General features: G+C 54.5%; 12 protein-coding genes, 2 long non-coding RNA genes and 1 other non-coding gene across 44 annotated transcripts in view; 7 read left to right on the top strand and 8 right to left on the bottom strand.

Moving 5' to 3' along the window:
* The window catches only part of LRRC4B (leucine rich repeat containing 4B), a 39608-nt gene extending 3377 nt beyond the window's left edge, over positions 1-36231 (top strand). Inside the window, exons 1-3 of one of the 3 annotated variants that reach the window (XM_049703407.1) lie at positions 10051-10259; positions 12817-13148; positions 33708-36231. In XM_049703407.1, coding sequence (XP_049559364.1) covers positions 12852-13148; positions 33708-35549 — 2139 coding nt within the window. In that variant the 5' untranslated portion in view covers positions 10051-10259; positions 12817-12851 and the 3' untranslated portion in view covers positions 35550-36231. Of the gene's footprint in view, positions 1-10050; positions 10260-10481; positions 10680-12816; positions 13149-33707 lie in introns of those variants that run through there. The other 2 variants (XM_033417194.2, XM_049703405.1) reach the window with 2 other exon arrangements.
* A 1031-nt stretch (positions 36232-37262) lies between these two features.
* ASPDH (aspartate dehydrogenase domain containing) lies at positions 37263-41523 on the top strand. Of its 3 annotated transcripts, none has more exons than XM_033417164.2 (7): positions 37263-39085; positions 39684-39828; positions 40087-40171; positions 40264-40413; positions 40496-40716; positions 40786-40940; positions 41354-41523. In XM_033417164.2, the coding sequence occupies exons 1-7, from the start codon at positions 38992-38994 to the stop codon at positions 41395-41397; spliced, it is 894 nt and encodes a 297-aa protein (XP_033273055.1). In that variant the 5' UTR covers positions 37263-38991; the 3' UTR covers positions 41398-41523. The 3 variants fall into 3 exon arrangements, with proteins under 3 accessions (XP_033273055.1, XP_004286183.1, XP_049559475.1); XM_004286135.3 differs by lacking the exon at positions 37263-39085 and adding an exon at positions 39093-39323; XM_049703518.1 differs by lacking the exon at positions 37263-39085 and having other exon boundaries at positions 39094-39828.
* A 331-nt stretch (positions 41524-41854) lies between these two features.
* On the top strand, positions 41855-45876 carry JOSD2 (Josephin domain containing 2). 9 transcript variants are annotated; one of them, XM_012539230.3, is made up of 5 exons: positions 41855-42013; positions 42622-42827; positions 44265-44390; positions 45291-45485; positions 45588-45876. In XM_012539230.3, exons 1-5 carry the CDS (start codon positions 41972-41974, stop codon positions 45685-45687), a joined length of 669 nt encoding a protein of 222 aa, XP_012394684.1. In that variant the 5' UTR covers positions 41855-41971; the 3' UTR covers positions 45688-45876. The 9 variants fall into 9 exon arrangements, with proteins under 9 accessions (XP_012394684.1, XP_033273059.1, XP_004286185.1 ...); XM_004286137.4 differs by having other exon boundaries at positions 41856-42013; positions 42622-42781; XM_033417166.2 differs by having other exon boundaries at positions 41865-42013; positions 42619-42827.
* A 16440-nt stretch (positions 45877-62316) lies between these two features.
* Positions 62317-69025, bottom strand: EMC10 (ER membrane protein complex subunit 10). Of its 4 annotated transcripts, XM_049703519.1 has the most exons (8): positions 68841-69023; positions 67516-67588; positions 66560-66669; positions 65557-65661; positions 65037-65218; positions 64782-64875; positions 63716-63802; positions 63175-63494 (listed from the first exon to the last, which is right to left on the bottom strand). In XM_049703519.1, exons 1-7 carry the CDS (start codon positions 68952-68954, stop codon positions 63716-63718), a joined length of 765 nt encoding a protein of 254 aa, XP_049559476.1. In that variant the 5' UTR covers positions 68955-69023; the 3' UTR covers positions 63175-63494. The 4 variants fall into 4 exon arrangements, with proteins under 4 accessions (XP_012394682.1, XP_033273042.1, XP_049559476.1 ...); XM_012539228.3 differs by lacking the exon at positions 63716-63802 and having other exon boundaries at positions 62317-63348; XM_012539229.3 differs by lacking the exon at positions 63716-63802 and having other exon boundaries at positions 68841-69021.
* A 24-nt stretch (positions 69026-69049) lies between these two features.
* GARIN5A (golgi associated RAB2 interactor 5A) lies at positions 69050-76357 on the top strand. 4 transcript variants are annotated; one of them, XM_049703530.1, is made up of 5 exons: positions 69116-69361; positions 69498-69655; positions 69986-70116; positions 73301-73565; positions 74794-74909. In XM_049703530.1, exons 1-4 carry the CDS (start codon positions 69292-69294, stop codon positions 73554-73556), a joined length of 615 nt encoding a protein of 204 aa, XP_049559487.1. In that variant the 5' UTR covers positions 69116-69291; the 3' UTR covers positions 73557-73565; positions 74794-74909. The 4 variants fall into 4 exon arrangements, with proteins under 4 accessions (XP_049559485.1, XP_049559487.1, XP_049559488.1 ...); XM_049703531.1 differs by lacking the exon at positions 74794-74909 and adding an exon at positions 74149-74366 and having other exon boundaries at positions 69537-69655; XM_049703529.1 differs by lacking the exon at positions 74794-74909 and adding an exon at positions 74149-74366.
* On the bottom strand, positions 74859-99300 carry MYBPC2 (myosin binding protein C2). Of its 2 annotated transcripts, none has more exons than XM_049703361.1 (27): positions 99148-99300; positions 97359-97445; positions 97061-97209; positions 96629-96746; positions 95763-95811; positions 95516-95575; positions 93176-93369; positions 92796-92928; positions 90503-90627; positions 90307-90412; positions 88646-88818; positions 87054-87219; positions 85871-85977; positions 85602-85631; positions 85267-85406; positions 83994-84153; positions 83800-83904; positions 83121-83309; positions 82533-82667; positions 80907-81074; positions 80663-80751; positions 80367-80562; positions 79970-80109; positions 78586-78745; positions 78089-78225; positions 76351-76537; positions 74859-74988 (listed from the first exon to the last, which is right to left on the bottom strand). In XM_049703361.1, exons 1-27 carry the CDS (start codon positions 99164-99166, stop codon positions 74978-74980), a joined length of 3333 nt encoding a protein of 1110 aa, XP_049559318.1. In that variant the 5' UTR covers positions 99167-99300; the 3' UTR covers positions 74859-74977. The 2 variants fall into 2 exon arrangements, with proteins under 2 accessions (XP_049559318.1, XP_033273040.1); XM_033417149.2 differs by lacking the exon at positions 99148-99300 and adding an exon at positions 97965-98375.
* On the bottom strand, positions 92448-92520 carry TRNAG-UCC (transfer RNA glycine (anticodon UCC)). Its single transcript has one exon. It is a non-coding gene; the product is annotated as a tRNA-Gly (tRNA).
* Positions 99301-100656: 1356 nt separating the features above from the next.
* Positions 100657-108522, bottom strand: SPIB (Spi-B transcription factor). Of its 2 annotated transcripts, XM_004286141.4 has the most exons (6): positions 107779-108522; positions 106772-106799; positions 105120-105192; positions 104620-104831; positions 104063-104213; positions 100657-102830 (listed from the first exon to the last, which is right to left on the bottom strand). In XM_004286141.4, exons 1-6 carry the CDS (start codon positions 107799-107801, stop codon positions 102532-102534), a joined length of 786 nt encoding a protein of 261 aa, XP_004286189.1. In that variant the 5' UTR covers positions 107802-108522; the 3' UTR covers positions 100657-102531. The 2 variants fall into 2 exon arrangements, with proteins under 2 accessions (XP_004286189.1, XP_033273046.1); XM_033417155.2 differs by lacking the exon at positions 107779-108522 and having other exon boundaries at positions 106772-107666.
* Positions 108523-108674: 152 nt separating this feature from the next.
* POLD1 (DNA polymerase delta 1, catalytic subunit) lies at positions 108675-133213 on the bottom strand. Of its 3 annotated transcripts, none has more exons than XM_004286143.3 (27): positions 133105-133213; positions 124846-125048; positions 124370-124483; positions 122261-122407; positions 122050-122175; positions 121811-121979; positions 121639-121720; positions 121433-121562; positions 120706-120872; positions 120341-120445; positions 118879-119019; positions 118689-118799; positions 118170-118361; positions 117984-118072; positions 117799-117915; positions 117499-117612; positions 117029-117176; positions 113424-113519; positions 113170-113307; positions 111883-112058; positions 111402-111554; positions 111159-111261; positions 110192-110324; positions 109990-110103; positions 109618-109670; positions 109446-109543; positions 108675-108861 (listed from the first exon to the last, which is right to left on the bottom strand). In XM_004286143.3, the coding sequence occupies exons 2-27, from the start codon at positions 125045-125047 to the stop codon at positions 108756-108758; spliced, it is 3324 nt and encodes a 1107-aa protein (XP_004286191.1). In that variant the 5' UTR covers position 125048; positions 133105-133213; the 3' UTR covers positions 108675-108755. The 3 variants fall into 3 exon arrangements, with proteins under 3 accessions (XP_004286191.1, XP_049559319.1, XP_049559320.1); XM_049703362.1 differs by having other exon boundaries at positions 120742-120872; XM_049703363.1 differs by lacking the exon at positions 133105-133213 and having other exon boundaries at positions 124370-124591; positions 124846-124982.
* A 2487-nt stretch (positions 133214-135700) lies between these two features.
* Positions 135701-142253, bottom strand: NR1H2 (nuclear receptor subfamily 1 group H member 2). 2 transcript variants are annotated; one of them, XM_033417159.2, is made up of 10 exons: positions 141971-142253; positions 141724-141857; positions 141172-141233; positions 140969-141088; positions 140360-140641; positions 140018-140277; positions 139625-139804; positions 138863-138962; positions 136583-136791; positions 135701-136266 (listed from the first exon to the last, which is right to left on the bottom strand). In XM_033417159.2, exons 3-10 carry the CDS (start codon positions 141212-141214, stop codon positions 136120-136122), a joined length of 1341 nt encoding a protein of 446 aa, XP_033273050.1. In that variant the 5' UTR covers positions 141215-141233; positions 141724-141857; positions 141971-142253; the 3' UTR covers positions 135701-136119. The 2 variants fall into 2 exon arrangements, with proteins under 2 accessions (XP_033273050.1, XP_033273048.1); XM_033417157.2 differs by having other exon boundaries at positions 140360-140650; positions 141971-142229.
* A 7274-nt stretch (positions 142254-149527) lies between these two features.
* NAPSA (napsin A aspartic peptidase) lies at positions 149528-153036 on the top strand. The gene is given in 5 exon segments (XM_033417281.2): positions 149528-149542; positions 150836-150958; positions 151290-151495; positions 152520-152642; positions 152850-153036. Coding segments are annotated over 5 exon segments (654 nt in total).
* A 1089-nt stretch (positions 153037-154125) lies between these two features.
* Positions 154126-156998, bottom strand: LOC125962710 (uncharacterized). Its single transcript, XR_007474346.1, has 2 exons — positions 155914-156998; positions 154126-154407 (listed from the first exon to the last, which is right to left on the bottom strand). It is a non-coding gene; the product is annotated as an uncharacterized LOC125962710 (long non-coding RNA).
* A 1537-nt stretch (positions 156999-158535) lies between these two features.
* KCNC3 (potassium voltage-gated channel subfamily C member 3) lies at positions 158536-172613 on the top strand. Of its 3 annotated transcripts, XM_049703388.1 has the most exons (5): positions 158536-159447; positions 163569-164676; positions 165937-166128; positions 169084-169143; positions 170239-170354. In XM_049703388.1, exons 1-4 carry the CDS (start codon positions 158551-158553, stop codon positions 169098-169100), a joined length of 2214 nt encoding a protein of 737 aa, XP_049559345.1. In that variant the 5' UTR covers positions 158536-158550; the 3' UTR covers positions 169101-169143; positions 170239-170354. The 3 variants fall into 3 exon arrangements, with proteins under 3 accessions (XP_049559345.1, XP_033273144.1, XP_004286196.1); XM_033417253.2 differs by lacking the exon at positions 169084-169143 and having other exon boundaries at positions 170239-172613; XM_004286148.3 differs by lacking the exons at positions 169084-169143; positions 170239-170354 and adding an exon at positions 166363-167676.
* Positions 172614-174137: 1524 nt separating this feature from the next.
* On the bottom strand, positions 174138-264417 carry MYH14 (myosin heavy chain 14). Of its 5 annotated transcripts, XM_033417248.2 has the most exons (43): positions 262676-262841; positions 262086-262139; positions 258715-259125; positions 253847-254003; positions 250772-250799; positions 250542-250644; positions 249829-249852; positions 248174-248266; positions 247740-247803; positions 245053-245151; positions 243956-244096; positions 233546-233641; positions 231162-231280; positions 229772-229924; positions 229389-229562; positions 228906-229079; positions 226765-226879; positions 223236-223423; positions 220218-220339; positions 217859-217928; positions 217560-217720; positions 216394-216502; positions 213498-213629; positions 212454-212660; positions 209710-209847; positions 207777-207900; positions 207023-207194; positions 204874-205086; positions 204153-204297; positions 203290-203496; positions 198812-198916; positions 198567-198719; positions 197088-197336; positions 192502-192714; positions 190455-190667; positions 189122-189283; positions 186764-186892; positions 186092-186180; positions 185884-186007; positions 178817-179025; positions 176985-177093; positions 175136-175308; positions 174138-174976 (listed from the first exon to the last, which is right to left on the bottom strand). In XM_033417248.2, the coding sequence occupies exons 3-43, from the start codon at positions 259120-259122 to the stop codon at positions 174817-174819; spliced, it is 6024 nt and encodes a 2007-aa protein (XP_033273139.1). In that variant the 5' UTR covers positions 259123-259125; positions 262086-262139; positions 262676-262841; the 3' UTR covers positions 174138-174816. The 5 variants fall into 5 exon arrangements, with proteins under 5 accessions (XP_033273139.1, XP_004286197.2, XP_033273142.1 ...); XM_004286149.4 differs by lacking the exons at positions 262086-262139; positions 262676-262841 and adding an exon at positions 264305-264417; XM_033417251.2 differs by lacking the exon at positions 262086-262139.
* A 74-nt stretch (positions 264418-264491) lies between these two features.
* LOC125962720 (uncharacterized) lies at positions 264492-268519 on the top strand. Its single transcript, XR_007474361.1, has 2 exons — positions 264492-264585; positions 267424-268519. It is a non-coding gene; the product is annotated as an uncharacterized LOC125962720 (long non-coding RNA).
* Positions 268520-275191: the final 6672 nt, after the last annotated feature.

Below are 275191 nucleotides of genomic sequence, written 5' to 3'. Positions count from 1 at the left end.
AGAGGGCCTTTGACACGTCTCAGGAAAATGGAGCCAGGGCCCAGCACGCACGCATGCACCGGCACCGAGGCCAGGTGGAGAGAGGCAGGTCTCCAGGCGAGGTGCTGTGGGGCCTGGCCAGAGTGGGGGGGCGGGAGGGGAAGCGCTGAGTCCTCAGCCGCTTCCAGCACCCTGGCTCCTCTCCTCCTCCGCCCCCCCCCCCCCCCCCCCCCCCCCGCCCCATGGCTCACCTGTCTCCTCTGATAGGACAGTGCACCCTCTCATTATCACACCCTCCGCATTCTTCTTCCCTTCCCCGACCTCTCCGGCTGGGCATCTGTCCTAAGGTGTCACCTGGACCTCGTGTCTCTATCTCTGCACCTCCATCTCCCACCTCTCTCCCCTCGGCTAACCCTTCACCCCGCCGCCCAGCCCAGTGCCTTCCGGCCTTCCCTCCTCTGTCTACCCTTGCTTTCTTTTCCACTTCTTTCCAGCCGCACTCGCTCCCTGCACTTTCTTCTCCGTTTCTCTGTTGTCGCTCTCCCTCACCTCCAGCCATCTGTTTCTAGCCGCCCCTCTGTCTTCCTTCCTCTTCCTTTTCCCCTGCACTCGCCCTCCCCACAGCCCTGAGCACTTACACTGGTGTCCTGTGGACGGCGAGCGTTATTTCCCCCTACTGCTTTCAAAGTGTTTAATGTGTTGCCAACTTTTTGAAAAAACTTAGCGATTTCACATGAAAACTCATTCACATCACAAGAAAAAAATGTGTAACTTCGCGTGGTGATTTGTAAGTAGACTTCTTGTGGTGATCGTTTTGCACACATTGAATTATTGTGTGATACACCTAAAGCTAATATAAGGTTATATTCAATTCTATCTCAAAACTCCAGCTTCTCAGCTGCTTTTGCATAATTCTCCCCCTGGGGTAGCAGTGCCCTGTGCTCAGGTGCCCCAAGGGCCAACCCTCCCTACTCTGTTCTTACCTGCTTCATCCATCTTTCTTACCTGCCCAGCACTATAGTCAGCTGAGTTTTCCACCTCTGCTATTTTCTCTTCTGTTCCTCTCCAAGTGGTTCTTCCCACCTCTCCCACCCCATCCCCCACCACTCTCTCCACACTCCTACCATTGATTTTCTTCCAGAATCGGAGCCCCTTTGCCGGGGGCTCTCTCTGCCTGCCCTTCCTGCCCCATCATTCTTCGGGGCAGTTTTGCCCCAGCTCTGGGCCTCCCTGGAGCCAGGGCCTGCCTCCCTGCCACACCAAGGGCGGGAAGACTCTTAAGACTGCCAGGCTGCAGAGCACACACAAGTGCTGTTGCAGCCCATCCTTGGTTGGCTGACAGCCAGGGTGGGCCCCAGACCCCACCCTTGTCCCCCGTGGGTCAGATTGCAGCCCACAGGCAGGGGTGGGTTTCCCTGTGTGTTGAAGGGAGGGCAGGTACACAGTTGAAAGTTCACCTGGTCCCAGTGCAGGTCTCAGAGGACAAGAGGCTATGTTCCGGGGGACGAGGGGCTTCACCTGGTCTCATCTCCGGGTCAGGGTGCAGATGACAGGGGTCCCCTTTGTGCCATGCCAGTGCTCAACCCCACCATCAGTTCCTCCACCATCACCCTTGTCGGGGTGTAGGGAGAATGTCTGTGTTTCCTCTCTGGCAGAGTGTAGGAAGTCTCATCCCTGAGTTTAGGAACCCTCCATCTTTGCTGGGGAGAAACCCCCTTTCCCTTCCCTTCCCAGTCCCTGAGAGTGGGGTGACTCTGCCGGAGAGGGGGTGGCAGGAGAGTAAAAAGCGTGCCAAGATGCCCCCTTGTTGCTTGGAAACCTACATGCAACTGTTGTCATGGCAGGTGGAGGGGAGGGGCTGCTTCTGAGGCCTGGGAGATGGGCTGGTAGGGCCCCTGCAGGCAGAAGTCCATCCCAGGGGGCGGCTGGGTCCTCAAGAGGGCTGCAGAGAGTGAGGACTCTGGGTCCTGGTGGGGGTGTTGAGAAGCCTGTGTATGACCCAGATGGCTAGCAGAGAGGGAGCGAGGTAGGGCTGGGGCAGCAACCCAGGCCACTCCCTTCCTGTCTCAGCTGTGTCCCCCTGAACCCCTCAGCCCACACTCCTGTCAGAGTGTTGAGCTTAGGCCCCAGAGCTCTTGTTCCAGCGCTGTGACAAAGGTCAGAAAACAGCGGCAGCCCCAGCTCTCCCAGAGGGGCAGCCCCAGGCGGTAAACGTGGAGATTTGCCGTCCACTTGCCTGGAACCCTCAAACCCAGGGCCGGAGATAATGATGACAAGAGCTGACATTCATTAGCGCTTACCCTGGGCCAGGCTCTGTGCTGGTGATTCCATGTGGATTTGTTCTGTTCTTTCCTCACAGGAGTCCTGGGAGGGAGGCACGATCATCATCCTTATTTGACAAAAGGGGGAACTGATGCGGGAGAGATGAGGTCCCTTACCCGAGATCACCAAGGTAGAAGTGGCAGAGCTGGGACTGCAAACCTGGGCACTGGCCACTCTGCAGATTGCCTCCCCCAGCTGAGATCACTGCTTTCCAAAGGGGGAAACAGAGAGGGCACCATGCTGGCCCAACAGCCCTCCGAGTGGAAATTAGGATCATTAATAATAACAATAATCAGATTGTTAAGAATGACAGATTCAGAAGATTAGAGTTTAAAAGAGATATCGGAGTTCTGGTAACTCACAGGCTCCTGGCCTCTCGATCTTGTTTATGCCCAGAGGGGAGAGGACATACCCAGGCCCATTCTCACGGCGGACTTTCCTTACCAGGGTGGGGGTGTCCAGTCCAGGTCCAGCTGGGTCTGGGGGGAACAAAGATCCTTCAGGTGATTCTGTGGGTCCCCCCCCAGTGATAAATGGGTGTTTCTGATCCAGCCAGAAACACTGGATTAACATAAGGGGGGGTGGGGGGTGGAGTAAAAAGGAGGAAAAGATTTGTTCTTCTGACCCAGTGAGAATAAGTGATAACTGTTATTAATGATTTATTACTGATAACACTGTCACTGAGGTGCCCAGCACTGGACAGGTAATGACACCAAGCTAGGTGTCATTACCTTCACAGACAGAGCCTGGGGGGGGTCGGAGGGGGACACAGTGAGAAAGAGGCGGGTCAGAGTGTAAACCCAGGTCTCCCCGACACCCTTGCTCTTTCCACCTGTCCATCCTTCCTAAAGTGACAGTGTGACACTATCCAGGAGGAGGAGAATAGTCACAGTCATAGAAGAGTTGTATCGACCTTTCTATGAGCCAGACACTGTGCTCCGCAGCGCCACAGATATGGGGACCACTGACTCCCCACCACCCGAGGAGGTCGATTAGCTCTTTTCCTCATTTTACAGATGAGCAAACTGAGGCCATGAGAGGCGATGTCCCCCTTCCAAGGCCCCATGTCTGATACGAGTGACGATCGAGGTTCTAACCCCGGTCTGCAGCCCCTCCCAGCACGCCCCTAGACAGGGTGGGGGAGGGGAGGGTTCATTACTCACCTGGAAATGGAACGTGGGAGCGGATTGCACGCTTAGGGGACCCTTGACCCCTTGCTCCAGGACCAGCATCCCTGGGAAATGTGGGATCTTGGCCTGGTCCTGGATCCACCAAATCAGAACCTGCACTTTCACAAAGCCCCCAGCTCACCTGGATACGCGCCAATGTCTAAGGAACACTGATCCCGTCCACGGAGTTTTCAGCTCTTGGTTACTTTTAGTAGAACCCCCCCCCCCCCTTTTTTAAAGAGTAGTAGTTCTGCACGCCCTGAGATGGAAAACAGATGGCAGCATTGCCCTTCCAGGGGACAGGGAGGGGAGCAGGGGGGCGGGAGGCCACAGTCAGGCTGGCTCACACCAGGGCCCTCCCCACCTGCAAACTCACCCCCATGCACCCCTGCGAAGCCTTGGCAATAACCGCTGTTTGGAAAACCGCCAGTACCAGGCTAGGTCCTAGCTCTCTCCCTGGGCGGATTCAGTTCAGCGGCGGTGTGAGGCCGCCCCACCTCCCAGAGTCACACAGTACAGGGGCCCTGGGTGTTCAGCTTCCTTTCATCTCTTGGTTCCTGCCCGGGTCCGGGCGGTCATGGGTACAACGAGGACTCAGGACCTCACCACGCCTCAGTATGCCCTTCCGTGAAGTGGAACTGCTGTAGTTCCTCCCCTGCGGGCCCAAGGCTGCCTCAGCAGAGGCCTGGCACAGAGCAGGCTTCATACGACAAAGGCAGAGCCAGCCTGGCTGGCGTGCCCTACTCTCAGTTGAGTTTGTTTCTCTCACTTTGATCTCCTTCCAAGTCCTTCCAGAATCCTGGGAGAGCCCTGCGAGGTTGTTGGGCAGAGCCTCCGAGCAGAGGAGCCCAAGCTCTGGGGACTCAGGACTGGTTCCAAGCGGGACGGAGGCTGAACTGGGAGGCACTGGGATGGCCAAACCACGCCGTCCGATACAGGAACCACTACGGCCACAGCCATGTGTGGCCATCGACATTTAGATTAATTTAAAGAGGGACTTCCCTGGCGGTCCAGTGGTTAAGACTCTGAGCTTCCACCGCAGGGGGCACGGGTTCGATCCCTGGTCGGGGAACTTAAGAATCTGCGTGCTGCAGGGCACAGCCAAAAAAAAAAAAATTCTCGATTAATTTAAAGTAAATCAGCAATTCAGCTCCTCACACCACGCGGCAAGTGCTCGATGGCCACATATGCTGGCGGCCACCATACCCGACGGCGCGGATAGCACTTCAGTGGGGGACGGCGACCCACTCAAACACTGAACCGGTTCCACACCGGCTGGCAAACAGCTGCTGTTCTCCCCCCACCCCCTGCCTCCCCAGCCCAGTGTCATATGCTACCTGTTATCAATTCCCATTTCTCAGACGAAGAAACGGGGACGGCGAGCTCTGGTTCCCAGCAGAAAATCGGCAGCTGCCTGGGACCGGAGCGGGTTTGCTTCTGTCCCCGCTCGCCAGGCAGACTTCGCGTCCCAGCTCACGTTTGCCAGGCACTTGCTGACCAGACCATCTTCTGGGCCCCCTTTCCCCAGCCCCGGGCAGCGCTGACTGTCACTGATGTCCTGTTTTAAAGGAGGAAATGGGAGCCCAGAGAGGGGGAGGGCCTGGCCCAAGGTAACACAGCCAGCGACCGATGGCAACCAGGCTGCGGGTCCCTCCACCCCCCGTAGCATCTGGGGTGCTGGCGTGAGTGGGTTCGCCACCTACAAGCAAAGACTGGACCTCTCCAATCTCCTCTCCCCAACCTTCTTCCCTGCCCTCTCCCCTTTCTTGGCTTTAAGAATGTGATCCCCAAATCCATAAGAAGAACCTGGCCCCTCCCTCTGCCTCATCTCCAAGTTCTGCCACTTTTTGCAAATTGTCAGTATCTTTTCATTCTTTTCCTCCTCGCCACCCCTGTGGCTCCGGCCCCAGACTCATCCTCTCTCCCTGGACCTTTGGCCCAGCTCCTGCCCGGCCTCAGTCTCTCCCAAGAGTCCACTCACAGGGAACTTTCCAACCCAGAGCTGACCCTGCCCCTCTCCTGTCACAGCCTCCCACCCTCAGCTCCCAGCACCCCCGCCTCTCAGTCCGCTGTGGAGCAGGACGTCTTTGTAACTGAGCTGGACTCTGCAGACCCCCGACCCCCATCTGCCTCTCTGGCCCCCAGGCCTTTACACACAGGCGTCCCTCTGCCTGACGCGCCCTTCTTCACCCGCATGCCTCGCGCCGTTTTGCCATCACTTCCTCCCGCAGACGTTCCAGGGCCTCCACCCTGTGCTCACCCTCTCACTCGGCCTTTGTATGTCTCCCCTCCGGACCACTAACTCCCCAAAGACAAAGGCAGGTCTCCTCTGCCCCTGCGCCCCCGGCGCCGGCAGGGAATCCAGCGGTAGGGGGCGCTCGCTCGCTCCTTCATTCTGCGGGTATCGATGAGGCTCTGTAGGAGCCGGGCGCATCCTAGGCACCTGGGATGCAGCCAGACAGACAAACTCCCTGCCTGGGGAGCTCACCTTCTAGTGGGGAGACAGGCAATGCGCAGGACCAGGCGTTATCCATCATATGATGTCGGGCCAGCTGATGAGAGGGTTGTGAAGGAAAGGAAGAGAAGTGTAAGGGACGGGCTGGGGGGCGGGGGGCAAAGAAACCCTCCCGGAGCGGGCACGGAACAGAGTCCAGAATGGAGACAGAGAGAGCAACGCAGACCCAAGGAGGACCGCTCCAGGCAGAGGGAACAGCAAGGGCAAAGGCCCTGAGGTGGGAACGTGCCTGGTGTGTGGGCGGAGACTCGGGCTGGTGGAGTCACCGGTAAATATTTGTTAAATGAACATATGAAAGACCAAATAAATGACCCGTCAGTGCTTCTCGGTCGGGAGTTGGGGGAAGACAGGAGAAGACAGCCCCCCTCACCAAGCAAGTCATCTCTCCCCAGCCCACCCCTGCCTCAGGAAGCTTGGGCAAGTCCTGAGCTGAGCCCCCAACTCTGTTTCCTCTGCAGCAGCTATGAGGGGCCTGAGCCACCCTTTTCCCAGGGCGATTCTATCTCAAAAGTTAGCGGACTGTCGATTCTTGGGGCTTTGGGGTTGCTTTTATTTTAAAAGCATTCAGGACACGGACAGGCTCAGAGGGACACACGTGTGAAGTTGTTTCATCCATCCCTGAAGCCTGTGCTGCCTGTACCCTGCCCCTCTTCCCCCCACCTTAACAGCTCCCGGCCATGCCCGTATGACAGACATCCAGGGAGAGAAGTGTTCATCTCTCCCTGGCTTTGATGTCTCTCCGCCCTCCTGGCTCCAGGCTCCACTTCCGCCCCAGTCCCTCACAGTTGGGAAGTTCTTCTTTAGATCTAACCTCCATCCCTCTTGCTGCGATGGCAGTCAATTTCCTATCTTTTCTCTCACCTCCTGAACTTCCCCCAGAAAAAAATGAGTACGCCTGACTGGAATGTTCCCTGCCTCTCTTTTCTCCTCACCCCGCCTCTCCTGGGCCCCTGAGTCTCCGATCTGCCATCTGCCTGAATCCTCTCAGGCACGATGCCCGAGATCTCTCAGGACTTGGGGAGGACGGCGAAGCTGGTGGGGCCTCGGCCCGTTGCCTCGAGTGCCTGGCCCTCCGTGCCTCCGCCTTCCCCTGGATCTGGGCTCGCTTTCTAGGTTCCTCTGTTCCCCCTTAACGCCTCTCTCCCTCTCCCTTGCCACCTCCCAGGGCTCGCGTTGGTCTCTGTCTCTGTTTCTCTCTCGTGCTGTGTCTCTGCCCCTTTCTGCCTTTCACACCTCTTCTCTCTGGGGCCTCTTGCATCTCCGTGTCTGCTTCGGTCCCTTGCACCAGGTGGGGGTGGAGGACCCTCACGTTGAGGCTTCTCCCAGGGCCCCGGGGTGAGAGAGGCAGTGGGGTGACCTGGCCCAGGGCTGGGCCTTGGGTTCCAATCCCAGCTGCCCCGTATCCAGGCTGTGTGACCATCGGCCAGTACCTTCAGCCCTCAGGATCTGCTTCTCCATCTGGAAAATGGACACAGGGACGAAGCCTTCTTCCTAGGGCCGCAGGGAGAAGCCAGCATCTGGAGACGAGGGCACGGCTAAGCACGGCCCTAGGCCCATAGCGAGTGCTCAACAGAGATTCCCGTCACTATCAGGGGCGGGCCGTGGCCAATGAGGGTGGCAGAAGGCAGGTCACAGTTCAACAGGCCCCCAGGAGACCTCCAAGGGAACTGTCCCTGCTATCATGACAAGCTCGAGCGTCTCTGGGGCCCCTCGGCTCTGGGGAGGCTGACCAGGGAGGGGCCGCTTCCCAGCTGCGTGTTTGGCCTTGAGCAAGCGACTTTGCCTCTCTGCGCCTCAGCTTCCCTGTCTGTGAAGTGGGGGTGAGAGCGGTCCCCTGTCAGGGTCAATGGGAGAACTACAGTTCATGTGAGTCAAACTCCCAGGACTCTGCCCTGTTGGTGCCGGGTACACGGTGGACGTTACCATCACTGGTGGTGGGTTATTCAAGGAGTTGGTATGAGTCAGGCATGTGCACAGCCCCTGGCTTTGAGAACATGCTCAGAAGAAGAGGGTTAGCCAGCACCCCTATTAGCTGTGCTGGAGGGCTGTAACTGGGGCCAGGTGTCCCCTCGGCGCAAAGCCATATCCTGGAATGTAGCCCACACAGGTGGCATCTGAGGTGTGGCTCCCCTCAGGGCCTGCATTTAGTGGGGTGCACGCAGCTGCCCTGGGGACCTACGGTGTAGTACCTGGGACCCTGCCAGCCAGATGGCGGCATGCTGTGGGTGCAGAAATTGAGCTGAAGGCAGTGTGTTTGCAGCGGCAGCGTATGGAGGTGCTGAGTCTGCCAGGCTGGCCTCCTGGGATGGGAGGGGCCTCCTGGGATGGGAGGGGACCCTGGGGTCTGGACGTCTGTGGGATGAGCCCGAGATGTGCAGCTGGGTGAGTGTGTCCTGGGCTGGGTGTGCAGAGAGGGGCATGTGGCCAAGCAGGTGCGTCTCTGTGTGACTATAGGAGAGAAGGCGGGGAAACTGGGGGGGGATCTAAATGATGGCGCTGATAACTAATGCCTCCACCCGACGTTCACTGAGCACCTACCCTGTGCCAGGGAACCAAACTGTGCACAAAACAGACGCGGTCCCTGCCCTCGGGGAGCTTACACTCAAGTGTGTGGGCTTCTAAGAGGTCAGAGGGTAACAAATGCGATATAGACAAAGCAGAGAAGGTTCTGGTGTGGGGTAGGGGTGCTGTGAGATGCAAGGAGGCCTCACTGAAAAGACCTGAAGGAGGACAGGGACGCCTGAGGATGAGCGGTCCAGGCAGAGGGAAGAGCACATGCAAAGGCCCGTGCGTGCCATTCCAGAAACAGTAAAGAGGCCAGTGTGGCCTGAGGTGGGGGGGTGAGCGGGGCTAGGAGCAGCCCATCCTGGGGAGAGGGGTCTGCTAAACCTCGGTGAAGTCTCTGCCCTCACACCCCGTGAGACAGGGTGTGAGAGCTGTTTAGTGGAGGAGGGGCAGGATCTGACTTGGATGCTGTCAGGACCCCTCCAGCTGCCTGTGAGAACCGTCTGGGAGGGAGAGCGAGTGTCAAAGTGGGGAGACAACTGAGGAGGCAACGGTGATCATCTAGGGGAGATGGTGGCGGGGATGAGAAGTGGTCAGATCTGCATTTTTTTTGTAAAGAGAGAGCCATTTACTGAGCCAGTCCCCGAGTGGCCCCGTGAGATAGATACTATTATTATCCCTGTTGCACAGCATTTTTCTGCAGCTCAGAAAAATGAAGTCACTGGCCTAAGGTCACACAGCAAACCAACAGCAGATCCGGGACTGAAACCCAGGCCCCCTGGCACTTGGTCAATGTGCTCTGTTATCGCTACTTGTCTTTGGGGGCCTGTGGATGTTGGGTTTGGAGGGTGGGGGTAGCGTTAGTCAGCATCTACACCGGTGTCCGCACACAGTAGGGACACAGAAAATATTTGTTGGATGGATGGATGGATGGATTAAAACCGATGAACAGAATGAACGGAAGAGGCTGCCCTGCCCATTTTGCAGAAGTGTATCAGGAGGCGGATAGCAGGATACGGCTGAGGTCCAGGGGAGAGGGCCGCATGTGGGGATGGGTTTCTTTGTGGCATGAACAGGGGTTGGCCCTCGGCTGAAGGACTGGGGTGACGGTGACATGGGCCCAGGTTCGCTGGTGTATCAGGGGTGGAGGTTAGAGTGCCTGGTTGTGCGGTGTGGTGGGGGGCTTTGGGGGGGCTCCTAGGGTCCTGGGGGAGTGCCTGCCTGCAGAGGAGCCCGCACTAGGTTGTCTGCACTCGGGCTGGGGGGCAGGTGCACGAGGCGGGGTGGGTCAGCGTTGGCCCAGCCTGGTTATGCGGCCGATGAGGTTGTGCCAGGAGGCCAGGCCTGGCACAGCCCAGACACCCCCCCCCACCCCCTTCCCTGGGCAGCCCAGCCTTCAACCTTCCTCCCCGACTTCCCCGCCCTTCCCCGGCTGCCCAGAACCAATGGGTTAATTAGATAACAGAGCCTTTGATTAACGGGGGAGGGGGAGGCCTCCAGCGCTGAGAAGGGGGGCTGGAGGAGGAGGGAGGAGAGGCGCCCTCCCCGCTCAGGAGGCGAGAAAGGAGGGAGGGGTGGGGAGGGAGGGAGCTGAGGCACAGCTTGGCTCTGCACTGCCGTGTGACTAGAAATTGTAATCGCGGAGAGAGAGAGACAGACAGAGCCTGGCCGAGGGAGACGGAGACGGACAGACGGACAGACAGACAGAGAATCCGACCGAGACGGGCTCCCCAACCTACCTGCGAGAGGGTGATGGGGACGGAGACAGAGTGAGGAGGAGATGGAGAAGGAGTGGGGGGCCTTGTGGTCCCAAGGCTGGCGAGACAGTGAGGGGGGGCCTGAGGGGGGGCGGGGCGCAGAGGCAGGGGGCAGGGAGAGAGCAGGGGGCTGAGGCCTGCGGGGGTGGGGGAGAGTGGAGGTAGAGGGTAAGAGACTGGAGGAGGCGAGCAGGGAGGGCGGGAGACAGTTGCTGCAGTGGCCTAGACGGGCCTGCGGGGGGCGGGGTGGGAAGGGCGACAGGCGAGGAGGGGGGGGCGCGGGGAGACCCCAAAAGCCCCTGCGCCCCCCCCAGCACAACCTCGACAGGAAGCCCTGGAGAACTGGGGAGGCAGAGCTCCCGGCGGCTGGAGGCATGTGGAGGGGGGGACCTGGGGCGCAGGGAGAGGCCCAGCGGAAGCCGAGCCACTGGGGTGAGTGTCGCTCTGTGTGGGGGGAGACAAGGATGGAGATGGCGGAGGGCGACGAGGGAGGGGAGGGAGGCCCAGGCTCTGCAGAAGCCATCCTGGGGGAGGGGGGGCCGTGGTGCGGGCTGGCAGCAAGCGAGATGGGGACCGAGGCGGAGGTAGAGACACAGCGGCGGCGGGTCTGGACCTGAGGTGGGCGCTGCGGGCTCCCACCGCCCGAGCGGCATCCCGGTCTGGGGGTTCCCCGGCCTCGAAGGCTGGCCCCCTTGGGCTGCGCCGGCGCTTGGCTCCGAGGGTGTGGGCTGGCTTATCACCAGTGTCTTGAGGTGGGAACAGGACGGGGACAGAGCGTAGCGCTCCTTGTCACTCAGGGATATGCAAAGACCCCACCGCCCTCACAGACCGCATAGATGGAGGCGCTCACAGCCCCCAGCCCTCCAGGCAGAAAAATGAGTCTGGAGTGTAGACACAGGACCAACCCTCCCCCTATCCCACCCCCATCTCTCTCTCTCTGTCTCTGTGTCTCCGTCTAGCTGTTGCTCTTCCCCTCAGACATGCGTTCAGACACACAGACATGCGCACATGTCTTTTTATCTGAGTTAAAATGATGTTGGAAACCGCGGGAGGGAGCGTGTGTGTGTGTGCGCGTGCGTGTGCGGGGCGGTGGGGAGGCCCGGCGGCCCTGTGTCCGCGGGTCTGGGAGTGCGAGGGCGCGCCCCTGTCACCGCTGTTGCTGTGCGTGTTTGTGCAGACGGCTCCTCTGTCCCCCTGTTCGCCCCACTCGTGGGGAACTCTTGGGTCGGCCGTGTTGGAGCAGAGCTCGCGGGCGTGGGCGCGTTTGTGTGCGCTCGAGGCGGAGACGCTGCGTGGAAGGGTTAGGGTTGGGGAGCCCGAGGGGTAAAGCCAGGACCGCAAACCCCTTCTGTCGCTACCCAGCCAGCTCCGTGCTCCTCAGCGGCCTCATCTGTCAACTGGGCATCCTAACAGCTTCCTCCTGTGGCTCCCAGGAAGCTTAAACAAGCGTGTGCAGGTCTGGCGCAGAGAAGGGGCACACTCGCAATTCCGGAGCCATTATTATTGTTGTTTTCATTGTTACTGTCATGACTAGCCCATCCCCCTCTCCGTCTCTGGTCCTGTGGAAACGCGGGTGGGAGGACCTGACCCCCACGCTGCCCACTCCCCTCCCAGAGCTCAGGCTCAGGCTCTCCGGCCCCCCAGCCCCTTCTCCAGCACCATCCTGCGTGTAGCAGCCGCTGGCACGGACCCACCAGCTGCCATCGTGGCCTCGAGCACCTGCCACCCTCGACCTCCTCCTCCCCCGTTATCGTCTCCGGTGTCCTCCCTCCGCAGCTGCCTCACCTGCCCACACCCGGCCCCTCCCCCCTTGCCTTGTCTGGCACCTTCTCCTTCAAATCCCCTGTTTGAGTCGAACTCAGATCCCTCCAGCCGCTGCCACGGCTGCCACTGCTTCAAGGCGCATGGACCACGGGTGATGGCAGGGAGTCTGGCTTGCTGGGAAACTTGGCCTCTACAAACACTCCCTGAAGGGAGAAGTGATGGGGGGGGGCGTCCAGGAGGCTGGTCCCCTCCCAGAAGTGCATGCAGGTGGAGAGGGGACTTGGGTGGCTGCTGGGACGGGAGCCAGATCCTCATTCCCAGCCTGGTTTTTCACCTCTTCTCTGTCACTTACGTCTTGTCTGTCTTGTCTCTCACTCCATCTCGACCTATTTATGTCCCTTTTTGAAATCATGCAAAGAACCAAGTTTTTTATCTGGCCGACGTCTCCACTTGCCGGCCAAGCGCCCCTGGGTGAGCACTTCCTCTCCCCCAGACTCAGTTTTCTGTTCTGCGAAATGGGCATAAAGTCTTCCCAGCACAGAGAGGGTGAGATGAGTGTAGGGTGCACAGGGCCGGCCCTCCTCTCTGCCCCCCTCGTCCTGCCCTGCTGGGCCCTCATCATCAGGGGTGGCCTCTCCCTCCACAGGGGGTCTGCAGGAGTCTTGCCCCCTTGGGTCCTGCGCCTGGGCAGGGAGGTGATGGTGGTGGCAGCAGAGGCAGAGAGCGGCCTGGATGTCGGGGAGGAGCTGGGCCACTCGGGGGGTCCCCATCCCTCACTGAGCCTCTCCCTCTCTCTCCCTGACAGCCCCCCGGCGCCCAGGCGGAGCATGAACATTGAGGATGGCGCGCGCCCGCGGCTCCCCGTGCCCCCCACTGCCGCCCAGTAGGATGTCCTGGCCCCATGGGGCCCTGCTCTTCCTCTGGCTCTTCTCCCCACCCCTGGGGGCCGGCGGGGGCGGCGTGGCCGTGACATCTGCCGCCGCAGGGGGCTCCCCGCCGGCCACCTCCTGCCCCGCGGCCTGCTCCTGCAGCAACCAGGCCAGCCGGGTGATCTGCACAAGGAGGGAGCTGGCCGAGGTCCCGGCCAGCATCCCCGTCAACACGCGGTACCTGAACCTGCAGGAGAACGGCATCCAGGTGAGCTGGGCTGGCAGCCCGGGGGGTGGGGGAGGGGCCCGGGGGTGGCCAGTGCCACCTCCCTGAGCTGGCAGAGCCTCCTGGGCGTCCCCACCAGCTCTTCACGCCCGTACCTGGGCACTTATGAGATGCTGTTTGCATCCTAGTCACTTGAGCCGAGGCTGTCTGGGTTTTCTCGGCGCAAGGCTCCCTGTGTCTGTACCAGCACACGGGGCCCCAGGGCAGGACCATCTGCCCTCCTCCCACAGCACGGCACAGGTGAGCCCTCAGCCTGGCCCCGGAGCCACAGGTCGTGCTGGGGGCGACCCTTCCCTGAGGCCCCTGTGCCACCTGCACCACTGCACCTGCCACGTGGCGTTGGCCACACATGATGCATGACTCTGCCCCTCAGTTTCTTCATCTGGAAAATGGCGATGATATGATCCCTGCCCCAAGGGCCTGGTGCGAGGGCTGATGGTGTCACACTTGTCAAGGATTTAGAATCGCTCTGGCCCCGGGCGAGCGCTCATATGCTGTGTGGTATGGGGATCACATCCCCACTCGCCGGAGTCGGTGTGAGAGCCCTGTGCTCCCCAGTACCTGGCTGGCACTCGGACGGGGCAGCTGCCATCCGATTATAATTGTCATTAAGATGGGCCGTGGGCTTCCCTGGTGGCGCCGTGGCTGAGAGTCCGCCTGCCGATGCAGGGGACACGGGTTCGTGCCCCGGTCTGGGAAGATCCCACATGCCGCGGAGCGGCTGGGCCCGTGAGCCATGGCCGCTGAGCCTGCGCGTCCGGAGCCTGCGCTCCGCAACGGGAGAGGCCACAACAGTGAGAGGCCCGCGTACCGCAAAAAAAAAAAAAAAAAAAAAAGATGGGCTGTAAGTGATGCTTTGGGGGCAGGGCTGTGCTATTTTGAAGCAGGGTCTCCCCCGCTCTGCTTTATTGACGCTGGGGCTGGATCACCCTCAGTGGGGTAGGGGGCGGGCATCCTGTGCACTGTAGGACGTGGGGCAGCCTCCCCGGCCACTAGGGGCCAGTAGCATCCCGCCCCCCAGTTCCAAAAGTGTCTCCAGATGTTGCCAGATATTCCCTGGGGAGGGAGGGAATTTCCCCACCCCCACCCCCGGTTGAGAAACACTGGGGGTTTTTTTTTTGAGCCTGGGCCACCACAGTGCAAGCGCTAACCGCTGGACCACCAGGGAATTCCCCTGACCTCCATGTCTTTAAAGCTGCAGCCAGCTCCTGCAGCCACCACCCCCTTCCCCCATCCAGTTCCGTCCCCCACGGCCCTCAGCATTTAACACAATGCCCGTTTACTTCTAGACAGAGGCCTGGAGTGTGAGATCAGGGAGGGCGCGTGTGGCTGTCAGTTTTACTCACTGATGTGTCCCGAGTGCCTAGACTACGGCCTCCCACGTGTAAGACAACCAAGAGACGCTGAACAGACCAAAGCGCTAAGGGGGAAGACGGAGATGCTGGGGCGCTTGGGGCCCAGAGAGGAAGATGGTGAGGGGAGGTTTGCCTGCGGGACCCCAGGACGCAAGAGAGGCGTATTCAGGCAGAGGGATCGTCTGAGCAGCCCCTCAGGGCTGGGAGGGGGACTGGTTATCACAGAAGAGGCTGGACTTCATTCCACAGAGTCCAGGGGGGCTCTGGAGGGCTTTAGGCAGAGGGCACCATCGGGCTTGTGTGGTAGCCCCTGGGAGGATGGGTTGAGTGTATGCCGTTAGGAGGTGGCGGAGCTGTGGCACCGGTGTCGCTTGGTCGCTGTCACATTCAGCCAGTGCCCTGCCCTGGACTGGGGCGCGGGCACCTAGTGCAGTGCCGGCCACTGAGCAGCTGTTGGTGGGACTGAATTGTTCCATGAGCCCCCCCAAAGAGCAAACGGCCCAGTTCCTCCAAAGGGATGCTGCCGGTGGTGTGACCTCAGCGGCTCCTCCTCGCAGACGCGATCCCTGATGCTCTAACCTCCCCGCTTCCGGCTCCCATTTCCCGGTTATCCCAGCCTGGCGTGCCATCCTGTTTATTGGTGGACCGCCTCTTCCCTTCTAGAATGTAAACCACTCAGGGGCAGGGAAGGGCTTTGCCCAGAGCTGGTCCTAGCAGCATCTGTGGACTGTCACATGAATACACAAAGGATGCGTGGAGCACCGGCAACAAGGGGGCAGGTGTATGGTGAGAATGAAGGGAGGGTGTCGCCCCCTAAAGGGAGGCATGGACAGAGCAGCTGAGACTGCAGCTTGATGTGTGCGAGGCTGGCTCAAACCACGCGAGCAGAAAAGGTAGCCTCTAGGTGGAGGCAGCTGGTGAGGTGGGCCTGGAGCCCAGGGACGCAGTCCTGCAGGGGCAGGGGTGTGGTGATGTGACGCAACTCCAGCTTCAGTGGTCCTTGCCCCACGGCCACCCAGGAAGGGACAGCCTTGCCCTTGGCATTGACCCCCTAAGAGGTCCCCTCTCTGCCCCCACAGAGGGGGGCTCTGGTCCCCAGGCTGTCCAGGACAGTCAGATGGGGGCCCTGATCCCTTCCTCTTCCCCAGGGTCAGACCAGGATGTGCCTTCTTCTCTCCTGGTTCTATGGGCTGGGATAGGAGAGGCCTGCATGGGGACAGGGGATTGACCAAATGCCTTTAAAACAGTGGTTCTCTGGGAATTCCCTGGTGGTCCAGTGGTTAGGACCCGGTGCTCTCACTGCCAGGGGCCCGGGTTCAATCCCTGGTCGGGGAAGTAAGATCCCACAAGCTCCTCGGATCTGCCAAAAAAAAAAAACAAAAAAGACACGGATATCAGGGTGGCCTCATGGAGAAGGTGATATCTGAACAAATGTTTGGAGGGGGTGACGGTGGGAGCCTTGTGGGGCATTCCAGGCAGGGGGCAGCAGGTGCAAAGGCCCTGGGGTAGAGCCTGCCTGTGTAGGAGGAAAAGCCATGAGCCTGGCGTGCCTGGAGCAGAGTGAACTATGGGGAGAGGGCAGGGGGTGAGGACAGAGATGGGACAAAGGGGCCTCGGGGTCACGGTGAGGACTTGGGCTCTTCTCTGCATGAGACAGGAGCCAGGGGAGGCTTTGAGCAGAGGACAGACGGGCTCTGACTTGGGTCTCTCTCTGGCCAAGGTGTGGGGACTGTAAGGGCAAGGGCGATGGCAGAGAGGCCTGTTCGGAGGCTGGTGCAGAGTTCATGAGAAAGAGAGACTGGCGGCCCCAGGTTGGCCCAGACTGGTTGCAGTGGAGGTGTGGGGAGCAGACAGATTCTGGGTCTGTTTTTTGGTGGTGCTTTTTGTTTGTTTGTTTGTTTGGTTGGTTGGTTTTTTGGCTGCGTTGGGTCTTTGTTGCTGTGCACGGGCTTTCTCTAGTTGCGACAAGGGGTGGCTACTCTTCATTGCGGTGAGCGGGCTTCTCTTGTGGAGCACGGGCTCTAAGCATGCGGGCTTCAGTAGTTGTGGCATGTAGGCTCAGTAGTTGTGGTGCACGGGCTTAGTTGCTCCACGGCATGTAGGATCTTCCCTGACCATGGCTCGAATCTGTTTCTCCTGCACTGGCAGGCGGATTCTTAACCACTGCAACACGAGGGAAGACCCTGGGTCTGTTTTGAAGGTGGAGACCGCAGGATTTTCCAGCAAAGTGGATATGGGAAAAGGAGAGAGGATGACTCTGTAGGTCTGAGTGGACCCCTTGGTTGGACCTGTCTGCTCGTGTGTCTCTCACCCCATCTCCCAGGCCACTGGTCTCCAAACGATGTGACCCACATCCCTGTCAGAATATACATATATGAATTTTATTACTAAAGTCATGCAAACGTCTACAGCATCCATGGGTCGTGTATATTATAAAACTTGCACAAAAATGGCCACGTTGAAGGATGGGAAGCATGTCTTGAAATCCTAACGCTTTCGTTTCTCACCCCTGGGGATTCTTGCAGCCCCCTGCTCTGGAGACCTCCGACCCCACCCCACCCCCAGACTGCACATTCCCTGAGGCCAGGGAATGTCCAGTCTGCAAAAGTGAACGATTCAAAATGTTCAATGGAATCTTCCTCCCTCAGTGGACACCTCGCAGATGGTGGGAGGAGTGGGGCCGCCATTAGAGGGGTTTTACCAAATAATTTTTTTTTTTTTTTTTTTGCGTTACGCGCGCCTCTCACTGTTGTGGCCTCTCCCGTTGCGGGGCACAGGCTCCGGACGCGCAGGCTCCGCGGCCATGGCTCACGGGCCCAGCCGCTCCGCGGCACGTGGGATCCTCCCAGACCGGGGCACGAACCCGTGTCCCCTGCATCAGCAGGCGGACTCTCAACCACCGCGCCACCAGGGAAGCCCCCAAATAACTTTTTAATTATCCAGATAAGAAATGAAAAACCTCAACCCTGGCCCCACTGCCTAGATACACATAACTACTGTTTACATTTTGTTTTAAAGCCTTCCTGGCTCTTTTCTGTGCCTATGTAAATGTGGTTTTAACTGATTTATTATAGAATGAATACAAACTAATTTAGAAAAACTAGAAAAGATACCTAAGTAAGAACACAGGGACAAAAGCCAAGTGTAATCCGACAACCACAGGTAACTCCCATCAACATCTGGTGTCTTTTTATTCAGAAACTCTGCAGGCGCACCTCTGTGTGCACGACAGGGTTGGGTCTCTAAATGGATATTTTGTTTTTTTTAAAAAAAAAAAAAAAAAAAGAAAAAATGGAATCACCCCATTTCTTACTGGCTGGCAACTGGCTTTTGGCACCTACGAGTTCAACCATGAATATCTTTCTCCCTGATTCTGATACTTGTCTATTACGTGGATTTTCATGACTGCATTGGATTCCGATGCGTGAGCGTCCAGTTAATTAACTAGTCCCATCTTATTTCCAGTGTTTTATTTTATTTTATAAATTTGTTTATTTATTTTTGGGTCTTCGTTGCCGCTCACGGGCTTTCTCTAGTTGCGGCGAGCGGGGGCTACTCTTCGTTGCGGTGCACAGGCTTCTCATTGCGGTGGCTTCTCTTGTTGAGGAGCACAGGCTCTAGGGGTATGGGTTTCAGTAGTTGTGTCACGCGGGCTCAGTAGTTGTGGCTCGCGGGCTCGAGAGCGCAGGCGCACGTTGTGGCACACGGGCTTAGCTGCTCCGTGGCATGTGGGATCTTCCCGGCCCAGGGCTCGAACCCGTGTCCCCTGCATTGGCAGGCGGATTCTTAACCACTGCGCCACCCAGTGTTTTCACTGATGTAAACAACACTGCAGTGAACATCCTCAGTTCTTGTTCTCTGTACTATTCTGGATGCTGCCCTTGGGGTAAATTCCTAGAAGAGGGATTGTGGAGTCGGAGGCTGTGACCCCCCCAAGGTGCACAGACACGAGGCCCGGCACCAAAGCTCTGTAGAAGTGGCCTGAGTTGTGGAGATTCGAGAGTCCCCCCATGTCCACGGTCACCTTCCTGTCATCTGGCTCCTGCCCAGATGGTCACTTCCATGAGGGCAGGGACTTCGCCCTGCTCCCTGTGTCATCCGCAGCACCTAGACCAGAGTCTGGCGCACAGTAGGTGATCAGCAGTTATTTGAGAACGGAAGGCCAGCCCCAGGGGACCTGGCAGAGACCGGGGGAGCCTCCGTGAGCGGGAGCAGGGAGTGAATCCTGCAGTGCCCGCCCTGAGAACTGGGGCAGCCCTGAGGTTCCCATCACCTGTTCCCACTCACCCCTGGCCTGCGGTCCAGCGAGGGCGAGGACCACGCAGGGAGCACGGGGACTCCAAGCACACGTGGCCACGGGGACAGGGGCTGAGCCTACAGAGATGCCTTCTAGGCAAAGCCCTGGGGACTCGCCTTCCCTCTGCCCTGTAGCCCTGTTGCCACTCAAGCCGGGCACCTGCCACCACCGGGCGGGCCCAGGGACACCTCTGTTTCCCTGTGCACTTGGGTCCACATAGACGCTGTGCCGCTGGGCTGGCCTCAGCCAGCTCCCCCCTCCTCAGGCAGGCAGGGGTCCTCCCTGGGCCCCCTTCCTCGGTCACAGGTCACAGCCTCGTCTCCTTGCCCCTACTCTGCTCCCCTCCCCTCCCCCAGAGCCAACCACCCTCTTGGGTTTACTCTGGATCTTTCTGCTTGTGTGAGTTCTTGCAAAATGCTTAGTGTTGCTTTGTGTGCAGGTGTTTTTAATTTATGTAAATGAAGGTGCGTTCTAGATGGCTTTCTTTGTCCGCCGTTTTCACTTGGCCTGGGTTGTGAAGAGCCGTCCACGTCGCCCTGTGTGTGCGTGTGTGTACTCGGGTGCTTTAACTGCTGCAGAATTTCCTTGATGGGCGTCCCCCTCCCCCCCACCCACCCCCCACCCCCGTCCCTGCCTCACCCACCCCCAGGAAGCCTCGAGCTGCTCCTACCACAAAGCCTCCTTTAGGAACCCTTGGGAGGCTGCGGCATGATAATGTGTTTGGAATGTACACCGGGGGCATTGCTGGGTCAGAAGACAGGAAGTACTTAACCTCACAAAGTATGCTGACCCGCCCAGGCCTTTAGGGGGCTGCCCTGGTCCCTCCAGGGGTTTACCACGAGGTCCTGTGGGCAAGGCGCATGGAGTCACTTGACAAGGAAATAGGCTTCCATCCTAAGAAACAGATCAGCCCATCCTGAGATCCTCAGAGGTGCCCAGAGAGTCGTGTTGAATGCTGGATGGCACTACCGTCAAAACGTAGAAGCCGTCTCAGTTCCTGACGACTGGGGCACCGGTTAAGTGAATCACTGCACATGCTTACGACAGATTCTCATGCAGCGATTCAAAATGGAGTTTCGAAGACAATTGAAGGACACAGGGGAATGCTTAGAAGGTCATGCTGAGCTTTTCAAAGGATGCAAGGAGTATGTCCAATGTGTCTCTAAAATTTAATTTGAAACAAAATTCAGGGACCGCCCAGAAACTTTCACAGTGCCTTTTTTTTTTTCCCTTGGCCGCGCCGCCAGGCTTGTGGGATCTTAGCTCCCCGACCAGGGATTGAACCCCGGGCCCACGGCAGTGAACGCACCAAGTCTTGACCACTGGAACGCCAAGGAATTCCCTTAATTTCTTCTTTATGTTTTCTTTATTCCCTAAATTTTCTTCGGTGAGGGCATTTAATAGTTTTTGTAATCAGGAAAAATTAAACATAAAAATAACAGGTACAAAATGTTACACAAGCCGAAGAAAAAGGTCTGCACTGGGATTTGCTCACCTTCCCCGGAGGAGGGAGGCGAAACTACAGTTTGTGGAGGATTTGCCCTGACTCGTTTGTTTCCTTGATGGTGGGATTGTTCCCACTTGACAGATGTGGAAACAGAGGCGCAGGTGGCTTGTTCACCTGCTTGTCCAAGGTCACCCAGAGGGCAGTGAGCCCGGGGGCTTGCCCCGGGCCCCAGGAGCCACCGTGGAGAAGCAAGGCCCCGCCAGCCAGCGTTCAGCTTTAGGAAAGTCGATCTGTTGCAAAGAAGACGACACCGTAGTGCGTGACCAAGGCAGACACCAGAAATGCTTTTCAGTTACGTGCTAGTTTGTGATTTTCCGGGTGGCCGATCCCCCCGGCATCAGGAAATACAGGGAGTTTTTGACCAGATGGACTTTTCCCAGCCAGAGCCCTTGAAGGAAGGGAATGGGGGACCGAGGGGTGCGGCACTGTCCTCTCTAGAGGTCAGCAAGGGCAGCCCCACCTGCAGGGCCGTGGGACACTCGGGTCACCTGCGCAGGAAGGAGCAGCCAGCCTCCGGGGCCACACCCAGGCCCCCCAGGACGGGATGCCTAATTCAACCTTTCCAGCTTCCATCCTGACTCTGGTTTCCTCCTTCCTTCCCCTGGAAGCACCCCCAGAACCCTGGATCATCCCGTCGCCCCCTCTGGCGCTCAGTTTCCACACCTGTCAAATGGGACCCCAGATGCCTTGTCTGTTTCTTCCTGACTTATTTTTATTATCACGTGTAAGACACACATACGAACACGGACGGGAATGTCCAGATCAAAAGGTCATCAGAAAGAGAAGGGCCACGTCAGTGCCACCAGGGCAAGAAATAGAAAATAAAGACCCCTGAAGACCCCTGTGCTCTCCCCTCATTTCCTCCCCCTTCTCCCCAGAGACAACCCTCCCCAGAGTCCTCCAGGCGCCTACACTCCTGCACGTCCGGCTTCCTCGGCTCAGCACAGCTGCCGAGACGCATCCTTGGTGTTTCCTGTGCTGTGGCTTTTCCCCTTTTCCTTTTGTATCCTTGGATCACATCCTATCTGATGCAGATACCCCAATTCCTGTACGCATTTCTATCGATGGGCATTTAGATCGTCTCCAGTCTGGGGCTCTCACTCTGCCTGGTTTTAGATTTAGTTTCTTCGAGCCGGAGGAGATGTGGGTGGAGCCCCTCCCCCATTTATTCCGTGAGAGTGGCCTGCCTGCCTCGGGCTGGGGCAGAAGGCGGGGCGTAGCACCAAGGCTGCCTCAGACTTTGTTGGCGAGCGGCTCAGGAAAGGGGGATACACGCTTCCTGCCTCACACCTCACGGGGCGAGTCTGATGCCAGAGAGCTGGTCCGCTTCTTTGAACAGCAGACCCTGAGGTGTCCCCTCGGGTACCTACCCTGATGAAGGAAGTGTCCTTCAGGACGCAGCCCCACTCCTCCCCCCTCCAGCCTCCTGCATCCCGGGTATCACACTGGCCCTTTCCACTCCCTCCTAGCTCAGCACCTTCACACATGGTGTTTCCTCTTTCTGGAATACTCTTCCGGTTTCCCAATCACCTAGGTAACACCAGCACTTAAGATTGTAAGGAACCGTTGGGGTTTGAATCACAACTCCTCAAGAACATTATGGAACTCATCGGGGCCTCAGTTTTGTCATCAGTAAAATGGGGATAACAGTCCTTCCATCTTAGGGCCACCAAGAAATTCCATGTCTTTAACCTTTGGACCAGCATGTAATGAGAACCACTGCATGCCAGGTGGTCTTGGGGGCCCTGGGGACTCAGTGGTCTCAGCAGCTCAGATGAAGGAAGAGGGGCTGGCGAGCGGTCAGCTCCTGAGAGGTCCAGCTAGTGTTGACAGTGAGACCATCATCAGGGTCGGTCACTGTCATCTTTCTTGAGTCAGAGAAATGTCTTGGCCTCAGAGGCACCTTCTCTGAGCCCCCGTTCCAGTCAGGCCCACGGGTCCCTCTGGTGCCCAAATCTGTTGGTCACACTTGTGGTCGCCGCTGGCCCCAGCACTCAGCACAGAGCCTGATGGACTGTAGGTCCCCAAATACAACTGTTAAGTTAATGCATCGGAGAATGGCTTGCCATCTTGCCGAGCCATGTGGCCTCTGAACCTCACCACAGGCCCAGATCTCACCCCCACTTCTCAGTTGGGCAGACTGAGGGCCTCAGAGGCGGAAAGTGGAAGACGATTCATGCAGACCCAGCACTGCTCCAAGCCCTTCCCACGGCGACCCTGTGAGCAGGGCCTGTTCTTATCCCCACTGTACAGATGAGGAAACTGAGGTGCAAGAGGCCACAGTCAGTGGAATTGGGACTTAGCCCAGGCAGGCAGGCTGCAAGACTGGATTTCTTCAGCACCATTCCTTTGATCTGTATTTCTGTTTTTGTGCCAGTACCATACTGTTTTGATTACTATAGCTTTGTAGTATAGTCTGAAGTTGGGGAGTCTGATTCCTCCAGCTCCGATTTTCTTTCTCAGGGTCACTTTGGGTATTCAGGGTCATTTGTGTTCCATACGAATTTTTAAATTTTTTGTTCTAGTTCTGTGAAAAATGCCGTTGGTAATTTGATAGGGATTGCATCGAATCTGTAGATTGCCTTGGGTTCTTCAGTGCCATTCCTGATGCTTCCTAATTCGTAGCTACTGGGCTCTCCACCCTGGCAAACTGATGACAGAACTGTAATCGAGTCCTGACTCCATCTCCGGAGTCCCTGCTCTGGCCTGACCTTGCCCATCAGGACACTCCCCCAAGCTTCCTCCCGGCCACCTGGCCACAGTCTGTTCCCCAACCCTCAGCCAGAGTCATCACGTCATTCCTGGGCTTTAAAATGGCCCATGTTCCCCCAAGAGAAGACCCTTCTTAAACTGGGTGTCCCAGCCGCTTACTCAGGGACGCCCCCTGCTGGGCTCAGACACCCTTCCCTCCCTTCGGAAAACACGCTGTCCCTGAATAGATAAAAGTCACTTTCTGTGCTTGCCCACACCGGGCACAGGTGTGATCCTCAAGATGCCACCATGAAGTCTCCACCTGGAAACAGGCTCCAACTGAGAGGAGGCTGAGACTCACGCGTCCCTCTCCCTACACTGCCTGTCCCTCCCGTGTCTGACCGGCCCTGGCTGGTCCATCACCCAATTCACATACCTGATTCATTTATTAAGCACCTACTGTGTGCCAGGCACTGCTGTAGGCACAGTGAGCAGGACAGATTCACGTCCCTGCCCTGGTGAAGCTGGGAGGAAACAGAGACAGTGCAGGAGGTGCACAGCACAATGCCAGTGTTTTTTTGTTTGTTTGTTTTGTTATTTATTTATTTATTTTTGGCTGCGTTGGGTCTTCGTTGCTGCGCGTGGGCTTTCTCTAGTTGCGGCGAGCGGGGGCTACTCTTCGTTGCGGTGCGCGGGCTTCTCATTGCGGTGGCTTCTCTTGTTGCGGAGCCCAGGCTCTAAGCGTGGAGGCTTCAGTAGTTGTGGCACGCGGGCTTAGTTGCTCCGCAGCATGTGGGATCTTCCCAGACCAGTGCTCGAACCCGTGTCCCCTGCATTGGCAGGCAGGTTCTTAACCGTTGCGCCACCAGGGAAGTCCCAATGCTGGTGTTCTGGGCTGTGCCACATGGCATGTGGGATCTTAGTTCCCCGACCAGGGATCGAACCCGTGCCCCCTGCGGTGGAAGCGTGGAGCCCTGACCACTGGACCGCCAGGGAGGTCCAATACCAGTGTGTTTTAGATGGAGATGAGCTGAGTGAAACAGTAAAGGAGGAGAGGGAGGTGCAAGTGGGGGAGGGGCGTGCCTTGAGCCTGAGCCTGACCCCACTGCCGCCCACCCACCATCTGAGGCAAAGCTGGGGTGCACTAGCGGCTGGCACCCGCCTCTGGTGTAGAGCTCGCCCCTGCATTGTCTGCACGCAGGTTTACATACTCATCTGGGCTCCTGGGTTGGGGGTTGAGGGCAACTTCTCCCCAATTCCAGGAGGTAGATCTTACAAGCCCCGCTGTACAGATGGGGAAGTGGCCCCCAGGGCTCTGAAATTTGCTCCAAGTCATAGAAGCAGTAAAGGGCAGAGTCTGGATCAGGACCCCGGCTGTCTGACCCCAGAGCTTTAACCACCAGGCCGCAGGGCTCAACCTGCAATGACAGCCGGGCAGGGCTGGGGGCCGGGGATGAGACAGGTCTGTCTGAGCACAGTGGTCATTTGGGCAGCTGAGGACCCGTGGGGATCAGGCTCTCTCCTCTCTCGCTCTGGCCAGAGCCCTTCCTGCCTGCCTCCTGTAGCTGAGGTTGGCCAGCCCATGGTGGAGGCCGAGGCTGGTTCCATCTGCCCTCGCCCAGGATGACCGCTGGCGGTGGGACATGGAGCCTCTAGGATGCCCCCCACCCCTGTTAGAGGGGTTGCCTGACATGGCCTGGAACCTCCTAGCAGGGACAAATTTAGGATTTGTTTTTGGCAGTGAGGGGGTAACGGCGAGGATGAAGAAGGTGCTGCATTCTGAGTGGCCACCCTGCCCCTGAGCTGGGCTGTGTTGTCGTGGTACATGCTTGTTCTCTCTTAGTCCTCAGGGCCCCTGTCCCCACGTTACAGAGGAGACTGAGGCCCCAGGAGGCCGAGTCTAGGCCTGGGGCAGGGCAGGGGGGCTCAGTGAGCAAAGGCGGGGGCCTACACGGGCCCCCATGCTTGGCCGGCTCTGGCCACATCCTGGCGGTCAGGGAAATCCCTACTGAAAAGCGATGCACAAGTCCCTGATCTCAGAGAAGGAAGAAATATGAGGAGTTGTCATAAAAACAGCCGGTAAGGAAAAAAAAAAAAAAAGGCTTTTAAATTATGAACGTAAAATAACTAACGAGATTAAAAAAACAACAGTAAGCTTAAGCAATTTATCTTAATAGCGTTAAGATGAAAATTTACTTCATCATTTTCCAACCACAGTTAAATTTTTAATAAGGGATTTCTTGACGGTTTATTTTCTTAAAAATCCCAACAGAACACAACAGGGTTTTTTCTAGAATTAGTAGTGTTTACCTACCACCACCAAAGTGGAAAGTCCCCTAAATAATAGGCCAAGTTACAGGATGGAAAGAGAGGGGAGAAGCCCCCGTCAGGTCGGGAGGTGGTCACTGATGGGACCATGTTCCGGTGCCTGACTGGTGTCTGCATCCTTGGCAATCAGCACAGCGCCGGGCGCACAGGTTGGGGAGGGCTTAGCAAACGTGGGCTGAAGGAGGGAGGGGACTTGGTGACTTGGGTAGTTAGGACCCCAGGCCCAGCACCTCTGCCACATCACAGGATGTCAGCGTCCCATCAGGCCAAAGATGTCAGGCTGGGAGGGCAGGGGGATTTGCCTGCTTCGAGAACCAGTCCCCACCTTGTCTATCCCACTCTGTGTCAGTGAGCAGGCCCTGGGCCTCAAAGAGGATTTGAGATCATCTGGCCTCAGGGGTTTCAAATTGTGCTGTGAAGGGGCCACAGGCCTGCCTCTCCCCCTGCAACCAGGGCAGCTCCCCAGATGCAGATCCCTTTATACCATTACCACTTGAATGATCATTTGCATAATAATATGTTTAGTGTTTCTCCTCCCCTCTCAAGGTCAGGCTCTGGGAATTTGGCTCTGGCTGTCTTGTCCATGCAGGACCCCCAGAACCGGCATGATGCTTGACACATAGCAGGCACTCAAAGGATATCCGTCAAATGAGCAAATCACCACATGGGTAATGTTTGAATAATGAACGGGCTCCGCAGCTCAAAAAACACACGAAAACCCACACACAGCCCAACCCTCTTGGTTTAGGTGGGTGCGCATGGTGGAGACCTGGTGTTTAGATTCAGGAGAAGCCGACTTTGAGTCCTAGTTCTGCTACTTTGGAGCTGTGAGACTGAGGGCAAATGACTTTACCTCAGTGAACCTCCATTCCCTCGGCTGTAAACCATCAAATATGACGAAGGAAGGTAGGGACGTGTGGTTGATAATCTCCATGTGACAGGATTTCCACAAGGATTCAAGGAGATCATGACCTCAGAGTGTTTAGCACAGGGTCCAGTGAATACTAGGCACTTAACACATACTGAATCCCCCCTTTTGCCTTATTAGAAACCCGCCCTGCATGGCACTTTGTCAGAGTCAGAGATGGGATCCGCCTTGTATTGTTTGGAAGAAGAGGAGAGGAGTTGCTTGGCTTTGCTCTTTAAGTATGCATGCTAAATCTTAAGGCTAACCACTAAAAGAAGAGAAAATACATAAATCCTAAGATATAAATGGGGGAAATAGAATAAGAAACTCGATCTTTGCAAAAGGTCATAGGAAAGGGGAATGAATAGGCTGCAAAAAAAAAAAAATCAGGACAAATAGAAAGCGTGAAAAAACATGGGAAGAATAATTCCAAATAGATTAGTCATTACAATAAATGTAAACAGACTAAACTTCCTGTCAAAAGACAGAGATTTTCAGACTGAATTAAAAACAAAATCCAGGGCTTCCCTGGTGGCGCAGTGGTTGAGAGTCCACCTGCCGATGCAGGGGACACGGGTTCGTGCCCCGGTCTGGGAAGATCCCACATGCCACGGAGTGGCTGGGCCCGTGAGCCATGGCCGCTGAGCCTGTGCTCCGCGGTGGGAGAGGCCACAACAGTGAGAGGGCTGTGTACCGCAAAAAAAAAAAAAAAAAAAAAATCCAAGAGACATACCTAAAACATAAAGACAGAAAGGATGAAAGCAAAAATGATGGCAAACACTAACCTAAAGAAAGCTGGTGTGTCTTTAATAATAGCAGACACATGGACTTTAAGGCAAAAAGAAGAATAAGTTGGAAACAGTACCAAAAACAGAACACTGGTGCTCTTTCAGCTCCCAAGTTCTGTCACTGAGGATTTCAACATTTTGGGTGCTGTCACCCAGGCCGAAAGCCGTGCAGGCACATTGACTCACACAGTGGGTACTCTCCAAATATGAGCCTTGTCCATTCTGAAGTCCGCCATGAACTAGGCCTTGACCTGAGCGCAGGGAATGCAGAAATGACTCAGATGGAGTCTCTACTCATGAAGACTCACACCCTAGACAAGGAGACAGATGCACTGAACCAGTGTGAGAAGGGTCTGATAGGAGAATGCCTGTGAGGGGTCGGTGAACAGGAGGCCAAGAGAGCCTCCGGCAGAAAGCGATTGGAACATCCCAGAGAACTAGGGGGAAGATGGCATTCCAGGCAGAGGGCACAGCCTGTGCAAAGGCAGAGAGGCTGAGCAGAGCCTGGGGAGCGCATAGAACCCCACACATCTCCCTGTGGCTGGAGTCGAGGAGAGGCCAGTGGGGCAGGTCCTGCAGAGCTGCTGACACCAGGCTGAGGGTCATAGGGAGCCATGGGAGGGCTGTGAGCAGGGATCTGGTAGGGTCTGAACTGCATCTTAGACAATTCTGACAGCTGATGTAGAGGAAAGAGGCTGGGGAAGAAACTGGAAGCCCAGAGGCAGGACAGTTGTTAATGATCATTATCAGCTGCATCAACAATTTAAAAATATGTATTATTGCCCGCTTGCCACGTCCCAAGCATTCATTATCTTGTCCAAGCCTCACAATAACCCTGCAGGACCTGCGAGGAAAGTGGGCTCAGAGACGTTAGGACACTCAGCCAGGTTCACACAGCTGGTCAACAGCAAAGCCGAGATTCAGACCCAGCCCTGACTCCACCCCCCACCCACTAGGCTACTCCCCAGTCACCCTGCAGAGAGGAGGAGGGAGAAAAGACTGGAATCCTGTTAAAAATAAAGGGACTCACTATTTTAAGCAATCCTACAGCACATCCTCAATAAAACCAGACTTCCCTTCTCAGCAACACCCCCGTCCTGCTTATTCCCAAGCGCATCATCAAGTGGCTGGCGGGGGGACCCCACCCGCTGTGGGAGTGCCCCTGCAGCTCCCTTCACACACCCCCTTCTCATCGCAACTGGGGAAAAGCACGTGGAGCAGCCGCAGCCTCGGGCTCTGCCAGGACGCACCTTATGGACATGGTGTGGTTTCAGTTGCTTTGTCCAGAGGATCAGGGAGACCTGGGCTGGACTCCCAGCTGCAGGCTTCCCACTTCCCCCGGGGAAGGTGAGCAGCCCTGCTGAGTCGCTTGACCTCACTGAGCCTCAGCTCCTGATCTCTGAAACGGGGCACGATGCTGGCCTGTGTGCTGCCCGGGTTCAAACCCCTCATCGAGTAACCTCGCTGAGTGGTTCCTTCTGTGAAAGTGAGCTAACAACACCCGCCCTGCAGGGCCGGTGGGGGACAAGCTGAGCTGACGGATGGGGACACCCAGCCCAGAGCCTGGCATTCATCCCTGCAGCCCAGATGCCACCTGCAAGTGCCAAGCCTTGTGCTGAGCGAATCTCACCGATTACCTCGCATCCTCGAAACGGCTCTGCAGGGCTGACATTACAACGACCTTCCACAGAGAATGGTCCTCCTCCATTTGCCCCTTCAGAACTCCTTTATCCCCGTTCAATAAATAAGCGATGGGCTTCCCTGGAGGCACAGTGGTTGAGAGTCCGCCTGCCGATGCAGGGGACACAGGTTCGTGCCCCGGTCCGGGAAGATCCCATGTGCCGCGGAGCGGCTGGGCCCGTGAGCCATGGCCGCTGAGCCTGCGCATCCGGAGCCTGTGCTCCGCGGCGGGAGAGGCCACAACAGTGAGAGGCCCGCGTAACGCAAAAAAAAAAAAAAAAAAAAGCATGGATGGATGAGTGTGAGACATTTGGGCTGGGTCCAAGGGAGTGAGCAGGGGTTTTCGAGGTGGATGAAAAGGGAAGGGAATTCTGAGCAGAGGAAAGAGTGTATGCAAAGGCGGAGTGCCTGTGAGATAGTGCCAAGAAGTTGATACTGGCTGAAATGCAGCCAGAGTGAGGGCTGCAAGTGAGGGGAGCCTACAGGCCAGGCCAAGCGGGGCTTCCAAGGCAGGCTGAATTTCCTTGGAGGGCACTGGGGAGCCACGGAGGGCTCTAGAGGAAAGCAGAGGCAGGGCCAGCTCTGGGTGTGGCAAGGCCCTGGAGATGAACTTGAGGGGAGAGACTGGAGGCCAGGCAGTTTGAGGCCTGAGCTGGACCGTGGGGACAGAGAAGATGAGACATTCAAAAGAATTAGAACCGGCAGGCTTGCTGGCTGACCAACCCTAACAAGGGGAGGCTGTGGACGATGCAGGGGGCTCTAGGCTGCAGGCCCGCTTTCGACTGGGAAGGCAGGCTGGAGGGGCCGCGCTGAGAACAGGGACCCCGGGAGGAGTGGGGGCAGGGTGGGGCATGCAGATGGGTTTGCTGGGAACTGGGGAGCCCCCGGAACTACATGTGACTCAGACCAGGCAAGGGGGCGACTCCAACTCCTGGGCCAGCAATCCCTTTGTTCTCAATTTGTCCGTCCAAACCCTCAAGTCTGACCTTCAGACTTCATTCTCTCCCTAGCGATTAGTAATGACTGGATCATTACTTCATTCTCTCCCTAGCGATTAGTAATGCCTGGATCCTCTTATTATTGTTATTACCACTATTATTATTATTAGAAACAGCAACTAGAGGCCTGCTTGGTGCTTTGCCAGCGTTTCCCGGGGCAGTGATGAAAGGCAGCCTGTGAGAAGGGTTCTCGGGTTATTATATTTGGGAAACTCAAGAGTCGAGCAAAGCAAAGGGGCCTGTTTGATCAGGAAAGCTTTTTGTTGTGCTGTTTAGAACCTCACGGGATGGACAGGCAGCAAGAGAACACGGTGGGAGGCGAGGGGCTGGGCTCTTCCCGGGGTCCCTCAGAGGAGGAAACCAAGGCTCCAGCGGCCCACGCAGCAGAGCTGCGGCTCCAGGGCCCGAGGGCTGTCAGGCCAAGGCTCTCCGGCGCCCCCTTCTTCTCACCGCACACAGGCACGGCCGCATGGGCCACACCGCCGGCAGGCTGCAGAGACCCCAGGCCAGCCCTCGTGATCCTCGTCCAGTTCTAAAGATTAGCCCGTGTTCGCTGCCAGAAATGAGAGGAGGCGGAAGCATGTTAAGGAAAATAAAAAACTGACCTTGTCAGGGCTTCCCTGGTGGCGCAGTGGTTGAGAGTCCGCCTGCCGATGCAGGGGACGCGGGTTCGCGCCCCGGTCCGGGAAGATCCCACATGCCGCGGAGCGGCTGGGTCCGTGAGCCATGGCCGCTGAGCCTGCGCGTCCGGAGCCTGTGCTCCACCGCGGGAGAGGCCACAACAGTGAGAGGCCCGCATATCGCAAAATAACAAAAACAAACAACAACAAAAAACTGACCTTGGCAATTCCATCTCAACATCAGAAAGGAGGTGTAGCCCCGGGGAGGGATTCTAGGTGGCCACGGAAGTCAGGTTTTAGAAGCATACCCATCATATGGGAAAACGCTCACAATATACTGTTACTGAGGGGAAATGCAGGACCTGCTGCCGAGGGCGTGGACTGTGAAACACACATCGGACCCCCGAAGACTTAGTGTGAAAAGAGAGTAAAATATCTCATTTGTAAGTTTCCCTCTTGGTTACATGTTGAAATCATAATATTTTGGACCTATTGGGCTAATCAATTATTAAAATTGGTTTCATCTGTCTTGGTTTTTTTTTAATGTAGCCTCTAGGAAATTTAAAATTAAACAGGTAGCTGGTGTCGTATTTCTGTTGGATCGCGCTGGCAGAAATGGTGGCTGTTATTGTCTTATGATGATAACTGTACCAGGAATATTATTTTCCTTATGCTGGGTGCCTCCCAGGTAGAGTCTTTTCTTAAAGTTTTTACAGTGTTTTTCTACTTAAAAATAATTTTGGGGACTTCCCTGGCGGTCCAGTGGTTAAAGCTCTGCACTTCCACTTCAGGGGCACGGGTTCGACCCCCTGGTCAGGGAACTAGGATCCCACATACCGCGCAGCACGGCCAAAAAAAAAAGTAATTTTTGTTCATTAAAGAAAAAAATAACTTGAGTTAAAATTGCCCCTAATCCTCATCCGCTGGAGTTCACCACTAAGAAGTGGTTAGGGCATTTCCTTGCAGTCTTTTCTCGGTGCATAGACGCAGATACCTAATTCCTCAGCTGCTTTTTTTAGTTCTACAAAGTGACAAGCACACAGTATGCCACCTAGAGTTCACCATTATCCCCTTAACATTATAATGCAAGTGTTTCCATGGCGTTAACTAGGCTTCAGAAACGCTATCTGATGGCTGCATGGTCTTCTGTGCCTCAGTGTACCTGGCTCAGTGATCAGTGGGGAGAATCTGGTAAGATTCTGCCTTCCATGCCCAGCCCAACACTGCCCCTTCTGTGGTGCATCAGCCTCAGCCCTGAGAGGTGGCAGCCAAGTTCAGGGATTAAGAGCCGTGACTCTGGAGCCAGACAAGCTCTGTCCAATCCCAGATCTGCCATCCCCTCCTGTGCATCCCTGGGCAAGTCACTGCACCTCTCTGTGCCTCCGTCTCCTCCCGCTTAGATGGAGATAATTCTTAATGCCTCATGTGAAACCCTTGAGGCTAGTTGAGTTTGGGCCCCTGACATTAGAAAGGTATTAATATACAGCATAGATTTTTACAGCACCCCCAGTTGATCTTATACCCCTTATCAAATCTGGGTATGTTTCTAGAGTGGAATCTTTGAATCGTCACATGAGTGGGATCAATAAAAGCTTTAAACAGCTTCACGTGAGTTCTGATCAGGTTTGGTGCCAAAGTTATGAGAAATGTGGTTTTCAGAGCTCTGTGGATTTCAGAGTTGTGTGTATTGAAGAAGCACCTATCTCACAGGGCAGTTTGGAGGATTGAGTTGTCGGCTCTAAAGCACTTAGAACAGCGTCCGGCACCCAGGAAGTGCCCGATGCATCTTAGCTGCTGGTATAACTATTTTTAATCTTTTTTTTTTTTTTTTGGCCATGCCACACGGCTTGTGGAATTTTAGTTCCCCAACCAGGGATCGAACCCAGGTCCTCCACAGGGAGGGCGCAGAGTCCTAACTACTGGACGGCCAGGGAGTTCCCTATTTTTAATCTTTTTGATTGAGGTGTAATTTACCTAGAATAAAATGCCTCTCATGTGATGGGTACAGTTTGGGGAGTTTGGTTTTCTTTTTAATATTTATTTATTTGGCCCCATCAGGTCTTAGTTGCGGCATGCGGGCTCTTCGTCGCGGCACGCGGGCTTCTCTCTAGCTGTAACGCGCCGCGGGCTTAGTTGGCGCGCGGGCTTATTTGCCCCACGGCATGTGGGATCTTATTTCCCCTACCGGGGATCGAATCCACATCCCCTGCATTGGAAGGTGGATTCTTAACCACTGGGCCGCCAGGGAAGTCCCCAGTCTGGGGAGTTTTGACAGTTACACTCACCCTTGTAGGCACCACCCCAACTAGGGACATTCCTATCGGCCCGGAAAGTTCTCTCGTGCCCCTTCCCAGACTGGCCTCCCCCTGCCCCAACACACACACACACACACACACACACACACACACACACACACCTTTGTGGAATGGACAGGGTCCTACGGCATGTGCTCCTTGGCATCTGCCTGCTTTTGCTCAGCCTGACGCCCATGAGATCCATCCAAGTCATTGTGTGGCAAGTTCATTCCTTGTCATTGCTGAGCCATAGTGTTCCATCCTACAGACACAGAGCGTGGGCCCTTCACCTGCTGCCGGACGCTGGGTCATTTCCGGCTTAGGCTGTAATGAACACAGATGCTGCAAGCACCCGTCACAGGCCTTTGGATGGATATCTGCTGTCATTTCTCTTGGGGAAATACTCGGGCTTAGAATGGCCGGGTCCTGTGTAACTAACTCTCTGTTTGACTTTATAAGAAACCATCAAACTGCTTTCCACAGTGAGCTCATGGTCTTAGCAAAGGTGGAGAGACGGGGAGGCTCGGCACCCTCACCAGCACTCAAAACTCTGTGATCCAGACACAGAGAACAGACGCGTGGTTGCCAAGGGGGAGGGGGGAGGGGGGAGGGTTGGAGTGGGAGTTTGGGATTAGCAGATGCAAAGTATTATATATAGAAGGTATAAACAACAAGGTCTTACTGTATAGCACAGAGAACTATATTCAATATCCTGTGATAAACCATCATGGAAAAGAATGTGAAAAAGAATGTGTATATATATTCTTTTTCATATATGAATATGTACATATATTTTCATATATGTACAACTGAATCACTTTGCTTTACATTAGAAATGAACATTAAATCAACTATACTTTAGGGACTCCCCTGGTTAGGAGTCCGTGCTTCCACCGCAGGGGATTCGGGTTCGATCCCTGGTTAGGGAACTAAGATCCTGCAAGCCACAGGGAGCATCCAATAAATAAATAAATAAATAAACTATACTTTAATAAAATAAAAAATTTTAAAAACCCTCTGTGGTCGACTCCGTTAGTATCAGTATCACTGATGGTGTCGCCCCTTCCCGACCCCAGGTGATCCGGACGGACACATTCAAACACCTGCGGCACCTGGAGATCCTGCAGCTGAGTAAGAACCTGGTGCGCAAGATCGAGGTGGGCGCCTTCAACGGGCTGCCCAGCCTCAACACCCTGGAGCTATTCGACAACCGGCTGACGACAGTGCCCACGCAGGCCTTCGAATACCTGTCCAAGCTGCGGGAGCTCTGGCTGCGGAACAACCCCATCGAGAGCATCCCGTCGTACGCCTTCAACCGCGTGCCCTCGCTGCGCCGCCTCGACCTGGGCGAGCTCAAGCGGCTGGAGTACATCTCCGAGGCAGCCTTCGAGGGCCTGGTGAACCTGCGCTACCTCAACCTGGGCATGTGCAACCTCAAGGACATCCCCAACCTGACGGCCCTGGTGCGCCTGGAGGAGCTGGAGCTGTCGGGCAACCGGCTGGACCTGATCCGCCCGGGCTCCTTCCAGGGCCTGACCAGCCTGCGCAAGCTGTGGCTGATGCACGCCCAGGTGGCCACCATCGAGCGCAACGCCTTCGACGACCTCAAGTCGCTGGAGGAGCTCAACCTGTCCCACAACAACCTGATGTCGCTGCCCCACGACCTCTTCACGCCCCTGCACCGCCTCGAGCGCGTCCACCTGAACCACAACCCCTGGCACTGCAACTGCGACGTGCTCTGGCTGAGCTGGTGGCTCAAGGAGACGGTGCCCAGCAACACGACGTGCTGCGCGCGCTGCCACGCGCCCGCCGGCCTCAAGGGGCGCTACATCGGCGAGCTGGACCAGTCGCACTTCACCTGCTACGCGCCCGTCATCGTGGAGCCGCCCACGGACCTCAACGTCACCGAGGGCATGGCCGCCGAGCTCAAGTGCCGCACGGGCACGTCTATGACCTCCGTCAACTGGCTGACGCCCAACGGCACCCTCATGACCCACGGCTCCTACCGCGTGCGCATCTCTGTCCTGCACGACGGCACGCTCAACTTCACCAACGTCACCGTGCAGGACACGGGCCAGTACACCTGCATGGTGACGAACTCGGCCGGCAACACCACCGCCTCGGCCACGCTCAACGTCTCGGCCGTGGACCCCGTGGCGGCTGGAGGCGCCGGGGGCGGCGGGGGCGGCCCCGGGGTCGGGGGCGGCGGCGGGGGCAGCGGCGGCTACACCTACTTCACCACGGTGACGGTGGAGACCCTGGAAACGCAGCCCGGGGAGGAGGCCCTGCAGCCGCGGGGGACCGAGAAGGAGCCGCCGGGGCCCACGACGGACGGCGTTTGGGGCGGGGGCCGGCCGGGGGAGGCGGCCGGCCCGGCCTCGTCGTCCACCACGGCGCCCGCCCCGCGCTCCTCGCGCCCCACGGAGAAGGCGTTCACGGTGCCCATAACGGACGTGACGGAGAACGCCCTCAAGGACCTGGACGACGTCATGAAGACCACCAAGATCATCATCGGCTGCTTCGTGGCCATCACGTTCATGGCCGCCGTGATGCTCGTGGCCTTCTACAAGCTGCGCAAGCAGCACCAGCTCCACAAGCACCACGGGCCCACGCGCACAGTGGAGATCATCAACGTGGAGGACGAGCTGCCCGCCGCCTCCGCCGTGTCCGTGGCCGCCGCCGCCGCTGTGGCCGGCGGGGGCGGCGTGGGCGGGGACAGCCACCTGGCCCTGCCCGCCCTGGAGCGCGACCACATCAACCACCACCACTACGTGGCGGCCGCCTTCAAGGCGCACTACAGCAGCAACCCCAGTGGCGGGAGCTGCGGGGGCAAGGGTCCGCCCGGCCTCAACTCCATCCACGAACCTCTGCTCTTCAAGAGCGGCTCCAAGGAGAACGTGCAAGAGACGCAGATCTGAAGCCTCCGGCCTGCCGGGCAGGGGGGCGCCCCCGGGGCGGGGGCCGGACCGGGACCCTGCCCCCAGCCCCGGCCCCGCACAGGGGAGGTCGGGGCAGGCAGCTCGGAGCCCCACCCGCGTCCGCACCCCAGGGCATCTCGCCCCAGCGAGGACAGTGCGGGGCTCCGGGAATGGAACCCCCGGGGTTCCGGCCTCGCCCCCCTCCCCGGTCGCGGGAGGGGACGCAGGACGGGAGTGGCCGGAACCCTCCGCTTTTCCTCCTCGCTCTCCCGACCAACTGCTCCCGGCCCTCCGCCTTCCGGGGGAGAGAGGAGCTTTTTTCAGGGGTGTCCTCTCCCCTCACGCCCAACAGCCCTCCTTTTACGATTCAGTTTTTGCAGTTTGACGCCTGTCCCCACCCCACCCCCAGCCCCGCCCTCTAAACTGAAGAGACAGCCACGTGGTCAGAGCCTCCCGAGCCCCTGGCCCTGCCCTGGGGGAGTCCATTCCCGGCCCCTGGTCCCCATTGGCCGGGGGCGGGGCGGCCTCAGCCCGCCCCCCACCGTTGCCCCCAGCCCTCTCCTGCCCCACAGACTCTTTTGATACTGAAGGGAGGTTTGCGTCAACGACTACCTGCTCTGTAATTACTTTAAAAAAAAAAAAACACGGAAAAAGTAAAAAAAAAAAAAATTTTTTTTTTTTTGGTTATGAAAGCATGGAGGAGAGAGAAAAGAAAGGGAACATGGGTGGGCAGTAGAATGAGAAGATGGAAAACTCCAGGCCCCATCTGGAAGGTCAGTGGGAGAGCCGGCACCTCTGAGTGGTCTTAGGCCCCTACCCTTTCACCTCCGAGGCCCTGGAGAGGGGCTTGGTCACCCAGCACGCCTGGCATTTGTGTTTATTCTGCCTGCACCCCTTTTGAGGCATGTACTAGGGTCCTCTCCCCCAACCTCCCACCTCACAGCAGAAACCTAGGGGGCCTGGGGCTTCCCTGGTAGTGCGGTGGTTGAGGGTCCGCCTGCCGATGCAGGGGACACGGGTTCGTGCCCCGGTCCGGGAGGATCCCACGTGCCGCGGAGCGGCTGGGCCTGTGAGCCATGGCCGCTGGGCCTGCGCGTCCGGAGCCTGTGCTCCGCAGCGGGAGAGGCCACAGCAGTGAGAGGCCGCATACCGCAAAAAAAAAAAAGAAAGAAAAAAGAAAAGAAACCTAGGGGGCCTATCTCCTGGGGCTGCCCTTACAAGGTACCACAGACTGGGTGGCTCAGAACGACAGAAATTTAGTGTCTCAGTTCTAGAGTCCAAGGTCAAGGTGTGGGCAGGGCCGCGCTCCCTCTAGAACCTGTAGGGGAGGGTCCTTCTCTGCCTCTTCCAGCTTCTGGTCGCCTCAGAGGTACCTTGACTGGTGGCAGTGTCACCCCAGTCTCCACAGGGCGTTCTCCCTTGTCTCCACAGCACCTTCCCTCTGTGCATGTGTGTCTCTGTGTCCAAATTTCCCCTCTTTATAAGTCATATTGGATTGGGAACCACCCTACTCCAGTACAACCTCATCCTGGTCATCTGCAAAGACCCTATTTCCAAATAAGGTCACATTCACAGGTCGTGGAGGTGAGGACGCAATTCATCCCATCTCAGAGCCAAACCAGAGGGGTCCCATTCAAGACACTGCCGCGCGGAGAAAGCGGGTCACGTCGAAGGGGGGGCGAGGAGTGAGCTGGGGGAGGGGTGCGCCAGCTGGGGCCAGCGGAGCAGGAGGGGCTGCACTTTTGTCTTGTTAACTCAGCAGCAGGAGGCAGAGCCCAGGCCCAGGAAGTGGAGGGGGGGCTACGCTGCAGCTCAGGAGGGCAGCTCACACGCAGAGCCCTCGGAGAGACAAAAGCCAGCGAGTGGGAGCAAATGCCACAAATGCCAGCGATCGGCTAGGCCACGGGGCAGGTGCTGGTACGGCTGGGGCAGCCCAAGGTACCAGCGTTGCCGCCTCCAGAGGGCCAGGTCCCCGCCCCAGGGCCGCCGCTTCGTGCTGTCTAGACAGACAGAGGCCAGTGGAAGCAGGATGAGGCACTGCTCTGGGCAGACACAGCTGCGGGCACACAGGGCTGGGCCCCCGGGAGCAGCTCTCGTCTCAGCCCCATCCTCCCCTCGGTCCAGACTGGCCCGCGTACAGGGCAGGCCTGGCGCATGCGCAGGACGGCCAGGCCCTTTGGAGTCCACGACTGAAGGTGGAGCGGGCAGGAAGCCCCCACGACCCCACCGGGGCCCTGTGTCCTCTGAGAGGGCCTGGACCGGGTCCATGCGCCTGGCCCTGCGCCTCCTCCCTGCCTGTTTCTGCCCCACAGCATCTTATCTCCCCCCACCGCCCCCATCTGGAGCTCTTAAAGCAAATTCTTGCCTTATCACCCGTGGCAGCTGCCTCTGCAGCGACGTGTCTGGGGTCCCTGGCCCTATCTGTCTGGCTTGTCTGCTTGGGACTCTCCTCTAGTGCGACGCCTGGCTCCCCCTCGCTCCCGCTTTCATGCTCTCTTTCTCTCTCGTCCTCTTTCAGGGCCCCCAGATCCTGGTTGCCATGGTATCACTGCAGCGAGTACCAGGTGGTGGTGGGGGGCAGGGAGCCGACACTGCCGCAGTCTCCGCCATTTCCGATGCCAGGCACCCGCGAGGCACCGTGGCTGGGGCTCATTGGGGGGGGGGGGGCACTCGGCGCCTCCACAGGCCTCGGAGGCTTCTCCTTGGCCATGGGAGGTGGGGAGAGCAGAGGGGTGGGCATGGGAGTGAGAATATAAGGGGGCGAAAGAGGGGTGGCTGGTGGCATCGTGGCCGGGGGAGGGGAGGATAAAAGGTGAGAAGTCAAGGTGAACAGAAGGATGATCAGGCTGGAGGGAGGGAGGTTCGAGGAGGGGCCGGGGGAAGGGACCCCTCCATGGGAGCTGGTGGGGTTGGGGGCCCACTGAGGCTAGGATGAGCCGAACTCCAGCTCCTGCAGTCTTGTGGGGAGAGGGTCATGACCAGGCCAGGCCTCCCTCGGACCTTGGGGGAGATGAGGGCCTGGCTGGAGACAGAATGGCAGCCAGCCCAGAGGAGTCAGGGGCGGCAGCTGGAGGGATGGAGATGCGGGAAAAGGTGGAGAGACAGCGATGGGAGTGAGAGAGATCTGAGATGGAGACAGAACCAAGGGAGGAAAACACTGGAGGAGGAATGCTGACAAACACGGGTGCCAAGGCACGGGGGGGGGGGCGGGGGGGGCGGGGGGGGAGCGGCCGCAGGGTGGGGATTGGAAACACAGGAGCAAGGGGACAGACAGAGCCCAGAGTCCCCCGTCACCATCTCCTCTCTCTTGCTCCCAATCCTCTCTACCCCAACCCAAGCAGGATGCAGTTTCCATGACAACCTGGCCGGCCAGAAAGGGGGGCAGGGGACTGCAGAGGAAATTTTCCACATCAGCAGGAAGAGGATGTGATGCAGAGAAGGAATGGGCTGGATACATGGGGGGGGGCGCCACACAGGGCCCTGGAACCCCAAAACATCTCGCCCACTGCCTCCTGGGATTCTCATCCTGCCCCCAGGTGGCACCCCCCACACCCCCACCTCTGGGCCATAGCGGGGGAGGGGGAGGGTTCCAGAGAAGCTCAAGGGTCAAATGTCCAAAGTTCAGCCGCTGCCCAAACCTCGTGTGCGGGGTGAGGTGGGGGGATGGGAGGCAGCAAGAAGCTGCGGAGCTCAGACCGCAGGCCGCCAAATCCGCGGGCATGGCTCTCAACACGGTCCCGAGGAAGGTCGGGGTACTGGGCTACGGCCGCCTCGGTGAGTCCTTGACTGTCTGGGGCTTCTTCCCCAGGCCCCTTTCTAGAGCCCCAGAAGCCCCTGTCCTCCACAAACATACTTTTCTTCTGTGTCTTTATCTGTGGCTCGGCTGCCTCTGGCTGACTAAGTGTCTTCCACTCCTCACCGCGGGGCTCCAGCCCCCTCAGGATCTCCGTCCTCCCCTCTCCGAGTCTCTGCCCCCCACCTAAGTTTTTGTGTCCCCCGACTCTGGGTCAATGTACTCCCTCCCTCACCTCTGTCATTCCCTCTCCGGGCCTCTGTCCCCCTCTCTCCAGGTCTCTGTCCCCCTCTCTCTGGGTCTCTGTGCCCCTCTCTCTGAGTCTCTTTCCCTCTCCCCAGGACAGTCCCTGGTCTCCCACTTGCTGACTCAGGGACCAGAACTGGGCCTAGAACTTGTTTTTGTCTGGAATCGTGACCCAGGACGAATGGCGGGGAGTGTGCCCCCTACCCTTCAGCTCCAGAACCTTGCTGCCCTCGGGGAGAGGTCAGTGACCTCGCTGTGAGAGAATGGGACTCTCTGAAGCTCCTGTTCTGGCCTCCCTTAGGTGCTGTGTGCTCTCACGTGATTCCCTTACCCTCTCTGGACCTTGGTTCGCCCACATGTGAAATAGGACAAGCCTCTGTCTTATCTCCCTTCCCAGGCCAGGGCGAAGAGTGACAGGCCTCCATAGACTCTGGGAATCTGGGGAGGGGAGGTCTGATACCTCTTCAAGGTCCTCGCTGCCTCTCTCCCCTCTCCCAGGCACCCTGACCTTGTGGTGGAAGTGGCCCATCCCAAAATAATCCACGAATCTGGGGCAGAAATCCTGCGCTATGCCAATCTCCTGGTGAGCTCTGTGTCTTCTGCCTTGGCATCACCCTGCCCTAAAGTGGGATCCATCTCTTGCCCTCAGCCCCTCCCTACCTTCATCTGCCCCAGGTGGGATCCCCCTCAGCCCTGGCTGACCAGGCCACAGAGCGGCAGCTCCTGGAGGCCTCGCATTGCTGGGGCCACGCTGTGTTCGTGGCCCGGGGGGCCCTCTGGGGCACTGAGGACATCGCCAGATTGGACGAAGCCGGGGTCCTCCAGGTGAGGGCCTGCTGGGCTCCCTGGGAACCGGAGGGGGCCAACAGAGACCCCCAGTCCCCCCGACTCTGGCTCTCACTTCCAGAGCCTCCGTGTCACCATGGCCACACACCCTGATGGCTTCCGGCTTGAGGGACCCCTGGCTACGGCGCACAGCACTGGGCCTCGCACTGTGCTCTATGAAGGCCCTGTCCGCGGGCTCTGCCCCCTTGCCCCCCGAAACTCCAACACCATGGCTGCTGCTGCCCTGGCCGCCCCCAGCCTGGGCTTCGACCGTGTGATCGGGGTGCTTGTGGCCGATTTCAGGTGAGCGAAGCTGAGCGGGGGTCTGGGCTGGGGCCAGGCCAGCCGGACTGACCACCCTGCTTGCCCCAGCCTCAAGGACATGCATGTGGTGGATGTGGAGCTGAGCGGACCCCCGGGCCCCAAAGGCCGAAGCTTTGCTGTGCACACCCACAGAGAGAACCCCAGCGAGCCAGGCGCTGTCACCGGTTCTGCCACCATCACCACCTTCTGGCGCAGCCTCCTGGGTGCGGCCACGCTCCTCCCCGGCGCTCCTCTCCCCAAGCCCTGGGCTCTTGTGCTCTGCAGAGCTTGGGTCTCAGGCTCTCTGAGTCTGCAGTTCTGGTTCTGTCTCTATCGATTCATCTTTATTCCTGAGGCTCCTTAACCTTCTACTACACGACGCTGAATCTTTATAGATCTCTATCTCTGTCCAAGTCTCCTCTCTCTGAGCCTTTGTGTCCCCCTCTCTCTGGGCCTCTAGCATGTGAGTCTCTGTCTACCCCCCAGTTCTCCGTCCCTCTATCTCTGGAATTTGGTCCCTCTCTCTGGGTCTCAGTCCCTCCCTCTAGGTCTCCACCTTGGTTTGTCCCTTCTTCCAAGTGTCTGTCACTCCTTATCTCTCTGTCTCAGCCTTTCATTCCCCGTATCTCCTCCGCAGGCTGCTGCCACCTGCCCTCCAAGCCGGGGATCCATCTCTGCTAAGAAGCCTCCTCCTTCCCAAGAGGACATCCTCATCTCATTATTTACCTCCCACCACCACCGTCCCGCTGCTGCCTCAGTATCCCCAGACCTCCCTCCTGTCTCAGTAAATATTGGAGACTCTTCTCCCTGCATAGTCTGGTGTCTGATCACTTGTTTCCCTTCTGTGACGTCACGCTTTGTCTTCCCACTAGGCATGATGTCATCACAGGGAGCGGGCATACAGAGTAGCAACACCCCTGGAAGCTATCGCGAGAGCCTAGTCACTACATTTCCCATAATCCTTCGAGTAGCAGGGGGCGTGGAAGTGTGCGAAGGAGAGGGTCGCCTCAGGGCACATTTCCGGGACTCACCGCGGGGGCCGACGGAAGTTGTAGTCCCGCGTTCTCGGGGGCGACAGCGAACTTCCGGGCCACGCCGCCCGGGCGTTCCGTGCGGAGCAAGAACTCTCGCGAGGGTCGCCGGGAGTCGTAGTCCGGATCGCGGGGGCCGCCGGGAGCTGTAGTTCGTCCCTCCTGCCCAGTCACCGCGGTGCTGCCCGCCCTGTTCTCGGAGGCCAGAGACGCCGGCCAGGGGGATGCGGGAGCCCCCGGTTCGGGGGAACAGAGAGGCAGGCGGGGTGAGGGTCGTTGCCAGGCAACGGGCTAGCGCCACGGTTGGGGTACGGGTTGGGGAGAGGGCTCTGTTACTCGGTGTCCGGGGAGGGGGCCCTGTTGCCAGGTGACAGGAGGAGAGAACTCTGTTGGTTAGTGACAGGGGAGGGGAGTCTTCTGTTGCTAGGCGACCAGAAGAGACCCTGTTACCTAGAGACAGGGGAGGAGCCTTCCTCTATTGCTTCCTCTAAGTAACCTGAGGAGAGACTGGTTACCTAGTGGGGGGGGGGGTCCTCTGCTGCTGGGTAACCAGAGAGGAAGCCTGTTACCTAGGGACAGGGGAGGGGGGTTCTCTGTTGCTAGGTGACCACCATAGGGGACCCTTTCACTTAGGGATGTGGCGGGGGTGGTCCTCTGTTGCTAAGTGAGCAGAAGAGAGAGCTTTTTTCCTAGAAATAGGGGATGGAGGTACTCTGTTGCCAGGAGAGCGCCAGGGAAGCAGTCAGTGGCCCGGTGGCCGCTCAGGCTGCCTGAGCCCCCACTCAATGACGGTGCCCCCAGGGCCTGCTGGCAGGTTCGGCTTCCTGATCCCAGGCCCCTGAGTACCTTTTACCCCACCCTCACCCCCAAGCAGGAGCCGAGGACGGCATGTCCCAGGCCCCAGGAGCTCAGCCAAGCCCGCCCTCCGTTTACCACGAACGGCAACGCCTGGAGCTCTGTGCCGTCCACGCCCTCAACAACGTCCTGCAGCAGCAGCTCTTCAGCCAGGAGGCTGCCGATGAGATCTGCAAGAGGTGACCATCACCCACCCCAACCCGTGGAGAAGCAGGGCTCACAGAGGTGGGGCAACCCACCTGGGTCTCAGAGCAAGGCAGGGGCAGAGCCCCGGGGCTTTCTGCTGCCCCATCCCCTGCCTGGGCTGGACTCTGGGACTCAGAGATTGAGAGTGCCTCCTGCGCCTGTTCACCCCTCTCTCCTCAGCCCCAGAACAGGCCACATCCTTTTATGTGGGCCCTCATCCCCCACTCTCCTCTGGCCTCCCAGCTTCCGGTTTATCTTGTTCAGTCCAGGCTACATAGAGCTCCCGCGATGACCCTGCCCCTCCCCTGCTCTCAGTGGCCCCATGGCTCCCCAGCACCCCTGGCAGAAGTCCCAAGCTCTGCAGTCTGATAACCAAAACCCTGTGTGCTGTGATCCCCACCCGTCTCTGTCGCTTCATATCTCACTGCTCCCCTCCAAGCAAACTCCTCTCCAGTCCCCGAAGGAGCCCTGCCACGGTGCCTCTGGGCCTTTGCACAGGCTGTTCTTTCTGCCAGGCACAGCTTTCTCCTCTCGGCAGCCTGGAATGTTCCTCCTCACTACTCAAGATTTCAAACATCACTCCTTTGTTATCTCTCTGCCAGATGCCCTCCTCTCTGTCCCCACAGCTCTGGCCCCATCATCTCCTAGACCCTTTGTCCCCATCTCTTGCTCACAGCCCTCCCGTGCCCGTGCCCCTGCCCCGGCATCCTCAGGCAAAGTCCCAGCCCCTCAGACTGGTTATTTTAGAATGTATTCATCTCCTCTGTCGTTCAAAACAGGGATCAATCAACTCTTCCATGGCAAGGCCATGCTGGAGACCCAGAGATGAGTCCGCTATGAGCCCTGCGCTGAGGGAAGCCAGGGAAACAGATACACAGAAAAAGAATACACAACTTTCCCCTCTCCGACCCCTCCCCCTGCCCTGCCCACCAAAGGCCCAGAGACAGAACAAAGGTGCCATTGTCCAGAGGAGGCAGAGCCCAGAGAGACAAGTGGTGGTGGGGTGGGCCTCCTGGGCTTGGGGACAGCTGGACGAAAGGCTGGGGGTAGCAGCACAGGAGATGTGGTTGGGGACAGGTGGCTGCAACGGGTGGGATGGGCCTGAAGCCAGGAGGCCAGCAGGGGACAGGTCTGCAAGGCCAGGCTGAAGGGCTGGGGCTCTCTCCTGGGGTGACGGGGGTGCCAGGAAGGGCTGGGAGCAGGGGCAGGGCCGAGGCAATGCTGGGTGTAGAAAGAGCCCCCAGGAGGGGGAGGATTGGAAGCTGGGGCAGGGACAGGGCACACATCCTTAAGGCCAGGGCAGAGAGGGTACGGGGACAGGAGCAGGGCTTGGGGCTGAGTCACGGGGATTGAAGAGAGGGAAGAGTCCCAAGGCTGGGTGACTCACGGACCCTGGGACTCTTTGGCTTTGTGGGGGAGGGGGAGGCCTTTCCAGGGAACCCCCAACTCAGGAGGCCCTGACCACCTCCCAACCAGGTTGGCCCCAGACTCCCGGCTGAACCCCCATCGCAGCCTCCTGGGCACCGGCAACTATGACGTCAACGTGATCATGGCCGCCCTGCAGGGGCAGGGCCTGGCCGCCGTGTGGTGGGATAGAAGGAGGTGCGACCGAAAGCACTGTGTCCTGTGTGCTGAGCTTGGCACAGTGGGTGCGGTGTGATGGTGGTCAGTGTGGGACAAAGCAGGAGGAGGGGATGGGTGGAAGGTTTGCATGGGTGGGTCATGGACGGCTGGCAGGCCGATGGTCAGTGGGGTAGGTTGATGGTAGCTGGGTGAGTAAATGCATGGTGAGCGGGCGGCTGGATGTGCTGGGGAGGTGGTTGGGTGATGGGATGATGTGAATGGTTGGGTGGCTGAGTGGTTGAGTGAATAAAGGATGAACAGCTGGTAGGCAGTGGTTACCAGATAGGCGGTCGGGTAGACGAACGGATCAATGGATGGATGCGTGGAGGAAAGGATGAATGAAGAGTTGGGTGGACGGTGGAGAAGCCGCTGGGCTGCTGGCTGGCTGCTGGTTGATTGAATCAGTGGGTGGATGTGACTGGGTGAAGCGTTGATGGGCTGGATGGTGGGTGATTGTTAGATGGCTGGGAGGCCTGGATGGGTGAGTGGGTGGGCAGGTGCTGTATAATGGATGGATAATGGGTAGAATTAGCAGTAGATGCGTCAGGAGCGGATGGGGAGTGGGGTGGGTGGTGGAGTTGTTGGGCGCTTGGATGGATGGAGGTAGGTGCATAAGGGACGGGTAATGGATGGACAGGCAGATGGTGGATGGTGAAGGGGGAGTTGCCGGGTGGGGGGTGGCTGACTGGGAGGTCTGGGTGGGGAGGGGGAGCAGGTGAGTAGAAGGAAGCAAGGGGTGGGTCGGTGGAAGAGAGTCCCTGGGTGGCTCGCGCAGCCACCGCTGCCACCAGCCTGGGCCCCCCACACCCGGTAACGCCGGGCTGGCGGGCGCCTGCGGAGGCCGGGCCCTGACCGTGGCATCCCTGCCCCGCCATGCAGGCCCCTGTCCCAGCTGGCGCTGCCCCGGGTGCTGGGGCTGATCCTGAACCTGCCCTCGCCCGTGTCCCTGGGGCTGCTCTCCCTGCCGCTGCGCCGGCGGCACTGGGTGGCCCTGCGCCAGGTGGACGGCGTCTACTACAACCTGGACTCCAAGCTGCGGGCGCCTGAGGTCCTGGGCAACGAGGATGGTGTCAGGTGAGGAGAGGGGGTGACTCCAGGGCTGGGCGCCAGACGCCCCTCCCCGGGGGGCACCCCCAGGCACCCCCCAGGCCTCAGTCTCCCTGTTTCTCCGCCCAGGGCCTTCCTGGCAGCCGCGCTGGCTCAGGGCCTGTGCGAGGTGCTGCTGGTGGTGACCAAGGAGGTGGAGGAGAAGGGCTCCTGGCTGCGGACAGACTGACCCCGAGGAGGAGGGGACCACGGCCGCCCGCGGGCGTGGCCCCCGCGCATCCACATCCAGTTCCCAGCGCCGGGGCAAGGGCCAGGCCCCGCACCTCCTGGACCCAGCGGAGGTCCCAGCCCCTTCCTCGCACCGCCCCCGCCACATGCCACTGCTGCCTCAATAAACCAGATGGATGATTTGCTCCCAGCCTGGCCTGAGTCTCACTGGGGGCCCATTTCCTTCAGTTACGCTGGTTTATCAGAGAGACCCAGGCAGGCCTGGCCAGGATCCAAGCTCTCTGCCACCTCCCGGCTTGGTCACTCATCTCTCGGGCCTCAGTTTCCTCATGGGGGTGGGCCCAGGGGAAAACAATGCAAATGCCTGCCCTCTCGAGGCACCTGGGAGAGACCAGGAGTGAACAGAGAGACGCAGTCCAGGGTGTTTAGGGAGATAAGCCCCAAGGAGAAGGAGAGGGTTTACTTCTTGACTCCCAACTCATCTACCAACTGCAGTCATGGCCCCAAAAGATGTCCAGATCCTCATCCCCGGAACCTGCGAATATGTTCAGATGCGTGGCAAAGGGGAACGGGAACGAAGGTTGCTAATCCGCTGACCTTAAAATCGGGAAATTATCCTGCATTGTCTGAGTCGGCCCGATGTAATCCCGAGGGCCCTTAAACGTGAAGCGAGCACGGGACTTCCCTGGTGGTCCAGTGGCTAAGACTCCACTCCTCCACGGCAGGGGGCATGGGTTCAATCCCTGGTCAATACCACATGCACGGCGGTGCAGCCAAAAAAAAAGTGAAGGAGGTAGGAGAGGAGAATCTCAGACATGACTAAGGAAGCAGCATCAAAGAGATGCTACACGGAGGGGGGCGCTTTGAGACAAGAGGGGTCATGGGCCAGGAAAGGCAGGCAGCCTCTAGGAGGTGAAATACACAAGGAAACGGACTCTCCCCCAGGCCCCCAGAAGGAACCAGCCCTGCCCACACCTTGACTCTAACCCAGTGAGGCTCATTTTGGACTTCCGACCTCCAGAAATGTAAGAGAATCAATGTGTGTTGTTATAAGCCACTACGTTTGCTAGAGTAGCCAGGGAAAGGAACACCAGGAAAAGGAACACAGCGTAGAATTCCTCAGGGCAGTGGAAGGTGTTGCTGAGGAGGTGTTTGAGCAAAGACTGGAAGAAGGGGAGGGAGAGAGGCAGGCACGGAGAGGTCTGCAGGAGAAGCATTCCAGGCAGAGAACAGGCAGTGCAAAGGTCCTGAGGCATGCTGGTGTGGCTGGAACTGAGGGAGCGAGGGAGAGAAAGGGTGGAGACGTGACGGAGGGGGAAGATGGTGGCCAGTGGGACTTGAGCAGAGGAAGGACAGACTCCCACTGGGTGTCCTCCCCACAGTCTCCCCTGAGCAGCCCCCATCCTGTCCTGTACCCTTCCCCCAGGGCCCTCTGTCCCTCCAGGTCTGGCCTGTGCAGCTGGATGCTTGCCCTCCTCAGCTCTCGGGCTGGGAGGAAGACACAAGGGGATGGATGTAAAGACCCCCAGTCCCAGTGGTGGGGTGTTTTAACAGGGGTCCCATGGGACAAGGTGGGGGGCCACAGGAAGATGAGGGGTCCTGGGGGAGCTGGCTGAGGAGCGTTCTCCAGGGAGCCAGTGGGAAGGGAGGGAGGGCCCATTCCAGAATTAGAAACAGCCCAGATTGAGACCTGGAATGTTGAGGGAGATGATTTCTCCAGTAGCTATTTGAGGAGGTGATAAAGAGATAAGGGTGGATCCTGGCAGGTCCACAGCCCACAGGGCCTCCAAGAGCAGCTGAGGGGCTGGACCTGGTCCAGGGCAATGGGTAGGGCTGTGAGCAGGGGGGCAGGTCGGTCCTGAGTGCAGAAAGACCCTCTGGGGCCACGTGGGGGAAGGCTGGAGGCTGGGAGGCCCAGGAGGAGGCTGAGGGTCCCAGTGGGAGACACGTGGGGGAAGGCTGGAGGCTGGGAGGCCCGGGAGGAGGCTGAGGGTCCCAGTGGGAGAGGACGAGTCAGGGCCTGAGTTCAGGACCCTGGGGGCAGAGTGGAGGTGACAAGAGGATCAGGGCAGGCTCTGGGGGTGGGAGACGGGCAGGGAAGGAGGACCCGGTGTCTGGCCCTGGGGCCTGGGGGACAGATGGGACCGAGGGAGGAGGAGTGGTTGTGGGGGACATGCTGAGCTCAGGGGGGTGTAAGGAGTGTGACAGGCCGGGTGACATCAGGGGAGGAGGACCAGGGTCAGGGACCCAGGAGATGGTTTTAGGGGTCATGGGCCTAAAACTGTGAGGGAGGAACATGGGCAAAAGAGGGGGCCCCCACTAGGTGGCGGGCAGATATGGGGGACCTGGAGGCACAGGCAGGGCCCCGCTGGGGGCGTCTCCCCGGGCCCGCCTCAGGCTGTGCTCCACCCAGACAGTAAATTCTGAGAGGGACACAGGAAAGAAGGCGGGAGCAGGCGCCGGCAGGACACGCTGACCCGTGGTGATGGGGGCACTGGTTCCCAAGACCTCAGAGGTCAAAGGGCAACTTGTAAAGTAAAAAGTCAAGCAGCACGTGAGGGGAAACTGCTGGGGTCCCGGGACACTCCAGCTCAGGGGTGCCCCCAACACCCGCCTAGTCTCTGACTCCCTCTGTCCCTCCCTTTGGGTCCCTCTCTTGGGCTCTCTTTCTGGGTGTTTCTGTCTCTCCGTGTCGCTCTCAGCTTCTGGGGCCCCCTCCTGCCCCCTGTGCCTGTCGCCTGTCCCATCTGGTCCCAGACAGCCTGGCGGGGCTCCCTGAGTGTTTCTATTCCTGGGCCTGAGTGACCTCCCCAGGTGCCTTCTCAGTGGCGGCCTAATATGGTCAGAGCGGGAGCCCAGAGGGCAAGGGTGGGACCTGGGCAGGGGGCGTGGGGGTCCCTGCAGCCTCCCTCCTCCTGCTCCCAGCTCCCCCCCAGGCGCTAACGCCTCCTGCTCTGCAGGCTGGGCCAGCGCATGGATTGAGCGCTTACTGTTTGCCCCTTATGGTGGGTGCAGACGGGCCCATGCAGCCTTGAAAGCCCCCACCTGCTGGGGCCACCCCACTTCGCACAAGCCTGAGTCAGGCTGTCCCTTGTCCCAGGGTGCCCAGCCAGGCTGGTCCCAGAGCATCGGTTGGCGGGGGCTCCTGGGGATCCCCAGTTTCCCTTTGGGGGTGCCCCACGCAGGCCCCCAGGGGCGTCTCTGTGCCGGCCTGGTTGCAGGAGGGAAGGAGGGGGTCCGGTCACGCGGAAGGTGCAGGGGGAGGTGACAGCTGTCCCGTGCCCCCGGGTGCTGACAGCTGAGGCCCAATTTAGCTCTTGGACGGAGCCCGGGGCTAGCCAGATAAGGCAGTGAGGGGTGCAGCCCCGCCCCCAGGGCACCCCTTAAATCACCCGGTCGGGCCCTGGGGGGTGGCCGCCAGCGATGCCAGGTGAGAGGGGCCGCGCTCCTTCCTGACTCCCCGCGTCCCGCCTGCACAGCGCTGCCCCTCTCTCTCCGACTTTCCTGTGTCTCTCTCTGTCTCTCTCTCTCTCTCTCTCTCTCTTCCTTTCGTCTCTCCATCTGTCTTTCTGTCTCTTCCGATCTCCGACCCTCCCGCTCTCCATTTCTCCCCATCCTGTTCCTAACTCTGCCTCTGTCCTTCTTTCTGTCTCTCTTGCCCCATCCTCTCTCTTGTCTCTGTCTTCCCATGTCTATCTAATCTCTCTTCATCTCTTTCTGTGTATCTCTCCTCTTTCCATTTCTTTGTCTGTCTCTGTCTCCCCATCTCTGACCCTTCCGCCCGTCACTCTCCCTTCTTCCGTGTGTGTGTGTGTGTGTGTGTGTGTGTGTGTGTGTGTCTGTCTCTCTCCTCACTTCTCTCTTGGTCTCTCTCAGTCGCTCCCTGTCTCTGTCTCTCTGCCTCTCCCAGACTTTCTCTCCCCGTCTCTCTCTGGCCCTACCTCTCCATCGCCCCGGATGGAGGCCGCCTGGGGCCTCTGCTGCGGTTTCTGCTGAATAAAGCTGTTTCTGTCCTCACCTCTCCGCTCCTCTCGCCTCTTTTCCTTTCTTACCCCTCTGCCTCTGAGCTCAGCACCCCCGCCCTGAACCCGGGTGGGTGGAGGTCGGGAACCTGGGGCTGGGGTCGGGGTCGGGGTTCCTCCCTCCCAGAGACTGCAAGAAACAGAGGCTGAGAGACAGATGGAGGAGATAGGGAGAAAAACCGAGAGATGGCTGCAGAGAGAGACCCAGAGACAGCAAGAGACAGGGGCTCAGAGACAGAGAGACAGACGGGAATGGGGGCCACAGACTCAGAGATGGGAGAGCCAGTGGGACAGCAAGACCTAGATACGCAGAGAAACACAGAGTGGGACGGGGCGACATCTCCATCTCAGAGACAGGGAGATGCAGAGACACGGAGAGAGACTGGGAGGTCGAGAGACAGAGGTTAGACGGTGCCCCGCATCCCCCCAGACACGGCAGACTGGGCTGGGCAGCCCCCTCCCCCTCCCGCCAGGCGGTGCCAGGCCCCAGACAACGGGCCCTTGTCCTGACAGGGCCTTGAGTCTGTCCGGCAGCTGGGGGCTGGGCTGGCTGGGCCCCGGTGTTGGGGGGGAGGGGCGGCCACCAGAAGCCTGGCCTTGGCCTCCACCCTCAGACTCTCCCTCCTCCCTCGACCTCCTCCTTCCAGCCTCCCTCTGGGGTCTCTGCGCACTCCCAGCCCGCTTTCTGCTCTGCCGGGGAAGGGGACAGGCATTTACGGAGCACCTGCTGAAATGCCTCTGGCCCCTCCCGACACCCTCTTGTCTCCCCTGTCCCTTCCTCTGTGCCCTCTGCTTGTTCTTCCCGGGCTTCTGGCTCCCTTCCTTGGAAAAGATGGGCATTTATTAAGTTCCTAGTGTTTGCCAGGCAATTTCCATACACTGTCTCTGCACCTTACACTCTTTTTGCTCTCCTGTCCCTTCCACCCTGTTTCCTTTCCCTTCTTCCTGATCTGCCTGGTCTCTCCTGCAAGGAAATGGGCATTTATTGAGCACCTACTGTGTGCTAGGGAATTTACAAACCCTGTCTCCTCTCTTATTATATACACCCTTTTCTCCCCTAATTCTTTTCTTCCTTCTCTATTCATTTCCTCTCCTTTCTGACTCTGTTCCCTCCTAGGGGAGGGAATGAACATATATTGAGGACCTACTGTGTGCCGGGCAGTTTGCACACCATCTCACCCTTCCTCACACCGTCTTCCTTCCCTGTCTCTGCTCTGTCCTCTCCTTGTCTTTCTGGGCTCTCTGCTCTCTGCCAAGGCAAGGAACACACATTTATTGAGTACCTATGGTATACCAAGCAATTGCTTGTGCTTTCTCTATTCTCCTCTCGTCCTCTCATCTCCACTGACCCGTGGTTGCTGCTGTCCTCTGCTTCTTTCTGCTCTCTGCCAGGAGAGGAACTGGGCATTTATAGAGCACCTATTGTGTGCCTGGTAATTTCCTTCCACTCCCCCTCCCTCCCCCTCGATTCTCCGTGTTCCTTCATCTCTGACTTATTTTCTGCTGTCTCTCCTTTCTTGGGGGAAGAAAACAAGCAATTATGGAGCACCTATTGTATGCCAGGCAATTTACACCCCACCTCATCTTCTCTTGCCTCTTTCTCCCTGCCCCGCTTATTCTGCCAGCTTCTCCCTTCCTGTGTTTTCTGGGCCTTCCTCGGGGAAGGGAACAAGCATTAACTGAGCACCTCTATGTGCCCCATGATTTGCCGGAACTGCCTCCTCTGACATCACCTCCTCCCTTCTGCTCCATCCTATTGCCTCCTCGGCCAACCTTCCTCTCACCAGTGTCTTCCTCTTCCTCTTGTTTGCCTTCTCTTCCAAGGAAGACAGTGTGCATTCATTGAGCACCTCCTGTGTGCCTCACCCACACACTCGCATGGTCTCTTCCTCATTTCCTCTCTTCTCCCTGGTTCCTGCTCTCCTCCAGCTTCTCCCCTTCCTCTCTGCCCTGTCAGCTCTCTCCTGCGGGAGGAACTAGGCATGTACTGAGCGCCTGCTGTGTGCTACTCCTATCAGCTGTCTGTCTGTCCCGGCTTGCTCCATAGGCCCTGCGCTCCCTTCTCTCTCCCTCTCTGCTTGCTTTCCTCCTCCTGGCTGCCTCCTCTGCTCGCTGCTAGGAAAGGGGACAGGCATTTATTAAGTGCCTATTGTATGCCCACTGCTTTACCTACACTGTCTCCTTCCAGCACAGCTTCTCCTGTTCGTTCTCTCTGCTGGCGTTTCCCCTCCCCGCTCCTTTTCTTCCTGTCTTCTTTCTCCCGGGAAGAGAACCAACACTGAAGAGCACCAACCGTACTCCTAGCTATTTCCACCCCGGCCCTCCCTCCTTTGGCTGTCTTTCCTCCCGTTTCTCCTCTGTGGTGGTTTCTTCACTTCCTTTCTGACTTGGCTCCTCTCTCCTGACGAAGGGAATGAATGGGCATTGATTGAGCACCAGCTGTGTGCCAGGCTCTTCACAAGCCCAGCGTCCCCTCCTCACACTCTCTCCCTCTCCCTTTCCCTTCCTCTCTACCGCCTCTTCTCTCCCTTCCTGCTCTCCGCGTGCTCCACCAGGAAAGGGTAGGGGCACTGATTAAGCACCAACTGCGTGCTGGGCAGCTCACACACGCTGCTGCCTCTCCTTAGACCCTGTGTTCTCCCCTGCCCCCTCCTCTTCCTTCTCTGCAGCGGAAGCTCTCAATTTTTCCAGAAGGAAGGGATGTAGGCAGCGATCTCAGCCACCACGGCTGTGGAAGGGGCCCGTCATCTTCACCTCATGGTGCTGGGCACCGCGAGCTGATGACCGACTGGGGCTCCATTTGGATTTCCTCACTGGGGAAAAGAAAATGTGGATCACAATAGCCACTCCCTAGGGCGGGGGAGGGAGGGGTGACTGAAGGAGACCAGGAGAGAAAGGAGGCTAGACAGTGCTAGAACAAGCCCACGGGAGGGAGGAGGGGCGCTCATCCTGCTCTGGTCGTTGAGTCCTGACTTGTCGCCCTCGTGGCCCCCTCCCTCACCTCCCTGCGCGCTCTGCTCCGCCCCCGCCCCCGAGAAGCAGCTGAGGAAACTGAGGCTCAGGTGGGGGTGGGGGGGGGGAGAATCGCCCGCCACTCGGCCCCCTCTCTCCCCCATTCTCTGGATCTCCCTCCGATTCCCAATCTCGCTCTCTCACTAGCTCTTTCTCCCCTCCCTCCCATTTTCTGGACCTCGCTCTCTCCGCGCCTCTCGCTCCATCTTTTCTCTCTTTCTCTCCTCCCCTGTCTCTCACACGCTTCCTCTGCCTCTGCCCCATCAGTTTCTCTTGACACACGCATCGTCCTGCCGGAAAGGACTTCCCTCACACTGTGTTGCCGTTTGCTTCGCGCACACCTCGATCAGGTCCTTTTCATTCTTTCTTCCTGCAGCCGCTCCTCCTCTTCCCCCTCCTCCTCCCCCTCCTCCTCCCCCTTCTGATCTGTCTCGACCTTCTGTCCATTTGTCCGTCTCTCCACAGCCACCCGCTCACAGGTTTCCTTCCTCTCACCCTTGTTTTTCACCCTGATCCTCAGTTTCTTCCTCTTTAATTCACGCACCCCCCACGCTCCTCCCCCACCCCACTTCTCTTCCTTAAACCGCGCTCCTATCCGTCCTTTACACCTTCCTCCGCCGCAGCCCCAGCTCGACTCCCCTGCACTGCCACTCTCAGCCTTTCTGGAAGCCCTTCTGCTTTTCCTTCTGCCTCTGCCCCGCCCCCCGCTCCTGGCTCCCACCCCGTCCATCCTCCTACCCACGATGGGATGGGGTGCGGAGTCCCCAGCCCTGGGCTTCCCGCTCTGGGCTCTCGGGTTAGCCCTCCGCTCCCCCTTCCTCGGCTGCTGCGGTGTCTCCTCTCTCTACCCTCGTCCCCTTCGCCTCGTCCCTATGCCTCACGTTTACCTCTCACACCAGCCTCTCCTGCTCCTCCCATCTCCCCCACAGGGGCTCCTATTTCCTTCCCTTCCTAGCCTCGCTCTCACTCAGTTTTCCTTGTATCTTCTTTCCATTGGCTTTTTACTCCTGACTCTCTCCTCCGCCGTCTACCCCCCTCCCCGCCTCTCTCCCGGCGCTGCCCTTCCTACCACCCTGTCCTTGTGCCCTCCCTTCCCTGGCGTGAGGGGCCAACCGCCCCCTCAGCCCTCACCGCATGCCTCGTCTCCGTCTCTCATGGTCTCTTTCTCCCACACCTGCTGCCATACACCTGGGGTTTGCAGCGTCTCCCCTCCCCGCTCTCCCTGCCCCTGTCCCTCGTCCCTGTCCCGTCCTTGCTCGACTCCCACAGCTGGGGAGGCCCGTGCGGTAACCAACGGGGGCGGGACGGCTGCGTCCCCGCGCTGGTGGTATTTTTATCCTGTCTCGGAACAGACGGTCCTGTGATTAATGTTTCACAGCTTACGGAATTCATTTCATGTTCTGCCAGGTCCTGGGACCATCAGCTGCACGTTTCTGCCGCCTGCAGCTCATCGTTAACTGGGACACGGGGACACTGTCCCGTGACCTGGCGCGCTATCACTCGAGAGGGGCAAACCTTCCCTTCCCTCCTCTCTGCCTCCCTCAGTTTCTCCCTCTCTCCCCGCTTCTCCTTTCTGAGCCCCACTCCTTCTCCCCCTTCTCCTTTCTGAGCCTCACTCCTTCTCTCCCCCCTTCTCCTTTCTGAGCCCCACTCCTTCTCTCCCCCTTCTCCTTTCTGAGCCCCACTCCTTCTCTCCCCCTTCTCCTTGCTGAGCCCCACTCCTCTCCCCCCTTCTCCTTGCTGAGCCCCACTCCTTCTCTCCCCCTTCTCCTTGCTGAGCCCCACTCCTTCTCTCCCCCTTCTCCTTGCTGAGCCCCACTCCTTCTCTCCCCCCTTCTCCTTGCTGAGCCCCACTCCTTCTCTCCCCCTTCTCCTTGCTGAGCCCCACTCCTCTCCCCCTTCTCCTTGCTGAGCCCCATTCCTTCTCTCCCCCTTCTCCTTGCTGAGCCCCACTCCTTCTCTCCCCCCTTCTCCTTTCTGAGCCCCACTCCTTCTCTCCCCCCTTCTCCTTTCTGAGCCCCACTCCTCTCCCCCTTCTCCTTTCTGAGCCCCACTCCTTCTCTCCCCCCTTCTCCTTTCTGAGCCCCACTCCTTCTCTCCCCCCTTCTCCTTTCTGAGCCCCACTCCTTCTCTCCCCCTTCTCCTTGCTCAGCCCCACTCCTTCTCTCCCCCTTCTCCTTTCTGAGCCCCACTCCTTCTCTCCCCCTTTCTCCTTGCTGAGCCCCACTCCTTCTCTCCCCCTTCTCCTTGCTGAGCCCCATTCCTTCTCTCCCCCTTCTCCCTTCTGAGCCCCACTCCTTCTCTCCCCCTTTCTCCTTGCTGAGCCCCACTCCTTCTCTCCCCCTTCTCCTTGCTGAGCCCCATTCCTTCTCTCCCCCTTCTCCTTTCTGAGCCCCAATCTCTCCCCCCTTCTCCTTGCTGAGCCCCACTCCTTCTCTCCCCCCTTCTCCTTGCTGAGCCCCACTCCTTCTCTCCCCCCTTCTCCTTTCTGAGCCCCACTCCTTCTCTCCCCCTTCTCCTGAGCCCCACTCCTTCTCTCCCCCTTCTCCTTGCTGAGCCCCACTCCTTCTCTCCCCCCTTCTCCTTGCTGAGCCCCACTCCTTCTCTCCCCCTTCTCCTTGCTGAGCCCCACTCCTTCTCTCCCCCTTCTCCTTGCTGAGCCCCACTCCTTCTCTCCCCCTTCTCCTTGCTGAGCCCCACTCCTTCTCTCCCCCTTCTCCTTTCTGAGACCCACTCCTCTCCCCCTTCTCCTTGCTGAGCCCCATTCCTTCTCTCCCCCTTCTCCTTGCTGAGCCCCACTCCTTCTCTCCCCCCTTCTCCTTTCTGAGCCCCACTCCTTCTCTCCCCCTTCTCCTTTCTGAGCCCCACTCCTTCTCTCCCCCCTTCTCCTTTCTGAGCCCCACTCCTTCTCTCCCCCCTTCTCCTTTCTGAGCCCCACTCCTTCTCTCCCCCTTCTCCTTTCTGAGCCCCACTCCTTCTCTCCCCCTTCTCCTTGCTGAGCCCCACTCCTTCTCTCCCCCCTTCTCCTTTCTGAGCCCCACTCCTTCTCTCCCCCTTCTCCTTGCTCAGCCCCACTCCTTCTCTCCCCCTTCTCCTTTCTGAGCCCCACTCCTTCTCTCCCCCTTTCTCCTTGCTGAGCCCCACTCCTTCTCTCCCCCTTCTCCTTGCTGAGCCCCACTCCTTCTCTCCCCCTTCTCCTTGCTGAGCCCCACTCCTCTCCCCCTTCTCCTTTCTGAGCCCCACTCCTTCTCTCCCCCTTCTCCTTGCTGAGCCCCACTCCTTCTCTCCCCCCTTCTCCTTGCTGAGCCCCACTCCTTCTCTCCCCCTTCTCCTGAGCCCCATTCAATCTCTCCCCCTTCTCCTTGCTGAGCCCCACTCCTTCTCTCCCCCTTCTCCTTTCTGAGCCCCATTCACTCTCTCCCCCCTTCTCCTTGCTGAGCCCCACTCCTTCTCTCCCCCTTCTCCTTGCTGAGCCCCATTCCTTCTCTCCCCCTTCTCCTTGCTGAGCCCCACTCCTTCTCTCCCCCTTCTCCTTTCTGAGCCCCATTCAATCTCTCCCCCCTTCTCCTTGCTGAGCCCCACTCCTTCTCTCCCCCCTTCTCCTTGCTGAGCCCCACTCCTTCTCTCCCCCCTTCTCCTTTCTGAGCCCCACTCCTTCTCTCCCCCTTCTCCTTGCTGAGCCCCACTCCTTCTCTCCCCCTTCTCCTTGCTGAGCCCCACTCCTTCTCTCCCCCTTCTCCTTTCTGAGCCCCACTCCTTCTCTCCCCCTTCTCCTTGCTGAGCCCCATTCCTTCTCTCCCCCTTCTCCTTGCTGAGCCCCACTCCTTCTCTCCCCCTTCTCCTTGCTGAGCCCCACTCCTTCTCTCCCCCCTTCTCCTTGCTGAGCCCCACTCCTTCTCTCCCGCCTTCTCCTTTCTGAGCCCCATTCAATCTCTCCCCCCTTCTCCTTGCTGAGCCCCACTCCTTCTCTCCCCCCTTCTCCTTGCTGAGCCCCACTCCTTCTCTCCCCCTTCTCCTTGCTGAGCCCCACTCCTTCTCTCCCCCCTTCTCCTTTCTGAGCCCCACTCCTTCTCTCCCCCTTCTCCTTGCTGAGCCCCATTCCTTCTCTCCCCCTTCTCCTTGCTGAGCCCCACTCCTTCTCTCCCCCCTTCTCCTTTCTGAGCCCCATTCAATCTCTCCCCCCTTCTCCTTTGAGCCCCATTCTCTCCCCCCTTCTCCTTTCTGAGCCCCACTCCTCTCCCCCCTCCTCCTTTCTGAGCCCCACTCTTTCTCTCCCCCCTTCTCCTTTCTGAGCCCCATTCAATCTCTCCCCCCTTCTCCTTTCTGAGCCCCACTCCTTCTCTCCCCCCTTCTCCTTTCTGAGCCCCACTCCTTCTCTCCCCCCTTCTCCTTTCTGAGCCCCACTCCTTCTCTCCCCCCTCCTCCTTTCTGAGCCCCACTCCTTCTCTCCCCCCTTCTCCTTTCTGAGCCCCACTCCTTCTCTCCCCCCTTCTCCTTTCTGAGCCCCACTCCTTCTCTCCCCCCTTCTCCTTTCTGAGCCCCACTCCTTCTCTCCCCCCTTCTCCTTTCTGAGCCCCACTCCTTCTCTCCCCCCTTCTCCTTTCTGAGCCCCACTCCTTCTCTCCCCCCTTCTCCTTTCTGAGCCCCACTCCTTCTCTCCCCCCTTCTCCTTTCTGAGCCCCACTCCTTCTCTCCCCCCTTCTCCTTTCTGAGCCCCACTCCTTCTCTCCGTCTTTATTCACCCGGCTCTTTCCTGTCACACCTTTGGCTTTGTTCTGTTTTCCCTGCTGTCACTCTCTTCTCTCCCTCAGTCACCAAATGCCCTCGGGATGGCCGCCCAGGTGTCGAGGAGGGAGACTGTCCTCCGTGGGCCTGGCTGGGGTCTGAAGAGCCACCGCCCACCCCTCCCGGCGCCTCCTGGCCTCGCGCTGCAGCCTAGTCTCGCCTTACTTTCCACTTTTCTCATTTCCTCCGTGTTCCCCGGTCCCTTCTTGCCACCACGTGCCTCCCCGCTGGCCTCCCTCCATCCTCTCCTCAGCCTGGACCTCCCCCTCCCTCCGCCCCTCCCCTTGGCCTCCAAGAGTGTGTGTGTGTGACACTGGCGGGACGCCTCTCTCTCCCTTTCCCTCCTCTCTCCCCCCTCCCTCCATCCTTTTCTCTCTCCTTTCCTCCTCTCCCACTCTCTCTGCCTCTCTCTCCGTGCCGTCTCTCACACCCGTTCTCTCTCTTACACACATATATACACACACTCATTCTCTTCTCATCTTCTTTTTACCGTATCCCCTCCATCCTTTTCTCTCTTCCTCGGTCTCTCCTCCCCTCCCTCTCGGGTCTCCCTGAATCTCTCCCTCTTTCCCCCCCACCCCGGCTCTCTGGGAACCTCCTCAGGGCTCACACCCCTTCTCTCTCCGCTTGCTTGTCTCCCGGCTCGTCCCCTCCCTCTCGGGTCTCTCTCTGGAGCAGTTCTCTCCCCCCTTCGCCCCATCTCTTCTCTCCTCCAGCCCCCCTCTTTTCTTTCTCCCGCTCCTGTGTCTCTGCCCTTGGCTTTCTCTCCTCTCCTGTCTCCCTTCTACTTTCTCTATCTTGCTTCTCCTCTGCCTCTTTCCTTTTTTCCACTTGCTCCCTTCATCCTCCCCGCTCCAGTTCACCCCTTTTCTCTCTTTCAAAACCACTTGCCTCTTCCTCTCCTGCTTCCCCTACTCTGGTCTCAACGCGCCCTCCCACCTCTCCTGCTTCCCCCCCCTCTGGTCTCAACGCCCCCTCCCCCCTCTCCTGCTTCCCCCCCCTCTGGCCTCAATGCCCCCTCCCCCCTCTCCTGCTCCCCCCGCTCTGGTCTCAATGCCCCCTCCCCTCTCTCCGGCTTCCCCCCCTCTGGTCTCAATGCCCCTCCCCCCTCCTGCTTCCCCCCCTCTGGTCTCAATGCCCCCTCCCCCCTCTCCTGCTTCCCCCCTCTGGTCTCAATGCCCCCTCCCCCCTCTCCTGCTTCCCCCCTCTGGTCTCAATGCCCCTCCCCTCTCTCCTGCTTCCCCCCCCCTCTGGTCTCAATGCCCCTCTCCCCTCTTCCCTCCATTTCCTCTTCTGTCTGCTCATCCTCCCGCTCCTCCCCTCTGTGCTCCTGGCGCCCCGCCTCTTCTCTCCCCTCCCTCTGTTCCTTTCCTCTTTCTTTCCTTCTTTCTTCCTCCTCCTCTCTCCGACCCTCTCCCTTCCCGTCCCCTCCCCATCCCTCCCCAGCTCTCTTCCCACCTCTTTTCCTTGTTTCTCCCTCTCTGCCCCTCCTCTGGGGGCCTCCCTGTCTCTGCTCCTCCCACTTCTCTGCCTGTCCTCCCCTCTGAGTGGCCCCCTCTCCCCTCCTCACATCCGTCTCTTCTCTCTCCTCTCCTCGCTGAATCTCTCCTTCCCCTCATCCCTCCTCTTTCTCACTCTACAGTTTCTCTTTCTCTAGTCCCTCGCACCTTCTTTCAGTCTCTCTCCTCCTTTCCTTTGTCTCCTCTCCCAATCTGTCTTCTCATCTCTTCTCTCTGTCTCCGGAGGCCCCTGCCCTGCCCTGCCCAGCGCCCCCTCCCCCGCGTGTCCTCGCCCTGAGGGCTCCAGGGGCTCCTCTCTCCCTTTCCCTCTCCTGCCCTTGGGGCTCTGAGGTTTCCAAGTTCTGAGCAGATGGCAAAGCCAACCCAGGGAGCCCGGGGCCGGGCTGTCAGGCCAGAGTCCCCGAGGTGGAAGGGCCTTTGTGACACCCATTTTCTCTCTCTTTCTGTCTGCCCCGGGCTCTGGACACTGCCTGGAGGGATCAAGTCTGCCCCAGGTGCAGGGAGGACTGAACGAGGCCGGGCTCAGAGGCAGGGAGCAAGCTGCCTAAAGACGCACAGCAAGTAAGTGGCAGGGCCAGGACAGGGCGGGCCGCCCTGCAGCTGGCTGGGATCTGCTCCTTCTTGACTCTCCGGCCTGAGCTTGCTGGGAAGCGGGCTGCCGCCTCTGCTCCGTTCCCCTGCCCAACCCTCCACCATGTTCTCTTCCTCAGGCAGCGTGAAGCACAGCAGCCGCTGGGAGGACCTCACACGACCCCACTTCACAGATGAGAAAACAGGTGCCTGGTGTTCCTGAGGACCAGCATCTGCTCAGACAGAGACTTCATGGGAACCCCAACCTTCCCAAAGGATCGACAGTGCCCCCTCTAGGGTCCTCCTCTCCGCTGAGACGGACCACATGGGTCAGCATGATGCCTGACCTCCCCCAGTACCGCCCAAGAGGCATTCTCAGACTCGGTGTGATCGTCCATCACCACCTACTGGCAAAGGACAAAACTGCAACCAGCTCTAATAAACACTGGGAATGACCCCGACAAAAGAGGACAGTGCCAGGGGGTGGCAGAGGGGCTGCGGGAGAGGAGGGGGAGAATTTGCAAAATTCTGTAAAAATTAAAAACTTGACTCCTAACCAATACATAAACATCATACTCAGCAAGCTTCTTGGTGTGCCAACTTAAATCTCCAGACTTCGTGGGTGTTTTCCAGTCATGCTACAGGCAGGTTCTCTCCTGCACTGCCATGGAAATGCACGCGTCGCTGCTCTGGGAAATGAAGGAGAGTGGGATTTGGTTTACACAATTTGCTAGGGAGCCTATTTCCAGGAACTGGGCCAAACTGAGTTTGTTTCCTCTGCAGTGACCTTGCTGAATGGAAGCTGGGTGCAAGCAAAGGTGAATGTTCACAGCCCGAGAGGCCCCAGTCACTGGCCCTTGATCCTCACCTGGAGTCTCTCTGATGGGTTAAATAAAGAAACCTCTAGAATTGTTTCCCGAAGCTACCTGCTACAATGCACAATTTGGGGGTGGCAAAGATTCTTTAAAAATACTAAAATTAGGGCTTCCCTGGTGGCACAGTGGTTGAGAGTTCACCTGCCGATGCAGGGGACACGGGTCCGTGCCCCGGTCAGGGAAGATCCCACATGCTGCGGAGTGGCTGGGCCCATGAGCCATGGCCGCTGAGCCTGCGCTCCACAGGAGAGGCCACAACAGTGAGAGGCCCGCGTACCGCAAAAAAAAAAAAAAAAAGAAACAGTGACTAAGCTCTCCAGGGATGGGCAAGAATTAGATGCGAAGTTTAATCAGAAGAGAGCCCCAGGGAGCCTGCACAAGGTCGGACACTGACTAGAATATGCCACAGGGTAACCTTGCTGGCTTGAGAGCAGTCAAAAAAAGTCTAAGAAAAAAAGAATGTGGGACTCCTCTCATGGTCCAGTGGCTAAGACTCCACGTTCCCAATGCAGGGGGCCTGGGTTCGATCCCTGGTCAGGGAACTAGATCCCACATGCCACAACTAAGAGCTCGAACGCCACAACTACGCATCCCGCATGTGCAACTAAGACCCGGCACGGCCAAATAAATAAATAAATAAATAAAAATAATGTAATCAGATTGACAAAGACCTCAAACCTCGAGCCACTAAAAAATAACAAAATGGGGGCTTCCCTGGTGGTGCAGTGGTTAAGAATCCGCCTGCCAATGCAGGGCACACGGGTTCAAGCCCTGGTCCGGGAAGATCCCACATGCCGCGGAGCAACTAAGCCCGTGCACCACAACTACTGAGCCTGCGATCTAGAGCCCGCGAGCCACAACTACTGAGCCCGTGTGCCACAACTACTGAAGCCCGCACGCCTAGAGCCCATGCTCTGCAACAAGAGAGGCCACCACAATGAGAAGCCCGCGCACCGCAATGAACAGTAGCCCCCGCTCGCCGCAACTAGAGAAAGCCTGCGCACGGCAACAAAGACCCAATGCAGCCAAAAATAAAAATAAGATAAATAAAATAAATTAATTTAAAAAAATACCAAGGCAATGTGAGTCAGCGGGAGGCTTTGGGGCTCTCAGGCCACTTGTCACTGTGCAGAGGGGCGTGGCTGGCCCCCCAGGGGGTGGGCTCTGAGCTCCCACGGGGCTGCAGGGAAGAGGCGCAGCAGGATCAGGGTCTAGGAGCATCAGAGGATGGAGGTGGCACACGGAGGTCTCAGCAGTATCAGATGAATCACAAGAGGAATTCAAAAACACAAATGCTGCCATGGAGCACAGGACAAGAAGAGTTCTCAGAAAATCCCAATAGTGCTGCCACGCTCCACGGGCACATGTGCACTTAGGTCACGTGTGCGTTTCGTGAGAAAGTCAGTTGGAGGAGAGCGGGGTGAATGAGCGTAACGCCCCTTTCTGGCGGCACACGAAGGACGAGGCCACTCTCTGGGCAAGGAAAGAACTGCAGAAGATACAGCGCACGAGGCAAGTGGCAAGCACGGGACAGTGTACAACCTTGAACATGGTACCTTCGCTACGAGGAGGGGGAAAGAGCACACGTTCCCGTTTGTTGGTGTCCGCACAGACACTCCGGGAGGGAAAGCGAATGGACTAAAATGATCAAGCGACCACGGAGACAAGGCTCCACTGCGCACCTTCCTCGGCTGTTTCCCCTGTTCACAAAACGTCTCTGATCTGCCTTGGTATTCTGCTTCGAGTCACGAGTCTGCGCGAAGTCATTCAAAGTCACATCACAGGCACATCAGCGACAGAGCCGCGATGTCGCGCTATTTATAACCACATAAAGCAGGAGGCAAGCTGAACGTTGAACGTTTGGGGGACAGTTTAATAAACTGCTATACAGACACCGTGGAGCCTGACGCAGCTGTTACCATGACAACGGCGGCCATTTTTTGGTGTTTCTGAATAGCACACACAGTGACCAGGGGAATTCAGCAGTGCCGGTACATCCTGACCGCCTCTTAGCCAAGCCAACAGTTGCACTGGGTTGCTGCAAGTTGTAACTTTCCAAAATGTTTACCTATTTCAATATGTTGCCTTGTCAATGTTTTTAAACAGACAAAAGCAGAAGGGGAGATAGATAGCAAGGACCCAGCAAAGTCCCAGGGAAGATACCCAGGCCAGGAAAGGGATTCTACTTACATCACCTGGCCCCTGACTCCACTAAATGTTTGTTTTGACTTTCAACATCACTTCTTCAAGCCCAGAAGCCTATGGAGGGCCTGGCATCCTGATGGCAGGAACTCTCAACTCCCACTAACAGCCGTGGGCAGATACAGGCCAAAACAGGGGACAGGGCTGCACGGAGGGATGGAAAAGGGGGCACCCGTGGCCAGCCCACCCCTGTTCTGTGCCAGCTCTGGGCTGCGAGGAGCCCCAGGGTGCCCTCAAGGGCAGACAGACAGGAGGCTGGTGTCCCAATCCAGTGTCAGACAAGTTAGGGGTATCATCTAACCTGGCCAGGCAGGGCGAGAAGACCACGACAAAGGCACAGCGGCTGGAGAGAACTAGGCATGTTCCCAAACTGCAGGCCTCAGGGGGTGGGGTGGGGGGAACCAGAAGTGAGGTCAGAGCTGGACCAGGAGCTTGGGCTCTATCCTGTGGCAAAGGGAAGCCTCTGGGGCTACAGCGGGGCCACAGGGGAGGGCAGGGTGCAGCAGGACCCAGAACCCGCCGCCCTTCCGCCACCAGTGACGCCAAGGCCCAGAGGGAAGGGACTCCCGGGGAGGGGGCGCTCTCCTACCCTCATGCGACGGGGAGACAGGAGGGGCCGGCAAATCCTTCCTGTGATGACCAAGGACACGAGCACGCTGGGCAGGAAGGGCGTCCGCTGAGGGAAAGAGGACGGGGCACTCACGGACCCTGGGCCCCTCACCGGCCACCGCCTCCGCCGCCGCCGCCGCCCCCGCCCTGGCCCCCGGCGTCCGGTGCTCCCGACATCATGAGGAACAGGACCACGGGAATGATGTACATCCACTGTGAGCCAGACAGGATGGCAGAAGGACAGACGGACAAACAGGGAGACAGAGAGAAGAGAGGGGAGAATAAGCAGTGTTCGGCCCAGGGTGGGGAAGGCGGGGGCCAGCGTGAGGGGAGGCAGTGAGGGAAGGGGGCCCAGGTCCCCTACTCCACTACGGGTTGGGGAAGGGCTGGCGGGGTGCAGGGACGGGGGAGGCGGGAGGGGGCTCGGTCCTCACTCAGGCCTCGTGCGGTGGCGGTGCAAGCCCGGGGGCAGCAGGACGCAGGGCTGTGAGCAACACGGCCCCCCCCAGAATGAGGTGCCACTGAGGAGGGAGGGGGGCGCAGGTCAGGGCCAGTGGCGGCTGTGGCGTCCCGCGGCCATCAGGGAGGGCAGAGCCAGGGGTGGGCGAGCTCTCGGCCTCTCTGGGCCTCAGTTTCCCCGCAGCTCGGCAGTTAGGCTCTCCTGACATCAGGAGCTCCCGGCACACTAACCAAGGCCCCACGGACACGGCGCTCAGCGCAGTCAGGCTCGGCATCCTCCCACCCGAGGCCCCGAGGGCCCAGCCACACTGGCTTCCACTGTCCCCTGCCCTGCCCTTGCCTGGGGTGGGACCACCTCCTCCAGCCCCAGCGCCCCCAGCGCCCGGGGCCCTGGGCCTCAAGAGCTGCTCTAGCAGCACAGGCTCACCCTCAGCTGCCAGCTCCCAGCCTCCCGGGCACCTCCCGGCACAGCCCCTCCACCTACCCACCCCCCAGGCCTGGCTGGCGGAGCCCACCCGCTCCCTCCTTTCCAAACCTCCCTGTTCCTTCGAGGTCTCTGCCATGTGCCCCCCACACCCCAGCCTCACAGCCTGGTTCAGGCCTCATCCTCTCCCCCAGACCTTGGTCCCAGCCTCCTCCAAGGTCGGACCCCGCCCCTCCCTTGACCACGCCCTCCTCAGTGCGCTCCCTCCCAACAGGCAAGCCTGACCCTGCCTGTGCTTTTTGTGCTCCAGCGCGGCACCCGAGGGGCTGTCCCCAGTCCCCCTCACTGCCCAGCTCCGGGCCGGCCACTTGCTGAGACCGGATGCCCCGTGAGCACCGCCACAAGCCGACGCCGGCAGGCCAGGGTGCAGAGCTCCAGTCCTCGGCTCAAGCCAGGGGCCAGGAGGACATGCATAGACATGCCGGAGAAGCCAAGCAGGCCCTCCACACTGGAGGCCCAGCGGAGGGCCGTGGGCGAGGGGAGCAGGGCAGGGGGGCTCAGGATGGGAGGGGGGAGCCGCTGGGGAAGGGGCCGGGGGCGGGCAGAACCCCACTCACATATTTCGCGAAAAAGGACTTCTGCTCCTGGGGGTTCTTGGCCTTCTGGGCCTGCTCCATCTCCAAGCGCTCGATGAAGGCTGCTGTCTCGGGCCTGTGGGTGGGGGTAGAAGGGGGAGAGGGGATGAGGGGCCGGGAGACCCCGCGGCACCCTGGAAGGGTGGGGGGAGGGGCAGGGCCGGAGTGAGAGGCAGCGGAAGGCCGGGCCAGCGGGGACAGGGCTGGCTCTGCCCACCGCCCCGCACCCGTACTCACCCTGGCGCCGGGACCGGCGGCTGCAGCTGCACTGAGGTGTTGAACAGCTCCAGGTCCACGTCCTCCACTTCGTGGCCCCGGCAGCCCCCAGGGTATGTCACCACCGACACCCCCACCACGTTGCCGGCCACGTCCACGTGCAGGGTCAGCTGGTCCGAGAGGTGCGACTCTACCAGGGAGCACTGGGGGAGGAGCGGAGGGGGGTGAGAGGAGGGAGGCCAGCAGGGGCTGCTGCCCAGGCCTCGCTGACACCAGCCACCCCCCCAAGCCTCCTTCCCCACCCCACAGGGCCCCCGAAGCAGCTTTCAAAGCCCTCCATGGCCCCCTGCCAACCTCCAGCAGAAGCAACGGCCTCCCCAGGGCCCACCAACTGGATTGTCCCCCTCCAGCCCGGGAGACCCTTCAGGGCAAGGCGAGGTCCTTAAATGCTGGAGCGCGAACAGTGGAGGCCAAAGGGTAGAACCCAGGCTAGAGCAGGCGGGAAAAGCAAGGATGGGGGCTGACCTCATCACCAACTCACCGCGGGGACAAAGGAGGAGACGTAGCCACCGGCTTCTGGGCCGTCAGGGGCCCCAGGCCGCCGTGGAATCCGGACACGGTACAAGCCATTCAGCGCTGCCACATCCTGGAAGGCAGAGAGGGGAGGGTGGCAGTGAGAGGGACAGTGCCCAGCCCCCACCCGGTCTGGACACCCACTGGGCCCACAACCAGGAAGGCCCTTCCCCAGTCTCACCCAGCCAGCATTCCCCACTCCCTGGCCTGGCCAAGCCCAAGACTCCTCCCACTGGGTGCCCCACCCGGGGGGAGACCACCACGAGGAGAGCAGAGGCCAGCCCAGCGACAGAGTAAGTCCCGAGGACACTTCCCGCAGGTCTGGGTCCAGCCCCACACCCGACCTCCCCGGTTATATGAGCGGCTGGTTCTCACTGTGGGCGACTGTGACAGGAATCACGTGGGCACCACGCAGGAAGGCTGGCCGGGCGGGCCTCAGCCTGATCTCTCCCACAGCGCTGGCACCCATGGGCCCGCAGCCGCCCAGAATAAAGCCTGCGTCCCCAGCTTCCCTTGCAGCTCCAACTGGTCAAAGGGACGGAGTGGAAGTGGATTGTGGCAGCTTTCTCGAGCTTTCCCCCAAAGCCGGCTGTTCCCTCTGGCCCTCCTTCTTCCCCTCCTCTACCTTGCTGCCTGGAACCTCCCCGCCGCCCCCGCCAGCCCCACACCTCCCTAGGGAGGACCCAGGCGGACCTGGAGGAGGCCACAAAGCAGGGCCACAGGAGAGGTAACGTTCTCCTGCTTAACCATGCTGCCGTGGGAATCCCTTTCTCCTCACAAGCAAATCTTGCACTAAGTGTGAAGCACCTTGGCTAAATCTAGCAGAGCGAGAGGAGCTGACTGTACGAAAACCGTGGGGAAGAGAGGGTGCTGCGCAGAGGAAACAGCTCAGGCAGAGGCCCCGAAGTACGCGTGTTGTGCTCTGAGGCACGTGCCCCCAGCCCCAGCAAAGCGGGGGGTCCCGTCCTCACCCGGAGCTGGCCCCGCTCCTCCTCACTGAGCTGCCGCTGCGACAACGACAAGGTGCCATCTTGCTGGCTCCAGAGCAGCGAGCCCCGCTTCCGGAAGTGGGCACTATCATCTGTGCGGGAGCCTGGACGTCAACCCTCGCAGCCACCAGGTTGCTTCCCCATCCCGAGCCCCCATTTTCCCACCTAAAAACTGGGGACAGCCCCACGTGTCTCTGAAGCCCTGCCTCTGCCTTGCCAGGTGACCCAGAGTCGCTCACGTGACTTAAGTGGGCCTCAGTTTCCCCAGCTATGGAATACAGGGGCTGCAGAGCTCGGGAGCTCCCAACCACCGGGCTTTCTTGGGCAGATGCCAGGGTCTGACTGGGGAGGTCTGCAGAGGGTCCGAGCTTCAGTGTTTAAAACAGGTGCTCCCAGAGCTTGGGGCCTCAGACTGGGTTATGAGCCCCTGGGCCACACTGACATCTATGCTCTGGGAGTCTGGATGCCTGAAATGTGGCAGTTTAAGCTTGGCTTTAGAGAAGGTCCCACCTCTACCATTCACTTGTAAAAGGACCTTGTCTGGTATCCCTCTGAACCTCAGTTTCCTCTTCTGGAAAATGGGGTTATCCCTAACACCTATTTTGGGTGACTATTCTGAGGATGTCTGAGTTAATATAGATGTTTGAGTTAATACATCTAACCACTAGGGAAGGGCATGGGGCAATTGGTCAAAGTCGGCTCTGAGGTTATTACTGCCATACCGACCTTTCTGAAACTGGCATTTGTCTTACAGGTATGGGAGTCTTCAAAGACAGAGCTTCTGTTCGCCGCCGCCCCCACCTCCCCAGTGTAATGCAAACACACTCCCAAGTGCAAAGCTGTAAGTGAATGGATGGCGTATCTCACGCTGAGTGGCACCCGAGTTCCTGACACAGGGCACTGGGTAAGTGTCCGGGTCAGGACGTTGCTGGACTCACCGATCTCAAATGAGTGCTCCAGCAGCAGCCCCACGGCGCCGCAGCCCTCACCCTCTCGACTTTCCGCCACCGCCTGCAGGTGATAGAGAGGGCCCCAGGTAAGGACCATCAGAGCCCTCAGTCCGACAGGACCCACGGACCCCAGGACAGACAGACCCGCAGGCTGCGGCAGGAGCCTTATTTCCATACCCACATCCAAACACTGACGCTTGCCCACTATTCCACCGGGAACCGCCCATTTCATGAAAATTCATGATCTGGACGGGCCAGAGACAACCAGAGCCTGCCAAATAGCGGAACCTCGTTTCCAAGGCAACTATCTCCAGGTCACTTTCACACCTAGCATCATAACTATTCATGAGTTAAAAAGCATCCTTCCCAAGCTAATATCCACGTGACCTCGTTTTCACCTTCACAGCCCCAATAGCCACGATGCCGCCCGAGTTCCACCCCTCTCAAGCACATTCAAGATTCCATGCCTTCCTTTTCTCCAACTCTCCACATCTCTCCTGACTCTCTACGTCCTCAAGCCTGCGCTACCTCGTTCCAGATTTTAATCCGCGAGCTCAAGATCCCGCCCTCTCATGCATATTCGGGAGGCGGAACTCCTCCGAGAGCCCCCCCCCCCCCGCCTCTTTAATTTTAGCCACCCCGACGTCTGATTTGCCAAGATTCCACCCGGGCCACACCTCCTCAAACATATTCATGACTGAGGATCCCTAGCGTCCGAATGTTAAGGAAGTTCTTGCCCCAACCTTCTCTTTCGGTGCAGCCTCGTTTTCACCGCACCCAACGCCCAGGTGCCAAAGTCCCATCCCAAAATGGGATTAGGGGGCTTCCCTGGTGGCGCAGTGGTTGAGAGTCCGCCTGCCGCTGTAGGAGACACGGGTTCGTGCCCCGGTCCGGGAGGATCCCACATGCCGCGGAGCAGCTGGGCCCGTGAGCCACGGCCGCTGGGCCTGCGCGTCCGGAGCCTGTGCTCCGCAGCGGGAAAGGCCACAACGGTGAGAGGCCCGCGTACCGCAAAAAATACAAAACCAAAATGGGATTAGCTAAGGCCCAGAAAGGGGATGGCAAAATCCCATAAGGAGCCCCGCCCCCTTATGCATATTCACGAGCTAAAGCCTTCCTAACTATCCTCTCGCTTTCTCCCAGTTGTGCAGCCTCATGAATGCGCAGAACTGCAGCCTCGCTTTCCCCGGTTCTTTTACCTCGTCTTCCCTCTCGGTCCTGCGCAACTTCGTTCCCACCTTAACCGACCTAAAGGCCCAAGACCCACGATTTCCGTCAACCCCGCCCTATGTGCACAGCGAATAAGCACTCACCCCCCGCACAGCGGCCCCGGACCGGCAACCACTACCCCGCGCCCGGCTGGGGGCTGCTGCCGCCATCAGCAAGAGCAGGAGCAGCCGAGTCGCCCCAGCGCCGGGCGCGGCCATTTCGGACCCGTCCCACCAGCCAAGGGGCTGGAGTGAGCCGGGCGCCGCGGAGCACGCCGGGAGGAACGGCCCGCATCCCGTCGCCCGTGCGCCTGCGCCGGCTCTTTGCGTCTGCGCACTAGCGCCCGCCCGCTACCGGCGCCTGACGTCACGGGGCGGGCGCCGCTCCATCCGGGTCTCCGGGCACCGCCCCTTGGATGACGCCACAATCGCGGACGCCTCCTCCGTGACGCACACCCGGTCCGTCGCGTTGTGACGTCACAGAGCCCGGGGCCCCGCCCTCCCGTTTTCTCCTTGGGCGCCTCCCTCCGCTCCCCCCAAGGGGCGGGGCGTTGCGATGAAACGGTGGCACGAGCCTAAGCCGGCCCCTAGTGGAGCAGGTGAGGCGGGACCAGGTGGGGTGGCAGGTGAGAGGCGGAGCCGGGCCTGGAGGGGTTGGACCAGGTGAGGGAACCAGGTGAGGGATGGAGCCTGCGATACGGAGACCGGTAGCCGGGAACCCTCTACCCTCAGCGCGGGGCTGACCTGGGGACCTTGGCCCAGCCTCCTGGAACAGACCTGCGAACTTTGCCGCCCATGTAGAACGCCCCCTGGTTCCAGCCTGTCCCACGCACCGGCCGGGACGGCTCCAACGCCATCTCCTGAGCGGCGAGTTCGACCAGCTGCGGGATTTACCCATCTTTGAGAGCAACTTCGTGCAGGTGTGGAGCCCCAGGGCCCTCCGAGCCCAGGCCTGAGCCCCGGCCTCCTGACTTGGGGAACCTCTGTTCGCCCTATTTCTGATCACTCCCCCTAATGCCCACCTCCTGAAATTCCTGCTTCCCTATGAACCCTGGCCTTTGATTCCCTCGGTCCATTTTCCCTGACTTCATACCCATATGACTCTTGACTTTTGACCCCAGGATCTCTGATCCCCATCTTGGTGGTTAACTTACTTGGTTCCTGACCCTTAACCCTACCAAAATTCCTGATCCCTCCCCAATCCCACCCCCCATCTATCTGGCTTCTAACCTCTGACCCCCCGGCCCCAGGTGACCCGGTTAGGAGAAGTTGCCAACAAGGTCACCATGGGGGTGGCAGCCTCCAGTCCAGCCCTGGAACTCCCAGACCTGTTGCTTCTGGCGGGCCCTGCCAAGGAGAACGGACGCCTGCAGCTCTTCGGGTGACTGCCCCCACCCCAGCCTAGACCTCCTTTCTCCCCAGCTCTGGGCATCCTAGGCCCCCTGCAGCACCTCCTTTCACCCACACGACCTCCAAGGTCAGGAGCCATGGATGGCTGCTAGCCTTCTCTGGGCTACTGTCCACCCAGGAGACCAAGGACAGGGCCATCCACAGGAGCCAGGAATCAGGGATAGATAGACATGAGGGGGACTGTCTTCAGCTACACCCTGGCAGGAATCAGGAGAATGACCATTTATGCAGGACTTACTGCATGCCAGTCGTCCCCTTGACCATGCACATCATCTCTTCTCTGACCTCCTACTGTCATATGGTGGGGCCCCTTAGGCCCATCCATAAGAAAAACTGAGGCCCAGAGAGGGGAGCCACTTGCCCAGGGTCCCACAGTGGGTCAGGGGTGGCCTGGGATCAGAACCTTGGGCTCCTCAGGATTGCTGACCTCATGATTCTGGAGCTCCTGGGCCACACTCCACACTGCCCCTTCAGGTCTTTGTTTTTTTGATTGAAAAAGTAATGCAAATACACTCCAAGGTACAAAACACACATAGCACAAAATACACCTTTCTTCCATCCTAGGCTCCTGTCTCCAACTCCAGCTGCAAATACCAAGACATTTACAGGCATAGAGTATATTTCCAGAAACATTCTGCTGGTGGCTTTCACTTTTTGGCTACATCTCACAGATAATGAAAGAAAGGGGGACGGGGGAAGGGCGGGAAGGAAGGAAGGAAGGATGGAGTCACATTGTCACACACACACACACACACACACACACACACGCATGCACACAATCCTTTGTCTGCAATTTTGTTTTGTTTTGTTTTGCGGTACGCGGGCCTCTCACTGTGGTGGCCTCTCCCATTGCGGAGCACAGGCTCCGGACGCGCAGGCTCAGCGGCCATGGCTCACGGGCCCAGCCGCTCCACGGCATGTGGGATCTTCCCGGACCAGGGCACGAACCCGTGTCCCCTGCATCGGCAGGCAGACTCAACCACTGCGCCACCAGGGAAGCCCCTGTCTGCAATTTTGGATGTAACTCATTTGGTGGTAGAATCTGCTTCTGACCTGAACAAACTTGATGCCACTTACAGCCTTTATTTATCCCCCCCGAATAAGTTTAAAACATTTCACAAAGCAGTATTCTGATGCCGGAACCTTGTACTGGGACATTCTCTACCATCTTCCTTTTCTTTTCAGTGCTAATTGTATCCCACCATATGAGTCACAACCTGCAGTTGGAAGGATGCTAAGGATGGTGCTGAGAGGGGGGTTTTGACCCTCATCATCTCCTTCAGCACTCTCCCCTCCCAGCCCCAGAGAAAACATACCATCGAAGTAAAATCATTGAGCTTGCTCTGCCAACTCAGCCTCAACACATACCCCAGCCCCTCACTTCTAACCAGCTTCCAGCCCTTAGTGATTCTGTGCCAGTGCACACAGATCCATTTTTGGACACACACAATTCAACAAACTCCGTCCCCATGGACACCTAGCTTGCATCCAGCCTCTTGCTGTGATGATGTAATAGGGAATGTCCTTCAACGAATGGCTGCCTTCAGACGGCCTGGTTTCAAATCCTGGCTTCACCTCTTCTTCACTGTCTTTGGCCAAGTTTCCTACCCATCTGGGCCTCAGTTTCCTCATCGGCCACATGAGGATAAGAGGAGAGCCCACCTTCCAGGGCTGTCAGGGGATAAACTAAGTAAATGTCTGTAAATCTCTTGGAACAGCACCTGGCACAGAGTATGCGCTCTGGAAATGTCAGCTGTTATTCTTCCATTTGGGGAACATACTAATAGATCGAGTTGCCTACTGAGGGACTCTGATGTGCCCTGTGCCTTGGGGTGACAACCAGTGTGGCAGGCAGGGGACATCCATGTGCTCAGCTGCGAGGGTGTCTGTAAGACCAGTTTCTAGAGGTAGTCTTGCAGGGCCTGAGGGGAGTCGTATGTGGCTACCCAGTGTTGTTAAGAACATAGGTAAGACTTGGCTTCAAGTCCCTGCTGTGTGATCTGGGCCAAGTTACCCATCCTGTCTGGATTGTTTCCTCCCCTGCCTTGTTGGACCTTGAATCAGGCTGGGGGCCTGAGCAATTCCTTTATTCAGATACTCCACAAGCATTCACTCAGCACTGACCATGGGTCAGCTCTGGGTACTACGGAAGCAGCACTGAACAAAATTGGACCAAAAATCTCTGCCCTCAAGCTCACTTTCTACTAGGAAAGCAGACAGTATAGATGTCAATTTGTCCAGTGGGTGAGGTCTGTGGAGACAGATGGGGCATGGGGGTGGGCATGGGGAGGTCTGCAAGGGCGAATGTAGTTGTATATAGGCTGGAGGTTGTAAACAGATCTTCTCTAAGAGAGGAAGGGGCCAAGCTATGGGGATGGCTGGAGGATGACAGAGGGAACGGCCTGTGCAAAGGTCCTGAGGTAGGACCAAGCCTAGCAGGTGTTTATGGGACAGTGAGAACAGTATGGCTGGAGCCGAGTAAGCGAGGAGAGTGGGTGGGTGGGGGGGGGCAGAGAGGGAACAAAGCGGGCAGATCCCGCAGGGCCTTGTAGTCAAGGCGAGGACTCTGCTTTTACTCTGAGCCCCAGGAGGGATTTGAGCTAACGCGGGTGTTGATTGGCGCCCTCTGGCGGCCGCGTGGGAACAGACTGGGGTGAAGGCGGGAAATTACGGTGGCTGGACGGCGGGGGTCGGGGGCGGCTGGTGGAGGGACTTGGAAATCGTCGGACTGTGCCTACGGTTTAACGGTGGAGCCATCAGGATTTGGTAGGATTGGCTGAGAATGGGAAAAAGTCGCCTCCCGCGGTTTCTGACTGAGCAAATGGGAGGATGTTAAGATGGGGAAGACGAAGAGGTGCAGCTTTGGGGTTGGCGGAAGATCAGGAATTTGGCTGTTAGACATTTTATGTGTCCGATGTCGATCCAACATACAAATGGAAATTTCAAGTAAGCAGCAATCTGAGTTTCGCGTTTAGGGGGGAGGACCAGCGGGAGGCACGGATGGGCTCTGTGTATGGAAGAAAATTGGGGATGGATAAAATGCAAGAGGCAGAGAAAGTGGAAAAGGATCCTTCCGGGGGGGGAGAGAGGCGCTGGGGTGGGCGCCGCGGAGCCGGGGAGGGTAAGACGCTGAGGCCGCCCCTTCCGCCCGCCAGGCTGTTCCCCTTGCAGTTCGTCCAGCTCTTCGTCCACGACGAAAGCCGCTGGCAACTGAAGGTCAAGTTCCGCACCGGCCGCGCCTTCTACCTGCAGCTGCGGGCCCCGCCGGAGACCCGCGACCGCAAGTTCGGCCAGTGGGTGCGGCTGCTCTACCGCCTGCGCTTCCATTCGGCCCAGGGAGCCGTACCCTTCACGCAGGAGTGCTCGGCGCTGGAGGACGACAAGGACGAGGATCCGAGCAGGAGGAAGTGAGCGGACGAGGTGAGCGGAGCAGGGCGGGGCTGCAAGGAGCGGGGAGAGAGGCATGGGCGGGGCTGGGGGCGGGACTCCTGGGTCTGAGGGAGGAGGGATTGGGGGCAGGGACTCCCGGGTCTGAAGGGGGAGGGGCTGGGGGCCTGGATCCTGGGTCTGAGGGAGGAGGGCCTGGGACCTGGATGCCTGTGTCTGAGAGTGGAGGTGACCAGGAGCCCAGACTCCTAAGTCCTGACAGTGTGTGGCATCTGTACCCAGAGGACAGGAGGCTCTCAAAAGCAGGGCAAGGTCTGCAGGACCTTGGCGCACCAGCAAAAGTGGTGATGGTTTCCTAAACTGGGCATCCCCCCACCCCAGCCTCGCTCCCCTTGACCTAGCATGGTGGGATCTGGGGAGGGAGTGCCCAGGCCCTGAAGGAGTGGGGTCAGCCAGACAAGATGCCAGTTCCGTGTAAGGCCTGGGGAGGGGAAATGCCCCAGTCCTTGAAGGTGGGGACACTGGAACGTAAGGGGCCTCTTCCTCTCGAGACACCCTGCTCCCCAGGCCTTCCCAGGAAGTACAGAGTGCCCACTCACCCACCCCCAAACGGCAGGTGCGTCCGCAGTCAGGGCCTCCGAGACAGACTCTTGTACCCAGCTTCAAGCCATGGAAGCCAGCCTGGACCCACAGACCTCGGAACTCTGGGGACTCTGATTCCTCCAACATTATTTTGAGGTCACTAAAAGACCAGAGATCAAAGTGTACCCTACCTCGGGGCCGGACAGATGAATTATTAAAGTTAATAAGGATCGGCCACTTAAGAACCAACAACCCGGTCACGAGCAGTTTCCCCATCGTCACCGATTCAACATGGCAGAAACAGCTCTTCCAGTGTGACTGCCCCAGCGCGGTCTTCTGTTCATGGTGTCTGGCTCCTCGGGCCGCTACTGAGGCCCAGCGCTCACCACTCCATCATGGCTACCTCACTAGAGTAGCCCTCCCCAGTCTGGCCTTTGGTTCTTCTTTGCCCACTGCATCTGGCCCCTGCAGCCAGCCCACCTCCTCCCCACTCCCAGTAGCTCGGCTAACAGGGCTGCCTCCACAGGGTGTCAGGTCCACCCGTGATTTTGTAGTTGCCATGGCAACGCGGTAGCCTCGCTAAAGTGGCTGTTCCAAGATGGCGGCCTCAATGCGGTCTGTTTCATCAGGGCTGCCTCATCGTGGTTGCCATTCCAACCTGGCTGTCCCCATCACCCAGCCCCAGGTGACTAAGCCCTACAGGAGGAGGAAGGCGGAGCTACAGACTCAAGAAGGACAGACATATGGGAGTCCAAGACAAGACTATGATCTTCTCATTGATAACTCGGGAAAGGGAAACGTGTTGGGGGAGGTCTGGGTTAGGACTCAGCAGCCAATTATCTTGGCAGGTGGGAGAGAGCGCTTCACTGCGGCACTGTGGGGGGAAAACAGAAAAGGGTGGTAAAAATGCTTGTCCCACCACCACCCGCCCCTGCCCCCGGGCCTGTGCCCGCTGGATTCACTTGACCAGCACGGGGAGCAGGTTTTCCCTTCATCACCTAGCTCAGCACCTGGTCAACCCAACTCCATAGAGCCCTGATTCCTGTAGTTTTGAACCCCAAACTGGGACGTTCTGATTACAGAGCAGCTGCTGGAGACCAGCCGTCACCGGAATCCTGAAGTAGGGATATTTCTGAACGGATTCAATAGTTGATAAGGGGGACGGCAGAACCCTAGGAATTATCAACAGGTCGGCCTGGCAGCTCAGCGCCTCGGAATGACAGGCAGGAGGTGCTTGGAGTGATCCCTCTGGACGCTTTGCTAAGGGTCTGCAGCCCCTTCTGTCTACTGGGCTGTCGTCAGAGCCAGGGAGGGACTCTGGAAGCCCCTATGAACGTCAGTCGCCTCTGAGGGACTTGCTTAGCGGCCTCCCCACGAGTCTCGGCTGGTGGATGCTTGCTGGACTGAAGCCCAAGGCGGAGGCTGCAAGGAAGAGCATTCTGGGTAGAGGGAAAAGCACGTGCAAAGTCCCAGGGGCAGGAGAGGCACAACCAGTTTGTCCAACCGCCAACTGCTCAGTGTGGCTGGAAAATGGGGGCGCTTGAGGCTGGAGAGGGGCTGGGGGTGGCAGAGGCAGGACCATGACCCCAGGATGAAGGGTTCCGGGGCTGCTGGGGAGCCCTGTGAGCAGGTCAACTGTGGATATGGGCCAGGCACCCTCTAGGGCCCGGAGGTGGAACCGGAGAGAGAGACTGGAGGCCCTGAGGCCCGAGAGGAGGCTGGCGCAGGATTCAGGAAGGAGGACAGATGAGGCTGGGGCTGTGGGGCAGAGAGGTGGGGACAGGAGGGGGACAGGGACAGGCTTTGGAGGGGGCTCATTTTTCGGGGCTCCCACAGCCCCCCGTCCTCTGCCACTACCCATGTTGCTTTCAGTGCTGTGCCACACACCTCCCCAGGCACACTGGAAGCCTTAGCGATCATTTGCTAAGTTCTTCTCGCCCTCATTCACCTCTTATTTGTCCCTCAGCTCCTTTGGAAAACCTCAGACTCCTGCCCAGGCCGGGTCAGGCGCTCTCCCTCCCCCACCCCTACAATACCCTGTGCTGCCTTCCCTCCCCCACGTGTCACCCTGAAACATCCTGCTGGGGTCTGAATCGGCTTCCCAATCACACTCCCAGGGGGCCCGGGTCTGCCTAGGCTCTGGTCTCAGCCCTGCTCAGCACGGGCCTCCCGTTAGCTTGGTAAAGGGAGTGGATGAGGGTCAGCAGGGGTGCACTGGGGGCCGCCCCACGCTCACTTCGGACTTCCAGCTTGCACTCGGCCAGGGCCTCCCCCAGCTCGTTGACGGCCAGACATGAGTAAGTCCCCGAGTCGAAGGAGGACGGGCGGCGGATGTTCAGCGTCAGGACCCCCAGGTAGTTGTTCATCAGGAACCTGGGATCGCCGCTGATTTCCATCTTGTTCTTCATCCAGACCACCTTGGGCTGTTGAGGAGAGTGGAGAGGAAGCCATGTGACAGAGGGTACCCTGGGAGATAGCAAAGTGGGCCTTGGGAGGCAGATTTGGGTTCTCCTTCTGGCTGTGCCACCTCCTAATTTTGACTGGCTGACCTTGGACGAGTCACTTCTCCTCTCTGACCCTCAGTCTCCTCTTCAGTAAGAGGAAGAGCCCACCCCTTGTGGTGGCCCATAGGGCCCTGCATGATTTGGCCCCATTACTCCTCTGCCCTCACTTCCCACCCCTTCCTTCCATCTGCTCCGCCCACACGGGCTGCCTCACTGTCCCTCAAACAGACCAGACAGGCTCCCACCTCAGGACCTTGGCACTGGCTCTTGCCTCTTCCAATACTGCTCTCCCCTCCTCTTTTCACCTAACCAGTGCCTGCCTATCTTTCAGGTCTCAGTTCCCCTGTCACTTCCCGGGTCCTAGACTGGAACAGGAATGCCCCACTTTACACTCTCACAACTGCCTGCATTTCCCTAGCACACTCGCCACCCTTTATAATTTTATAGTCATTTGTGTGACTTCGGATGCATGGCGGTCTCCCCCAACATACGGGAACTCCTTGTTCAAATCACCAGCACATAGAAAGCCTCTGAAAACGTGTATTGAATGAATGAATAAATGATGTAAATAAATGAAGCAAATGAATGAGCTGAATAAATGAATGGGTTGGTAGGGAAATGAGCGGAATGAATGAATGGATGGAGTTAGTGAATAAAGCAGTAGACAGCGGTGATGGCGGAGGTGAAGGAAAGAATCCACGGGATGCCTACAGCAGCTGACGCTAAAAGTTGGCAAAATGTGTCAAAAGGGCCAGGCAGTCAATATTTTAGGCTTTTGGGGCTCTGTGGTCTCTGGGTCATGGACCACACACAAACCATTAACGTGAAAGCAAGATAACAAAACAGAAAAAGAAAAAACCGTTTTAAAAATTATTTATCCCCTGGCGGTCCAGTGGTTTGGACTCGGCGCTTTCACTGCCAGGGCCCGGGTTCAATCCCTGGTCGGGGAACTAAGATCCCACAAGCCACGTGGCACAGCCAAAAAAAAAAATATCTCAGAGAAACCGGTGGCAGGCGGATTTGGCCCGAGGGCCGTAGTTTGCCAGCCGCTGGTCTAGGTGGGTCCTTGGAGTTCAAGGTTGCAAGTGTCCACATTCGCAGACAGTAGTCTGGAAACCAGACAGGGCAGGAAGACGCCAAGGAGCCCTGCAGGTTTAGACCCCCTCCGCCCCAAAGGTTTCTGTTTTTGAGGGAAGTCAGTGTAGTGAGCTGAGACTTGGGCTCTGGTTAGAGCAGAGAGACAGGAAGTGGGTTAAAAGTGAGCAAATCCCAGGAGCAGAGAGAGAACTCAGGGAGGAAGAGCCCGTGTGGCGCGCAGGCAATGGGGCTTCACCTCGATGATGAATTCCCTACAGGGTTACACATTACACACACTACGTGCGTGCACGCACACACACACACACACAGACACACACACACAGACACACACACACACAGACACACACACACACACACACACACACACGGCACCTTCGGGTAGCCTCTGACGGCACAGTTGAGAGCTGCAGCGTAACCAGCCACGACCACCCGGTCAGGTAGAGGCGTCAGGAACTTGGGAGGCGTTCGGAAGTCATGCTCCTTGTACTCAGGCAGTTTGAAGGTGACACCTGGGGGAGGGGTGACACACCTGTAAAGGGACTGGTCTTCACTGTCCCCGGACCACTTCTCCTCCAGCACCAGCTGCCATCAACTCTGAGTGCAGGGAGGGAGACTATATCGAAAATAGATAACCAACAAGGACCTACTGTAGAGCACAGGGGACGCTACTCACTATTCTGTAATAACCTATATGGGAAAAGACTCTGAAAAAGAACGGATATATGTATATGTATAACTGAATCACTTAGCTGTACACCTGAAACTAACACAACATTGTAAATCAACTACACTCCAATTAAAAAAAAAAAAAAACAGAGAGAGAGGGGGAACTGGGACTGGCCCCCTCGGAACGGTGGCAGTAGCCATACCTGTCTTGAGGATGCAGGCCGTGTTCTTGGAGACGCCAGGCGAGTCGCTGAGCCCACAGATGTTCTCACTGTAAACTCGGAAATAGTATTCGTTGCCCATGATGAGGTCTGATACGGTGCAGGAGGTTTGCCGGTTGTGTTCGTAGACGTTGAACCACTCCTACGGCATGGGGGACGGGGAGGGGCCGGGAGAGTCAGGGACATGGACCCAAGCGGGCGCCTCGCTCATAAAACCCACTGTTCCCCAGCAGCTCTGTTCACAATGGCCGGAAGGTGGGAACAACCCAGGTGCCCATCAGTGGATGAATGGACAAGCAAAACATGGTCCATTCAAACCAGGGACTGGTAGGGGAATTCCCTGGTGGTCCAGTGGTTAGGACCCCACGCTTCCACTGCAGGAGGCACAGGTTCAATCCCTGGTAGGGGAACTAAGATCCTGCAAGCTGCACTGCACAGCCAAAAACAAAAATCAAACAAAAAAACAGGGCCTAGGGGCTTCCCTGGTGGCGCAGTGGTTGAGAGTCCGCCTGCCGATGCAGGGGACGCGGGTTCGTGCCCCGGTCCGGGAAGATCCCACATGCCGCGGAGCGGCTGGGCCCATGAGCCACGGCCGCTGAGCCTGCGCGTCCGGAGCCTGTGCTCCGCAACGGGAGAGGCCGCAACAGTGAGAGGCCCGCGTACCGCAAAAAAACAAACAAACAAAAACCAGGCCTAGGACTCAGCTGCACGGATACCTGCTACAATGTGGGTGAACCTGGAAAATGCGGTGCTGAGTGAAACGAGCCAGACACAAAAGGCCACAGAGTGTGTGACTGTGTCCATAAGAAATGTCCAGGAGGGGCCGGTCCACGGGGACAGGAAGCAGATGGGGGGTTGCCAGGGACTGGGTGGGAGGGAAAGGGCAGTGGCTGCCCCACGGACAAGGGGTTTCCTTTGGAGGTAATGAAAATGTCTTGGAACTAAATAGACGGGGTGGCTGCACAACATTGGGAAGGTGTGAAATGCCACTTGAAAACGGTTAATGCGAAATTTGGCTAGAGGAATTTTACCTCAATACAAAAGAAAGAAAAAGAAAACCTATTAAAGAGTTCCCTGGTGGCCTAGGGATTAGGATTCCAGGCTTTCACTACTGGGCCCGGGTTCAATCCCTGGTTGGGGAAATGAGATCCCTCAAGCCACCCAGCACCACCAAAAAAAAGAGAAAATCTGTTATGCACCAAATCTCAGCCCAAAGGCTTTCCTCCCTGTCCCGGCCCATTCTCCCAAATTTCCCGGTGCCTCAGTTTCCCCAGCTGGGAAATGGGAACAACACACCTGCTCTGACAATCTGGCCAGCTTTTCTCCCCCCAAGTCCACTCCACCCCGGGCCCCTCTAGTCTCTCACCATGGTTTTCTTGTCGGCCTTCTGGACGAAATACCCGGTGATCTCACTGTTGCCGTCATCCTTGGGGGGCTTCCACTCCACCAGCGCGTTGGTGCCCCACACCTCCTTCACCATCACGTTCTCCGGTGGCCCTGCCTTTTCTGGAAGATGGGGCGCGTGTTATGTCATCCCAAGCATCCCTAAACGTCCAGTGCCTCACCTCCTCTCCCCTGTCCATCCCCACACCCTCTGATCTCTCTTAGGCTTTTTCCCACTCCCATTTCCTCCCCTTCTGACCCACTGCCACCTCACACCCTCCCCCGTCCCAGTCTCTCCACTTTCCCCTGTCCTGGGTCCTCCTCATCCCCGCCCATCTCCTCCCCTCCCCCCTCATCGCCGCCGCCTGCGGGCTGCGCACCCACGACCCGAATGTGGATGGTGGCCGTGTCCTTCATGTTCTCGATCTGCACGCTGAGCTCGTACTCCCCGGAGTCTGAGCGGGCAGCCTCGCGCACGAAGAACACTGTGTCTAAGGTGCTGGTGTGCACGAGCACGTGGGAGGTGTCTATGGGCGCCCCGCCCTTCGTCCACGTCACCTGCGGCCTCGGCTTTCCCTGTGCGGGAAGGCGGGGCGGGCGGCGAGGTTAGCCCGGGTCTCACCCGCAGAAGCTGACCCCTCACCCCTGCCCCACCCCCGACCCCAGCTCGACGCACCTGGAAGGGAATGACGAGGTTAATATGCTCCCCCACTTTGCGGATGTAAGTCTGGCGGAGGTGGCGGGGCAGCCGGATCTTGGGTTGCTCTGAGGGCACAAACCCAGGGAGGGGCTCAGCGCCGGGCAGAGGGACTCGACGGAGGGACAGACAGACCAGGGGCGATGAGGCTGTCGGGGGAGGCCCTAATGATGACACCGACTTGGTCTTTAGGAGAGCAGAGTCGGGGGTCAGGAGTCCTCACCCACAATCTCCTGGATGGTGACCGGCTGGGCCAGGGTGGCCGGCTGGCTGCGCCCCGCGATGTTGACCCCAACGACGCGGAAGGTGATTCTGGCTCCCGTGGGGAGGTCCTTGACGGTGAAGCCACAGCGCTCCACCAGTTCCGTGTTAGCAGGGACCCACTCGTCAGCTAGGAGAGAGGAGCGAGGCTGGGGATCTTCCTTCAAGACCTTCCTAGGGGCCCCTCCGTTTGTGTCCTTTCAGCACCTAGGGCCCCACCGCAGTGAGTAGCTGCAACTGACATTTCTTGAGCATTTCTTATGACCAGGTTGGAGCTAATTAATGGTAGCGCATTAACTCCTGCCTCCATTCTGTTATCCCCATTTTAGAGATGAGGAAACTGAGGCTCAGAGAGGGTAAGGGGTTGGGGTGGTAGTTACAGACAGCTCCTCGGATTTCCTGCTTGCAAATGGGCTTTTCCATCGTGGTTCTATTGCCATGGGTTGGTGAACCAGTGTGAGTCAGACCAACAATCAACAGGGTGAACTCTAACAAAAGTATAATAGGTTCTGAAAGACAGATTGCGGAGGGGTGGGCAAGGGTAGGAACTGGGTAAAGAGTGCTGGGAAGAGAAAAGGAAGAAATTGACCAGAGACCACCCTTCCATCATTTACATGCATCCCCAAATCCTGTCATCACTGTATCCCGTCAAAATGGAAACTGCTTTCGCCATTTTTAGATGAGGAAACTGAGGCTTAGAGGTTTGCCCAAGGTCACACAGTTACAAGGTGAAGGGACAGGATTGGAACCCACAACTGTCTGACTTAAAGCCTGGGATACAGTGTCAAAATGATCTTGTCTGTCTCCCCAGTGAGAGGACCATGTCTGAGATATCCCCAGAGCCGAGGCACTGGGCCTGGCATGGAGTCAGTGCTCAATACATGTTTGTTCCGTGGAGGATTGAGAGTGGGATGTGTGGAAATATGGATAGGTGGATGGACAGACAGATGGAGAAACAATGCATAATTAGACGGTTGGATGGTCATATAGGCAAACGGATGGATGGAAAGAAGAGAGGGAGAGAAGAACCATAGTGGTGAAGCGATAGATACATGGATGAAAACAATGTTACTGGATGGATGGATAGTTAAATGATCCAAAAAATTTTCAGATGGATAGAGAGATGGTTGGATGGATGACTGGGTGGGCAACTGGAGAAAAAGAAGGAAAGAAGGGAGGGAGGGAGGGAGAAATAGGTGAAAAAGAAGGAAGGAAAAGAAGGAAGGAAGGATACATGGATGGAAGAATGGATGGATGGATGGATGAAAGATTGGTTGGATGGGTAGATGAATGGATAACTAGATAGAACACAGGAGGAGCAACATAGGTAGTAGATAAATACTTGGATGGATGGATAAAAAGGTATCACTATGTGGAGGATGGGTGTAGGGGAGGGAGGGGGTAGGGAGAGAGGACAAGCCGGTCACTGGAGGCCTGGCTTGACCCATCCCATCCCAGGGATTCAGGCAGGCACAGACAGAAGGGCCGTTCGCTATGGCAGAGATCTGTCCCTGCACTGCCCTATTTGCAGGCCTCTGGGACTGTGTGTGTGCCACCGCCCCCCACCAGGCCAGACGGGGTAACTCACAGCCTTCCACGCAGTACTCCACCAGGTACCCATCGATGCCACCTGCCCCAATCCTATCTGGGGGCCGCCACTTGAGGGTGGTGGTGGTGTCCGTCACATCCTCCACTGTCAGGTGCTGGGGTTCACTTGTGGGTGCTGTAAGGATCCAGGGAAAGGGGAGGTGGGGTAAATGAGGGCTCAGGGGTCAGAGCTGGAGTCACTGGTCAGGAAAGGGATCAATATGGTGGGCCAAAGGTCAGGGAGCAAGGATGTGGCATCACGGGTCATTAAAACAAGATCTCAAGGAATCGTGAGGTCTCCAAGGGCAGGGATAGGTGTCTGTGTGGTAGGTCAGAGGTCAATGCCATATTCGGGGGACAGCATGGAGTCTAGGATCATAGAGGTCGGTGGCTGTTGTACTGGGTCAGGAAGAGGTCAGGACGATGCGTGGGGCTGGGGGGGTCAATGTCTTGAGTTGTTGGATGAGAGGGGACAGACGTCAGCGGAGTCAAGGGAGTCAAGGCCAGGGTGTAGGGTTAGAGATCAGTGACGGGCAGGCCATGGGTCAGAGGTGGACGGGGGCTCGGTGAGGGTGCAGAGGGGCATCACCAATAGGCATGAAGGGCTTGGTTTTGCCGCTGGGCTGGGAGACCCCAATGGCGTTGACAGCAAAGACCCGCATCTCGTAGAGGATGCCCTCGATCATATTGGTGGACTCATAGGTGGTCTCCGTGAAGACCTCGAAGTTCAGCTTCATCCAGTGCTGAGAGCCCTTCTTCTTCCGCTCCAGGAGGTACCCTGGAGGCCCCCGCAAGCAGAGAGAAGTGGGAAGTCATGGGGAGGCCTGGGGTCCCAGGTCAGTTGGGGCAGTCAAAGGCACATCAAAAGGTCACATGACTCTGAGAGGTCTGAGGCCGTGACTCTTGAGTTGATCTCAGGGTCACAGAGCAGTCAGAGGTTACCCGTCATGGGGCCAGGGATCAAGAAGGGCCACAGGTCATGAATCAGGGCGTAAGGAGGTCATGAATCAGGGCGTAAGGAGGTCATGAATCAGGGCGTAAGGAGTCGCAGAAAATCCTAGGCTGTTAGCCAAAGGGAGGGTTCCCAGGTTGCTGGGGAGTAAAGAATGATAGGGAAGGCAAAAGGGATTGTGAGATATTGAAGATGGAAAACCGAGTTTCCGAGGGTGGTCACTGAGGATGCTATAGGGACTCTTGGAGGTCAAGGAGAAGTCAGGGGACGGGGAGGTCATCAGAGGTCATGGGCACTGTGGCACACGGGCACTCACCGGTGACCATCTGTCCCCCGTCATACTTGGGTGGCTCCCAGACTAGGGTGGCCCAGTCTTCTCCAACCGATGTGACACGCACAGCCTCCGGGGGATCTGGGACATCTGGGGAAGGGGAGGCAGGATGGTCAGAGGACACCTCATGGCCTCGGGGAACCCCCCCTGGCTCAGCCCCCTTGCTCCCCTCTGCTCACCCACAACCCGCAGGAAGATGGTGGCCATGTCCTCGCCGACGGGGTTGGTGACCTTGATGGTGTAGCGGCCCTCGTCAGCTCGCTCCGTGCTCTCGATCACGAAGCTGCTGGTGTCTTTCTGCTTCTCGATGTGGACCCTGCCCTCAGTGCTTGAGAACACCTGAACACAGCCCACCAGATGGCCTTTTTCTACCTCTCTCAAGACCCAGACCGGCCTCCACCCCTCCCCTGCCCAACAGTCTCCAATGGCTCCCCGTGACCACACAATACACAGGATGTGGACCCAGCACAAGTGGACCTGCTGTCTGCCCCCAGCCTCATCACCCCCCTGCCACTGCCCTCCTTGCCTTCCAAACACCACCCTTCATTAAAAACGCCAGGCTGTCTCATCCCCAAGAGTTTGCAAAGCTGATCCCCAAGGCATGCAATGCCCTGACCCACTTCTCTCTCTGCTATACCGTTACCCATCCTTTAGAACCCACCCAGAAGTCGCCTCTTCTGGAAAGCACTCCTGGCTGCCCTCAGCTGAAAGTGACAGCCCACTCTGACTGCTATGACAGAATCCTCATAGCTTCTGGTACCTCCCTTTCTCTCAGCCCTGATCACCCTGAACTGTGACTGTTTGGGCACGTGTCTGCCTCTCTCCAAAAGTGAAGGCTCCAGGAAGGCAGGGGCTGCATCTGATTCATGGTTGTATCCTCAATGCCTATGCAAGAGCCTGACATACAGGAAACATCAGGGGGTGTTTGCTGAGTGAAGGAATGAATGAAGACTGAGTCAAGTCTATCCGTTTTACAGAAGAGGAAACGGAAGCCCAGAGGAGAGAAGAAAAATTGAACTGTTTCAGGGCCTGGAACATACAAGATGAAAATATTTGTTGGATGGATGGATGGATAAGTGGATTGATTCATGGATAAATGGACAAATGGATTAATTACTGGATGAATTCATTAATCAATCAATGAACTGATGAATGGAAAGATGGTTAGATGGATGAACTAATGGATGGCAGGACTGATTGACTGATTAATGGGTTCATGGATGGATGGATGGGTGGATGGATGAATGGTTGGAGCACTCATCACGTGCTAGGCCAGAACCATGTGGTGAACAAACATAATCTCCAATCTTCAAAACAACCCTCTGAAGAAGGAATCAAATTCCTCATTTTACAGACAATGAAACTGAAGCTCAGAGAGGGCAACGAGCTTGCCTAAAGTCACCCAGCAGAGCTGAGAGGGAGAAGTCAGGGCACAGGGGAAGCTCCACCTACCTCATCCTCCTTCATCCAGGTGGCGACAGGAGGGGGCTCCCCTGTGATGGACACGTCCAGCCTCAGCTTGTTTCCAGCCACGACCACAATTGTGTTTTCCGAGGTCTTGCCCGAGAAGTCCAGGTGGATCTTTGGTGGCTCTGGTGGCAGAGGAGAGATTCTGGGGAACTTGGGAGTGGGCAGCTGGGCCCTCCCCATCCCCTCCAGAGGATCTCCTGAGAAGCTGGCTTCCAACAGCCACAGAGAACCAGCGGTCCAGGTCCCCTGCCCCTCTGCCCTCAGAGCCAGGAGTCCAGGCCCCCAGCCTAAGGACCACAGCAGCCTCTGGTCCCTACCTTGCTTGGGGACGTACTCCACCGTGACTTCTGGAGGACAAAGAAGACTGATGGTTAGGTCAATGGGGCCCCTTATCCCCCCCTCACACCCCATCACCCTGGGACCTGAGGGGTTGGGAGGTAGACTCAGGCCCATGACTGTCCCTCCTCCCACAAGCACCTGCTGTCACCCCCAGCGTACAGTTAGGGAAACTTAATCCTGAAGGGGGTTGGGGTCTGGGAGGGCGGGTGCTCTGGCACTCAGGGGGGAGACAAGGAGGTATCCTCACCCAGGAAGTTGAGTGTGGCCGAGAGGGACAGGGCATAGCCGTCGGGCACAAACGTGTAGTCTCCCTCATCCTCAGGGCGAACATCGTCAATCGTCAATCTGTGGAACCTAGGGGGAGTGGGGGGGTGCAGGGCAAAGGTCAGGCCAGGTCGCCCTGGGGACCACCGCGGAGACACACGCGCCGCCATGCGATCCCCGCGTTCAATGCAATGCTAGTGCCTGGACCCAAATCTCGCTCTGCCCCTTACTAGCTGTGTGACCTCGGGCAAGTCACTTAACCTCTCTGTGCCTCCGTTTCTTCATCTATAAAATAGAGGTAATGTTCACAATCTACAAGGGGGTTGTTGTAAGGCATTTAGAAGACTCCCTGGCACCTGGTAAGTGCGCTGTAAAGCATTAAGATTAGTTCTCAGCATTACTGACACCATCAGCAGGCAGGGGCCTCACACAGAACCCAGAAAAAGTCTACGTCTGCCAAGAGCTATGATCAGGAAATCCACAGGGGCACGATGTTCTGCTGGCATCACAGTGGTTCTCGGCATTCTGCAGATTACCAGGTGTTTATCTCAGGTGTCCACGTGCTACGCTTTGAATTCCAGCCCCGTTTCCCTAGCTAGATGGCCTCCCCGCCAAAATTGACTGTTTGCAAATATAGTCACAAGTTTCCTGTCCTGTAGCCGTGACCCTTGCAAGGAGACCTTGCCGCCTGTGACCTCCTTTGCCCCATAGGATATAGTGGAAGTGACACTGGGACAGCGCCCAGCCCAGCCCTCAGAGGCCCTCTTCGCTTCTGCTCTCTCTCGGGACACCTGTGTTGGCCACGTGAATATGTCAGGACCAGCCTCCTGGGGAATGAGACGTCCCACGAACCAGAGTGGAGGCAGCCCAGTTGACCCAGGTGAGGGCCTGAGGGAGCCCAGGAAGACGGCCATCCGAGATCAGCCAGCCTCCCACCAACCCTGAGACTCACAATGAAATAAACCCTTGTGTTTTATTGTTGTCGTTTGTTTTGTTTTTTCGCAGTCCTGCACGGTTTGTGGGACCTTAGTTCCCCGACCGGGGATTGAACCCAGGCCATGGCAGTGAGGACAGAGTCCTAACCACTGGACCGCCAGGGAATTCCCTAAACCCTTGTTCTTTTAAACCACAAAGTCTGCAGACCACGTCCGCAGTCCACTCCGCACCTCCCGATGTGGGACATGGTGATCCTCTTGCTGGGCCGCACCTCGACCCCATTCTTGTACCACTTGCCCGTGACCTTCTCATCGGACACCTCACACTTGAACATGGCCTGTTCTGAGGCCTTCACCGTCACATCTGCGATGTCCTGCAGGACCTCCAGCTGTTTCTCTGGATGGGGAGGGAAGGAGATGGGGCCATCAAACTGCGGGCAGTCCACAAAGACTGGCGAACACCCATTATGGGCCAAGCAGTGTCCCAGGTTCTTGGGATTCTGGCCGTGAAACAATCTGTGGGCCTCGTGAGCTCACGTTCTAGTGGGGAGACAGACAGTGAATGGGAAACACACAAACCAATAACTAGAGGGAGCGATGAGGCCTGAGGGATGGCAGGGAGGCCGCAGAAGGCTCCCAGGTAGAGGGCACAGCATGTGCAAAGGCCCTGCAGAGGAAAGCAGGCTTGTTGGTTTGGGAAACAGCCAGCAGGCTGGTGCGGAGGGAGCAAAGCAGACGTGGGAGACGGCACAGGCAGGACACATCCCGTGGGCCATGGAGAGCACTTTGCATTGACTCCGAGTGAGGTGGAAACTGCTGGAGGGTGTTGGGAACATGGCTGCGATCTGACTTACATTTTCTTTTTAATTTTTTAAATAAAACAATGCACTTGTATGGCTTAAAAATAAAATGATGAGAGGATGTAGATATAGAGCGGGAAATCTCTCACCCACCCACTTCCAATCGTACCGGTCTCGATCCCTTCTCCAAAGACACTATAGCCAGTTCATAGCCAGAAAAGCAAAGATGTACACACAGTTCATTCCCTTCTTCCTTCCTTCCTTCCTTCCTCCCTCCCCCCCTCCTTCCCTTGCTTCCTCTCTTTCCCCTCCATACAAATAGCGGCATATATGCTTCTTCACCTAACAACACATCTTGGAAACCCTTCCAAATCACTAACTAAAAATTGTTCTTTTTTATGGCTACAGAGGGAACTACCATCACTTATCTGGCCTATTAATGACTTCGGGCTTTTTTTTTTTTTTTTTTTACTTTTTATATTGAAAATATTACAGACTCACAGGAGTTTGTAAAAATAGCACATAGAAAAAAAAGGGGGGAGGAATAGCACATAGAGTCCCATGTACCCTTCACCCAGCTCCCCCCAATGGTGACATCTCTCGTAACTGTAGTCCACTATCCAAACCAGGAAACCGACATGGGTCCAGTCCTGTGAACTAGACCACAGAATGTGTTCAGTTTTCACCACCTGACATTTTACAAGGATCACTCTGGCTGGAGTCAGGGTTGAGGCGCAAGTGTAGAAACAGAGAGAGCAGTGAAGAGACTATTGCCACAGTCCAGGGTATGGGGGGCGGGGATGGAGACCTGGGCCAGGTGAGGGCAATGGAGGTGGAGAGAAGTGGTGAGATTCAGGATATCCTTTGAAGGTGGAGCCACCGGGATTTGCTGGTGAATCAAATGTAGGGTATGAGGCAAAGAAGGAGTCAGGGACAGCTCCAAGATTTGGGGCTTGGGCAACTTTGAGTGGCGCGTTGAAGCATGCGCAATGCGGCTCCCTGCCCCACGGGGAGGCCCCCTACCTTCCACGATGAGCTCCGCCTCACACTGGCCGCCGTTGGTCATGACCTGGTAGTGACCACTATCCGCCAGGGTCACATCCGAGTAGATGAGGATGTGACGCTTCCCATCCTTCTTGAAGCGGTACATGGACTTGAAGGAATCCTCCCGCGTCAGTTCCACACCATCTTTCGTCCTGGGTGGAGGGGACAGGAAGGGGGGAAGTGAGGGGCCCGCTTAGGCTGGAGTCTGGATGTCAGAGGTGAGTGAGGGGCCAGACAGACAGTCCTGAGCAGGAATCAGGAGTCAGAAGGGAGATCACGCAAAGGAGGAGAGACAAAGGTTGACAGAGGTGTCTAGAATGGATGGATCACAGGTGGGGGTTGGGGAGAAAAAGAGGAAGAAGAGGTGACAGGCCACAGGTCTCAGTTGGAGGTCAGGAGACACAAAAAAAGGGTCATGGCGAGAGGTCAGAACATGGAGGAAGTTCGGGGTCACAGAGAGATGTCAAATATTGTGGCCTCAGTAAATGGTGCTTCCCTGCTTGGGCCAGTCCTCCCACTTCACTTCTACCTCCTCATCATTCGAACCTCATCTCAATCGTCACCTCCTCCAGGAAGCTTTCCCTGACCTCCTGAGTCCTTTTCCCCTATTAAAAAGTGGTTATAGCATCAGTTATTGATCCTCTGCAATATCAATATTTGTCAAAATAAAACTTTGATATTTATTTGTGTGATGACTTTATTAATGCCTGTTTCTGTCTCCAACACACACACACACACACACACACACACTCCACCCCAGCAGTTGGCCAGATCATAAACTCCATAAGGGCAGGTGCCATGTTAATATATATTCTCTCCATTTTCTCTCCAATACACACAACAGGTGCTCAATAAAGACTCGTTGGAGGGGGAATAGATGTAAGAATGGACGAATGGATGGGTAGATGGGTGAGTGGGTGGACGGGTGGGTGGATGGATGGATGAATCAATGGGATGGATGGGGAGATGATGGATAGATGGATTGGGGGCTGGGGAGATGGATGGATGGATACATGAATGAATAGTCAAAGCATGGATAATTGGTTGAATGGGTGAATAAATAACTTAAAGAATCAGAAATAGCAGGGATCAGGAAAAAGACCTGGAAGAGGATGGGATGGGGAGAGGTCAGAAGTTTCAGAAAGAGGTCATGGGTGAGGATCAGGATTTATAGAGAAAGGCTGAGGTCTCCTGGAAACTACCGGTTAAAGGTCTGAAATCTTCAAGAGAGGTTCTGGGGCTTCCCTGGTGGCTCAGTGGTTAAGAATCCGCCTGCCAATGCAGGGGACATGGGCTCGAGCCCTGGTCCTGGAAGATCCCACATGCCACGGAGCAACTAAGCCCGTGTACCACAACTACTGAGCCTGTGCCCCACAACTACTGAAGCCCGCGGGCCTAGAGCCCGTGTTCCGTGACAAGAGAAGCCAGGGCAGTGAGAAGCCCGCGCGCTGCAAGGCAGAGTAGCCCCTGCTCGCCTCAACTAAAGAAAGCCCGCGCGCAGCAACGAAGACCCAACGCAGCCAAAAATAAATTAATAAAATTAAATTTAAAAAAAAAAAAGAGAGAGGTCCTAAAGATCAAGACTGAGACAAAGACACTGTGGGCATCTGTGTGGAGATCAGGGGTCAAGAGTCACTTACCACATGACTTGGGCACCCTCTTCTGACACCTCCACTGCCATTTCTACCCGGTCGCCCACAAACACCTGCTGGTCCTCGAGGGGTGTGACAATCAAGACTGGGGGTTCTGCGGGGCGCAGGGCGACAGGAGGTCAGTAGTTTCAGGATGCCCTCCAGAGCCCCACTCCCCAAGCTCACGCCCAAATCCCGGCCTCACCTCTGACGAAGACCTCAGTGAAACACTTCTCATCTTTGACGACGACCTCATAAGCAGCATCGTCTGCCAGCGCACACTTGTTGATGGTGAGAATTCGCTTCTTACCAACATTCTCAAACACGTGCCTGACGCAGAAGTCTCAGCTCAAGCCAGGGCACGGGGGAGATTCTGCACCGACCCATCTATCCTCAGGACAGGCCACTCCCTCTCAGAGCCAAATTGTGTGGGAGGAGATCGATGGTCCAATTTCTAGTATTTACGTAACCACAGCAGAAATACTGACCGTCCACCCATACCCGTCTTCTTCCATTTAGCAGGGACACACAGCGACCCACCTAGACAACTACATTTCCCACCCTCCTTTGTGGCTCGGCGGGCCGCACCACTGAGCTTGGACCAACAGAATGTGAATGGATGTGATGGCATAACTGCAAGGTCATCTGTAATTTTGCGGTGCTTGTGCTAGACTTCTCTCCTTCCAGCTTCCTGTCTGATAGACACAGATGTGCCCATGACCCGCTTCAATCATGCAGATGAGGACACCACCGCAAGAAATGGTGTAGCCAAAAAATATGGAACCTGCGTCTAGCTCAATCCGCCAGAAATATCTTTCTCTCTAAATTAATATGTTCTGGGGACTCTGTTACAGCAGCTTAACCTGTATCTTTTTTTTGTTTTGTTTTGTTTTTTTTTGCGGTACGCGGGCCTCTCACTGCTGTGGCCCCTCCCGTTGCGGAGCACAGGCTCCGGACGCGCAGGCTCAGCGGCCACGGCTCACGGGCCCAGCCGCTCTGCGGCATGTGGGATCTTCCCGGACCGGGGCACGAACCCGTGTCCCCTGCATCGGCAGGCGGACTCTCAACCACTGCGCCACCAGGGAAGCCTAACCTGTAACTTAATTAACATAATTTTTATCTTATCCAAAATGCTCGTGATGAGAAATTTGGAAAACACAGCCGAGGGGAAAATAATAAAAATAGAACCCATCCATAATTGTATCATCAAGAGATAACAGCTACAAATATTTTGGCCTCTCTCTTTCCAATCTTTTTATATCTAATCTACACGTAGATTAACATTTTGTGAAGCAGAGATGAGCACTGTGCTTCCGCACATAACACTAATCTGTTTTTTTCTTTTTTTACATCTTTATTGGAGTATAATTGCTTTACAATGGTGTGTTAGTTTCTGCTTCATAACAACATAACACTAATCTTGAACAGCTTCCCATGTTAGTATAAATTTTAGAATATCTTTTTTAGTGACTGCACAGCACCTTAACATGGAATTGTATGTTTTGGTTATTTGACTTTTTGCTACAGCAGCAAATGTTCCAGTGAACATCCTTGCAGCTAAATACGCATAACCATGATCATGCCCTTACGATAAATACCTAGGCTTGCACGATCTAAAGGCTTTGGGGGGACTTCCCTGGTGGTCCAGCGGGTGAGACTCCGCTCTCCCAATGCAGGGGGCCTGGGATCGATCCCTGGTCGGGGAACTAGATCCCGCATGCCGCAACTAAGACCTGGCACAGCCAAAATGAAGAAATATTTTAAAAACAGATAAAGGCTTTAGAATACACTGCCCTTTTGGAGATTTGCCAATTTACATTCCCACCAGTAACATGTGGACCTATTTCCCTATGTCTTCTCCAGCACTAGGTTTTATCCTTTTTTGGGGGGGGGGGCTGCACCCCGGCATGAGGCATACGGGGATCTCAGTTCCACAACCAGGGATCGAACCCGCGCCCCCTGCAGTGGATGCGCTGCGTCTTAACCACTGGACAGCCCGGGGAGTCCAGATTTTATCATTTTGTAAAGTTTTTGCCCATTTGGAGAGCAGAAAGGCCGTTGGTGGGGTTTTTGTTTGTTTGTTTGTTAATATTTATTTTATTTATTTATTTGGCTGCGCCGGGTCTTAGCTGTGGCGTGCGGGATCTTAGTTCCCTGACCGGGGATCGAACCCGGGCCTCCTGCATTGGAAGTGCAGAGTCTTAACCACTGGGCCACCAGGGAAGTCCCAAGACCGTTGTTTTGACTTGCGTTATTATTAGCGGTGGTGGTGGTTGTGTTTGCAAGGTTGAATATGTACTTAGTGAATTAGCTACTTGGGTTTCTTCTAACTGAATTCCTGTTCTTCATCGCCTTTGTCTGTTTTTCTACCGAGGTATTTGCACTTTTCATATGGATGAGGGAGTGCCCTTTCTGGGTTAAGAGTGGCCAGCCTTATTTCTGGACTCCCTCTCTGGGACTTGGATACCCCCAACCCGGGGACTGCCCCTCTCACATACTTGCTACTTGGTTTGATTTCTTGACCGTTCTTGAACCACTTGAGGGGAAGGTCTGGGTCGCTAATCTCTACCACCAACTTGATCTTGTTGCCTTTGTCCACTTGGTAGGCTGGATCCAGCTTCTTCGTGAAGGCTGGAGATTGAGGGATGCAAGCGGGATGGAGCTGAGAGGTTCTCACTGTCCTGAGCTGTCAAGTCTCCCTCCCCAGACCACCAAGGTCAGAGAGCCTCCTGTGAACTTGGAGGCCCCTGAGAACTGGCATCTCTATTACTCCTCAGATTAGGACCTCCAAAAGATAAGTCCAGGGTCCAAACATCAGATACCTATGGTGCTGGAGTCCCTATGGGCAGGGCCCGTCTCCCCTCAGACCAGCACTGACCTGCACTCTTCTTGACCTCGACCTTGGTCTTCTTGAGTCGCTTCAGCATGCCCCGGAGGTCAGTGATGCCATACTGGAAGGCAATCCTCTCATACTCGCTCTTCTTTGCCCCTTTCAGGAGCTCCCAAATCTCAGGCGGGATGCCTAGATCATCGTCATCTTTCTTCTTTCTCTTCTCCTCCTCAACCACCTGCCTGAAGGTGGAGAGAACAGGCCGGGGCCACCAGGGAGTGAGGAGGTGAGGGTCTCCCTCTGCCTTCTCCACTCACTTGCTGTGTCACTTTCTCTCTCTGGGTCTGTTATTCCTTATCCTGTCCCACCTGAACCATTGCTCCAGCCTCCTCCCTGGCCTCCTGACCTCATCTCATCTCTTCACCTCCAGTCGGTTCTCCACTTGGCCCCAGAGGGCTATTTCTGACCCCCACATCAGATGCCACCCCCTCCCTGCTCAAAACTCCTCCATAGCTCCCCATTGCCCTCAGGAGGAAACCCCAGCCACTCAGCCTCGAAATCACAACCTCGCCCTCTGTCCCATCACACTCCCACAGCTATCCAAACCACCCTACTTGCCTTTTCCTGAGCACTCTGGGCTCGCTCCTGCATCCCAGCCTTTGCACAACGTCTGTCCCTGCCTGGATGACCCATCTCCACCTGCTCTTCAATCCTACAAATGCTAGTACCGAAGTTCCCTCCTCCATGAGGCACCCCCTGTCCTGCCAGCACCTCAGTTGCCCTCACTCTGAGCTCTCACGAGGCCCTCGTGGGACCTTCTCTCTGACCACACTAAACAGTCGTGGTCTGTGTCTGTGTCTGCTGGATCAGACCCATCTTCCCAAGGCAATGAGCGACTCAGTGTCAGGGAACCAGTCAAACTTCTCCCTGTCCCCTCATCAGGGCCTGGTAGACGGGAGGCCTCAGAAGATGTTTGATGAGTGAGAGAGAGTGAATCTCTGGAAAGAAGGAAGGAAGGGGAGGGAACAAAAGAAGGATAGATGCGTGGGTGAATTTGGGGGACATATGAATATCTGGATTGATGTACAGAGCATTAGGTGGGGAACTGGTAAATGGGTGGAGGGGTCCATGGATGGCTAAGTTGATGGATGAATGGGTCAATGGATGGGTAGGTTGGTAGGGGATGGGTGGCATTAAGACAGGTGGATGGGTTGATGGAGGATGGCTGGGTAAGTGGGTGGATTGATGAGTTGGTGGCAGATGGCTGGGTGAGCAGTTGGGTGAATATGTTGATGGAAGATGCCTGGGAAGATGGTTGGCTGGGTAAAGACAAACAGATGGATCTATTAGTAAATGGAGTTTCTGGGGATTTGGTTGTGGAGATAGTTGAGTGAGTAGAAGGATGGATCCGTGGACCAGCAGATAATGAATAACTGAGTGATTGGACAAGCATCATGTAGAATAATATGAAATTGCCAGTATTCAATCATTTTTTACCTACAGAATAGCAACTTCATATAGATGAGTCTAACAGGGAGCTATCTGGGAGGATGGGTGTGCCGTTGAAGAGGTGAACAGTTGACAGAGGAAAGCCTGGCTAGATGGGTAGGTGGATGAGTAGATGGGTGGGATGTTGGACTCAGTTGAAAGAGAGATACAGGTGCAGATGGGAAGGTGGATGCATGGTAGACAGATGGCTGGTGGAAACGTGGATAGATGGGTGCCTCAGTAGATGGGGAAGTGGATGATGCGGTAGGTGGGTGAAGGATGAATGATTGGGTTAATGAATGGGTGGCTGAGTGTAATGGCCGATGCATGGACGGACAAGTGGGAAGAGGCGGGTAGATGAATGGATATGTGGGCAGATGGATGGGCGGTGGGCAGGTAGGTGGATGGGTAGATTCGTAGATGGATAAATAGGTAGCTGGTTGCCTGAATAGATGAGTGGGCAGGCTGATGAGTGGGTGGGTTGATGGGTAGATGGATAAATAGCTGGCTGGCTGGCTGGATGAGTGGACAGCCTGGTGGGTGGGTGAATGGACAAGTGGATGGATGGATGGTTGGTTGGGTGAACAGGTGGATGAGTAGGTGAATTGGAGCCTGAGTGGACAGGAAAGTGGATGTGAGGACGATGGGTTAAAGGGTGGGTAGGTAGGAGAAGTGATGGGCAGATTGTTGGTTGGGTGGGGCTGTGGGTAGGGGTGTGGGTGAATGGGTGGATGGGTGAATGGACAGGTGGCTGGGTGGGCAAGGAATGGGTAGATGGAGGGGAGGCAGAGTCCCGGGATGGCAGTGCGGAAGCAACGGGGGGCAGGGGGGCCTCACCCACCATCCTTCTCCTCCTTGAGGCCCCATCTCCCCTTTCTGTGCCAGGCGGGGTGGACTCACCTCTTCTGCAACAGGCCGCTGAAATCCAGCTCACCTTTGCCTTCCGGCATCTTTTCACCCCTGTGGCCATTGAGAGGGAGTGTGAACCCCATGGAGGTCCCGACCCTCAGACTCACCCTGGGTCCCCACTCCTTGCCCTCCCTGATCCTCCCCTTCTCCCACAGCTGCCCCTCCCAAGGGACACCCTCCCATGGTCCTTGGCACCAGGACATACTCCTGCCCCTCCCCAGGGTCCGGGGTCACTTACGAACGCTTGAAGCTTTCTAGACTCTGCCCAGCGGAGTCCTGATTGGGCGCTGGGGAGAGGCAATGGGGGAAGGGAAGGTGAGCTTGGAGGCAAGGCCTGATCTAAGAACAAGAGTGCCCACCCCGGGCCTGCACAACCTCCCCCAGACCCCGTTTCCTCCATCTCTTGGGCCAGCACACCCTCTCACTTGGGACTGGACACCCTCTGCTTGTAGACGCATTTCCCTGGCTGCCATGCACCACCCTCTCTCAGCGGCCTGTATCCCCCTCACACCTGGGCCGGCTGGCCCTTCTCCCCGGGGCTGGGCAGCCTCATTCCCTGTGCCCTCCATGTTTAAGTCCCCACACATCCTGGGCTGCAGATGCCCCAAAACCTGTACACTCTCAGAGTTCCATACACATGCTCCCAAATCTGTGTAGCCTCCCATCAATCCTGTATACCCTCACCCTAAACCTGTCCACCCTTAGACTCCCCTGAAATAAACAGTAGACAATAAAATGGAAATTATACTTTAAAAAACCAAAAAACAAAAAAAACCTGGGACACCGTCACTTCCCGAGCCCTTACTGCCACTTTCTCAAGCTTGTACACTGTGACCCTGGAATCTACATAACTCACCTCCTAAGTTCCACGTGAACACCCCCAAACCCTGAACCTTTTCACCCCCAAATCTACACCTCCTCACCCTCTAAGCCGGTAGATCGTCTCCCCTATTTTGAACAACCTGACCCCTGCCTCTGTGCTCCATCTTCCGAAAACCTGTGCCCGCCTTGTCCCCACATCAGTATACTCTCCCCACACCTGGCTGACAAATCCATCCCCCCAACCAGACCCAAGACCCCCGGCCCCCACCCCCGCCAGCGTACCCTCCACATCAATTTTGAAGGCACAGCTGTCGCAGATGTCCTTGGCTTTGACCTCGAGGCGGTAATCGCCGCGGTCACCCAGTACCACCTTTCCGATGTGCAGCTCCAAGGAGTATACCTGGGGGCCAGGCCAGGGGTATGGGTGCACATGTCCGACCCCCAGTGCCACCCCACCTCCCCCAGAGCCCACCTCACAACTCTGAGTGCCCCCAGGAAGGGCCAGCTGTCTCTTCCCATGCCTGGACAATCTTGGCCTCTGGGGGCCTGCGTCCCTGACCCTGAGAGCTCTCTGGGCACGCACACGCCGTGCCCAGGTGCACCCTGCCCCGGCCCAAACATTCTTCCCTCCTGCCCGGCACAACCCCTACCAAGGAGCTCCACACGATCTCCAGCCCTGGCCCCCAAGCCCTCGAGTCCCCACAGGGTCCTCACATTGCTGGCAGCGTCGTGGGACTCCTTGAAGGAGAATCGGGCCCCACCCTTGCTGTCCAGCTCCAGCCACTTCCCCTTGAACCACTTGATGGCTGGCTTGTCCGGCAGCTCTTTCCCGTTCAACTTGGCCAAGATCACGGCATCCTTTCCTGGGTGGGGGTGGAGAGGTGGGAGGGAATGGCCAGGCAGGAGTCATAAGACTCTACGGAGAGGACTGGGAAGCCGGGAGACCCCAGCCCCGCCTCGCTCAGACCCAGGAGCCCAGCCCCCACCCGATCCTCCCCGAGGCACCCCTCACCAGTCTCCACCGACACAGAGGCTGGCTTCTTCAGGAAAATGCCGGTGGGCTCCTCAGCGGTGGGAGACTGGTCCTCAGGTGGGGCTTCTGCTCAGGAGACAGGATTAGGGGGTCTAAGGCCGGCCAGGGAGGGGACGGCAGGCCACTTTGGGGGCGGGGTTGAGAGTGAATGAGGGACCCTCTGCTCAGCAGTCAAAGACCTTGGGGCACAGTGGCTTCTCCTGACCTGGGAGAGACCACGCTTCATGCAGGTAGCTGCGTGACCAGGTTCCCCGCCCCTTTGGGCCTCAGTTTCCCCATCTGTGAACCGGATGGTCTTAAATGGGGCTTTGGGGTAGGAGAGGATAGACTGGGGCATTCAGAGCTGGGCAGGACTCGGTGATGAATGAGCCAGTTGCTGGGGGCTTGAAGGCCAGGCTGAGGGGCTAGGCTCTGTCCTGGAGGCACTGGGGAGCCAGGGAAGGCTGTGAGCAGGGGAGGGCGGTCAGCACTGGAGCTGTGGGGAGGGTGGACTAAAGGAGAGAGAGCGGGAAGGTGCAGAGGGGCCAGCGGAGGCTGGGGGATAAGGTGCCAGCTTCTGCCCAGCCCTCTGGAACACCATCTCACCTTTGGGGGGCTCTGCAAGAGCCTCTGGAGGCGGGGCTTCCTTGGGAGCCGGTTTGGTGGCATCTTTGCCTGCGGGGGCATTTTTGGCTGCTGTGAGGCAGGAGATATTCACAGTTGAGCACGTGCTCAGCGTTCTCCTCTTCCAGAACCCAGGAGTGCAGGTCCCTGGGCCCCTCCTCCTTCGGAATCTGGAGTCCAGCAGTCCAGGTGTAAATTTCTCTCTAATCCCAGAGTCTGTGAGATCCGGTTTCTCCTTGCCCCAGGCAGGCCATGCCCCATCCACCCAGGCCACCAGGCTCTGACCTTTTAGGTCTTGGAGGTATAATTAGCTCTTCCCCTGGGCTGGAAACTGGATACTCGTGCTGACCACAGCATCTTGCACCCGTCCTGCCTGCTGGCACCTGGCCCGCTGGGGCCCCAGCTGCAGCGAGGGGCTGGACCACCATCCCTCAGCCTGGTTGGTCTGGTGCCAGCGGACTGGACACCCCGGGAGGAGGGGTCCTCCCTGGGGGCTTGTGTCTCCTCTGTTCACTGCCTCATAGAGAGAAAGCCCCAACCCCATATAAAGAAATGCCTCCAGTCCCATTCAAAGAAGGGCCCCAAAACTGCACATGAAGAAAAGCTCACCAGCCTCTATATGGAGAATGTCCCCTAATTCCTACATGGGGAAGCCCCAATTCCCATTGAAATGAGGCCCCCTCAACCTTGTACAACCTTGTACCTTGAACCTCTAATATCTAGGCACATTGAGGACCTCATTCCCCTGCAGTGAAAGACCCCAATCCTCACTCAGAGAAGTGACCCTGGTCCCTTCCCAGAAGACCCCATCCCCAAATGTAGAGGACCCCAAACACCCTGCAAAGACTCCGCAGTCTACAACCACAGGACTCCCATCCTCAACGAGAAAAAGGGACACAAATTCATAATCAGAGAATCTCCATCTGCACCCAGAGATAAACCCCCAACTCCCCAGAGAAAGGAACCCCTACCACCCCACAGGGAAGGGGAAACCCCCTCCCACCTAATACAAGTATGGGACCCTCCTATCCCACACAAGGAAGGGAGCTCCTCCCCACACAGAGAAGGCACCCCATTCTCCCAACCCTATGGAGGGAGAAGCCCCCAGTCCCCATTCAGAAAACAGAATCGCGTCTCCACATAGGGAGGGAGTCCCCAAATCCACCTGGTTTTTCCTCAGGCATGTCGGCGGACCTGCTCTCTCTCCTCTGACCGCAGCTGTGTCCCGATGGGCCTTAAGGAGGACAGGTGGGCCCCGGGGGGAGCCCTTTAAGGAGTCCCGAGACTCCCAGGAGGCCCTGGGAGGCATCAGACGCGCCTCCCCACCCTCCCCTGCAGCCCCACATTCCGCCTGTGTGTTCGAAAGGGCGAGAAATAACAGCTGGACAAGGAGAGATGGCTGAATGCCAGGTCCCCAGGGAGGAGGGGCTGGGGTTCCGACACCTGGGTCCGAGGGAGGACGTGCCAGAGGCGGGTGACTCCCGGGTCTGAGGGAAGGGGGCCTGAGGGCCTGGACTCCTGGGTCCCGGTGCAGAAGGGACCTGGAGTCCAGATTTTTGGGTCCCAGAGAAAGAAGGATGAGGGCCTGGACTCTTGGGTCCTAGGCGGAGGGACAGTAAAGGACTGGGGTCTGAAGTGGGTGAGGGCTCTGAGCCAGAACTCCGGCATGGGGGTTGAGGATGGTGGGGAAGACAGGGTCTAGAAAGCCATTCTTAGTATCTGCAAGTCAGGAGTTTTCGGGAAACCAGAGCCGGGAGGGAGGGTCCGGTTTCCCAGGGTAGGCAGGATGGCCGCGGGGGAGGCGGGGGGAGGTCTCTGTGCCCGCAGGGAGGGCACTGAGTGTCGGGGACTCCGGAGTCCCACCGCCGGGCGTGGGCATACATGATGGCTTGGGGCCCCGGCCACCTGAGACCCCGGATTGGCCGCGGCCCCTCGTGGGACCGCGCCCTGCGGGCTCCCCGCGATGGTTCCTGGAGCGGGCGCGGCGGGCACCGGAGGCGGGGGAGGGGGCGGGTGCCCCAGCGGGGGCGGGTGGGGAGACCGGGAAGGCCCTGGAGGGCTGCCCAGACATTGGCGCCCTTCCCGGCAGGGGTGCCTGTGGCTTTCCGTATGGGGGTAGTGGTGGCCGGACGCGGGGGTGCGGGGAGGTGAAGGAGATGAGGGGATTGCGGGAGGAGAGGGTCTCCAGGACACCAGGTGTTTCGGAGAGGAGGGCGAGGTGGGTGTGGCTTGGAGTTAAGGCGGAGGGCAGGCGGGGAAGTAACGCCGGCTGGAGGACCCGGTGTTATTGAAGACAAGTCCCTCACCGTTTTCTTCCTGCCCATCGCCAACCCCCCCACCCCCCCCACTCACACCATTCTTTTCCAAAACCCCCTAAGAGCTGGAAAATTCCCCGCCTCCACCAAGCGCGGAGCCAACCCGAAGGCAGCCCCCTTGTGACGTCATGGGTTGCCAGGCAGACTGCTGCGCGGCTCCTGCGGGCCCAGCAGGTTGGTGGAGCGCCTGGAGAGCTGGGAGCCTCGCTCGCTACCCGCGGGCCTTATCCAGCGAGAGGAGGACAGAGATCCGGAGGAGGGCAGAAATTCAGAAACGAGGGACAAGACCCAGACGGAAAGGGAATCAGGAAGAGGGTGGGGAAGAACTCCAATCGTCAAGAAGAGACGGAGACAAAAACTGAATCGAACCACCAGTGCCTGCATCTCAAGCCCTGACCGCGGCCTTCAAGGCTCGGCCTGGTTTGGCTCTAACTGCCTCTTGCATCTCCTCTCTTATCTCCCCCCTCGCCGTCCCAGTGTCTCTGAGGGCCAGCAGGCCCGGATGGATGGGTAGCATTGCGGTCCCTGACAAAGGGTCCTAGAAGGTCTGTCTACCTTGACTTATTTTATTTTATTCCAAACTTGGGGTGATGATGATAGTTTTCGTAAAAGGTACCTCATTTGCAAGAGGAGGCCCTCCCAAAAGACATTTTGTCCCTGGCACCGCCCCAGGGAGGGGGGTGTGCTGTCCTCGAGGGCAGGTCCCAGCCTGGGCTCTGCTACCAGCCGCTGTATGCCCCCCTCAAGGACCTCTTCCCTCTCTGGATCCTTGGTGCTCCTTCCTCGACTTCCTTCTGGCTACCAGTGGGTGGATGGGTGGATTTCAGATGTATCAAAGGCTTGACAGGGCTGCAAGGGCCTTCCGAGATCTTCCTCCTCCTCTCCCCTTTCACAGAAGGGCCAAACTGGCCCAGAAGCAGCACGTCTTTCACCCTAGACCCCCCAGCCACCCAGGCTCAAGGACTTGGGACTCCGGCTTCTTAGCCCACAGCCTCTGACACCCCCCGAGGGTTCCAATCAGAGCTCCCACAGTTCATCCGGTCTTCTTCTGCTCAGGCTGGATTCACACGAGAATGGTTGGGGCAAACGGACAACTGAGAGAAGCCACCGGGGTATGACAGCCAGGGGCGATGGGGACTTGAGCAGATTGGAAAACAGATTCCCCATTAGAAGCGGCCAACACCCTGCTCCAGCCTCTCCACATCGAAAAGCTGGCCCACTGTTGCTGGATGGTGCAAAGTCTCTGGTTAGAACTGACATGGGGGGGCTGCCACGGTCACCCAGAAATCAGTTGAGTGGCCAGAATTGATCGCCAGCATGGCCCTAGGGAGGGCATTACAGGAGGCGGAGGGTCCCCAGGAGAACTCGGAGCTGTTGGTGGGGTCCCCAAAAGGGCATACCAGATGAGGATCCCAGAGGGGCCTCAGATGTGATTGGAGGATTCCAGACAAACAAGGGCATCGCAGAGGTGGCCCGGATACAACAAGGTTCACTGAGGTCCGCCCTCCAGACCTGACAAGGGTGTTTTCAGACATGACAAAAGGATCCCAGAGGCACCGTAGATGTGATCGGAGAATTCCAGACATAAACAAGTGATAGCAGGGTGGTTCCAGAGAATTAGGGGATCTCAAAAATGACAAAGGGATCTGGGGGGACAGACAGAATGAGAGTCACAGATGGGCACAGAGACATGTATGCAAAGGGTTCCCAGAGGGACCCAGACATAACTAGGAGATCTCAGATGGGACAGGAGGGACTCAAACATGAGAAGGGGATCCCAGAAAGCCCCTGGACAGGGCTTAGGGTTGCTGGCAGAGTCCCCCTCTTGGTGTGATGATCTGTAGGCTCACCCTCCCCTAGATGAGATTGAGAGATCGCAGACACACAAGGGATCTCAGACATCACAAGGGGATCCCAGAGAAGCTCTTGGGATTCTGGAAGCACTGCCCTGCCCCGCCCTTCCACACAGACACATAAGTATAGTCGTCTCTGGGTCCTTCAACCCAAGACATGAAGATCTTGGGGCCCCTGGACATGACAAGGGAATCCCAAAGAGGCCCCAGACATGACTGGGGGGATCCCAGAGGGACCCTGGGCAGGGCTTAGGGATTGTGGCAGCGCCCCGCCCCCGCAGCCAGGATGGGGGATCCGTGGGTCCTAGGACCTAGGGTGTGGGGACGCCCACGTGACACAGGCGTGGAGCCCCTGAGAGCCCCCGAGAGGCCGCCCCGGGCTCAGGCCCGGCGGGCGGCGGGCAGCAGCGCACTATCAAACTGGTAGGTGAGCTTGCGCTTGACCTTGCGGATCTCGCCGGTCTTGGCGTAGTTGCGCAGGGCGCGCGCCAGCTTCTGGTAGGTCATGCGTTTGCGGTTGCCCTTCTGCTGGCCCCAGCGGCGCGCCAGGAGCTCCTTGTGCTTCGAGGAGAATTGGAAGACCCCGGCGCCCGGCTCCACCCACCACACGCACTCGCGCATGTCTCCGCGCGTCAGCAGCCCCAGCAGGAACTGGTACAGGCGCAGCTTCTTGCGGGCCCCTGCGGCGGGTGCGGGGCGCGTTAGCTGAAGCATCCTTCGGGCCCCGCCCCACCCCCTCCCCGCTTCACCCCACCCCGGAACCGCCAAGCCTCTGTCTCCCCATAAAGAGAATTGGGGTGACGAAGGTGGCTGCTAGGTACACCTGCCTGGCTCTGTCTGTGCCACACTCCCATCCGGGGCAAGTTGCTCCCCTTTCCTGAATGTGCCACCCCATAACCCCCATCTCCCATCCCTGCTTTATATTTCAGGATGTGTCTCTGTCCTGTGACTGCTTGGTGGCCAGCACGTATCTGTTGAGCGCATGGATGAATCTGTGAAATGGGTTGGCAATGCTCCTCAAAGACTTATGACAGAGCTGACTTGTGGTGAAGAGATCTGAAGTGGGTTTGAATGTGGCCATTTCTCCAGCTCCAGGTCACTCAGTGTGTCAGTTCCGCGGGGACTGGGATCCTGGGAGAGGCCAAGGGGTCTGACTCCCGGGCTCCTTTAAGCAGCAAGGGCCCCACAGAGTTGGGGGGTTCATAGCAGGCACTGGATACAAGAACCCCACCTCTGCCATTTTCCAGCTGTGTGACGTTGGGGTGGTGACTTAACCTCTCTGAGCTGGTGTTTCCTCAGCTAAAAATGAGGCTTGTGTGTGTGTTTTTACAAATCTTTCTGAAGCGCTTAGTACCAGGTGCTGGTCTAGGCACTGAACAATTATGAGCTCATTTAATCTTCATCATAACCCCACGAGATAGGGATGATAATAACAATGCCCATTTTACAGATGGGAAACTGAGGCCCAGATAGGGAAAGTAACTAATAATTCCAACTCCCAGGGGTTGTGAGTAATGGAGGGCACAGGGGCAGAAGCAGGGGTTGAATGATAGATGGGAGTTGATATTGTGATGATTTCTTTTGCTACTGTGTCCATAATGATGGTGAAGATTTATTGAGTGCCAAACTCTGTGCCGAACACTGCTATCTCATTGACATGTATGATCCCCCCTAATTCTCCCAACCACCAGCAATAGACACTATTACTGTCGTCCCCACTGTACAGATAGGAGACCAAGGCACAGAGCGGTAGAGACAGTTGCCCAAGGCAACACAGCCAGCAGATGGCAGATCTGGGAACTGCCCTCAGCGCTGGCGTATATATAGTAGTTGCTTGGGAAGACATGGTTCCTTTAACCTCCCACCCCCCTCTCCAGTTGGAGTCCCTCCCACCCCACTTGCGCCCACATACCTGCCTCCGATCCCCTCCCCTCGGGGCCAGCCATGAGGGCCTCATCTGACTCGCTGTCCGAGACCTCCAGGGCGGGACTGTCCAGCAGGAGGTCCTCTTCCTCTGACAGCACGGGGCTGGGGTATGGGGCGTACGCCAGGGGACCCAGGGTCTGTGGAAGGTCAGGGTTACCTGTAGTCCCAGAGGGAGGTCCCCCTTCTCTCACTCCCTCTGCTTTCGTCCCTTGGCTTCTTCCTGGGCCCCGGCCGTGGCCCTCCCCACTCTGCTCACAGCCTGCACTCTGGCCTCGGTTCAGATCTCCATGGCGTGGCCAGGGGATGCCCGGGCCACCTCCATGAGAGCCTGCTCCACACAGATAATGGCCTTTGGTGCGGCCCCTGACCCACGTTTGTGCCTCTGTTGGCTCGATGGTGCAATGGAGTAATAATGCTGCTTAACCTTAGAGGGTCGTCAGAGGGATGAAGGGGTTCCTGGGTGCACAGGTTTTGATGCAGTGCCTGGCACCTAGGAAACCTCAACCAAATGATGGGGATTTTCATGGTCACCCTGCCCCTCACCTGGCATGTGAAGTCCTCCATGGGGTATGCTGGGAAGCCAGGCCCCGGGGCCTCCAGGCTGGGGGCCGGGTCCAGGTTCCCCACAGGGCTGTAGGTTGAGGGTCCGTAACAGAGCTGGACACCCTGGGTGTGGCTGAAGGTGGCCACAGCCGGGTCAAAGGTTTCATAGGAGGCGGCTGGGACAGCTGGACTGAGGCCGTAGCTCCACAGATCTGGGGGGAAGGGCGCTGAATCAGAAGCTGAGAGGTCTGGCCTCGGCCCCCTCCCCCTGGAAGCCCCTGCACTGGCACAGAGGGACCACTGTGGGCTGTGCAAATCTCTGACCCCAGGATTTGCATGGGCAAGCGGGTGACTGGGAGAGGAAAGGGGAGGAGGTCTGGAGGCCTGAGCTAACCTCGTCCTGCTGTGCCAGGTGACAGCCTCCCCTGGACCTCAGCTCTCCCATCTGTAAAATGGGCCCAAGGGGCAGGTGGGGAGGGTGCTGGGCCAGGATCACTCACCAGGAGCCCCGTCTGGGTCGGGGTAGCTGGAGTGCTTGCAGCTGTCCAGGTCATAGAAGACTCCATCTGGGTACTGATAGGGGTTGGGAAAGAAAAGGGGTCAACCCAGGCTGCAGGGAGACCCCACCCAACCCTGGACCAGCGGGGAGACTATGACAGGCTGGGAGAGGGAGAGAAAGAGAGACACAGAGACTAGGCACCAGAGACAAGGGCAAAGAGAGGGACATCCAGAGATACAGAGTTGGGAGATAGATACAACACAGCAGAAACACACAAAGGCCCAGACCCAGACGCGCGCGCGCACACACACACACACAGAATGAGAGACACAGGTAGGGACACATAGAAAGAGACCAGGGTCTCGCAAAGGGACACAGCAGCCAGCCCCTACTAAGACTGTGGGCTTCCGGGAATCCCAGCACCTCACCGATACACAGTTGTGACATTGTAGCAGCTGGGGAAGGTGTAGATGAATTCCCCCAGTCTTGCCTGCCTGGGGGAGGGGGAGGGGGCCGAAGGGTGAGAGGCACAGAAGTGTTTTTAACAGAGGCAAAGAAGCTCTCCATGCTTTTTTTATCCCCCTCCATATCACTCCGATTCATCCCAAGAATCATGTTGCTTTAGCAATTAAAGTCTAAAACTAGATATATGCCATCCTGATAAACCAGTGATCTCACTGCAAGGTATTTACCCATGAGCCCTGAAAACGTATGTCCACGAAACAGCCTTGTTCAAGAATAATCAGCGCAGCTTTAGGAACAGCCCCCAAACGGGAAACAGCCCAAGTGCCCAGAGACAGGAGAATGGACACACAAACTGCGGTGCGTTCCTAGGATGGAGTACTATACAGCAAGAAAAAAGGACCAACGTCTGACACACACTTGATGTTGCGTGAGGAAACCAGACCCAAAAGGTCTGTGTGATTCACTTTATATAAAGCTCAAAACCAAGCAAAACTAATCCGTGGTGGAAAATATCAGAGGGGTGTATTGATTGGGAAGGGACGTGAGGGAATCTTCCGGAGTGATGGTAATGTTCTCTATCGCGGTCTGGTTCGTGGTTACACAGGTGTGTGCCTATGTTAAAACCTCACTGAGCTGTACACAAGATTCGTCTCTTTCTTGACTTGTAAGGCAAACCTCAATTTTTTTTTTTTAAAGCAAAACTCTTCACGTTGGAGGAGGGTGGGATGTGCTGGCGAAGGGGCACCCACAGGGGGGTTTCTTTCCGGCACGTGAGTGGGGTTTTATTTCTTGGACTGAGCGGTGGGTTTATGGGGGTGGGGTATAGTATTCTGCACGTCTGAAATAGTCCAGACTCAATTTTTGAAAATACGAAGTAAAGCAGAGAAGAGAAGAAGGAATAAGTAGATTTACTAAATGTGGGATGGACGGAGGAAGGGACACAAAGTCAAAGACACAAAGACCCACCCCTCCCCGTTCGAGGAAGTGGACCAGAGTCTGAGAGAAGAGAAGAGATGTTAGGAAAACTTCTGGGATGGAATGGGTAGGAAGGGGGTCCTTGGAGGTACCGAGGAAAAGTCAGAAAGACAAAGGGACAGGAAGGAGTGGAGGGGGAAACTGAGGCAGGGAGGTCGCGATGGGCCACGTGGGTCCCCCCACCCCTCCCTGACCCCCAGGGCCCCGACTCACCAGACAGCTGAAGTGTGGCCCGCCAAGCCTGGAGGGGGAGAGACACAGGGGCATGTCAGGGGCCTCTGCAGCCTCCTGAGTCCCGGAGCGGTCGGGCAGATGGGGGATAGGCGACTGCAGCTGTGACCACCGCAGCTCGTTCACTGCTGCGTGTCTCTGTGTGAGACCAGCCCCACCACACTCACCCCCACCAGGACAGGAAGTGGGGGGCGGGGGCCAGGCAAATGTTTCCCCCTCCCCCGGGATTTGCATAGACAGAGGCTGGGCGGGGGCAGGGAAAGTGAGGGAGAGAAAGTCCCTGGAGAGATGTGGGCGCCCGAGGGCGGGTGGGGGCGGGGCGGGGGCCTTGGTGAGCGAGTCGGTTAAATGGGTCCATCTTGGACCGGAGGAGATAGATGGAGAGATGGACGTCGGGGTAGAGATGGGAAAACACAGAAGAGGTTCAGCAGAGGGGAGAGGAGAGGAGGGAAGGGAGAAAGGTGTGGAGAGACAATTCACATGGCATGGGAGGTAGGAAGTATTTATTAAGCCCCACAGATAGATGGGGTGGGGGACAGACGGGGAGACAGAAGGAGAGATGAAACAAACCGGAGAGACAGAGAAAGACACAGAGAGAGGGAGCGAGAAGCAGAGAACAGAGACCCAAAACAGAAAAGATGTGCTAAGAAGCACAGTGAACAGACCCAGTGAGTGAGTCGGGGATGCAGTGAGACTCCGAGGAGATGGGGACAGAGACAGAGATGGAGGGCCACTTGGGAGAGGACAGCAGGGCAGAGAAGCAAGCATCCCAAGGAAAAGAGATCTTTGGGGTCCAGGGGAGACACGGATGGGACGGAGGAAGGAATCGAGGTGGCAGAGGAAAGAGATCCAGGAGGGGCGAGAGACAGTGTGGACCTCCCTCCCCTCCCACCCACCTGCCCCCTGGGTGGGGCAGGCCCGGCAGAGGGGTCAAAGGTGAGGTGCAGGGCAGGGGTCCTGCGTACCACGTTCGGGTGGCCCCCACTTACTGTGCAGCCTCTAGGGTGAGCATGGTGGTGCTGGGCTGGGCTCGCTGCCGCCTGCAGACACCACCCCTATTTATACCTTGGCCCAGCCCCCTGGGGGGGGCAGGGGTGCCGGCGGCTGTGAGCTCAGCCCGCCTCAAAAATCCCCTCAGGGAGGGAGTCAGGGGAGGGGGCTGGATTGCACAACCCCTTGGTCACGTGGCAGGGAGGGTGGGCCCAGGGTCTGTCTGGATTTGGGGATCCCCAGGGTTGGGATGGGGGGATTGACCCTAAGGAGTGGAGATGGGAGAGGAGCCAGATTTGGGGGGACCCTGAAAAAGTAAAGGAAGGATCAAGGGGTCCTGTGGGCAGGGGGGGTGGGGGGAGGCTCTGGACCCAGGAACCAGAGGGGAGTGGGTTGCCAGGCGCTGGGGGCACGTCGAGACCGCCGGCTGACGAGAGCACTGGGGGGTGTCAGAGGTGGGGGGGCCCCGGGCTCTCAGAGTAGACGTGGGTTGGACTGGGGTCCCTGAGAAAAACCCAGGGCCGAAGCCGGTGGAGACCCCAATGTGGAAACATTGTGGGTGTGTGACATGAGAGGGGGGTCCCCCTGGTCGTTCCGGGGAGCGGGAGCCTCCAAGCCAGGGGCTGCCCCAGGCCTGGAGGAAACAGGTCAGCACCTGGAGGGCGGGGCAGCCGGGCCAGAGGAGCTTGTGCCCATAGATGCTCTGCTCACTGGGCCTCGAGGGAGGGCTCGCGGGGGTGGGGGTGAGACCCGGCCCAGGGAGCTTGCAGGGAGGGTGAGGGAGTCCGGTGAGGGCCTCCTGGGGGTCAGTGGATCCCACTGAGTGGAGCTAACCCATCTGGGCCAGAGCTTATGACAGTGGACCACGACCCCCCAGGGACCACAAAGCACCGGGTAACAAAAGGCCTGAACTTTATTAATTCTCCGCCCATCCCACCCCACAAGGCCCCTGTGGGGAGTCGGCCGAGGTCAGAGGTCACCAGGCCTCGGGGCCGGGGGGCCCGAAGCGCCTCAGAAGCTGCTCCTGGTCCTGCAGGTCCTTCCGCACCTTCTTGCGCATGTAGAAGATGGGGCAGTCCCGGCTGCGGGTGAGGACGGGGGTCAGGGCCACTGCCCCTGCCCGGGCACACCAGAGTCCCACTGCCCAGCCCAGTGGTGGGGCAGGGGCCGTTCCCAGGACTTTGGCCCCTGTATGCTGCCCACCCACCTCCCCTCCCACGATGGGCTGTTTGCTCAGCGGGCATGGGGGGAGCCGATAACAGCGGGTGCTCACTCAGGCGCTGGGCCACCAGCCGTATATCACCTGGCACCTGGCGTGGGAACCCGCCCCGCCCACCTGTTCCCTGGGGAAAGGCTGGCCCCGCCTTGGCGGAGGGGGCCAGGACCGTGTGTGTGTGTGTGTGTGTGTGTGTGTGTGTGTGTGTGTGTGTCTCCCCATTTCCTGGGCAGATACTGGGTGCCCAGCACCCCCCACTCAGCAGCCCCCAACCCCACCCCAAGAAGGCTGGGATGGGCACTGGCCCGTTTTGCAGGCCAGGACGCCGAGGGTCGGCGATGCGGGGGGCGCCGAAGCCTGAGAGCCCGGAGCCAGGGCTTTGGTCCATAGGCCTCGGCAGCTCAGAGGAACCTGGGCAGTCCAGCGCTGGGGCCCAACAGGCATGCCCACCTGGTGCAGATGACGTCCTCGTGCAGGCTGCCCTGACAGCGCTGGCACTGGGTCCAGAGGCGCGAGAAGCGCTCCTCCAGGGCGTTCAGGTGGGATACCTGGGGATGGAAGGGCTGAGTGGGCGGCCCTGCGCACCCCCAGCTGCCCCTCCCCACCTCCCCTGATCCCTCACCTCCTTCTGATACAGCTCCGACCCCCGGGCTTCGCAGAACTTGCACACGGCTCCTGGGGTGGGGGAGGGGGGCAGGTCAGCCTGGGCCGCCCCACCCCTGCCCCTTCCCCGCCCGCTGCCCATCCCGGCTTCTGAAAGTCCCCATCGATGAGAGAACAAGGGAGCAAGTGTGTGGAGAAAACTCCCTGGGGAACTCCCAGGGCGGGGGGCCCAGGACCCTCGTGGGGCTGCCTGCAGACAGGAGCCCCCCACCCAGGGGCCGGGGCCTATCCAGGTAGCCATGGCAGCTCGTGGGGCCGGTGCCGGGGACCTCGGGTGACGGCAGAGGTGGGAGGGCAGGGGAACGGGCTCGGGGTCGGGGACGGTGCTCACCCTGGTGGCTGAGGACAGTGCGGCAGCCAATGCAGCAGTTTTGGCGTTTGGCGAAGGCCAGGAGGCCGCCCACCTTGCCCGTGAGTACTGTCTTGCAGCGCGTGTGGTCCCCGCCTGCGTGTGAAGGCAGGCGGTGGGCCCGGTGCCCTCCCCCGCCCCCCACCCCGGTACCCCGCCTGCCCCGGCTGCCCCCCGCCCGTACGCAGCAGCACGGCCTCGGCCCGGCCCTCGCCCAGGATGGGCTCGAAGATGCGCAGGAGAGGCTTGGCGAGCTGCTGCTCAAGGTAGTACTGCGTGTCGATGGGCAGGCTGTGCTCCAGCACGAAGAGGGGGTCCTGCGGGCAGAGGGGCCGGGGTGGTCTCACCAGGGGGGCAGAGTGGAGGGGCCGCAGCCACACACACAGGGGCCCGGGAAGGGATAAGGGGCTGCGGTCCCTGCCAGGCAGGGGGGCAGGGGCTGTGGTCAACAGCGGGCAGCCAGGGTGAAGGGCACCGGGAGCTGCCGTGCGTCTTCCAGCCATGAGTGGGGGCAATGGTGGGGGGCAGTCACTGGGCCCGGACTGGGATGGGGTCAGAGGTCATGGGGGTCCCTGGCCACGGGCCCTGTGATCCATGCTAGGGTCCACAGGTAGGAGCCCTCAGGTCACCAGGGAAGGGTCAGAGTTCACGGTGGGGACAGGAGATGTGAAGGTGGATGTGAGCTGGAGCTGAAGGTTGGAAGCCAAGATAAGAGGTAGCAGGACAGGAACTAGGGACTGACAAAGGGGTGGGGGTGGGGTCACAGGTCACTGGACATCCAGGTAGGACAGGGGAGGGTATGAATCCAAGAGAATTACAAGTTGAAGATCCAGGATCAAGGAGTCAGTAAGAGACACAGAAACAGGTGGTGAGACAGACACTCTCGCTCTGTGCAGTGAGGCTAGGCCCCCTTCTGCAGGATGGAGCCAGGAGGGGTCAGAATAAGGGGGGTGGGGTGGAGGGCCTCTCCAGAGGGTACCGGGAGGCCCGGAGCAAAGCACTGTGGAGCCAACTCCCTCGGGTGTGTTGCGGGGCGGTTCTCAAGGCCCCGTGGGGCCTGCGGAGAGAAACACCCTCCCCGCCAGGCCTGGAAAGCAGAAGTGAGAGCAGAGGAGAGCTGGGCGGGAGCGGGCAGCCCAGGTGGGCCTGACCTCGGACTTCATGTAGGCAGCCACGCCCTTGGCGGCACTGATGATCACGTAGGGGACACGGTCACCCAGGCTGGGCGCGCTCCCGGGGTCCCGCTTCCTCATCCTGCGGGGAGACCGGGGCGGCAGGCTGGGTGAGGGCAGGTGGGACGGTGGGGGCAGGCTGGGGGGTAGGAAGTGGTGGGCCCAGCTGGAAGGAGAGGGGCTATTTCTGGCCGGTCCCGCCCCCTACCGCGCTGGGCTGACCTCTCGGCCAGCTCCACATGGGCCTGCTTGCCCGCGTAGTCTGCGGCTGCGCGGGTCAGCTCCTTGGTGATGACCAGCTGTGAGATGTCGATGCGGTTACATAGCAGGTCGGAGATGACGTCCTGCGCATGCGCCACGGCGCCCGCGGGGTCTCTGCAGGGGGGCGGACAGATGGACGGGCGTCACCAGGGCGTCACCAGTGGCTGTGGCCGCCCGGCTGGCACCTCCACTGCCCTGAGGCTGGGGAACCAGGATGCGCTCCAGGGGCGGGGAGGGGCCCTGCCCGGCCGCAGGCTGCCAAGTGGCAGAGGCAGGGCCGGAACCCGCAGCTGTCCGACCCCACACTCTTTCCACAGCTCCGCCACCGACAAAGGGCTGGGCCTGACACCTGTGTCCCCAAGGGAGGAGGGGCTGGGGGCTGGGCTCCTGGGCCTGAGGGAAGAGAGGCCGGGCTCCAGGTCCGGGTGCGGGTTCCACACACCGGTCGATGAGCAGGCGGCGCAGAGAGGCGGTGACGAGGTTGGCCACTAGGGGGCAGTTGTCCCTGCGCACGGCCTCCAGGCCCTTGCAGTCCATGCGGTCATGGGCGTCGGACCGGGAGGAGAAGAGCAGGCCCGCATACCGCTTCTTGCTGATGAGCAGGTACGGGAAATAGACCTGGGGGGAACCCGCGGCTGAGAGCCCCTGAGGCTGTGGGGGCCAGTGCCCCATCCTGAGGCTTCCCCAGAAACAGACAGGGCCAGACAGGGATGGTCCCTGGGACACAGGACTGGGACACGGGAAGATGGACCCTAAGACCCCAGCACCTCAGCTCAGGGGGACACCCTCAGCACTCCAGGGACCCCAAGTCGGAAATGGGCTGGGATAAAGCTAGACCCTAAAACCCGAGATCCAGACACTGGGGTGAAGTCTGGAGAGCCCCAAATGGGGGCCTGAAACAGACCAGAGGCAGAGGGGGGAGACCAGGCAGCACCCCCTCAAAGACAGCAGACTAAGGGCAGGGAGTGAGCCCTGGGGCAGGGACAGGCTCCAAATCTGAGAGGTGTACCCCGAGGCCTGACCCCAGCTTCGAACGCGGGGGATGAATCCGGCGTGAGGGCTCCCAGACCCAAGCCTGTCGCACGCTGGGAGGCAGGGAGCATTGGACAGCGGTACCCCGATCCAGGAGTTGCCCCGTCAGGGCCCCTGCTGCACAGGACAGCCCCTGAAAACACCTGAAAACCAGAGACGCTCCGAGACCGACGGGGTCTTTAGGAAACAGACACCGTTCTGCGTAGCAAAGCCCAAGGCTTTTGGGGGTTTCCAAAACCAAGGTCCCCAAACTCAGGAGGATCCAGGCAACACAATACCTCAAAACTGGGGCTTACGAAAAAGAGTTTTTAAATAAATAAATTTTTTAAAAATAAGGGACTTTGCTGGCAGTCCTGTGGTTAAGACACCATGCTTCCACAGCAGGGGGTGCCGGTTCGATCCCTGGTTGGGGAACTAAGATCCTGCATGCCGCACAGCATGGGCAAAAAAATTTTTTTTAATAAATAAATAAAACTGGGGCTGATGAACTCAAAGAATAGGATACCCAGGGCACCCAGATCAGCACACCTCGAAATGGAGACATAAGCAACGATGGGCATTCCTGGACGCTGATGCAGTAGGAGAACCCTACCCAAATGCACTCAAACTTTGCAGGCACCCTGAGAATCAGAGACCCCCCCCAAAACTGGCAAGACCCACGTCTGCCCACTCCAAGCGCTGGGGGGCCCCCACTTACTTTCTCAAACTCTAGCCGGATGGGTGAGGGGAAGTGGCCAGACACCCAGTCCGCAGCCTCCCGGCCCAGGGCCATGGCCTCAGCCACAGAGGAGACGCCAAATCGGCACATGACAGAGTCAGTGTCGCCATACACCACCTGGGGAGGGGCATGTGTGACCCAGAGGGTTGGGGAGATGCTGGCGGCCCCTGCACTTCCCACACCAGCCCCAGGCCTGTCTCAGGCCAGCAGGCGGCAGGCAGGAGGCCCCTGACCTTGGCATTGGCACTGTAGCCGTTCTCCACTGTGTACTTGGACTCCACGAGCTGCTTCGTTCTCTCAATCATCTGGCGCCCGAACCCAGTGACGCTCTGTCAGAGAGAGAATCAAGCAGAGTGAGGGCCCAGGGGCCGTCCTCAGGGAACACGGGCTTAGGGTCCCACCTCTGCTGCTTTCTGCAGGTTTGAGTATGGACGAGCCACTGCCCTTCTGGGCCTGTTTCCAAATCTGCAAAATGCGGCTACTGAGCTGCTCCTTAATGGTCTGCTGGAAGTAGGTCCCTGGCCCAGAGCCCTGGGCACAGAGGAGGAACTGACTGCAGCAAACAGTGGTGGAAAGGCAGGAGCCAGAAGAGGCCATCAGCTCAGTGTTTCTCTCCACGGAGGTGCTGAGAATCTGCGGACACTGCAGGCAGCTCTCCGTGGTGCAGGACCACTGACATTCCTGGTCCCATCCCCCTATCCTTGGGCAATCAGAAATGTCCCCCCAAAGGTAGGGTGCTGTACCACGGCCATGGAAAGACCATTCCTTTCCAAATAAGGAAACTGAAGCTGGGGGAGGAGAAGGGACACACTAAGGAGAAACAGGCATGACTCTTCTGTTTTTGTTTGGATCTGCCCAGAAAACCTTTGTCTTTAACTAGAGCATTGAGGCCACTTATGTTTAGTGTAATTACTGATTATATCTGAGCTTAAATCTACCATCCAACTAACTGTCTTCTATTTGTCCCACCTGTTCTATGTTCCTTTTTCTTTCTAACTTCTTTCTGGAATGACTCAGTATTCTTTTTTTTATTATTATTCCACTCTGCTGCCCCCATAAGCTTGAGAGACAGAAATAGGGAAAGAGGCTAAGAAACAGAGACATAACAGAGACAGAGGGAAGGGGCTGAGAGGGAAATGAGAGAGAGACAAGGCCAGGAAGCAGCAGCTGCTACGAGGAAGCCCCAGGGGAAGCAAAGCCACACCCTCCTGCCTGGCCTCCCCTCGGGGCTGGAACCTGACAGCCAGACATCCAATTCTTTCCACCGAGGAGGATGGGAGATGCCCCCAGAGATTATGAAGGGCCAGTAAGAGCAGTAAGGGTGGCCTACTGTAAAAGATTAACCTCGCTCAAAGAGAGGCCTGGCTCTCGGCTGGCTCCTGGGAGGGAACCTCTAAGCCAGGGGTCCCCAACCGCCGGGCCATGAACCAGTACCTGTCCGTGGCCTGTTAGAAACCAGGCCACACAGCAGGAGGCGGGCGAGCAAGTAAAGCTTCGATTGTATTTACAGCTGCTCCCCCCCCACCTTGCTCGCGTTACTGCCTGAGCGCGGCCTCCTGTCAGATCAGCGGCGTCATTAGATTCACACAGGAGCGCGGACCCTACTGTGACCTGCGCATGTGAGGGATCTAGCTTGGTGCTCCTTGTGAGAATCTAATGCCTGATGACCTGAGGTGGAGCTGAGACGGTGATGCTAGCGCTGGGGAGTGGCTGCAAATACAGATTATCATTAACAGAGAGGTCTGACTGCACAGAGACCAAAATAAATCAGTTGCTTGCAGACTCATATCAAAACCCTATCAGTGAGTGGCAAGTGAAAACAAGCTCAGGGCTCCCACTGATTCTGCATTACGGTGAGTTGTATAATTATTTCATTATATATTCCAATGTAATAATAATAGAAATAAAGTGCACAATAAATGTAATGCACTTGAATCATCCCCAAACCAGCCCCCCGCCCCAGGTGCATGGAAAAGTTGTCTTCCACGAAACCGGTCCCTGGTGCCAAAAAGGTTGGGCACCGCTGCTCTAAGCCCTTGGCGTGTCCTGCCTGACAAGTGTCTTTGTTCATCTGGGACTTTGGGTCACATCAGGTGATCTGTGCTAACGTGATTTGTGGTGGGGCCTTGGGCCACATGATATCCAGCTTGACGTCTGGAGGGACTGGAGACTGAGTAACTAAGGTCAGTCACATGGCGCTCCATGCACCTGACCCCCAGTAAAAACCCAGGACACCAAGGCTCAGGGGTGCTTCCCCAATGGGCAGTACCGTGTGTATGGTCACACATCAGTGCTGGGAGGAATAAGTGCTGTCTGCAGGACTACCCTGGGAAAGGCAACTGGAAGCTTCCACCTGGTCTCTCCTGGACTCTGCCCCATGTGCCTTTCCCTTGGCTGGTTTTTTTTTTTTTTTTTTTGCAGTATGCGGGCCTCTCACTGTGTGGCCCCTCCCATTGCGGAGCACAGCTCCGGACACGCAGGCTCAGCGGCCATGGCTCACGGGCCCAGCCACTCCGTGGCATGTGGGATCTTCCCGGACCGGGGCACGAACCCGTGTCCCCTGCATCAGCAGACGGACTCTCAACCACTGCGCCACTAGGGAGGCCCCCTTGGCTGGTTTTAATCCCTATCCTTTCACTGTAATAAACCATAACGATGAGTATAACAGCTTTTCTGAGTTCTCGGAACCCTTTTAGTGAATCACTGGATCTGAGGATGGGCTTGGGGGCCCCTGAACTGTAAGTGGGTGTGTGTGTGCACAGGCCCCTCCCAGCATAAGGCCCACCCACTGCCAGTTCTTCCAGGTGTTCCACCCACAGCCATGTGAGGACTGACACAATGTTCAGGAAGGGAGCTCCCCGTGGCTGGAGGTAACCAAGTCTGGAATGTGCAGGGACCCAAACCCCAGGGGAAGGAGCTAGACAGAAGACCTCTCTAAGAATCTCTTAGGCCATGAGCTGAGGCACTGATCCCAGCGTGGCAGAACCTCAGACTCAGGCGCTCTGTGGTCGTGCCGTGGGTCTGTTTTTCCGTATGAACAGCAGAGTAAACAGGCCTAGGATGCTGCTGTGGCGGGGAGGGAGGTAGTGGGCTTTTATGCCCACATTCCCTCTCAAAGCAGAGCACTGCCCTAGCACCGGCCAAGCATCTTCCCTGGGATCCTCACACAGGGACGGGACAGGGGACCCTCGTGCCTGTTCCAACTGTGACCAAGAACACACCGCGAATTAACGGCCAGAGCCTGATCGTGCCGTTGGGTGAGCCCCCAGCCCCGCCCCAGCCCCCCGACAGAAACACGGCCCTGCTCTCCCATCAGGGGGAGGGAGCGAACCTGCTCTCTGCTCCCCCACCCTCATGTGGACCAGGGTAGGAGGTGGGCTGGGGTGGAGACTGCCAGGGACATAGGGGCTGTCAGGTGACTGTGTGACAGGTGAAAAGAATGAGCAAAGCTGCCTCCCTCCCTCAGTCCCTCGGCCTCTGCCTCCCCCGCCCCGCCCTGCTCCACCCCAGCCCTCCCGGAATTTATCTGTCTGCAGAGCGCCAACTGCTTTCCCATACACATTTACTGCTGTCACCATCTGTGTGCCCGCAAGGCTGGGCACCAGGGGAGGAACTCTCATCCACTGTGTCACCTGCTGGACCCACAGGGCACGAGGCCCAACCTACAGTGAACGGTCAGCAAGTGTTTGCTGAACCAACGAATGAACCAATCACACAAGCATCCGCTCTCCAAAAGGTCAGCGGGTTGGGGCGATCTGGGCCCTGACCTCTACGACACTGAGCCCTGGTTCTCCCTAAGGGGTGGTTGTCCGTCCCCTACCTGCCGCGGTGCACTCACCTGTGAGATCTCCAGGCATGGCAGCTTGCCCACCTGGGCACCAGTGAAGCCGTACACAGAGTTGGCGCTCACTTTCAGTGCCAGCTGCCGCCCGTCCAAGACCTGCCGCCGTAGGGGGTCTGTCTCCTTGGCCAGCTCGGCCTTGGCCCTGGGAGGAGAAGGAGAAGGGGGAGGCAAAGGCCATTCAGGTGGCATTTCAGGCCTCAGGGGCAGACGAGAGGCCCGGGCCTGGGCACTGGTCAGGGTGCCTTTCTGACTTTCTAGAAAGGGGTGTCACATACACTTGTGCAGGCTGCACACCGCACAGAGGTGCCCAGCACAGGGGCTGGAGGGAGCTGCCCGCAGCGGGTGCCTTGTTCTAACGCAGGCACAGCTGCAGCTCAGTGCACCCATGACGGACAGGGATCGCCAGGCCGCCTCAGCAAGGCTGAGCTACGAGCAGGGGTGGGCGGCCGGGCTCAAGAGCCCACCTCTTCCGGGCGCTGAGCAGGTTCTCCAGGATCTGGGGCAGCAGCCCCTTCCGCACCGCCGTCTTCACAAACTCGTCCCCCGTGGGTGTCTTGATGAACTGATCCTCGGTCAGGCTGGGCCGAAGGTGGTGGGGGTGACACGCCTGGCCTCCCTGGCTCCTCCTCCATCCCCTCTCGGGACCCCCCCACCTCTTGCCAGTCCCCTCCCCTCTCCACTAGCTCTGGATCCCCAGCCCCAGCCAGCCTGAGGCCGGCCCCTGGGTGGTCTCGGGGTACACGTGGCGAGCGGGGCCACCATACCCCAGTTTCTGGGCGGCCCCGGGCCGTAGAAGCGTGGTGTAGCACAGGTTGTGGGCCATCATGATGGACGGGTACAGCGAGGAGAAGTCCAGGGTGGTGATTGGGACATCATAGTACCTGGGGGGCCGGGAGGAGTCAGGGCGGGGAGCCCCCCTGCCCCCACCAACCCCGCCACTGGGCCTTACCCTTTCAGGGGCTCGATGACCGTGGCCCCCGTGTAGTCCTCGCCGCCCTCCGTCTTCACCACGGGCATCAGCAGCCCCTGGCGCATGGCCTGGGAGGGCAGAAGGCGGGAACTGTGGATGGGCGCGGGCAGGGCCCCTCAGCAGGGAGCGTGGTGGCCAGGCCCGCCCTGGGCTCCGCCCGCTGACCTGCCGCAGCAGCTGGGACACGACCTTGACCTGCTGGCCGCGGCTGAGCAGGTAGCTGAGGGGCACGCCGGTGACGCGCGCCATCTCCATGGCATTCACCAGCACCATGAGGCGCTCCAGCAGCCGCAGGGGCAGGAAGGCGTCCTTGAGGCAGTACACGGCCAGGCGGCGGCGCGTCTGGTCGTTCCCATTCTGGGGACGGGGGCAGGCATTAGGGGACAGGGAGGCGACAGCGTGGGAGGAAGGAGGAAAGAAGGGCACAGCCTGAGGACTTAGTGAGGCCCAGAGGTCGGGGCAGGGCAGCGGAACAAAGGTCGCCATGCCAGAGGTCGCGGGAGTGGGTAGGGACAGGGGTCCCATTTGCGGGGCGAGATCAGAGGTCGAAGGTAGGAGCTAAAGGGGACGGTCAGGAGAGCAGGCGGATGTCCCGGGCCAGGAAAGTAGGTGGGCGCCGAGGGCCAAGGTCGGGAGGGTGGGGAGAGAAGGGACGGCGGGAAGCGGGTCGGGCGGCGCGGGCACCTGCAGGTCAGTGATGATGCTGTGCTGCACGTCCTCCTTCTGCTCGCCTAGGAAGTGGAAGCTCACGGCATTGAGCGTGTAGGACCGGAGCTTGTACTCCCGCAGCAGCACCTGCAGCGAGCGGGAGCGGGTGGGCGGCGGCCCCGGGGAAGCGGCCCTGTGAGGGCGGCCCCCGCCCGGCCCGCCGTACCTGCAGCATGTCCATCTGCACGCGGCCCACCATGCTGACCACCTTGCTGTCCCGCCGGCCGGTCTGCCTGGACTGGAAGGACGAATCCCGAATGCTGGAGCGGAGGCCGGACACACGGCCCAGCAAGGGGAAGGTCTGCACCTGGGGGCACAGCACATGGGGAGAGCGGGGGCTGTGGCGGTGGGATCCGCACGGCCAAGCCACAGCAACGGTAACCAGACAACCCATGACACCCCCTGCGGTGCCACCCTCTCTTCCTGCTGGGAGCCCCGCGGGCAGGGGCAGCTCTGGGGCAGAAGGACCCTCTGTGGCTGGACAGGCACGGATGGGAGGCTGGGACAGGGAGAGTCAGGGGCCTGAGGGCTGGGGCGTGAAGGGGCAAGGATGGTGCCCAGGGGCTGCGGGAGCGGGGGCAGGGGCAGACTTGGGGATGGTGCTAGCTTGACGGGGAGGCAGCGGGTGCTCGGGGTGGGAGGCCTGGAGGACGGCAGGGCACGGTGTGGAGCACCAGGTCTGCACTGGCGACAGTGCGTGAGCCGGGGCCAGGTGTGGAGGAGAGGCCTGAGCTGGGCTGGGAGCAACGAGGCTGGGGCTGGAGGGCAAGGGCAGGGAGCGGAGGCCGGAGTATAGACGCCAGGCCGACAGGGGTGGGCTTCTCCCTGGAGCTGCCGGGGGCCTTAAAGTGTGCTTGTTTGCTTTTTCCATTATGAAACTGGCCAAACACAGAGAAAAGGAAGAAAATAATACAATATATACCCCGTTAGGAGTTGAACTGGGTCCCCCCAAAAGATGCTGAAGTCCTAACTCCTGCACCTCAGAATGTGACCTCATTTGGAAATTGGGTCTTTGCAGGTGAGCAAGTTAAGTTGAGGTCATTAGGGTGGCCCTGATCCAATATGACTGAGTCCTTAGAAAAAGGGGACATTGGAGCACAGAGGCATGCACAGGAGGGAGAGTCAGGGAGAGTGCCACGTACACTCCAGCAATGCCTGAGGCGACCAGAAGCTAGGAGAGAGGCCTCAGAAGGAACCAACCCTGTGACACCTTGACTGGCCTTCCAGCCTCCACACTGAGAGACGACACACAACCGTGGGGCTTTGCTACGGCAGCCCCTGCAAGCTCACACGACCCCCCAGGCCCACACCAGATTCAAGCAGCAAGGTTTTGCCACCTACTTCAAGGACACCCCCTTTTTTCCTTATTTTTTGTTGACATATTTTAAAGCCCGAAGAACAAGGCGCTGCACCCCTGCCCACTTCAATCTGCCCCTCCAAATACACGAGCCTTTTCTGACTTAACCACGAGTGCTTCCTCGCCTCTGCAAAAGCCACAGAAACCTTCTGGGCTCTGAACGGGGCAGGGACGGGGCCAGAGCCGGGGTTTCAGGGAGGCAGCCGCCCACAGCCTGAGCCCTCGGTGGGGTGTCTGAGGGCAGCCCCACGCCCCCGCCCGCCCGCCACACCTTGAGGATCTGGGCCCGGGAGATAAGGTACGGAAGGTCGAAGTTCTGGATGTTGTAGCCAGTGATCACGTCGGGGTCCATGATGCGGACGAAGGCGGACCAGGCCTGAGGCAGGAGCACACCGGGTCACCCAGGCTGTCATCCTGGTCAACCCCCTGCCATGGATCCTCCCCACTCCTGGAATGTTCTGGAAGCCCCCAAGAGCAGCCCAAGAGCCCTCCCACCCGTGGAAGAAAGACTGGGAAGGTGCTTCTGAAAATAACGAATCCACAGGGGAAACGGCTCAGAAAACGGCCTCGCGCCTGGGAGGTGCAGTGTGGGGAGCTGAGGAAAATGGGGGTCGGGGGGCACGGAGCGAGAGCCACCTGGAGCAGGTCCTCCTCCCGCTCGTAGCTCTGCACCTTGGCGCCCAGGATGGGGGCGCAGGGCCGTAGGGTGAGCGCCAGGCGCAGGAAGGGCTCTGGCTCGCCCCAGCGCAGGCCCAGGGAGCAGATCTGGATCACGGGGTCCCGCTCAGGCTCCGGAAAGATGCCTGCAAGGGGAGGGAGGAGGGGGAGGCGGAGACCTGACCCCTGATGCTCCCTCGTGGCACATCGGGTGGGTGTACCTCTAAATCTCACCTGGCCCACCCACTCCTTTCTGTCCCCACTGCCTGCAGAGCCTGTACAATCCACCCTGGCTCCCCACTGCCTGCAGCTCCGGGCCCTCTACCCATCCCTCACAGACTGGGCCCTCTTCCCCATCCCTCACAGACTGGGCCCTCTTACTCATCCCTCACAGGCTGGGCCTACCTGCCCCAGCGCCTCTGCACTCGCTGCTCTCTCTGCAGGGAATGCTCTCCCCGCCCCATCCCTCTTCACGAAGCTTAGCCCCTCACCCGAGGCCTCCCCTGCCCACCTGTCCGAAGCAGCCCTGTCTGTCTCCATCACCTTCCTCCTTTGCGTTGCGAGTCTTTTAATAACCTGTCTGCTTGTGTGTCTACTCCCTTCTCCCTGAGTGAGCTTAAGAAATGCAGGGACTCCCAGGGTGAGACTGGCATATCACTAACATCCGGAAGGAGGAAGGGAGGACCCCCAGGCCCCGGGGACACACCTTTGCGGCCCGCGCACTCAATATCAAAACTGAGCACCCGCAGAGGTGCGATTCGCTGCCACTGCCCTTCTGGTGGGTGACTGACCACATCCGACCACAGGACGTCCGCCTCCAGCTGACACAGTGTGGCCTGTGGGGACAAGGTGGGTCAGCGTCTGCAGGGTCCCGGCTCTGTGACCCCCACCCCACCCCGGGGACCCACGCACCTTCCCCTCCGGCCTCAGGACGTATTTCCCAGCCGGGAGTTCCAGCCAGTTGCAGCCAACGATGTCCGCGTCCACCATGAACCTGCAGGGGGACGAGGGTCAGTGGGCAGAGGCTGGCTTGGGGGGTGAGGGGAAGGAGGCGAAGGTTGGAGAAGCGAGGCGGGGGCCATACCGGATCTCAAAGTCAACGTTGGCCTCGTAGGGCGCGAAGCTGGGGGTGCCCAGGCCGGCAACGCGGATGCCCTGCTCCAGGACGCGGCGGGCGGGAGCCACGAGGCGGGGCAGCGCCAGAGTGATGCGCAGAAACGGGGAGGGGCCATGTCCGTGGTACCCAAACATGCCTGCAGACGGAGCGGGTTGGCACCGGCCTGGAGGGACCCCCACCCACCTGGCCCCTGGGGCAGCACTCACTCTGCCGGGAGCACAGCTCCATGGCCAGCACGGCCGGCCCCGTGAGCTCCTTGCCCCCGCGCTGGTCCCGGCTGATGGCCGTGTTCAGCTCCCGCTGCAGGTCACTCAGGTGCTCAGGCCCAAACCCTGGGTGTGGGAGGGCCCGTCAGAAGTGCAGGGGGCCTCCAAGCGGTAGGGGCGAGGAGGGGTCTTCGGGGTCGGGGCCACTCACCGGGGGGTGCCGGGGTGTAGAAGTAGGGCGCAAAGCCGTGGATGTGGCAGCAGACAGAGACGCCCTCATCAGTGACCCCGAAGGCGCGGATCACCGGCACGGAGTCCTGGGACGGCAGGGGCACCCCAGGCAGGGGCCGTGCTAGGCCTGGGGGTGTCATAGGGTGAGGCAGGGGCTGCTCTCTCGGACACCTCAAAGGTGTGCCTGCCTCCCCCCTGGTTTACGTGTCTACCCTTGTCCTCCTTACAGTCCTTTTCCCACTGCACAGCTAGAGGGAGCACCCCACTTTTTCCGCAAATTTCAAAAGTAGAATCAACTTTGTGTGGGCAGCATTACGAGCTTTAACCTAGGGATAGGTTCGTGTAACTGCCACCAAATTGGGGGGCAAGACGGTCCCGTCACTCCAAACGGCTCCCTCCAGCTGCCCCTTTGTCATCACACGTGCTTCCACCCGGCCCGCGGCACTCCGGTCTCTCCGCCGCGCCTGCCTTTGTCGCCCTCTCGGTCTGGCTTCTTGCGCCCAGCGTGGCACCTCTGGTGTCCATCCAGGTCGTTGCATTTGTCAAGTTTGTTCCCTTTTATTGTGGAGAACCACCGTGCGATATGCTACCCATTCACCTGCTGCAGGACATGTGAGTTGTTCCTGGTTTTGGGTGGGTAGGAATAGAGCTGTCAACATCCATGGATTTTGTTTGAATGTAGGTGTTTGTTTCTCTAGGGCAAATACCTAGGGGTGGAACTGCCACATTCTATGGTAAGAGTAGGTTTAACTCTTACATCTCAATAAAGCTTGGGGGAAAAACCAAAAATTCAATTACTACCAGAAAAATAAAAAGAGTAGGTTGAACCCCGTAGGAAACTGCCAGGGTGTTTCCCAGAGCGGCGGCATCAAACTGCGGCCCCACCGAGCACAGGGAGCTCCTGGCACCGTGCAGCCTTGTCCGCACTTGCTGGCGTTGGTATATTTCACCTTAGCTTTCCTCCCAGCTGTGCGTTTGCGTCTCATGGTGGCTGTCATTTGCATTTCCCTGATATCTGATGACACAGCACATCATCTCATGTGCTTATTTGCCATCGTAGATCCTCTAGCGAATTGTCCAAGTTTTCTGTCCACTTTCGAACTGGATTGTTTTCTTTCTCTTGAGATCTGAATGTTCTTTATTCGCAGCACTGGTCCTTTGTCAGACATATGGACCGCAAACGTTTCCTCCCCGCCTGTGGCTTGTCGTTTCATTCTCATACAGGGGAGTCTTCGAAACACAAGTCAGGGCTTAGAGGGGCTCTCCCCATTGCCAAAGGCTCCCCAGCTTTCTCAGAATGGAGCCCCGAGGTCCTCAGTGGGCCAACGGGATCTCCCGCGACCTCCCACCTTCATCTTCACCCCTCGCTCCCGCCTCACTGGTCTCCTGGCTGTTCCTTAAACATACCAGACCTGCTCCCTCCTCAGGACCCTCTGCCGGGAATCCCGCTTTCCCAGACATCCCTAGAGTTCCTTGTTGCCTCCTCAGAAGGGCCTTCCTGCACCTCCATGACGTGAGGTCCAGCACCGCTGCCCTACTCGATGCTCCTCGGTTACCCTCACCACCACCTCACGTTCCGCTTCCTTTTTTTTTTTTCCTGGCCGCACCATGCAGCTTGTGGGATCTTAGCTCCCCGACCAGCAACCGAACCTGAGCCCTCGGCAGTGAAAGCACAGAGTCCTAACCACTGGACCGCCAGGGAATTCCCTCCACTTCCTTTCTTATTCTGCCTCTCCTTCTAGAACGTGAGCCTCTGAGCGCAGGGACCTGGTCTGCCTGGAACAGGGCTGCCTCAGTGCAGACATTCATTTGTTCCTGACTAACTGGATGGATGAATGTATACCACACCACACGCCTCTCCCCTCTGCGAGGAGCCAGCTCCTTCAGGCCTCATTTAGAAGATGCCCCCCTCCTCCAGGATGCCCCCACCCCAGCCCTGTCCCTCCCTCTCACAGCCCTGGTCACCTGGGCGGGGACTATCTGTGTCCATCTCCTCCCACAGAGCCAGAGGGGCTGACCTGACCCAGCCTCCACCCGGGAGCCCAGGGCCCCTCCTCCCACCCACCAGGTCTCTGTCCCCCAAACTCACCCACGTAATGGTCGATTTCCAACTGCTGGAAGATGAGGGGCTCCGTCTGGGGGTCCAGGGGGGGTGGGGAGGGCCGAAGCCACCGGGCATCCATGGCTGTCGGGGAGAGCTGCCCTGGACGCGGGAGAGGGAAGCAAGGCTCCATGGGGTTGTGGTCCTGCTTCGGAAATAAGTGCTAAGTGCCTTCCCAGCCCTGCCAGTGATCCCTCAGGTGGCATCAGACTTGTGAAAAGAAAGTCAGGTGGAGGTCGTGGCCTGGATCAGGCCAGAAACTCGAGAGAGATTCAGGAGTCAAGGGTCAAAGTTAGACTGGAAGTGACAGGAAACAGAGGTGGCCTACTGACATGGGGTCAAAGGCCAGCCCCTTGTGGAGCTCAAAGTGAGCCAGGGGCTGGCAGTCAGAGGTTACAGGTCAGCTCCATGGTTCAGAGGCATGACAGGCGTGGGGTGCAAGGGGCTCCTGCTCTAGGTCTCACCGTCCGCAGCCCCCTCCAGGGCCGACTGCAGCTCCTCCTCCTCCTGTTCCTGCAGCCTGTGCTCTGCCTCCATCTCCTCCATCAGCGCCAGCTCCTCCTCGAACTGCGATGGCCGATATGCCTCATCCTCATCCCAGAGGCCCCCACGGGCCCGCTTTGGGGGCACCCCAGGCCCTGGGCCTGGTCGCCGCTTACCATCCATCCTGTGGGGTAAGTTGGAGCAGGGTGAGGGTGCCCATCCCCTCCATGGCCTCCCATGTACCCACCATGACCGTGAGCTTTTAAAAAAAAAATCTCCAGAGTGGGGAATTCCCTGGGTCCAACGGTTAGGACTCCGTGCTTTCACTGCTGAGGGTGCGGGTTCAATCCCTGGTTGGAGAACTAAGATTCCACAAGCTGTGCGGCGCAGCCAAAAAATAACTATCAATCAGTCAGTCAGTCTCTGGAGCGCCTGAAGAGTAACATGACTCTCCACCCCCCCCCACACTCTCCCCACCCCAACCCCCGCCACAGGCTCGGGGGGTGCTGGCACCTTCCAGATGCCCAACGATCATCAGCAATGCCCAGCTCAGTTTAACCCTTTCCTCACATGCTCAAGCCCTCCACATGATTTTTGTCCTCGTTTGCTTGCCCCTTGCCAACCCCTTGGCACCAACCCTGCACACCCTCCACCCTTTCTCATCACAGATGTGGTCCTCAGATCATCCCTTTCCTCCCATAAGCCCCTGTCCTCAATGCCCTCGCCTGCCCCTCTCCCCATTGGCCCAGGCCTTCCTCCTACAAACAGCTGGGAAGCGCCTCCTTCAGGCCTGTAATTTGAAGTTATTAAAAATGAAAAAATTTTATATTAGTTATTTATTTAGAAAAATAAGTTGTAAAAAAGTACACTTCTCCCAGCATCAGGCCAGGACGGAGGGGATTATGAAAACTAAGAGCAGACCCAGACCCAGCTGGGAGAGAGTGGGGGAGGGGACAGGTCAGCTGCCCTAGGTGCAAGGGAACACCTCTGGATCTTATAACTATCCCCCCACATCCAGTCTCCCCTTAGTCCTTTTTGCAACAGACCCCTTGCCTTGGAGCTGCCACAGGCAGTCCAGCCTCAGACTACAGTTCCCAAGGTGCATTGCAAGGGGTAGTCACATGATCGTGTTCTTTTTCACGGAATGGGGGTGAATGTGAGGTGTGCAGCTTCTGGGACAGCCTGAAAAGAAAGCCTGCCTTGCAGCCTTTTCCCCCTTCCCCATGGCTGGAGCGTGGATGTGGCGGCAGTGAGCCAACCTTGACCACAGGGACAAGGACAACACTGAAGGGGATGCAGAGCTCCAAGATGGAAGGAACCTGGGCCCTTGACAACCTTCTGGAGCAGAGCTGCCTACCTTTGGATGGTTATGGGGAGACATAAACTTGTATCTTTCCTGGGCTGCTGTGCCTTGGTGTTTCTTTATTATAGCAGCTTAGCCTAAACCTTAACAAACACAGCATGGAAATATTCCGAGCTGACTGGGGATATGTTATGGCAAATGTTGGTGGCATACAATGGTACACTTCTTAGCATTAAAAAGGAGGTGGCCGCTGATATACTCACAGGATGACCGCATTTCAAATAGACAGCTAATGGGAAGCAGCCACATAGCACAGGGAGATCAGCTCCTTGCTTTGCGACCACAGAGACGGGTGGGACAGGGAGGGTGGGAGGGAGATGCAAGAGGGAAGGGAAGAGATACAGGGATATATGCATATGTATAGCTGACTCACTTTGTTATTAGCAGAAACTAACACACCATTGTAAAGCAATTATACTCCAATAAAGATGTTACCAAAAAAGTGCATAAAAGAAGCCAGACACAGGAGTACATGCTGGGGAAATGGGGAGTTACTTTTGGGGTGATGAAAATGTTCTGAAACTAGACAGAGGTGGTGGCTGCAGAAAATTGTAAATGCACTAAATGCCACTGACTACACACCTTAAAATGGTTAATTTCACCTCAATTTAAGAAAACAGTATATATTGTATGATGCCATTTACACAAAGTTATAGAATAGACTAAGCTCATCTATGGTACTAGAAATCAGGCTGCTTCTGGGGTGGGAGAGACTGACCGGGAAGGGGCATGAGGTTGTTTTGTGGTGTGATGGAAATGTGCTGTACATCCAACTGTACGCTTGAGACCTGTGCATTTCACCATATGTAAATAGCACCTCAAGTAAAAGCAATAAAAGTGGGGAGGCTGCAATTCCACATCTAGGGGTTTATGCTACAGATATACTATCACATAATGAAAACCTGCATTTACAAGGTTATTTCCGGCAGCATTGTTTGCAGTCGCAAAAGACTGGAAACCACCTAAATGTCCTCCCCTGGGGGACTGTTTAAATAAGTTACATGAATTCCGTTCCATGGAATATTATGCAGCTCTATAAAGGAATGAGGAAGCTCTCTATGTACTGAGACAGAGGACTCTCAAAGACCCATTGTTAGGTAGAGAAAGCAAAGTGCAGAATGTTGTACATAAGAGAACTTTTGTGTGTATATATATATATATAAAAGGTGTCTAAGAAAATCAAGAAAATGTTTATCCTGATTCTAATTATTAGGAAACAATCAAACCAACGATAAGACTGGCCTGCAAGATGGAATCTTCAAAAACTGTCGAAGTCACGAAGGGGGGAAAAAGGGCCAGGAAACTGTTTTAGATTAAAGGAGAGACTACGTAGTCATGACAACTAAATGCAAGGTCAGATCTTGGATTAAAAAAACAAAAATAGCTCTGAAGGCTATCACTGGAACAACTAGGCAAATTGAATAAGGATTGCCTATGAGATTACAGTATGCCTCATGGTAAATGGCCTGATTATAATTATCCTATAGTATCATGATGACTACAACTTGCAAACAGTTCAGCCAAAAAAAAAGTGTACGTGTGTCAAGATAAAGCGAATGAGGCAGCACATTCACAACTGGCAAATCCAGGCAAAGGGTTCATGGGTGTTAATTGTTCTTGTCTTGGGACTTCTCTGCAGGCTTGGAATTTTTCAAAATTAAAAGTTGGAGGGAGGGCTTCCCTGGTGGCGCAGTGGTTGAGAATCTGCCTGCTAATGCAAGGGACACAGGTTCGAGCCCTGGTCTGGGAAGATCCCACATGCTGTGGAGCAACTAGGCCCGTGAGCCACAACTACTGAGCCTGTGCGTCTGGAGCCTAGGCTCCACAACAAGAGAGGCCGCGATAGTGAGAGGCCCGCGCACCGCCATGAAGAGTGGCCCCCGCTCGCCACAACTAGAGAAAGCCCTCACATGGAAACAAGGACCCAACACAGCCATAAATAAATAAATAACATTAAAAAAAAAAAAAAGTTGGAGGGAAACACATAAAATAAAAATAACATTTTCACAAGGTGGGTGGGAGAATCTATCTAAAGATGTTGGCTTTTCATGCAGAGTTCTGGCAGGATGGGTAATAAACTGGCAACACTGGTTCCCTGGGGCGAGAAGACAGTTTGACCAAGAGCTAATTCATATACCATATGATTCACGCATTTCAAGTGTATAGTTTAATGGTTTTTAGTATATTCAGACTTGTGCAACCATGACCACAGCCCATTTTAGAACGCGTTCAACACCCCACAAAGAGACCCTCTGGAGTCAGCCCATCCCCCTCCTCCCCCTCCCCCAAAGCACCACTGATCCACTTTGTCTAGATGGATTTGCCTGTTCTGGGCATTTCCTAGAAGTGCAGTCTTGTGTCTGGCTTCTTTCCCTGTGGGTGATGTTGTCAAGGCCCAGCCACGTAGCACGGATCAATGCTCCGTTCCTTTTAATGCCTGAATATTTCCCCACCGCGTCGCTATCTCACATTGTGTTCATCCACGAGGGTTGTTTGCACCTTTGGGCTCTTGTGAACAGTGCTGCTATGACCGTGCAAACGCGGGTTTTGTATAAGGAGAAAGAATCTGAACCAGCTCTCCTCTGCGCCCTCTGAAGTAACTGTGAGAGATGCAGAGAGTCAGGACCTGGGGGAGAAACCCAGGTGAAGCAGAGGAAGCTGAGGGTTTCCAGGAGCCTGGAGGAGTGGCCAGACCTGGCCTGGCAGAGGGAGGTAGAAGGGGGCCGAATGGCAGCCCTGGGTCACTGGGCTGTGGCCAGGGGGTACGATGGGAGGGCAGCTGTCACCGGAGCAAAATCTAGGGTCCTGGACTAGTTCCCTATCCCAGGCACTGCCCTTAGCTCAGTCAGGCGAGGCAGCACTAGAAGGAAGGAGGCCCCTGGGTGTCCCCCCTCAGGGGCCCCAGCGCAGAGCTGGAGTTTGGCAAACGCTGTGAGCTTCTTCCTTTCTCGACGCTTCAGTAGCAAATACTGAACAGCGAGCGAATCCAGCAGTAACACACTATGATGAGTGTCTGCTTCGGGTCAGACACTAGGTTCTCTGTGACTCACTCCTTCGAGGTTGTCATCCCATCCCACCCAAACTCACGGCTTTAAATGCCACCTCTACGCTTTTGTGTCTCCGGCCCAGATTTCAGCCCGGCCTCCAGACTGACAGATCCAACTGCCCACTGTAAGCAGGTCCCTTCAGGCACCCCAGACTCCAAAGCCGGGCTCCTGATCTCCCCACAACCGTGCTCCTCGCACCACACCATCTCCCCGATTGGGTAAGCGGCAGCTCCCATCAAGCCAACAGCCTTGGAGTCACCCCAACTTCTCTCTTCCCCTCAGACCACACGCTCACTCCATTTGCAAATCCCATCAGCTCTGCCTTCCAACGGCGGCCTCCCAGTCTGGTCCCTCTGGCTCCCTAAAATGGTTGGCCGCTTTATTTTGTGCATTGCTGCTTGTCTGGCTCCCCCTGCTGGAAAATGAGCTCCTAGCGGGCAGGGAGGCAGTTTCCTTCACTGCAGTATCACAGGTGTCAATAACAGCGTTTGGACCATAGAGGGCGCTCAAGAAATATCTGTTGGGACTTCCTCGGCGGTCCAGCGGTTAAGACTGCACTTCCAACGCAGTGGGCGCGGGTTCCATCCCTGGTCAGGGAACTAAGATCCCACATTCCCTACCACAAGGCCAAAAAAAAAAGGGTGCTTCCTGCCATCAGCATCCTCAGACCTCCCCTATCCCCCAGACTACTGCAACAGCCCTGATTCCTGACCTCTCCCAGCCGAACCAGCTTATAAAGCCTCCTCCCCCACACCTGGGGAATTTGTCTTCAGGGCTCCCATTCCCCTGTGAAAGAATTAAAAAATTAAAATAAAACGACTAGGATAAAAAAAAGAAATATCTGTTGAATGAATGAACAGCCTCTTCCCCCACCCCACCTCCATCTCCGTCCTTGCACCCTGCCCCCTCAGTGTTCTCCACTCAGGAGCCAAAGGGATCCCATACAAGTGTGTCAGATCATCCCTTCCCTGCTCTGCTCGGATGCTGCCCCTGGCTCTCATCTCATGCAGTTAAAAGCAAAGCCCTCATCTTGGCCCACAAGACCCTGCACAACTGCACCCCACCCTTCACGGACACCACCTCTGCCCTCTTTCCCTTGCTCACTCCAGCCACTTGCCTCCTCTCTGTTCCTTAAACACTCCAGGCTTGGTCCTATCCCAGGACCTTTGCACAAGCTGTTCCCGTTGCTCTGCAAATGCTCTTTCCCAGATCTTCCCATGGCTCCCTCCTCCCCTCCTTCAGGTATTCATTTGCTCGAATGTCCCCTACTCAGCGAGGCCTCTTTAAAAATACAGCCCCCTGCCCCATGCTGATACTCTCCAACCCCTTCCCTTGCTTTACTTTTCTTGCTGGACTTTGTCGCTGTCTGGTGCACTGTAGCAGGTCTTAAGAGTTCTCAAAGTGTGGTGCCCTGGACCTGCAGCATGAGCTTCTGGTGGGACCTTGTATGAATGCTGATTGTCAGGCCCCATTCCAGGCCTACTGAACCAGGGCCTCTGGGGGTGGGACCCAGCAATCTGTATATCGAGCCCTCCAGGGACTCCGATGCTGCTCAAGTCTGAGCACCACTGCTTATTTATTTTGTTTATTGTCTGTTCCCCACGAGGAGAATGGAAACGCTGTGAGAGCAGGGATTTCATCTTTGTTTCCTGCTATATCTCATGTCCCCAGGAGAGTGCCTGGGACTGAGTATGTGCCCAATAAACATTTTCCGAATGCAGAAGGAAGGAAGGAAGGAAGGAAGGAACTCACAGAATTTTCACCAAAACTTCTGAGGGTGGTGCTGCTATTAACCCTCCAACACAATGACTGGAACTGAGGCCCAGAGAGGTGAAGCCACCTGCCCAAGGCGGCACAGTTAGCTCAGAGGGGCAGAGCCAGGGTTCAAACCCAAGCAGGCTGGCACCTGAGCCCCACCGGAAACCAGCGCTCCAGATTGCGGCCTCCAGGTGTGCCAGGAGAGGTATGGGGGTGAACTGCCCTCTGCCCAGTTGGGGAGACAGAATGAGGACAGGCTCATCAGCTTGCTCACCCCCGTATCCGGGCTCACACACATCTGCTGAGGGATTGATTAAATAATGACAGATGGACCTATGCACTCTTGCCCCCCAGAAAACTACACACTTCACTCTTTGGTCTTGTCCTGACTCTGAGCCTCTCTGAATCCCGCTGCCCTTGTCACAGGCTGGGGACCATGTGGGCTTGTCTGACTCCCTCAACAGACAGAGAACCTTTGAGACTAGGGCAGGGCTGATGCTTCTCTGGGTCCCCAGCATCACCCAGCACGGTGCCTGGAACGCAGGCCACTTCAAGTTGTGTCAGTTTAGACTCCTCTCCAGTGTCACCGACTCCACAAGTCTGCACTGAGCCCCGGCCTTCTTCTCTCGGCTCCCAAAGACCAGCACTACCTCTTTATAGCTCAGAGCGCTCTGGCTTGAGGTTTCCTGTCCTTCCCCCAGCCAAACTGAATTATCACTGGCTCCCCAGTGCCTAACAAAGGCCCTGCCACACGAGCAGCTGGCTGAAGGAATGAAGAGAGGGAATAGCATTGCAGGAGGAGGAAAGGGCATGGCAAAGGCCCTGAATGGGACAGGAACCTAAGGGGCCTGGGTGGGGAAGTGCAGGAAGTAGGGGGGAGAAAAGGCAACAAGAGGTTCCTGGAGTGGGTGTGGCCATGAACCTGACACACTGACATCACCCTGCCCACTCACTCCACCTAAGCTCTGCCCTCAGGGTGGCACCCCCAAACTTGTTCCCCCTCAGCCTTCTCTCTCCAGCCTGCTGCTCAAACCGCAAACCGCAGTAATCTCGGGCTCCCCTTTCCTACCCGATCCCATCGTGCGGGCTCAAACCCCAAACACAACCTACGCCTGATGGATTCTCCCCACCTGCACTGCAGGCGGAGCCACCTACGGTCCCCTCCTGCCTCCTAACTGGCCTCCCTCCTTCCACTCTTGCTCCTGCTACAATCCTATCTTCAGTCAGCCGCCAGGGACTTTTTTTTAAAACGCAGGAGAGGGTCACGTTGCTGGGATGTTTAAAACCTCCCCCGGCTCCCTATCGAACCTAGAATAAAAGCTAACCGCACACCGAGACTTACAAGGCCCTGCAGGATCTGGTTCTCTATCCCGTCTCCAGCCTCACCTGTTCCCTCCAGCTACAAGCACTCCAAGTTCCTTCCTACTTCGAGGCTTTTCCCCTGGACGACCCCCCTGCCCGGATCGTTCTTTACGTGGCTGACTTCTCTCTCAAATGTCACTTCCCCAGAGAGACGATTCCTGATCACTCTAGTTAAAGAAGCAGGCTACTCTGTTTTACTTCACTTGGGATAACGTATCACAGGCTTGAAAGCATTGCTTTATCGTTTATACTTATTACTTGTCTACTGTCTGTCTCCCCCTGAGACAGGGACCTTTTCTAACCTGTTCCGATTGTAGCTCCTGCTTCTAGAACAGTGCCTGGCACAGAATACTCAATATTTAGTGAATAAAAGATGTCGCTATGCCCCCACGTGCACCATTCAGTCCCCAATGCCTCCGGAACCGGTCTCCCCAAAGACCCTCCAGGGTGAGTCCACGGAGCCCAGCGCATTCGCCCCCCGCATGCCGAAGGGGCGCCCCACCCTCTTCATCTTCCCGCGCGTCCCCGTGCACGCGCCCACAACAGGCCCCTGCCCCTCTTCCGCGCGCCCCCAAGCCAAGGGGATTTCTCTCGCCGTCACGCCCCACGCGACCCCTCACAACCCTCTCTCAGTCCCACGTGCCCAGCTCCTCAAGCCCCCCTCCCCGCCAGGCCGAACTTCCTGCAATTCCCCTTCTCCCGTAACTCACCCGCTTCAAACGGCGTTTCCCGCCACAGCCCACGCCGCCGTGACCCCTGACTCCGGCGCGCGCATGCCCAGAGTAGAGGCACGCCGAGCCGGGCCACGCCCCTACCGCACGAATGGGGGAAGCCACGCCCTGTTTCCCCCACCTCTGGGGCACAGGCCACGCCCCCTCTTTCAGACGCGGGCTGTGGTCTAGTTCCCTTGCTGACTAACCCTCGCCGAACCACGCCCCTTATGACGTATGCGGATCAAAGCCACGCCCCCTCCTTGCCGAAGCGTCGCCCCCCAGTGTTATCGGAGCGCGCGCAGAGGTGTTGGGCACTGGCCGTCACCACGACTCCGCCAGTTCTAAGGTGCTAGGCGCGCCTCCTCTGCTTCCCCACCTGCCTCCTGGCCGAGGCCTTGCTCGGTAGGACCACCTGGGCACTCACTGTTCATTCTTCAGCTCGCGCAGCCAGACCTTTTACCTCTCCGTAGAGGCTGGCCGGTTCGCGCTCAGATCCTGGCCTGGTCGGTTCTCCTGTCTCACAGCCACAGTTTCCCCATCTATAAACTGGACTCAGCGCAGGGCGGGCACACCTGTAAGGCGAGAGGCACACTGCTTGGGATGGGACCGTCTCTTGTAACTACTCTCACTTCCGCTGTTCCCTCTCCCCCTTCTAAAAAAAACAATGTTTTTCAGTACCCAACCCATCCCTCCAAGCAACACCCTCTTCACCCTCGACCAGGACTGTCCATCCAGCTCACCTCGGTGTCCCCTCAAGGCATGGAGCAAGAGAAGGAGACAGTAGGAGAACTCCACTGCCCTTCCTTACTTTGAACTCATCTGGGCCTTTTGTGAGGCCTTGCCGGACTTCCTCTTCCAGCTCCCACATTGCCCCGTGCTGACCCCATTAAAGCCCCTATTCCCTTACCTTCTAGCAGTCCTTGCTCAGCCCCCCATTACCAGCCCTGACTGGTAGACAACTCCAAGGAGGGACTTGATCTTTTTATTTATTTATTGTTTTATTTTTTTAATTTAATTTTATTTTTGGCCGTGCTGCCCAGCTTGCGAGATCTTAGTTACCCGACTAGAAATCAAACACGGCCCCCGGAAATGAAAGCGCAGTCCTAACCACAGGACCGCCAGGGAACTCCCTAATATATATTTTAGCGGTTACTTTCCATTTACAGTTATTACAAAATACTGGCTATATTCCCCGTGTTGTACAACACATCCTTGAGCCTATCTTACACCTGATAGTTTTCACCTCCCACTCTCCCACCCCTGTTGCCCCCCCCACCAGTAACCACTAGCCTGTTCTCTTTATCTGAGTCTGCTTCTTTATGTTACATTCACTACTTTGTTGTATCCAGATTCCACATATAAGTAATATACAGTATTTGTCTTTCTCTCATTTCACTTAGCATAATGCCCTCCAAGTCCACCCAGGTTGCGGCAAATAGCAAACTTTCATTCTTTTATGGCTGAGTAGTATCCCTTTGTGTATATACACGCCACATCTTCTTTATCCATTCATCTGATGGACACTTAGGTTGCTTCCATATCTTGGTAATTTAAATCATACTGCTGTGAACACTGAGGTGCATGTATCTTTTCGAAGTAGTGTTTTTGTTCTTTTTGGATATATACCCAGGACTGGGATTGCTGCAGCCTGTGATGAGTACTATGTTTTAGTTTTGCTTTTGGTTTTGGTTTTGTTTGGCCGAGCCACGTGGCTTGTGGGATCTTAGTTCCCCGACCAGGGATTGAACCCGGGCCCTCAGAGTCCTAACCACTGGACCACCAGGGAATTCCCCTAGTTTTAGTTTTTTGAGAAACCTCCATACTGTTTCCCACGGTGGCTGCAAGGAGAGACTTTATCTTGGTCACTGATGTTTCCAGTGCCTAATATTGTATTTGGCACATAGTAAATGCTCCATACATTTTAAATTTTACTTATTTATTTTTAGCTGCATTGGGTGTTCGTTGCTGTATGCGGGCTTCCTCCATTTGCGCCCAGCAGGGGCTATTCTTCATTGCAGTGCGTGGGCTTCTCATTGTGGGGGCTTCTCTTGTTGTGGAGCACGGGCTCTAGGCGCATGGACTTCAGTAGTTATGGCACGGGGGCTTCAGTAGTTGTGGTGTGCGGGCGCTAGAGCGCAGGCTCAGTAGTTGTGGCGCACGGGCTTAATTGTTCCGCGACATGTGGGATCTTCCCGGACCAGGGTTCGAACCTGTGTCCCCTGCACTGGCAGGCGGATTCTTAACCACTGTGCCACCAGGGAAGTCCCAAAATGCTTCACACATTTTTGCTGAATGAATGACATCTGTGACCCCAGGATGGCCAGCACAGTGCCTGGCCCACAAGAGACTTCAGCCAATAGTTGATTGAATGAAAGCCCCTTCTCCTCATCCACTTAAACCCTCCTTGTCCTTCAGGAGCGGGCTCCGACCACCGGGAGGTGACCGTGAGGTTGTCAGGGGCCTCTCCTAGGCACCCATAGCGCCTAGTCACATCACCCTGAACCCTTCCCAGCTCAGCACCAGGTCCATGGGGGTTGGTGTCCATGAAGACCCTGGCAGCCCCTCCCCACCTCAGACTCACTCTGGCTCAGGGCAGGTTTCTATTCATATTTTATTTTCCTGTTTTTGTTTTTTTTTAGTTTTTATTAAATAAAAGGAGCAGAGGGAGGGGGGCCTGTGTCTCTCGGGCTCTGCGGGAGCCACAGGCCCTCCCCTGCCTCCCAAGGTGCACTGCGTGGTAGGCTTGAGGTGTAAGCTGGGCAGGGAGGGCAGCTGGGAGTGCTGGGAGAGGTCGGGATCCGTGACCCATCTACCCCTCCCAGGAAGACTCAGTGGGCGGGGAGAGAGGCTCCTGGACCCCGACTGGGGCTCATCCTGAGGGTTGACGGCTGGCGGGGCCAGGGCCTGAGCTCCAAGCCACAGGGCGGGACCCCAGGCCCAGCCCGGCCCCTCCCCACCGCAGTGTTCATTCACTGGAGGGTGCAGGGTGGTGGGGCAGGGTGGCCGGGCCCCTCATTCGTGGACGTCCCAGATCTCGGAGAGCAAAGGTGGCAGCTTCTTGTCCTGGAGCCGCAGGGCGAAGACCTGCTCCGAGTGCACGGAGCTGAGCGTGCGCAGGCTCACGAGCTTCATCAGCATGCGGGGGAAACGCAGCTGGTCCTGCGGGGGGACGGGAGGGCGTGGGCGCGGGTCAGCCCCTCAGCCCACCAGGAGGGCCCCTCCGTGGGTCGAGCCAGGAGAGACAGCGTGGCGCCCCGTGCGTGGACTAGGCCTGGCTCCTTGTGGAGGGGACAGGGGCTTGAGGACACACTCTCGCTGAGAGGATGCTGACCAGGGCTCAGAGTGCTGTCAGGGGTGCCGGGGGTGGCGACAGAGCTGGGCTGGGACTAGGCAGCCGGCCCCTGGCCCCAGGCTGACCCCACACGGGTCTGGACTTCCTGTCCCTCCCCAAGCCGGAGGGGCTAGGCTCTGGCACCTGTGGCCTCTTGATGCGGGTGTAGGACAGCAGCGCGTCCACGTAGGGCTGCTGCAGTGCCTCGACTCGGCTCGGCTCCTGCACGTTGGGCCGGTCGGCCGAGAAGATGTTGATGGCGATGAGGAGGGCGTACTCAGCGTCGTCCAGGCCCAGGCGCCTCATGGCCCGCGAGAACTCGAAGATGGGGTTGATGAATTCCACCTGCAGGCCTGCGGAGGTGGGAGGCCCGGCCCGATGAACCCCCCTGACCCTGAAACCGGCCCCCATGCCTGGCCCCTGGCGCTGCCCGCCTTCAGCAGGGTGAGCGAAACAGCAGCAGGTAGAGAGTGCTGGTCACCCTGTAATCCCACTGCCTGTCAGGGTGCCTGGCACGTAGTAGGTGTGCCATACCTCTTGCCCGAATGAAGGAACGAGTAATGAGCGTGAACACTTAACTCAGGATTTTCTACCACCCCATCACCACCTTCACTTCCCTCCTGCCTTCCCGGTTCCTCTCCTTGGGAAAACGAAAGAAGTTTAATCCTAGGTCACATTATGTCACCCCCTGCGGTGGCTTCCCCTGCTCACAGAGTGAAGCCCAAACTCATTCCCAGGCGGGACTCATTCATTCATCAAACTTGATTGAGCACCTACTGCATGCCAGGCCCCAGGGGAGAGATGTTTATAAGACAAAGCCCCCTGCTCCCGTGGAACTTACCTTTGGGGCTCGAGGGGACAGACAGCAGACGAATATGTAAGGAAATTATCCACCCTGTGAGATGATTCTGAGTTCTATGAATCAAGGTAACACAGGGAAGGGTAATCGGGGCCCACGAGAATCGTGTCAACATCTTAGAGAAGATGGTCACCGTAGGGTGACATTGCACGAAGGCCTCCCTCGATGCAGGGTGTCTGACCCCAAGGAGAGGAGGGAGCAAGTTACCAGGATGTGTGAGTGTTCCAGGTAGGGCACCACCCGTCTTTTTTGCCTGGAACTAGACTTCCTGGGCCCTGAGACTTATAGTATTAAAGCTGGGAAGGTCCCAAGCAAACTGGGATGAGTCACCCTAGTTCTGGACAGAGGGACCAGCAAGTACAAAAGCCCTGAGGCAGGAGCACATATGGTGGGTTCCAGTAAGAGGGAGGCCAGTGTGGCTGCAGGAGAGTGAGTGAGAGGAGAGGGTGGGAGATGAGGGCTGAGAGGGACGAGGCCACACCCTGCAGGGCCGGTGGGCCAGGTGAGGACTTTGGCTTTTCTCCCAGTGAGATGGGAGCCATGGACAATTCTGAGCACAGGAGGGACATGAGCTAACTTGGTTGTTAATTGGATTCTTCTGACGACTGTGTGAACAAACACACTGGGTTGGGGTGGAGGTAGAAGCCCAGTGAGGGGCCCCTGCAATGTTCCAGGGAGAACCAACTGAGGCCCAGACTGCAGTAATGGCAGAGGATGCGGGGGACGTGATGTGAACCAACCTCCTCTCCAGCCCCATCTCCCTGTGCTCCAAGCCTCCTTGTGGTTCCTTAAAACCGCCCAGCTCTTCTCCACCTCAGGACCTTTGCACATGCTGACCTCCCTGCCAGAAACACTCCCCCACAACCCAGTGCTCCCCTGCCAAGCTTATACTCAAAGGGTTACTGGGACTGTCCTGGGTGTTGGAAGGGCCAGGTGTTAAAGGGAAGATGAGGTTAGGAGCAGATGTCCAGGAGTACAGAGAGGTGCCCCAGGGAGAAAGAATGGGACAGAACAAGACTTACTGAGAAAGCCCAGAGGCCGAGGGAGCGAGGCCTTTGCACGTGCATTCCCTGGTGGCTAATGCTACTCCTCACCTCCCTTTTAGGTGATCTTTCTCACTCCTCTAGCCTCAGTTCAACTACGCTTCCTCCAGAAGGCCATTGACTAGGTTACATCCCCAAGGAAGTGCTTTTGGAGGGCAGGGACCAGGGCTGCCCTGTACGGTTGGGGAGATTGTGCATTTCCTGATGGACTGAGATCCAGCCTCCCTCGTGTGAGACCAGGCTTGAGGAGAAGAGAGTATCTTCTCTTAATTCTTACCAAGATGTCCTATGTGACAGCAGAGACCCCTCTGTTTCATCCTGCGCTATGTCCCACTGTGCAGAGCTGGTGCTCAATAAACGTGCTCTTGTCTCACTACAAGGTGGGCTCAACCCTCACCCCACTTGGGAGATAAGGAAACAGAGGCTCAGACAGGGATGAGAGGGCCCCGCGTCTCCCAGCCAGCAGGGACCCAGCAGAGGCGCCACTTGTGCCCCCACCGCCCAGCCTGCACTTGGCCTTACCTGCGCGGTGGAAGTCATCCTTGCTGTAGGTGAAGTCTTTCAGGAACGTGATGCACTCGGTCTCGTGGTTGTAGCGTCTGGCTGTCTCCAGCAGCATGATCTGAGAGAGGTGGGGAGAGGGATGGGCAGGGGTTTGAGGAGCTCTGTGACCCTTTAGCCACTGTCCTTCCTCTCCTGGCCTGAATGGGGGCCCTGATCTTGCCGGGATCATCCCTCACCTCCCCCCACCCCCGGCCCGCCGTTCTCACGGCCACACGGACTGCAGTCAGTGTGTTGGACACTCCGAGCTCTCTCCCTCCTCCAGGTTCAGCACCCCCAGCCTCCTCCACTCAGGACACTCTCCCCAGGTGGTTAGGAGGCATGGGGCAGAGCTCTTTATTTTGTTTACTACCACGTACCCAGCACTTGGAATAGGGCGCGGCATACACTAGGCACTCAATGCTTATTCATTACCATTGCTTGATTCAAATGTCAACTCCCTAAATAAGCCTTTTCAGCACATTCCCTAAAGTGTGTCCCTCCAGCCCAATCCTCAATTATTCTCAGCCTCAGACCTGTTTCCGTTCTCTCCTTGCCTCGTGGGAGGCTCTGATGACTTCTTTAGTATTTTGATCTTCTCCTGTAGAATACCATCCCCACCAAGGCAAGGACCAGAGTCTGGCTTGTCACTATGCTCCCAGCATCTGTCCTGGGGCTTATCTCTTGGGTTCCTTAAGGGCAGGATGGAAGGGCCTCCCTGAGGCTGGGCGGGCCGGCCATTACCTCAATGGTAGATGCCTTCAGGAGGGCGATCTGGTCCTCGCGACCCAGCTGCAGGAAGCCAGGCACCTGCTTGGCGAAGTCCACGATCTCCTGGACTGAGATGATGGCCAGCTCCGTGAAGTGGGCAAAACGCTGCTGGCGAGCATCACGGGACTGCGGGTCTGCGCCCAAGGGCCAGGGCTGGGGACGTGGGGGGCCAGGTTACTCTCAGGATTTCTCCCATAAGCCCAAGGCTATGGGGGCCCCTTGAGGCAAAGCCTACACCCTAGGAGGCCCCCGTCTCAAAGCTCGTGCCCTCTGGAGCCTCATTCTCTCCCCGTGCCCCAGACTGCGGCCCTCTGAGCTTGACCCTCCTGGGCCCATCGCCCCTCAAGGCTGTGGAAGGGGCTGTACCGTGACTTTAGGCTGGTCAGAGAAGGAGCGTTTATTGCACTGCAGCTGGGCCGCCACCAATTGCTGGATCATTAGTTCCTGAGCGGCTGTTAACTGGACACCCTCGCCTTCCCCGGAGCCCTGGCCACCCCCGTCAGACCCTCCAGGGGAGGCCCCAGGCCCAGAGGCTGAGCTGCTGCTGATTCCCAGCCCTGTGGGTGACGACTGCTGCTGCTGCTTCCGAATCTTCTTCTTCCGGATCTGTTCTTTGGAGAGGACGCCTGTTGGGGAGACACAGCCCTCAGTAGAGGTCCCAGGCCTGGGCAGGGGCCAGGCTGGCACTGCTCCCTCCCCGGCACTCACACTGCTCCCGCATCCCAGCCTCCTTGCACTTTCGCAGCCGGCATTGCTGGCACTTGCGCCGCATGAAGGCATCCATCTGGCAGGTTCCACCGCCCCGGCAGGCATAGCGCCCGGCCCCACCTCGGATCACACTTCGCCTGAAGAAGCCCTTGCAGCCTTCGCAGCTGAGCACATTGTAGTGGAAGCCAGAGGCCGTGTCCCCGCACACCTGGCACAGCTCGTCGCCCAGCATCTTTGGAGCCGGGCCCTTCTTTCGCTTGCGCTCCGGCTCCTCTGCTGTGTCTAGGATGACTGGCGTTGGTGGACAAGCCATGAGAGACAGAGCCACAGAGAAAAACGGCAGCCAGAGGGACAGGTCCATGAGAGATCGGAGGCAAAGAGTCAGAGTGCGGAGAGTGATCCAGGGAGATGGCAATTCACAGGGAAAGATGTGTATGTCAGTGAATCCCAAAGAATGGGTCAAAATAAGAGATGTCAAGGACTAACAGAAGAAAAAAATCAACAAGAAACTGGGGTTGCCCATCCCCATTTCTGATCTTTCTCCCTTTCTAGATCCCTCCCTAAGCCTCCATACCAACTCCCAGCCCATGTCCCTGGACCCCGTCTCACCCACGACGGAAGCTGAGTTGGCCCCATCAGTGCCTGGGACATCAGGATCCGCCCCTGGGCACGGCTCAGGGCCATCCTCCTTTCCATCAGGTGAAGAAGAGGGGGTGCTAGGGCCATTTCCTGGGAGAGGGAGGCAGAGTGAGTTTCTCCTGACAATAATCTGCTGGCAGGGGGATGGCTGGGTTGGGAAAGGGGTCACTCACCAGGCAAGGGGGTGTCCAGGGAACTCGTGGCGGGGGTGGACATGGTGGGGTCACGGAGCAGCCTGCAGAATACAGGGGGACTGAGAGCCTTGCGGGGCCAGGGAGGGTCAGGTTAGGCCAGCCACAGGTTTTCATGGGGCTACCTCTCTTTCCTCCATCTCTCAGACTCTTCCCCTACTGCATACACACCCCACCCCCAGTCCCTGCCAGTCTGCATACCCTCCCATCCAGTTCCAATAGGGCCTGACCCCTTCTGCTCCAGGACAGCCTTGAGGTGGGTCTCAAGCCCCTCCTTCCTCTAGACTCTGACCCTCCTTTAGGCTCCCTCCACTCTAGATCCCGCCCACCGGCTTTTTCCAGATACTGTCCCTTCTGCTTCAAGTGCTCGGCCCTCACTTCCTCACCCCACTTCTGCCGAGGAAGCACCCCTACCTCTCATTCTGACCCCATCTCCTCCTATTATGCTCCGCCCACATATCGTTTCCTTCTAGGTCCTTCCCCATCCCTTCCAGGTCCCGCCCCACCTCCTCCCATCATACTCCGCCCCCACACCTCTCTCCAGGTCCCGCCCCTCTCCGAGCACCAGTGGGGGGCGGGGCTCATGGCTGCGCGCGAGGGTCTCGTGGGCGGCCTCTCGTGGGGTCCCCTACTCCCGTTGCCCTGGAAACAGCCGGGGGCTGCGCGAGCTACGGAGAGGAGACGGTAGAAGGAGAGAAGGGGGCTGAGCCAAGCAGCGCGGGGAACATCGGGAAGCCCCAGGCCCAGGGGTCCTCCCGCGTCTCCCCACACTCGAGTGCACCTGCTTGCGTACCCTGGGTCAGCTTCTCTTCCTCCTCCTCTGTATACACCGGCACGCCGACGCGACTCGGATCCCCTCAAAACTAACTTCGACACTTCTTCCGGCAACCCCACCGTGCGTCACTTCCGGGAGTGCGCGGGGAGTCAGGGTGACGGAATTCCGGTCCCTCTAGGGCTAGCCTAATCAGCTGCCCCGCACGGAAGTCGTGTACCCACCGGAAGCTTACCTTTCCGGATAGTTCCACTGGGGGCTGGCAGAAGAGTTCCGGACCCATTCAATCAAGCGTTGGGCAAGAGGGCGGCATGGCAAGACCCAAAGCTTCCCGCCCCGCCCTGCGTGGCTTTAAACTCTGCCCTGTGCTTCTCTGGGCTTGGAAGCCAAAGATTTACTCTGCATCATCTCCAAGACTACAGATCCTTTTCGCACACGGCTTATTAAAAGCATGTTTGTCCCTTCTGGGTTGTTATAAGTTTTCTGATTTTGGAGGTGCGCCGCTTATTGGTTTTAAATAAGTTAAATTACAAACCTAGACCTAGAAAAAACCTGGAAAAAATATATTTTAAAAATAATTTGGTAATAGGAATAATTCTTTTAAAAAGTAACCTTCCTATACGAAGAAGATAAAAATAATAGCTTTTAAAGAAAACTCGGGAATTCCCCGGAGGTCCAGTAGTTAGGACTGGGCGCTTTCACTGCCGTGGCCCGCGTTCAATCCCTGGTAGGGGAACTAAGATCCCGCAAGCCCCACAGCAGGGCAAAAACAAACAAAAAAACTCAGAATACTTGAACAGGTAGAAGATGGAAATTGTTCCAAAGTCTTCCCACCGTGATAATCAGATCTATGTTGAGCATATATGTATTGCTTTTTAATGGGGATATATGCTCCATACTCTTTTGTAGATTGTTTTGTCCATTCCAGCGTGGCCTTCAAGCTGTGTAAATTTCCATCCAAGGATGTTTACCAATAAAACGAGTGGCTAACATGGGCATGGGGCATGACTGAATGGGTGTCTCTGCCACTTCCTCAATGTGTAATGTTGAGCCAAGCTACTTACTATCCCTGCACCTCAGTTTCCTCATCTGTAAATCGGGACCAACAAGAGTTTGTTGTTGCATTGTCATTATGATTAAATGAGGTAAAAACCGTGAACCTGGCCAGCCTCAAATAAGGAGCCCAGTATGTGTGAGCTATGTTTATTCTGGTGAAAATTATTTTTAACTTTTCACTGTTAGAAAAGTGCAAACGTCTGAAATAGACTGAAGATGGACAACAGTTTTGGGGCAAGTCACATCGCTCTCAGTCTCAGTTTGTAACCAAGCAGGACCCTAACGGGCCTTCCCATGACAGACCCCTCCACTATATCCTCTGCTGTAGATTCTCTCTGAAGTGAAGCAGGAGGGAAGGGGGCAGGGCATAACCTTTAAAAGAATGACATAGCCCGAGGACACGACATAAACCTGATTAGAACCAAATAGGTCCAAGATGGCGGACAAGTTGACTTCCACTAGAACTTGAGCCTCAGTATACGCTCATTGTAACACATCAGCAAGCTAAATGACACACCCACAGGCGCCATGACAGTTCCAAGTCCAACCATAAAGGTCAGAAAGTGGGCAATGGCTTAATCACTGGAAATCCCCACCCCTTCCCCAAAATAGCTGGAATACTTCTCCCACTCATTAGCCTATGAAATTACCCACCCCTATAAAAACTGACAACCCCATATCCTCGTGCCGCTCTCGCCTTCTAAGATGGCCCACACTCTATGGAGTGTGTTTCTCTCTAAATAAATCCACTTCTTACTATCACTTTGTCTCTCACTGAATTCTTTCTGTGATGAGACATCAAGAACCTGAGCTTCATTAAGTCCTGAGACCAGGTGTGTGATCTCCGTTAAAAGATCTTGGGTTCAAGTCCCAATCTAGGTTTTGGCTGGGTTTGAGTCCTGGCCTGGGGTTCAAGTCCCAATTTGAGTTACACAGTTTCATAAGTATAATAATATCTCATGACACTATACACAGATAATAGTATCTCATGCATATTTCCTGAGTTTTTCAGATGCTAAGAACCACCACCAAATGTAAGAAATTAACTACTTGATGATCATAGCCCCCAGATCTACTGGCACCTAAGGACTGATAGTGATAACTGCCCTGTTACCTCAACATCAACCAAGCAGAGAACTATGCACGAGCTGATCACATACCCTGGGTTGCCCCTCCCTCAACTTGCCTTTAAAAATGAGGGTGGGTAGGACTTCCCTGGTGGTGCAATGGTTAAGAATCCGCCTGCCAATGCAGGGGACACGAGTTCGAGCCCTGGTCCGGGAAGATCTCACATGCTGCGGAGCAACTAAGCCTGTACGCCACAACTACTGAGCCTGTGCTCTAGAGCCTGCGAGCCACAACTACTGAAACCCACGTGCCACAACTACTGAAGCCCGTGCACCTAGAGCCTAGAGCCCGTGCTCCACAACAAGAGAAGCCACCGCAATGAGAAGCCCGCCCACCGCTACGAAGAGTAGCCCCCACTCGCCGCAACTAGACAAAGCCTGCATGCATCAACAAAGACCCAACGCAGCCAAAAGTAAATAAATTTATTTTTTAAAAAAATGAGGGGGGAGGGATAGATTGGGAGTTTGGGATTGACATGTACACACTACTATTTAAAATAGATAACCAGCAAGGGCCTACTGTATAGCACAGGGAACTCTGCTCAATATTCTGTAATCACCTAAATGGGAAAAGAATTTGAAAAAGAATAGATACACGTATATGTATAACTGAATCACTTTGCTGTATACCTGAAAATAACACAACGTTGTTAATCAACTACACTCCAATATAAGATTTAAATTTTTTTTAAATACTCTGCTGAAACCCTTTGGGGAGTTCAGGGTTGGAAGATGAGCCGCCTGTGCTTGCATCGCTCTGCAATAAACCTTTCTCTGCTCCAAACTCCCATGTTTTGGTTGGCTTGGCCTCACTGTGGTCTGTGGGTTCGGGGGTAACAGCTAATCTGTAACAAAATGATATGTACATCAACAAAGGTGGATGACAGAAAAAATATGGCAGCCAAATCTTACTTCAAAATATAGAAGTACTGTGAATTTGAAAGCTACAGTGCAGTCTGACGCAGGAATGCTATAGCATCAACTCAGATGTCTCTGGCAGTGTTGTAGTGGGTGACGCGATTTTTCCAAAATTATGACCAAGTCTTTTTTTGTTTTAGTTTTTTGTTGTTGTTGTTGTTGTTTTTCATTTTGGCAGCACGGCTTGCGGGATATCAGTTTCCCAACCAGGGACTGAACCCTGGATCACAGCAGTGAAAGCGCTGAATCTAAACCACTAGGCCACCAGGGAAATCCCCTGACCAACTCTTAATAAACGTATCAATAAGACAAGGTAGGAATACTTTTGGCTTGTTCTAAAACAGGCAAAGAAGGCCAGAATGGCTGGAGCTGTGTGGGGTGGGATGAAGATACAAGATAAGATCATAGAGGGAACACAGATCCAATCATGAGGACCTGTGGGCTAAATGTGTTCAACACTGGCTGAGAATTCACAAAAAACAGTCCCTTCTCCAGGGCGACACAAGTGGACTACATTTCCCACCTGCCCCTGCAGCTAGGTGTGATCACGTGACTCAGTTCTGGCCAGTGGAACTCCAGCAAAAGTAATAAGGGCAGTGAGCAAAAGCCAGGCCTGGAGGCTGACTCCAAGGTGTCTGGAGCTTCAACCCACGCCCGCCCCCCGCCCCCCAGAAAAGTCTAGTAGGGACTTCCCTGGCGGTCCAGTGGTTAAGACTCCAGCGCGTCCACTGCAGGGGGCGTAGGTCCCATCCCTGGTCGGAGAACTAAAATCCCGCATGCCACGCGGCGCAGCCAAAAAAATTAAAATTAAAATTAAAAAAAGAAAAGACTTTTAACCGATATTCTTATTTTTTGTAATGAGCCTAACTTGCTGGTTAGATTAAAATGCTATTTTCTTTTTTCTTTTAACTTAAAAAAATATTTATTTATTTACTTACTTTGGCTGTGCAGGGTCTCTGAGGCAGCATGCAGGGATAGTTGCAGCATGTGGGATCTATTTCCCGACCAGGGATCGAACCCGGGCTCCCTGAATTGGGAGTGAGGAGTCTTACCCACTGGACCACCAGGAAGTCCCCTAAATGCTATTTTCTAATGCTGCATAAATGCAGTATGTACACAATTGAGCCCAAATAAAATTACCGTTTCCGTTTTCATCAAATGGTGAACAAGCTCATGAAGATAGTTGAAATGTAATTTATGATTATGTAAATTAAGCGACCTTCAGGACACTAATACGTAGATAAAGGAGACTTTCATTATTGTGAATCAATGTCATTAACCTTGAAAATTGTATACAATTGTCACGAACATTCCTTAAAAAGTAAAAAAAAAAAAAGGACAATCTCCAAAAAGAAAGAAAGAAAAGAAGAATCTAGTAACTCTTTATCCAGTCGAATCCTGAGGCTTGATTGTCCTGGGTCTGGAGAAAGGTGTCAGGCCTGAGACGTACCTCGAAGGCTCCTGGTCTGGTGTTGGAGGTCGACCCGGTTACAAATCACTATTTGACAGACTAGGGGTGATCCAGGTCTCATTTGCTGAGTGTGTTCGGAAGACATCTCTCAGCTACCTTAGGCAGGGGGCAGTCAGAGAGGACTAACTTACCTGACTTCTTTGTGTCGCCATTTCAGGCAATGGGAAACACAGGGACAAAAGCAGGGAGGCTTGAAAGAGACCCATGTGTTCCAGGATTTCAGCTCAAGAAACCAGGGAGGGAGGTAAAGTTTAAAAATTTAATTTTTTTCAAAAAAAATTGCTGCCTTGGGGAAGGTGCTTAATAAATACTTGTTGGATCTCAGTAAATTAAGTTGAATTAAGAGACTGGTTCATAACTACAAGAAAGTTGATGAAATATTATTGTCAATGTAAAAATGATGCATGTAGAGTCAGCCATTTTTGTAGCGTGTATACTAATTTTTAAAAACATTTTCGGGAAATTTATGTGGAAAAACAAATGAAACTGTATTATCAGAATTCACGTACAATAGACTGATCAGAAAATATTTTTTCCCTTACTGAACAGAGAATAATCACAAGGCTTTACATTTCTACCTGTTACGAGTATAATTCCTAGAGTTTGACTAAATCATAAACTAGAACGCTTTGAAGAAAAAAAAAGAAAAAGAAAAGACTCTGATGAGGGGTCGCGTCGGGGAAAGAGCAGATCTTGTCTGAGAAAATAGGCCCACACAACCACCGTGTGAGCATTTACGGATTTGCAGGCAGGACCTTTCAGAAACCACTTAATCTTAGAGAGTAAGAATTAGGACCGGGGACTTCCCTGGTGGTCCAGTGGGTAAGACTCCTTGCTTCCACCGCAGGGGGCACGGGTTCGATCCCTGGTCGGGGAACTGAGATCCAGCATGCCGCGCAGCACGGCCAAAAAAAAAAAAATTGGGGCCGGAAGATGCAAAAGCCAGGTTGGGGTGGGGGAACTCTGAGATGTCAAGACTGAGTATTCTGGGCTTCACTGGTGGCGCAGTGGTTGAGAATCCGCCTGCCAATGCAGGGGTTAACGGGTTCAAGCCCTGGTCTGGGACAACTACTGAAGCCCGCGCGCATAGAGCCTGCGCTCCGCAACAAGAGAAGCCCGCGCACCGCAACAAAGAGTAGCCCCCGGTAGCTGCAACTAGAGAAAGCCCGCGCGAAGCAACGAAGACTCAACGCAGCCAAAAATAAATAAATAAATAAAATTTAAAAGAAAAGAAAAGAAAAAGACTGAGTATTCCAACTGCTGAGACAGAGGAGGGGGAGATGTGGGGAGAGCTACTGTAGAGAAACTGGCCCTCCATCTGCTGTGTTAGGGAAATCCCTCAGCGCAACGAGTGCTCAAAGTGGGTTGTTAAAAATATTTATTGACCCTTTGCAAGATGCCAGGCGCTGAGGACAGAGTGGCAAGTGAAACAGACCAAGATCCCTGACGTTCTGGAGATCAGATTCTAATGGGGAAACAAATGTTAAAGATAATAAGTAAATCACCAGTATAGAAAGTATCACTGGGACTTCCCTGGTGGCGCAGTGGTTGAGAGTCCGCCTGCCAATGCAGGGGACACGGGTTTGAGCCCTGGTCCGAGAAGACCCCACATGCCGTGGAGCAACTAAGCCCGTGCGCCACAACTACTGAGCCTGCACTCTAGAGCCCACGAGCCACAACTACTGAGCCCGCGGGCCACAACTACTGAAGACCGCATGCCCAGAGCCCGAGCTCCTCAACAAGAGAAGCCACCGCAATGAGAAGCCCGCGCACCACAACGAAAAGTAGCCCCTCCTCGCAGCAACTAGAGAAAGCCTGCGCGCAGCAATGAAGACCAAACGCAGCCAAAAATAAATAAATTTATTAATTAAAAAGTATCACTGGGCTTCCCTGGTGGCACAGTGGTTGAGAGTCCGCCTGCCGATGCAGGGGACACGGGTTCGTGCCCCGGTCCGGGAAGATCCCACATGCCGCGGAGCAGCTGGGTCCATGAGCCATGGCCGCTGAGCCTGCGCGTCCGGAGCCTGTGCTCCGCAACGGGAGAGGCCACAACAGTGAGAGGCCTGTGTACCGCAAAAAAAAAAAAAAAAAAAAGTATCACTGATTCTAAGAAGCACGTGGTTTACTACTGATGACATTAATTATGTCGTGTTAATTTCAGTTAATGAAATGTTAGAAGATGTCAAGTGCTATGGGGAAAAAATAGATACAGGTAAAGGAGATTGGAAATTCCGGGGGAGGATGGTTGACATATTCAATAGGGTAAACAGGGTAGACTTCACTAAGAAGGTGACATTTAAGCAAAGATTTGAAGGAGGGGGAGTGAGTAAGGTTTTCTGGAGGGGAAACACTTGGACAGAACAGCCTGTGCAAAGGCCCTGAGGCAGGAGTATGTCTGGGATGTTTGAGGCACAGCCAAGAGTGAAGGAGGGGGAGTGAGAAGAGATGATGTCAGGGAGGGGACGCGGCCTAATCATACAGGGCCTTTCAATTCTGTAATGCCTTTGGTACCTCTGATCCTTTGATCCTACCCTTTTTTTCCTGTTTCCCTTACCTCTCATGTCCTCCCTTCCTTAGGCTGCATAGATTCTGTGGTCAACCACCATAATCGAGCCCTTGCACAAACAACATTAATGCCCTTACTCTTTCTCCCTCAGTCATACTTGCCTGGCAAAACCCCAACTCTGGTTAAAATGAACTCACTGCCTCTGTGTGCCTGCTCTCACCCAGCTGAGCTTGTGAGTGGACACACTTCAGATGTGTGACTGCAAACACTCAGAACCAAACTGCAAGGCTGTCACAGTTTTCTTCTCCAGTCCCTAAGAAATCATTTTCTCATCTTCTTTCTCAACCTCTAGAAGCCCTCGCCCTTTTCGTTCTCACTTCTTCTTTTGCTGAAAAAACTAGAAGCAGTCAGAAAGAAACGTCCCCATGCTTGCCTTAGGGACACTACTGGCTCACCTTCAGAGGTACACTGCTGTCCCTCCCATGACCATGTTTGGACAATCTGTAAGAGGCCAACCCCTCCACATAGGCACGGAATCCCTTCTCCTCTCCCTATTCAAAACGTTCCCTCTTGCAATGTTTCCTTCTCTCTCTTGCATCATTCTTCGTACAATGCTTAAGCCTTTGTTCCTTTAGGATTCCTCTTCACTGAATGCCCACACTTCCCCGCGGTGCTGCTGAGGATGCTTCCTGAAACTTGCGGGTCCTAGGCCCTCCCTCTTTGCAACTTCGCCCTGAAGATCACTTTCCTTCAGCATCTACCTAAGGGACTTTCCTGCTACAACATCCTAAAGGAAACCCAAGTTCAAGAGGTGGGGCCCCAACCATTTTGAAAGCGGACCTTCTGGCCTTACTGAAGCCTTCAGATGACGGCAGCCTCAGCTGACATCTGTCTGCAACCCTATGAGCCAGAACTGCATGGTCAAGCTACTTTCAAATTTTTAACGCAGAAAGGCCCCCCCAAATAATAATAAATGATTATTTCTGCCTTAAATCACTCAGTTTGGGGGTGATTTTTACACAGCATTAACTAACTAGTACACTCTCCCAAGTTTGCTTTCCTCTAGGTCTACCCAGTCCTTGTAAATGGAAATAACATTAACACAGTTGTAATCATGTAAATGAATTGCTTTCCCGGCAGATTCTTGGGCTCTGTCTCAGGCCTCTGGAATCAGAATCTCTGAGGGTGGTACCCAGAAATCTAGGGCACGTTTAAACTGGGTTTTTGGGTGCTCCTAAATATTTGAGAAACTTAATTATGGAAAAGGGGGCAGACAGAGAGACACTGCAAATTATTTTTATGCTTTTTCAATGGTGGTAGGGCTATGGACTTTTTGTGTGTTTCAGTATTTTCCAAATAAAACAATAGGAATCAGGGGTCCTGACACTTTGGCAGTCCCACTTAATATGGGGCAGAAGACGTCTGGTCTGACCCTCTCTTCCTTCCCCCAGACCTTTCACAAACGTCCCGCCCATACATTTGTTTGCCCCAGAAAACTCTTGTGGTTAATGAGAAAAAATGAAGTGAAAGTTATAAGTAAAGAATGGGTAAGGGAGGGGCACAGGAGACTCTCCACCACCACCGAAGTCGGGAGTGAGGCACGCCAATACTTCCGGCGACCCTACCAAAATGTTTGGCACATTCCTCCCAAAATACCACCCATCACTCCCACATCACCCACCAAGAAACTCCGTGTCTTAGTCACCTCTCAAACCTGGAAGTAGGCAGTGAACAGGGCGCAGTCTCGGGGAAAGAAAACGGAGCCGCAGGACGCCTGGGTCCACACGGGTCCCCAGAGATGTCTCCACCACCGCTTCAACCCCAAAGCCTCCAGCTCCTTCCGGCCCAATGGGACTAAGTTTGCCATTCAATACTGAACTGGCCGCCTAGAAGGCATCCTGAGTGAGGACAAGCTGACTGTGCGTGACCTTGGCCCCGGGAAGGCTTGAGCCTGGGAGAAGCCCACCTCTAAGATTATCTGGTTTAGGGAGGGGCTTGAAGAGGCGGGGCCTCCAGGGTAAACGGATGGGGCTTTTGAATTGCGAGGCAGGGCTTCCTGGGGACGAGGGCGGGGCGGGGCTTCCCAGACAGGGGTGGGCCTTCTCAAGTTACAAGGCAAAGCTTCCTAGGCAGTTGGAGTCGTTTACAGATGTCCCCAGACCTGGGATTCATGCCTTGGTTTGGGAGACTTCAGAGACATGTAGGTAATGTCCTCCCGGAAGTAACTTACTCCATTTGAATCTACCCCAGATTGGGGGACTCACAGGTGCATCGGTGATTTTTGGGGAGGCCCTGTGGGAGCCCAGCCTGGTCTTCACATTTGCCCACTTCGATGGGATATTGGGCCTCGGTTTTCCCGCTCTGGCTGTGGGAGGAGTTCGGCCCCCGCTGGATAGACTGGTGGACCAGGGGCTTCTGGATAAGCCTGTCTCCTCCTTCTACCTCAACAGGGAATGGCGGAGGGTCTACCTTCCTCTGAGTCCTAGCCCCAAGAAGGAAGTTCTGCCCTCCTTCAGGAAGTCACCGCCCCAATATAAGAAACACATGAACCCTATTCATAAGTTCCACTCACTAAGCAACCCCTTAAGACCCACTAAAGAAACTCACCATCACTTAAAACGTTCCATGTTTCAAACTCAAACCAGGAAATTCCATGCCCTACCCCATCAAATACTGAATTTAAGAACCCCATCTTCACCGTAAAGAAATCCCAATTCCATTGGAGAACACATGTCAGAAGTCAGGAATTGCCCATTTTAATCTAAGAAGTTACATTTACCTTTTAGGAAGCTTAAAACTTATGTTTAGAAAGCCCAAGCTGTTATCCAGGCAGTCTCCAGGCAGGAAATTCTGTGCCCCTTCAGTTATCCGGACGTCCAACCCAGGAAGTCCCACCCACCTCTTTTTTTTTTTTTTGGCTGCAACTTTTGCCCCCTGCAGTGGAAGGGCGGAGTCCTAACCACTGGACAGCCAGGGAATCCCCCCCCCCCACCTCTTAGTAGATCCTGACCTTCCACACTTCCAGGAAGTGCCGCGCCCCCCCCCCCCCCCCCCCCGCCTTCCTATCACTTTCAGCCAACTGAGGAAGTCTAATTCCCCGGAAGTTCTAGACATGCAGTTCAGAAAGTCTCGTCATCCACTCGGGGAGACTGATTCCTCACAATCACGCCTACCAAGGCCAATTCAGAAACCTCAATGCTCCACTCCCCCCAAAAGTTCTACCTTCTACAGTCAAATCAAGAAGTCCTATGCCCACTTCAGGAAGCTCCCAAGACCCTAAAATCCTAACCTCCACCAAGAAAAGCCCCATTTCTCTTCACTTCTTGCCTTGCTTCCAGTCCCAACATCAAGGCTCTGCCTGCATCCCACTATCCCACCTAGAACCCAGACACCACCCCATTGGCAGAAGTCCCTCCCTTGGCCACTCCTGCGGCTGGCAGGAGAAATGCCCACGACACCTACAGCTGTCTGCCTCTGCAGGGACCCTGAGGCAGCTGATGGTGGAGAGCTGGTCCTGGGTGGCTCGGACCCAGCACACTACATCCCACCCCTCACCTTTGTGTTAGTCACGATCCCTGCCTACTGGCAGATCCACATGGAGCGGTGAGGAACCTGGCCTCCTAGGTCTGGGAGGAGTGGGCTAGAGCCTAAAATCCAGTGTCCTGGTGTGAAGGGAGCCGAGGACCCAGACTCCTAGGTCTGATGGAGGAGGGATTGTGGGCCGGGACTCCTGGCTCTGCAGGAGGAGGGGGCTGGGGGTCTGGCCTCCTAGGATGCTGGCTCTAATGACTGCCTCCTTCTGCTTCACAGTGTGGAGGTTGGCACAGGGCTTACTCTTTGTGCCCGGGGCTGTGCTGCCATTCTGGACACAGGCACGTCTCTCATCACGGGACCCACTGAGGAGATCCGGGCCCTGCAGGCAGCCACTGGGGGAGTCCCCCTGCTAATGGGGGAGGTGAGGACCTGGTGTCTGGTGGGTGTGCGCTGGGGAGGCTAATAGGGATTTAATGGTGGACATTGGGCAGGATGCTCTGGCCTGCGGGTGGGAATCGCATGGCTAAGAGGTATGCACGGGCTGAAAACACTGGACCTTGTGAGTGACAGGCCAGGGGTTAGTGAGGGGAAGCGAGGACACCTCCCAAGTGTCTACTCTAAGTGACTCCGGGGACAGGACAGGATGAGAGTGAGTAAACTTATAATTAGTATAAGACTAATTACATACACATATAGGCCCAGTATGGCCCGTGGGCCACCAGTTTTTGATTTTCAATTAGAGGAAAAGAGGTTTTGATCAAATGGGAGCCTAGGGGAAGTGGCAACAACTATATAGGAGTGAGGGAAAAGCCAATAAGGCTACAGAAGACAGTAGAGCCTGACCACACAAGGTCCTGAATACCTAGCTGCTCAAAACGGACATTTCCCTGTTGCACTTGGAGTCATGGAAAGAATTTGAGCAAAGAAGGACTCCCTCGTCTCTACTTGCTCCTCTTTTCCCTCAGTACCTCATCCAGTGCTCGAAAATCCCAACGCTCCCTCCAGTCTCCTTCCTCCTTGGCGGGGTCTGGTTTAACCTCACGGCCCAGGACTCATCCAGGTAGGTGGCAGTCACAATGACCCGTCAGTGACGGGTTGAGAGGGTGGGGCTGGGAGTGAGACATCACTAGGGCCAAGCAGGAACCACATAAACATTTCTAGTGCCCACGGTAGTGGGCGGGGCGAAGCTCTGTCTCGTAGGAAGAAGGAACACCGGTGGGCGTGACACGACACCTGTGATCCGTCTTGTCGCCCTGTAGATTCCTCGGGGTGGCGTCCGTCTCTGCTTGTCTGGCTTCCAGGCTCTGGACATGCCTCCGCCCGCAGGGCCCCTCTGCGGGGCGATGTCTTCTTGGGCAGCTACGTGGCCGTCTTCGACCGTGGCGACAGGAAAAGCGGGGCGCGAGTGGGGCTTGGGCGCGCTCGAGCTCGTGGAGCAGGACAGTGAAAGCGTGGGCTTGCGCAGGCGCAGTTCTCCGGTTGAGGCCCTGGTTATGCGCATGCGCATCCCCCGATACTCAGTAAAAATCTATTTCTATTAAACTTACCTGGGTCTCTTCCTTTTTTTTTTTTTTTTTTTTTTTTTTTGCGGTACGCGGGCCTCTCACTGTTGTGGCCTCTCCCGTTGCGGAGCACAGGCTCCGGACGCGCAGGCTCAGCCGCCATGGCTCACGGGCCCAGCCGCTCCGCGGCATGTGGGATCTTCCCTGACCGGGGCACGAACCCGTGTCCCTTGCATCGGCAGGCGGACTCTCAACCACTGCGCCACCAGGGAAGCCCCCCTTTTTTTTTTAAGCGCGTGATTTTTTTCAGAAAAAAGTTAGTGTCCGGCTCTCTGGAGTTGAGAAAGGAAGGAGAAAGGTATCATTCCTCTCCAAGGCGCACACTGGTGCGAGGGTCCTATACTACGAAGCCCATGAAGCCTCTCGCCTACACTGCCTCTCCTCAAATGCACTCGACGCCGCGGAGCATCACGGACGTTGTAGTCTAGGCGGTGTTCACGTCCTAACGGGGGCGGGCGCAGCCACAACACGCGTGGGAGGCAACAGGTCGCGACGGCAGCGACAGGTGGCAGTGGGGGGTGGCTGAAATCGTAAAGGATTTTCCAACCCTTGTTCTAAGGGGAGGAGATACCATTCCCGCACACTTAATCTCCTGTTCTTCTCTACCCTTGGGATTCCCCGGGTTGGGGGGAGCTGGGCTGCCCCTCCTCCGGCGATGATGTCACTACCCTCCTCCGCAGCCTCTCGCTGCCCAGAGCTGCGGGGCTGGGTCACCCCTCCCCCCATCGCTAATCCCGGATTCCCCCATCCCCGCCCCGCCTCGACTTGGGGTGAGTACGGGGGAGGGGGAGAAGGCACAGGGTCCGGGGGCGGTAAGACAGCCCAAATCCCAGTTTTGGAGGCGGGGGACTCGGGAGAGGAGGACTCAAAGGTTACAGCGGAGAGGTAATTGGAGGGTCTCGGGGGACCAAGGATCGTAGGCAGAGTCCCCACATTTTCAGCTTTAGTGCCTGGAAGATCGTCCTTCCTGGATTTAGAACTGATAGGAATGGGCGCGGAGGAACAAGGAAGGGGTCTTGGAAGTCAGGAAGGGGAAGACCCTTCCCCAATTCCAGGGCTTTGGGGAATGGGGGAGGGAGAGTTAGGAGGCGGCGCCAAGGATGACTGAGGTGAGAGTCTGGGGCTTTCAGGAATTTTGTGCCTTGAAGGCCTGAGAAGGGATAGACTGGGAAGGAGGAGGGATGGGGAAAGGGTCTGAAGACGCGAACAGACATTGGCCTCCCCTCCCCTGGTGTCCGTCGCTAAAAATCGAGTCCACGTCCCTCTGGCCTGTTTGCCGAGCTGGGTGTCCCATAACCCAAGCCCTCATTATGCCTCCAGAAGCCTCCCCTATGGGTGGAGGATTCAGGCTCACAAATCCCCGCATACCCTGGTGGGGCCTGGAGAGGGCCATGTGGGAGTGACGGCACCCAAATTTCCCAGGGCCTGATGGAGTCTGGATCATCCTTGACCGAGCCTCTTCCCCCAATCCCACGGTCTTTAATCCCGAGTCTCATTCCCTATTCTCCCCTCTTCCAGCCTCCTCGCTCCCCCCACCCCATCCCTGCCTTCCCCACTTCCCTCTGCCCCAGCCCGCACCTGCCTGGCTGCTATCAAAGGCTGAAGAGAAAAGTAGAGTTGGGTAGGGTGGGGGGAGGGTATAAGGGAGGATGGCTGACTTAGGTCCTTACCCTAGCCCTTACTCCCAGCTCCTAGTGCCTACTCAACGCCGGCCCCAGCATCCACCCCCACGCCCCACCTGCCTAGAAGCCTCACTCAACCCAAGACCATTCCCTCACCTCAGGATTCACTGCTTCTGCCTGGGGATACACCAGAATCCGGGGCAGAGCAGAGTAGGAAGCCCCGATGTCTTTTCTCTACCCTCCTGGGTCCCACGGGGGCTTGAGGACTGCCTGAGAACAGTGGATCAGGGGGCAGTGGGGGGAGTTGAGGTAAACTACCTCCCTGGTCCGCAGGACGGGCCCCACTTCTGCAACTCTCTGCAGTGACGCAGCCTCGAGTCCTGGCCAGGTTGAGGATTAGAGACGGTGATGCGGTGAGAGCCTGAGAGAAAGGGACAGAAATCCAGAGGGAGGGACAGAGACTGAAGGACAGCAGGACAGAGCCCCAAAGAAGTGGGGACAGAGACCCAGAAAAAGGGGGACAGGGATTCAGAAAGGGGTGAAAGAGGCACGGGGTGGGGGTGGGGGATAGAGGCCCAGGGAAGGGAAAGAAAGAAAAAGGACAGAAAGAGAAAAAGCAGTGACAGAGGGGGAAAAGAGACGGAGGAGGGGAAAAAGACACGGGGAAGGAGGTAGTAAAAGAACAAGAGCTAGGGGGACGGAGACCCAGATGGATGGGCAGAGACCAGAGAGAGGAGGGAGCCTGGGATGCCCTGGGATGGCGGGGTGGGGGGGGAGTGGAGGACAGAGACACAAAGAGGAGGGACAGAGACTGGAGGGAACAGAGACCCAGAGAGAGGCAAATCCGAGAAAAAGGTCCAGAGGTCAAGATGAGACTGGGGGTGGGGAGATCGAGACACAGTCAGGGGAGAGGAGACTGAGGCTTAGAGAGAAGAGGGGCAAGACTCAGAAGGAGGGGGACAGATACAGAGAACAATGGGACAGAGAACCAGAGGGAGCGCAGAGTAAGGAGGGGCCAGAGCCTCAGAGGAGTAAGGGCAGAGACGGGGGGACAAATATTCAGAAAAGGGGAGAAAAAGAGACACTAAGAGACACAGAAGCGGGAGTCGGGGTGGAGAGGGAGGCGATACCAACCAGCCGCCGTACCTGCAGAGGGAGGAGGCGGGCTGGGAGCAGTGCAGACCTGGGACGCCCGCAGCCCCTGACCCACCCACTTCCCTCCCACAGGCACAGCCTCCTGCCGCCGCAGCCCCAGCCGCAGCCGCTGGCCCCGCCCCAGCCCCCGCGCCTGCGCTCTACCACCCGGGGTCCAGTCCAGCCCAGGGGGCGGGGCCTGACAGGCTCCGGGGCCGTCCGCCTAGTTCTGGCCCCGCCCACCATTGGCCCCGCCCCAACTTTCTGCCCTCCCACCAGGACTCTCTAAAACCTAATCCCGCCCAATTTCCTATTGGCCCCGCCTATTGCCTCAGCCTAGACTTTGTTTCCCGGCCTTTTGGTTTCTCCCCTCCGCCTCTCTTAAGACTCTCCTTACCAGTTCTCATCCATCCCTTGGTTCTGCTGGCTGCAGTCCGCCGTTATCTAGACCTCGCCCACTTTCCCTCACCTCGTTCCCCCTTCTAAGGCCCTACTGACCCTTAGAACTATCTCCCAGGTTCTCTGGCCCCCAAGACTTCCCGTTCTAGGTCCCACCGCTCCGTCCATCCCGGTAGCTTTGTACTCTGCAGGTCTCACCTTTTCCTTAGCCATTCTCTACACTCTTAACCCTGCCCCGCCCCCACCTAGCCTGGTTGCTTTCAAATCCCTTAAAGCGCCGCTCCTCCCTTAGTCTTGCCTTTCCACAGCCCATACAAGACTTATTTTACCATTCGTGGATCCCACCCACCTCCCGCAGTCCCTCCGAATCCTTCCTGACATTCTCCCGGCCCAGCCACGGCTAAACGGGCCGCGTTTGCAGCTCCGACCCTTCCCCTTCTTTTCCTCGCCTCCCTTAGTCCTAGCCAGAAGCTCTCAGGTTTCCAGGCCTCGCCCATTTCCGCCCCTTCTCACTGGGTCTCAGTCCCTGTTCCCCTTGCCGTGTCCCCTTTCTGTCCAGTCTAGTGCCACTCTCCATTTCCAGTTCCCGCCCCTCATTCAGTCCCGCCCCCTCACTCTCCCAGCCCAATTAGGACTGTTTCTAATTTCTGTGGCGCTGCCTCTTCTTAAGATCCGCTCTGCCCCGTCCAATCAATGTTAGGAGCTCAACCCGGCAGTCTCCATCTGCCCCACTTCACCGGGTATTGCTTGCCGGCTCTTTAGGTCCGTCTCTATGCAATCCAGACGGCCGCCCCGACTGTGGCCCTGCCCCTGACTCCGCCAGTCACGGACAGTCAGGCCCCTTTAAATAGCTCGGACCTGTCCCCTTCCTCTGCCCGACCCGCTCCTTTTCTTAGTTCTATCAGATCTCTTTCTTATATTTAGCCCCGCCTCCTCTGTTCTCCCAGTGCTGCCAAACCAGGCAACTTTAGCCTCCCATCCCGCCTTAACACCTCGCTCGGCCCCGCCCCTTATCCCAGAAAGACCCAATCGGTGTGTTCCATCTGCGGCCCCGCCCCGACCAGCTAGGCGGAGTTGGAGTCCGGGCCCTTCTCTCAGCTTTAGCCCCGCCCCCCACCTCTTCCCAGGCCAATCAATTCAGTTTCTCCCTCCCTGCGGTCTCGCCCCCTCCCTCCATCACCTCCTATCACCCAATCACATCTCTCTCCCCTGCGGCCCCGCCCCCTGATACCCCGCCCCTCCCTCTCCGCCCCCCATCCAATGCTGAGCTCAGTCTGCGTCTCATCCTTCCGCGGGCGCCAGGGGTCCAGCAAACAGCAGCCGGTGTCGCCGCCGCAGCCGTCCGAGTCCCCGCTGCCGCTGCCCCCGCCGCCACCGCCACCGCCACCGCCGCCGCTGCAGCAGCAGCAGCAGCCTGCGCAGCCCGGCCCCGCCGCGTCCCCGGCGGGCCCCCCGGCACCCCGCGGGCCCGGGGGCCGGCGCGCCGAGCCATGCCCCGGGCTGCCGGCGGCGGCCATGGGGCGGCACGGCGGCGGCGGTGGCGACAGTGGCAAGATCGTGATCAACGTGGGCGGCGTGCGCCATGAGACGTACCGCTCGACGCTGCGCACCCTGCCGGGGACGCGGCTGGCCGGCTTGACGGAGCCCGAGGCGGCGGCGCGCTTCGACTACGACCCGGGCGCCGATGAGTTCTTCTTTGACCGGCATCCGGGTGTCTTCGCCTACGTGCTCAACTACTACCGCACTGGCAAGCTGCATTGCCCGGCCGACGTGTGCGGGCCGCTCTTCGAGGAGGAGCTCGGCTTTTGGGGCATCGACGAGACCGACGTGGAGGCCTGCTGCTGGATGACCTACCGGCAGCACCGGGACGCCGAGGAAGCGCTCGACTCCTTCGAGGCACCCGACCCCTCGGGCGCCGCCAACGCTGCCAACGCTGCGGGCGCCCATGACGCGGGCCTGGACGACGAGGCGGGCGCGGGCGGCGGCGGCCTGGACGGCGCGGGCGGCGAGCTCAAGCGCCTCTGCTTCCAGGACGCTGGCGGCGGCGCCGGGGGCCCGCCAGGGGGCGCGGGCGGCGCGGGCGGCACGTGGTGGCGCCGCTGGCAGCCCCGCGTGTGGGCGCTCTTCGAGGACCCCTACTCGTCGCGGGCCGCCAGGGTGAGCGTACTCTCGGAGCCCCCATCCCCCTCCCCTCTCCTGGAGCTCCCAGACCCTCAGAAACGCCCCATCCTCGCCCTTAATCCCTGGTCCTTCCCAGCCCTTCCTGGTCTCTCGGCCTCCCAGCCTCTTAGTCTCCCATACTCTGAACACACCCCCGTCTCCCGGCCATCCCCAGATCCTCAGAAGATCTCTTTGCCACCTTCAGAATACTCCAGACCTCTCTAAACCCCACCCAGCTTATCTAGGCCATCGTAGGCCCTTAGAAACTTCCTTTCTGACCATGAATCTCTTAAACACACCCCCTGAACAACCCCACATCTGCCTTTCCTGGACCCCTCCTGAGACCCTCAGAAGACATTTCCTCAACCCTGAGTCGTCTTAGCCCCTTTTAACCTCTTCTCACCTCCCTTGGCCACCCCTCAGACCCTCAGAAGACCCTTGTCCAGCCCTCAGTTTCTTGTACCTCCTTAGATCCTCAGAAGACATCTCTTTCTAACCCTCAAAGTGTCCCAGGCCCTGTGAATACTGTCTCCACCCCCTGCAGACCCTCTGAAGCCTGCTCTCTAGCTTCCAGTCGTCAGTCCTGAAGCCTCTCCCAGCACCTCTGATTCTCCTTCTGCCCGTCTCCACATCCCCTCCCTATCTCCAAGTTTGAGTCTCCTGGTTACCTTTGAACCCCCCTTGCTTATTCTGCCCTTAAAGTCTCAGAATAGTTCCCACCCCAATCTCAGAGTCCCCTGGACTCCTCTGAACCTCCAAACCACTTGCTCTGGCTAGTATACTTCCCCCTCACTGCAACAGAGTCTTGGGGCTTCTTCTCTCCTGGGACCCTGCTTCCCCCTCTGTGTTCACATCCCTTCCTGCATCCTCCACACCAACTCCCCTCCCGAGGATTTCCCCATACAGCTCCAGACTTCCCCCAAGGCTTTCTCACTCCTCCTCAATGTCTCCAGAAGAGTCCTGAGCCCCCATGATATGCTTTTCCTCTCCAGAACTTCCCATATGCCCTCCAGAATAGCTTCTTTCTCATCCACAGATTCTTCCAACTTCTTCCTTCATCTTTAAACTGCATAGCCCACTCTCTATCTCTGGGACGCCCTCCTCCCACCCTCAGCCTCCCAGCCTCTTTCCTAGTGGGTAAATGACTTTCCTTCCCACTCCAGAACTTTACCTAACCTCAATCCTTGGGACCCTCCTCAAGTTATCAGCCCCCAAACTTCCTCCTCAAAATAGCTCCCAGGTCTTTCTGATCTACCTTGGTATCTTCCCACCTGACGCCCCTCCCCAAGCCCTGCTCACTTCCCCTTTCCTAACGCCCCCCCCCCACTACCCATTCCAAAGCACAGGACTGGGCCTCTCAGACCCCCTCTACCCCCCGCAAAGTGAACCAAAGAGCCCACACTCCAGCCTTCTCCTCTCTCCAGTCTTATCTCTCTCAAAATTCCATATTTCCCCCAAAGCTCTCTTCGTCTCCCCCCAAAAAAAACTTTCCTCAAACATCTGTAACTTCCCAGGCTAAATAGCTATCCTTCCCCCTGGTTCTCATTTGAACCTCTTCCTCCTCTTAACTTCCTCCCTGTGTTGGAGGAGAGAGGACAGTTCAAGATGTGGGGGTGGGAAATTAGAGAGAGGAGGGAAAGAGGAGAGACTCCAGGCCCCTTTCTAGCCTCCTGGGGACCCAAACACTCGGAGGAGGCGGTCCGGCACCCTCCCCCCACCGTGCCGCGTCCTGGGCCGGCCAGGAAGGACACGGAGGACCCGCAGTGCCGCATTCGCACTGGGGGAGGGAGCGAGGGGGAGGGGGGCCGGAGGCACCGCATAAAGTTTGGTCCCCGGGAAGCGCTGAGTTGGCAAGATTTGGGGTTGGGTGGGGGGGAGGTGGGGGAGAGGAGGTGCAGAAAGGACGTGGCCCTATATGCCCCCTCAGGCCTCTGAGCGGCACCCTCCCCCCATGGCCTGGGGAGCCCTTCCCTCTTGTGACCCCATTGAAGTGTTCTGAGGTGAAACTAGGGGTCTGGGACAGCTATGGGGGACATTCATTTACTTTACAGATGTGTTTTGAGTGTCCACGTAGTGCCAAGCATCTTCTAGCCGCCAAATGAGAGTTTGAGAGTTGAGAGTTGAGGCCAACGCAAAGTGGAGGGTCCGACTCTACCTCCCCCTCACTCCTCTCCCCATAATCTCCTCTTTCCTTCAGGGACTCCATGCCCTCCTACCCCTTCTGCTTTTGAAGCATCTCTGGACAAGGGGGTCCTGACGCTGTCCAGCTTCTAAGCTGCGCACTGCGACGGGTGCCCACCTTTCTTTCTGTGTCCCGGGAGGGAAGGAGTTAATCAAGCTCCTGGCCTGTGGCCTCCCGCTGTGAAGCGGCACTGCGGCTGCGCACTGCCTACTCGGCAACGGCCTGGAATGGGTTAAGACAGCTCTCAGGCCTTGCGGCTGCGCACTGCGGTGGGGGAGCTGTCCGTGGTGCTGCCCCCCGCGCGCCCCGCCCCCTGGTCCATCCGGCCCGCCCCCACTGCGGTGCCGCAACCTGCGCCCTGCGCCCGGCTCGGAGGGGGGCGGGGGAGCACCAGGCATGCGCTCTGCGGAGGCCTCTGGCCTCTTAAACCACTGCGGAGAAACGAAGAGGGGGGCGGGGCAGAGGGCCAGAGTTGAGCCCTAGCCCACCCCAAGATCTAGGGTCATCTCTGAGGCGGACGCTGGCCCGCCTCTCGGCTCTGCACTTCAGATTAAAGTCAAGGTCTCCCAAGCCCGGACCTTGCCCCCCATCCCGTGGAGGAAAGGGAGTGCTGAGAGGGACAGTGCTGGCCCGGGAGCCAACCCTGGCTCTCCTCTCTTCTCTGCACCCCAGGCCATCTCTCCTCTACCCATCTGATTAAAGCCACCTCTGCCTCAAAGCCCATCCCCTTGCTTCTCTAAGGACTAACCCCACTCCTTCGACCTCCCTTCTACATATCTGATAAAGCCAACTACAATTTCTAGGGGCCTTCTCCAAGAGCTTGACCCTGTCTCTTCTCAAGGCCTTCATCAAAACCCACACCATTGGGCTCAGGACCATCTTGAAATGAACTAGGCACCCCTGCCCCCATATCTCTGAACCTCTGACAAGCCCCTTCACCTCTCCTTGGGCCTAGCCCTGCCCTCTCCCCTTGCCCTATGTTCAAGCCCCTGACATTCCCTTCCTTTCCAGAGCCTTAAACCCCACCCCTATCATCTTCCCTTTTTTCAGTCTTGACCCTTCACCTCCTTCTTCCTTCAGGGACCTAACATCCCTCCTCCCCTCTGTGGGTCCAACTCTGTGCTGTTCTCTCTGGGTGAGGGCCTCACTCAGCCTTCTCCCTTTTCTGAGACCCAGTCATTAGCATCAAGGTCCTTAAACACCGGCACCTATCTGAGGCCTCAACCTTGGCTCCCTTTAACTGATGCCGCAACACCCTAATAACGGCTCAAGCCTTACTAAGTTCCAAACACTAGACCAAGCACTAGTTTTGGAGTCAGGCCCTTTGTATACTCATCTACTGTAATCCTTACAATAATCCTGTAAAAAATTTGAGGTTCAGAAAGATTAATCTCCTTGCTCAATTAGGCAGGGAAAAAGCTGGATTCAAACCCAGGCTTTCTTACTCTTAACCATCTCCTGGTTCTGCCTCCGACCCACCTTCTCCCCTTCGCCTTCCCTCAGCTCCAAGCTAAGCCCCAAAGCCTCTGAGACACAGGATGTATGATCTTAGTCTCCCTACCCACATCCCCCAGCAGAATGCTTGGACCCTGTCAGGGACCCCTGAGATACGACACAGGGAACAGGAGCGGGGGGGATGGTCTAGGAGACAGAGCAAGGAGGCAAAAATTGCTGTTTCCAGGAAAGAAGTGGCCCATCTGCTGCTGCTTCTGGGGCCAGCTCTTCTCCCGAGCTGGGGGAGAGCTGCCTCTGATCCTTTTGCAAGATTTAGAGAGAACAGGATGCAAGAAGTGATGGAGGCACTGGGGTTGGGACACCTGGGTTTCCCTGGAGTTTGTGTCTGGGAAAGGGGCCACTGGGAGGGTCTCAGGGAGATGGCTAATTGACCAGATGCCTGGGTCACCTTCTGCCCTCTCTCTCCTGTCCTGCCCCGCAGTACGTGGCCTTCGCCTCCCTATTCTTCATCCTCATCTCCATCACCACCTTCTGCCTGGAGACCCACGAGGGTTTCATCCACATCAGCAACAAGACAGTGACGCAGGCCTCCCCGATCCCTGGGGCTCCGCCGGAGAACATCACCAATGTGGAGGTGGAGACGGAGCCCTTCCTGACCTACGTGGAGGGTGTGTGTGTCGTCTGGTTCACCTTTGAGTTTCTCATGCGCATCACCTTCTGCCCAGACAAGGTGGAATTTCTCAAGAGCAGCCTCAACATCATCGACTGTGTGGCCATCCTGCCTTTCTATCTGGAGGTGGGGCTCTCGGGCCTCAGTTCCAAGGCCGCCAAAGACGTGCTGGGCTTCCTGAGGGTCGTCCGCTTTGTCCGGATCCTGCGCATCTTCAAGCTCACGCGGCACTTCGTGGGGCTGCGCGTGCTGGGCCACACTCTCCGTGCCAGCACCAATGAGTTCCTGCTACTCATCATCTTCCTGGCGCTTGGTGTGCTCATCTTCGCCACTATGATCTACTATGCTGAGCGCATTGGCGCTGACCCCGATGACATCCTGGGCTCCAACCACACCTACTTCAAGAACATCCCCATCGGCTTCTGGTGGGCCGTGGTCACCATGACAACCCTGGGCTATGGAGACATGTACCCCAAGACGTGGTCAGGGATGCTGGTTGGGGCGCTGTGTGCCCTGGCTGGGGTGCTAACCATCGCCATGCCCGTGCCCGTCATTGTCAACAACTTTGGCATGTACTATTCGCTGGCCATGGCCAAACAGAAGCTGCCCAAGAAGAAGAATAAACATATTCCCCGGCCTCCGCAGCCCGGCTCGCCCAACTATTGCAAGCCCGACCCACCGCCACCGCCCCCGCCCCATCCTCACCACAGCAGCGGCAGCATCAGCCCTCCACCACCCATCACCCCGCCCTCCATGGGGGTGACTGTGGCAGGGGCCTACCCACCAGGGCCCCACACGCACCCCGGGCTGCTCAGGGGGGGAGCGGGTGGGCTCGGGATCATGGGGCTGCCTCCTCTGCCTGCCCCTGGGGAGCCTTGCCCATTGGCTCAGGAGGAAGTGATTGAGATCAACCGGGCAGGTGAGGAGGGGGCGCGAGGGGTGGAGGTGGGGGGCGCAGGCAGAGGTGGGGAGGTTGTGAGGGGGGCAGGAGGTAGTTGCTGAGACTCCGGAGAGATGGGGTGGTCAGCAACAGAGACGGAAGAGAGGACAGTGAACAGCAATTGCTGAGGCCAGAGAAGAGGCACAGAAATAGACAGTGATGGAGAAACAGAGATTTCGTGTGAAGGAGAGTTTTGGGGAGAGACAGACTTGCAGCCAAGGTATTCAGGGGAACCAGGGGGGTGGGGGGCAGAGCGATCGGCCATATGGTGAGAGGGACTCAGAGAAAGAGAGATGGGGGGGCGGTTCAGAGCACAGGGAGAGAGTCTCACATGGGAATCAGGGGCCAGAGACCGAGGACAGGGCACTGTTGCAGTGTCTGATGAAGGAGGTGAGGGGAGAGGAAAGTTGACTGAGCCTGTGCTCATCTCTCCCCCCCAGGGGAGTCTGTGTCTCAGAGGCAGTGATTGGGGCATCAGTCCCAGGGAAGGGAGAGGCTGGGGGGCCCCACCCCCATGCCGTAAGTAGGTCAAGAAAGGGAGCTGGGCTGCCCGGCCCCCATCTTGCTCCCTCAGCCGCTGACCCAGTTTCACACCAATTAAAAATAGCTAAAGTCAGAGCCTGGGGGACCCCCACCTCCCCCCTCCCTCATCTGTCACCTTCCCAACGCCTCCCACTGTGCCCTTGCCAGCGTCCGACACCCCTCCCTAAACTACCACCTCCCAGCCCCCTGCATCCCTCCCAGCCATCCCTCCAAACCTATCCCAAACCATGCACCCTACCCCAGCTGTGCCCTATTCGGTCCACTTCAACCAACCATCCCACCCTCCACTCTGTCTCAGCCTCCTTCCCAGCACCCGGTTCACTTCCCAACCACCTCTTCCCCCCGTCCCTGTCCCTTCAAACACCCGACACCCTACCTCAGTCCTGCCCTTCTCAGAACCCAACACCCCGCCTGACCCCCACTTCCTAGCCTTCAATGCCCTTCCCTACCCTTTTGTCCTTCCCAACACTCAACACCCTCCCCACCCCCACTTCCTAGCCTTCAATGCCCTTCCCTACCCTTTTGTCCTTCCCAACACTCAACACCCTCCCCACCCAGGACCCGCTCCTCAAACCCACCAGCCACACCCCCTAACCACCTGCACCTCCATCAACTCTCCTTGCTGACCTTGCCCTCTCCATGAGTTCCCACACCTCACTCTCTCCTTTGTGTCTCTGTCTGACCCTCGGGACACAGATCCCCGCCCCAACGGGGACCCTGCAGCAGCTGCGCTTGCCCACGAGGACTGCCCAGCTATTGACCAGCCCGCCATGTCACCAGAAGACAAGAGCCCCATCACCCCCGGGAGCCGGGGCCGCTACAGCCGGGACCGAGCCTGCTTCCTGCTCACTGACTATGCCCCTTCCCCTGATGGCTCCATCCGGAAAGGTGAGGTGCCCTCCACTGGCCCCCTGGGACCCTCCCTCTCCTCCCCTCCCCCAGGGGAGGGGAGAGAGGGAGATGAGGGAGGAGGTGCTGGACTTCCCTTCCCCCATCTCCTGGCCCCAAATTCCCTCCCTCTTAGATGCCCTCCCCCAAATTTCCTCACCACTGACCCTTCACCTGTCTTTATTCCATCTCCATGTCCCCCCCCGACCCTCTGGCCTTTTCCCCCACCCCCAGCCACTGGTGCTCCCCCACTGCCCCCCCAAGACTGGCGTAAGCCAGGCCCCCCAAGCTTCTTGCCCGACCTCAACGCCAACGCTGCAGCCTGGATATCCCCCTAGTGGACGAACCCCCTCCCCCCAGGGTAAGTAGCCCCCACCCTCTGAACCCCCTCCCTCCTGACTAACCCATCTGAGAACATGCAGCCCCCATTGACCAAGACTCCTGTCCCCTCACTCCGAACAGCTCCATCCAATTAACCCCCAGCCCTGACACTGGCCCCGCACCCACCTGCCCAGGACCTGCGGTGCCCCTCACTAACCCCTAGAACTAAGCCCAACCCTCCCCACCATGTGCCTGACCTCCCTCCCCGCCCTTACGACTGACCCCCATTCTCAGCCCCATCCACATCTCTCTCCCTGCCTCCCCCCTTGGTTTTGCTTTTGTTTATTTAACCAAGAAAATGGGGTACACACCCAGGACATCCTTCTGGGCGCAGGTTGGGGTGGGACAGACTCAGCCACTCACGCAGTCCCTTGTGGATTGGCCAGCACTGACAAAGCACACACAGGCTCCCGGCGCAGCGCTAGGCCCAGGGGACTCAGCAGTGAGCAATCCAACCGCACCCCCGCCCTCCACGAGCTCTCAGGCTGGGGCAGAGGCAGACACAGACCTAGAACTGAGGCCGAGAAGCAGGGCTGGGCTGAGGAGCCTTGTCCCAGGATCTGGGGAGAGGCGGGTCTGCTCTGGGGCTTCGTGAGGACGCACCTGAGTGGGGAGACTGCAGTTCAGGAGGCTGGGGAGGAGGCTGGGATGAGGGTCCAGGGGGAGAGGACAAAGCCTGAGCCGGGGTCAGGGCTATGGGGGTGGAGAGAAAGGAAAGAGACAGAGTTGGGGGGCCAGGGGTCAAGAGAGCAGGGTCAGGACTGGCCAGTGGGGGAGGTGAGGGAGATAGAGTGAGGAGACGGTAGATGAATTATTCAGCAAACATAACGAAGCACTTTCCACGTGCCAGGAATCCAACATATATTCTGTAATCCTCACAACAACCCCAGCTAACCCCTAACTTCATTCATTCATGCATGCATGCAGCAACTGATGATTGAGGGTAGAATTCCAGGCACTGGAGATTTAGCAGGGCACAAAGCAAGAATCTGCCATCACAGAGTTGCTACTCTAGAGCCTGGGTCAACATACTACAGCCACGGGCCAAATGTGTCCACCAGCTGTTTTGTAAATAAAGCTTTATTGGAACACAGCCACTGTCTACAACCGCAGACTGGAATAGTTTCGACCGAGATGGTATGGCCCACAGAGCCCCGAAAATTTTGACCATCTGGCCCTTTACAGCGAATGTCTGCCACTCCATGATTGGAGGAAGCAGAAAACAAACAAAAGGATAATTACTCTGGCCAGGTCAGATAAGGGGTGAGAGTCTTTCTGAGAAGGTGACATGAAACTTGAAAGCTGAAAAAGCTCCAGCCAGGCAGAAGAAACAGCAAGTGAAAAGGCCCTGAGGTGCTGCCTGAGGTGCTGAGGTGGGATGAGCTTGGTCTGTTAAAGGAACAGCGAGGAGGGAAGTGTGGCTGGAGCTGAGTGGCCTAAGGGAGAGGGGAGGAGTCTGGGGGGGAAGGTTTTTTTGGCCATGGTGAGAGGCTGGATTTGATCTTAAAAATGATGGGAGGCCACCTGAAAGCATTTGATCCATCGCTTATTCATTCAACACATGCCTGTGGAATCTCCCTTCGCAATACAGAGATACATCCTAAAGAATCCCTACCCACAGCCTAAGGAGATGCCACAGCAGGACTTAGGGAGCCTCCAAGGACAGCCGCATCTAAACCCCCTTGTCTTACAGAAGTTCAGGGAGGTCCATGGCCAACCCCCAGCCACAGAGCAGATGGGGGACAAGAACCCAGGCTTCTGGGGTCCTAGTCCAGAGGGGACTGTCTGGCTCTTCTTGTTCTATCCCCGGACCTCTCCTTGTTGCAACCCGCCCCCCACCTCCATCATCCTCCACTTTCATCTCATTACCAACCCCCTGCCTCCCCGCTCCCATCTCACCCCTCGCCCTGCTTGCACCCAGTCCTGTTACCCACCTCCCTTTGTTCCCCACTCCCAGGTCTGGATGGGCCCCTATGGAATTGAGGGGCAGGGGGAGGGGGGAGGATTCGGGAATGTGGGTGAGGGAGGACTGGGGGGGGCCGGTGGGGGGAGTTCCCTGCTTCTCTTGCCTCGGATGCCAAAATCCATTCATTGAACTCAAATTATGGCTGGAGCTGATGGGGCTGACTGAACTCCCTCCCCCAAGGTCCTGGATCCCTCCCTCTTCCACACGCCTCCCTTCCTAACTAACCTTCCTCCAGGACCCACCCTCCACTATTACCCCCCAACCAAGATCCTTCCTCCTGACCTGACCCTCACCCGCCCCATGGCCCCTCCCTTCTCCGTCTCCCCTCACCAACCACCTGATTCCTGCACCTGACCCGCACTCCCCCCTCCTCCCCAGCCCTCCCCCTCCTCTTTCCTTCATCCTCCCCTTCCCCCTCAGCCACCCCGGAAGCTCCTTCCATATTTGATGTCTCTGGCCGCCCCCATTTCACTGCTCCCCTCCCCCGGAAAACACCAGAGAGGAGGAAGAGATCTCAGCTTTTCTCCGTCCCCCCAACAGTGAGGCTGTGTTGGGGGGTTCCCCCTGCCCCCCCGCCCCCCCGTGACTCTGTGTATTTCTGTCCCCAGCTCTTGTCACCGCCTGAGACCTCGTGAGACCCTCGGTCCCCCCCTGCCCCTTCCCCCCAGGTTAGCAATTGGGAATGGCTGGGAGGGGGTGTCCCCAAGATACTGGGCTTCCAACCTCCCCCAGGCCCTCTCTCCAACAGTCAAGATGGCCTCGTCCAGACAGACCCCTTCGTACTGCCTAGCAAAGCCCTAGAGGAGCCCAGACGGTGGCAGAACGCTTCAGACATTCCTAAGTTTTCACGAAACCCCACATGTGCCCCTAAGCCTTAGATCCCTTTGACTATCAAGACATTGTCAGGACCTTCCCATCAGAAGGTTCTCGTGTAAAGGCTTCTTGACCCTTTAAGATACCCCATTACAGCCTTCAGCTGAGTCTTGCCCTCATCAGACTGCTCTAGGAGCTGCCCTCCTGCACCACCCCCGCCCCGCCCAGGGAGGAGGCACTGCCAACTTGTGCTCCATTCAGCCCCTCGCAGCGTCCCCACCCGCCTGTCTTCATTTCTCTACATCTAGGTTAGCCCCCTACCCACTGCAGCCCCACCCATTCCCTCCCAAGGCCTCTCCACCGGCTGCTCCCCCACTGGCATTCCACCCACGCTCCCTCCCCACGCCCGTGCTGCCCACCATCTGCCTCGCTGCCCCCCACCGTTTTGCCTCAGACGAGGGGGCCAACAGGGGGGAGGGGAGTTGAGGGGGGCTGCGGTGGGGCTGGGGTGGGGGAGGCTCGGTGGCTGCCACCCTGCCTCCTAACCCTGAGTCTCTCCCCCCTCCCCATGTCTGAACCTTTCTCCTTGACGCCGACTGACTGTCCAATTTGTTCACTTCTCTCTCTCTCCGTCTCCTTGGTCCGCCTCTGTCCATCTCTCCATCTCTTGCCATCTGTCACTTTGTGTCTTGGTGTCTGTCTCTCCATCTCTTATCCTCTGTCTCCCTCACCGTCTCTCTCACCTGCCTTCTCTCTCTGACTCGCCCTCTCCATCTCTTCCTGTCTCTTGCCTTTTCCTGTCTCTGTCTTCTCTTTTTCCATCTCATATCCCTTCTGTTTCCCTCCTGCTTCTCTCTGTCTTGGGGTCCCTCTGTCTGTTGGACCCTCCCCCTGCACCCCTATCTCCTCGATTCCTCCCCGTGTTTCTGCCCTTCGCCCCCCCCACCCAGGTTACGAGAAATCCCGCAGCCTGAGCAGCATCGCGGGCCTGAGCGGGGTGTCCCTGCGCCTCGCCCCCCTTGCCACTCCCCCTGGCTCTCCCAGGGCCGCCCGCCGCGCTCCCCCAACCCTGCCCTCCATCCTCTAGCGCTCCCCTCCCCCCCGTGGGGGGAATCGGGGGTGACAGGGAAGAAGGTCAAAGGAGCTGGGGGTGGGGGGTGGGGGAAAGGGTTTTTTTTTTTTAAAAATCAAACAGTCATTAATAATATGCAACCGAGACGACGATGCCAGCAGACACCCCCGGGCCCCTCACCTCCACTTGGGCCCCCAGGATGGAGGGGGGGAGGAGCCAAAGCCCATCCCCCCAACTATTCGCCCCTCCTGAAAAAAAGCCTCAGGTCTCCATGAACCATAGGAACCCCCCCGCCCCGAATCGACTCGTGTAAATACGTCCAAACTATATCAATTACATTTTGGGGCGCCTCCCCACTACTCTGCATGCCTCCCCCAAACTGGATCCCCGCCCTCTCCAACTCCACCTCAGCAATAAGCCGCCAGGGGCTGCATGCTGCGTGCGAGGGAAGGGGCATTCTGGGAAGCGGGTGGGGACCTCCATGTGGGTCGGGCTAGCCTTTAAGCTACCGGAGGGTCTCCTAGCCTCCTACCCTTCACCCCAGGAGGGCAACCCATCACGAAAAAAAAAAAATAGCAGCAATGTGGGGAAGGAGGAACAGTCACCCAAGCCAAAAACCGGAGCCGAGCTCAGACGGTAGAAGCGGAGGCACGGGGGGAGGGGTGGGCTGAGGACAGCTGCTCCCTCAGCCTTTAGGAGCATCCCTCTGGTGAATTTCACTCTTTCCTCCTCTTCCCCCACCCCCCACCCCACCCCCGGGGATCTGCTCGCCTCTATTGCTGCATGGACTGAGACCTCCCATCCCAGTATTCCTGGGATGCTCTGGCCCTAGCACACAAAATTCCCCAACACCCCCTCCAGATTCCCATCACATGAGGCCTGCCCCCAGAATTCCTGAGACTGAGTCTGGCATCCCGCATCCTCCAAATCCCCACACGCTCCTGGGACTTAACCGCTGCACACAGATGCTGTCCGCACCGCGCCCCCCCCCCGCCCCCCCCTCACCGCCCACCCATTCCCTGAGCTGCATCCCAGCACCTCAAACCTCCAAGAATTGATCCAGCCCTTCAGCTCACTTTCAGCCTTTGGGATGCTTCCAAATCCTTCCCACACTCTGGACATTTCCTGGACACCCCTAAATCTGACATCAGACATCCTCCTCAGGTTCCCCTGACGCTAGAATTTTCAAGATAAGCTCAATCTGTCTGCAATTCCAGGGAACCAGACCTTCCCGGGGCACCCCCTTTCTTATGCCTAACCCTCCAAGAGCCCCTTTCTTTAAATGGTGCCCCAAAGGCACCTTCTTCATAGACGCCAGTGTTTCCCAGAGAGTCATATTTGTACCCCTGGCGATGTGCTAAGGTTTTAGGCAGTACAAGGACAAACACTTATTTTTAAAGTTTTGTCTTTCCTGGCATTTCGCACATAATTGCTGCTTGGCCAGGACACCGTTTATTTAGGTTAGAGGTGTTTACATTTAAAATGTAGAGGCTGTTCCCTAGTGGAGGGACGCTGGAATATCAGAAGCTTGGGAAACCACATATCTACCTGGGCTGGGATCCCAGCTCGCCCTTCCCCGGCCTTCTTCAACCCCCCACGTTCGCGGGTGGAAAATTATTTCTCATACCCCATCCTGGCTCAAGAAGGATGCGCTACCTACCCCAAGCCCAGGGACCATATCGGTCCCAGAATCCTTAAGGGACTACCCCTTTTGGAGCTTGGGGCCCATGGAATTAGCAACCTCCCTCCCTCTGCTCCCACGGCCTCAGGAACCCCCCACCCCCCGCCTGAGGATTGGTGGTGGGGGTGTCACTGAGCACGATTCTTGATACAACGATTCCTATGCAAGGGGCATTTTTGAGTCCGCCCATCCTTCCCTTGGACCCTAAACCCTGGCGAACGAGGGGTGAGGGGTGGGGCGGGTTCTGGCGGGAGCGGGGTGGGGCGGGGCAAAGGGCTAGGGGCTTTAAACACCAGGGTATGGGGTTGGAGACTGATTATATTGCCAAAGGGTTTAACTTCTTAAAGCAAAACAAAACCCCAGATACCCCTGACCCTCACGGAAGCCGAACGGTGCAGGGAAAGGGGGTGAGGATTTTTCTAAAGGGTACGGACCTCTTCCCAACGTCTCCCCACTGCTCGCCAATCTGCCACACGTACCCAGCTTTTCAGTTCAGCTTTTAAAAATAGTCACAACCATTATAAACCTCTACACACGTTATTCTTGTTCCCCATCCCCCAAGTCAACAGTGTGGGATTCGGGGAGGGAGAGAGAGAGCTAAAGGGACAACTTCCAAGTCCCGACTCTCCTTTTCCCCCCGGCCGCCAGGGTGCCTGCAACTACACGCATGCGCTGCATGACGCGCTCCCCACACGCATGTCGCGCCCCTCCTGCGCTCCGGGAACGCACGGACACGGGGCGGGGGCGGGGTGATTGGGGAAGGAATGAATGGCGGGGGTGTCTTTCTGAATACAGCGGCTCCTCCCCAACACACACACAGCAATAAGTTTCTCTCACTCAAAAGTGGGCGGGGCGGGCCTGTCCTGTTGTTGGGGTGGGGGGGAGTGGCAAGGGGGCGCTCTCAGGGATGGGGGAGGGTGCCCGGAGTCAGTCTGGGGAGGGGAGGTCTGCAAATCGTCCAACTCTGGTGCTAATGGCGGGTCTTCTCAGCCCACCCCCAGGGCAGGGAGGGAGGGGTCGGCACGGCCCCTCCCCCAAGCCTCCCCCACGCCCACCCTGGGTGCATGAACCGCCCGTTGCAGAAGCTGCCGCATGTCACCCCCCCAAATAAAAAGTGTCATGCCCCCTTCCCACCCACCCTCTCACTCCCCACCAAAATAAAAGTTTCCTTTTCATTTAAAAGTTTCATCCTCTTTGTCTCCAGAGAGGGTCTCCTGATGGGGCTAGGGGCTCTGGGGGCAGACAGAAGGTTGGGACAGAACAGCAGGGTCGTATTAAGATGGCAAGGGCCTGCACTTTGAGGGTCCAGACATCCCCCTCATCGCCGGCTCTCACCTTGTGATTTTGGCGGGGGCAAGTACCTGCTTCAGTTTCCCTGATGGTAAAAATGGGGATCCACACCCCTAACTGGAAAGTCTGTGAGGGCACCTGGGTCATGTGAGCTCCCGGGTCATGTGCCGGTGACTAGTCCCCAGAAAAGGAGTGTGGGCTCAGGAGTTACCCACTCTGAAGTCAGACTGGGTTCAATTTCTTAGTAGCTGTGTGTCCTTGGGCAAGTCTCTCAACTTCTCTGGGCTTGTTTCCACCACTCTAAAAGGGCGAGGGGGGGTGATCTATTAATTCAGCAAACATACTAAGGCCAACTACGTGCCAGGCACTGTTCTAGACACTGGAAGGCAATGAAATCCCTGCCTCTAAGGGTTGTGCTGAGGGTTGAGACTAATGTCCCAAGTTTAGCTCAGCTAAACAAATAGTACGCAGCAAACAGCTCAACAGTCACCACTATCATTGCTTTGCAAAGCCTTGAGGGTCAGCTAGAGTGCAGCAGCCCTTCTGCCACTCGCTGGTGGAGAGGCTTGGAGCAAGGGACCCTGGAGCACTGAGTCTCAGTTTCCCGTCTGTATAATGCAAGGGATACTTTGGAGGAAGGTTGGGTGAGGGGAAAATGAGTTCTTTCACATTAAATGCTGGGTACACGTGAGGTCCCCCGACACTGGCCAGTTGGATTAGAACCAGCAGACTGCCCCCCTCCACTCGCTGCCCCTTGCCCACCCTGTCCCCCTACCCCTGCAGGAACACATACAGCCCCCGAGGGGTCCAGTCGAGGTTGGAGTTTATTTCTGCCAGAGTCTGGAGCCTGGGAGGGTATGGGGGCCTCCTCCAACTCCCATGAGAAACTCCAACTGAACTGTGATCACACAAGAGCAACCAGAAGGGAGCATGGGGGGAGGGGAAGGCGTGAGGTCCCCTTATCTTGCCCCTCTGCAAGGGTCAAAGGCTGGTGGTGGCCTGGGGCTCAGGGTGCTGTTGCTCAGAAGTTCCGGGGTCAGTGACTAAGTGGAGAAAGACACGGGGAGAGAGAGGGAAAGAGGGAGCGGGAGGGGGGAGGGGGAGGAGAGAGAGGGAGGGGGAAGGGGCGTGGGAAGCCCTGGCTGAGGAGGGCAGGGGAGCCATGCTCCCTTCCTAATATAGATCATTCATAACTGAAGGAAGGATTTGGAGCGGGATGGGACCCCAGCTTGCCAACTATACCCGAATTTCTCCCAAGCGAGAGCGCCCCAGTCCCTTCCTCCCTGCTTGCCCGCTCCTCTGTGTTTAGGGGTTCACGGGAAGTCTCAGGCGGCCCCCCCGGCCCCACCCCCCGTGGGGTTGATAAGTGCTGTTATGCCAGAGGGTGGCACCATCTCCAAAGCGCAAGAAGCCAGAGGGTTGTTCGTGGGACAGGCACCAAGGGGGCCAGGGAGGGAGGGCCCGGTGGCTGCAGGCAGGGTAGGGTCACTGCGTTGGGGCCGCAGGGGACCCTTCGGGCTCCGCGGGCAGTGGCCCAGCCCCCGGCTCCGCCTCCTCCGCCGCCGCCTCCTCGTCGGACACCACGCCCTCCTCCAGTCGGAAGACCTGGCGCACTGAGCGGGTGGTGAAGGTGAGGGGGCCGCGTCTGCGGGGAGGAGAGACCAGGGGGCAGAGAGAAAAGTGAGAGATAGGGAGATATGGAGAGACAGAATAAAATGGGGAGGGGGGCACAGAGAGATGAGGGGACAGCGAGATACTGGGGTTTATGGAGCGACGGTGCGCATGTGCGGGGTGGTGGCCTTACCGAAGCCGGTTCCTCAGCGTGTTCAACTCCCGGTTCATGGACTCGGAGGCCTCTGTGACATCCTCCAGCTCGTGTTGCAGCCTCCGGCGGACTGCCTGAGCCCGGGACGCCTCCTCCTCGGCCTCCTCCAGCTGCCGCTTCAGCTGCTTCACTCGAAGGTTCCCCTTCTCCAGCTTGGCGTGAGCAGGGGGGCCGGGTCATTTCTCTGGGTGCTACCCTCACCCAGAGCTCCCCACAGCTCATCCCTCCTACATCCTGACTCTGTCCTGTGCCCTGCCATCTATTCATGCTTTGTTCTTTTCTCCTAGATCCTCGCACCAGCCTCCACCTCAGATTCAAATGTGAGGTCATCCCCCACTCGGCCTCAGAGGGATCTTTCTATGCTCAGCGCTGACCCTGCCCCTTCCCTGCTCAAAGTCCTCCGTGATTCCCCAGTACTCCTGGGACAAGGTCTCAGCCCTTCAGCCTGGCATTCCAGGCCCTGCAGGGTCTTCTTCCCATAAACACACTGATCAGACCATCTTCACTGAGACCCTCCCCAGACCCTGCCATCTCTCTCTCCATGGAGGGGACATACATAATCTGTCTCCTGCCAACTCCTCTGACCTCATTTCTTATCATTCAACCCCCCAACCTCATTCTTCTCTCAAGCAATACTGGTCTGCTTTTTGGCTTGGAACTCACCAAGCTCATTTCCATACCCCAGGGTCTTTGTACCTGCTGTTCCCTCTTCCTGGCTCTTTCTCACCCTTCAGTATCAATTCAACTGTCACTTCCTTAGACAGGTCTTGCTGACACCCCACCCCCAATCTAGGGGGGATTCCCCAGTCCTCTGTGTCCCCCTCTCTCTTCATTCTCTTTTTTCTTCATAGCCCCTGTCACAATCTGTAATTATCTTTACTTGTTTATAGGTTTATGGTATCTTTCTTTTCCTACGTTGAAAATGTGAGCTCTTTGAGAGCACAGTCCTTCTCTGTGTCATTCACAGCCACATCTCCAATGCCCTGCACAGTGCCTGGCACATAGAGGGTGCTCAACAGTTGTTTTGTGAGATGAATGGTGGATAAAACACAGCTGAGCTTTTAAGGGCACAGCAACTAGAATCAGTCACATTTGAGCCTGGGGTGGAAGCTGGCAAGAGGATCTGATCCAGGCTCTCTATTGACTGTGTGACTCTGGGGCAAATTATATCCCCTTTTAAAGTTTCCATTTTCTCGCCTGTGAAATGGAGCTGATGAGGGAACGTAAGCGTGTATTTTTTAAAAAGCAGGTAGCATACTACTTGGGACACAGTAACTGCTCAATAAATAATTAAGAAAACAGACTCTGCAGCCAGAGTGCTGGAGTGTGAACTCTGGCTCTATCTCTTACTAAATAAATAATTGTGAGCAAGTTAATTCACCTTTCTGTCTCAGTTTTCTCACCAAAATTAGAGGCAAAATAATAGTTTAACCTACCTCATAGCATTCGGATAAGAATTAAGTGTACTATATGTTATGTCTTTAGCATGTTGCCTGGCTCGTAGAAAGCACTCAGTAAACAGCAGGTGTTGTTATTTTAGCTGTGGCCGAGCCTCTGGATAGGGTTTAACTTCTTCCCTCTCCCTGGCTGTCTAAGGTCCCCACCAGGGCCTTTCCTGGATTCCAGAGTTCATGGATCACAAAGTCACTGATTCCAGCCCTCTGCTGACACACCAAGCCCCAGGATGGTGTCTGCACTCAGTTCCAGTCCAGCACCCACACGTTCTCTTGTGATGGGAACTCACTGCCTCCAGAGATGGCATGTGCTACTTCTCCATCAGTGGTCCCCCCACCACTCCCACTGCACCTCAATGACATCAGCTGCTCACCTGGTCCCGGAGCTGGTCAGCCACCCTCCGCTCCTCCTCCACCTGGAGCACCACCTCTTTAAGCCTCTTCTCAGCCCTGCGCACCAGCTTGCCAGAGAGGATGCGCTCCCTATGGAGAGGTATGAACGGGAGAAATCAGGAGAGCTGCTCACCTGGGGCTCAGTCCCCCAAGCCTCGTCCAGTGGCTACCTGTTCTCAGAGTGGCCTCTGCCCTCTTTTCCACCCACAACTGGCTCCCACAGTCTACTCAGGCCAGACACTGGCACCCAGGCTCCCACCAGGGAATCTAGTCCTTAGCTTCTAGGAAGATGCCTGAAGGTCCTAAGTGTCTCCATGTCTATACCAGTTTTCCATATCCCACTCAGTCTCTCATATTCACCTGTATTCCCCCACCACCCCGCCCCCAGTCTTCCTCCTCTCAGGGGACTGACCCACTGACCACCAGTCCCTAAGTCAGACCACCAGGCATTGTCCTCACCCCTTCTCTCTCCTTTGCCCCACCCCCAGCCTGTTAGTAACCGAACCCTGTCCCATTGCCCCCTGGACTCTGTCTTGTCCCCTCCTCAGCCTCACAGCCCTAGCCCCCAGTTCAGGACTCATCATCTCCCACCTGACCTTCCCTCTACCTGGCCTGGAATTCTCTCTCAATTTCTTTCTCTAGCTTTCTGTGTTTGTGGAACAGTCTGGAAGCCCAAAGCTCCATCTCCAACCATCTCTGTTGTCTTCTCCCCTTCTCACTCACACACTTTCCCTGGACAAGCTCAGCTGTGCCCCAGGTTTCTACAACCATCAACAGCCTGTTGTCTGCTAAATCCGTCTCCTGAGCTCCAGCCTGGTTCAGCCCCCAGCCTCAGCTATCCCCAGACCCTGCACACCCTGCATTGGGCTCAATGCCTTCTCCCAAACCTGCTCCTCCTCCTAATCCCCCATGATCCACCTAGATATGCAGGTCAGACACCTGGGGCCATCCTTACCTCCTTCTCTTCCCTCCCGTCTCCTTAATTTCCCCCATCCCCACGGTCCCTGCTCATCCACACCTGGGTGAAGTCCATGTGATGGGGCCCCTAGCAATGGGCAGTGCTTGGCAGCCATGACTGGACATTCCCTTAAATCTGAGCCAGCCACATGACTTTCTTTTTTTTTTTTTTGGGCCGTGCCATGTGCGGCATGCAGGATCTTAGTTCCCAGAACAGGGATCAAACCCATGCCCCCTGCAGTGGAAGTGTGGAGGAGCCCTAACCACTGGACCACTGGGGGATTCCCTACATGACTTGCTTTAGTAACAGGATGTGACAGAAGTGACACTGTACCCGTTCCAAATCTAGACCCCAAGAAGCCCTCACTCCTGGAACCTTCACTTTGTCATGTGAACAATCCTGGGCCAACCTGGAGCAGAGACAAGTTAGCCTAGTTGTCCCAGGCCAGGCTGGAGACATACGAGAGCCCAGCCAAGATCAGCAAATCCATCTAGCTGACTTTCAGCTGAGCAAAGATGCGTGAGTGAGGCCCACCAAGCTCAGAGCAGCAGAACCTACCAGCCAACCCAAAGACTCATGAGCAGTAATAAAAAATTGTTGTTTTAAGCCACTTAAACTGTAAGGTGGTTTGTTATGCAGCTATAGCTAACTAATACATTACTGTTTAAATTATATAGTGGGAATGCAGTTACTTGCAGCACAAAGCATCCTAAATGACATAGGAAATCATCAACCATTAATATTATGATGCCTTTTGGATGTTTCTAAACCATGTGCTTGTAACACAGCTCCCCTTCATCTCATTGACCAGAATGTGAGGATTGCCCTCCAGCCGTGCCCTCCTCTCCCGCCTACCTGCTCTCCTGCTCCAGCTGCTCCTCAGCCTGGGCCAGCTTAGACTCAAGGGCAGCAATGATCATCTTCTGGCGGGCCCGGGCCCCAGCGTCTTCCTCACCCAGGCGTCCCCGGAGCTCCTGGACCTGCCGCTCCAACTGCTGCCGCCCGCTCTCTGCCTTGGCTGAGAAACTGCGCTCAGCTGACAACTCTGTGGTCAGTGATTCCACCTGCATCAGTGGGAAAGGCAGGACTGTCATGGTGGAGTCTCAGAGGGAAGGTGGGAGGTAAATGCAGGCACCTCCCACAACTAAGTGAGTTGATGATTGTTACATAAACAGCACAGAACCTGGTATATACTAAATACTCAACAAATGGTAATGTGTATTTTTCTCCAATTGGCTCATCAGCCAATGGCAGTGCCAGCCCTGGGTTTTGACCTTTTAGATATGTTTTTGCTATTTTAATAAGCCCACAAGGTTATCACAAACTTGTTTAAACGCTATAACTTCTACCTTTGACTGTGAATGAGTCTATTCCAAGGGTTATCACAGTTTTTTGTTTGTTTGTTTTTGTGCAGTACGCGGGCCTCTCACTGCCGCGACCTCTCCCGCCGCGGAGCACAGGCTCCAGACGCGCAGGCCCAGCAGCCACGGCTCACGGGCTCAGCCGCTCCGCGGCACGTGGGATCCTCCCGGACCGGGGCACGAACCCGCGTCCCCTGCATCGGCAGGCGGACTCCCAACCACTGCGCCACCAGGGAAGCCCGGGTTATCACACTTTTGTTCGCACCAGGCTCATCTGGGGAGCTTGCTAAAAAAATTGTGGACTGCAGGGTCGCCCCGCTCCAGAGATTCTGATTCAGCAGGTCTGGAATGGGGTCCACGAATCCGCATTTTCAACAAGCATCTCAGGTGGTTTTGAAACGAATGATATGCAGGACCGTTTTGAGAAATGCCGGCTCAATGAACAGGAGCTACTACATTGGGAATGTGTAAACATACTTCTAATAATAGTGCCTGTTTATTTATTCAGCTCCTACTCTGAGTGAGGTCCTATGCCGGGGACACAGAAATTAGTCAGATCCAGTCTGATTCATACTTTACTTCATTTCACCCTCAAAGGAAGACATCGACGTGGTGATTAGCATAAGCTTTTTTTTTTTAAACCTTTTATGGAAAATAAAACCGTGATATAGAAAAAGTAAAAAACAGATCAAATGTATGGCTTAATGGGTTTATAAAAGGCAGACATCATTGTCGCCCCTGCCCAGGTCAAGAAACAGAACTTTATGCACCCATCCTAATAACAACCTCTTCCTTTTCCCCCAAATAGTATGTCATCCTGACTTTGGGGGTGATCACGTCCTTGCTCTTTTTTCGAGTTTTATTACTCAAAGATGCATCCCTAGATCCTACAGTTGAATCCTGCCCATTAAAAAAAAAAAAAGAAACTTGTATGGACTTCCCTAGCGGTCCAGTGGTTAAGACTTCACCTTCCAATGCAGGGTGTGTGGGTTCGATCCCTGGTCAGGGAGCTAAGACCCCACATGCCTCACAGCCAAAAAAACCAAAACACAAAACAGAAGCAATATTGTAACAAATTCAATAAAGACTTTAAAAATGGTCCACATCAAAAAAAGCTTTAAGGGACTTCCCTGGTGGTCCAGTGGTAAAGAATCCGCCTTCCAATGCAGGGGACATGGGTTCGATCCCTCATTGGGGAACTAAGATCCCGCATGCCGCAGGGCAATTAAGCCCATGCGCCACAACTACTGAGCTCGAGCGCCTCAACTAGAGAGCCCGCGTACCACAAACTACAGAGTCCACGCACCCTGGAGCCTGTGCACCACAACTATAGGAGAGAAAACCCACATGCCACAACTAGAGAGAAGCCCACATGCCCCAACGAAAGATCCTACATGCCTCAACTAAGACCTGATGCAGCCAAATAAAAATAAAAATTTAAAAAAAATCTTTAAAAAAATTTGTATATGACTTTTAAGTCTCTTTTAATCTACAGTTCCCTACTCCATCCCTTTTATTTCCTTACAATTTATCTGTTGAAGAATCTGGGCTGTCTGACCTACAGAGTTTCTCTGCATCTGTATTTTCCTGATTACACATTCACGGTCTAACTCAGCATGCTTCTCTGTTCAGTTTCCTTCAAATAGGCAGCTCGGTCCAGGGAATTAATTCTTTTTCTCTATGAGTTTTCAAGGTAATGAAATGGTTCCATATCATTTTATGAAGGTGACTCTACCGTGTTGAACAGTCGTCCACCAAGAACTCATGCCCATCTGGAACCTCAGAACGTGACCTTATTTGGAAAGACAGTCTTTGGAGGTGTAATTTGTTAAAAGAAGATGAGGTCATACTGGATTGGGGTGGGCCCAAAATCCAATATGACTGGTGTCTTTACAAGTAGAGAAGGAGGCACAGACACATAAAGAAGACACAGGGAAGGCCGTGTGAAGATAGAGGCAGAGATTGGGCTGATGCATCTACAAGCCAAGGATTGCTGGCAACCAGCAGCAGCTGGAAGAGAGGCCTGGAACCGATGCTCCCTCAGAAGGAAGCAATCTGATGACACCTTGATTTTGGACTTCTAGCCTCCAGAACTGTGAGAGAATAAGTTATTGTTGCTTTAAGCCACCCAGTTTGTGGCAATGTTACAGCAGCCTCAGGAAATTAATACAGTGACTAATTAGTATTTTTTAAAATATCATTGTGAACTCGTGTATTTAAACAGATTTGATGGATTTAAAGCAGTGTGATTCTGACCCTTGTTGAAGCTCAAGTTGCTCCATTTGGGGCCAGTGGGAGCCTTTCCAGGTTGACTTCTAAGTGCTTTTGAGATAACCAGGGTGTGTTATGGACTGAATGTTTGTGTCCCCTCCAAATTCATACGTTGAAGCCCTAATCCCCATGTGATGGTACCTGGAGATGAGGCCTTTGGGAGGTAATTAGGATTAGATGAGAAATGTGAGGGTGGGGCCCCTACGATGGCATTAGTGCCCTTGTAAGGAGATACCAGAGAGCTTGCTCTCTCTCTACCCCCACATGCACAAAAAGTCGAGGCCAGTGAGTGCACGATGAGATGACAGCCACATATAAGCCAAGAGAAGAGGCCTCAGAATGAAACCTATCTTACTGGCACCATGATCTTGGACTTCACAGTCTCTAGAACTGTGAGAAATAAATTTCTCTTATCAAAGCTGCCCAGTTTATAGTATTTTGTTATGGCAGCCTGAGCAGACTAAGGCATGGTATGACAAGATGGTCCAGGCTACTCTGATTCATTTCCTGATTCAGATCTGGAATGAGCCTTTTGAAAAAAAAAAAAAAGCCCCATTTTCTTTTAGTGGGGGAAATGGTATTTCTAGACCACGATGTTCATTGCTATTGGGTTAGTTATTGTTTAGAGGCTTTTATGGTGGACAGAGATAGGATGGATCTATACAAATTACCCCATAAGTTCACATGAATACATCCAAGTCAAATTTGGGACTAGAGGGTTTTTGTGTGTTTTTTGTTTTGTTTTGTTTTGGCCGTGCCACACAGCTGTGGGATCTTAATTCCCCAACCAGGGACTGAACTCGGGCCACAGCAGTGAAAGCCCAGAATCCTAACTACTAGGCCACCAGGGAACTCCCTATTTGTTTGTTTTTAACTTAGTCTGTTCTCCATGACATCTATATATTGGTTCTCACGTGCTGATGATCCTCAGATTATGAACACAGGTAGAGATGATAGAATTAGAATATCCCATCCTTAATCATTTACTTTATCCCACATTATACACATAATATTACTATTACCAATATAATTACTGAATATAGTAATAAAATTTTTTTTGCATATTTGCCCATTCTCTCCATTTAAAAAATAGTTGTGTTATAAATAAATTATAGCATTTAGCCAATTATCCTTCTTATTCCTTTTCAGCCTTCACTTAGTTGTAGAGCTATGGGCAGACTGTATGCTCGTTACTCTCTTTAGCTGATGTCTCTCTAGTGACCCTGATCATCTGAACCTGGATCTCCAGGGCAGTGGTTCTGACTCCTCATGCCTCAGAACCACTTGGAGAGCTTGTTAAAACACAGATTCCTGGGTTTCCCCACCTCCAGCATCCCTCATTCATTCGTTCCTCATTCGCTTGGTTGGGGCCCCAGAACTTGCATTTCCAACAAGTTTCCAGGTGAGGCTGGTACTGCTGATCTCAGGGCCACACTTTGAGGACTGCTGCTCTCCTAGACTCTTCAGGAAGGGCTCCTGGGAATAACAGTCTCTGAGTCCTTGCACGTTGACAACTTGTTTATGTCCTTTATACATGAAGGTAAGTCTTATATCTTATAGGTAACCAACAAGGACCTACTGTATTGCACATGGAACTATACTCAATATCCTGTAATGGAAAATAATCTTAAAAAGAATATATATGCATATATATAACTGAATCACTTTGCTGTACACCTGAAACTAACACAACATTGTAAATCAACTATATTAAAAAAAAACCCCAAATATCTGCACATAAAAAAAAAAAGAAAAGAAAGTAAGTCTTGCTTGATATAAAATCCTTGGCTCACATTTTCTTTCTTTGAGTATCATAACTATATCCCTCCATTTTCTCCCAGCATAAAGTCTCGCTGTGAAAAATCTGATGACAATCTAATTTTCTTTTTCTTATATATCACTTGTTTATTTTTTCCTGGATGGCTAAAGAATTTTTCACTCTCTTGTAAGTCCAAGGGTTTTTATTAGAATCTGTCATGGTATGAGTTAGTATGGGTCAATATCTTCAGGTACACAGTGGCTACAAACTTTTCTGCTTCAGGAGTTTTCTTGCATTATGGTTTTTGGTTATTTGCTCTGACCCCTTGCTCTGATTTTCTTCTTTGGGGGCTCCTATCATCCATATGTTGGATCTTCTCTGCCTGTCTTCAATATTTGCCATTTTCTTATGAATTTCTTTTTGTGTCTTTTATAAGTTTTATTTTGGGGACTTCACTTCTGCCGCAGTGGTTGAGAGTCCGCCTGCCGATGTAGGGTACACGGGTTCGTGCCCCGGTCCGGGAAGATCCCACATGCTGCGGAGCAGCTGGGCCCGTGAGCCATGCCCGCTGAACCTGCACGTCCGGAGCCTGTGCTCCGCAACGGGAGAGGCCACAACAGTGAGAGGCCCACGTATCGCAAAAAAAAAAAAAAAAAAAAAAGAATCCACCTGTCAATGCAGGGGACACAGGTTCAATCCCTGGTCCAGGAAGATCCCACATGCCACAGAGCAGCTAAGCCTGTGTGCCACAACTACTGAGCCCGCGCACCACAGCTACTGAAGCCTGCGCACCTAGAGCCCGTGCTCCACAACAAGAGAAGCCGCTGCAATGAGAAGCCCACACACCACGACAAAGAGTAGCCCCCACTCGATACAACTAGAGAAAACCCGTGCGCAGCATGAAGACCCAATGCAGCCAAAAATAAATAAATAAATAGGAAATAGGTTTTAAAAAAAAGTTTTATTTTGATTTTTTTTAAAAGGTTCTCCTTTTCACCAACAGCCAAAGATGTGGGCTGGGCTAAGTCACATCATTCTTTATATGACTGTAGTATCCTACGGGCTCTCCACTAGGCATATACTGGCTTATTTATTTCATTTATAATGAGCACCCAGTACTGTTTTAGGTAAAAACTAAGAACTAAAAGTAAGACAGAGGCCCTATGCTCAACGTGCGTACACTCTGTTGGGAAGATGGACCACAGACAAATAAGTAAATATATAATAGAATGCCAGGCAGTGGTAAGTGATATGAAGAGATTAAAGCAGAGGGAATGGAGAGAAATTATGGGAGGGAGGGTGGCTGTTTCACACAGGGTGGTCAGGGAAGGCTGTTTTGAGGGAGTGAGATGTGTGATGGTTTGGGAGAAGGGCTTTCCAAGAGGAGGAAACAGCAAGTGCAAAGGCCCTGAGGTAGTAATAAACTAGGCATAGTCAAGGAATAGTGAGGAGGCTGGTGTAGCTGAAGCAGAGTGAACTAGGGGAAAAAGGGTTAGAGACAACTAAGGTCTGAATTAGCCAGGGACCAGAGTGTGGGGCCTTTTTGGTGACTGAGATTCTACTCTGAGTAAGATGGGAGTGCATCATCATGGTGTATGACTGCTTCTCCTACTGGTCTTGGGGCTCCCCAAGGGCTGAGCTGGGTTCTTACTCCTCTCTGAGTCCCCAGCATGAGAGGTCTCAAAATGTATCTTTTACACTTGATCTTAGCCAAAAGGCCGAGAAGCGATCAAAATGTATCTTTTAAAATGTATGAAATAATAAAGATGTAGGTCTCTCTTTGGAAATCTCACCCCTCTAATGTCTGCTTGGCAAACTCTTAACTTCCTACAAGGCCTCTTAAGGAATCACCTCTATCAGGAAGTCTTCCCTGATAGCCCCCAGCCTCCAGGCTGGATACTGATCCAGTCTCCCATTCTCACAGTGTCCTGTGCTTCCTCCATTTTCATTTGAATTTCGGTATTGGGATAGGCTGTTTCCGCCATCAGACTAGGATGTCCTTAAGGGCAGAGACCTGGAATGATCCATCTCTAGGTCCCTAGCACACCCAGAATAGGATATGGGCCTCCAGAAGCCTCATAAAATAGTTATAAATAAATAAACAAATGAAATATGCTTTTGTCTGTCTGCCTAGCTCCTATGTATCTTTAAAACCCAGACAAATGCCCCTTCTTGCAAATGCCTCTCTTGCAGAGAGTTCTCTCCCTCTCGCTACTGGGCCCTCAATACTTATATTATCACACATGTCACTCTGTAATGTCATGGTGTAATTCCCTGTCTGTTTCCCCAGGGAACTCTGCAGGATAGAGACTCCACATAATTTATCCCTGAATCCAGCCTTTGAGAAGCTTCAGAAATACAAGTGAATGAATGCATCAATGTCTCCCCCACCTTGAGAACTCCTATTCAACCTTCAAAACCCAACTCAAATATTCCCTTTTCCTATGTCTGTTGAATAAGAGAACTGAAGGTGTTATGGTCCCAGGTCAGCAAGGACTCAGGCTGGCAGTGGGTGACCCAGCTGTGCTCACCTGCAGAAGCAGCTTGCGGTAGCGATCATTGAGCAGCTCTGCATTGCTCTGCTCCTCCTCCAGCTCCTCTTCCATTTGCCCCAGGCGCCCCTCCAGCTGACGCTTCTCATCCAGAATGGCAGCCCTAGGGAGAACGGGCACGGGGGCGGTGAGACAGCAGGATGGCCAGAGGAGGGCGCCCTGCCCCACATTACCAGGGACCACTCACTTGCTAAGGCTGCCGTTGGCCACCTCATCTGCCATTTCGTCCCGCTCCTGCTGGGCCTGCCGCCGGGCACGGTCTGAGGCGGCCAGTTCCTGTGACGAGCGAGAGAGGGAGTGGTCAGCTGTGGTGAGGGGAGGCTGTCTGGGCACTGGTCTCCCTGCCCCTCACACCTCAAGTCTCTTGGCCTTTTTTTCACTGCACTTGAACATGCTGCCCCTGTATAACCTTGGAATGAACTTCAGTCCATAGGCAGATGTCTCCTAAATCCGTCTCCGGAGCCCCTGGTCCGTGTCCACCTCTTGCTGCCCCTCAAGGCCCCTCACCCTCATAGCCTCCTCACTGAGCCCACTATCTCCTTTCAAGCCAGTTCCTCCTCCAGTTTCCCCCGGTCATCGGGCCAGACCTCCTCGACTCCTCTGCCTCCTTACCACCCATAGCCCTGTCTGTCCTGCCCTTTTACTCTGCCCTGGTCCCTCCTCTGCGTCCCACAGCCCTGGCTCAGGCTTCATCCTCCCTCCCCAGCCTCCCAGCCTCCATTCTCCCCCTAGTCCATGCCCCACACCGCCCCAGAGAGGGCCTTGCGGCTGCGCCTCAGGACCCTCTCTGGGCTCCCAAGCTTCCCCCCAGGCCCCGCCCCCCTCCCTTCCCCCACGGCCCCGCTCATCCTGGCGTCACCTCCTGCAGTCGCAGCACTTCCGCCTCCAGCCCCTTGAGGCGCTTCTCACTCTCCCGGTTCTGGGCAAAGATCTCCTCCCGGGAGCTGCGCGACTCCTCCACCTCCCGCCACAGCTCCTTCATCTGGGCCTGGGAGGAATTTAGCGAGTGAGCGGACCCAGCCTGATCGTGACTCACGGGGACGCCCCCTACCCTCGCATCAGCCCTGTGGGGGCTCCCCGTGAGCAAGCAGAGCCCTGCGGACCTGGGCTTCTGCACCCCGCCCCCGGCCGCTGGCTGTGTGACCTTGGGCCAGCCCCTTCCCATCTCGGGGCCTCACCTCTTTAAAAAAGAAGCACATCAAAATTAAAGTAAGCCTAAATTGGGGATAATATTTGGGCTCTGCAGTAATAATAGGGATGGGAAACACCGATCACTTACCTTGGGCCAGGCTCTATTCTACCCACACACTGACTCCTTTAATCCTCACAACTCCAGTTGGTTTCCTCCCCAGTTTACAGATGGAGAAACTGAAGCACAGCGAGGTTCAGCAACGTGCTCAGGGTGGTAAGTGGCAGAGACTGGACCTGAACCCAGGCTGTCTGGCCCTGGAGTTCACCCTTTTAGCCACTTTGATACCTGGCCACGTTACTGATGATTGATTGATTGGCCGCGCCAGGTGGCACGCGGAATCTTAGTTCGCAGACCAGGGATCGAATCCGCGCCCCCTGCCGTGGAAGCGCGGAGTCGAAACCACTGGACAGCTAGGAAAGTCCCAAGCTACCTGGTCACATTATTGAGTGTGTAGGGATGCCGGTAAAAGGGTTTTTCTCCTCAAAGGTGCTTAAAATAAAGAAAAATAAAACACAAACGAAATGTCCATCGCCGTTAAAAAAAAAAATCCCCACCCTATCTTTACAATGGTGTAGCGAGTGCTTGTTGATACAGTGAGGACAGCGGGCAGGCTTGGTAGTAGAAGGATAACTACCATCACTGTTACTAATATTATTATTATCTGCTTGATAATAATAGGTTTTCAGTGTAGGGGTTTTTGCTCAGTGATGACATGGTTTATAATTTTCACTTTTTGGGAGGAATCGTCATACATCAGTGCTGCCCAACAGAAATACACTGCAAGGACCTACGTTCTTTAACATTTTCTAGTAACTACATTAAAAAGGTAAAAGGAAATAGGTAAAACTAGTTTGAATACTATATTTTATGTAGCCTAATATATCAAAAATATTATTTCCATTTATAATCAATGTGAAAATTATTGAGATGTTTTACTTTATGAAGTCTTCTGAATCTAGCATGTAACTTGGATTTTGGACCCACCCACCCTTTTTTTTTGGCCTCGCCAGGTAGCTTGTGGGATCTTAGTTCCCCAACCAGAGATGGAACCTGGGCCCGCAGCAGTGAGAGCAGAGTCCTAACCACTGGACCGCCAGGGAATTCCCTTTTTTTTTTTCCCCTGCCACATTTTAGATGCCCAGTAGCCACATGGGGCTGGTACCCTCTGTATTGGACAGGCCAGGTCTATACTTAAAAAAAACAAAAATAGAGACTTCCCTAGTGGTGCAGTGATAAGAATCTGCCTGCCAATGCAGGGCACACGGGTTCGAGCCCTGGTCCGGGAAGATCCCACATGCTGAGGAACAACTAAGCCCATGAGCCACAACTACTGAGCCTGCGCTCTAGAGCCCGCGTGCCACAACTACTGAGCCCGCGTGCCTAGAGCCCATGCTCCCCAACGAGAGAAGCCACCGCAATGAGAAGCCCACGTACCGCAATGAAGAGCAGCCCCCGCTTGCGGCAACTAGAGAAAGCCCGGGCGCAGCAACTAAGACCCAATGCAGCCAGATAAATAAATAAATTTATATTAAAAAATAGACTTTACTTTTTAGAGCAGTTTTAGGTTCCCAGCAGTTTTGGGCAGAAGGTACAGAGATTTCCCACACAGCCCCTACCCCCACACATGCACAGTCTCCCCCATTATTAACATTCCCCACCAGAGTGGGACCTACCTTGATGGTAGGTATCAGTGATGAACCTACCTTGACACATCATCATCCAAAAAAATTCTTTTTAAACAACCATGTATAAGTTTCATAATGGGGCTGGGGGGGAAACCCTAAGGTATTTCCACTTCAAAAATGAAATACAATGAGGAAACTGCACTTACACATTATGCATTTTAAATAAAGGAAGTAAAAAACAGGAAAAGAACCCAATGAGCCTTTGGGGCATGGCTGTTTACAAAGCTGTTGCCTACGCTGGGTGCAGCTCCTGGGATCGAGAGGGCGGGGCCCCAGTTGGGTTTGGAGCCAGAGGGAGGTGGGGCCCTCCCTGGTCCGAAGCTTAAGCTCCACCCCTTACCTGCATCTTGCGAAGCTGCTTCATGGCCTCCTCCTTGCCCTGTCCGCTGGCTGCGGTCTGGGCCTTCAGCTCCTCCAGCTCGGCCTCCAGCTTCTTGCGGGCGGCCACGGCCAGAGCACGCTGCTTGCGTTCCTCGTCGCGTTCCACCTCTGCATCCCTCAGCTGGGACAGGGGAGGCCGGGAGGGGCGGGCTCAGGGGATGGGAGGCCCAGGCTCCCTCTACATGCTAGTGACATAGATGTCTACCCTCCAGCCCTGGCCCAGGCCTCCAGCCCCGTTCCTCCTGCCCCTTGCCTCTCTCCACCACCAAACCCCATCATCCTCTCCAACCCCACAGCCCCAGCTCAGGCCTCACCCTCCCCCCTTGCCCCAGCTTCCTCTCTGCTCCCATCTTTCCCCCCCACCGCAAGCCCATTCCCGATGGCTCCAGAAGGGTCCTTCTACAATCAGAGCTGACACTGCCCCTCCCCTGCTCATGGCCCTCCTGCGGCTCCCCAGTGCCCCCAGGACTAAGTTTTGGATGAGCCCATGGCTGGATCAGTGGAGCCAGGCGAGATCAAAAAAACACCCAGAGACACCCCCAACCCCCCGCCTTGGATCACGTCTTCATCTCTCTCAGGGCCTCCCAGCTCCAGTCTCCCCCGCTCCAGTCTGCTGCCCACATGACCCCAGAGGGGTCTGACACTCAGAGCTGACCCGCCCCTCCCAGGCTCAGCACACATCACCTAGCGGAGAGCCTTGCCCACTGCAGACCACAGGAAATTCCTCCACTGAATGAATACTGAATGAATGAATGGTGCAGAGACAGAGAGAAAGAGATGGAATGAATGAGGAAGCAGGTGAAGGAGTAAATGAATACGGGAGGAAGGTCGTGGATGAAGGTGCAGATGAGCTGGTCAATGAATGAGTAGATGAGTGCCTGGGTAGGTTGTGGGTGTGGAGGGCTAGATAGTGGAGTGACTGGGCTGGGGACAGGAGGTTGATTGGAAGCGGGTGTTGGGTGCATGGAGGGGAAGTCAGATGCAGAGTTGGTTATGTAGAAGTGCTGGTTGCTGGGGAGGCTGTGTGTGGGCGGCCGGGTGGCTCAGTAGATGGGGTGGTAGCTGGGTGGAGGGTTTTGGCGGATGGAGGGTGTCTGAATGGGTCAACAGGATGTGCGTGTGGGCTCATGGGTCATGATGGGTGAGTGGGTTGGGAAACAGGAGGCTGGCTGGCTAGCAGGAGGGACTTGGGTAGAAACACGGAGTAGAAGGCGGGTGGGTGAGACTTCCGGCCTCTCTTGCTGCCTGTAAGCACCAGGGCATCCTCCGCTGGACGGGCGCCCTGCCTGTACCTGCTTGGCCAGCTGCCGCCGCCTCTCCTCACCAGCCTCGTCTCGGCCCTGCAGGTCCCGCTCGTGCTGCGCCTTGAGGGCCTGCACGGTCACTTCCAGGCGCAGCTTGGCATCCTCCGCCGCCGTCAGCTCATCCTCCAGCTCCGTCACTTGTGTCCGCAGGTCGTTGGCTGCCTGTTCGGCCACCCGGCGGGCTCGCTCCAGCTCGTGTACCTGGAGGGGAGGGAGAATTAGCACTGGGGCACCTGGGGCACCGAGGAATGGGGAGGCCAGGACCCGAGATCTATCCTAGGCTAGAGGGGAGGGAAGCTTTGACAGACGAGGGGGAGGCAGCAAGTTGACGTGCCCATCCTAGTTCGCTCATTCATTCACACGTTCAACATTTCCTGAGCACCTCCTTACTGTGTGTCTCATTCTGGATCATCCTAGAACATATTTTATTAATAACCTATGCACCATAATTCTATTATCTGAAGCTCCTGAGAATCCAATTCCAGTGTTTGTGAGGTCGGCTGACTCTCACTCATGGTGGATTATTTCCTCGTAGGTGTTGTGATCTTTTTTTTTTTTTTTTTTGGCCAGGACCTGCGCAGCTTGTGTGATCTTAGTTCCCCGACTGGGTATTGAACTGGGGCCCTGACAGTGAAAGCTCAGAGTCCTAACCACTGGATGCCCAGGGAATTCCTGGTCTTGTGATTGGTTTGTGAGCTCACTTCGTTGTGGCTTCACCTTCAGGAATCCCGTGTGGAAATGTGCTGAAGGCACGTAGCTCCAGAGTTAGCAGTGTTGGTTTCTGCCAGGCTCCCCAGGATATTACCAACCCACTAGCGACTACTATTTTTTTCTCAGCGTGGGGCTTTCCAGACCTTTCAGGGAGGTGTAAATGAAAACCCAAATACCCTGTGAAAGCAGACCTCGGCTTATGAATTCTCAAAGACACCCCCCCACGGCCTCTCCTTAATTGTCACCTCCTCAGAGAGGCAGCCCCTGGCCTGTCAGGGCCTCCCTGTTACCCATGCTCCTGGCACTGAGTCGCTCTCTGACGCAGCCCTCGTCACAGTGGTCCTTTACTATGTGCTTATGTGTCTTTTTGGGCAACACCCACCTCCCACATTGGCCTGTGCGCTCCACAGGGCAGGGACTATATCTGCTTATCACCCCTGCCTAATTACCCTCATGAAAATGCTGGTCAGTGACAGTATCTACTTTCAGTGCTTAGAAGGGTCCAACTGGTCCCCCTTTTATTTGGCACCTGCCAATCAACTTGGTAGACCTGGTAGGGGAGCCTGTGTGTGCTCAGTGGAGTTGGGGGGTGGCAAGGCGGGGTGTCTTCACAGTGTGTGTGTGTGTGTGTGTGTGTGTGTGTGTGTGTGTGTGTGTGTGCGGGAGGGGGGTATATGTGTGGTGTGTGTGTGGTATGTATGTATGCGATGTGTATAATGTGCGTGTGGTGTGTGCGCTATGTATGTATGTGGTGTGTGTATATGTGTGTATGTGCATATATGTGTGTGTTGTGTGTGCACGCGCGTGCACATCCGCATGTTTGTGGAGTGCGTCTCAGGCTGTATGTTGTGGTAAATTTTCTTCATTTCCTTTTTTCTTTCTCTCTGAGTCACATACACACAAGACGAGTGGTTCTCATGCTCTGTGTGTACACATGAGCAAGCGTGCTTAATGGAAGATTCGCCTCACATTCCATGAACACACAGGTGAATACGTATGTTTTGTAAGCAGCCCTCATGTTCAGTGTGTGAACATATATGTTTGCTGGAAGATTCTCCTCCTGTTCTGTGCCTGTGAACATGCATGGTGACGACTGGCTCTCCTTACTTTCTGTGTGTGTTGTGTGCACGCATCTGCTTGGCAGAAGATTCTCCTCCCGTTCTGCACGTGTGCATGAACACGTACGTCTGGTACGTGAACGTGGGGCTTTGACGCTGGTTCCCTTCACCCTGCGTGTGGGAGAGCACACACGTGTGTATGTGCGCCCCAGCGTCACGGGTGCTTGTGTTGCCACGTGTGTGTCCGCGGACGGGGGGCTGCTCACGCTCTTGCCGACGTCATCCTTGCTGCTGAGCAGCGCCTCCAGCTCGGCCCGCAGTGCCCGGTTCTGCCGCTCCAGCTCCTCCCGCGCCTCCTGCTCCTCCTCCAGTGCCCGCGTCAGTGACAGCGCCCGGGCCTCACGCTCCCGGCCCTCCGCCTCGACCCGCTCGCGCTCCTCCACCGCCCGAAGGACGGCTGCCTTCTCCTCCGCCAGGAGCTTCCGGGGTGAGGGAGATGGGGTGGGGGAGACAGGTTAGCTGAAAGGAATGTACAGGGGGATGGGGAAGACAGGGCAGCCAAGGGCAGAGACAGACAGACAGACAGACAGAGGCAGAGACACAAGAGGGAGGTAGAGGGATTAAAGTCGCAACCATGTCCCAAAGCAGCCCAACTCTTCAATGGACCACATGGTTGGTGGGAATGTAAACTGGTGCAGCCACTACGGAGAACAGTATGGAGGGTCCTTAAAAAACTACAAACAGAGTCACCATATGATCCTGCAATCCCACTCCTGGGCACATATCCAGAGAAAACTACTATATGAAAAGATCCATGCAACCCTATGTTCATAGCAGCACTGTTCACAACAGCTGAGACATGGAAGCAACATAATGTCCATTGACAGATGAATGGATAAAGAAGAGGTGGTACATATATGCAATGGAATATTACTCAGCCACAAAAAAGAATGAAATAATGCCACCGGCAGCAACATGGATGGACCTGGAGATGATCACACTAAGTGAAGTAAGTCAGACAAAGACAAATATCATATGATATTGTTCATATGTGGAATCTAAAAAATGACACAAATGAACTTATTCACAAAACAGAAGCAGATCCACAGACACAGAAGACAAACTTACAGTTACCAAAGGGGAAAAGGGGGGAGGGATAAATTTGGAATTTGGGATTAACAGATACATGCTATTATGTATAAAATAGTTAACCAACAAGGACCTACTGTACAGCACAGGGAACTATACTCAACATCTTGTAATAACCTAAATGGAAACTTATCTGAAAAAGAATGTGTATATGTGCGTATATATATATATATATATATATATATACACACACACACATATATACATATATATATACACACACACATATATCTGAATCACTTTGCTGTACACCTGAAACTAACACAACATTGTAAATCAACTATACCTCAATTTTTAAAAGTTAAAGGAAATTCTGAGTTGAAAAAAAAATCCTCTTAAATGGGTCAACTGATCAGCCCCTCATTCTAGATAAACAACTGAGGAAATGGTGTTCCTTTCTTCCTCTTGGGGTAATGGCAGGAAAAAAATACATAAATTTTTAAAATGTACTTCAACCTTCACTGTTTTTTAAGACACAGCAATTGACAATGAAACCTACAAGACATGCAAAAAAGGAAGAGAATGGGACTCACAGTCAAGAGAAAAATCAGTCCATGGAAACAGACCCACAGATGACCTAGATACTGGGATTATCACACAAGCACTTTGACTGTGTTAAGTAAGTTTCAGGACAAGATGGATACAATGGGTGAAGAGGCAGGGTTATTGCAGGAGGGATTTGAAACTGTAACACAGAACCAAAGAAAAATGCCAGAACTTCAAAATACAATATCTGAAATAAAAAGGTCACTGGATGAAATTGAGAGCAGAATGGACACACATCAGAAGAATCAGTAAACTTGAAAACAGGTCAATAGAGATGATCTAACAGAGCAAAGAAAAAATATTGTAAAAAAAAAATTAGCAGAGCTTTAATAACCTGTGAGACAGTATCAAGCAATCAAACATACATGTATTTGGAGTCCCAGAGGAAAGGTTAAAAAAAAAAGGAGAGGAAGAAGTAAAATTGTCTTTAATCACAGAAAACATAATCGTAGAAAATCCAATGGAACCTATAAAACACCTACTAGCACCAAAATGTGAGTTTAGCTAGATCGTAGGATACAAGATCAATAAATAAAATTGATTACACTTCCATATTCTAGCAATTAGAAATTAAATAAAAATAATATTTAAAATAGCATCAAAAATGAAATATGTGGAAATAAATTGGACAAAGATGTGAAAGATGGGCACTGAAAAGTATAAAACATTTCTGAGATTAAATTAAAGAAGATCTAAATAAATGGATATATATATCATGTTCCTGGGCCAGAAAACTCAATATCGTGAAGACATCAATTTTTCCCAAACTGATCTATAGATTCAAAACAATCTCAAACCAAGGAGATTTTTTTTTTGCTGTAGAAATTGACAAATTGATTGTAAAATACTGAATACACATGGGAAGGCAAAGGACCAAGAAGAGGTAAAATAACTTAGAAAAAGAAGAAAAAATTGGAGAACTAATGCTATCTGATTTTCAATATCTATGCAAAGCAAGTCAGTGGAGAGAGTCTTTTCAACAAATAGTGTTTGAACAACTGGATATCCAGATACATATAAAATTAACTTGGAGCTATGATAGCACCATATATAAAAATTAACTCAAAATGGATCATAGAAAATTAAAAGAAAAATGGATCATAGGCCTAAAGGTAAAACCTATAACTAGACAACTTTTAGAAAAAAACTCATAGAAGGAAACCATTGTGACCCTAAGTTAGACAAAGATTTCTCAGACACAACACCAAAAGCATAATCCACAGAATAAAAAATTAAAACATTGGACTTCATCAAAACAAAAACTTCTGCTCTTTGAAAGTCTCTACTAAGAGAATGAAAAGACAAGCCACAGACTGGATGAAAATATTTGCCAAGCAATATATCTGATAAAGAACTCATATTCAGAATATATAAAGAACTTTCGAAATTCAATGATAAGAAAAGAAACAATCCTTTTTTTTAAAAAAAAAAAGGCAAAAGATTTGAACAGGGACTTCGCCAAAGAATAGGTATGGATGGTAAATAAGCACATAAAAAGATGCTCAACATCGTTTATTAGGGAAATGTGAAGTAAAACCACTACATCTATTGGAAAGGTTAAAGTTTTATTCATGACAGTCAAAAACTAGAAACAGCAACTCAAATGTTCATCAACAGTATAGTGCTTTTCAAAATGTGGTCTATAAAGGAATAATAATCAGTAGTTTAAAAAAAAAAGAGGAATGAATTATTGATGCATGCAAAAACATGGATGAGGGACTTCCCTGGTGGCACAGTGGTTAAGAACCCGCCTGCCAATGCAGGGGACATGGATTCAAGCCCTGGTCCAGGAAGATCCCACATGACGTGGAGCAATTAAGCCCGTGTGCCACAACTACTGAGCCTGTGCTCTAGAGCCCGTGAGCCACAACTACTGAACCCACGTGCCACAACTACTGAAGCCCACGCGCCTAGAGCCCGTGCTCCGCAACAAGAGAAGCCACTGCACCGCAACAAAGAGTAGCCCCCGCCCGCCGCAACTAGAGAAAGCCCACGTGCAGCAATGAACAAACACAGCCAAAAATAATAAATAAAATAAATAAATTTATTTAAAAAATGGATGAATCTCAAAGTAATTTTTCCAAGTGAAAGAAGCCAGTCAAAAATGAGATTTATATAAAAATAATTTACATGGAACTCTAGGAGATACAAAAAATTTTTTAAAAACATTTAAAAAATGCTTGATGATCTATGGAATGGTATTAAGCAGTCAAACACACATGTATTTGAAGTCTGAGAAGAAGAAGAAAGAGAGAGAATGGGGCAGAAGAATATCTGAAGAAACAATGGCTGAAGATTTCCACATCTGATCAAAAACACCACCCCAAAGATATAGGAAGCCTGGCAAAGATAAATACAAAACCCCACAGCTGGATATCATAGTCAAACTGCTAAAAACCAAAGAGAAAGAGAAAAAATTTAAACCAGCCAGAAAACCACATCACACTACCGGCAGGGAAACAATGCTTTGAGTGACCACTAACTCTTCATCTGAAACCATGGAGGCCACAGATCATGGAATGATCTCTTTGAAGTGTGGAAAGAATAAAACCGTTTACCTGGAATTCAACAGTCAGTGGAAATACCTTTCAAAAGTGAAGGCAAAATAAGGACTCTCACATTTTGCAGATGAAGAAATTGAGGCACAGAGAGGTCGGGCAATTTGCCCAAGCCACACAGCCAGAAAGGGCCTCAGCTGAGACTTGAACCTCAGGGTTGCCTGATCTTACTGCTCTGGGGTTCTGAGAACTTTATTCCATCCTCAGATTGCCAGCTGCTTAACATTATCCCCATCTCCTAGATGGGCAAACTGAGGCCAAAATGGGACAAGCAGTTTGCCTGAGGTCCACAGGAGTCAGCAGGAGAAGCAAGGTGTGTTATTTCATTTCATCTTCCTACTACCTTCTGGTGTACCTTCAGGACTCTTTTGGGAGTAAAAGTGGGTACCACCAGTAATTATTTTGGGGCAAGAGACATAAGCCAGGATGGATGGGTGTCCTACTTTACAGAGGCCCAGAGGGAAGAGGCATCTGGCCCTAAGGTCCTCCCAAGTTCACAGCTGAGCTGTGACATCACATGTTACTGATTGCTCACAATGACCATGGGCAGCGTGGATCAGCATCCCGATTTCCCAGCTGGGTAACCCGAGGTGCCTCACCTGGTCGAACTTGCGCTGCTTCTTCTCCAGCGCGCTCACAAGCTGCCGCTGCTGTTCCAGGTCCACCGTGGCATCGTCCAGCTCTTGCTGCAGCCGCCGGCGGCCCCGCTCCAGCCTCTCCACCACTTCTGTCTTTTCTGCCAGGCGCTGGGTCAGGGCCTCAACCTCTCGGGTGGCCCGGCGCCGTGCCTCCTCCCCTGCCTCCAGTGCCCCCGCCTCTTCTTCCTGGCGCCGCCGCCACTCTGAGAGCTGGGGTGGGGGAGGAGAGAGAGGGAGGGTGTCACTCATGGCTGCGATCCAGGTGTGAGTTGGTGGGGCCCCATTTCCCAGATGAGGAGACTGAGGCCTGAAGGGGGAAATAATTCACTTCATTGGGCACTTCTGCCTCATGAGTAGGGATGAGGTTGTGAGTTCTATGAGCCCCAGCTCCTCCAGGAGATTAAAATGGTTCCCACCAGGGCCCAGAAGATGGATCAGACCTGGGCTCTGTCCTGGGGAACCCCCAGTCTGGTGGGGGAGACTGAACATCACAGCCAGGGTGATGGAGGCTAAGGTAAAAGAAATATGAGACCCATGGGAGTCCACAGGAGGGGTTCAAAAATCTATTTAGAACATTCAAGAGAGAATTCCTGGAGGAGGGGGCATTTGTGATGGATCTTGAAGTATGCATAGGAGTTTTCCAGTTAAAGAAGGATATTTGCAAGCATACATTCATCACTCATTCATTCAACAGGCATCTCTCAAGGTCTCCTATATGTCAGGCTCTATGTTGGCCTATGCTGGGGATCCAGAGCTAACTCTGATGGGGTCCCACTTTCAAGGTGCTCCCAGTCTGATGGGGGGACTCATGGGCAAAGACAGTTCCAGCCAGGGTGACTGAAGTGGGGACAAAGGAGAAAGAAGGGTTGTGGGAGCCCAGAGCCGAATGGTCAGGGTTTTCCCAGAACAGGAGAGGCTGATGCTAAGTCCTGAAAAATGAAAAGGGTGCTCCCAAGAGAAGTGAAAAAAGAGATGAGAGATGAATACAGCTAAACATGAAGGAAGGACCAGAGAGTGCAGGGCCTCTGACACCCAGCTGAGAGGCATGGATTTTGTCTGGGGGGAGCTGGGGAGCCATGGGAGGTCTGTGAGCTAGGGAAGGGCAGGGTCAACTCAGGGTGTAGAAAGACCATGTGAAGTATGAGCTGGAAGGGGAGAGACTAGGGGCAGGAAGGTTTGAAGGGAGGCTGAGATGAGGATCCAGGTGGCTGGGGCTGTGGGGACAGACAGTAGGGAATGAAACAGAGAGTTGGGGACAGGAGGGATGGGGGTCTGCACCTACAGGCTCTGGGGCTGAGGGAGAGACAGAGGCGGGTATGGCTTGAAGGGGTCTGGCCTATTATATGCTGGGCAATGGGGCCACCCCGGAGCACGGGAACCCAGGAGGAACAGGTTGGGAGACTGGGCATCCCTTTGAGATCTCCCTGCGGGGCTGTTCACCTGGGCCTGCGCAGCCTGCAGCTCACGGCCCGCCCGCTCCCTGGCAGCTGCCTCCTCATCCAGCTGCTCCCGCAGCCCTGCCGCCTCCGCCTCCAGGGCTCGCGCCCGGGACCCCAGGGTCAGCTTCGCTCTGGTCTCCTCCTGCAGCAGCTCCTGAAGGTGGATGGGAGAATGGATGTTACGTGTGGGCAGGAGCGTGGGGAGGCCTGGGGGGAGCCCGGTGGTGAGAGGTGGGCTGGGATCACCTGGGCGTCGTGGAGCTGGGCCTCCATGCTGGTCAGCTCCTTGCTCAGCCTGATGGCTTTGGACTCGGCCTCGCTCAGTGCTCCAGACACAATCTCGAGTTCAGCCTGCAGGGAAGGGACATCTCTAATGGCGGCTTCCAGCCAGCCAACGCCTCCGCTCCTCTGCCTCTAATCCCTACCACCATTGCTGGTGAGGATGCACCAGCATGGAAGGTGCAGCTGCCATGGAAACCAGTCTAGCAGCTCCTTAAAATGGTTCAATGCAGAGTTTCCATACAGCCCAGCAATTCCACTCCTAGGTGTGTACCCAGGAGAAATGAAAAGAAGTCTAGGCAAAAACTTGTACAGGGGTGTTCACGACAGCATTATTCGCAATTGCCGAAAAGCAGAAATAACCCAAATGTCCATCCACGGATGATTGGATAAACAAAATGTGGTCTATCCAGACAATGGAATATTATTTGGCCACGAAAAGGAATGAAGTACTGACACATGCTACAACATGGATGAACCTTGAAAACATTATGCTAAATGAAAGAAGCCAGACACAAAAGGACAAATATCGTATGATTCCACTTCTATGAAATGCCCAGAATAGGAAGTCTAGAGAGACAAAAGAAGGGGATTAGTGGTTGCCGGGGCAGGGGGTGGGACTGGGGGATGATGGCTGCACAGTACAGGATTTCTTTCTGGGCTGATGAAAATGTCCTAAAATTAGGTTACGGTGATGACTGTACGGCTCTATGAATATACTAAAAACGATTGAATTGTACATTTTATTATTTTTTAAAATATTCATTTATTTATTTTGGCTGTGCTGGGTGTTAGTTGTGGCATGTGGGCTCTTAGTTGTGGCATGTGGGATCTAGTTCCCTGACCAGGGGTCAAACCCAGGCCGCCTGCATTGGGAGCACAGAGTCTTACCCACTGGACCACCAGGGAAGTCTCAAATTGTACATTTTAAATGGGTGAATTATACGGTATGTGAGTTATATTACAATAGAGCTGTTCCCCTGGCATGCGAATCACCACCACAATGATCCTGGGTGCAGTTCCTGGTCTCACGTTCCTTCGCTGTAGGAATCGGGCAGCAGCTTACCACTTTCTCCCCCCTGGACTGTTGCCTCCATAGGGTAGGACCTCATCTGCTTTGTTCCCTGCTGTGTCCTCAGGGCTCAAAACAGGGCCTGGCACACAGCAGGTGCTCAGAAAATGTTTGTTGGGTGAGTGCCTCCAGCACATGTGTGTTACCCTGAAACTTCTTCTCTCCCTTTTTGAGGTTCACTTAACAAACAAGGTTGGGTTCAAATTCTGGCTGGTAAGAAAATTTATCTGAAAACTTGGAAATAAGAAAAGGCAGCGGTCAGGCATCCTTTAGAAAGGACAGGACTGGGACTTCCCTGGTGGCGCAGTGGTTAACACCTGCCAACGCAGGGGACATGGGTTCGAGCCCTGGTCCGGGAAGATCCCACATGCCGCAGAGCAACTAAGTCCGTGCACTACAACTACTGAGCCTGTGCTCTAGAGCCCGTGAGCCACAACTACTGAGCCCGTGTGCCACAACTACTGAAGCCTGCGCGCCTAGAGCTCGTGCTCCGCAACAAGAGAAGCCACCGCAATGAGAAGCCTGCGCACCGCAACGAAGAGTAGCCCCCGCTCATAGCAACTAGAGAAAGCATGCGTGCAGCAACGAAGACCCAACACGGCCAAAAATCAATCAATCAATCAATCAATCACTTTGTTGTACACTTGAAACTAACACATTGTAAATCAACTACACTTCTATAAAGCTTACATTTGATTGCCCTTTGGGACATTAACCGGTTTTGTCTCTGACTGCGCCATTTCGTTCTGGCATTCTCTCTTTTGCTGACTACACACACACCAGTTTGTTGTTGTTTCTCTCCTTGAACATCTTTGACATTCTGCTGGATCCCTCATTAATGCTTTTTTTTTAATATTTATGTTTTTATTGAAGTATAATTGATTTACAATGTTGTGTTAGTTTCAGGGGTACAGCTAAGTAATTCAGTTATACATACATTATACACGTATTCTTTTTCAGATTCTTTTCTCATATAGGTTATTACAAAATATTGAGTATAGTTCCCTGTGTTATACAGTAGGTCCTTGTAGTTCATGTATTTTATATATATTAGTGTGTATATATTACTCCTAAATTCCTAATTTACCCCTCCCCTGCAACTTTCCCCTTTGGTAACCATAAGTTTGTTTTCTATGTCTGTGAGTCTGTTTCTGTTTTGCAAATAAGTTCATTTGTATCATTTTTTTAGATTCCACATATAAACGATATCATATGATATTTGTCTTTGTCTGACTTACTTCACTTAGTATGATAATCTCTAGGTCCATCCATGTTGCTGGAAATGGCATTATTTCATTCTTTTTTATGGTTCATTAATGCTTTAAATAAATCTTTGACATGGGCTTATTATGTCTTTGTATGACAGTCATGCTTTGAACTTCTGAAAATGATATTTTGAGCTGACCTTGGTACCTCCTGGCTGTGTGACCTGGGCAACTGATTCCTATCTTTAAAAAAAAAAAAAATTATTTACTTATTTATTTGGCTGTGCCAGGTCTTAGTTATGGCACGCAGGATCTTCGCTGTGGCATGAGGGATCTTTTAGTTGAGGAATGCATGCGGGATCTAGTTCCCTGACCAGGGATCAAACCCGGGCCCCCTGCATTGGGATCATGGAGTCTTAACCACTGGACCACCAGGGAAGTGCCTGATTCCTATCTTTTTGGTGCTCAGTTTTTCTCATCTGTGAAATGGGGATGATAACAGGACCTACCTCCCAGGGCTGCTTTGAAGAGTCAATGAAATAATGAACGTAAAGTGACTAGCTCAGTGCCTGCCATATACCTGTGCTCAATATATAGGTATATCTGACAATTTTTGAGAGCCTACTGAGAGCCCAGGAACTATTCTAAAAGCTTTCCAAGTTTAGGCTCGCTGGATTCACACACCGACCCTATGAGGTAGATACTATTATTAGTCTAAGTTTACATAAAGGGAAGCCGAGGCACAGAGAGGTTAGGCAATTTGCCTAAGATCACACAGCTACAAGTGGTGGAACTGAGATTTTAGCCCAGGCAGAATGGCTCTAGAGCTGCCCTGTCCAATATGGTAGCCACTAGCCTTAGATGGCTATTTAACTTTAAAGTAATTAAAATTAAATAAAATGAAAATCCAGCTCCTCAGTTGTACTCCTCACATGCCAGGTGGATAGTGCAGTTACAGAACATTTCCATCACTGAAGAAAGTTCTACTGACCAGTGCAACCTAGAACTCCTGCTATCAGCCACCAGACTCTACTCTTGGTGTCACTTTTATTTCTGTAATACGTAAAGTGCTTAGGAGAATGAGCACTACATAGCTTAATTCCATGGGGGCAGCCCCTAGCTGTCCCCCCAAATCCCTTCTCCCCTGGTCCCACTGTGACAGGCTGTTAGGTAGGCCCATGGCTGCCAGCTAGAAACTATATTTCCCAGTCTCCTTTGCAGCTAGCTGTGGTCATGTGATTATGTTATGGCCAATGGAATGCAAGCAAAGTGATATATGCAAATTCTATCCCATCCTCTTTTCCCCTTCCTAAGCTGGAGCACACAGGTGCCCACAATCCATATTTAACTCTGAAGATGAGGTCAATGCCCTCAGGGATAATGGAGTGACCTCAGGGAGCATAAGTGTGCCGCCAGCCTCCACTGCTTACTCTGAGCCTATTTCCTGAGACGGAAGACACATGTCTTTTATTCAAGCTGATGCATTCTGGAGTCTTTTGTTATATCGACTTACCTTTCACCTTAACTATACACTCTTTTAATCCTGAAACTGAAAACGGTAACAGTGTTTTCCCCGCCTTGGGGTTGGGGAATTAAAAGTCGTTCTTACCCTCTTTCTGCTTCTTTGTATTCCCAATAATAAACAGGTATTGGTCGCTTAGTTAAAAAACATAATAAAATTTTAAAACCCCACATTTTTTCTAACAGTCATAGTATGATATTGTCCCGACACAGGTCCAAGTATTCACGCTGGGTTTTTCTAATCAGACCATGGATTTATTTAAGACCAGAAGATAAGAGGGTGGAGGGTGGGCGCTGTGGCAGGGTTAAGAGCTACAGGATCAGTCATGCCTGGGTTCACGCTTTGGCTCTGAGGGACCCAAGACAATCAACCTCACCTCCCTGGGCCTCAGTTTCCTTGTGTGTAAAATGGGAACAATACTAGCACTTCCCTCAAAGAAGCATTAGGAGGAGCCTTTGGCAAAATACCCAGGATGCTTGGTGCATAGTAATCACTCACCAAATACTAGCTACTAATGTGTGATCGTGTTGGAAAGGTTGGAAAGGACAGTAGGGTTGATGTGGACCAAACTGAAGTCCAGAGAGGGCAGGCATCTCACCCAAAGCCACACAGCAGAGACCACCCGCTACCTAGCCGCCCCACTCACCTGGGCTCGCTGCAGCTTCTCAGTAGCCTCTGCTCGTGCCCGCTCCCCATCGCCAGCCCGGCCCTGCACCTCCTGCAACTGTGACTCCAGGCGACGCCTCCGTTGCTCACCCTCCTGACGCGCAGTCTGCAGGTTGCTTAGCTCCGTCCGTAGCTCAGACACTTCAGCCTCCAGAGCCAACCGGGTCTTCTCCCATGTACCTTTGCTCTGGTGGGGGAGAGAGACAGCAATGATTTTATGATTCCCTTTCTCTACCAGACCAGGCACACGAACGCCCCAAGTCCTTTGTACTGCCTATTCCCTCTGGAACTCCTCACTGTTCCTTAAAGACCCAGGCACATTCCTGCCTCAGGGCCTTTGCAGTGGCTGTTCCCTCTGCCTGGAACATGTTTCCCTGTGATGCCAGGATGGCTCACCCATCACCCCCCTCAGTTTTTTACTCAGATGTCATCTTTTCACTGAATCTCTCCAAGGCCTCTATTTCAAATCACAACACGCCCCCGCCTGGCCATTAGCACTCTGAAACCCCTTTCCTGTTCATCATCTTCCCGTAGCTCTTATGACCCCGCTATATATTATGAATGTGTTTAGATCGTTTACTCTCTGCCTTGCCTGCTAAAACGTGAGCTCCACAACAGAAGTGGGTATTGGTTGCTTGGCTCACAGCTGGGGCCCCCAGTACCAACCCGGGAATATACTACATATTCAATTAACATCTGCTGAATGCAAGATGGACCAGGGACATGGATACGTGAGGAGAAAAATGGGCTGGCCTAGAACCAGCCAGAGGTACCTCTTCCAACCCAGCATCCTGCTTCCCCTCCCCATGGCTCCCCAGACACTCCTCCCCCACCTCAACCCACCCTCCGGGCTTGCTCCAGCTGCTCTGCCAGCTCTCCCAGTGCCTGGCCATGGCGCTGCCGCAGCTCCTGCACCGCCACCTCATGAACGCGCGTTTCCTCCTCCAGAGCCTTCTTCAACTCTGTCACCTCCTGTTCTCTCTTGGACCTTTTATTGGGGAAGGGGAAGGGAACAGAATTTCAGAATAGAGGAAGGCTGGGACTTTGAGGGAGCCCCTGACTGCTGGTTGTGCCTCCTTTTATTCTTTCCCTCCAAGGATGGGGACCTCACTCTACATTCCCCAAGGGATCTGGGCAGTGATGCTGCAGAAGAAGGGTGGCTTTAAGGGTGAGCTCCTACGCATCTTTCGAAACCCTATTCAAAAGGCCCCTTCTCAAAGAAGTCTTTTTGGACTCCCTCCCATAGAGTGATACAAGGGCCCTCTCTGATCATCCACGATGCCCTGTCGTACTCCATTAAAGCTCACTTTGCTCTGCACTGTGTCTGTCTTTGCCCGAGTCTGCCTACCCCTGGACTGGGAGTTCCTGAGGGCAATGCCCGAGTCTTGACTCATCTCTGTCCCCAGCGTGGCCCACGCTGGGCCCAGAGCCAGTGTCCAATAAACAACTGTTGAACGACTAAACAACTGTGTAGATGGAGAGCTTGGACCCACATCCTTTTCCCTGCCCCACCCCCAGCCCCCATGTGCCCCGCCTGTGCCAGCTGCAGGCCACCCAGCCTCACCGGAGCTCCTGCTGCGCGTTGGTGGAGTCCAGCGTGTCCTCCAGCTCGCTCCGCAGCGCCTCCAGCTCCTCACCCAGGTCCCGGCGCTGCTTCTCTGCCTTGGCCCTGGCTGCGCGCTCAGCCTCCAGGTCCTCCTGAGCCTCGGCCAGCCCCGCTTGTGCTTCCCGCAGGGATTTGAGCAGCTGGGCCCGGGCCCCGCCCTCATCCTCTGCCCTGGGGGTGGACGAGGACCAGGGGGTTGGTATAGGGGCAGGCAGGGGGTGGGGATGATTTCTAGGGGTTGGAGGGGCCAGACACGGCCAGTCCCCGGTTAAAAGCCCAGCTCTGCCCTTGGGCATGTGTCTCCAGTACTCAGAGCCTCAGCTTTCTTAGCTGTAAAATGGGGATGACACCACCAGTAATCACAGGGACACTCATTAAGTTCCTGCCACTTGAGAGCACTTTATCATTTTGTGTAACGTTCATGCCAGATGAGGAAACTAGGGCCCAGAGCGGGAAAGTACTTGCCCTGGTCACACGGTCAGTGGGTGGCTGACCCCAGAGTCCCTCCTCATAACCCCTATGGGATCGACCTCTTGCAAAGAGAAGCTGAATGGAGCAGCAGCGTGGACTCTGGGTTAAATGGCTCAGGGAGGTGGTCCAGTGGTTAGGACTCTGCACTTCCACTGCAGGGGGGTGTGGTTTCGATCCCTGGTCTGGGAACTAAGATTTCACAAGCCGTGCGGCAGCGGCCAAAAAAAAAAAAAAAGAAAGGAAAAGAAAAGAAAAACCAACCAAACAAAAAAACCGTGTAAGAATGGTTCAGGGAGATGCACTGACCACGGTGTGTATCCCCTGCTTGGCCACCTGCCCTGGCAAGTGACAGCTTCTCTGAACTGCAGGCTCCTGGTCTGTGAGAAAGCGTGACTGCCCCCCTTCACAGGGCTACCCCGAGGATGGCAATGTAGCGCCGAAGGCTACATGTTATATGATTCCACTGACCTAAAAGAGTAAGAATTGGCAAATCCTATGTGGACAGAAAGCAAATTGGTGGTTGCCAGGGGTTGAGGGGAGAGGGGAAATTGGAAGTGACTGCTTAATAGGATTTTTTTTTTTTGAGGTGATGAAAATGTTCTGAATAGAGGTAGTGGTTGCACAACATCGCAAACATACCAAATGCCACTGAACTGTATGCTTTAAAATGGTTAAGTTTTTTTTCTTTTTGGCTGTGCCACGCATCTTGCAGGATCTCAGTGAAAGCACGGAATCCTAATCGCTAGACCACCAGGGAACTCCCTAAAATGGTTAATTTTGTTATGTGAATTTCACCTCAATACAAAAGAAAACGGAAAAAAATAACAACGGCAATAACGGAAGGTAGGAACAGACACACGCAGCATCTAATGAGGGCTTAGGGTGTGCCAAGCAAGTTCTCAGCCCTTTCTCATTTAATCCCTACACTAATCCTAGGAGAGTTTCTATAATCATGCCCTTTTTCCAGATAGAGAGACTGAGGCTCGAGAGGTGATGTCACCCAGGTGAGGTCACATGGCCAAAAAGGGGAGGAGCCAGGATTTGAACCCAGAAGTCAGGCTGGAGGGTGCGTGTTCTTAACCCCCCTCCACCAACCCCGTGTCCCATCGATTCTCAGATGCATGTTTTCCCCACATTGTAACCTCTCTGAAATCAAGCTGCGCCCATACACAAGGGCACCTCAGGCCGCATGGAGCGCAGTGGGTGAAAAGCATTTGAAGCACTGCGCATCGTATCTGGGACACAGTAAGTGCTCAATAACTGTGAATGACTGTAAGTATGACGATTATGATTCCTAAGATGGCCAGACCACCTATCCAATCACAGCGGATTCTGGGCTGTTTGGTTTTGAGAGGCTGGGGTTGTGGGAGAAGAAGAAATAGCATTTCCTTGCCTCTGTGCAAGAAACTGTGTAAGTCACCAGACACGTAGGGCCCGGTTTCAGTTTTCCCTTAACCAGGTGGGCTTGGAACTCTGTGTCCATCTTACAGAAGGGGACACGGAGGCTCAGAGTGGGTGTGCACGGCTGCTGAGCGGCTCGGCCGAGCTCTGTACCTGCGGGAGGGTCTCGCTGGGCGCCCCCAACGCTGGCAGGGGGCGCCCCCGTGCTGTGCACCCCACCCGGCCCAACCCGCACCTGGCCAAGGCGACCTGCAGCTCCTCCTCCTTGCGGCCCAGCTGGGCCCGCAGCTCCTCCGCCCGCTGCTGCTGTTCCACCATCTGCTCCTGCAGCTCTGAGCCCTCCACGTCCAGCCGCCGCTTCAGCTTCTCCAGCTCCTGGCGGCTCTTCTCCTCCTTCCGGAGGCGATCTGGAGGCGGGAGGTGGGGGGGTGGGGCATGCACAAGGGAGCCAGACCCACACACCCAGGGAGACCCACGGCCCCGCAGTCAGGCTGAGCTCAGCGTCTCTTTCCACCCCTCCCGCTCTTTCCCAGCTTCCCCATCCCTGGGATCGCCCACTGGTCCCCAGACCCCCAGATGCCTTCTCCCCTCCGCCCCCCCAGGGACAGCCCCTGCTCCTGCTTGCTGGCTCTCTCTGCCCTGCCCTTTCCCCCCTGCCTCCCCGGCCTCCTCCTGTGCTCTCTCCCTTCTGTTTCTGCTTCTGAGTCCACAGCAAGGGACAGAGATAAAAAAAAGTGTCTGAAACAGCTAGTGGGACCGTCAGATTGAGAGAGTGACCCAAGATACTCAGGAGAGAGTGAGAGAATTGGATGGAGAGAGACAGAAACAACTTAAGAGCTGGGAGGACACCTAACCTGTCCCGAGTCTTCTTTCCTGCCCCCATTTAACAGATATGACCACTGAGGCCCCACAGCACATGAAGGTCACCCGAGGTACCCCCTGACCCCGCTGGAGTGTGCACGGGCCCCCACTGAGGGGCAGGTGCTCACCCTCCATGTCTGCAATCGTGGCCTCGTATTTGAGTCGAAGCTTATTGAGGCTCTTGACTTTCTCCTCCTCCTCAGCTGCCTGGGATGAGAACTCGGCCAGACGCTCCTCTAGCAGCTTCCGCTCCTGAGGGTGGTAGGAGGTGGGGGTGGGGCGTCAGGGGCCCAACCCTCATCTTTGATATCATTCTTATCTGCGTTTCTGCTTATCTCCATCCTTCCCTGACCATTCCTGCTCCCACCCCCTGCCCTCCTTTTGCATTCTTTAGGGTCTAGGGACCCGTCCCACCGGCACCGGGTTCACGCCTATTAACTGTGGAGACTCCCACTATTTGAAGGACACTCCCATTCATTAACCCATTGGCCCAAAGATGGATACTGAGGTTGATTCAAATCAATTGCTATTATAAACAACACTGCAGTGAACATCTTTGCACATGTGCTGCACTTATGGGTGAGTTCTGGAGCCTTGTGACTACTACAGGTCCAGCTCATGGACCAGCAGCATCAGCACCAAACGGGAGCTTGCAAGGAATGGAATCTCAGGTTCCACCCGAGACGTGCTGAATCAGAATCTGCATTTTAACAAGTTCTCCATATAATTCCTGGGCACGGTGGAGTTTGAGAAGCACTGGCCTGGAGCAGCTCTTTTCTTTTTTCTTTCTGTTTATTATTTTTATTTATTATTTTGTTTTTTAATTTATTTCTGAGCAGCACTTTTCAAACTGTCAGTGGTTTTGGAAATCAAGGCAGTGGGTCAGCACTACCTCAAAAAGGAACAAATAGAACAGAGTAGAAGAGAAGAGCCACTGCATCCAAGGAATGTTGCAAAAAACTGTGCATCCTTGAGCTCTCAACTCAGGCACCATCGCCTCCAGGAAGCCTGCCCTGACTACCCCTAGCACAAGTCAGGCCACCCCACTTCCATGGTTTTCTGTTCTTTTCTGACAGTTTATAATTAGTTCATGATGTGTGGTTATGTTGATTTCCTGGGGTGACTCATCTAGCTTCCCTCTCCCCCCATGCCCCTGTGAGGACAGAAATGGTTTTCTAGTTAGTTAAATGCCATATCCCCTGTGCCTAGTCCAGTCCTGGCTGTGCCAGGTTAAAGATGGTGGCAGACTCTTCACCATGTCCCCAGCCAGAGGCAGAGTCTAATTCCCCAACCCTTGAATCTAGACTGAGTCTGCTTTAAGCTCAGTGGTCTGCAGACCACAGCCTGCAGGCCAAATATAGCCCACTGCTTGTGTTTATAAATAAAGTTTTATTGGGACACAGCCACGCCCATTTGATCACAGACCACCTGTGGCTGCTTTCATGCTACAATGGCAGAATTGAGTGGTTGTCACAGAAACGGAGTGGCCTGCCAAGGCCCGAATATTTACTATCTGGCCTTCTAGAGAAAATGTTTGCCAACACCTGATCTATAGAATTCAAGGGAAGTGATGCCGTGTCAGTTCCAGCCTTAAGCCTTTCAGAGACCTGCCCGCTTCCACTTCTTTTTCTGGGAGCCCTGAGCTGCCAGGTGAGAAACCCAGGCTCTCCCGTGGGCAGAGAGGTCACACAAAAGAGCACCTGGACACCAGCCCTCCAGCGCCCGCCACTACGTCATCGCGACTGCCTAAGGGGACCACAGTCCAGCCCACCCACACAACGATGGGATGTAATGAAACAGGGGTTGTTTTCAGCGATGCGGCTTTGGGGTGTCGGATGATCCAGAGATAGATAATGACACATAATAGCTGCTCAATAAATACCAGCTTGAGTGAAGCTGTGACAGAGACGCAAGGAGATGGAAAGGGTTCAAAGGAGACACAGCCAAGACCGAGAGTTTGAAGACCCCTAGAGGTGGGGCAAGCTGGGGGGGATGCAGAGAAGGACCTGTGCTCACCAGTGAGCCCACTCCCCCTGCCCTTGGGGCTCACAGCCCACCCACCTTGCTCAGCTTGGCGTTCTGATCTTCCAAGAGTAACAGATCCTCCCCAAACTTTTTCAGCTTTGCCTCCGTCGTCACTTTCTCCAGCTGCAGCTTCTGCCGGGCCCCTTCCTCAGCCTCGAGGTGGGTCTCCAGCTCCTGCAATGGGGAGAAGGCAGGGTTGAGGACCCAGCGGCTGGGGACTGGAGTGTGATGGGAAGGATGGGTGGAGGGGATGGTTCACGGATCTCCGGGGCTCGTTGCTCAGACAGGTCCACAGTCTGGGTGGGGCTGGGAAGGATCCAAGGCTTACTTTTCATTCATTGGGTCAATAAACACTGATTGAGTGCCTGGTGGGGGCCAGGCACTGTTTGAGGTATTAGGATAGATAAAAATCTTTGTCTATCACATTGAAATCACATTCTTGTATGTGTGTGTGAAGATTATAAACAATAAACATCATAAATAAACATATCACAGAGATGGGCACTGTCCACTACGGCAGTCACCAGGCACGCGGGGCGATCTGTGGTGTGAGACTGGAAATTAAGATTTAATATTTTGCAATGACATGGATGGACCTCAAGGGCATTATGCTAAGGGAAATAAGTCAGACAGAGAAAGACAAACACCAGACAATCTCACTTATGAGTGGAATCTAAGAAACAAAACTAAAACAAGAAAAAAACACAAGCTCAGGGCTTTCCTGGTGGTGCAGTGGTTGGGAATCCGCCTGCCAATGCAGGGGACACGGGTTCGATCCCTGGTTCGGGAAGATCCCACATGCCGCGGAGCAGCTAAGCCCGTGTGCCACAACTACTGAGCCCAACTGCTGCAACTACTGAAGCCTGCGTGCCTAGAGCCTGTGCTCCACAGCAGGCAGAAGCCACCTCAATGAGAAGCCTATGCACGGCAAGGAAGAGTAGCCCCCGCTCGCCACAACTAGAGAAAGCCCACACGCAGCAACGAAGACCCAACACAGCCAAAAATAAATAAATAAATAAGTAATTTAAAAAACCAAAAAAACAGAAAAACACAAGCTCAGGGAATTCCCTGGTGGTCCGATGGTTAGGACTTGGCGCTCTCACTGCCGAGGGCCTGGGTTCAATCCCTGATCGGGAAACTAAGATCCCACAAGCTGAGTGGCACAATGAAACAAAACAAAACAAAACCCACAGGCTCATAGATGCAGAGAACAGATTGGTGGTTGCCAGAGGTGTGCGGGTAGGGAGGTGGGAGAAATGGGTGAAGGGGCTCAAACTTCCAGTTATGAAATAAGTCATGGGGATGTAATGTACAGCATGGCGGCTGTAGCTAATAATACTTTATTGTGTATTTGAAAATTGCTAAGGGAGTAGATCTTAAAAATTCTCATCACAAGAAAAATTTTTTTCTAACTACTTAAGGTGCTGGATGTAAATTAGACTTATTGCGGTGATCGCTTTGCAGTGTATATAGATATCGAATCATTATGTGTACACCTGAAAGTAATATAATGTTATATGTCAATTACACCTCAATTTTAAAAAATTCAATATTATGTGTGGCCTTGATGGCTGGTAAAATTGGGAGTCCCTATAATGGCCTAATCACAAGTCCTTCCACCTGCCCCGCTACCAAAGATAAGGTCCCCTAACCAATAATCCTCTGTATCCTGGGGACCAGACAGGGTACCTGCTTATCCCTAGCTAGTAGGCTTCAGTTATCCGCCTCCTTGGAATTATTTAAAACAAACCAATCGGGAGTTCCCTGGTGGTCCAGTGGTTAGGACTCTGCGCTTCCACTGTAGGGGGCATGGGTTCGATCCCTGGTCGGGGAACTAAGATCCCGCATGCCGTGTGGCACAGCCAAAAAAATAAAAAATAAACAAACCAATCACATCTTCCTGCAGGAACCAGGGGTCACCTCATCCTCTTGTTACTACTAGGCTTGCCTCTCACAGCTGCAGCTTGTTCATGCCATTCCTGAATGCAACCCCACTGTGAGTCTCTGTGCCATGGTGTCTGCCTCCCTCAGGCTGTGAATATTTGTGACTAATAACATGCTTTCTATCTCATTTGTCCAGGATCAGGTGTGGTGTGTTAGGCCATCTCCATAACCACAGGGCAGGATCCCCACCCCCCTCACCAATGGGGTCAAGAGGAGGTGATCAAAGCACTACTGAATTCTTAAAATGTGACCAGTCTAAAAAAAAAAAAAAATGTGACCAGTCTGAGGAGTCAAATTTTCAATTTAATTCGATTTCTTTTAAATTTAAAACCAGTCACTCAATTAATTATTGGGGAACTTTTAAGTACGTTTGGATCAACGTGGGGATGTTAATCTACTTTTTTTCACAGAAGAAGTTATGAAACACAAATGCAGATGAAGTCCTGCCAATGAAAATTGAGCATCTGAATTGAGACACGCCTTAAGTGTAAAATACACAATGGATTTTGAAGGGGAACCATGGCAGGGCAGCCTGCCTTGGATTGCAGCAGCACAGAGGCAAATGGAGCCAGGAGGTGGAGAGAGGCAGAGTACTGAAGCTACTGCTTGAGCACCCGGATCCAGCCATGCCTGAAGCTTACACATTCTAGAGTCTCCCATTAATTCGAAAGCCCAAAAAAAAAAGTATTCTTTTTGCTTAAGATACTTGGAGCCGAGTTTTGTTTTGTTTCATTTTTTCCAATTCATGGCCAAAAGAGGCAGGGTTTGCTGAAGCAAAGGAGTGTGGGGTAAACAGAAGGGGTGGGGGAGGCGGCCTCGGGCGCACGGGGCCAGACCTGTATATGCTGCTGCAGCCTCCGCTTCTCGGTTTGCAGCTGGCGGCTGCACTCCTCCTCCTCACCCACACGGGCCTCTAGCTCCGACACCACCAGTTCAAGCTCCTGCTTTCGGGCTGCCAGCCGCCCCCGGGTCTCCTCAGTCTCAGCACACAATTCTGCCTCTGCTCGCAGTTGCTCTGCCAGGCGGGCACGCTCCTCTTCCAGCTGCGGATGGGGTGGGAGGTCAGCGTCCGTTAGGTAGTGCTCCCAGGATGGCCCTCAGTGGAGCACAAGGTCCCTCCTGCCCGCTGAGTTACTTTGCCCTTTGAGGCCTGGGGGGCAGGAGGGAGAGATGGAAGACAGTCCCCCACCCTGCTCTTCATCTCAGGATGACCTCTAGTCACCAAGTCAGACCCCTGGGGGCCTCCCTCTCCCTCACCTCCCTACAGCCCATCAGTCCCCAGCTCCATCCCTCCTGCCCCCCTCCTCTCTCCCCATGACCCTAACAGGCTTGAGCCTCATCCTCTCCCAATGGACTCTCTACCCGCTCTCCCAGCCTCCAGTCTCTCCATCTCCAGTCCATCCTCCAAATAGCCCCAGGGAGGACGTTCTATCAGCTCACAGTGCATTTAATACTCCTACGCCTAGAAATTTAACCAAAGGAAATAATTCTGAAAAAACAAACAGAAAAATGCTCAAGAAGGGGTTTGCTTCAGCGTTATTTTAAGATTCCAGAAATACTGGCAACAGTTAAAAGTCCACCGCCTGTGTAGGATAGCCCAGCCCCTGCCCTGCCCCGATGCTGGACCAGCCTCCTGATCATCTTGGCTCTGCAGCAACCAGCCCCACCCCCACTCAATACCCTGGCTACATCCCCAGGGCCAGGCTCCCAGCAACTCGCTGCTCAACCACACCAGTTTCCGCCCCCATTCGGCCCCAGTAAACCACGGTTCTCCGCCAGCCCGCAACCTACCCCTGCCCCCGACCCAGCTCAGCTGGAAGCCCCGCCCACCATCGGCTCCTCCCACCGCCACGCCCTCACCCGGGGACCTCGCCCCTTACCTGCGCCACCCGGCCCTGGAGCTCGCCCACCTCGCGGGCACTCTGCTGCTGCAGCTCCTGCACTTTCTGTAGTTCCTGCGCCCGTGCCTGCAGCACCTCATCCTGCCGCGTTACCTGCAGCAGTGGCTTCACCTAGGGGGACAGGAGGGATGGTGGGTGACTGGCTCCCACCGTGGGAGGCCGCTGGGCTCAGGAGCTAAGAACTCACGCTCTGAGCAGGGCCGTATTCCTGGGTTCGCATTTCAGCTCCTCCACTAGTGGCCTTGTGACCTCATCAGTCAGAATGAGTGAATGACTTCACATTTGCCAACAGCCTAGAACAGTCCGAGGTACATTACAAGCAGCACTAAATGTGTCCCTTTTTTGCTACAGGGTCCCTTGGCCTACAGGAGACACTGTGCCTCAAAGTTCTTGGTCCAAGGTCCATAGTGAGATGCACTTTACACTGTGTGATTCCAGGCTGGAGTGACAGGCCAGCCCCCCCCACACAAGAATAACCGAAATGAAAGTTTCACCAAACCACCCTCCCCTTTGCTAAGCAGGATATACTCTGCTCACGTCTGTTCTATTGCTTTTCTTTGGTTCTCTTCAACGCCGATTCTTCTCAACTTCTCTACTGTATTTGATTCTATTTTATTATCTTCCTTTCTGAGCTAATTCATAGCATTTATCACAACTATAACTTTCTGTTTATTTGTGGGATTCATTCACTGATGCCTGTGTGGACCAAGAATGTTCCCGGACATCGCCTGACATATCAGTAAACAGAGGATGTTGAGGCCATCAAGCCGTGAGCCGCTGCAGCTGCCCCCAACGGTGCACCCTGAGGGGATTCAGGATGGAGGAAAACAGGATACTGGCCCTAGGTCATATCAAAGGATTAAGGTGCATATCAAAGGAATAATTTCATTCAGCCCAGACCTTGCATCTTCCCATTCAGAGAAAAGCGCTAAATTCATTAACTCAAGGTGGCTGGTTTTTCTTTAATTAGCAGTAATCTTGATGTTTGACTACCTGGTTTTGTTTGTTTGTTTGTTTCAAAACTCCTATATATCCCGGCTCCTCCCTTACCTCTTTGGAACAGTCCCTCAGAGCTATCTGAGGGCTGTATCGGGGGCTAAAGTCCTCAGTAAAGCCCCAAACAAAACATAATTCTCAACTTGTAGGTTGTGTATTTTTTTTCAGTGACACCTGGCAAACCACACCTCCTGTCCCCAGACCTAGGATAGGCAAACTTTTTCTTAAAGGGCCAGCTAGGAAATATTTGAGGCTTTGCAGGCTATCCTGTCTCTGTTTTAACTACTCCATTCAGCTGCTGTAACTCAAAAACAGGCACAGACAATACAGTAACCAAACCAATGGGCATTTACAAAAACAGGTGTCTGGCCCATGGGCCATAGCTTACCAACCCCTGCCCTAAACTGTGGGCTCCACGGGGCAGGGCACTGTATTTTTTTTTTAATTGAAGTATATAGTTGATTTACAATGTTGTGTTAGTTTAAGGTGCACAGCATAGTGATTCAGTTATATATAACTATATATATTCTTATATATTCTAATATATATATATTTTTTCTTTTTTAGATTCTTTTCCATTATAGATTATTACAAGATATTGGGTATAGTTCCCTGTGTTATACAGTAGGTCCTTGTTGGTGGGGCATTGTCTGTTTTTATTTACCATTTTATTATTGTACCCTCAAAAGTTACTGGCACATAGTAGGTGCTCAGTTAACATGGGCTGAGGGCATGTAGGCTGACAGTTCAGACGTCATATTCAGAATTACACTGAACAGCTGTGTTTTTGCCTCCAAATCTCCATCCTCCTTCCTGCTCTCCAATTTCCCATTGGGAGAACACCCTGCCTCGAAGCTCACACACTTGGCTCTGCCCCTCTGCATTGGGGAGGCATGTGATGCCGGCCTGGCTCATCTGATGTGTACTGACTGGTTCTGGGATGGTCATATGACTCCAGCCAGGCCAGTGAGAGTGAAACCTGGGACTCTGGCTGGAAGTCTGTGATAAGAAAAGACCACAGTGGCCTAGTTGGTGGCCGCCATGTGGGAAAAGTCTGCAGGGATCATCATGGAGGAAAGTCACATGGGAGGCACAGAATGTCAGATAACTAACATTGTTTGGGCCCTTGTGCGATAAAGGGTTAACTCAGCAGGTCTGGGTTGTTCAAACCCTGCATATTTCAAGGAAAGGACTGGCCCTTGGCTGGTTCCTGGGAGATCATCTCTAAACCTTTGGATTATCCTGCCTGATAAGAGTCCTTTGTTTACCTTGACCTCTGGAGGGGCTGGAGTAACTAAGGTCAACCACGTGGACAGTCAAGGGGGTCAATCACATGCCTATGAAAACCCCAGACACTAAGGCTTGGGTAAGCTTCCTTGGTTGGCAATATTCCATATGTGCTGTCATACAGCATTTCTACAAGAATTAAGTCCTATCTGTACAATTCTACTGGGAGTGGACAATTGGAAGCTCGTGTCTGGTCTCTCCTGGACTCTGCCCTGTGAGCCTTTTACCTTTTCTGATTTTAATGTCCATCCTTTCACTGTAATAAACTGTAACCATGAGCATAACAGCTTTTCTAAGTTCTGTGAGTCCTTCCAGTGAATCATTGAATCCTAGGGGGTCTTAGGGACCTCAACTCAACCCTAGATCCAGCTGCACCTAAAGCTGTCCCGTATCTTTTAACCACGTTGGTTTGAGTCAGATTTTTTGTCGCTTGTTACCTCAAGAATCCTGATGAACAAAAGGTGGGCTGATCAGTCCCATTTTACAGATGCACAAAACTGAGGCCCAAACCAAGAAAGTCACTTGCCCAAGCAGACCTGGCCCCAAGGACCTGTCTCCTTGCCACTTGGGCCACCTCTCCAGGTGCCCTCACCTTGATGAAGAGCCGCCACCACTGCCAGTGTCTCAGCTTGAGGTAAGCTGCACAGTTCCGCTGCATCACCCTCAGAGCACTCTGCTGCTGCTGGCGCTTCTGGAAGGCCCTGGGTGGGGAGATGGGTGGGTGGGACAATGGAGACTCAGCCCCTCCAGGCCCCGTCCCCTTAGCAAGGGAGCAAAGCTCTCTTCAATTAGTCAACCATTATTAAATGCCTACTGTGTGCAAGCACTGCTCTATTATCAGTAAATCTTGTTGGGTTCCGTCTATCAGTCTCTCTGCCCTTGACTCTCTCTGCCCTATTCCCTCCTCTCTGTCCCCACAGCCCCAGTCCCAGTTCAGCCCCAGCCTCATCTTCCACCCACTGGACCCTCACCCCAGCCACCTCCCCAGCTTCCCAGCCTCCAGAGAGGGCTTTCTATGCCCACAGCTGACCCACCCCTCTCTTGCTCCTCAGTGCCCCTGGATATGGTCCCTGCCCCTCTGCCTGGTGTTTGAGGAGTCCTTTATTCTCTGATCCTTCCTCTGGGCCAGTTCCAAGGGAGAAGGAGACTGTCCTGAAAACTCCCTGCATTCCTGAAATGTACCAGGCTCTCACATCACTGGGCCTTGGCACAAGCTGTCACTCCTGCCTGGAACACCTTTCCCATCCTCCTTCATCTACCTGGTCTGAAGGGCCTCTTGCTGTACCTGTATGACCCCCATCAAAGCACATCTCGCCCTGGACTGTGACACTTTGAGCCCGTGTATGTCTCCCCCTCCAGACTGGGGTCCCTTGAGGGACTGGCCACTAAGGTGATCACACGGACCTGGTGTGCCTGGGACTTTCTCTGTTTTAGCACAGAAGATCATGCATCCTGGGAAACCTCCAGTCCCAGGCAGACCGGGATGGTTGGTCACCCTAATGCTGAGTCTAGCTCTTCTCTGAGTCCCCAGCATTGCTCAGAAGCCTCAGGGACTCTAGAACCAAGAAGCCTGGGCGTCCAGTGGCTCCATCCTTTTGTTCTCAGCCCTTCTACCATCCTGGAGGCCCTGACATCTGGAGCCAATTGACCTTCTACCATCCTGGAGCCTCCCTGACCCAGCCTCTGGGGCCATCTGGTCAACCCCTCCCTGAACCAGCCTTGGCCAACGTGACCCCAAGAGATAGTGGGGAGCCGCACTTGCGAGCCAGGTATCCCCGGGCAGCTGCCTGGAAGGACACAATGATGTCTGTGACCTTCAGGTCCCGCTCTTCTTCTAGCTGGGCCAGAACCCCTGCCCGGAAGAAGATCTTGCTTTGTCCCACGCGGTAGAGGTTAGGGTCCAATTCCAGGGCCTGGATCTGTGAGAGTGGGGGGAGGGGTCATGAGGAGGAAGGGTGATGAAAGGGGAGGCTCCAGTTCAACCTCCTCCACCACCTGAGACTGTGCACACACGTTCACACTCATGCACACACCCTCAGCCTCCACCCCACACTCACCATCTTCTCACAGGCCTGCTTCCCATCCATAAAGCCCTTGGGGATGGCATTGGGTGTCAGGATCTCGTACCTGAAGTGGGTGGGGAGGGGTGGGGGAGGGGTGAAGAGTAACAGCAAACTGTCACCATGGCCAGGCACTGGGTTCAGAGTGACAAATAGCAATAATAACAATAACAATAGGAACAGTAAGAAAAACAAATATTTAAGTATTACCGAGGGCCACACACCAGGCAGAGAGCATTAATACCACCACCAATGGCAACATCATCAATATGTCCTAGGTGTGTCCACTCCTAGGACACACCACGTGCTGATTACGAGTGTTTAATTACACCAACACCATAGGTCATTGAGACGTGAAGGAAAGGTGTGTCTCGGAAGTGTGAGAATAACAACAAATAGGGGCTGATGCTCTTGAACTTATTACGTGTCAGGTCCTGAGCTAAGTGCTTTACAGCTGTTTCTTTCACATTTCTCAGTGCAACTCCAAATTTTAAAAGTACGTTTCATAAGCACACGTGTCTGTCCTCAGAGCCTTTCTCCTGCTGTGCCCTCTCCCTGGATCCTGACATTTCATTAAAAATAATGCATATTAGATGTACAACATATATGCACAAACACATATACATAATATTATATATTAATGTCATATATTAATATGCGATTTTTTTTGACTGGTGATTGGGAAATGTGTATGTGTATGTGTGTGTGTGTGTGTGTGTATCAGAGTTTCTCAGTCACCAGGGATCTTGCTAAAATGCAGATGCTAATTCAGTAAGTCTGGGGTGGGGCCTGAAAATGTGCATACCCAACAAGCTGTCAGGTGACACTGATGCTGCTGGCCTGGGGACCACACTTTGAGTATGAAACTGCAGACCTGCACTGTCCAGTGCAGCAGCTACTGGCCACACGCAACTACTGAGCCCCTGAAACATGGCTGGGGCAATTGGGCAACTGGATTTTTAACTGCATTTCACTTTAACTAAGTGAAATTTAAATTTAAAAACTGAAGCAGGGGGGACTTCCCTTCCCTGGTGGACCAGTGGTTAATACTCTGCGCTCCCAATGCAGCGGGCCCAGGTTCGATCCCTGGTCAGGGAACTAGATCCTGCATGCTGCAACTAAGACCCAGCACAGCCAAATAAATCAATAAATATTAAAAAAAAAAAACAAAAAACTGAAGCAGTGTAAAATATTTTTCTGTTCAACACAATTTCTTTCTTTTCTTTTTTTTTGGCCGCTCGTCTTGTGGGGATGTTAGTTCCCCAACCAGGGACTGAACATGCGCCCTCAGCAGTAAAAGCAGGGAGTCCTAACCACTGGACCGCAGGGAGTTCCCACGATCTCACTGTTTTGATACGACTACATTTCACTTTGACCACTGGAAATTCAGTGTCTGAACTGAGATGTGCTACAGGTGTAAGACATACACCAAATTTCGAAGATTCGGTAGGAATAAAAGAATGCACAATGTCTCACTACTAATTTTTTATATTGATTACATGTTAAAATGATCTAATATCTTGGGTGTACTGGGTTAAATAAACTCTTGTTATCATTAATTTCACCTGTTTCTTTTTACTTTTAAAAATATGGCTACTAGAAAATTTTAAATTGTATATGGGGCTCACATTCTCTTTCTATTGCATGGTGCTGCTATATACAGCTTGCATGAAGCATAATTTTTGTTATAATATTCACCATATTACTGGCTTATTATATGTTGATATTTTTTCCTTCTCTCCTATTCGACTGCATTTTTTAAAAAAATAAACTTATTTATTTATTTATTTATGGCTGCATTGGGTCTTTGTTGCCGTGCGCGGGCTTCTACTCTTTGTTGCGGTGCGCAGGCTTCTCATTGCGGTGGCTTTTGTTGTGGAGCATGGGCTCTAGGTGCACGGGCTTCAGTAGTTGTGGCACGTGGGTTCAGTAGTTGTGGCTCACAGTCTCTAGAGCGCAGGCTCAGTAATTGTGGTGTACGGGCTTAGTTGCTCCGTGGCATGTGGAAATTTCCCAGACCAGGGCTCGAACCTGTGTCCCCTGCTTTGGCAGGTGGATTCTTAACCACTGCACCACCAGGGAAGTCCTTGACTGCATTTTTATAAGAAATGCCGATTGCGATACCCAGATCGCAACATAGTACTCTATGCCCTTTCTCTTGGGGAGTCCAGTGAATGGGGGCATTGCTCTCCCAAATCACAGAGGAGAAAGCTGAGACTCAGTAACCAAAGGAACTTGCCCGGAGGCCCCGCCCCTCCACTCGCGCTGAGGCCCCACCCTTGACCCTTCCCAGAAGTAGCAGTTGGGGTGCTTCGGATGCAGGCACCCAAGCCCTACCCCACCCCATGCCGCTCACCTCTGCCGGAATTCCTGGAAGAGGATGCGGTTGGGAAAGCCCTGGCGACAGATGCGGATGCCCTCCAGGACGCCGTTACAGCGCAGCTGGTCCAGCACCAGCCGCGGCTCCAGCTTCCCAGCCTGCAAAGAGCAGTCACAGACATGCGAGGTCAGTGGCTGCCACACGGGGGCGCCACTCACTGGATGGCAGCCGTCAGGGGAACTCAGGTGGATGGCAGTTTGGGCAGGTCAAAAATGGTTGGCAATTTCATCTGGTTCAACCTATCATTTACTGAGCACCTACTACATGCCAGGCAGAAATGCCTGCCCCAGGGAGCTCACTGTCCACTGGGAGAGGTCGACAATAAATGAGGTCAAGACATCACAAACGTCAGGAGTAAATGAGTACTAAGTGCTGAGGGGCAAAGAGCAGAGGGGAGGGAGGACGGAGAGTGCTGAATTTGCATAGGACAGTCTAGGAAGGCGATGTGTGAACAAAGCACAGACATCATTATTTTTGGTAGTTAGCTTTCATTGCCTTTTCTTTCTCTTACCTGCTTTTTTTCCCCCCAAAGTAATACACAAATGGTAAAAATCTAAACACTACAAAAAAATTCAAATTACACATTCTGAAAAACAACTCTTGCCTTGCCCAGGCCCCCAGAGTGGTCAACACAATACCCAGGTTTTTATGGAGCCTTCTAGATCAGTTGTTCTCAACCCAGACTACACACTGGAGTCCCCTCACATGCTTAAAAAAGCAAAACAAACAACAAACAAAACCAAAAAAAAAAAAAAAAAAAAGCCCTGGCCCCAGGCTAGGGCAGAATATAAATATCTGGTAGGGACGAGGGTTAAAAAATGAGAACCACCATTCTGTATCTTTTTCAAGGGCTATCTAAGCATATATGTACTTATTCATCCATCAAATGTTTATTAATACTCACTGTCTGCCACACAATGTGTTCTAGGCACTGGGGACTCAGCAGTAAAAAAGGCGATAAAAGCCCCTGCCCTCAGAATGTTTATGTCCCAGCAAAAAGGGAGTTTCTGTTTATTTATTATTATATATGTTCCCTATTCCTTGGTAATAACACTTCCATTCTGTGGGAGGGAGGGCGCTATTCCTCCCCCTATGCTGTCAGTCCATGAGTGGCTAGGACTGACCTCATCCTGGCTCCAGACATGGTCATGTGACTCAGGCCAGGCCAATCAGGCTGGTTCAAGGGTGGGCACAAGAGCCATCCTAGGCCAGTGAAAGCCAGCCCTGGGACTTCTGCTACATCCATGCTGCCAGAGGCTCTCTCTTTCCTTTAGGGTTGCTGAACTGAAAGAATGAAAGTCTGGAGCCATTGGTGGCTGCCGTGCCACCCTGAGAATGGAGACAGAGATTCATCGGAGAGGAGGCAACACATAGAAAAGCAGAGCCAAGCAGAGGAAAAAGATTCCTGACGTCACCATTTGAGCACCTGGATCCAACTGTGCCTGAACCTAATCATGGAATCGTCAATTACGTGAATCTATACATTCTCACTTTTTTTTTTTTGGCAGTGCCCTGTGGCTTGTGGTATCTTAGTTCCTCAACCAGGGATGGAACCCGGGCCCTCGGCAGTGAAAGCGTGGAGTCCTAACCACTGGACCGCCAGGGAATTCCTGATACATTCTCACTTTTGCTTAAGCCATCTTAGTGGCTCTCTCAAAAGAACACCAAGGAAATGGCTGAAAATAGCTGGAAATTGGAAATAATATATAGGATGGTCTCACAGTAACATTTTGGTTTTTTCCCTCCCTCCCTCCCTCCTTTCCTTCCTTCCTTCCTTCCTTCTATCCTTCCTTTCCTCCTTCCTTCCTCCATTCCACCCTTCAACAAGACATTTGGCAGGCTTGAGTGGGGAGGTGCCCAGCAAGGTCAGGAGACTGATTACGTAAAAGGGGACTGAGAAAACTAGTAAATGTGTGCTATATTACAGGATCTCACTGTTGCTAAAAAGAGATGTTGGACTGGAACTTGACATACTGGTGGGAACTCATAGTTTTCAATATATAAAGATAGTTATAGAAATAAACATAGATGTTTACGTGTATGTACACATATGTGTGTACATGTATATACATATGTGTATGCATGCATGTACATTAGTGTGTACGTACATAGCTCTATTTACTGAGAGGTCCTGGGAGTGACACCTTGATACCATGGAGCACCCAGATCTTAGATTGTAAGCACCATTCTCCACTAAGGCTCTTTGGAGAAGTGGCTGAGTCCATGTATGCCGTATTTCATCAAATAAAAGCCACTATCAATTGTAAAACACACTGTTATCTTATATACCACCAAGAAAGAAAAGCTCTTGTCAATTAAACTCGGACAGGCCTTTGATTGTAAGCCACATCCCAACTTCAGAGATGCTAAAATGTCACTATAAAGGTGTCTTAGATTTGATAAAATATGGTATTTACAGCTATGAGAAACACACAGATCCACCTACTCAATAACCACAGCTCCTGCTTTCTGAGGACAGTATAAGCCCCAGGCACCTAGTTTCACCTTCTACTATGCTGACCCTTCTCTACAGGGCCTGTTCTCTGATTTTCCCAACAAGAAAACTTATTGGTGGCCTAGGAGGCCAGGCATGGTCGCCCCACACTTACATGACACTCCCAGCTCCAAAGGTCTTTTTTCCATCCCTTGTACCTTTCATGCTCCAACCAACCACTGGGCTTCTGCACAAGCTGTTCTCTGCTTAGAATGCCACTTATCCTTCCAAGCTCAGACCTCACCTTCTCCAGGGAGCCCTCCCTGACTTCACTGTATTCCCACTACCTGGCACTTAGTAGGTGCTCAGTAAAACTTAAGTCCTATGAATGAATGAATTTTCCTAACAGGGCATTGAGCCTGGGAGGGAAAACAACTTGCTTGAGGTCACACAGCCAGTCAGAAGTGAGCCTGGGGCCAGACATGGTTCCAGCCACATCCAGCGACTGGGACTTTACCCACTGCCAGAGCTGCCTTCCCTCCCCGGGCTGGGTCACTCACCCTCTTCTCGTGGTTGGGGATGATACAGCGGACGAAGCTGGGGTTGGTGTTGCTGAGTGTGGCCATGAGGCGGCTCAGGGACTCCTTGTAGAGCTGTCCCACCGTCCGGAACATGCCCCGGCGTGGGCGGCCACCAGGCGGGCCATCCCCAAGGCTGTTCACCTGCTCCAGCCCCACGATGCCCTCCACTGTGGGAGGAGGAAACAGATGTAGAGAGAGAGTAAAGTCAAAGGTCAGTTATAGGGGGCTGGGTTGGCCAAAGGTCAAGGATCTTATTATTTATAGGACCTGGCACTTTACATATGAAACACCTCTCACAGCCTAGTAAGGTAGGTGTTATCAGCCCACTGGACTGACCAGCAAACTGAGGCTCAGAAAGATGGAAGACTGTGCCCAAGGCCACACAGCTTAGGATCTGAAGACCCAGGATCTGAACCCAGGCAGTATGAATCTTCTCGAACCCTGGTCTCTGACCCTTCTTTTCCATTTTCCTTATCAGCAAATGATGATGATGAAGATAGAAAATGCTTCCTTAGCACTTATTCTCTGCCAGGCACTGCTCAAAGCACTTGACATACATCAGCTTATTTACAAGCCTATAAAAATCATTCCCATTTTATAGATGAGGAAACTGAGGCACAGAGAGGGAAAAGGGCGATAACCACAGCTGCATTTTCAGGAACTTGAAACAGTGTCACATTAACAATGTAATGAAGTCTGGCTTTATTACGATATTTGAAATAAGGCAATGTTTAAAATAAGGCAAAAAATTAAAAATACATAAATAAAAAGAAATGAAAAAACATAAAATAAAATAAGGCAAACTGCCTCCATAGTCACCATTTTCCCAGAAAGGCCTGATTTCATGATAATTTTTTTTCCCTATTGTCATTTGATGCTGTCACTTCAACTAGTGAGAAACATGCACTCCTTTGTCTCAAATTCTATGTACTGAATCCTTCCCAGTTTCTCAAGAACCTGCAGCTGGGGCAGAATCTGATGGCCTGCAATCCCCAATCACGAGGGTTATCACGGCCAACTAGATAACTCGCTCTGAGGGCAGTGCTTGGCACACAGTGGGGGCTCAGATATGGCATTTTTCCTCCCCAGGTTCAAGTCTCCCTCCTACCGCCATGCTCCTAGTTATTATCAAAAGGCTAATTATCATTTATTAAGTTCTTATAGCACAGGTAAGAGCAGAGGCTCTGGGTTCAAATCCCAGCTCTGTCCCTTACTGGCTGTGTGACCACAGGTAGTTGACTTAACCTCTCTGTGCTTCCATGTCCTCATCCGTATAACAGGGGTAACAGTACTAACAGCTGCCTGATTAGGTTGTTCAGAGGATTCCATGTGTTAATAATCGTGAAAGGGCTTTGCACAGTGCACAGCACACAGTACGGGCTCAATTAATGCCAGCTGATACTGTCACAGTTGTTTGCACTTTTACACGCGGTTTAGTTAGAAGAAGGCCTTGTGCTGCTACAAAGAGTCTGGAAACTGCTAAGGGAGCCAACAAGGGGTGGGGACAGGAAAGAAGAGGGAAAGATCTCTGTATGGTAAGGAAAGGGGATAGACGTTCAAAACCAGGTTCCCGGTCCAAAGGGCCCACCCTCCTCGTCTGGCAAATCTCACCCGTTGGTGCACAGCAACACCCACCCCCTGACGGAGAAATGGCAGAGCCGCGCCTCCCTGAAGATCCTGGGGGCGACGGTGGGAAGGAGCCCAGGAAAGAGAACTGCTGCAAGCCCCCGTGCTCTGGGTGGGGGTGAGGACAGAGGGGGGGAGAGGCAGGGAGACGGGATGGGAGGTGCAAAGGGAGCAGCAATGAGAAGAGGCAGGAAGAAAAAAGAAGAAAGGGTTATTAGTCAACAGCGCAGAGCAAAGCAGGAGGAGGAACCTGATCCTGGCCATGAACTTTTAAAGCCAGGGAGACTGTCCTGTTCAGCTTTATGAGGGCATCAATGTTGGATGAAAGGGCGAATGTCCCCTGCGAATATAATACCTGGGGGGAAAAAACTTCTCTCCCTATAGGTTGAGTCTGTATCTGTTTTATTAGGTATCCCCTTTTGCCCTGGCCACCAGGAAGCTCAAGGACTAACTCAAGGCTCCCACCCAGCTTGTTGAAGAGAGTTTGTCTCATTTGCCTTTTCCCCTGGGCTTCCAGGATGTTGGGTACCCAACTCTGGGCTGTCAGGATGCCCGAAAGCAAAGCCAAATCTGGGCTCAGGGCAGCTGTAGTAGAGATTGATGCAGAAATGGCCCCAATCCCCCACCCCTCTCTGTGACTTGCAGCTCCTTGAATCTGGGCTGGCCTTGTGACTTGCTTTGTTCAGAAGAACTGTGGAGGAAATAATACTGTGTGGGGTTCCAGTCTAGGACTCAAGAGGCTTTGCCACTTCTACTTTCTCTCTTGGAACACTTTGAGAGCCGAGCATATACAGGGTGGAGCATGTGAAGGATTAGGGGGAACATCATGTGCCCGTGAACATGGCACAAATTTTAAAGAAGTTGACGGGGAAGATTTTCAGTCTGAAGGAGATGATTCTCGGCAGAATCTGGTTCTGTTACTGAACATCAAACGATGCTTTTCAATCCCTCTTGTATAAACTATATGAGATACTAACATCAAATTTCCCTGTCTAAAATCAGCTCACCATATCAAGGTGTGCTATGCCCTTTTGCTCTGTGAGTTTGTTTTGGGAATGACTCATCTTGCTTATTTTGTTCTCTTGTCCAATTGCATGAGCTGGCGCTTCTACTACTATGCTTTTCACTTCAATAAAAGATTAAGGCAAACTGACAGATTCTGGAAACCCAGAATCAGGAAACCAAGATACTGGTTCTGTCCGTTTTATAAAATCATCTCTCAAACCTCCTCTAAGGATGGAGGGCAAGGATGGACAGGGCTTGCTGGTCTGAAAGTGTCAGTCTGAAAAGACGGATGGCCAAACTCACACGGGCCTTGTTGGAGCAGGAAAACTCCAAAACTATACCTGGGTTTTTGCTCTTTTTTTTCTTCCCTGAATCCCTGAAGGGAACTTTGGGAGAGATCAATGAAAGCAAAGCCTAAAAGTTGACTAACCTGTAAATACTGCCCTTCCGAGTTCTCTTGTTGTTATTAATTCTTTTTCAGTCGAATCTCTTGTTTTTTTTTTTTTTAGGGATCACATGCCATCTACAATTAATAACTTCATTGCTTCCTTTTGAATATTCATATACTTATTTCTTTTTCTGGTCTGATTGCATAAACTATTATCGCCCAAACAGTGTTTCACAGCAGTGTTGACAGTGGGCATCCTTGTCTTTTTCTGATTAAGGAGGAGTGTTTTATCATTGAGTGTGATGCTGGTTTGAGATATCAATCAATAATCACTAATTGGAATCACTACTGTAAGGCTGTCTGGCCTACTGGCACCAGTTCTGCCTCTGAGCTGACAACTCAGGTCTGGAACAAAAGTGTTCACACTGTGAGTTGGGAGAAGGGATGCACAGAGCTCCAGGGACAGGGCTTGCGGAAGCTGGTCCTTACCGTCTTTCCAGATCTCTGCCGTTAGCCGGTCTGTGCTCTGGTGAAGCAAGGCTGCGACACTGTCATTCAGAGGGTCCATGTTTTTCATCAGCCACTCATTGGCCTTGTAGTCAACCTGAATGAAATTGGGCACAGGAGGGTGGCGGGATGGTGGGTTCACCAGCACTGCTGATTTCCCAGGGAGCCTCCCAGAAGCTCTGAGATTCCCAGCTCTGGGGCTCACCACTCAGGAGAGAGCACTGGTGGACACCTTGTGCCCATATCCTGAACTGCACCCACCTGCAGCATGGTCCCTCTCCCTTTCTGTATTTCCCTTAAGAGGACCCCGCCCACCTCTGGGACCTCATCCACCAACACTTCTTTCCTTATTCATTTAGCCACTCTGGTCCTCAAATGTGCAAGCTCATTTCCACCTCAGAATTTTGACCCCTGCCGTTCCCGCCACCTGTGATTCCCTCTCCGTGGATTTTCACGTGGCCAGCTCCCTTCCATGGAATCACAGTCTTGACCACCACGACTCCCTGCATGCGTTCCCCCCCACCAGATGGTGGCTTCCAGAGGCCGGGGCCTGAGTCTGACTCACAACCAGCAGAGGACTGGGCACACAGGAAATCTTAGCAAATGTCTGGAAAACAACTGAGTTCTAGAACAGAACACATGGGTCTCCTACCCCTCAGCCTTTGTGTATGCCGTTCCCTCCACCCATTCTTTTCTGGCTACGGGTTACTCATCATTTATTTTATTATTATTTTTTAAAATATTTATTTATTTGGCTGCACCAGGTCTTAGTTGTGGCATGCAGGATCTAGTTCCCTGAGCGGGGATCAAACCCAGGCTCCCTGCATTGGGAGCATGGAGTCTTACCCACTGGACCACCAGGGAAGTCCCTACTCATCATTTAGACCAGGGATTGGCAAACAATGGCCTCCCGGCCAAATCCACCTCCTTTTATAAATAAAGTTTTAGGGACCTTCCTGGTGGTCCAGTGATTAAGAATCCGCCTTCCAATGCAGGGGACGCAGGTTCAATCCCTGGTTGGGGAACTGGGATCCCACGTGTCACGGGCCAAGTAAGCCCGCCCGCCACAACAAAGAGGACGCACAGGGTGTGGCAACTGAGACCCGACACAGCCAAAAATAAATAAATAGGACTCCCCTGGCGGCGCAGTGGTTAAGACTTTGCCAGCCAATGCAGGGGACACGGGTTTGAGTCCTGGTCCGGGAAGATCCCACATGCCGTGGAGCAACTAAGCCCGTGTGCCACAACTACTGAGCCTGCGAGCCACAACTACTGAGCCCGCACGTCATGATGCCTGTGTGCTTAGCCTGTGCTCTGCAACAAGAGAGGCCATTGCAATGAGAAGCCCGCGCACCACAACGAAAAGCAGACCCCGCTTGCCGCAACTAGAGAAAGCCTGCGTGCAGCAACAAAGACCCAATGCATCCAAAAATAAATAAATAAATAAAAATAAATAAATAGATAATTTAAAAAATAATAAAATAAATAAAGTTTTATTGGAATATGGCCTTCATTTATGTGTGAACTTGTGGCTTCTTTTGTGCTCTCATGGCAGAATTGAGTAGTCGTGCCAGAGACTGGCCCACAGAACTGAAACTATTCACAGGAAATGTTTGCTGACCCTTGATTTAGAGTTCAGATCAAGCATCACTCTCCTCTGTGAGACCTTCCCTGGGATTGCTCCTCTGGACTTTGACACTATCCCTAGCTGGCCCCATTAAAGCACTTATCGGCCTTATATCCCGATGGTCTGTCTTCGTCTCCCTCCCAGATAAGGAACTTTGTGAGGACAGAATCATATCTGACGTGGGTTCCCAGCTTTGCTCAGCACAGGGCTGAGCCCACAAAAGGCATATGTTGGCCAAATGAGTGAATAAAATGCACCTAATTCTCCACCTGGTGAACTCCTATCCATCTCTCGAAACCCACTGCAAATATCCCCTCCTTGAGGAAGCCTTTGCTGACTTCATCAGACAGAGTCCTCACTCCTCCAAGGGCTTTCCTACCCCTGGCCTGGCTGTGACTTGTCCCAGTGGACACCAGGTGGCCCCTGCTTTCCCTCTGCACCCTCCCTTCATCCTCACTCCCACCCACAGCCCCCAAGGCTGGCCCCTGCTCCCTACCTTGCCCGCATAATGCAGGACGCTGAAGTCGGCCTGATCCCGCAGAGTCCTTGGCCGCTGGAATTTGGGGTGACCACCCTGCTCTTGGGCCACCTTCTCCACAAAGGACTTGTCTGTGGCCTTTGGGAACCAGCACTCCTCATCCAGCAGAGCGAGGAGCCCAGGGGGGTTGGCCTGACCATTAACAGAGGAGGGCAGAAGAGTTAAGTCAGATCCCCAAATACTGGACACTTAGGTTGCTGCTAATTTTTAGTTCTTGTGCCACTTGGGACCTACGAGCAAACACGAGAACAACCGTTATAGCCATCGATTAGCCCTTTGATTCGAGCCACGCCCTGTGGCAGGCATGTTCTGGGTTCTAATCATCCAGCAGCCACAAGGATCTATGCCGTTTTCCCCATTTAACCGATGGAGAGGCCTGAGGCCGGTGGGGTGAGGAGCTGGACCAAGGTCACGTGGAGGGTAGAGCAGCCGTGGGCTCACCGGCCGCTCGATGAGGTCGATGCAGGGCTGCAGGTCGAGGCCGAAGTCGAGGAAGGTCCAGGGGATGCCCTCGCGCTGGTATTCTTCCTGCTCCAGGACAAACATCGTGTGGTTGAAGAGCTGCTGCAGCTTCTCGTTGGTGTAGTTGATGCAGAGTTGCTCGAAGGAGTTCAGCTGCGGGGGGGAGGGACACATGAAAGAGGGGGACAGGGACCCGGAGGGGGCAGGAACCCGGGGGGAACAGGGACCCATAGAAAGGGGAGCAGAGACCCAGGGAGGGGAGGACAGGGACCCAGAGAGAGGGGGACAGGGACCCAGAGAGAGGGGGACAGGGCCACCGTGATGGAGCCCTCCCAGCCCCCAGCCAGGCACAAAGCGCAGACCTGGAAGATCTCAAAGCCGGCGATGTCCAGGATGCCCAGGAAGGAGGCGCCTTGGCGGGGGCTACGGTCCAGGGCTCGGTTGAGGCGCAGGACCAGCCAGCGGAAGAGGCGCTCGTAGGTGGCCTTGGCCAGGGCCTCCAGCGCAAAGTCAGCCTGCAGGTCAGGGCACACAGTGAGGGCCCAGCCTGCACATTAGTGCCCCCCGACCCCACCCTGCCAGCAGGGAGACACTGGGTGTGGACGGAGCCCCATCATGGTTCGTCAAGAGCAGTGACATTAACAACAGCAGATCATTAGTGACGCCCTACTGTGCGTCGGGCACTGTGTGAAGTGCTTGGGGGCACATTAGTTCATGAATATTCCACCCAACCCTTGAACCAATTTCCACGGCAGAACAGGTAAGAGGGTGGAATCTGGAGACCAACATCTAGATTGGAATCCTAGCTCTGCTACTTAGAGGCTGTGTGACCTCAGGCATGTGAATAAACCTCTCTGTGCCTCAGTGTCTTCATCTGTAAAATGGATCCTATCAATAGTACCTTGACTGACAGCAGAACCCAGGTCAGTGTGATCCCCAAGCTCATATCCGTCACTGTGCCTCCTCTGTCCTAGCACCTCGAGAGCCCAGCCTGGGGTCAGGCAGAGGCCTCTGCCCCAAAACTGGAATTCTGAAAACATCTAGTCTGTGTTCACCTCTCCCCACCCTCACTGCCACCACGCTTATCTGTGCTGCTCTCATCGCTTGCCGGCACTGTGACAGTGGCCTCCTTGTGTCTCATTGCTTCCACTGGGTCCCCCTGGACCCAATTCTCCACACAGTAGACAAGGGAATCTTTATAAAGACAAACTGAACCAAGTTATTCCCTGGCTTAAATCCTCACTGGCCTCCTGCTGCACTCTGCATAAAACTCACCTCCTTATTGTGGCTCCTAAGACCTCATGTGATCTGTCCCCTTCCAACCTCTCTGACTCCAGCTTCTACCACCCTCTCCCCCACTGTCTAGTCTCACTGATCTCCTTAATGTTCCCAACTTGCCAAGCTTGTTCCAGCCCCAGGGCCTTTACACATGCTATATTCCCTTTGTCTTGAACCATCCAAGTCTCAACTCAAATGTCACCTCTTCCGAGAAGACTTTCCCGAGCACCTCAATCCCCTCCTTTGAAGAAAGCACCCGTTTCTTCCTTTATTATCTGATTCCCTACTACAGCCTGAGCTCCCTGAAGGCGTGGTCTTTGTTTCCATGACTGCCTTTATTCTAGCACCTAGACCAGAGTCGGTAACTGAACAGACACTCAGCAAAAGTTTGTTGAGTGAGCGAGAAAAAACTTGCATAAGCTGCTTAAAAATCCAGGGCCCTCCCTGCGCCCACCTGCCGCCAGCCTTGCCCACCTGTTCCTTGGTCTGTGCTTTCTGCACGTAGTCCCGGCCAACTTTGATGCGGGGGGTGAGCAGGGCGCGGGAGAAATCTGTCACCCCCAGGCCCAGGAGGCGGCAGAGCTTCTGTGCAGCTGAGGGCGAGAGGCACCAAGATGCGATCAGCACTGGGAGGTGGGGACAGTGCAGAGTGGGGGAGGGGGGAGAGGGTGCCACCCCCCACTGTTGGTGGAACACCGGCCTTTCCCGCTAGAGGCATTACGGGTCCTAAAGGTGTGTGCATTCTCCAGCCCAATAATTCTCCTCCTGGAACCCTAAGTTGGCAAAAATAATTCTGGATGTGGGCAAAAGCTGGACTAGGAGGATGTTCGTCACAGCATTGTTTACAATGGGGAAAACCAGGAAGCAACCTGAATGTCCAACAGCTAGGGATTGGTTAGAGAGTCAGGGTGCATCCATCTGAACAAATGTTCTGCAGCCACTAAATGTTATTATTATAAATAATAATTATTTATAACATTATTATCACTAATTAATAATATAAGCATTATAAATAATTATTTACTAAATAAATAATCATTAAAAATTATTACACGGTACACTTAAGACATGTACATTTCATGATTTGTATGTTTCACTTCCAGTCCATGAAAGAACTGTAAACAAATATCGGATGCCAGTCATTGATATACAGGCTGAAGGGTCTGTACCAATATCTGAGATTTTGAAACGCGCCAGAAAAGGAGACGGATGAACAGAGGATGCAAAGATATTCGATAAAGCGAGTGTAGTAAAGTGTCAGTGGTAGAATCTTGGTGGTGGATCTGGGTGTTCGGTATAAAATTTTTTGAACTTTTCTATATGTTGGAAAATGTCTCAATAAAATGCTGGGGGAAAACTCTTGGAATAAGAGTTCAGTGAGGTGGCCAAACCTAAAAGAAATCTTAAAAAATTCACTGCTCTTCCCTATTTTTGTGGGAATAAAAAATTGCCAAAATGTTAATAGCTGTTTTGGCAGAAGATGGAGGAAGGGCTGTGTGGGCAGGTGTATTTCTTCTTTCGTCTCTGAATTAAAATGATCATTAAGAAGTGTTTTTGAGCCTCTATCACTTGCGTCACAGGAAGATAGTTACTACAAATACTCAGCTCCAGCAAAAGAGAAAAACACTGAGGAAGAGACACATTAAAATGTCAACAGTGGTTATTTCTGAGAGGTGATGAGGATTTAAATCAATCTCTCTCTCTCTCTCTCTCCCTCCCTCTGATGCAATTGCAATTTCTAATTCTCCTACAGTGATTTTGCATTATATGGGAATATTTAAAAACTGAAAAAACAGCATGGAGTACTATGCTGCCAGTAACAGGGTGACTTAACAGGGTTCTAAGCCCTTGGTGTGTACTTTGCCAGCCGGTGGAGCCTGGGGGCTGCTTCTCCAATTAATGTTTGCAAATGCAGAAAAGGAAATACAAGGGATTCCAAAGGAGATTAATTATACTGACATACAGTTCTCCTCACAGAGCCCAGGTGAAGCAACCCCAGTAGAGTTCTAGTTAATAATCTTGAAAAGTTACCCCCATTGCATTAAGGGGGTGGGGGGAAAGCAGGTTTCAAAACAGTTTATAAGGTCTGACCCCAATTTTGAAAATCAAACGAATGAGTATGTATAGCACACCTGCTGCGTGTGTGAACCTGGCCCCCAGATGTCACAGGGACAGCTCAGATCAGTGACATCGTGAGAGATGCCCCTTCCTTCATATGTTCTGTGTTGCACAGCTTTTGAAAACAGCCCATAGGGTGTCATAATCAGGACAGAAAGCTCTTCCCATCTCGAGGGGAAGGCGGCGTAAAGCAAGATTCCATTTCTGTGATAATTATTGATACAGACGTAGAACAAAGCCCAGAGAGAAATGCGCCCCAAAGTGTTAGCAGTAATTATGGGTAATTTCCCTGCCTTTATACTTCCCTGTCTTGCCATATTTTCTTCCCCATTCAGATTGTATTATTTTATAATAATAAAGAAGCAAAGCTATTTCCATTTTGATAAAAAAAGGAATATCAACTATACTTCTGCTGAAAGGCAAAAAAACCCCAGAAGTATATATACGCAGAGCGCAGAGGCCAGGAGGAGATATGGCCAGTGCTAATGCTGGTTTTCTGGGAGGGGCTGGGATGATAGAGGATCCTGCTGTCCGCGCCCCCTTCCACCTTGGCACACTGGTGTTGTTCAAATTTTCAGCAGAGCTCACACTTTTTATAATCAAGAAAAGAGTGGATGGTGTTATTTTGGTAAAGATTCAGCAAAGGGCAGGAAATCAGGGTGGTCCTGGATGGGAGGTGGGTCTGGCTGGGAAGGGAGGATGCTCTGTACGTAGGTGGGTAGCAGGCCATGTGGTGGTACCTGTGTTGTCAGGCATGGAGGCTTGATCGGTGTTCCGTTCTCTCTTCAGGACAATGTTGCCAAACTGGAGAACGGCCGAGACCATCCGCAGCATGGCTAAGGGGCAGCAGAGACACAGATCAGCGAGGCTCAGGGTCCTGACATGTGGTCTGAACTAGCCCCTTAGAAATCTAGCTTAAACAAGGACCTACTGTATAGCACAGGGAACTATACTCAATATCTTGTAATAACCTATAATGCAAAAGAATCAGAAAAAGAATAGATATATGTATATGTATGTATAACTGAATCACTTTGCTGTACACCTGAAACTAACACAACATTGTACATTAACTACACTTCAATTAAAAAATAAGATAATAAAAAAAAGAAATCTAGCTTAAAAACCTTATGTCAAATTATACCACCACCTGACACCAAGCAGGTCTTAAATACATGAACGGATAAATGAATTCTGTATTTTATTTTTTGGCCACACAGCGTGGCACGAGAGATCTCAGTTCCCTGACCAGGGATTGAACCCGTGCCCGCTGCAGTGGAAGAGCAGAGTCATAACCACTGGACCTCCAGGGAAGTCCCTGAATTCTGTATTTTATATTCAAAGTTTGCTTTATCGTCATTTGGTGTCTGCTCATGTCCATTTTATAGAGCAATGCATAGAAGATTTAAAAGGATTTAGAGAAATGAATGAGGAAGATCTTTAGCAATATGGATAGATTTCTAAAATATCGAGTAAAAAATTCGAGCTGCAGAATGGTATATATGGCAACCACTATCTATACAAAAAAAAAAGGCAGAAAATGTCAAGGTCAGTCAATTTTCCTTATTCTTGGTAATTATGTTCTATAGGGTCACCTGAAACACTGAATTATCGAATGTGAACAAATGTTCCTATGGGGGAATACAGGTTTGGTTCCTGGGAGCCTCTGGTCACATTTTCATCAACTGATCAATGCATCACCTTGGTTTATGTGTATTTCTGTTTAAAGACACCTTATCTGATGGGAATGTAAACTGGTGCATCACTATCTAAAACAGTATAGAGGTTCCTCAAAAAACTAAAAATAGAATTGCAGCAATCCCACTCCTGGGCATATACCCAGACAAAATTCTAACTTGAAAAGATACAAGCACCCCTATGTTCACAGCAGCACTATTTACAAAAGCCAAGACATGGAAGCAACCTAAATGTCCATTGACAGATAACCGGATAAAGAAAATGTGGTACATATATACAATGGAATACTACTCAGCCATAAAAAAAGAATGAAATAATGCCATTTGCAGCAACATGGATGGACCTAGAGATTATCATAGTAAGTGAAGTAGGTCAGAAAGAGAAAGACAAATATCATATGATATCACTTATATGTGGAATCTAAAATACGACACAAATGAGCATATCAATGAAATTGAAACAGACTCACAGACATGGAGAACAGACTTGTGGTTGCCAAGGGGTGGGGGGTAGGGGAGGGAAGGAGTGGGAGTTTGGGATTAGCAGATGCAAACTAGTGTATATAGGATGGATAAACAACAAGGTCCTACTGTATAGCACAGGGAACACTCTTCAATATCCTGTGATAAACCATAATGGAAAGGAATATGAAAAAGAATACACACACACACACACACACACACACATGTATATAACCCAGTCACTTTGGTATACAGCAGAAATTAACACAACATTGTAAATCAACTATACTTCAATAAAATTTTTTTAAAGACATCTTATCTGATATACAGCATTGATTCACATTGAACTCACAACCAACATTAGCTACAACTGGAGTCTGAAGGAAGCTCTTCTCACACACGTATTTTCTCTGTAAAGCACATCACAGCCTTCCTGCTCTTAGGGACACCGGACAGCATTAAGCACTACATTTAGGGGGACATTTCAGACAGTGAAATCACCCACCAAAAAGCACCCCAAAACTGAAAAGCATGGCACTCAACAGACTGTAGAAAGGACAGTGGTTTACAGTATGGGCTGGAACAAGAAGGCTGAATGTCACCCCGTGAGACTTCAGTTGGGTGCACACTGGGCAACTCAAAACTTTCACTCCTCTATGCATGACAGCAATGACCACAAAAGCACCAGGATATCTGATTTGGGGGTTACGAATAAATGTCGTGTGTAGGTGAATTCTCCAACTCGAACATCGTAAAAGAAGATCGATTGTATTAATATTTGCACGTCTGCGCAAAGCGGCTAGAAATCTCGCCGTGAGTGGGCAATGCTGCCCCCTAGAGGACGTCTCGGGAACGTGCAGGGGTTGGTTAGCATAGGGATGGGGGCCACCCTGGCAATGTTTCTGGATGCCACAGAGATTGGGCAGGTGGGAACCAGAGGCGTTGCCCTTCTGTATCACAAAGAGTTGCCCACATTCCGTTTGATTGCGAAACGTCCCAGTGGACATTCACGTCTGTGAAATCATGGTTTGGAATGCTCTGAGACTAACCCCAGCAGTTTTATGTATACACACAAAAGTGTTTTGTGTTTGGTTTTAATACACAGTGCATTTTCTAGGAGGATAGTCACTGAGGAATCCGAGGGAAGGCTGGTCTTGGTTTTGTTCAGAACTTATCAAGATTTGGTCATCGCGTCAAAGCCTCCTCGTCTCCACCCGCGAAGCTGCCCGCGGCTTGGAGTGGACCATATAACACGCCTACATCAGGCTGGGCTCCTGCCTGCTGCTTTCGAGGTGATGCTTCAGACCAGCGCCAACACCCAGCTACCTCATTCACGTTCCTCCTAGAACAGTCTTCACGATTTATGGATTGAAAAGGACACTGATCTATTTTCACTTACTCCGTGCCAGGTCCTGTTCCAAACACTCACAAATGACCTCATGTCACCTTTGGAACAACTCACTGAGCCAAATCCTGCAATAGCATCTTGCGATGGGAAACAGTAAAACCCCCATTTGACAGACAGGGAAACCGAGGCACATTCGGGTAATCAACTTACCCAGGATCACCCAGCTCATAAGCGGCATGGCTGAGACACACCCGGCGGTCTGGCCCTGGGGTCTGTATTCTTAACGGCCGTGCAGCCCTTTCCGTCCCTCTTTCAGCATAAAATTCGGACGTTTGTACGAACGTAGAGCACACACAGAAAAGCACACAGAGCACCTCCATGCCGCGCAGTGAGATCTTACAAAACGAACACACCAGTGGGCCAGCCCCTCAGAAGCCCCCTTCTGGCCACTCACTGAATTCGGACAGATGGCACACTCACAGGATTGCAAGGAAGAAACCAGGTTCAAAAGTGCACGGACTGTACGGGTCTGTGCGTTCCAAATTCAAGAGCGGGCGAAACAACTCCATGTTGTTAGATGCCAACACAGTGGTGATGGGGGTTGCGGCGAGGGGAAGGGGCTTGAGGGGGCTTCGAGGTGCGGGTGATATGGGGCGTCACCTGCAGAAATTCCCCTGAGCTGGGCGCTTTGGCACCGCGCTCATTTGCCGGTGTCTGTGCTACGTAAGCTTCTGTACAAAGTTTACTTAGGAAAAGGGAGTGGCGGAAGGTGGAGGGGGGAGCCCTTCTGGGAGACCCATGCCAAAAATGCGTAACCCGAATCTAATCACGAGGAAACACACGCACGTTGACAAAACAACTGGTCTGTAATCTCCCCAAGTGTCAAGGTCACGAACGATAAAGACTCAGGACCGGTTCCAGATGGATGGAGAGTAAAGTGTGACGACTAGATGCAACGTGTGTGATCCTGGACTGGGGAAGTGTGTGTGTGTGTGTGTGTGTGTGTGTGTGTGTGTGTGTGTGTTTAACTTAAAAAAAATTTTTTTTGCTATAAAGGACATTATTGGGACAGTTGGCATAAGGTCTGTGGATTAGATAACAGTACTAACAGTGCCAATGTTAATTTCCTAATGATGATACTGTACTGTGTTTGTGTCAGAGAATGTTCTTAGGAAATAAGCACAGACAGATTCGGCGGGGGGGGGGGGCGATAAGATGAGTAATGCCCCCTCTCCGCAAAATGTCCACGGTCTGAATCCTGTGAATGTTACCTTGCAGGGAAAAATAGACTTTACCGATGTGATGAAATTCAGGATCTTAAAACGGGAGATTAATCTTGCATTATCCAGGTGGGTCCGAAACATAATCATAAGCGTTCTTATAAGAGGGAGGCAGAGGGGGAAGGCCACATGAGCAGAGGTTAGAGTGATGCATTTTGGTTTTTTTTTCAATTTTTTTGGCCGCGCCGCGTACCTTTCGGGATCTTAGTTCCCCAACCAGGGATCGCACCCAGGCCCTGGCATGAAAGCGCAGAGTCCTAACCACTGGACCACCAGGGGAGTCCCTAGAGTGATGCATTTTGAAGACGCAGAAAAGGGCCATGAGCTAAGGCATACGGGTGGCCTCTGAAAGCTGAAAAAGGCAAGAAAACGAATTCTTCCCAGAGCCTCCAGAAGGGACCTGCTCTGCTGACACCTTGACTTTAACGAGTAAGACTGATTTTTGACTTCTGACCTCCAGAACCGTGAGGGAATAAATGTGTGTTGTTATAAGCCACTAGGTTTGTGGTCATTTGTGACAGTGGTCATCGGAAATATGAAGGGTGAAGGGATCCCTGGGCTACACCCCCACTCTCGAACAGCTCAGAACAAGTAATTAGAAAGACAGACAAGGATAAAGCAGATGTGGCAAGATGGTAATGTTTGAGGACTCTGGGAGAAGGTATGCGGCGATTTTGTGTACTCTAAAACTTTTCTGTAAATCTGAAATTATTCAAAATAAAGAGGTTAGGGACTTCCCTGGTGGTCCAGTGGTTGAGACTTGCGCTCCCAATGCAGGGGGCCCAGGTTCGATCCCTGGTCAGGGAACTAGATCCCACATGCTGCAACTAAGAGTTTGCATGCCGCAACTAAAGACTCCCCATGCCACAACTAAAAGATCCTGCATGCCACAACTAAAAGGATCTCACATGCTGCAACAAAGATCTCGCGTGCCGCAACTAAGACCCAGCACAGCCAAATAAGTATTTTTTTTTTAAAAAAAAGAGGTTAAAAAAAATCCCTGAAAACAGAAGGGGGGGTGTTGGTCACTGGCCTGACAGCTTCAAGAAGCCTTACTCTGAAGGACACACAAGAAACAGCTAACAGAGGTGGCCTCCTGGGAGCCCGGGACACTGGAATGATCAAAGACTTTTAGTTCTTTTTGAATTTCATACCCCTTGAAATGTAGTCAAAAAAAAGATCACTGCTGAGAAAAGACTCAGTTTCTGGAATTAGACAGTGAAATTGCAGTGATGAGTCACACCACCTTGTGAATATGTTACAAATACTGAACTGTATACTTGACAATGGCGAATTTTACGGTCCATGAATTCTAGTCCCCCAGGGAAAAAAGGTTTTGGTATAGTTTTCGGGGCACGCTGGGGTGTGCAACAAATCTGAATTTTCCTTTCGATCTCCATCAGGATCGTAACTCCTTGTGGAAAGTATCTGTTCCTTATTCACCTTCTAACTGTATCCTCTGTATACAGTAAGCACTCCATAAATGCGTTCACGAATGAACTTCAGCTTGCCACTCTGGGGGGAAGAATTCCTTCCACAGTCCCCACTACTTCTGGGATTCAATCTTATCCCTTATCAAGGTCTTCGGCACCCTGTCCCCGATCCTCCCACCTGCTCCAGCCTCGGGTCCCCTCAGTTACTCCAACCAGCCAGGCCAACCTCTTTAATCCCCGCCAACACCTGACACCCTCTCTTGCCCCCAGGCTTTTGCCCTGGGAGTTCCCTCCCCATAGAGGCGGTCCAGAACCACCTACACCTGCTTAATTCCTGCCTGACCATCAGGGCTCAACCAAGCGCCGCCTCCTCCAGGGGCTGCCCCGCCCCTTCCGAAACCCCGCCCCCCACCCCCCTGACCCACAGTCACTACTCCATGCACCTTCCAGCCATCACTCTTCCAGGGGATCAACTTTAATCCACTTGTGTGATTTGATGCTCCCTGGGTCTCAGCGCTCCAGGGGGCAGGGGCTTGTTCTGTCTCGGTCACAGTTCATTTCTCCCAGGTCTGCAGGGGTCTGGCCCGCAGACTCCATCATGTGTTGAATGAATCGATATACGAATGAACAAATGGCCGAGAGTTAACTAGTGGGGGGTACATTACCGAGGCGTGACCTGGGGCAAGCCAGTGGCCTCCTGGGCCTAGGTTTCCCCTGCTGGGCAGTGGGAGGGGCTGGGCGGGGGGGTCAGGGGGCTGGGGTGTCGGGAACAGCCCAGGGTCCCAGAAACGCTGGGAGGTTTTGCAGCAGGGCAGCGAGGTACCTCCCGAAAGATAAATAAATGAGCACATCTCCTGATAGACTCACAAAGGCATCATCACCCCTAACAAACCGGATGATTATTCATTCTTAACATCAGCTCAGACCCGACCCAGACTCGAGCTCCCCCGGTGGCCTTTTACGGTTGGCTTCGGAACCTGCGTGGGTTCCAAGCACCCGGGGAACCTGACGCCTGAGGGGTTGGCAGTCAGCTCTGGCTGCTGACTTCAACCCAGCCGGCAGTAAGCAAGCCCCAACCTGCACGGGCGGAGGCGCGGGGCTGGCGAGGCTACGACGGCCTCACGTGACAGGAGCTCACCTCCCTGCGTGCTAGGCTGCCTGTTCCACCTCCCTGGTGGCATTTACGGCGCCAACGTGGATGGGAAGTGAGGAGGGGCGTGGAGGTCCTGCTTCCACTGGCCCCGAACGCTCTCTGCCCTGGGCTTCCCGTGGGCGACCCAGAGGCGCCCACCTGCCTCTCTGGAAACGGATCACGGGCTGGCTTTGGAGTCAGACCCGGGTTCCACCACCACCTCATCAAAGGCAGTGAGTCCTATAGGGCAGACACCCCACCTCCCTGGACCTCTGTGTCCTTCTTTTTGGCCATGCCATGAGGCTTGTGGGAGCTTAGTTTCCCGACCAGGGATCGAACCCAGGGCCATCCCTAACCTACGAGTCCTAACCACTGGACCGCCAGGGAACTCCCCATCTCTGTCTCCTCTTTCTTCCAAAGGAGAGTCTAGAAAAAAGGTGACTGGCTGGCTCCACTCCTTGGAAGTGAGACACAAAATCACACTGTTATGAGACCCCATCCACCTGCCACACCAGCAAAAGCAAAAAAGCTGACAACAGTGGTTGCTGACAACCACGTCGGGGGAACAGGTGCTCCAGACACAGGGTGGGAGAAACTGGAAACTAGCGCCACCTTCTGGACGGCGGCGAGGTCGATTCAGTACAATTTAAAAAAACAGAGTGGGGTTGGGGGAAGGGAAAGGGGCTGGGGGTTAGAGCTGAAAGCCAAGAAGTCATGAGCCCGTTAACTGCTGGATCTGGTGCCAGGTTCCTGGGGGAGGGGTGGGGGGTTCACGACCCTCTGCTCTCTACTTGCATACCTGTTTGAAAGGTTCCGTAAGAAAAAGGTAAAAAGCAAAATTATTCAGCAGTAAAAAGGAAGGAAGCACGGATACATACGACCACATGGATGAAACTTCAAACCATCATGCCGAGGGAAGAAAGCCAGCCACAGAGGATGATATATTGTATGATTCCATCTATATGAAAGGTCCCGGATAAGCAAATCCATAGACACAGGAAGCAGATCTGTGGTTGCCAGGGGCTGGCATTGGAAAACCAGCAGACGACCGCAAAGGGGAACCAGTTATCTTCTTGGGTCACTGAAAATGTTCTAAAATTGATTGTGGGGATGGCTGCACAGCTCTGAAGGTACTAAAAGCCACTGGCTTGTATTTGGCCATGACACAGGGCCTGCGGGATCTTAGTTCCCCAACCAGGGATCGAACCTGGGCCCTTGGCAGTGAAAGTGCGGAGTCCTAACCCCTGGACCGCCAGGGAATTCCCTGACATATAATTTGAATAGGTAAATGTTTTGGTATGTGAATGATATCTCAATAAGGCTGTTAGAGTTCCGTGAAAGCTGGATAAAACCAAAAACTGCACCTCTCCTTGGACTCAGTATTTTGTGGCTTAAGAACTGATCCTGCAGTTCTGTTCGCCCACGAGCACAAAGATCTACTTATAAGGATATTCCTGGCACTTTTTGATTCCAACAGCAATAGGAGGCAGTCACCCGAAGGGTGTGTCTGCAAGGGACAGACGGGTTACAAGAATCACAGTTCATCTAAACAGTGAAACCTTCTGCAACCACAAAAAAACCTGAAATTCACCTATACCTACAAAACCAGAATGACTGCCAAACACGCTGTTTGGTGGGAAAAGTAGGGGACAAAGCCCACGCTAGCACGGGGGGGCGATAAGCTGAGCGTTCTACCCCAGTGCCGCCCAGGACCCAGGCCAGGGTGCGGGGCCTGATGTGCCAGGTGTTTTCATTGTTACTTGGTGCCTCTGAGCGGGTACTGGGAGGAAGGTCAGGGAGGTGGGGCCCATCTGGATCAACCACTGTGCAGGAACTTTTAAATCAGGAGAGAAATACAGTAACATTTTTTTTTTGGGGGGGGTGGGCGGGCAGCATGCAGGATCTCAGTTCTCCCACCAGGGATTGAACCCATGCCCCCTGCAGTGGAAGCGCAGAGTCTTAGCCACTGGACCACCAGGGAAGTCCCAGAAATTCGGTAACATTTTGATCAACATTACAGAAGAACATCAGCCCTGGGGCTGGAGAATAATGTGTGTCTTTTCTTACATGTCTGAAATATTTCTGGCAGGAGATGCAGGAAACTTAACAGTGGAAAACTGGGCTCAGAGGGGCCCAGGGCGACTCGGTTTTCACACGATGACCTTTGATCATATTCAGATTATGTCACTACATGCCGACGGTGCTGCAAAATTTTTGTTTCGGGACTGGAAAAATTGGAGCTGCTACCCGCGCCCACCACACGGCAGGAGGGTTACTTGAGGTGACCTGTGTCAGGAGGGCAGGCGGTACCTGAGGGGCTCAGGCCCCCACTGTGGCCTCCATCTGAATTTGTTTGTCAGTTGCCCAGGGAGGAGCAGGGCAGTTACGCAACCCGTGGTTGGGAAATCTAGCAGGGAGGCCTGGGACCCTGTGTCAATATGCCTGAGGACGCTGGCCTGTATGCTGCCTGGGTGGACAGCCAACCTGGCACTGGGTCTCCAGCCCTCCCCATTGGCCCTGGAGCCCACAGTGGCTCCCGAGGCCTTCCGCAGCCCCAGAGACCAGAGGAGAATGAGACTCAGCACCGGACCCGCTCAGAACTGGAAATCAAGGTCTCCACGGGACTGGTGAAAGGAATCACAATTCATCCAGACAATGAAATGCCAGGTAGCCGGAAAAAAGACTGAGATTTCCCCCTCTATGTGCGCATAATGGGTTGAATCGTGTCCCCCTACTCCCTCCAAAAATACATTAAAATCCTAATGCCTGGGACCTCTCAGAATGTGACCTGACTTGGGTATTGGGTCGTTGCAGCTGTAATTATTTAAGTTAAGATGAGATCACACGGGAGTGCGGTGGCCCCTACTCCAAAATGAGGGGTGTCCCATAAAAGGGGAGATTTGCATACAGATGCTTGGGCAGGGAGGCGCGCGCACCGCATGAAGCTGAAGGCGGAGGTCAGGTGACGTTTCTAACGAGGAAACCACCAGAAGTTAGGGGAGGGGAAGGCAACAGATTCTCCCAGGACCGACCAACCCCACCAACACCTCGATCTCGGACTTCTGGCCTCCAGACCTGGGACATGATCAATTTCACTTGTTTAAGGCACTCGGTTTATGGTGCTTTGTGATGGCAGCCCTGGCAAACGAATACAGTACTGTAACGGAACTACTGTCAAAATGTACTGTTTGGTGAGAAAGGTGGGGGGCAAAGCAGCAGAACACGGATAATGAGCTGAGTATTTCACCCCAGTGCCCCCGAGCCCAGACCAACCAAGGAAGACCCTGGGCCAGGGGCAGGGTCTTCCCTGCACCCTCGCTTCAGCCTCCTCCTGCCCTCCAGTCCATCCTCCACACAGCCCAGAGCTGCTCCTCCACGGCTCCCAGCCCACCCATGGCTCCCCAGTGCCCTCAGGACAAATCCCAGCCCCTCAGGCTGGCATTTGAGACCCCACCTGCCTCTGTGGCTCCATCTCCCCACTCCCCTGGGTCACCCACTAATTGAATCCATTCGAGAAGTTTCAATTCCTCAAACATGCCACACCTTTCCTGCCTCAGGGCTTTTGCACACGCTGTTTCCCCCCCGCCTAGACTGCTCTTCACAGATAGCACCAATGCTCACACCTTCGGCTCTCCAGGCCTTTGCACAAACATCACCATCTCAGTGTGTCCTTCCCGATCCCCTACTTAAAGCTTCCTCCTTCCTCCGTTCCCTGTTTTAGTTTTCAAACCAAGCAATGAATGGCCAGGTGTCCACCCCCATCCTTCATGGGGGGCTCTGGGCTCATGGTTCACTCACAGGTGATTTCCTCGTGGGTGAATCCCAGGACCCGCAGGGACTCCAGTGTCTCCTGGAAGAGCTCACGCTCCTGGCCCAGAGAGGATGATGGCCCGTTGGTCAGGAAGCGGTAGTGGGAGAACGGCTCCAGGAGGAGGTCGGCTGTAGGAATAACGGGGGGAGGCCAAGGTCAAGAATGAGCTGTAGAGTCAGACTCAAGTCCCGGCTTCCTCAATGGCCACCCCAGGAAGAGCATCACTTCCCCACTAGGAACCTCGGTCTTCTCCTCTGTCAAACGAGTGGGGATCCGTTCTTCAAGGGTTTGGTGGGAAGGGCCAGGCGTGAAGTGGGTACTTAGCACATATTAGACCTTTCCTCTTCCCTCCTTCCATATTGATCCTCAAGTCGCAGAGTTGCCCAGAGAAGGCAGGAGCCGCCCACTGGCAGAAGCAACAGGGCTGCGGGTGCCTGAGTTAGCAGAAGCCATGGGACAGGAGGGGTCGATGGCACAGGGTTCGGAAGCCACCGTAAGCAGGAGGCTGGGTGCGGAGGGGCCAGGAGGCGGCCCAAGCTACGGGGTGGAAGAAGCCAGAATGACAGGGAGCCACAGGGCAGCGGGGCCACTGTAGACGAGACAGCCTTGGGGCGTTTCCACAGCCAGAGGGCTGGAGGAGCGCAGAGCAGGAGACAGAAGGAGTCTCAGGCAGGAGCCATGAGGCAGCAGGAGCCTACAAGCCACGCAAACCACGATCTTCGGGAACCACGAGATGGCAAAGCTGGAGTTGTTACAGCACCCGCTGGAGTAAGCAGAGCCCCGGAGTTTCAGGAGAGAAGTGAGTGTGGGCAGGAGACACGTGGCCACGTAGCTGGCATGAGCAAGACCCGGGAGACAGCGGGAACCAGAGGGCAGCAGAGTCTGGGGGTGGCAGGAGTCGAGAGGCGGCAGAAACCAGGGGCGGTGGGATCCGGGAGGCGAGAGAATCCACCACCCAGCAGGAGCCTGACACAAAGCAGGTGCTTGACAAAGGTTAGTGCCTCCCATGTCCTCCGCCCCAGGGGGTCCACACGCGGCTACCATCCAGACCCCGGGGAGGGGTGGGGAGCCACTGGACACTAACCCTTGAGCTGCTCCCCGGCGCCTCCCAGCAGCTGGTAGAAGATGTGGAAGCTGCATTCGTCCTTGGCCTGGCGGATGGCCCTCGACTTCTCCAGCAGGTCTGGGCGGGGGGTGAGTTAAGGTGCTACATGGAGGGGAACCCCCGCTATCCCGTGGAACAGTGGAGTCACTCATAGCCCCGGCCGGCGACCTGGTCGCTAACTGGACCAGTGGCTTTGGACATGTGTCACTTAAGCCTCAAGTCTTAGTTTCCTCATCTGTGCAAGGGGCCCGATAATAACACCCGTCCATGAGTCTATGAGGTGCTGTCGGGGTAAATGAGTTATTATGTGTCAAACACTGGAGCTGTGCCTGGTTTTTCGTTACCAAGGATAAGAATACCTCCTGCTGTCATGACCCTCTCAGCCTCAGTTTCCCCGTATGACTACTGGGGCTCTCAGCTTCTCCCTCTGGGAAAGCCACATGGCACGTTTACACACTGAAAATTGGTGAGACGCCTTAAAGGAAAATAAAACATCTGATAATTGGTGTGGCCGTCTGTGTCCTTCACTCAGGGACCTCCGAGCACATATTGTGCACAACTGTCATAATGCAGGACCTGCCTTGGGGAGCCTCGCCCAAGGTGGACTGCAAACCATTGACCCAACACCCTGGGGCGCTAACCTGCTTGGGTGAGACAGGGAGGACCCACGGGAGGAGGTCCCACAGGGCAAGGTGGGCTGAAGGGAGCATGCACGACCTGTGAGACCCTGGGTGATGACAGCCCCGAGCCTCGTTTTCCTCGTCTGTGAAATGGGATAACAGCATCTGCCTCACAGGGTTACAGAGACGAGGAACTGAGTTAACATATGGAGAGTCCTCAAGACACTGCTAGGCACGCAGTAAACCCTCAAGAAATGTTGGACATGCTGATGCTGGTGTGAGGGGTCAGGCCAAGCCCGGGATCCATCTGTTTGACCCCGGGGGTGGCACCTGCCCCGCGAACACCAATGACCACAGGCTGGTCATTGGCCCCGAGGCAGAGACAGCCAGGAAGGAAAGCCGTGCCTGGTGGGGGCAGCCCCAACTGGATGGGGAGTGTAGATGGGAGAAAGTTAGCGTTTGGAAGCAGGCAGAGAAGACTCCGGGGTCCGTGGAGGCCTGGGATGGCAGGATGGATGGGGCAGGGAGAGCCGTGAGCTCTAAGAAGTTGTGTGAGCAGGAACCGTGATGCAGAGGGGTGACGGGCCGCAGGAACTGTGGGGATCAGAAGCTGGTGGCGGCAGGGGACATGAGGCCTTGAGCCCAAGGAAGAAGTTACCAGGTGGCAGCAGAGTCCATGGGGCCCAGCTGCTTGACAGCGAGATCCCTGTTTCCTTACTCCCTAAGCCCTCTTAGGAAAAACCCTTCACCAACACACTGCTTCTCAACCCTCCCCCCAGCCCCCGATTACGGGGGGTGGGGGGAGACAGTGAGCTTAGATACCGAGGGGATGGGGATGTGATTTGTTATGAATATCAATATTAACATTATAAGGACACTGCTAATCTAATCATTCATTCCTAATAATGATAGCTCATTCTTTTTTTTTTTTTTCCTCCGTGCCACACGGCTTGTGGGATCTTAGTTCCCGGACCAGGCAGGGACGGAACCCGGGCCCTCGGCAGTGAGAGCGCCGGGTCCTAACCACTGGGCCGCCAGGGAGTTCCCAGAGAGCTCATGCTTGAGTGCTTACGATGTGACAGGTGCCACGCTAAGAACCTGCCTCACTCCAGACCCTTCCAGAGTAGGTTCAACGATCCGTCCCCTTCTACAGAGGGGGAAACTGAAGCCCGGAGAGGTCAAATCACGTGCTCAAGAGCCTCAAAGTGTCAGAGCTGGGATTCGAACGCGGGTGGGTGTGATTTCTTTGCTCGTTCTCTTATGCGCTGCACTCCTGGAGCTTCTGGGGTTTATCTTTTAAATTCCTACCGAGCATGTGTGGGAAAGGTTTGACACAGCCGGCCTGAGCCAGCCGGCCTGCAAAGCCCGCCTCTGGCTGGTGTCTGGGAATCTGGATTTCGGGAGGGTTCCCAGCCTTCCTTGGCTGATAGGAGGGGCTCCCTGCACCTAAACTGTTTGTGCAAAACAACATGGTTTCTTCTGAACACCCGCTTTCCTGCAGGGACTCCGGAATTTGGGTACGTGCCAGGGAGAGGGTGCCTATGTGATCAGCCCCCAGTAAAAACCCTGGGCACGGAGTCTCTGATGAGCATGCCTGGTAGAAAACATTTCACACATGTTGGCATACCTGGGAATTAAGCACGTCCCGTGTGACTCCATGGGGCAAGGCCTCTGCTCCCCCACCCATTCAGCCCCACACGCCTTCCCCTTTTGCTGCCTGCGCTCGCGACCTTTCTCTATGGTTAAGTCATAGCCGACCCTCCGCCCCATAGCGAGGCTGGGCTGGCCTTCTCCTAAAAGCTCCGGGAGGCCCTGCCCTCCTCCCTTCATGTGGAGATGCTGCCTCTGCCCCTTCCTGAGGTTCTAGGATCCTTCCCCTTGTGCAGAGGGGGAAACTGAGGCACAGTTTCTGAGCTGCAGGGAGCCAGGTTTCCCGGCGAGTGTGGACGCCTGTTTTCCGTAAGCGGTGAGATCCCAAGAGCCACCCTCCTTGGCTGCCACCCCTCGTCCCCCCACCAGGCACCCCTCTGGGAGGTGAGAGGATACAAGTCTCGATGTTGGCGCCCACGATGTACCCGGCAACGTCGAAGTTGATGCGGATGAATTTGCCCTGCGAGGGAAGCGGGTGGAGGGACTTAGCCAAGGATCCCGTGGGCCTAGAGAGCACCGCCAACCCGCACTCACCCCTCCCAGAGCCAGGGCTGCCTCTTGCTTTCTCCCTCCACTGAACCCCACTCCAATCGTGAGGTTCCAGTTCGGGGGGCAGTTCCTAGGGGAATTCAAGGTCCAGGCCCCTTTGACTTCTTTCTTTGGGACCCAGGTCCCCAGCTCCTTCATCCCTCAGACCTAGGAGCCACGGCCCCCAGGCCCCTCCCCCTTCAACAGACCCATACGTCCTGCCTCCCCTCCACCATCCTCCTAAACTCCCAGCTCCTGTTTCACTGACTCAGGCCCAGGCACCGCCCTCCCCCAGCACTCACAAATCGGGAGGAGTTGTCATTCTTTACTGTCTTGGCGTTGCCAAAGGCCTCCAGGATGGGGTTGGCCTGAAGAAGCTGCCGCTCCAGCTCACCCTGCAGGGGCGCGGGGGAGGACCCGTCAGTGGGGGGAGGGGGTTGGCCCAGCTGTAAGGGGGGTGGGTCTGGGTCACAGCTGGCTGAGTGTCTGTGGGGGGGGGGCCTTTGTGTGTCCGGGTGTGTGCCCTCTTTCCCGCATGTGGGTCTTGCCCTTCAGTCTACTGGGAAGGGAACGAGGAAACATCTGAGGAAACATCTCCAGGATACATTGTTAGTGGAAACAAAACAAAACAAAAAGCACGCTGCAGGAAAATGCCTACAGTGTGATCCCATTAATAAAAAATAAACTGAGGGAAAAGCACACCACAAAACAGGACTCCTATTTCTATAAGGATAGACATGTCAGTAAACATTTAGAGAAAGGCCTGCAAGGATACACACCAAACTGTCAACAGCATAAGACACTCCAAGGAAGGACTGAGAGAAGGAAAGAGGAATTTCACTTTATCTGATTGTTGTTGTTGTTACAGTGAATATGTACTCATGTATCACTTGTAGAATTAAAGAAATATCTACACCATCCGTGTAAAGTGCTTCGAACTGTTTGGCAGCTTGGTAGTCTCCTCCCCCAGTCAGGCTGATCCATGGGTAGGGATTTTTTATTGATTTATTTTTTTAAGATAGGAACCTTTTTTTGAAATTGAAGTATAGTTGATTTAGAATATTGTGTTAGTTTCAGGTACACAGCAGAATGATATGGCTATACATATATATGTATATACCTATATTCTTCTTTTTCCGATTCTTATCCATTATAGTTCATTACAAGATATTAAATATAGTTCCCTGTTCTATACAGTAAATCCTTGTTGTTTATCTATTTTATACCTGGTAATGTGTATCTCTTCGTCCTCTACTCCCAGTTTATCCCTCCCCCCACCCCCATGGGTAGGGATCTTATTCTGAACTTCCCTACAGCCACCTCAGTGGCAGAGCCAGGAACATAGTAGGTGCTCAGTCAACAGCAATCCCCTTCCCCTCTTTCCTAGCCAGGCTCTCAAAGACACCAACTATTTCTTCAAGTGCCCTGTGAGCCCTCAGACACTAGCCTGAGCTGGGTGTACACATCAAGCCCACCGTAACTATCAGTGTGGGTCTGTGGGCTGTGTGAACTCGTGGTGTCTGTGGGCTCTGTCTACATATATTTACCGGATCAACAATAAATGGTAGTTTGGGCCTCTGGGTTGTTTTGCATTGGGATCTGTGGCCAGTCTGCACAGACACAGTAGGGCTAACAGAAACGGCTGTGTGGTTGGGGTCTGCACATGTGCGGCAGGACCACACTAATGGCAGCATGGGCCCTAGGTGTGTGTGTGCAGTAGGGCTGCCATAAGCAACAGTGGGGTGAGGGGGGCCTGTGGCACACAGCAGGGTTGTGTGAAGTGACAGCGTGGGGCTGGGCGTGCACAGCACGGGACTGTCGTAAGTGGCAATGTGGCTTCCTGGCAGGGGTGCCCACCGGTGTCCGAGGGGGCCCTGTCTGCCAGGAAGACTGTGGTTTGGGGTGACCCAGGTGGTATGAGGGGTGACAGGACTCGAGGCGATTCCCCACTACTCACATAAGACACGGTGTTGGTGGAGGCCTGAGGAAGTCACAGGACACGAGACACGGACCGGGACACGGAGCAGGACACAGCACATGGAACGTGGACAGACACACAGGTGAACTGGTGGTCTCAGGTGGTGGGTGGGGTGAGGCGGAGAGACAAGGGGCTGGGGAAACTGGCCATGTGGAGTGGGGTGGCATCGGGGGGGAGGGTTACCCACAGCACCTGGGGTTTGAATCCAGGCTGGTCCTTCCTGGGTGTGTGGCCTCGGACAACCAATTCACCCCAGCTGTGACTCTTCCCGTCTTTAACGCAGGAAGACCACACCCACCTCACCGGCGTGTTACAGTAATAGAAGCAAAGGGACGGGCACTATATAAATGCTCACTTACAGAGCAAACCTGGGCATTGCCGGAACCTAAACAGGCCTGACGCACAGTGGATGCTCTGGAATGTAAGCACCTACTGTGTGCCAGGTGCTGTTCCAAGGGCCAATGAGGCCAAGGACTGGCCTTCACATTTTTGTGTCTACCCTGCCTCTGCTCCCAGCACTATATCAGGCACACAGTAGGGACGCAGGGGGTATGGGCAGCCAGGAGAAGGCCCACAACTGTGTCCCTCCATGAGGGAGGCAGGGAGTTAGTTATGGGGGGAAGCAGAACCTGAGATGGAGGGGGCCTTGCTGGTGGCAGGGTCCAGAGTATGTCCCAAGGCAGGTCACTTACCGGGACACCCGGCTCCTTCCTGCCCTTTGGCGATGATGCCACGTGGGCGAGGTACTGGATGACTTTCTTGGTGTTTTCTGTCTTCCCAGCCCCAGACTCCCCGCTAAGGGGGGGCACAAAGGGAAACAAAAAGGGTCAGCAATGTTCCGAGGTAAGCCCCGCCCATTCCAAGCAGAGCCACTCCCAGCCGGGACCCCGCTTCCTCCAGGAAGTCCTTCAGGATTACTCACGTGCAGAGAATGGATTGATCCTCACGATCTGTAGGGGACAGAGGGGGACGTGTCACCGGGGAGGATTTCTCCAGCGAGACACTGGCCACCCTCTTTTCAAAATCCTTCCGAAGGGCTAAGGAAAAGCTTGGATTTTGACATGTGACCCTCCTGGATTCTAATACCTAATCCTAACTCAACCTCTCATTTGCTGTGTGACCCTGGGAAAGCAGCTACCTCTCTCTGAGCCTGTGTCCTCACCTGTAAAATGGAGACAACAAACTCCAACTGAACAGAATGTGATTCATTCAACAAACTTCAATTTGAGTCCCTACCGTGTGCTGCCTTGTGCTGAGTGTGTGAAATTCAAAGACATGAGAGTGAGATCCTGGGCCCCAGGCTCAGCCTCTAACGGACAACAGGCCACAGAATCATAGTTATGGTGACTGGTGGCCCATTGGTGGGTCATCTGCCCAACCTGAGGGCAGAGAGCACAGCTCAGTCCCCACCATCTCCTCCTGCGCTCGCCCTGGGCTTGACACAACCCTTCAACAAATGCACACTGACCACCTACTAAGTGTCAGACACTGAGGGCAGTGGGAATTTGCAAGGTCCCTGCCCTCATGGAGCATCCGCTTGAGTGGGGGATAAAAGCACATAAACTAGGGGAGTTCCCTGATGGCCTAGTGATTAGGACTCTGGGCTTTCACTGCCGTGGCCTGGGTTCAATCCCTGGTCTGGGAACTGAGATCCCCGCAAGCCATGCAGCACAGCAAAACAAACAAACAAACCAAACAACAACAACCCCCCCCCCCGCCATAAACTAAAAATGGAGGTTTGACAGTTGGCAATGTCTGGAGACATTCTTGGTTGTCACAACCTGGGAGGTTTGAGTGGTAAAGCCCAGGGATGCTGCTTAACAGCCCATGATGCACAGGACGACCCCCCACTCCAAAGAATCATCCAGCCCCAATGTCAGCAGAGCCAGGGTTGAGAAGCCCTGGTCTAGAGTCATAAGAAGTGACTGAGGGGAGGGGTCGAGGGCCACAAGGCGTCTCAGAAGAGGTGCTGTTTCAGCTCAGCCCTAAAGGTCGAGGAAGCAGGGAAAGAGCATTCCAGGCAGAGGGCACAACCAGTGCAAAGGCCCTGTGGTGGGACCAAGCTGGAGATGTTTGAGAGACAGCAAGGAGGCCGGTGAGGCTGGGGGAGGGGGCAGAGCTGGAGATGATGCAGAGGGGTTTGGAGACCACGATTAAAGGGTCTGGATGGTTTTTAAGGAGGGCAGGAGGTCTCTGGGTGGTTTTAAGCCAGAGAGAGGGCTGCATTCAATAGGGCCTCAGAGTTAGCAGCCTGGTTTGGGAGCCTATGGACATGGGTTCAAGGCCCAGCCACCTCCCCGCCTTGCTGTGTGACCTTGCGTCAGTCTCTGAGGTCTTCTGTGCCTTACCTTCCCCATCTGAAAAATGGGGCAGAGTGGTTAGGACTTGGTGCTTTCACTGCAGGGGCCCGGGTTTGATCCCTGGTCGGGGAACTAAGATCCCGCGAGCTGCACCGCGTGGCCAGAAAAAAAAAAAGAATCTCGGAGATGAAACATGGGGCTCAAAACAGCCCCTACCTCACAGGGCCATAGTCAGAACTCAGAGAGAATCTTCAAATTTTTTTTAATATACCAGCTAGTATATAATACAGTTTTGTGGCCTGTTTTGTATCCAGGGCTGAACCTGGGATCCAGAACCTTGCTCTCATGTCTTTGAATTTCACGTGCTCAGCACAAGGAGGAACAACATGGTAGGGGCTCAAATTGAAGTTTCTTGAATGAATTACATTCTGTTCAGTTGGAGTTTATTGTCTCCATTTTACAGGTCGAGGAAACTGAAGCTTAGGGGGAATTCCCTGGTGGTCCAGTGGTTAGGACTTGGCACTTTCACTGCTGGGGCCCACGTTCAATCCCTGGTCGGGGAGCTAAGATCCTGCAAGCCTCATGGTGTGGCCAAAAAAAAGAAAAAAAAAGAAACTGAGGCTCAGAGAGGGACAGCCACTTTCCCAGGATTACACAGCAAGCAAGAGGCTGAGTCGGGGTCAGGTATTAGAATCCAGGAGGGTCACATGTCAAAACTCAACAGTGCCCAGCCCAGGACGAGGACATGATCCACAGTGTGACCTACACGCAAGCTGCAGCTGGGGGCCTTGGGTTCGAATCCTACCTCAGCCACTGACCCACCAGTGGGACGGTGGGCAGTGACTGTGCTGCTCTATGCCTCAGTTTCCCCATCTGGCAACCAGGGATAACGAGCACACCTCCTTCATAGGGTGGTTGTGATGTTAAAGGTGTTCATCCCTGAAAAGTGTTTGACCCAGAGTAGGCACTCACTCTTATTTTCTTGAACATTTATTCCTGTTATATTAACTAGTATAAAAAATATGTAACAAATTAGATTATATAACCAAATAAAATGTTACCTCTGACTAAATACAAATTTATAACGTGACTATAAAAACATTATATATAAATATGTTTGAGTGCATAATGCAGGTATTTGCAGGTATTTTATATATATATATATATATGCATGTATGCATACATAATAAATATCTAATGAGTTTAGTATGAATACTACATGGGAATTATGGAATTTTGCCTGAACTGATCGACACTGTCATGGGGTGAATGGCAGCCTCTCTGACGAACATCCTTGCACAGTGCTCAGCCTGCCCAGCTGTACACAGCGACCCCATGCTGCCCGTTGTCTAAGGGGCAGCCATTCACCCATGACAATGTAGATCATGTCAACAATATAAATGCTGAATGAATGAACAGTCTTAAGAATCACTGTTTCAAGAGGAATTTTTGTAAGAGCTGGCAACAGTGAGGTCCCAGTGAGACTTGTTGAGGGAAGGGGTGAACAGAGAGACAGATAAAAAGGGGCCTGTCTGGTAGGACCCAGAGCCTTGCCCACTCAGCCCTCCACTGGTGTTACCTCCTGCCCCACAGAGAAGCCTCACAGTGTCTGAAACCCTTGACCTGTCATCTGATCCTGACCCCCAGCCCAGTCCCCACTGAAGGGGCACCTCCAGCAGCCCAAGCCCCACACTCACCCTGCAGCATGCTTCGGTAGGCCCCTTCAGTCACCGCGTACACGTGGGGCGGCACTTCGTGGCGCTTTTTGCCCCGGTACATCTCCACAATCGCCTCCGTATAGATGGGAAGCTGCTTGTACGGGTTGATGACCACACAGAAAAGGCCGGAGTAGGTCTGCAGTGGGCAAGAAGGAGAGGGCCTCAGCTAGCTGCCTGCCTGTGGCCCAGAGGGCGGCATGGGGCTGCCGTGTACAGCTGGGCAGGTTGTGCACTGCACAAGGACATCCGGCAAAGGGGCTGCCATTCACATCATGACAATGTAGATTTGAACATTTGTTACAGTTTCAGGCGGATGGTTGAAAAGAAGCTTTCCAAACTGCATAAAGGTGCTGTACAGATGAGGATTCATACACAGAGAGAGAATGTAGGCTCTGGAGCCCTGTCACTGCTTGGACTCGCACATGCGTGAAAGGACCATGTGCAAGTTCATCTGTAGCATCATTTTTAAAACAGCGAAAGACTGGAGACAATCCGGATGCTCGGTCATATAATGGATTCCTATGATGCTTCTGGTGTACTGTATACAGGTAGAGAACTATCTCCAAAACATTATCACAGAAAGGAGACAAGGTAAGAACTGTTTGCACTGAAAGGGGTACAAGAAGAATATTTTTATGAATTTGCTTGAATACACATAGAATATTTCTGGAAGGGTGCTCCCAGTATCTGCAGCAGCTGAAACACAACAAGAGCATGTCTGCAGTTTCTGTTCATAACAGACACACAGGACCTGCTTCCACGACCGTCTTGGTGGTTCCTTCTTATTGGAGGAAATGCTAAACAGGTTCTCAAGGTGAGTGAAAATAAAGATGTGATTTTTTTTTTTTTTTTTGCATCCAAGTTCATGGACACCCTGAATTTGTCCACACAGCTGTTGGGCCTGAGTGCAGGACCCTGTAACGGTTTAAGAACTGTTCCAGCTCGGACAGAGCCTCGGGTAGACAAGACGCACTTAGGATGGATAGAGGCAGTTAGACAGCTAGAGGGCTAGCTGATCACCTAGCTAACCCAACCCAGAGAGCTAACGAGCTAAGTTAGCTGCACTAAGCTAGCTAATCCAGCAGAGAGTTAGCTGCTTAGGGGCTTAGCTAGTTAACTATGAAACCACTTAGCTACTTAGCCAGCTAGTTAGCTACTTAGCTAGCTAAATGGCTAGCCGGTTACTTGCTGGTTGGTAGCAGAGCTGCTTTAAGCTCCCAGGTGGCTAGAGCTTCTCAGGCAGAGTGAGGGTGTGGCCACCGCAGGCTGCCGGCTCCCAGGTGCCAAGCTCTTAAGGATGGGAGGGCGGGTGGCACAACCGGTTTGCTGGGTGTCTGCCCTCCCTGCCAGCAGCTCCCAGGAGCTCTCGAGGGCAGGGCGGCCGGACCACATTCCCAGGGAGGGTATCTCATGGCTGCTGGCGCCCAGGCCCCCACTCCTGGCTGACAGAGGAGCCTCCCCGACCCGTGCCACTCCCCATCTCAGCCCCCTCCTGCCAACCATACCTTGTGGCCAGGGCGACACCCCAGATGGAACCTGAGCTGGCTGCCAAGGCCAGGGGGCAAAGGGCAGAGGCTGGTGTGCCTAGAGAGGGTCGGGGACACCTGAGTGGCCGGGGCACAGCTGCGGAAAACCTGGCTGGAAGGGTCTGGGGTAGCTGCTCGGGCCCTCAGAGCTCTGAAGGCAGACCCACCGGGTGCAGCTCCCTGCCTCCCCCTCTCCTCAGCCCCGTGGCTCTCCCCCCAGTCTCGGTTTTCTCCCTGAGAAACCCTCCCCACCTCATTACAGAGGCTGTGGGGATTAAGGATGATAATGAATAAAAACCAGCCAGCCCAAGGCGGGGCCCCATGAAAGGCACTCCAGCCATGGGTCCCAAGACGCTCACGTTCCCATCCCACCTGAAAGCTAAGAGTTCACTCAGACTCGGATGCCACGTCATCCTGGGTTTCGAGCCCTGTGTGACTTAGCACAAGGGGCTCGCCCTCTCTGAGCCTCAGTTGCCAGTCCTGGTAAAATGGAGCTGTAACCCCCGCCCCCCGCACAGTCTAGAAGGATTCTGAGAGTGGCACGCCACCATGCATCTTCCAGTGCCTCACGGAGCAGAAACATGGCCAGTGTCCAGCAGATGGGTTCCCTTCCTGCCCTGAGCATCCCTGTGAAGGGACCGAGACCTTGAGCCACTCAAGGCCAAACAGCCTGTTAGCGACAGAAGCTGGGTTTCTAGAACCCTGGACGCCCCCCACTCCTTGCACTGGGAAGCGCTGTCTTCCCCATCACCAGTTGGCCAGTTAGTATTTATTAAGCAGGGCCCAAGGACGAACAAGGTGGAGTTTGAATCGAACCTTCTAGCTGTGTGGCCTGAGCAAGCACCTTAACTTTTCTGGGTCCCATTTTCTCATCACACAGGTACGGGAACAGCGCTTCCACAGAGGGCTGCTGGGAGCCATCCACAAGTTCCCGTTGCAAGTACAGGGCTCAGCGTGGGCCCTGGAGCCCTGTGCATGCATATTTATTTATTTGTTTGTTTGTGTATTTATTGGCCGCGCGGCATGCGAGGATCTTAGTTCTCCGACCAGGGATCAAAACTGCGCTGCCACTGCAGCCTTAACCACTGGACCTCCAGGGAGCTCCCTGTGTGTGTTTAATATGTTAGCTGTTAGCTACTCCTGAGCTAATGGCTTCTCCTCTCCAAGCCGTGGACAAAGGAAGTGATAACCCCTACCTCACAGCCTTATGTGGAGAGGGGGTCAACAGATCATATTGGAAAGAAGTTTAGAACAGCTCCTGATGGAGAAAGCAGGCCCTCACTAATTGCTAATGATTATTGTTAAGGCCCTATTTGCTTCCTGTCTGGGCTTCTGGAATCTTCTATCTCACTTTCATTTTTCAGGTCCCAATTCTCTGGCTCTTGGGCCATAGCCTTAGCTCAGGCCTTACCATTTTTTCCCCTGAACTTTCCCAATAATCTTCCTAATGCAGTGGATAGGATGTAGGGTCTGGAGTCAGATGGCCTGGGTTCAAATCCCAGTTAAGCTGGTTTATAGCTGGTGGGGCTTTGTCCAAATCCTGGCCCCTCTCTGAGGCTCAGTGTCCCCAGCTGCACAATGGGGATGATAGGAGATACCTTACAAAGTTGCCATGAGGGTTCAGAGTGTTTATTAACAGGAAAAGGGTGGCTCAGTGTTTTGGGTGCCCCTCTGATCCCCTGTCTTTGGTGAGGTCCAGGGGAGTGGCCTGGACAGAGGTCTCTTTCCCAGGACTCGCAAAGGTTAGTGAGGAATCATAAGGGCCCAGTACAGCCTGGAGAAGCTGCCACCTCCATCCAGGGCCAGACAGCCCTCAGTTCAAATCCCACCCCTGCCACCAAAAGCTGAGGGTCCCTGAGCCAGCCACTGTCCCTCTCACAACCTCAGTCTCCTCCCTAAACAGGAATCAGATTTCATAAAAAATATTCTAATCTTGTGCTTGTGACCCTTAATGAGGTGGATACTGGGGCCAGTTTATCTTTTTGATACATCTCATCATTTATTGAAATATTCTTTTATTACTCTCATTAAAGTTTTGTGGTTCTTAAAAAAATATAAAACCAGCACTTTTCCTTTTAGGGTTTTAGCGAGGTATTCTGTAGTTTTTCTTGTGGGGTCAGTTGAAATGAGTAAGGTAGTGAGACCCCAGCACTCTAAGCCAGTGTTTGGAGCATGACTCTGGGGCCAGCTGCCTGGGTTCAAATCCTTCATGTCCATGTGACCTGGGACCCAAGTCACTTAACATTCCTGAAACATCAGGTGATAAGAACAAGCTCCGCCCCAGAAGTGAGCTGATAACCCACAGGAAGCACTTAGAACAGCACTTGGCACATCACAAGTGCTTGATAAATATTTGCTAGCCAACATGATCATTATTTCTCATTATTATAGTCCACATTCCTTGTCGCTCTCTCTAATCCTGTTTGCCCTGAATAACGCTTTGGCTGTCCCTTAGAACCACCCTGGAAGCTTATTAACAAGACCAGTCACACCCTCAGAGAGCCTGATTTAAATGGGGTGAGGCGGGGCTTGAGTGGCGGTATTTAAAAAACATTCCTAACATGATTCTAATGTGAAGGCAGTTAAGAACTGCCGCCCTACTCCACCTGTTTGCTTTTAATGGGAGACAGTGAATGCTTAACAGAGACTAGACCATAGTCAACCTCACTATCATCAATCCCGTCTCAATCCTAAGAGGCATCATGGCAAAGTGGTGGGGCCTGGAGCCAGACTACCCACGTCTGCCAAGTCCAACTGGGTGACCTTGGTCAAGGCACTTGACCTTTCTGTGCCTCAGTTTCTTTATCTGTAAAATGGGGACAAAATGCTTTATAATTGTGCAAGTGTACTGAAACAATATATTTTAGAGTACATAGCACATGCTTAATAAATGTTAGTTTTTACTGTTATTAAATCTCTCTGGGCCTCGGTTTCCTTTTAGGTATAAAACACTCTACTATTTGTAAGATGAAAGGAAACAAATGCACAGAGCCAGGCATGCAGTTTTCCATACCCATTAATTATCACTACAGATCCATATCCCTTTGTCAAAACCTTTGGATGTGTTATATTTGGGGATTCAGAATTTTTTTAACTTAAGGAAAATGATAAGGAGCATCTACCCTATAATATTACAGGACGCCCCCATGGGGTCTGAGGCACTCTTGATATGCAATAGTTTATCATTTGGCAAGTAAGTGCAGGCAGAGTCATTCAACATGGGATAAAGATTATAAACAGGCTCAGGTTGGTTCAGGTTGTGGTGCTGACACCCAGACCCGCACCCCGGGCAACGCCCTCCCGGGGAAGGAGGCCACTCACATAGATGAGGCCGGAGTAGTATCGCTCGCGGAGGTTGTGCAGCACGGAGGCCTCATTGAGGCAGGTCAGCTCAGCCATGTCCTCGGCCTTGCTGAACTTGGGTGGGTTCATGCGCTGGATCTGGTCCCGCGGCAGCCGCAGCCGCCGCCCACTCTCCGCCAGCTCCACCTCGGCTTCCTCTTCGCTCTCATCCCGCAGGGCCGCCGCCTCGAAGCCGTGCAACTCCGAAGGCACCCACACCAGGCGCCGTGCCGTCCACTCCACCTGCGGGGACATGGCCGAGCCCCCGGGCACACTCCCCACGCCCGGCCCACGGGGCGCGAACAGGAACGGCTGGGCCGCCTCGGGCACTGGGCCAGGCCTGGGGGGTGCCTTCCGCCTGGGCACCGACACGGTCACTGCTGCCATGGTCTGCAGGGAGAGAGCAGAGGGTGAGGTTCAGGGAAGTGGGGGCTCCATCCCCACCCCAGATCCCCCAGGCAGTCGCCACTGCCTTTCTCCACCAGACCTCGATTTACACGTCTGCAAAATGGATCCACAGATCTTCCTTTACTCATTCCACCCATTCACCTCTCTATCCATTCATTCATTAAATAATTCTGTTTGTGTGTGTGTGGCCACACTACGTGGCTTGTTGGATCTTAATTCCCTGACGAAGGATTGAACCCTGGCCACAGCAATGAAAGCTCCAAGTCATAACCACTGGACCCCCAGGGAATCCCTGATTCAATAATTCTTTAATAACAACCTAAATGTTCATCAACAGATGAATGGACAAAGATGTGGTACATATATACAGTGGAATGCTCCTCAGCCATTAAAAAAAGAATGAAATAATGCCATGGGCAGCAACATGGATGGACCTAGAGATTATCATACTAAGTGAAGTAAGTCAGACAAAGACAAATATCATATGATATCACTTCTATGTGGAATCTAAAATATGACACAAACGAACTTATCTATGAAACTGAAACAGATTCACAGACATAGAGAACAGATTTGTGGTTGCCAAGGGGTGGGGGATGAGGGAGGGAAGGATTGGGAGTTTGGGATTAGCAGATGCCAACTATTATATACAGAATGGATAAACCACAAGGTCCTACTGTATAGCACAGGGACACATATTCAATATCCTGTGATAAACCCTAATGGAAAAGAATATATATATGTATAACTGAGTCACTTTGCTGTACAGCAGAAATTAACACCACATTGTAAACCAACTATACTTCAATAAAATAGATTTTTAAGAATTAATTCTCTAAGAAGCCAAGCTGTGAGCCAGGCACTATTCAAGGCATCAGCCATATAGCCAAAGACCAGCCAGAAAAAGATCCCTGCCTTCCTAAGGTGTTTACATTCTAGCCCTGCTCTGGCTATTTCGGGAGCCATGGCCCTGTGTGGCTACTGGAAAGTTGAAATGGAGAATCCAAACTGAGGTGGGTTCTGAGCATAAGACATACACCCAGTTTCAAAGACAGTACGACAAAAAGCTCATTCGTGTTTTTTACATTGGATGACATATTGCACTGATAATATTTTGGATGTACTGGGTTAAATAAAATACATCATTAACATTCATGTCACTTGTTCCTTTTTACATTTTTATGTTGAAAGTGGCTAGAAATTTTTAAATTACACATTTGGCTTGCATTGTGTTTGTATGAGTTCGCACTGCTCTAATCCCAGGAGATGGATTCAAAGATAACTAAGTAAATTATATAGTATGTTAAATGATGATACATGCCAAGTAGAAAAATGAAGCAGGGAACAGGAGATGTTAGGGGTTGAGGGGAGCTGAAGTTTTAATTGGGGTGGCCAGGGAAAGCCTCTTTGACGTGGCATCCGCATAAAGATCTGAGGGAGATGAAGGAAGCAGGCCATGGCAACGTCAGGAGGAAAAGCATTCCAGGCTGGGAGAATAGCCCCGTGCAAAGGCCCTGGGGCAGGTGTGTGCCTGTATGTCTGTGGCATTGTGAGAGGCCAGTGTGGCTGGTGCCAGGTGATCCAGGCAGAGAGGGTGGTAGGTAAGGTAAGATTAGGGACCAAAGGGGTCAGGTTGTGTTGTGATGAGGACCTTGATCTCATAGATGTGAGCCCTAGGAGGGTGTCAATCTGATTTCTGTAACTCAGGTTCCCTGACCACCTCTGGTGTACCCCAGAACAGACCTGAATCTCATCCCTCGGTTAATGGCTTCCTTCCCTGGGACCTGACTTCCTTCTCTTTATAATGGGGAGACTGGCCCCATTCATTCACTTCTGCATTCACTCAACATTCCCTGAGGCTGTTCAAGTACCAGCCTCTGCCAAGAGTGAGTCTGGAGACCCAGAGGTGAGTCAGACAGGGCCCTGCTTGGAGGAGCTCCTGGTCTGGGGCTGATCTAGTCTCGGACAGTTCTAGGCTCAGACAGTCAGAACCCAAGATGAGCTGTGAGCTGATAGCGGAGGCACTGGGGGAGCCAGCCTGTGCTAGACCCCTCCCCGCCCTTAAAGGGGCTGCAGACCAGTAGTGAACAGACCACGGCAATTCTACAGCAGTCTAAGCACAGGTCAGGAAAAAAGTCGGCCTCTATTCTCTCCTCAAACGGCCACATCACTGCCTGGCCACCGCCACCCCTGTCACAGGAACCCCCCAGTGTTCTGTCTCTCCCACCTCGGTGCCTCTGCCTCTGCCCTCCAGGCCCCCCCACCTCCGACATATCCCTGCAGAAGTCCCTCCAAACACCCAGCTCCTCTTGGGGCATCCCTAAATCTGGTCCCATCAGGCTCTTGTCTTCCCCTCACCCAGAAACTCAGCTCCAGGCCACATGTCCCTCTTCCCCCCCAGACCCTCTCCTCACCACCAGCAGTCCCAGGGCCCCAGCCCACCCCGTGACGTTTGGCCCTGATGCTCTCATTTGGTCCTGATGCTCTCGGGCCTCAAACCCAAGGCCCCTGCACTCCAACAGCAGGCTTCTCCCACCGCTGGATACCATTTCTCCACTTCCCAGGCCCCAAGTTGCCCAGGCTCACCCCAGGCCTCCGGTGCGGCCCTGATCCATTCACAGCCAGCGGCCCTGATCCATTCATAGCCAAGGCCCATCCCTGGGACTTTACCCCCACCCTCACCCCACCCACTTCCTCTCCAGCCTGCGGCCTTTGACCGGGAAGGGTTTGGGAGTTTTTTGCAATCACCCAGCCCTATGCTTCCCCTCCCTAGAGCCAGGAATCTGGGCCCCCAGTCCCTCCTCCCTTGGAGTCCAGGCCCCCAGCCCCCTCCTCCTCCAGACTCAGGAGTCTGGGCCCCCAGCAGGCTACTCATCCAGGAGCCAGGAATCGGAACCTACAGCCCCCTCCTCCCTTGGGCCCATGAGTCCAAGCCCCCTCACCTTACTGCAGGCGGGCTAGAGCTGAAGACGCCTGGGACATCCAGATCCTGAGGGCTGATACAGCTCTGATGAGGTGGGCCTGCCCTTTTGGCAGCCCCACCCTCCTTAGCCTGCAGGAACACCTTTGCCAGGGCTCATTTCTGTCACCAGCGCAGGTGAAAGCACCTACCCTGGGAGGGGCAGAGACTGCCGGGCTGGAAAGGCAAAGGAGCCAGGGATCCGCCCCTGGGGCAGGGGCTGGGGCCCTTGGCACCTGGCCCTCTGACCACAGTCTAGTGCTAGGATTCAGGGGTCTGCTCTGCCCCCAGACTCGGAAACCTGGGTCCCCAGACCCAGGAGTCCAGGTCCCCAGCCCCTTCCTCCTTCAAGACCCACAAATTCAGGCTCCCAGACACAGAGTCCTGGCACCAGTGCCTTCCTCCCTCCAGACCCAGGAGCCCAGACTCCCAGAGCAGTCCTTAATCAGACCTGGCATTCCTGACCCCCAGCCCCTCTCCTCAGATCTCGGAATCTCAGCACCCAACCCCCATCTCCCTGAGACCCAAGTGCCCGTGTAGCTGTCCCCTCAACCCGCGGATCCTCGGGGCTACCTGGGGGGCGCCGGCTTGGTACAGGAAGCGGGAAGATGGGGAGGAGGCACGGGAACCCAAGTCCTCTTCCGAGCTCTCAGGTGCGGCTACCTCCGCGGTCCAGCGCGGGGCGGGGCCACGTCACGTCACCGGGAGGGAGCCCGGCTCTGATGTCACCCAGCACCTGCCCGGCTTGGGAAGGGGGCGGGTCCTGGAGTTGCAAGGCTCTAGACAGGGGGACGGCGGGAGGCGGGGATAAGCCTGTTGCCAGGTGGGCGGCAGCGGCGGCAGCAGCAGCGCCAGGGGCCCCTCCTTCTTCTGGCGAGCAAAGGTCAAGGACCCGCGTCAGAGGGGGCTGAGGACTCCGGGGGTTCAAATCCCGCTCAAGCTTCCTGGGCATCGGCTTTCCTCTCCGCGAATTGAGGCCAATGAAATGAATAAGCCGATGTGGGAGAAAGTGCCCAGCCCAGCGCTTAAACAAGTAATGCCTCACGACATCATTTAATCTCGCTGAACTTCAGTTTCCCCGACCCTGGAAATGGGACCACACAATCCACAGAAAGCACTAGGAGTAGCAAAGAAGACGACAAAATGTTTTTCGAGGCTCTGCAGCTTCAGTTCATTTCTTTCAGGGGTGAACTGAGGACTAAATAGTGGTAAGCGCACCTACTATGTGCCGGCTGTTTTCCTGCTTTTAGAACAGCTGTCCAAATTCATAGAATGATCTCGAAAAACAGTAAGATACGGACAGTCAGAATCTCCACTTCTCTGATGGGGAAACTGAGGCATGGAGAGGTGAACGAAGTAAACTGCTCAAGGTCATACGGTCAGTAAAAGGGAGAAATGGGATTCAAGCCCAGACCATTTTCTGTCATTCTAAAGAGGGGATTTGAGAGCAACGTGTCCTCAAAGATGTCAATTTCCTCCTCCCAACTGGTAATTCCCTCAACCGGCTTCCCCATCTATTAGAGACTACAGCCTTCCTTGGGGGACTACTGTGGGATTAAAAAGGTAAAGGAACCCAGCACACAGTTGGTCTCTGAAGTGTTGTTCTCAACCCTGTCCCCCTGCAGTCACCGCCTCTGTCCAGCCTGTTTACCCTCCCTGTAAAATGGGTGCAATATAACCCATCTCGAGTTAATATAATTAAAGGTAATTATTTAGTTATAAAAATAAAAGCACCCAAGTACACCGTGGGGGCTCAAAGATGTCCTTCCCCACCCCTCTGTTCCGCCAGTCATGATGATCCCTGTCTCTGGTCCGCAATTTTTACACGTGAAAATAAAGACACTGTCATCTGGGAGTGGGGGATTGAAGGCAATGACTCAGGTATTAAAGCGTCCAAGGTCCCAAAGCGAGCCTCAGTTTCCCCTTCTGCGGAGTAGGCCTGGGGCTCCGGCGAGGACCCCGACCCGGCCTCGCACATAGTAGGAGCTCGAGTTGGGGGAGTGTAGGCGCCCCGCCCCACCCCCCTCCCTTCGACCCCCGCTGCCGTCCGGCGGCTCGCCCGAGGTGACTGTCCGCGTCACCGCCCCTCCCCCGCAGCTCGCGCCGGCCTCCGGAGCCCCGACCGCAGCCCCGAAGCTCCAGCCTCCCCGGGCCCAGTCCCACTTCGCCGCCTCAGGCGGGCATTTGGCCCCGGGCACTCACCGGCTTCCAGGGCCGTCCAGAGGCTTCGGCCTGGGGAGAAAGAGAGGCGGGCCAGTCAGGAAAGCCCCACCCACACAAGCGCAAAAGGGGCCAATAGGCGCCCGCTGCGACAAGCTATGGACCCGCCCACGAGGGACGCTCCCGCCAATCAAGAGGAGCGGCTGGCGGGCGGGGCCAATCAGAAGTTGCCGGAGTGTGCCAGCCGTGGGAAAAGAACGGCGCCGGAGCGTGGAGCTAGGCGGCGCGGTCATAGGCGGGACCCAAAGTCTGACAGGCAAGGGGTGAGACCAATGGCGAGACTCGGGGGGCGGCCAGGGGCGGGAAGCCCAAGGGACCCGGGTGAATGGGCCGCTTTGTGCACGAGGCATGAATGAGGGCCTTTGTAAGGGTCGGCGTGGGGGGGCGGCCGGAGGCCGGAATGCCTGGGTCCCCCGGGAGCCGGCGGGCATGAAGGAAGGGAGAGAGAATTCACTTTTGTCGAACGCCGACCGCGTACCACCAGGCACTCTCCCAGGCTCTCACCCACCCAGAGGTGTGGGCATTACTGTCAGTAATAATAATGATCATTTATTGAGTGCCCGATGTATGCCAGGAACTGTGCTAAGCGCTTTACCTGCATGATCTCATTTAATCCTTGCAACTACCTCTTGGAATTGGTGCTGTTAAGAGCTTCATCTTCCAGGTGAGATAAACCGAAGCTTAGAAAGAAGGTGTTTAATTGCGGAAAGTCATGGAGCTGGCAAGTGGCAGAGCAAGGACTCAGATCCCGCCAAATCTGACGCTAGAACTTGCGCTCTTAACCACCAGGCTACACCCAGACGTTAGTTAATGCTTCCCAAATTACAGATGGAAAAACTGAAGCTCAGGAGAGGTAGGCACCTTCCCAAGGTCACAGAGTGAAGGCTCCACTGAACCCCGAGGTGGTGTCCATGTCCGAAGCTAGCATGTCGCTGGAGAGCCCTGCACCACTGAGCTGTGTCCCCAATTTACAGGTGTACATTGAGGCTCCAGGAGGAGTGAGCAGCTGGGCTGGCAGTGGGGGTGGCTGCTTGGGACTCAAGTCCCAGCCAGCCTGCCAACCTGGCTCTGCTGCTCAACAGCTGTGTGGGCTTGAGCCCGCTTTGCTGGCCTTTTGTGAGGGTCCATTTATTTCTGCATCTGTAAAATGGGGAGGATGTTCTCTCTGCCTCTACCTTCACCTCCCTCTCCCCCTCCCCCCACAGCCTATTGCCCATGGGATCCTGTCAGACTTTATTCAGACTGTGCCCCTCCTCTGCTCCAAACCTTTCATGGCTCCTTCTCAGAGTAAAAGCGAAAGTCCTCACTATGGCCCACAAAGCCCTGCATGATGTGGTCCCCCGGGGCCCTGTGTGATACTGTTTTCCCTTCATTCAGCTCCAGTGATACAGGCCTTCTGGCTGTTCCTCAATTCCTCAAACACTCCCCAGGCATGGTGCTGCCTCAGAGCCTTTGCACTGGCTGTTCCTTTCACCAGGAATCTTTCTTCCCCCAGGTTTTGCATGGCTGCCTCCCTCTCACGTCATCAGGTCAGATCCAATGTCACCTCCTTCAGGAGGTGTTTCCTAACCATTCTGTAGAAAACATTTCCCCTCATCACTCTCTCTCCCTTTGACTTTGCTTTGTTTTTTTTTCCTCATAGCACTAGTAGAGGTTTGTTTGGTTGTTTTTTTTTTTTCTACTTGTTTACCTGTTTATCTTCTGTCTCCCCACTAGAACGTAAGCCCCACAAGGATGAGGATCTTTGTTTTGCTCCATGCTGGCTCCTCTGGGCCTGGCACACAGTAGGCGCTCAATAAGTGTTTGTTGAATCAATAATAACAAGTCCTTGTATTGTGTGAATTAAATGAGTTAATGCATGCAAAGAGCTTAGAGCAGTCCTGGCCTCGGGGAAAGACTAAATAAACAAATTATGATTATGATTACTGTTGTTATTTATTGCTCTGCAAATGGCCTGCTGATAGCATGCAGGAGAGAAACAAGAGAGAGAAAGTCCAGAGCAAGGGAAGGATGCCAGAGAAAGGGAAAAATAGACAGGTAAGAGGTGGGAAATGAAGAGACAGAAGGAGAGAGCTGGAGTTGGGCTGAGAGCAGCTACAAGCGAGAGCATCCAACTCCCAACGCATTTGCTCAGCAATGGCAAAGGTGAGTCCTTGTAGGCAAGAAGCTTTGAGATTGCCATGGCCACTGCCCATTTCTTTGCAGACAGGGAAACTGAGTTCCAAGGAGGGGAGGACCTTTCCAAGGACATCCTCAGTGATAACGCAGCTCACGGGTATAAGCTTGACTGTGTGCTGGGAACATGACCATCATGTCAATGCCTCCTCATGCCAGTCCTATGAGTTGGCACTGTCATTACCTCACTTTACAGTCCCGCAATGTGCCCAGGGTCTCCCACCTGCTCCTGATGGCAGATCTGGGCTCAGACTGCAGTAGGTCAGACTCCTGAGTCTGTGCTGTTAACCAAGACAGAGAGGAGAGCACCTGTTACTCTGGCCCGAGTGTCCACCGTGGACGCCTCCTGCCGTGAGGCTAACAGGAGCTGCTGTTTATTGAGTGCCGACTGTGTGCTTGACATTGTGCCCTTCGTATGTATTTAACTCATTGGATTCTCTCAACAATCCTACGAGATTGATACTTTTATTATCTGCATTCGACTGATAGAAAACTGGGCTCAGATAGATGAAAATCTCATGTGCCCCAGGGAAGAGTGTGGCCTGGGACACAAGAGAAGTTCAAACAGGAAGGAAGCCTCGGGCATGCACATTCTAACCATTTCCTGCCTTGTGACTGGTGATGTCATCAACACCCTCTGGGATTAAATCTACCTGGCAACTAGTGATGTCATCATTCCCACCGAGGGTCTAAACTGGAGATCTATATGGGTAAGTGATGACATCACCAAAGGATAATATTGAGCTTCCTTTTGCTGAGGGTTTTCTATGAGCTGGATGCCTGTACTAAGCACATTAATAGTTGCTGATATTTACTGAGTGCCTACTGTGTGCCAGGCACAGTTCTAAGCTCTTTATATGTATTAAGTCCCATAATCCTCCCAATAACTCTAAATGGTAGGTACTAGTGTCATACTCATTTTATAGGTGAGGACACTGAGGGAAAACTGCCCAAGACTGCACAGCTAGAAAGCATGAGAGCCTGGATTTGAACCCAAGCAGTCTGGCCCCAGAGCTTGCGTTGTGGATCCCTATGTGAAACGACCAGAATGTAGCTGAGACCCAGGAAACCAGGTCAGAAGGAGACACTCTGCTGCCTCAGAGCCCTCCATCTGGCCTCCATCCAAGTCTGCCAGAGAGGGTCCTCAGGATAAAACTTCAAACTCATTCCCTTGACGGTCAAGGCATCCCCACCATGCATCCACCTCTTCACGCCAGGCACTGGGATTGTCTCCACTAAATTGTGAGTCCTTGGCTATGAGGGACCAGGTCTGATTCCTCTCTGGGTCCCAAGGGTGCAGGATAAACTGCAGTAGAGAGGGAACTCGGAAAATGGGGATGGATAGAATACTGGGATAAATGTGTATGAGAAGAAAAGGAAATAGGAGTGTGGGAGCTTTTTCAGTTACCAGCGGGATTCCTTCCAGCTGAAACAGCCCCATTTTTCGTAACTCCTAACTACCTTGTTATGCAGAATCTTAGTAATGGGCAGCACAAGTGTGGGAAAAAAAACAGCAGGGAGCTAAGTTCATGTACAGAAACGAAACGTTGGAGCTGAGACGGGAGGAGACAGGAGAGTCGGGGAGGGGGCTTCTCTATGGAAGAGGGTTAGGGGGATTTTTTAAGTGAGAAAAAAATGGGGGAGCAGTTTCCATGCCTGGCAGGGGTTAAGGAGCCCCAAGTCTTAATAGAGAAAAAGAAAGGGACAAAGAGTGTGTTAAGTTTCTCTGTGGGTCCTGACTGTATTCCTGCCTGGGCAATTCCTCTGTGGCAAAGATGTGATTGGTTCCAGTATTTTATTTTTGGTCCCTGGGCTGTTGTTTTCCTGCATGTGACTGGAACTGGCTTTGAGACAAGAGTAAGCTGGCAGCCTTGTGTGGGTCACAGATGAGGGACAGGCTCAGTTATGCGACAACAAATATTTACTGAGTGCCTACCATGTGCCAGGTCTTGTTCCTGACCAGGGGTCTGCACACGTTTTCTGTAAAAGCCAAACAGTAAATATTTTCAGCTTTGAGAGCCAGATGGTCTCTGCTATAACTACTCTACTTGGTGGCAGAGAAGGAGAGCAGCCATAGACAATATGTAAATGAATGGGTGTGGGTTTGTTTCAATAAAACTTTATTTATACAAACAGGAAGTGGGAGCATTTAGCCTGTGGGCTGTAGTTTGCAGAGCCCTGTTCCGGAAGCCGAGGAGATGGAGTGAACAAAGATGTAGTCTCAGCCCTCAGAGAATTCAGATATTAATCTACTCCTATATGGCAGGCAGAGGAAAGCTGTTCACATCTAAGTTAGATCTTGTCCCTCCTCTGCTCAGGGCCCACCCCTGGGTCCAGTCTCAAAGTTAAAGCAAAGTCCTCACCAGGTCCCACAGGCCCTATACCAACAGGCCCTCTTTGTCCCCTCTCTATCCACAGCTCCCACCCTCTCCCCCTTGATTACTTTGCTCCAGCCATGCTGGCCTCCTCAATGCTTCTCAAACACACAGGGCTCAGCCCTGCCTCAGGACTTTTGCACGTGCCATTCTCTCTCTAGTAGAATGCACTTCCCTTAGAAAACCACTTGGCTCCCTCATCTCCTTCCAGTCTTTACTCAAATACCACCTCCTCCAGGAGGACTTCTCTGAGCAACCTCTCCTTTGGACCCCTGATACCCCTCACCTGTTCTACATTTTCTTTGACCACAGCACTAAGCATTCTCCAACCTGCCAGTAATTTACTTATTACACTTATTGTTTATTGTCTGAAGCCCCCGACTAGAATGTCAGCTCTGTGTGGGTGGGGACTTTTGTCCGTCTTGTCCCCTGCTGTGTTCCCAGTGCCTACAACAGAGCCTGGCACTCTGTAGATCCTCAACAAATACTTTCTGGGTGGTGGACACAGACACCAAACAAGTGAACACATAATTACAGAGCACAGTGACAAGTCAGAGCAAGGGCTACAAAGAAATAGCAATGGAAGGTAAGAGAGGGAAGGGGTGGGGTATGTTCTTTCAGAAAGGGGGTCAGGAAAGGCTCCCTGTGGAGGTGACATTTGGAGTGGAAAGATCACATGACCGTGGATACTGATGAATAAACACATGAATGGATGGATGTGTAACTGGTGGAATAAATGAATGAATGAGGGCATAGATGTTTGAATGGATGGATTAATAAATGAATGCATGGAGGTATACACAATGAATAAATAAGTGGGCAGATGGATGGAAGAATCAATTCATGCATAAATGGTGGAACAGCTGGACAGATGGACGGAAGGACTGATGATGGATGGATGGATGGGCTCTGATCACAGTGGATTGGAATAATGTCTGCAGGTACCTTTATAGACCAGCATCCTCCATCTCATTTCCCTAGCCAGATGTACCCCTGGTAATATTTTGGTGTGTATTCACAAAAAGTTTACTATGTAATTTTATGAGTTTCCTGACCCACAGAAACTATGAAATGATAAATATGTGTTATTTTAAGTCACTAAATTTTTTGTTATGCAGCAATATAAAACTGTCTTGGGTATTAGGCTCAGAGAGGTGAAGCAACTTGCCCCAGATCAAGGGGCAAGTCCTGCTCTGTCATCCAGCGCCTGGGGTCCTTCCAGTATAGCCTCTTCCCCAGGTGAGGGCACTCAGCTGTCTATCTCCCCCGCTGGGCTGGAACTCCTCAAGGACAGGGACCAGGGTCGGTTCCCCTCGGGTTCCTCGGAGCCCGACACAGCGGCCGGTGTCCCTCGGGCCTCCAGAACCATCTGCTAACCTGAACAAAATGCAGGCTGAGGGGGCAGATAAGGCAGGTGTATCATTAATGAATATATAGCAGGCTGTATATGATAATAGCCTGGTGACAGGGTGGAAACTATATATGCCAAGGGTCCCCATCTGGTTTCAACTTGCCTCCTGCCTCCTCGTCTCCCCCTCCCCTGCATTCCAGCCTCCTGGGGGCACACCTGTCCCAGGACCCTCCTCTGAGCCCCAGCCTGAGCCCATGCAAGGACCTCTCCTTGGAATGTCCTTCTTTTCCTTTCTTCCATTCCCACTGTGACAGGTGATTCAGGCAATGCCCACACCTCACCCACGTGAGCTCACCTTTGCACACCAGACAAGCCTTCCTTTGTCGTGGATCCCTTCAGCATCTGATAAAACCTACGGACTCTTTCTCAGAATGATTAAGTTGCGTTTATGAGGTATAATTTATAGACAAATGTATAATCATATCATAGATATATGTATAGTTTTCCTAGGTAAAATTCATTCTTTCTAGTGTACAGTCTGTGAAGTTTTGACAAATGCTGACAGTGGTGTAACCACCGCCGCGATCAAAATACAGGGCAGATGCATCACCCCTGAAATTCCCTTGCCCCTTTTGTAGTTTCTGTTGCCCAGTTCTACAGGCAGCGCTACATTTGATCATATGTCCTAAAAATTTCTCTGTGTCAGTCCATTCATGTCTTTCTCATTCAAGAAAAAAAAAGGCAGCACAGAATTCCGTAACACAAACGCATCGCGGCTTATTGTACACAATCCCCAGTTGATGGGGTTGATGGACATTTACATTGATAGAACCCCTTAGATTGTCTCCAGCGTTTTGCTATTATAAATAAGGAAATGGGGGAATGGTGAATGTTCTCATATATGTCTCCTTATGAATACAGAGCAATTGTTTCTCCCTAGTGGATACTAGTACTAGTACTGGTAGATCGTAGGGCACGTGCATTGTTCCCTAATTTTTATTATGAAACATTTCAAGCACATAGAAACGTTGAAAACAAGTATGCAATGAACACACAGTTAGATCCCACAGTTGTACCATTTTACTGTATGTGCTTTATTACAAATGTATCCCTTTTTCCTTCGCTCTATCTCGGTGGTTCTGAACCAGGAGCAAATTTGCTCCTGGGGGGCATCTGGCATTGTCTGGAAGTCTTTTTTTTTATTGTCGCAACCTGTGTGTGTGGGAGAGAATCTTATTAGCATCCTGCAACCCACAGGATGGTCCCCCACAACGAAGCATTCTCTGGCCCCAAATGTTAATAACGCTGAAGTTGAGAAACATGGCAGTCTGCCCATTCGCTAAAATAATTTGCAGACATCAGTCCAGTTCATCCTACACACTCCATCACACACATTATCAGCTAGAGTTTGTCATTTCTTCAGTGGTTCTTTCTTTGAGGTAAAATGTATATACAGCAAAATGCACAAGTCCTAAAGATACCGTTCGATACGTTTTGACAAATATATACCCAACTATGAAAATATAGAGAACATTTTCATGCTCCAGAAAGTTACCACATGCTCCTTCCCTGTCAATCCCTGACTCCACCCCACCCCTCACCCGACCCCAGGCAACTACTGCTCTGATTTTTATCACCCTAGATTAAGTTTTATCTGTTCTAGACCTTTTCATAAACAGAAACCTACAGTTGGTAATATTTTGTGTCCTGTTTCCTTCACTCCTCAAAGTGGTTTTGATATTCATCCATGTTGCTGTATGAATCCGTAGTCTCTTCCTTTTTATCACTGTGTGGTATCCCATTGTATGGACGTACACATTTGTTGATCCCGTCTCCTGCTATTGGACACATATTTCCAGTTTGGGGTTATTATGAATAAAGCTGCTATCAATACAGCTGCATAGCACAGGGAGATCAGCTCGGTGCTTTGTGACCACCTAGAGGGGTGGGATAGGGAGAGTGGGAGGGAGACGCAAGAGGGAGGAGATACGAGGATATAGGTATATGTATAGCTGATTCACTTTGTTCTAAAGCAGAAACTAACACACCATTGTAAAGCAATTATACGCCAATAAAGATGTTTAAAAAAAGATAGCCGTAAAAAAATAAATAAAATTATTATAGAATTTACTCCCCCAAAATATTCTTTTACCAGTCTTTTCTGTGGGTACATGTTTTTATTTCTCTAGCGTGGAATTTCTTAGTCACAGAGTGGATGTGGGTTTAATGTCTAAGAAAATGCCACATCTTTTCCTGAGGTGGCTGTATTAGCTTCCTATTGCTGCTATGACAAATTGCCACAATCTTAGCAGCTTAAAACAGCACAAATTATATAGTTCTGGAGGTCAGATGTCTGAAATAAAGGTGTCAGCGGAAATGTGTCTCTTCTGGAGGCTCTAATCCATCCCTTAGACTGAGTTTTAGGATCATACCGCCCAGTATGGCGGCCCACTAGTCACACGAGTCTGTTTAAGTTTAAATGAATTAAAATGAAATAAGATTGAAAATTCAGTTCCTTAGTGTCGCTAGCCATATTGCAAATGCTCAATAGACACACGAGGCTTGTGGCTACCATGTCAGCAGCACAGATCTGGAACTTTAATTTCCAACCCTTCTCAAGGCTGCCTTCATTCCTTGGCTCCTGGCCTCATCACTCCAACCTCTGCTTCCACCTTCCTCTCTGACCCTGACGCTCCTGCCTCCCTCTTACTAAGACCCTTGTGATGACATTCAGGACCCTCCTGGATAATCCGGGATAATCTCCCCAACTCAAGATCCTGAATTTACACATCTGCCAAGTCCCTTTTGCCACGTAAAGTAATGTTCACAGGTCCTGGGGATCAGGATGTGGACATCTTTGGGGGATATGACTCTGCCTGCCGTTTACATTTCCACCATCAGTGAATGAGCATTCTGGTTGTTCCACCTCCTCACCAACATTTAACACTGTCAGTTATTTTAATATCAACCATCATGGCAGATGGGCTGTGTCTCATTACAGTTTCAATTTGCACTTCCCTGATGACGAATGATGTTGGCCATTTCTCCATGAGCTTATTGGCCATCTGTATTTTCTCCTTCATGAAGTGTCTGTTCAGATCTTTTGCCCATATTTGAATTGGGTTTTTTTGTCTTTTTCTTTCTGAGTTCCAGGAGGGATGTGTGCCTTTTTTATTTGACTGATTCAATTCACACTCCTGTCATCCACATAGAAAGTTCCCAGCTTGTCCCTCTTTTTTATTCTTCTATCTCTCTCATCTCCCCTCCACTGCCACCTCAGAAGTCCTTGAGGCTTTCTGTGTCTTTGAGGAAAGCAGGGTATTTCTTTACACTTCCTGGGGAGTAGGTTTAGTTATAGGACCACTTTGCCCAACATGGTCGCCACTAGTCACATAAGTCTGTTTAAGTTTAAATGAATTAAAATGAAATAAGTTTGAAAATTCAGTCCCTCAGTCCTGCTAGCCATATTTCAAATGTTCAACAGCCACATGAGGTTGGTTGCTACCATGTTGGCAGCACAGACATGCAACATTTCCCTTTCGTGGAAAGTTCTAGAAGTATCTACAGGGAAATCAACCTGTCTCTTGCAGAAGTGACTGCCTTTCTTAAGATTACACAAATGTGTTATTATGCCAGACAACTGCCTTCCCACTGCGGGTGAAGAGAAGAAGAAATAAAGAAGTGGCAAGAATGAGAAAAAATTCCAACCATTCCACTCATTACATTAAAAAAAATACACACTTAATTACCATCTAATGATTATTTACTGAGTGCCAGGTGCTTTCTTGACTAGGTTATCTGACATATGTTTATTCCCAGAGACATAAAGGAGGGGCAAGAGAGAAAGACACTCCAGCCAAGCCCTTTCTTTTCCAAATAGCAGAGGGATTAACTCTTTAAATTCCACACCTCTTGGGGCCAGACATCCTGGAAGGAAGTCTCTCATAAATGTTCTGTGCACTTACCCTAAAACAAGACTCATTATCTTTCCTGCCAAACCTGCTCTAATACCTGTATTTTCTCTCTTGGTAAATGGCTTCTCCATACATCCAGTTGTCTAGGTTAGATAACAGAGGCACCATCATCACTGCCACTCTCCTCCTTGCACCTCTCCCACAGCTGGGCCCTCTGGCTCCCATCTCTGCCCAAGCCTTTCTCTCCATCCCCATGGCTACAGCCTCAGTTCAGGCTCTTACCCCATCCTCCTCCCAGGCCTCCAGATTTCCCCTCTGGTCTGTCCCCCATGTGGTCCCAGGTCTTTCTACACCCAGAGCTCATCCTCTGCTCAGTCCTCCCAGGGCTCCCCAGTGCTTCTAGGACAACATCCCAGCCCTTCAATTTTCATCTCTGCACAAGCACTGCCCCCTTTACCCAGAATTCCCTCCCCCTCTCTCCCTGGTGGACTCCTATTCATCCTTTAACACCTAACTCAAATATCCCCCCTTCCAGGAGAAGAGATATGTGTCTGGAACTGAGAAGGAGGTTAACTGTCCTAGAGATGCAAGGTTAAGATGTCTGGGTTAGGTGTCCTAGAGATGCAGCACCCTATAATACTGCATGCCACAGCCCCATAAAACTAACCTGTGCTTTCTTCTCTGTGTAAGCCCAGTGGTTTCCTGCCTCCTTACCTTTGCCCAGTCTGCTCCCTCACCTTGAATGCCCAACCTCTCTCTTCCACATATCTGAATTTCACCCATCTGTAGTAGTTTGCTAGGGATGACTAGAACAAAGTTCTACAAACTGAGTGGCTTAAACAACAGATGTATTGTCCCACAGTTCTGGAATGTAGGAGTTCAAAATCAAGGTGTAGGTTGGGTTGGTTCCTTGTGAGGGCTATGAGAATCTGTCCCAGGCCTCTCTCCTAGCTTCTTGTAGTCTCATGCATTCCTTGCCTTGTAGATAGTGTTCTCCATGTCTTTACATCATCTGCCCTCTGTATGTGTCTGTGTCCAAGTTTCCCCTTTTCTT

The sequence above is a fragment of the Orcinus orca genome, chromosome 20 (assembly GCF_937001465.1).
Source record: "Orcinus orca chromosome 20, mOrcOrc1.1, whole genome shotgun sequence".
Taxonomy (NCBI): Eukaryota; Metazoa; Chordata; class Mammalia; order Artiodactyla; family Delphinidae; genus Orcinus; species Orcinus orca.
The sequence above is the reverse complement of the archived record's forward strand: the minus strand, read 5'-3'. Positions and strand labels throughout refer to the sequence as shown.

Coding starts and splice junctions, on each gene's coding strand:
- JOSD2 (XM_049703526.1), top strand. CDS start 43,586: ATGGCAAGGCCATGCTGGAGACCCAGAGATGAGTCCGCTATGAGCCCT. Junction 44,391..45,290: donor GTGTGGTGGGATAGAAGGAG/GTGCGACCGAAA, acceptor CCCGCCATGCAG/GCCCCTGTCCCAGCTGGCGC. Junction 45,486..45,587: donor GGCAACGAGGATGGTGTCAG/GTGAGGAGAGGG, acceptor TTCTCCGCCCAG/GGCCTTCCTGGCAGCCGCGC.
- MYBPC2 (XM_049703361.1), bottom strand. Junction 95,812..96,628: donor CTTCAAAATTGATGTGGAGG/GTACGCTGGCGG, acceptor GCCTCTCCCCAG/CGCCCAATCAGGACTCCGCT. Junction 80,563..80,662: donor ACCTCGTCATTCCCTTCCAG/GTGCGTCGAGCT, acceptor CTTCCCGCACAG/GGAAAGCCGAGGCCGCAGGT.
- MYH14 (XM_004286149.4), bottom strand. CDS start 259,122: ATGGCAGCAGTGACCGTGTCGGTGCCCAGGCGGAAGGCACCCCCCAGG. Junction 244,097..245,052: donor CGCCGGGGAGCAGCTCAAGG/GTTAGTGTCCAG, acceptor TTATTCCTACAG/CCGACCTCCTCCTGGAGCCG. Junction 231,281..233,545: donor CTCCATGCCTGACAACACAG/GTACCACCACAT, acceptor TCTCGCCCTCAG/CTGCACAGAAGCTCTGCCGC.
- NR1H2 (XM_033417157.2), bottom strand. CDS start 141,214: ATGTCCACCCCCGCCACGAGTTCCCTGGACACCCCCTTGCCTG. Junction 141,089..141,171: donor CCTGGACACCCCCTTGCCTG/GTGAGTGACCCC, acceptor TCCCTCTCCCAG/GAAATGGCCCTAGCACCCCC. Junction 140,651..140,968: donor CAACTCAGCTTCCGTCGTGG/GTGAGACGGGGT, acceptor CACCAACGCCAG/TCATCCTAGACACAGCAGAG.
- ASPDH (XM_049703518.1), top strand. CDS start 39,560: ATGTACTCCCTCCCTCACCTCTGTCATTCCCTCTCCGGGCCTCTGTCC. Junction 40,414..40,495: donor ACGAAGCCGGGGTCCTCCAG/GTGAGGGCCTGC, acceptor TCTCACTTCCAG/AGCCTCCGTGTCACCATGGC. Junction 40,717..40,785: donor GTGCTTGTGGCCGATTTCAG/GTGAGCGAAGCT, acceptor TGCTTGCCCCAG/CCTCAAGGACATGCATGTGG.
- EMC10 (XM_012539228.3), bottom strand. CDS start 68,954: ATGGCCGCGCCCGGCGCTGGGGCGACTCGGCTGCTCCTGCTCTTGCTG. Junction 67,589..68,840: donor CCGGGGCCGCTGTGCGGGGG/GTGAGTGCTTAT, acceptor TATCACCTGCAG/GCGGTGGCGGAAAGTCGAGA. Junction 65,662..66,559: donor AGGAGCGGGGCCAGCTCCGG/GTGAGGACGGGA, acceptor TCTGCCTTCCAG/GATGTGGCAGCGCTGAATGG.
- POLD1 (XM_004286143.3), bottom strand. CDS start 125,047: ATGGATGGTAAGCGGCGACCAGGCCCAGGGCCTGGGGTGCCCCCAAAG. Junction 121,563..121,638: donor TCCTGAGGCCGGAGGGGAAG/GTGCGTGGGTCC, acceptor TTGTCCCCACAG/GCCACACTGTGTCAGCTGGA. Junction 111,262..111,401: donor CATGTGGAGCTGGCCGAGAG/GTCAGCCCAGCG, acceptor GTCTCCCCGCAG/GATGAGGAAGCGGGACCCCG.
- GARIN5A (XM_049703528.1), top strand. CDS start 69,292: ATGAAACGGTGGCACGAGCCTAAGCCGGCCCCTAGTGGAGCAG. Junction 69,335..69,536: donor GCCGGCCCCTAGTGGAGCAG/GTGAGGCGGGAC, acceptor CCGCCCATGTAG/AACGCCCCCTGGTTCCAGCC. Junction 73,566..74,743: donor GGAGGAAGTGAGCGGACGAG/GTGAGCGGAGCA, acceptor CTGTTTCATCAG/GGCTGCCTCATCGTGGTTGC.
- SPIB (XM_033417155.2), bottom strand. CDS start 107,557: ATGCTTGCTTCTCTGCCCTGCTGTCCTCTCCCAAGTGGCCCTCCATCT. Junction 105,193..106,771: donor GGCCACACTTCAGCTGTCTG/GTGAGTCGGGGC, acceptor AACCCCTATCAG/TACCCAGATGGAGTCTTCTA. Junction 104,832..105,119: donor CGACCCAGACGGGGCTCCTG/GTGAGTGATCCT, acceptor CCTTCCCCCCAG/ATCTGTGGAGCTACGGCCTC.
- KCNC3 (XM_033417253.2), top strand. CDS start 158,551: ATGCTGAGCTCAGTCTGCGTCTCATCCTTCCGCGGGCGCCAGGGGTCC. Junction 164,677..165,936: donor GATTGAGATCAACCGGGCAG/GTGAGGAGGGGG, acceptor CTCGGGACACAG/ATCCCCGCCCCAACGGGGAC. Junction 166,129..170,238: donor TGATGGCTCCATCCGGAAAG/GTGAGGTGCCCT, acceptor CCCCCCACCCAG/GTTACGAGAAATCCCGCAGC.